At 40.6% G+C, this 214866-nt stretch overlaps 3 protein-coding genes across 9 annotated transcripts; all 3 read right to left on the bottom strand.

The window, feature by feature from the left end:
- Positions 1-39556: 39556 nt before the first annotated feature.
- mbd3a (methyl-CpG binding domain protein 3a) lies at positions 39557-54899 on the bottom strand. Of its 4 annotated transcripts, none has more exons than XM_039766940.1 (7): positions 54839-54899; positions 43879-44038; positions 42942-43079; positions 42678-42768; positions 42392-42569; positions 40765-40917; positions 39557-40395 (listed from the first exon to the last, which is right to left on the bottom strand). In XM_039766940.1, exons 1-6 carry the CDS (start codon positions 54850-54852, stop codon positions 40770-40772), a joined length of 729 nt encoding a protein of 242 aa, XP_039622874.1. In that variant the 5' UTR covers positions 54853-54899; the 3' UTR covers positions 39557-40395; positions 40765-40769. The 4 variants fall into 4 exon arrangements, with proteins under 4 accessions (XP_039622874.1, XP_039622875.1, XP_039622873.1 ...); XM_039766941.1 differs by having other exon boundaries at positions 54753-54846; XM_039766939.1 differs by lacking the exon at positions 54839-54899 and adding an exon at positions 53145-53482.
- Positions 54900-79382: 24483 nt separating this feature from the next.
- On the bottom strand, positions 79383-92938 carry LOC120537764 (cytochrome b-c1 complex subunit 10). The gene is made up of 3 exons (XM_039766938.1): positions 92809-92938; positions 90561-90713; positions 79383-79561 (listed from the first exon to the last, which is right to left on the bottom strand). The coding sequence occupies exons 1-2, from the start codon at positions 92856-92858 to the stop codon at positions 90593-90595; spliced, it is 171 nt and encodes a 56-aa protein (XP_039622872.1). The 5' UTR covers positions 92859-92938; the 3' UTR covers positions 79383-79561; positions 90561-90592.
- Positions 92939-106302: 13364 nt separating this feature from the next.
- Positions 106303-157223, bottom strand: tcf3b (transcription factor 3b). 4 transcript variants are annotated; one of them, XM_039766936.1, is made up of 20 exons: positions 156662-157223; positions 151992-152084; positions 150802-150874; positions 142601-142677; positions 131610-131685; positions 130297-130358; positions 129673-129802; positions 129079-129128; positions 127692-127791; positions 127458-127594; positions 127195-127315; positions 126204-126262; positions 125946-126024; positions 125717-125790; positions 125312-125521; positions 125070-125199; positions 122813-122960; positions 120420-120646; positions 119956-120105; positions 106303-106542 (listed from the first exon to the last, which is right to left on the bottom strand). In XM_039766936.1, exons 2-19 carry the CDS (start codon positions 152061-152063, stop codon positions 119963-119965), a joined length of 1968 nt encoding a protein of 655 aa, XP_039622870.1. In that variant the 5' UTR covers positions 152064-152084; positions 156662-157223; the 3' UTR covers positions 106303-106542; positions 119956-119962. The 4 variants fall into 4 exon arrangements, with proteins under 4 accessions (XP_039622870.1, XP_039622869.1, XP_039622867.1 ...); XM_039766935.1 differs by lacking the exon at positions 120420-120646 and adding an exon at positions 122312-122547 and having other exon boundaries at positions 156662-157222; XM_039766933.1 differs by lacking the exon at positions 120420-120646 and adding an exon at positions 122312-122550 and having other exon boundaries at positions 156662-157221.
- Between the last annotated feature and the right edge of the window lie 57643 nt (positions 157224-214866).

The raw sequence follows: 214866 nt of genomic DNA, 5'->3' as shown, positions 1-214866 counted from the left end.
AGAGATGTTCAATCAGATTCAAGTCTGGACTCTGGCTGGGCCACTCAAGGACATTCACAGAGTTGTCCTGAAGTCACTCCTTTGATATCTTAGCTGTGTGCTTAGGGTCGTTGTCCTGCTGAAAGATGAACCGTCGCCCCAGTCTGAGGTCAAGAGCGCTCTGGAGCAGGTTTTCATCCAGGATGTCTCTGTACATTGCTGCAGTCATCTTTCCCTTTATCCTGACTTGTCTCCCAGTTCCTGCGGCTGAAAAACATCCCCACAGCACGATGCTGCCACCACCATGCTTCACTGTAGGGATGGTATTGGCCTGGTGATGAGCGGTGCCTGGTTTCCTCCAAGCGTGACGCCTGGCATTCACACCAAAGAGTTCAATCTTTGTCTCATCAGACCAGAGAATTTTGTTTCTCATGGTCTGAGAGTCCTTCAGGTGCCTTTGGCAAACTCCAGGCGGGCTGCCATGTGCCTTTTACTAAGGAGTGGTTTCCGTCTGGCCACTCTACCATACAGGCCTGATTGGTGGATTGCTGCAGAGATGGTTGTCCTTCTAGAAGGTTCTCCTCTCTCCACAGAGGACCTCTGGAGCTCTGACAGAGTGACCATCGGGTTCTTGGTCACTTCCCTGACTAAGGCCCTTCTCCTCCGATTGCTCAGTTTAGATGGTCGACCAGCTCTAGGAAGAGTCCTGGTGGTTTCGAACTTCTTCCACTTACGGATGATGGAGGCCACTGTGCTCATTGGGACCTTCAAAGCCGCAGAAATTTTTCTGTAACCTTCCCCAGATTTGTGCCTCAAGACAATCCTGTCTCGGAGGTCTACAGACAATTCCTTTGACTTCATGCTTGGTTTGTGCTCTGACATGAACTGTCAACTGTGGGACCTTCTATAGACAGGTGTGTGCCTTTCCAAATCAGGTCCAATCACCTGAATTTACCAAAGGTGGACTCCAATGAAGCTACAGAAACATCTCAAGGATGATCAGGGGAAACAGGATGCACCTGAGCTCAATTTTGAGCTTCATGGCAAAGGCTGTGAATACTTATGTACATGTGCTTTCTCAATTGTTTTATTTTTAATAAATTTGCAAAAATCTCAAGTAAACTTTTTTCACGTTGTCATTATGGGGTGTTGTGTGTAGAATTCCGAGGAAAAAAATGAATTTAATGCACTGTACATACCTAAATTTCAAACCAGTAGGAAATTAAAAACAAAACTCCACAGTGGGTTAATAAAGAGTTGAAAAGAAGTTGCAAAAGGAAAAAAACAGACAACTAGGACGTATAAGACTAATAACTCCAATGTAAATTGTACGGCGTATGAGAACATGAGGCTAAAAAGCAGTTGGGGTGGAAGCAGAAACGCTGAACGACAACCCAAAGGGTTTATTTCAGTATCTCAGTAGTAAAAGAATACACAAGGAGGAGATCAGGAATAGTAAAGGGGAATTAAAAAGTGAAATAGCAGATGGTAAAAACTTGATTCTTTCTGAGGTCCTCACATGTGAAGAAGTGGATAACCTCCCAACTTTAAAAAGGACTGCTAATGAGGTACTGGGGGATATGAACATTGTAGACGGACAAGTGCTGCTCAGATTAAAGAAGCTGAAGTCAAACAAATCACCAGGAGGAGATGAAATCTGTCCTTGAGTTCTTCAGGAGGTTAGCGAGTACAGATATAAAACCTTGACGCATATTTCTAGGAAGTCACTACACACTGGCAAATGTCCAAAGGATTAGAACGAGGCAAATATTATCCAGTTATATGAAAAGGGTGACTGGGCAGATCCAAGTAACTACAGGCCAGTAAGCTTAACATGCATCACAGGAAAATGAATGGAAGGAATTATTAAGGAAAAGATTGAGTGACACCTGGCAAGGACAGGAGTATTACTGAGAATTGAGAATCTGTGGAGTCATTGTGGAGGGGCTTGGAGAGCATACACGCTTGGGCAGATTTGTGGAAATTTAATGTAAGTAAATGTAAAGTAAAACATGTTGGGCTCGAATACACAATGTGACGTCTGAAAAGTACACCATTTGAGAAGGATTTAGGAGTCATGATGGACTCCTCACTAGTATCAACTGCCAGACAGTGTTCAGAAGCCATTAAGGAGTCTAACAGGCTGTCAGGTTATATAGCGCCTTGACGTGTGGAGTACAAGTCACAGGAGGATCTGCTCAGACTTTATAACACACTGGTGAGGCCTCATCTGGAGTCCTGTGTGCAGATTTGGGTCTCCAGGCTACAAAAAGGACACAGCAGTGCTGGGAAAAAGTCCAGAGAAGAGCGACTAGGCTGAGTCCAGGGCTACAGGGGATGAGATATAAGGAAAGATTTAAAGATCTGAGCGTTTACAGTTTTTACAAAAGAACGTTAAGAGGTGACATGACTGAAGTGTTTAGAAGGGAATTAGTCCAGTGGATCAAGACGGTGACTTTAACATGAGTTCATCAAGAACACGGGGACACAGTTGGAAACTTGTTAAGGGTGAATTCCGCACAAACTTTAGCACAGAACACCATAAACACATGAGGTAAGTTATCAAGTAGCGTGGTGGACAGTAGGACTTCAGGGACTTCTAAAACTTGACTGGATATTATTTTAAAAGAATTAAGTGGATAGGACTGGCAAACTCTGTTGGGCTGAATGGCCTGTTCTCATCTAGATTGTTGTAATGTTCTAAAATAAATGTAAATTTATATCGTCAAAAAGATTTTCAATTTAAAAAGTAAAAAATCTGTTTGGATTTTGTGGCTCTTTGACTTTTGCTTTTTGACAGTTTCTTGGTTAATGATCTGGGGCCTCATGTATAAACGGTGGGTACGCACAGAAATGTTGCGTAAGAACTTTTCCACGTTCAAATCGCGATGTATAAAACCTACACTTGGCGTAAAGCCACGCACTTTTCCACGGTACCTCATGTCTTGTCGTACGCAAGTTCTCCTCTCGGTTTTGCAGACTGGCGGCACCCAGCGTCAAAGCAGTGCTACTGTTCTTGTGTGATTACTCATTATTTTCATGACACGGCTTTATAAATACACAGAAACTAACCGCATATTGTTTATTAGTGTAATGCATCTGATTGTAATTAACTCGTAACAATATAACGGTTCAGGGAACAGCCATAGTATTCCAAATACCAGAACTGCTTTAGCGTTGTTACTCTCACTTCTCCTTCTTCTTCTTCTTCTTCTTCTTTCAGCTCCTCTTGTTAGGAGTTGCCACAGCGGATCATCTGTTTCCATATTACTCTCACTGCACCACTCGGAGTATTTATATCACTGTATCTGAGTGGGAATCACAGCAGCAGCTGATCGGAAAGAGAATTATCGGTATACGGCATTAAGCACACGCTGTCTCAGCCACTGCAAAACGTTTCAAAGCCTTTCCTGTACGGACCTCGCGGTTCACAAACAGTTTAATCCCAAGAACTTTAAATGCACTCAATCAATTGCTCCTTGTAGAACTGTTAGGACTTATAAGTACAATCACCTCACTGTAAACTTGCACTACAGTTATAATATCTCACAACCTGAGCCACTTTATAAAGCGCGTATTTACATATGATGACGATATCATTTTTAAGATGAAATGCAGCAAAATATGTTTGTTAAATTATACACATAAAACTTTAACTTCATTTAAATAAATCTATATTCTTCACTGGGAGTGTCGTGAAGGATAGAATAATTAAACATGTACTACGAAGATATTTCAATGTTCTTTAAACGTTTGAAGAATCGCGCTAAGCTTACAGATGGCTTAACGTCTATTACAGAGCTGATTGTATGGCGATCGGTTACTTGGGGAAACAAAAGCACTGACTGCAGTGACGGCTACGCCAATATATATTGAATATAAAACAAAGAGAAAATAACAACACAGCTAAAAACGCAGCGACAAATTTCGACAAAAGTTAAATGCTTGTCATGAGCACGAGGTGGCTATCAGTGTCTGCAACATACGTGGCCATCCACCTTTCATAAGATACCATATTGACATTGAGTACTGCTGCAATAAATTATTTTATTGACGGTCATGCACAATCACTGCGCCGTGAAACTCATGTTTAATAACGAGCTTTAACTCCTATCATAATAAAAATGACATCACGTATACATCTCAGTATTTTAGTTATTCAGAGAGCTGTAATATCACGAATGTAATGGACTCTGTGTCCAGTTGGAGGAAGAGAGCCAGTTTAAGAAGCAAGTAGTGATTCACACACACAGATCACATACGAGTAGAAGATCAAATACAAAACAAAGCATTTAACGTGCTACTTTAATTACGATGTGATTTGAGAAATTGGTTAATTAAACGATTTTAAGATGAAGTTTATGATGTTCTACTTTAATGACAAAATAAACTACGTGATTAAAGTGGAAATGTCGAGATTGAAGTTGACATTTCGTGCTTTTTACCCCACCGTGTGCCTTTTTTCTCTGCACCCTAATAATCTTTCATATGACACTCAGACAGTGGGCTACAACTCGGCTTTTCACGGCAACTTTGATATGTGACTTCTTTTTTATTTCCGGCACTGTGCGATTTTGTGAACGTGAGCTTTCAAGTTTCTCCAACACGCTATGCCACTCGATCAACTTCATTTTGTTGATTATACCACAGTTTATTTGAACAAATAGTATGTTTTTCCTTTGCCTCCACTTGGTATTCGCTGAAATTCTTATATTTTCCCGTGCTTTTCCCATTGTCTTTTCACAGAAGGCTGCGCTTAAGGGCGATTTATATTGATTTGCATATTCAAAGAGGCGTGATTCTGGGAGGATTTGGGGCGTTACATAATGCGCGTGCACGAGCGTTAGTTTTCACTCTGATCAGGATTTATGTAGCAGAAGAACGTGGAAGTTGGAGTACGCACAGATTCCTGCATCTGGATTTTTCTGTGCGTAAACACATTTCGGCTTTTGTGCTTACGCCATGTTATAGTGCGAGTTCTATGCACAGCGTTATACATGAGGCCCCAGGTCTTGACAATTTAAGTACTGTTGTTCCCATTTGTGAATTTTTAAAAAAAATTTTAATAATTTTATTGTAGTCATTCCATACAAATCGATGAATTTTTACAAAAAATAGGATTGAAAACAAGTTGACCCCGACCCCTGAGAGAGACAGAGGCTCATGGCCAACGGGGTAAAACTTAAGGCTTGTAAACAGACCTAAATTAATGAGTTTAATAGGCCAATAGTGATGAATGGAGAAGAAAAAGAAATGTGGAGATAACTGCTTCCTCTGGGCTTTAAGCGCTTATTTTAAAATATTTCTGATTAGATCCTGCCAGGTTTTGAAAACAAAGTCTGCACAGATCCTCTAACTGAGTATTTGATTTTTTCCAACTTTAAATAATATAACACATCAGTTTCCCACTGACTTAAAAGAGTAGAGTTTGGGTTCTTCCAGTTTATCAGAATGAGTCTGCGTGCCAACAGTGTAGTGAATGCCATCACAATTTGTTTGTCCTTCTCCACTTTAAGCCCCTCTGGAAGGACCCCAAACACAACTGTTAATGGGTTAGGAGGGACTGTGAGACCAAGGCTGTCTGAATTTGGTTTGTTATAAGGCCATGCATTCATCTTCTGGTCCTTTCATGCAACCCTAGTGGTTCATCACCGTCACTTTTAGTGACATAAATCTGAAATTGCCACACCGTACAAAAAGTAAAGCTACAACTAGTGTTCTTGCCATTGTTGTGTGTGATTTCCGTTATAATAAGCAGAACAAGATGATGATATTTTGTAAACGGTGTTTAATGTAAGATGACATTCTGACCCTTTCTTAAATGGTTTTCCAGCACAACACACAACTGGACAAGTTGCTTTTGTCCTCCCCTATTTGCATCATTGGCTCTTATAGCTTTTGAACAGGGCGGACATCGACTGTGCTGCTGCTCACTGGCCTTGGCACATCTTACAAAGTGTAACTATGAGACATTAAGATGGCATTCTGGCTGCACTGGCTGTCCAGTTTAGACAGCACAAGAGGGTGCCCTTCGGATTTGTCCCCTCACCCAGCTTAGAAGCTGTAATGGCCGACCCCTTACCCAGACCGGCCACTACCTACCAAGACTATTCCTTGGATCACCTGAGGTTTCTTGATCGAATAACAAGCCGCACTCCTTTCATGTTGTAAAAGACGAAATAACCAGCAAACAGAAGACAGGACTATAAAATCAAACACGGATATGTTGTAAATGGAAAAGACAAGCAAATATTCAATAACGTAAATATGTGCGCGCAAGATACCACTGTCCTACGGAAGTGTATTAGGGCCACGGTGAAAAAAAAAAATATGGACACAGTGAAGAAATAAAAATCTAAATGTCGAGATTACAGTCGACATGTTGACGTTATTCTCGACATTCCCACTTTATTCGAGTAGTTTATGTTGTCAGTAGAATGTCGCAAACCAAACGTCATCTTAAAATGAATGTTTCATTTACTAGACTTTCTCAAACCTCATCATTAATTCATGTAGCACATTAAATGCTTTATATTAAGTGTTCCCCGACCCGGTTGTTAATCTCTGCGCGCTTCTTCAATAGTGATGGGAAGTTCGGATCATTTTACTGACTCGGATCTTTGAGTCTCGTTCAGCAAAATGAACGAATCATTTTTCGAGTCATTTCGTTCAATTCTGTTTCCGGCTCTGACTGCATTGGTTAAGCTTATGGGGCTGTCACGTGATGAACGAACGACTCGAAAAACCCGAAGACTCGAAACAAGTGAATCAATTCCAATACAGAAACTATAAGAAGTTGCGCAAATGCGCTTGCGCGACTGAACGAATCACTCCCACGAGACGACTCGTTCTTCCCGAGTCACATTAAAGATTCGTTCAAAATAAACGAATCGTTCAAGAACGACCCATCACTATTCTTCAACTGACTTCCTCTTGCAGCGAGAGGCGCAGACAGCGATCGCCGCACGTTGACTTCATGATGTTTCTGCTCTAAGAACATTCAGAATACTAAGAGAAATACTTGATATCTTCTTCACGATGTTATGCATTAAAGCGTGTATTAAACATGGGTGGCGGGGGGCACGGTGGCGTGGCTGTGGTGCTGCTCCCTTGCATTAAGGGGTCCCCAGCTGTATGTTCAGTGTAGTGAACTTTATGGCAAGTGTGACGAGGCTCCAAAAAACTGGATATATGAATGGGTATCGCACTGGTTTAACTGGAATATCGTGTAAATGCTGGGTTCGTGATGTGGTGATCGGAGACACAAACGCAGAATTCAATGGATGTTCTTCTGAGCGGTCTTTCTTTATTGCATGCGTGCTGTCTCTATCTGACGTACTAAATCTCCAGTTCCTATCCTTGCTTTTTCTCTTTCTGCACATAATCAATCACCGCACGATAAACGTCTTTGTGAAATTAAAACAAGTTATAAACTCAGACCTCAGAGTTTTAATAGAAACACCGAACACAAATACAAACACAGATTAGTTAACCAGCGATTGAAATGTGGTAAAAAACGAGTCCAAAATAAAGTCCGGCGGTATTGATACTGGCTGTGGTGTTATTGGGCTCCTTCCCGAAAACAAAACGACCTCACCCTGAAAAGTCCTGGCAATGGCTGGTATGAATCCGAACAACCCGGGTTTTCTCGGCTCTGGCTGTCGTGATGTTGAAAAAGCAATCAGTGGAATGGCGCAATAAACGGCAGTGATGAGTTTTTAAATGAACAGATACGTTGTCTCCTTTCTCCTCTTTCCCTTCGCTCCTCTTGTTTAAATGCAGAATATCCCGGATGTACCTGGTGGATCCAACAGGTGATTTCCGTCTTGGGGCTGCGGTCCAAGATTTACGGGGACAACATTTACTGGCGCACACATAACGGACAGTAAACGGGACGACGAAAACAAAACGCGCTCAGCACAGACAAAAAACAAATACTTATTACAACTATTACAAAGCAACAAGAAAACCTGCTAGAGAAGCCAGTAGAGAAACTGGGCCACTGTTATAAGAAAGACTACATTTTCTTGGTGGTGGACAACAAGGTTGTATGCATTGTACTTAGGCCTGAGAGCACATTTGTTTGTTAGCTCTCATGCACTCGCACCGACTGTTATGGCTGACGACTGTGTCTCTCAGGATGTCACGCTGCATGACAGGCGGCCCGCAGGCACACTCTGTGAGGGTCCACAACCTGCCAAGATTACCGTATATACTCACGTATAAGTCGGGTCATGAAAACCGAAAAATCGATCATAAAATCAGACCCCGACTTAGACGCCCGTTCAAAAAATATTACACTTATTTTTTTTAACATCTTGCTTCCTTCAATCTCACGTCAGTTTCTCAGACACATTGAATTTTGTTGCAGCAGCGCAGTTACCAATTTCTTTCGCCACTTCAATGACTTTTAATTTAAAACCAGCTTCGTATTTTCTTCTGCTCAAACGCTCCATCGTAGATAAGGGATGCTCTTACGATAAAGGTGTATGAGGGTGTGAGATGGAAAAAACACAAATCAGTGCAAACGTCGCTTCGAAATAGTTCAGGTGTTACTGTGTGGTCACGTGGACACAATACATAGAAAAGAAAAGGCTGTGTCCTCCCTGGTTACTCTCTCAGGTGGGCGTTAGCATACCGTAATCTCTTGTACCAATAGCGGGAGTTTTCTGCATCGACTTATACGACCGACATTATAAAATACCAGAAATTATACGGTAAAATCAAGGCCTGACTTATCTGCAAGTGTATACGGTATATAAATGAGGACTGTGTCTGAAAGACCTTGGAAAAGTCATGAAGTGTGTTGGGGACTTCGGGAGTCAGCTAAAGTGAAGCATAAAACGGTTGCTTGAGCAATGATTGGCTTCTAATTAACAAACTGGGTGGGATCAAAACACCTACGGCGCTGTGGAACCGAACTTGAACACCCTGCTGTGATAAAAAGATGACTTGCCTGCACTTATGGAGGCGCTTGTTGCAAGGCTGAAAGAAATCCAGATGGATTTTATTCTTTTCTGCTGTTCCACGTGTGATCTGGGAGTTCTGTAATAATTTAGGTCAGCACCTTCACCCCTTACGCCATTGGGGTGACATGCAATTTATTCTTTAATATTTTATCATTCCAAAATGGATTGGAACTTCTAGTGACATTTAGAAAATTATTTGATATTCTTGTGTGCAAAAGTAAATGAACCCTTTTCAGGGAATAACATGTGGCACAACCTTTAGTAGCACCTCCTGTTCACAACTGTCTGACATCTAGGTAGAGGAATTTTTAACCCAATCCTTTTGACAAAACTCTTCCAGCTCTGTTACGTTTGAAGGATGTCTTGTACGAGCAAGGCTCTTCAGGCCGTGCCGCCTCATTTCAGTAGGACTCGGGTTAGGGCTTTGGCTTGGGTGTTCCTCTTCTTCCTAAGCCATTCTTTAGTGCAGTGTTTCTTAAACGACGTGTCGAGTTGCATGATACCTGTGCATTGGTCACGTGAGTCGTGAATTACAATAGAAGTGATTGAGAAAGAGGGCGGCACGGTTTGCGGAATGCTTTGTAATGAGTCGCCACATGCAAGTGTAAAACAAGCCGGCGAGGTCAGCAATTCTCTGCCATTTCCACCACATGACGGGTTGGCGACAGTTAAACAAGGGAGTCGCAAAGACGACAAGCAAAAGGCAAAATTGGGTCTCGAGGAAAAAACCTGAATGGAATTTCCAATCATCATCCTCTTGAAGCAGCCACTGTGTGGCCAGCTAGAATTTTCAAACTGAAGGAAAGAAAATCTTATGAAGGATTTTTTTGATACAAGGAGTGTTGCAGAAGTCTTTCGCCTTCAGTTCTCAGTGAGTTGTCGCCATGTTCACAACAGTTGGAGATTAAGTTTATTCTTTCCTAAGTTTATATTAAAAAAAAAAAACTTTCCCACAGGACGTCATGGCAAGTGATACAACAGGGAGGATTGATCATTGTTTATTTCTTTTGGAGCAGAATTACAGTGGCAGAGTGCAAGAAAAAACTACATGAAGTCCTCAAAGATGATTCACCGTGTTAAAAACTGTTTTTCTCAATTCCCCAAAACTGTCACCAATGATTAAAATATTACAGCTTTGAAGGCTACTGTAGAGGAAGACCCTCGATTGACCCTTAACAAGCTTGTCCTGCTGTTGAAAACTGAGAGGATGGCAATGTGGTTGAGAAGGGGAGAAGGTTCACCTTTTGGTGCAACAACGACCTGAAGTATACAGCCAAGAGAATGCTGGATTAGCTTCGGGTCAAGTTCCTGATTGTCCACGAGTGTCCCAGCCAAAGCCCAACCTTAAACCCCATAAAACGTCCATGGGGTGACCTGAAGATGACGGTTTACAGACGCTTCCAATCCAATCTGACAAGAGCTAGAGAGGCTCTGCCAGAAAACTGGGATACACTGCCCAACCTCAGAGACGCAAAGCTGGGATTGCTGCCAATCAGGCTTCTACAAAGTACTGAAGTAAGGATCTCAATTCTAGGTTTCAATTTTAGATTTTTAATGAAATGTTCAAACCTTTCTGAAAACATCTCTTCACTTTGTCATTATGGGTTATTGATTGTAGATTGATGGGTAAAATCGGCAAATGTAATATCTTTCATAAATATAACATTAGATAGATAGATAGATAGATAGATAGATAGATAAAGGCACTATATAATAGATAGATAGATAGATAGATAGATAGATAGATAGATAGATAGATAGATAGATAGATAGATAGATAGATAGATAGATAGACTTTATTAATCCCAAGGGGAAATTCACATAATCCAGCAGCAGCAGCATACTGATACCAAAAAACAATATTAAATTAAAGAGTAATAAAAATGCATGTAAAAACAGAAAATAACTTGTTAACGTTTACCCCCCCGGGTGGAACTGAACAGTCGCATAGTGTGGGGTCTCCTCAGTCTGTCTCTGAAGCTGCTCCTCTGTCTGGAGATGATCCTGTTCAGTGGATGCAGTGGATTCTCCATGATTGACAGAAGTCTGCTCAGCGCCCATCGCTCTGCCACAGATGTCAAACTGTCCAGCTCCATGTCTACAATAGAGCCTGCCTTCCTCACCAGTTTGTCCAGGCGTGAGGTGTCCATCTTCTTTATGGTGCCTCCCCAGCACACCACTCCATAGAAGAGGGCGCTCGCCACAACCGTCTGGTAGAACATCTGCAGCATCTTATTGCAGATGTTGAAGGACGCCAGCCTTCTAAGGAAGTATAGTCGGCTCTGACCTTTCTTGCACAGAGCATCAGTATTGGCAGTCCAGTCCAGTTTATCATCCAGCTGCACTCCCAGGTATTTATAGGTCTGCACCCTCGGCACAGTCACCTCTGATGATCACGGGGTCCATGAGGGTCCTGGGTCTCCTAAATTCCACCACCAGCTCCTTGGTTTTGCTGGTGTTCAGTTGTAGGTGGCTTGAGTTGCACCATTTAACAAGGTCCTTCATTAGGTTCCTGTACTCCTCCTCCTACCCACTCCTGATGCAGCCCACGATAGCAGTGTCATCAGTGAACTTTTACAAATGGCAGGACTCCGAGTTGTATTGGAAGTCTGATGTATGTTGGCTGAACAGGACCGGAGAAAGTACAGTCCACTGCGGTGCTCCTGTGCTGCTGACCACAATGTCAGACCTGCAGTTCCTGAGACGCACATACTGAGGTCTGTCTGTAAGATAGTCCATGATCCATGTCCACCATTAGCTTCCACTGTTACGCTGATGACCCCCAGCTCTACCTCACTAGCAAACCAACTGCTTCCTTTCCACCCTCCTCGCTTATTGATTGCATAACAGAAATCAAATTCTGGTTTTCTTCAAATTTTCTTAAATTAAATAGTGACAAAACTGAGGCTCTCCTCATTGGTACAAAATCAACATTATCCAAAACTGATCATTTTTCATTAGTTATTGATAATTCCTCTGTCTCCCCTTCCCCACAGCTGTCATCCTTGACAGTACTCTTTATCTTTTCAGTCCCACATCAATAACATCTCCCGGTCTCCATATTTCCACCTGCGTAACATGAATCGTATTCTCCTCACACCACTGCTCTCCTTGCTCATTGCCTTGTCACTTCTCGTCTCGATTATTGCAATTCCCTTTTCTTTGCTCTTTCTCGCAAATCTCTTTATCAGCTTCAACTGGTCCAGAATTCAGCTGCCCACATCATTACTTGAGCCCCCTCTATTCACCATATCACTCCCGTCTTGCAACAGCTTCACTGGCTTCAGGTTAAGTTCCGCATTGAATTCAAAACTCTTCTGTTAACTTTTAATGATCTCCACAACCTCGCCCCTCCATATCTGTCTGACCTCCTCCATGTTGCTTTTCCCTCCACACTCTTAGATCCTCGTCCTCCATCCACTTGACTGTCCCCTTCGTCCGTCTTACCACCATAGGTAGCGGGGCGTTCAGTCTCTCTGCTCCCCAGCTCTGGAACTCATTACCATCTGAGCTTAGAAATATTGACTCATTCTCACTTTTCAAAACTAACCTTAAAACTCATCAGTTTAAGACTGCTTCTTGTCTTTGACTACAATTGCTCTGTCTGATTTTAAATTTCGTATTTTACTTTTGTTTCTAATGTGTGTTTTATCTATTGTTCGGTGTCCTTGAGTGTTTAGAAAGGTGCCTACAAATAAACAAAATGTATTATTATTATAGATTTCAAATGAAATCCACAATGCAAAGTGTCCAGAAAGTGAAGAAGGTATTCTACACCAGGGGTCCCCAACTCTGGTCCTGGAGGGCCCCAGCGGCTGCAGGTTTTCATTATTTCCCTTTTCTTAACTCTTCATTTCTGAAAAAACAGTTTTCAGAAAAGCACACAATGCAGCAATGGTTTCACAAAAATCAACATCTGTTGCTGCACGCAAGTTTGCCGTCTCTTGTGGTTTGAGTCTCTCCCGGGCAGCACAATGGCTGGCAGGAATGCATGGCAGGCTGTCTTCACAAGGCAGGGGTGGCAGCGGAAGTCATGTTTGCATGTGCAACACAATCTGGTTTGTACATCTCGTCATCGTAAGCGCCGGTCCTCCCTGGTGAACGTTGCCGTACACGCGACCAGCTGATGCCGGTACCTCCCTTTCGTTTTAAGTCTCGATCTCCAGATCACTTGCATCAGAAGTCCGACAAGTCAGATTCCAATTCAGAGATGAAATGTAAAATGTTGTCTATGGAGTATGTGGCCTTGTGCATTCACTTCGAACTCTCACCACGGGTCAATGCCGTTTTTGCCATTGTTTGCTCTTCGCTAGTCATTCGAGCGCAGGGAATTTCGGACAAATCAGCAAAGCTAACTTTCCTTGTTGTGCAGAGAGTTGAACGGCGTAATGTAATGGCAGGTTTGGTCAACATTTACCTGTTGACAAAAGTCGACATCCGCCCTGAAAGAGTTAGTTAGTGACCTTTGTTCTGCTAATTATCTTCTTGTGAATTCATTTCAATTGACTTGCCTTTTCATCGTTCCTCTGAATCCCTAAATGGCATCCAAACAGAAATGAAACGTGACGCGAGTGAGCCAACAGAAGACCACCTAAGTCAGGGCCTCAAACTCCAACCAATTTCACTCCAACCAGTTGCTTAATCAGGCGCTGATTCTTGTCGTTAATTAAACCCGTTCTTTAATTCCATGGCTTGTTGCTGCTCTCATTGTGCAATAGCAGACATTTCTGAAACTGTCGATTTTCTCTTTTCTAAGAGCTCTGGTAACACGTCCTGTGGACCTGAGCAAATCGACATTCCTGAGACCGCCACCATTTTTATTTTCGGATATTGTATGATGGTCACAGTTTGCTGCTCATGTTTTGGCTCGTTTTATATCTCATTATTGTTTGGCTACTAATTAAGGAAAAATAAATAATTAAGGGGTCTGAATCTTCAAGAGCAAATCATTTACAATTAATTCAAAAGAAGTTAATTTAGCAGGTGAAACAGGTGACTAATTGAGAAATGGGTTAGAATGAAAACCTGAAGCCACTGGGACCCTCCATTACCAGAGTTTGGGACCCCTGGTCTGCACCTCGTACTAAGGCACGGGTGTCGAACTCCAGGCCTGGAGGGCCGCAGCGGCTGCAGGTTTTCATTCTAACCCTTTTCCTAATCAGTTACCCGTTTTCACTGCAAATTCACATTTTAATAGCCCTGATTTTAAGGATTCATTCCTCTGAATTGATTCGTTTCCTCATTAAAATGGCAGCCAAACAGAAATGAGACGTGAAACGAGCCAACAGATGAGCAGCTAAACTGGGGCTTCAAACTCCAACCAGTTTCTTAATGAGAAGCCAATTCTTGCTGTTAATTAAACTCGTGATTCAATTCCACGTCTTGTTGTTGCTCTCGTTCTGCCACAGCTGACTGTTGATTTTCTGTTTTTCATAAGAACATCGTCAAAGTGTTTTGGTGAGTTGAGAGATCAACCTTACTGAGACCTTCACCTTTCTTTATTTTCAGATATTGTGTGATGTGGTGCCTTGTTTTATGTCTCGATTATTGTTTGGCTGCTAATGAAGGAAAAAGAAACAACTAAAGGGCCTGAGTCAAGTTAATTAAAAAGAAGTAATTAGCAGCAAAAACTGGTCACCAATTAAGAAGATGGTTAGAATGAAAACCTGCAGCCACTGCGGCCCTCCAGGACTGGAGTTTGACACCCCTGTACTAAGGCATCACTCATTATTGCACTTGCACAATTTCTTTATACTGTGTTGTGGCACACGGCTGGGGGTGATACCCAGCCGGGACGCCCAGGAGGACTGGAGGGGGTGACCGCCCTGGTTGCATGGGGGAACACGGGTGCAGAGCTTGGAAGCTCAACCCTGTAGGGGCCCGTGGTCACCGCCAAGGGGCACCCCAGTGCCTGGAGAGCCCTGGACCCCAGCACTTCCACCCCACCAGGATGTGCTGGGAAGAAGACTGGGGACACCCGGAGGGCCACACTGGGGAGTGTCCGCGGAGAAGTGTCGGGAAGCCCATCCGGGCTTATATAAAAGGGGCACTGGAGATAGAGGCCTGGACTTTGGGGAATCGGTGCTGGAGCACTGGGTTGTGCACCCTTGTAAATATAGTAACTGCAAATAAATGTGTGTGTTGGGTGAGAAAACGTTGTCCGTCTGTCTGTGTCCGGGGCTCGTTCCACAGTGTGTATTATTTTGCCTCATGGACATCTTAAAATCCGTGAACAATGATAATTTATTGCAATTAGGAAGTGACTGATTGTGAAGAAATACCCATTTTGTACCTGAAAAGGATACAGATTTCCAGTTATGTAATGTGTTTGCAAGTTTTCAAATGTTAATAAACAAACGGCCCTAATGAGTTCAATCAACAGGGCTGTACTTTTCCCTGGATGCCTCAGTTAGCATTACAGTAATCCCTCCTCGATCGCGGGGGTTGCGTTCCAGACCCCCCCGCGATAGGTGAAAATCCGCGAAGTAGAAACCATATGTTTGTGTGGTTATTTTTATATATTTTAAGCCCTTATAAACTCTCCCACCCTGTTAACATTATTAGAGCCCTCTAGACATGAAATAACACCTTTTAGTCAAACGTTTAAACTGTGCTCCATGACAAGACAGAGATGACAGTTCTTTCTCACAATTAAAAGAAAGCAAACATATCTTATCTTCAAAGGAGCGCGTCAGGAGCAGAGAATGTCTGAGAGAGCGCTCGCAAAGAAAAGCAAACAATCAAAAAATCAATACATGCTTTTAAGTATAGAGAAGCACCGCGATAAAGCGGCATTTTGTAGAAGAGCGTCAGTGTCCTCTGTGCAAACAGCCCTCTGCTCACACCCCCTCCGTCAGGCAGAGAGAGTGAGAAAGATAGAGAGAAGCAAACAAGCACAGCGCGGGAAGCATATCTTATAGCATTGAGGAGTTTTAGTTAATATGCAATACATGCTCTGATTGGGTAGCTTCTAAGCCATCCGCCAATAGCGTCCCTTGTATGAAATCAACTGGGCAATGAAACTGAGGAAGCATGTAACCTAAATTAAAAGACCCATTGTCCGCAGAAAGCGGCGAACCAGTGAAAAATCAGTGATATATGTTTAGATGTGCTTACATTTAAAATCCGCGATAGATTGAAACCGCGAAAGTCAAAGCGCGATATAGCGAGGGATTACTGTACAGTTTCATGGCCCCAGTGAAATGGGTCCTTGGTTGGAGTTCCACACAAGATTTCCTTGTGTCTTTGTGAATTTTCCTTCAGAAACCTTAAAGATGTGTGTACCGTGTTAATTAGGGATTAATAAAGAATAGCTAATCAAATTTAATCTAATCCAGTCTAATATGATAAACGTTAATCTCTCCATTCTGCATGAAAAAATGAGATTCGAAATTTGCCTCGACCAATACAGTGATCCCTCGCTATATCACGCTTCGACTTTCGCGGCTTCACTCTATCGCGATTTTTTTCTCATACACGCTTACGTCACTACGCATGCGCTTTCTGAGAACTTTTATCTAAGCCCCACGATGGCTCCTAAATGTGCTGCTTTTTCTAAGCCTTCTGACAATAAAACTAAGCGCTGGAGGAAGATGCGTACTACCCAGGAGAAGGTGAAACTCTTGGATATGATTAAAGATGGCAATACCCTGCAAAAGCCTCCTCACGCATATGAAAAGACAGAGCCAGCAACTGCCTATCAAGATGTTCTTCAGCCGCGCACCCAGAAACCCACTGCCTACTTCTGGTACTCCTTCAGCGGAAGAAGACAACGATGCACCTGCTGAAGATACTGCACCACCTCTGAAGACTCTCCTACTGAGCTCGTGCCTTCATAGGTTAGTGGTTGTGTGCAATTAAATGTACAGTACAATAATCTACTATATAAAAGCGTTCGGGATTGTCCTTCCGTCCCGTGAGTGCAAAGCATAGCGGTATTCTGCTTATCACAGACTTACTACTGGCGGCTTGAGGTACGAAGCGACGCGATGTGAGCAGAGTTCTGGTGCTGTCATCGTTCCCTTGCTTTTGTGCGCGATGCGCTGGAAAAATAGACCAAATTATGTCTCTGGAAATAATTAATGTTGATGGAGTACAAATGCCTCACCGCGTAGTAAATATCAGGGGAGATGGTGCTTGCTTATTCTCATCTATAGCTTATTTAGTACATGAAACTCCGTCTTTAGCGGTACAGATTCGGGCTGACATTGTACGACTTTGGACAGGCACTTGAGGGGATAAAAAAACGTAGGATTTCGGGAGATGTTATGAATGGGCACTTTGATGTTCTCATTTCCTACACTTACATGCCTGATGTACACACGGAGCGCATACAAATACAAATTGAGGATAAAAGGCGAGTGCGCCTAGTAATATGATATTTGTAACGTCTAATATGTCTTATTTACTCTTATTTTGTCTAATATATTGGGTAATACGAGTGTAATGGTGACTAAAGGGTATTATTTCATGTCTAGAGGGCTCTAATAATGTTAAAAAACGTATTTAGAAGGTCGTAAACAGGTTTTCTATACTCTAACTGCGAAAATATTCGATTTATAAATAAAGAATCCTACTTCGCGAAAATTCATTTATCACAGTAGAGTCTGGAACGGATTAACCGTGATAAACGAGGGTTCACTGTACTAGGAACTAAGTGGAGTTTTCCTTTAAATTGATTGGATTAGGCTATTGGTTACTATTTTGATTAGTGCTTCTCTCTTCCAATCATAATGAAGTAAGTGGTTAGCTAGCCAATATCATTATTTGTTATTGGGTTAGGGTTTTTTTTTCTGTGGGGGAAAAAGAAATGGGGTGAATGATGAATGCCTTAAAGAAAAGGTGGCACAAAATTTGCATGTTAGTTCTGAGGAAGCCATCAAGAGACGCGTTTGTTTTCAGTCGACTAGATTACTGTAACGCACTCCACCCAAAAGACATCAATCGTTTGCAACGAGTGCAGAATGCAGCTGCTAGAAACTGGGAAAAGAAAATCCGAACACTTATCTCCAGTTTTGATGTCACTACACTGGTTACCTGTGTCATTCAGGATTGACTTTAAAATACTGCTTATGGTTTATAAAGCCTTAAATAATCTGCCCCATCTTATATATCGGAATGTCTGCCACCTTATATTCCAAATCGTAACCTTAGATCCTCAAATGAGTGTCTCCTTAGAATTCCAAAAGCTAAACTTAAAAGAAGTGGTGAGGTGGGCGGCCTTCTGCTGTTATGCACCTAAAATCTGGAATAGCCTGCCAATAGGAATTCGCCAGGCTGATACAGTGGAGCACATTAAAACACTGCTGAAAACACATTACTTTAACATGGCCTTCTCATAACTTCACTTTAACTTAATCCTGATACTCTGTATGTTCAATTCATTATAATAACTATTCATGGTGGCTTTAAAATCCATACTGACCCCAACTCTCTCTTCTGTTTCTTTTCCAGGGTTTCTGTGGTGGTGATCTGGGCCATCACCACCTACTCAAAGCATCATGATGCTCCAACATTGATGGATTAAAAGCCAGAAGTCTACGTGATCATCATCATCAAGTCCTTCTGTGAGAACCCTAAATCCAAAGAGGACTGTTTCATTTATGTTAGGTAGATTGCCCAGAGGGGACTGGGTGGTCTCATGGTCTGGAACCCCTACAGATTTAATTTTTTTTTCTCCAGCTTTTGGAGTTTTTCTTTGTTTTTTCTGTCCACCCTGGCCATCAGATCTTACTCTTATTCTATGTTAATTACTGTTGACTTATGTTTATTTTCTTGCAGTGTCTTTTATTTTTCTATTCTTCATTTTGTAAAGGACTTTGAGCTACTTTTTTTGTATGAAAATGTGCTATATAAATAAATGTTGTTGTTGTTTTTCCCTCCTCAGGCTCAGCACAACAGGGTGTTTCATTTTGTTTGATCTGTGGACTTGAGTTAAGAGTGTAAGGAAAGTTCAACTTCACGAGTCATCGCAATGAGTGAGGGTGGTCAAGTGTACAAGATGCCAAGTTCGACCCACACAACCAGGATATTCACCGGATGTTTTAACGTTAACGAGGACTTCGCTGGGACCGTCCCATGCTGCCAAGGGGCTGGTTTTGTCCTGTGGACACCGTGAGTAGAAAACATTTGTGTTCGCACCACATGAGCTCTAACAAAGAGCACCAAACCATTTTTAGCCATTTTCGCTTTTTGCAACAGCGACTGCGAGTGTCCTTTGTTCCTTTCACATTTAGTCTACTTTAATTGTAGACGTAGTCTTCATAATAATTGATTGATGTTTAAGTAAAATAATGCAGCATTCATGTGCTATCAGACAGGCAGAAAATCCAAGTTTCTGAGTCAGAAATTCCTCATAAATGCCCAGCAAATTCAAAGCCCCAATTTGCCAATTCAGAGAAAACAAAAAACTACCCAAGTGTGGCTGAGATACCGCTGACCTTTCTACAGTGGTGTGAAAAACTATTTGCCCCCTTCCTGATTTCTTATTCTTTTGCATGTTAGTCACACAAAATGTTTCTGATCATCAAACACATTTAACCATTAGTCAAATATAACACAAGTAAACACAAAATGCAGTTTTTAAATGATGGTTTTTATTATTTAGGGAGAAAAAAAATCCAAACCTACATGGCCCTGTGTGAAAAAGTAATTGCCCCCTGAACCTAATAACTGGTTGGGTCACCCTTAGCAGCAATAACTGCAATCAAGCGTTTGCGATAACTTGCAATGAGTCTTTTACAGCGCTCTGGAGGAATTTTGGCCCACTCATCTTTGCAGAATTGTTGTAATTCAGCTTTATTTGAGGGTTTTCTAGCATGAAGCGCCTTTTTAAGGTCATGCCATAGCATCTCAATTGGATTCAGGTCAGGACTTTGACTAGGCCACTCCAAAGTCTTCATTTTGTTTTTCTTCAGCCATTCAGAGGTGGATTTGCTGGTGTGTTTTGGGTCATTGTCCTGTTGCAGCACCCAAGATCGCTTCAGCTTGAGTTGACGAACAGATGGCCGGACATTCTCCTTCAGGATTTTTTGGTAGACAGTAGAATTCATGGTTCCATCTATCACAGCAAGCCTTCCAGGTCCTGAAGCAGCAAAACAACCCCAGATCATCACACTACCACCACCATATTTTACTGTTGGTATGATGTTCTTTTTCTGAAATGCTGTGTTCCTTTTACGCCAGATGTAACGGACATTTGCCTTCCAAAAGTTCAACTTTTGTCTCATCAGTCCACAAGGTATTTTCCCAAAAGTCTTGGCAATCATTGAGATGTTTCTTAGCAAAATTGAGACGAGCCCTAATGTTCTTTTTGCTTAACAGTGGTTTGCGTCTTGGAAATCTGCCATGCAGGCCGTTTTGCCCAGTCTCTTTCTTATGGTGGAGTCGTGAACACTGACCTTAATTGAGGCAAGTGAGGCCTGCAGTTCTTTAGACTTGTCCTGGGGTCTTTGTGACCTCTCGGATGAGTCATCTCTGCTCTTGGGGTAATTTTGGTCGGCCGGCCACTCCTGGGAAGGTTCACCACGGTTCCATGTTTTTGCCATTTGTGGATAATGGCTCTCACTGTGGTTCACTGGAGTCCCAAAGCTTTAGAAATGGCTTTATAACCTTTACCAGACTGATAGATCTCAATTACTTCTGTTCTCATTTGTTCCCGAATTTCTTTGGATCTTGGCATGATGTCTAGCTTTTGAGGTGCTTTTGGTCTACTTCTCTGTGTCAGGCAGCTCCTATTTAAGTGATTTCTTGATGGAAACTGGTGTGGCAGTAATCAGGCCTGGGGGTGGCTACGGAAGGGGGCAAATAGTTTTTCACACCACTGTATATACAGTTGATATCTGCTGTCGATATATAAAATCCTAAGGCTAAAAGTGCAAAGATTTTATGTGACATTTTCATGTCACGTTTTATTTGTCACGCTTTAAATCTGACTTTTTTTAAAACCTACAGTCATGGCCGAAATTATCGGCACCCCTGGAATTTTCCCAGAAAATTGTTGCAATTCCAAATGTTTTGGTATATACCTGTTTACTTCATTCATTTGCATTGAAACGACACAAAATAACAAAGAAAAAAAGCCAAATCTAACATCATGTCACACAGAACTCCAAAAATAGGACAGACAAAATTATTGGCACCTTTTCCAAATTGTGGGTAAATCGTTTTATTTCAAGCATATGATGCTCATTTGAACTCACCTGTGGCAGGAAACAGGTGCTGGCAATATAGCAATCACACCTGAAGCCAGTTAAAATGGAGAAAAACTGACTCAACCTTTCTGTTGTGTGTCTGAGTGTGCCACACTAAGCATGGAGAACAGAAAGAAGAGCAGAGAATTGTCTGAGGACTTTAGAACAAAAATTGGGGAAAAACATCAACAATCTCAAGGCTACAAGTCCATCTCCAGAGATCTTCATGCTCCTTTGTCCACTGTGCGCAACATAATCAAGAAGTTCACAACACATGGCACCGTAGCTAATCTCCCTGGACGTGGATGGAAGAAAAAAATTGATACAAGACTGCAACGAAGGATAGTCTGAATGGTGGATAAACAGCCCCAATCAACTTCAAAACATATTCAAGCTGTTCTGCAGACTCAGGGTGCAACAGTGTCAGCTCGAACTATCCGTCAACATCTGAACGAAATGAAACGCTATTTCAGGAGATCCAGGAGGACCCCACTGCTGACACAGAAACATAAAAAAGCCAGACTGGAGTTTGCCAAAATGTACTTGAGGAAGCCCAAATCCTTCGAGGCGAACGTCTTGTGGACAGAGGTACAGCTTTTTCGTAAAGCTCATCATTCTACTGTTTACAGAAAACGGAATGAGGCCTATGAAGAAAAGAACAACACAGTACCTACAGTCAAACATGGTGGGGGTTCTAAGATGTTTTGGGGATGTTTTGCTGCCTCTGGCATTGGATACCTTGACTGTGTGCAAGGCATCATGAAATCTGAAGACTACCAAAAGATATTGGGGCGCAATGTAGGGCCCAGTGTCAGAAAGCTGGATCTGCGTCAGAGGTCATGGGTGTTCCAGCAGGACAACGACTCCAAACATACTCTAAAAGCACCCAGAAATGGTTGAAGACAAAGCGCTGGAGAGTTCTGAAGTGGCCAGCAATGAGTTTGAATCTAGATCCGATTTAACACTTGAGAGATCTCAAAATTGCTGTTGGGAGAAGGCACCCTTCAAATCTGAGAGACCTTGAGCTGTTTGCAAAAGAGGAATGGTCAGAAATTCCAGTTGAAAGGTGCAACAAGCTTGTTGATGGTTATAGGAAGCGCTTGATTTGAGTTATTTTTTCCAAACGGCGTACAACCAAATATTAAGTTGAGGGTGCCAATAATTTTGTCCAGTCTGGTTTTTGAGTTTTGTGTGAAATGATGTCAGATTTGGCTTTTTTTCTGTTTTTTTGTGTTGTTCCAATGCACATAAAGGAAATATATGTGTATACCAAAACATTTGTAATTGCAACAATTTTCTAGGAGAAATGGTGCATTTTCTGGGAAAATTCCAGGGGTGCCGATAATTTCGGCCATGACTGTGCATATATATGTTTGGTATCGTTCTTTTCAAGGTTTATTGAACTTTAATGTGATGTTGTTAGATTTTCAGATTCTTATTCTGTTTTTAAATTATAAAGAATAACAAAAAGTCACGTCCCGCGAGACAAGACTTTGTGCCAACAGATTTAACCACACCCGGGGCCGGAAATAAAAGACAAAGAGTAGGACAGCTGCTGTACAGGCTTTTACTTATTTATTTATTTGTTAATTTTATTACAATCAATACATAGCAATCAAGTTTTTACAAAAAGAAAAATTGAGTCAAGAACAGATCGATCCCCACCCCCAAGTGAGAGAGCAAGCCAAACGTAAAATTTAAGGCTTGTAAATATACCTACATTAATAAATTCTCTGTGCTTTATAAACTTATTTTAAAATATTACTGATTAGATCCTGCCATGTTTTGAAAAAGTCTGTACGGATCCTCTAACTGAGTATTTGAGTTTTTCCAATTTCAAATTATATAACACATCTGTTTCCCTCTGACTTAAAAGAGGAGAGTTTGGGTTCTTCCAGTTTATCAGAATGAGTCTGCGTGCCAACAGTGTAGTGAATGCCATCACAATTTGTTTGTCTTTCTCCACTTTAAGCCCTCTGGAAGAACCCCAAACACAGCTGTTAATGGGTTAGGAGGGATTGTGAGTCCAAGGCTGTCTGAGAGGTAATTAAAAATTTTTGTCCAGAATAATGTTAATTTGGTGCAGGCCCAGAACATGTGACCTAGTGAGGCTGGGACTTGGTTGCAACGTTCGCAGGTTGGATCATGCCCTGGAAACATTTTGGAGAGTTTTAGTGAGACAGATGTGCTCGATATATAATTTTGAGTTGTATAATTGTATGCTTTGCATATGGAGCTCGAGTGAATTCTCTGCATTGCTACTTTCCACTCCTTTTCTGATATATTAATTGAGAGATTTTTCCCAGTGTCCTCTTGGATCTTTGAAAGGAAGGGATTGTAAAATGATTTTATATATTGTAGAGATGGAGTCTAACTCCTTGAGATTGAGCAATATTTTTCCAGCATGGATGAGGGTGCAAGATGATCTGGAAGGTTCTGTTTAACAAAGTTCCTGATTTGAAGATAGTGAAAGAAATGTGTAGCTGGAATGTTAAATTTGGAATGTAATTGTTCATAGGATGCAAAGACGTTGTCTATATAAAGATCTCTAAGCAAGTTAATTCCAAATTTTTCCAGATATTAAAACTGCATATGTTTGTGAAGGTTGAAAGAGGTGGTTCTCTTGCAGGGTGCCACAGAAAGAAGCTTCTCCGTCTTAAAATGCTTTCTACATTGGTTCCAGATTCTAAGTGAGTGGAGCACAATTGGGTTATTAGTGTATTGCCGATAACGTGTGTTTATTGGAGCAGAGCAAGGAATACAAAGAAGTACTGCAGGATTTTACTTCTATTGCGGTCCATGCCTGTGTATGTTCTTCTATTTGTGTCCAGGTTCTTATCGCCTGTATATTTGCTGCCCAGTAATAAAACTGGAAGTTAGGTAGAGCCATGCCGCCTTCTGCCTTTTGTCTTTGTAGGTGCGTGGATGTTTTGAATTCCAAATAAATGAGGTTATTGTTGAATCTAATTGCTTAAAGAATGATTTATTAATGTATATTGGATGTTTTGAAATAAAAAGGAGCTTAGGAAGAATATTCATCTTAACAGTGTTAATTCTTCCAGCTAGTGTGAGATGAAGGGTTGACCATCTATGCAAGTCTTGTTTAATTTTTTCCATGCAGACGACGAAATTTTGTTGATAAAGAGCTTTATGTTTACTTGTGATGTTTACCAGGTATTTAAACTGTTCTGCAATGATAAAAGGTAGGGTGTCTAATCTAATATTATATGCTTGAGAATTCACTGGAAAGAGTACACTTTTATTCAGATTAATTCTGAGACCAGAGATCTTTTGAAATTCTGTGAGTGCTGCTAAGACTGCAGGCACAGAATTTTCTGGGTCCGATATATACAGTACCATGTCATCTGCATATAATGAGATTTTCTGTTCCAGTCCTTCTCTGCTAATCCCCTTTATCTGATCAGTATTTCGACAATGTATTGCCAGTGGTTCAATGGCAATGCAAACAGCAGCGGTGACAAGGGCATCCTTGTCTAGTGCCACGCTCTAGTTTAAAGTAGTCTGAGCAAATGTTGTTGATGCAAACTGAAGCTTCTGGGTTAGTATACAGTAATTTAATCCATGCACAAATGTTCGGGCCAAACCCAAACTTCTGCAAAGTAGTAAAAGGTATTTCCATTCAATCATGTCGAATGCTTTTTCTGCATCCAATGATAATAATATTTCTGGGGTGTTTGATTTAGTTGGTGAGTATATTACATTAAACAGGCGTCGAAGATAAGTGTCGGCCCCTAATAAATCCAGTTTGGTCTTGTGATATTACGAGGGAGCACTTTCTCCATCCTTCTAGCTATGATTTTAGAGAGTATTTTAACGTCGTTATTCAGAAGTGAAATTGGTCTGTATGATGCACATTGTAATAAGTCCTTATTTTGTTTTGGAAAGACAGTGATTAGTGCTTGGCGAAAGGTTTGTGGAAGAGATTGGTTATCTCTGGCTTCTGTAAATGTTGCTAATAGGAGGGAGCTAGCTGAGGAGAATTTCTTGTAAAACTCTGCAGGGTAGCCATCAGGGCCTGCTGCTTTTCCACCTTGGAGTGACTTTATAGCATCTAGTAATTCTGATAATGCCAGAGGTTTATCAAGTTCCTCCACACTAAAAGCGTCTATTTGTGGTATCTGTAATGTATCCAGAAATGCATTAGATTGTGTATTGTCTTCTTTAAACTCAGTAGTATATAGGGATTTATAGTAGTCTCTGAAAGTGTGCATTATATTTTTGTGTTCGATGATTTTATCTCCGTTCGTTGGTGATTACGAGATTGCGTTGCACTTCTTGCTTGTGAATTTGTTGAGCTAAAAGCTTATTAGCTTTCTCTCCATGTTCATAGTAATGATGTCTGGATTTGTAAATTAGTTGTTCAGTTTCTTTAGTTGTCAAGAGGTTTAATTCTGAATGTAGAGCCTGCCTCCTCCTATGTAGAGTCTCGCTTGGTAGTCTGGCATGTTCTTCATCTATTTTAGTAATTTCGCTTTTATCTCTGCTACTTTCTTGGTTCATTTATTTCTGTGGGAAAGATATGAGATAATCTGTCCTCTTAAGAAGGCCTTAAGAGTTTCCCAGAGTATTCCTGCAGAGATCTCGGGGATGTATTTGTCTCTAGAAAGAATTTGATTTGTTTGGATATAAATTCAGTACAATTCTCGTCAGCTAATAGAAGGTTGAGGCCATCTGCGGGTGAGTGTATGGGGCTTAGTAATTTCAGCTCGAAGATCATAGGTGCATGGTCAGAAATAACAATAGCATCGTATTTACAAGATTTAATCTTAGGCAAGAAGTTATTGTCTATAAAGAAGTAATCAATCCTTGAGTAGCAATGATGTACTGGTGAGTAGAAAGAATATGTTCTTGAATTTGGGTTTAAAACCTCCAGGGATCTGATAAGTTGTGATCAGTTATAAACTTTGTAATTATCTTTGCGTGTTAGATCGTTCCCCCTGTGGAGGAAGTCCTATCTAAAAGTGGATTTAGAACACAATTAAAGTCCCCAGCCATTATAAGTTTATGAGTGTTCAGATTGGGAATGGATGCAAATAAATTTTGTATAAATTCCTTATCATCAACATTAGGTGCATAAACATTTATCAAGGTCATTTTACAGTTAGATAAGTCTCCCATGACCATCACATATCTCCCTTCAGGATCCAGTACTACATCTGATGCTACAAATGGTACTGTTCTATGTATGAGAATTCCCACCCTCTAGTTTTCTTTGTAAAACTAAAATGGAACATTTGGCCAGTCCAGTCGTTTTGCAGCCGGAACTGATCCTTGCTTAGTAAGTGGGTTTCCTGTAAAAATACTATTTTAGCATTTAGACCTGTTAGGTGAGAAGTACTTTCTTTCTCTTTAATTCGTGATTCAGGCCTTTAACATTCCAGCTCATGAAGTTAACTGACCCATCATGGAGACACTGATTCTGAGTTTTTGATGTCATTTGTACAGGCTTTTAAATGTTCAAAGCGCCATGCAAGATGCAGATTGTACGGCACGGCAGCAGCAGTAATCCAGCAGCTGATCGAGCAAAGAGGAGTTAAAAAAAAAGAACCTCAATTTGTTTCCCATTCTATCACCATTTAAGAGGGGGTTTCAGAGGAGTGACTGCATCTCCTTGGGGTGCGTTCAGACCCCTCTTCACAACACGACCAGCAGAGACGCGAAGTGGCTGGCATGTAGCACAGGCAAGGGGGGTTGGTAAGCGAAGCAAGCAGGAGGTAAGCGCCCTAGTACAGGGGTGGCCAACCAGTCATGGTTGCTTAGTGGGACTTCTGCCTTTCCTTGCCTTGAACAATCCTCTTCAAATCTGGCTTGTATTCCGTTGTTGCCACTCTTTCAGGGTAGAAAACACAGACTCGCAGACGTATGTTGACCCAAACATTGACGGTATCTCGCCTGTTTGACATTGGGGCATTTTTTCCATTGGCACACTTTTCCAGAACTCAATGGTCCCTTCCCTTAAAGCAGGTTTCAGTTGGTCCTCCTCACAAAGATCGATCATCTCCAACTCATCCTCATCTGTGACCTGCGGGGCTTTCAAACAGTCAGGGTTGACGAGGAACGTAATCTGTGGCCTTTTCAGTTGTAGATCACAGAACCTGGTCACAAAGTGTTTGTGCAGGTTTTCAACCAGTGTTGCATATCTGGCTCTTTGTTTATTCAGGGCGGCGCTGGTGACTTGCCCGTTGGCTTTTAGCAGAGTGGGAACATGCGTTAAATCTCCCTTTTGAATATGCGCCTTGAACAGCTTCAGTTTGTTGACAAACGCAAACACACTTTGCACCAAGTCAGGCAGCACTTTTAACTTACCCTGCAGGGTCAGGTTCAGTCTGTCCAAGTGACACAGCATGTCGACCAAAAAGGCCAGATCCATAAACCACTTGAGGTCAGAGAGTTCGGGACAGTCCTTGTCCTTCTCTTCCATTAACAGTTTCATGGCATCCAAAAGCTCAAAGAAGCGAGAGAGTACTTGGCCTTTTGACAGCCACCTCACAGTGCAGTACAGTGCAGCGGCAGGTCACCTGGAAGCCCTTGGTCCAGCTCAGCGATGAGATCAGTGCCGGATTTAGACTTGATAAGGACCTAAGCTATTTGAGACATGGGGCCCTTTATAAGTATATATGACAATTGCTCACTCGGACAATTTGTTTTGGGGGCCCCCAAGAAGGCGGGGGCCCTAAGCTATAGCTTGTGTAGCTTATACGTAAATCCTGCACCGGATGAGATTCTTGAAATGCCTGTGGTTAAGCGCATGTAGTTGACGATTTCCATCACAGGCTTCATGACGTTGTCTAAATTCAATGATTTAGACACGAGTTGCTCCCTGTGGATGATGCAGTCGAAATTCCAAAACTCGGGGAATGTTTGGTCAGCTCTGCACAGCCCGTTCACAAATCCGATCATGGCTGGCGCTCCATCCGTGGCTATTGCAGTTAGTTTCGGTATGGGCAGATTTGCTTTCGCAAATACAGCCATCATTGTTTCTTTCACATCTATGCCACGGGTTCTGTCTTTTAATGGCACAATATCAAGGAGTTCTTCTTTGATCACACAATCGTTTGACACAGACCATGCAAAAATTGCCAACTGAGGCTCGTCTTGTATGTCACAACTCTCATCCAATGCAACACTAAAATACTCACATGCTTGAACTGTGATTCAATAGCCGTTTTAATGTCCGATATTCTGTGTTTAACAGTGTGGCGGTACAGTTGGACGTCTCGTAGCCTACCATGCGTTTTAGTTTGTCGTTTTCAGGAGACAAGATTTCAACAATGTCACTGACGCATTTTTTAACGAACTCCCCTTCATTGTATGGCTTTTTAGCCCGTGCAATGTTCCAAGCCAGTTGATACGACGCGAGCGTTACGGTCTCTGAGCGCTTCGTAAATTTTCGGGAAAACTATATCTGCTTTTCTGCCCGAGTTTTCAAAGTGACCAACTCGTGCTTGCGAAGTTCAGTCCCTTTTGGAAATTCCTGCTCGATGTTAGCATGGAGTGAGCTGAAGTGGCGCTGAAGATTTGAAGCTTTGAAAATGCGCTGACATATAAGGCAGAATGGCTTGCCATTACGTTCAACAAAAAATAAAAACTCTTCCACTCTGTTAAAAACGTCCTGTGTTCATCTTCATATTTTCATTTTGCTGTGCATTTTCTCCCTGCCATTTTGAGAGTGAACTTGACACAAATTGTTTACTTAAATGATCTTGTCCCTACTTGGAAACTTTGCGGTATTTTCATCTCGCGCACATTGATGAAAATACCGTATTGAACTCAAGCGAAGCGAGCACGAACATTAAAAAAAAACACACAAACGCAAACTTCGAAGAGCCGCGGGTTGGCCACTCCTGCCCTAGTACATATATATTGTAAGGTTTCTAAACTCTGTTGGGGAGCCCCCTAATGGGACGACATGCTTTAGAGTGACCCGAAGCACATTCGCCGCGTCTGTGGAAAACAGATTATCGGTCGCCGGAGCAAGTGCAGGCTCCCAGCACTGTAGCAGCTCGCCACAGTAGCAAATCCTAAAAGATCACAGTCACACTATGAGCGCCTGCCATCGATGGGTGATGCAAGGAATATTATAAATGCAAGAGCACAGTATTACTCAGCCACTAACCTGACCATGACCCTGCCTGATTGCTGTGTCTGTGCATAAGACAGCGGCAGATCCGGCTACAATAAATAACTGTGCTGTTTCTGTTTCAAGTGAATAAAGCTGCTGTTGCTAAAGTACTGAGACTCAGCCTCGTGTTGTGTGGTGCAAGACAGAGACTCACACGTCACAATATATACATACAGTGCATCCGGAAAGTATTCACAGCGCATCACTTTCTCCACATTTTGTTATGTTACAGCCTTATTCCAAAATGGATTAAATTCATTTTATTTTTCAGAATTCTACACACAACACCCCATAATGACAATGTGAAAAAGTTTACTTGAGGTTTTTGCAAATTTATTAAAAATAAAAAAACTGAGAAATCCCATGTACATAAGTATTCACAGCCTTTGCTCAATACTTTGTCGATGTTTTTGAATATGATGCCACAAGCTTGGCACACCAATCCTTGGCCAGTTTCGCCCATTCCTCTTTGCAGCACCTCTCAAGCTCCATCAGGTTGGATGGGAAGCGTCGGTGCACAGCCATTTTAAGATCTCTCCAGAGATGTTCAATCAGATTCAAGTCTGGGCTCTGGCTGGGCCACTCAAGGACATTCACAGAGTTGTCCTGAAGTCACTCCTTTGATATCTTGGCTGTGTGCTTAGGGTCGTCGTCCTGCTGAAAGATGAACCGTCGCCCCAGTCTGAGGTCAAGAGCGCTCTGGAGCAGGTTTTCATCCAGGATGTCTCTGTACATTGCTGCAGTCATCTTTCCCTTTATCCTGACTAGTCTCCCAGTTCCTGTCGCTGAAAAACATCCCCACAGCATGATGCTGCCACCACCATGCTTCACTGTAAGGATGGTATTGGCCTGGTGATGAGCGGTGCCTGGCTTCCTCCAAACGTGACGCCTGGCATTCACACCAAAGAGTTCAATTTTGTCTCATCAGACCAGAGAATTTTGTTTCTCATGGTCTGAGAGTCCTTCAGGTGCCTTTTGGCAAACTCCAGGCGGGCTGCCATGTGCCTTTTACTAAGGAGTGGCTTCCGTCTGGCCACTCTACCATACAGGCCTGATTGGTGGATTGCTGCAGAGATGGTTTGTCCTTCTGGAAGGTTCTCCTCTCTCCACAAAGGACCTCTGACCGAGTGACCATCGGGTTCTTGGTCACCTCCCTGACTAAGGCCCTTTTCCCCTGATCACTCAGTTTAGATGGCCGGCCAGCTCTAGGAAGAGTCCTGGTGGTTTCGAACTTCTTCCACTTACGGATGATGGAGGTCACTGTGCTCATTGGGACCTTCAAAGCAGCTGAAATATTTCTGTAACCTTCCCCAGATTTGTGCCTCGAGACAATCCTGTCTCGGAGGTTTACAGACAATTCCTTTGACTTCATGCTTGGTTTGTGCTCTGACATGAACTGTCAACTGTGGGACCTTCTATAGACAGGTGTGTGCCTCTCCAAATCAGGTCCAATCAACTGAATTTACCACAGGTGGACTCCAATTAAGCTGCAGAAACATCTCAAGGATGATCAGGGGAAACAGGATGCACTTGAGCTCAATTTGGAGCTTCATGGCAAAGGCTATGAATACTTATGTACATGTGCTTTCTCAATTGTTTTATTTTTAATAAATTTGCAAAAACCTCAAGTAAGCTTTTTTCACGTTGTCATTATGGGGTGTTGTGTGTAGAATTCTGAAAAATAAAATGAATTGAATCCATTTTGGAATAAGGCTGTGACATAACAAAATGTGGAAAAAGTGATGCGCTGTGAATACTTTCTGGATGCTCTGTATATATATATATATATATATATATATCAGAAACAGCAGGTCACATATGCATTATTCTATATTATCATCCACCAAAACAACAACACTTCTGTTTTCCTTCTCTGTTCAAACATAAAACCGCCCCCACCCCCCCAAATCCGCTTCTGGTGAGACACCACACCAGTTGGCCAGAATTGACTTTTTTGATGCTGAATTGCTTTTGGTGGATTAAATTCATTTACACTCAGTCAATCTTTATTCTTTTTTAAGTCAGTAGATGGAGTGGGAGAGCATGGGGGGATCATAAGGACGGTGGAAAGTAGTGTCTGACTTTGATAGCAAAACAGAAACAAACATGGGCATCTGAAACATCGCGGACCCCAAAGCTCCTGGGGTCCCCAGCCAGTGCCCATTGTGCCCGTACATGAAGACAGCCCTGCCCAGACTGACATCTCCTTAGAAGAGTCTCAACAAAGCACAGCACTCAAGGTATTGTGTACAGCCTTCATTAGGACTGCTGGGCTACTTCTGTCACACCGAGAGGAAAACCAGAGTGACACGAGGAGAGGAGGACGACATGCCAAGGCGAAAGGGACTCAAATCCTGCTGCTGACATGGCATGAACAACAGCGAGTGACTTCACCTGCCTGTACTGAAAAGAACAGCTGTGAATGTTGTAAGGGGCCTGCGCAAAGAAATCAGTCAAATAAGAAATAAGATGACGATTAGGTCGCTCGTGAACTCGCCGCACATGACTGACCCTGAGCACGACACGCCTGCGTCACACCAATCACGGCCTTCCCTAGTGACGTGGCGCTTGTTGGTGGTCACTGAAAAGCACAATTTTACCGTGGAGTGTATTTGGAATCGAAACAGGAAATTGGTAGGAATAATCAGAAATTGGAATATATATTATTATTATTAGATGTTTATGATTTTCATTTACTTGCTCACTCAAGTATTTCTTTTTGTGTTTGCATGTGGTCTTCCTTTAACATTCGCAGAATGATAAATATGAAAGGCACTATATAATAGATAGACAGATGTAAAATGAACTATATAATATAGATGTGAAAGGCACTATATAACATATAATGACAGATAGATATGAAAGGCACTGTATAATAGATAGATGGGAAAGGTGCGATATAATAGATATGAAAGGCACCATATGATTGATAGATTAACAGAGATAGATTGATATAAAAGGCACTATATGATTGATAGAGAGAGAGAGAGAGAGAGATAGATAGATATGAAAGACTATATGATAGATGGATACTTTATTTGTCCCCAAGGTGAAAGCTGGCTTTTTACAGAAGCTCTTTAAAATAAACACATAAATAGATAGATTAATAACTATACATACCGTATATACACCCACCTGTATTGTGAAATGTGATAAATCTGTTGGTCCCCTTCCAGCACACATTCCTTTCGGATGTCCAAGTGGGACAAGAGATCAAGTGGTGTTTATTCTACAAAGACCTTCCAAAATGGCCTGCACACGTTTGTTAGGACCCCCTTAGAAAAGATGCCAAGCAATTGGTTTTGAGGGATTTTTCAAACTTGCCGTTTTCCTGATTTCATATCACATGTCTCCAATCGTGCAATCAGTCATTCAGCTGATTTAAATCGAGAATAGTCACCACTCTGCTGTTTGATGTCATCAGGTGTCCCACACTGAACACGGACCAGAGAATCTGCGCCTCCGGATTACAAATTGCGGATTGCCAGGGAAAAAAGGGGGGCGGCTTGGCAAACATCTGTTCCTGTCGGTTAAAGTGTAAAGATGTTAGTTTTGGTAAATTCAAATACTTTGAGTATCTCGCCATTGTTATGCACGCAGATTCTCACGTTCTAGTATTATCTGTGTATAGACCTCCTAAATTTAACGCGTCTTTCTTTGAGGAATTCTCAGACTTAATGTCAATTTTAATTACGAACTATGACACACTCTTTCATATCGATAATCAGTGTGACCTAAAAGTAAAGGAATTCATGAACCTCCTGGACTCTTTTTATTTGAGACGCTCGTTAATCAGCCTACACATAAAGCAGGCCATACGTTAGACTTAGTGATTACTAAAGGATTTAAATTGGATGTGAAGCAGGTCATTGATATTGGTCTATCAGACCATTTCCTTCTACTATTTAATATAGAAATAAAGATAGAAAATACTCATGAGAAGCATTTTGTTACAAAACACTTCTTTGACTCAGCAGCAGCTTTAAAACTTACAAACATTCTAAGCAATCAGTCCGTTTATAGTGCCAACTATAATAGCGAGGATAATGTAAATAGTAAGGTGGAAAACTTTAATTCTAAAGTGAGAGCTGCTGTTGACATAGTTGCACCTGAAAAGACAGTTAAAAAATCTTCTAGCATTGTTATACCATGGAAGACCCAAAGAGTGTCTGATTTAAAAAGAACATGCCGTAGAGCTGAGCGTAAATGGAGGAAGACTAAACTGATTATCCACTGAGATATTAAAAGTTAAAATAACAGAATACAATAACACAGTCCGTCTTGAGAGGCGCTGCTATTTCTCTAAGATTATAAATAACAATGCCAGTAATCCCAGAGTCTTATTTTCTACAATTGATCATCTGCTAAACCCGGGTAACTCAAAGGAATGCCTCCAAAATACTTCCAGTGAAACCTGTAAGGCTATTGCTGTATTTTTCAATCAAAAAATCAATGATATTAGTAATAATATAGTACATTTCCCCAACACTGCGGATCCTCCTAAGCCCTAGTACTCCATTATAAACAAATTACATTCTTTCACCAGGATAGATTTACCTGATTTACATAAAATAATCTCTCAACTGAAACCCTCCACCTGCGTCCTTGACCCAATACCAACAAGCTTTTTCAAAGAAGTATCAGGCATGCTAATTCATAATATTCCTGACATAGTAAACTTGTCCTTAGATAGGGGGGTCTTCCCAGATTGTCTTAAGACTGCTGTAGTTAAACCCCTACTTGAGAAAAATAATCTTGACCCCTCTGCTTTTGAAAATTCTAGACCCATTTCTAACCTGCCCTTCTTAAGTAAAGTTCTGGAGAAGGCAGCCATTATGCAGTTAAATGACCACCTCAATAAACATGCTATTCTTGATAAATTTCAGTCGGGTTTTAGAACAAATCACAGCACAGAAACTGCACTCATTAAAGTAGTAAATGATTTGCGGGTGAATTCAGACAGAGGCTATTTATCTGTTCTCATCCTCTTAGACCTGAGTGCTGCACTTGACACCATTGATCACAATATTCTTAGAAATAACCTTAGTCTATGGGTGGGCCTCTCTGGCAGTGTCTTAAATTGGTTTGAATCCTACCTGGCAGGGAGAAAATTCTTTGTTAGTTGTGGTAATTACAACTCAAAGACATGATATTCTATATGGTGTTCCACAAGGCTCTATCCTGGGTCCGCTGCTCTTTTCGATCTCCATGCTTCCGTTAGGTCAGATTATCTCAGGGCACAATGTGAGTTACCACAGCTATGCTGATGACACACAGCTGTACTTATCAATAGCACCTGATGACTCCGACTCTCTCGATTTACTAGCACAATGTCTGACTTGTATCTCAGAATGGATGAATAGTAATTTTCTCAAGCTAAATAAAGACAAAACTGAAATTTTAGTGATTGGCAATAATGGATTCAATGAGGTTATCAGAAATAAACTTGATGCATTAGGATTAAAAGTCAAGACGGAAATAAAAAACTTAGGGGTAACCGTTGACTATAACCTGTATTTTAAATCGCATATTCATCAGACCACTAGGACAGCATTTTTTCACTTAAGAAACATAGCAAAAGTTAGACCTCTTATATCATTGAAAGATGCTGAAAAATTAGTTCACGCGTTTGTTTTCAGTCGACTAGATTACTGTAACGCACTCCTCTCAGGACTACCCAAAAGACATCAATCGTTTGCAACGAGTGCAGAATGGAGCTGCTAGAATCCTAACTAGGAAAAGAAAATCCGAACACATTTCTCCAGTTTCACTACACTGGTTACCTGTGTCTTTCAGAATTGACTTTAAAATTCTGCTTATGGTTTATAAAGCCTTAAATAATCTCACTCCATCTTATATATCAGAATGTCCGACATCCTATATTCCAAATCGCAACCTTAGATCCTCTAATGAGTGTCTCCTTATAATTCCAAAAGCAAAACTTAGAAGAAGTGGTGAGGCGGCCTTCTGCTGTTATGCACCTAAAATCTGGAATAGCCTGCCAATAGGAATTCGCCAGGCTGATACAGTAGAGCACTTTAAAACACTGCTGAAAACACATTACTTTAACATGGCCTTCTCATAACTTCACTTTAACTTAATCCTGATACTCTGTATGTTCAACTCATCATAATAACTATTTATGGTGGCCCTAAAATCCGTACTGACCCCTACTCTCTCTTCTGTTTCTTTTTCTGGTTTCTTTGTGGTGGCGGCCTGCACCATCACCACCTACTCAAAGCATCATGATGCTCCAACATTGATGGACTAAAAGCCAGAAGTCTACATGACCATCATCATCAAGTCCTTCTGTTAGAACCCTAAATACAAAAAGGACTGTTTCATTTATGTTAGATAGAATACCCAGAGGGGACTGGGTGGTCTCATGGCCTGGAATCCCTGCAGATTTTATTTTTCCAGCCGTCTGGAGTTTTTTTTTTTTTTCTCTCCTCCCTGGTCATCAGACCTTACTCTTATTCTATGTTAATTAATGTTGACTTATTTAATTTACTGTGTCTTTTATTTTTCTATTCTTCATTATGTAAAGCACTTTGAGTTACATATTTTGTATGAAAATGTGCTATATAAATAAATGTTATTGTTGTCTGAGGAGAGTTTCCTCCCACAGTCCAAAGACATGCAGGTTAGGTGGATTGGCGATTCTAAATTGTCCCTAGTGTGTGCCCTGCGGTGGGCTGGCGCCCTGCCAGGGCTTTGTTTCCTGCCTTGCACCCTGTGTTGGCTGGTATTGGCTCCAGCAGACCCCCGTGACTCTGTAGTTAGGATATAGCGGGTTGGATAATGGAAGGATGGAAGTCTGAGGAGGTCAGAAAGGAAATTAAAGACATGTTAAAGGGAAAGGGGTGGGAGATCATCTCAAAGCAGCTTGATGTTCCTGTGACAACAGTTGCAAACATTATTAATAAGTTTAAAGTCCCATGGGACTGTAGCCAACCTCCTTGGACATGACCACAAAAGGAAAACCAACCCCAGAATGGCCAGGAGAACAATGAGAATGGAAGACACAAAGCCAACGGCAACATCCAAAGAGAACCAAGCTGAACTCCAAGGCCACAGTCCATCAGTGTCTGATCGCACCACCCGTGGCTTTTTGAGTGGACTCAATGAACGAGGACCCCACTGTTAGAAGTAAAACAAAAACGTAGGCTGGAATTTGCTAAAATGCATTCATACTGACAAACCACAGTGCTTCAGACAGAATGTCCTTTGGACAGAGGAGACAAAATTGGAACTTTCTGGCAAAACACATCAGCTGAATGTGCACAGCTGAACAATGAAGCTTTCAAAGAAATGACCACTATAGCTACTGTGAAACATGGAGACACTTTTCTGTGTCTGCCTTGAGTCTGTGCAGGGAACAATGAAATCTCAAGACCATCAAGATATTCTGGAGTGAAATGTCCTGCCCAGTGTCAAAAAGCTCCATCTCAGTCGCAGGTCATGGACCCTCCAATAGAATAACGAGCCAAAACACACAGCGAAAAGCACCCAAGAATGGTGAAGAAGAAAACTCTGGACTACTGTGAAGTGGCCTTCTCTGAGCCCCAATTCGAATCTCATCAAACTGAAACATACAGCAGTGAAGAAGACCCCTTCAAACCTGACACATCTGGAGCAGTTCGCGTGGGGGCAGACATGTTGGCAGGAGCAGACAGCGCACGGACAGCGCCAGGAATTGCCTGTTGGCAGTGATAACCTCTGAAGGTTGTGTAGCAAAATATTAGGTTTACACATCAACATTTTCATTTGTTTTATTATTTGAAATATTCTGTGAAATCAAAACTCCTGCTAAACTTGGAAGAAATGATGTCTGCCAAGGACTTCAGTCGGTTTCAAATTATTTAAGAGACAACTTTATATAGAGGGGTACCAACAAATTTGCCCAAATATGTAAATAAATGTTTCATTAAATCTTTTTTGTTGCTCGTTTATTTCAGTGACAGCACATGCAACGTGAAATATGTCTTGAAATGAAAACTTGTTTTCCATCATTGTGAATTGGCAGTAGTGGGGAAAAGTCCACACGAGAGCAGTGGTCTCGAACTCTGGTCCTGGAGGGCTGCAGGTATTCATTCTAACCCTTTTCTTAATTAGTGACCAGTTTTTGCTACTAGTTGATTTCTTGAGCATTCATTTTAATTGACTTGTTTTTAAGATTTGTTCACCTAAATTCTCCTTTGTTTCTCTGAATCGCTTCATTTCTTTCCTTAAATGGCACCCAAACAGAAAAGAAGCGTGGAGTGAGTGAGCCAGCAGTAGACCAACTAAGTCAGGTCCTCCAACTCCAACAAGTTGCTTATCAAGGCGCCGATTCTTTAATTCCAGGGCTTGTTGCTGCTCTCCTTGTGCAATAGCAGACATTTCTGAAGTTATTGATCTTTTCTAAGAGCTCTCTGTTAGGACATCATGTGGACCTGAGCAGATCAGCATTCCTGAGACTTTCACCTTTTTTATTTTCAGATATTGTATGATGGTCCAGTTTGCTGGTCACGTTTTGGTTCATTATGTACGTCATTATTGTTTGGCTGCTAACTAAGGGGTCTGCGCCATCAAGAGCAAGTCAATTACAATGATTTCAAAAGAAGTTCATTAGCAGCAAAAACAGATGACTCATTAAGGGTTAGAATGAAAACCTGCAGCCTTCCAGGACTGGAGTTTGAGACCACTGCACTATAGCAGACCCGTGCAACTTTGATGGCAGAAAAGTTTTTATTCATTTGTGTGATTGCATGTTCAGCAAAATAAAGAAATAAGCAAAAAAAACATTCAACGTATTTACACTAGCATATCACGGGGGTTTTTGTGACATTTCAAAATAAATGTGCATATTTTTGTCCAAAGTATTTTTCCATTACGTGCCTACTCCATGAGTGTTGTCCCCAGCATGAAAAAACCAGTGAGTGCTTCAGTCTAGTGCAGCCTCTCATGCAGAACCAGTTTAGTCGTCAATAAGATAAACCTACACAGTGTTGGGATAAGGAGGGTTATGGGGAAAAAACTCCCACAGCAAAGGCTGGTACACAAACTCCACACAGGCAATGCACAGAGTGGGGTTTAAATAGAGGACCACCAGAGTTACACAGCTGCTATGTGACCCATTACACCGGAGTGGTGCCCCGGATGAAAGATTTGGATAAAAAAAATCAACCCCACAAAGCCTTTTTTTGTGTAAAAGACAGTTTGAGCTCAGCCATACAAAGTGACTCTGGAGCTCAAGTGAGAAATAAAAGGGCAGACCCCTGTGGTTTTAAAGTCCACAACAACAGCTTCTTACGTTTTTAGGTGGGCACCAAGCCCTTCAAAGTTTAGCAGGAACCTTTAGAAAGTGCTGGATATGAGGAGAGCAAACAAAAAACATGGGGTGTGGTCAACATTGGCCTCAGCAAATCAGGTTTAAAATACTAGTCGTCAGAAGGAAAGATTAGGGACAGTGGGAGATTCCACACGAAAAAACAACAGTTCTTGTTTAAGGCTAAAGAATCATTGGGTTATCCAAAACCTCCCAAGGGTTTTACTTAACATACACAATTGAAATGGAAAATTGAGCTTTTGGTGTCGTCCTGATGGCGCAAAAAAAAAAAAAAAAGATGGATTAACAGACTGCCTGTTGCACAACTTTAAATTCCACATAAATAGTGAAGCATTCCTTCAGCAAAGGATCACGTTGCCATGCAGCATAAAGTAACAAAATCTACCTTATAAATGTCTTGCTGGGGAAAACATTCAGTTAGTAATATACATATTTTTACTTTTTGTTAAATAATAGGCTGACATTGTTTTCAATGTTGTCCCTGGATGGGACTTACTTAACATGTTTGTAAAAGAAACAAATCTGTTAATGCCCGATGCTAAGAATTCTGGGAATATTCAGGATTAGAGAGGGGGGGGATTTGGGGGAGGGTGTTAAGCAAGCTGCAGCATAGCATTTTCAGGCATGAGAATATTTTACCCCCCAAACTCTAAATATAAAAACCATCAGAATGACATGAAGTCAATAACACTGGAGAGTGGGAGTCCACTTTCATTATCCTGTCAATGTGATCGATCAGCCAAGGTTAAGATTACACAGAAGGCAAAGCTTCAGGAGGCCGGAAACCAACTACAACCTCGGGCCTCTATGACTTACGAAGCAGCTCCAATTCCTTTAATAATTTAACATCACTGAATAATGACGCATCAACCTAAATAAAAACAGACCTCGGTCTCAAAGCAGACTGCAAAAACATATTAAAAACAAAACACTCGAGACACGATAGAATCGAAACATAACTTTACAAAAAAAATCCAACAGTATTAAGCAGGACATTTCAACCCTTACAAAGATCTTTATGTTATAATGAAGTATGCAAAGGACTGATTCCAGCTGCTCAAAAGGGGAGTTCCTTTTTTCCATCTTGTTCATTCAATTATATCAATCTTGACCCAATTTATTATAAAAACAAAAAAAAAAAAAAGCATAGCAATAGAGGTGGGACCCAAGCATTCACACAAAGGTTTGAGGAATACAGAAAAATTAAAACACACAAAACAAGCTTTTAGAGATTTAGGTAGTATCCACTCAAGCCACATTACTTCCATCAGCTTAAAATATTTACACTGTAACCTTGTAGAAAGATTAAGACGACAAAACGTACAAGATGATACCTATTTCAAGACCATGTTCAGCAGACAGGGATCCTTTTATTTTAAATAAAGTCCTTTTAAAGGTTTTTTTTTTTTTTTTGCTCCTTTCTTGGGAAGTAAACAAAATGAGGTACAAATGGGATTGGAGCCTGGGTGAAGTGGCTAACCACCACTGGGCATGCCTCTGTACCAACACCTCAGCTTAGAACAGGAGGTGTAAAACCACTTTTAAAAACAAGTTATAGTCAGATCAGCAGTGTACTTTCTTGTTGTTCTTGAGCTTCTTTTCTCTTAACAGTTATAATTAAGTCATTGTAAAAAAAAAAAAAACAACAGGGAACGTGTCCCAAGTAAATATGGTGCAAACCAGGTCCTCTAGCACCTGCGTGTACAACGCTTGTAAGCCACAGGAAAGCTGGTGTCCTGGTGAGTCTTCTGTGGGATCAGGAAATCCACGTTCCACAAGGCCCTGCAGAAAATAAAAAATGCAATTACAATGCAAGCAATAATTCTATTACTAGCACACCAACCACTAAAATCATGTCATAATGGTGCCCAATCTCTTCTCTCCCAGCTTGCAGGAAAACAAGAAATTTGACAAAATGATTGTTTTTAGGCCATTTAACTTATTTGTTTAGCTACTAGTGAAGCTGTGCCAGTCTCTCTTCCAGATACTTCTTTATAGGTTTGTCAACATTTCTGCCTCAACTTCATATCTCAGTAGTTTATTCCAGACCCCTACAACTCTGTGTAAAGAAGTGCATCCTGGCTTCAGTCTTAATTAAATGCACACCCTCGAGTATGTGATTCACCCTTAAACTGAAAGAACTCTGCTTACCTTGGTTATACTTCCTCCATATCTTCTGTCTCATCTTCATCCTCCTTTGCAATGTCCCCATCACAGGATGCCTCCTCCACATGAGCCAGCATATCTGCCATGAGAGCTTCTTCCAGTTTTTTCCGTACATTATAAACAAGCTCCTCCTGTTTCCTGGGGAGGGCAAACAGTCATAAGCTATACTTGACCATAATGAACAGATAGTACTGAAGGCACAAAGAGTGGTGACAGTTGTGGTAGGTGAACCGGTCTGGACAACTATCCACCCTCCCCTAGTCACATTTGAAGGTTTTGTTGTATAACAAAAGTAATCTCTACAAGATACCAAAGTAAAAATTAGGGTCAGCAATACAGTCTAAATATGACCTAACAGATTTAGACCACTGCAACATGCGAATGCTGCTATGGTGGCAAGTGAGGCAGACAGAGTCCAAGAATGAAGCTTGGAATGCTGGGAGTAAGACAGAGACAAGGACAAAATGTGATGGAAATGTTGCACTAATGGTGTACACAGTCATCACCATGTTCAGTTAAGCTTCGGCTTTAATCGTTCAGTTTTTCCAAGTCAGATGATGTTGCCACCTACCACAGTGCATGCTAGGCCATGCTAAATCTTTTCATTGGACATGGGTATAAGTGCCAACCGAACACTAAAATACTGGAATCCTATGAACCGCTTTCACAACTTAAGGATGCAATCAAAGCACCACCACCACAGTATTTTGTGTTGGAAGATATGCTGCAATAAACCAGAACATTACTTATTAGATAAATTGTTTATCTAGAGCAGGGGTCTCCAACTTCAGTCCTGGAGAGCTACTGTGGCAGCAGGTTTTCATTCCAACTCTTAATGACCAGTTTTTGCTGCTAATTAACTCTTTGCCTTAATTTTAATTGATGCACAACTTAAGACTCAGGCCCCTTCATTATTTTTTTTTCTTACTTAAAATTAGCAACCAAACATTATTAAGACACAAAATGTACCAACACAGACCACCACCACTTGCATCCATCACACAATAACTGAAAATAAAGAAAGGTAAGGGCCTCAGTAATGTCGATCTGCTCAGGTCCACAAAACACGGACAGCCAGTGCTCTTAAAAAAAGAAAATCAACAGTTTTGGAGTTTTGGAAATGTCTGCCATGGCAGAATGAGCGCCACGGAATTAAATAACAGGTTTAATTAGCAACGAGAATGGGCTTCAAATTAAGAAACTGAATGAAGTGAAGTTGGTTGGAGTCCCTAACTTAGTTGCCCATCTGTTGGTTCACTTCACATCAGATTTATGTTTAGGTGCCGTTTAAGGAAAAAAGAATCAATTCAGCGGTCAGAGTTGTGGTCAGAATCTCAAGAAAGGACAATTAAAATAAAGGGAAATAGTTAAATTAGCAGCAAAAACTGGTCACTAAGAAAAGAGTTAGAATAAACACTTGCAGCCACAGTAGCTCTCCACGTCTGGAGCTGGAGACCCCTGATCTAGAGCATATCAATAACAGGGCCTGTTACAACAGCTTTTAAAATACGTAAACTAGTCAAATTTGGACCGACTAGCTTCTTCACATCAATAAAACCAACTTTCTAGGAGTACTAAAGCCAGCCGAAACAAATTCTTACTGGAAACTTACCTAATGTCCTCGTCCGTTACAATAAATGCTTTGCAAAGAGGCTGAGTCGTGTTTAACCAGACTCCAGGGTTCTTCTCGACTGCAGCAGACATCTGTCCAGTGATGGGTGCTGTACTGGTATGTAGTGCACTGGCAATTGCAGACAAAAGCGTCTCATCTGTACAGCCTGGTCCAACTCCTGGAAAGCCAAAGAGACGAAATGGAGTCAAGTCCGCTCCCAAGTTGCAAAATAAAAGCACATGGATGAGAATCAGCAAGGCCTAAAGAGCATTTCTGGGAAACTCACCCTGAAGTCCTTTGGGAAGTTCCATAGTCTTCACCAACTCTTCTGCAATGTCAAATGCATTGAGGCCACTTAATTTCTTCTCCCAGAACAGCTGTTTTTTTTGGGGGGGAGGGGGGTGGTTTGGAGGTTTGAATTTAGAAACAGGGAGACGTTCATGAATATGTAGTTATTTAAGCATTAAAATGCAAACATAAATGCTTGTGTGGAAATGGGATATAATTGTTGTTAACTCCTTGTTGACACACTACCCTTCTTATCACTTACCTGCCGGGGCTGATCAATGGCCTTCTGGGGATCTGTCTTGACCTTGTTGCTAGGATGATTTGTAACCTTTGTAACAGGCTGCTTGAAAATGGAGGCGGTTTGTCGGACTGGCAAAGAAGTGTTTAGATCAGGCTTTCCCTGCATAAAGAGAACAAACTGAATCCAGTACCATATTATCCAAGATGCACTCACTACCCAACCAGCAGATTTACAAAATTAACAGTTTAAAAAACAAGTCTATTTACCTCAACATGTCAGATTAACATGGACTTAAGTGGAGGAACAATTTGCACTAAAAGGTTTCTTTTCAAGAACACCAAGTATTCCATATCCATATTCCATTACCATCATGCATACCTAACAACCACATTTAATTTCCAAAAGGATCCAAACAATGAACTGCAACCTTAATCTCCACTGCTTTATTCATTAGTTTATATAGTATTTAGTATCAGCCTTAAGTTACTAATAGACATTTTCAGCAAAGACATATTTAGTATGTAATTACAAAAGATTACCAAAAAAAGGGAAAGGGATAGTTGTTCTACACCACAAAACATACACTTGGAAGACTCATAAATAAAATTTTAAATACAACATCCAGACACAGCAAGAGATAGCCAAAGAAAAGAAATTGCTCCTTTACCATAGTGGGCACGAAGACTTACCTTCTCATTTTAACCTTTGCCTGCATCTTTTTGACTATCTTCATCTCACCGTCTTTTTTTTATTTATTAAATTTACTAAAATCAAATAACATTCCATACACAACTAGTTTTACAAAAAAAAAAAAAATTGAAACAAATCAACCCCCACCCTTAATCTCCATTGCTTTAAGGGTCACCATTCTATTGGACTCACTAGATTGCACAATACGCCTGCCATATGACCACAGACTAACTCCCAATGCCACAATTGTGTACAAGAGCTTCCTTACCTTGGCCTGGTTATTAGAATCATATCTCATTCTCTGTCGATTTTTGTTCAGCTTGCTCATTAGCATCTTGCCAGTACGGAAGTCAAAGGAGCTCAAGTCCACAGAGTTGCCAAGGTACCGGGCTAACTGTGGCTTACTCCGAAACTTCTTCCCACTTGGGCTGTAAGAAAAGAAATGGAGAGCTTCACAGATGTCAAAAGTAAGGTTCCACTCTCTCTCACTGGGAGGGTGAGTAATCTTTGCTGTACTAACATAGTATTAGAACATCACATTAAAAGCCTGATTTGTTAAGTGTGTTGATTTATAACACACACATGCAATTTTGACAAGAATAGAACACTCAGCCAACATGCTACCCTATTCAACTATATTCAACTATGTTCTCCAAAGAGAACATGCACAGATATGGAAAGAACACCCAAACTCCAAATGGACAGGAACTGAGACTCGAACACAGTCTTGCCTTAGTACTACTTTACTCAATGTTCCTGCCACTGTGGCACCAAGAGGTTTACTTTGTATTTACTTTCCAGGTTCTACAGTTACATAAATTACACCAAAAAAAGGGGGTGTGGTTGGAACACTGGTATATCACAGTCTATCAGTAACTATACAAATAAAAACCACCACCTGGTTAATACATTCAAGAATGGGTCTAAGAGAAAAGTTTAATCTGTATTAGACAAGTAGAAAATGTTTCTCTCATAGCAAGGAATAACTATGCTAAATACCCACAACACTAGTTGATCAGGTTTAACACATTTTTTTTCAGAAGCACTTGTACTTTGTAGATTTTCCAGGTCAGGCAGTAAATGAAACTCTGCCTACATTAAGTAAATGTCAATGTTTTTCAATTTTAGTTCAGAAGCAAATTCTTAGGGCTCTACAATTTTACAAAAAACTGACTAGGGAACATACTGTACGTAACAGTTGTCTATGGCATTGAAAACTAATTTAAGATTGGCATTGATTTTAATGTAACAGAAACTAAATCATATTACTAATGTCAACTGTATGTTGCTCAGGCACCAAAAACCAAGATTACTGTTTCAACAATTTTTGTTTGAGCAAACTCTCTAACAGCTATAACGGATTCAAAGCATACTGTAGATGTCTTACACTTTCTGTAAAATAAAACTGCTGGTCTCTGTGCAAGTCACCAGCTTTGCTGAATTATAAAACAAGGAAAAAAAAAAAAAAGTCTGTCAACTATGAACAAGTCAACAATGTTTCACAATTGGGGTTTTGTTCATTATAATTTGTTAGATAGAATACCAATGATAAATTAAGCCTTTAAAACGGTGGAAAAAAAGAGGAAACACTACAAAAAATACAGAAAAGTGGATTGTGTGCAGGTCATGATAATATTGATTCCACAACGCTGTCTTCATCAACCCCTTTTTGAACAGTCACACTGCCCATTACTCACTTTTCCACACAGAAAAGCAGGAAAAAACTTTGGGATGTCAAAATGAAGCTGAAAGGTGTGAAATTTGAGACAGCAGCCTTATCTCATGATGTATAAAGTTTATATAGTATGTTTATAGATCAAGACTGTCAAGAACTGTGGCAGCAGAAACAGGCATTGTCATATCATCGAGAAACACTGCTGTGAAGGGGACTGCCAATGTTCTGTTTTTTTTTAATATTTTAACACCTTTACATGTCTTATACATTTATTTTTAAAAAATGACTAGTCATTGAATGTTAAAATGGAAAAAAATGTTGGTTTTACTGCTTATTAGATTCTATGGAAGCACTGAACGGACTTTTACTGTATGCTCTTCCCTCCTAGTGAATCCTCCAATGAACTGCTCAAGATCATGCTGTCTAAGAACTGTGCAATACAAATTCCTTTACATCTGTTAAACCGATATTTCTCATATTTCAAAGCACCACCATCTGCTGCAGTAGGCCTACATAGTGTATCAGTGTGTATTATTGCAAATTCTGACTTTCTGTTCCTAAAAGAATCTGATTATTGAATATAAAAGTTTGGGACATATTGATACTACTCTTTATTTTAGTTTATTGCTTTGTCACTGCCACTACATTGTACAATGTTTGTCCTGGCAGGACTAGCAAGTTACATGGTTAGTGCCTTCAACAGTGCAGTAAAATGAACATAAAATGTATTCAGTTATTGTCTATGCTTGCAATAAATGGTGTATTTTGCAAATGCAGTCTCAATCTATTTGCATACATGAGTCTAGTATAAGGGCAGCTACATGCAAGTTGCATAATGGGAAATGATTGCTGAATGTCCACAACAAAATACACCGCTTTGCATATTTAAACATGATATTCTAGTCAATGTTTGTGGAATATGCACGTCTGTTATGCACTCACAGTTTACACTCTGAAAATAACAGCTAGTAAAAAGCAGCAGAGTGTTTCCTTGCTGTTTACCCAGTTGCTGAAGCAATCTTCTCCAGTAGTCTGGGAAAAGGAGACCCAATCACCCACATCCACAACAATATTCACCAAGGACTGATAAATAGTCAAATAAAGGATGAGAATTTCCCATGACATTTTAAACCTGCTCCCCAAAAACCCACTTTGCTGCAGGTGTCTGCTCAAACCAAGCTCATTTTTTAATAAACTAACCAAAGACCTACTTTGGAGAAGCAGTCTCTAACCAAGAAATCAGAAATATCAATACTCAATTTCATGAAAGATGCTCTTTGATAAAATGTAACGCATGTGGCCTATTTAAAAAAACATTTGGTCTTGTACTAGTTCTTATTACTTCCATTAGCTATTCTTATTTAATTTGAAACAGCGACACAGGGACCGGACCCTATCCAATCAACAAGGGGCACAAGGCAGGAAATAGTCCTATGTTCATTTCTATTTCGATACTACTGTGCAGTGAAAATGAAAACAATTGCAACCAAAATAAAATGTTTATACCAAGGAGCTTAAAACCCTTCAGCATGTATTTCTTACAGAATTAAAACACATACTTGTCCTGTAGTGCTGAACTGTAAAACTAGCACACGGACAAGTACAATTAATTGCATCAATGATCCTAATTAACTGAGAAAAACACTGCATGTGAAGATAAGGACCAAGACTGAAATCGCCACGGTCTCTCATACATGGCACCATCACACTTGTTTAGTTTTTGAAAGGCACTCTGAAAATGCATAAGGAAGGCACTCCGCTCAAATTTAGGAGATGTGTCCATATATACACATTCTACGTGTGTATGTACAAAAAACTAAACAATAGGCTGTTCTAAATTAGCAATAAATACTGTAACTTACACCAAAAACTATTACAGACAACGCGAAACTAGTGCTACTTAGAATTATTCCACAGCTAAACATTTTAAGAACAATCAGAAGAACTAGTCAAACTAGGTAGCTGCTCCATCATTCATTCTATACTGGCTGGACCTCTGATGGAATTGTTAAAAATAACTGCAGCATTAATTTACACTTTTAATCTCATAACTCTTCTCCCATGCCTGTTATCTCCAAGTGAGCTTTTCTAACACTATTTTCTGTAGTAATTCTGTAATGCCTTGCCTGCACTGGCTGATCAGAACTTGCTGTCACATAAGGGCTTCATAACCTTGTCCACCCCACCGCCACAAACAATACATTGTATTATTTCACAAAGACATTGGATACTTTCCAGCTGTAGCATTATGCATGCACATGTTGCGGTCTTTTACTAAAAGAATGACATTATACCGATGCAAAACATGAAATCATTGCCATCAACTGAGCCGATATTACATGTACTAAATTATACACAAATTTTAATGAGACCAGAGTGGTGACATTGAGGTAGTAGCATTCCTGCTACACAGCACCTGTAGCTCAAGATTTTGTTACCACCTGGGTCAGGGTCTGTATGTACAGTGCACATTCTCCCCATGCGCATGTTAAAGGACTGATATGAACTGAATGTGTAACTAAAGATTTCAATATGCAGTGGCAAAATAATGCTTTATTAATCACTTTCACTTATTAAAAGGTTTACTCCTATATATTTTGTAGAGCAAAATAATATCCACCCAGGTTAGGGTCACAGGGACAGGGCTCCAGCAATATACAGTGATCCCTCGCTATATCGTGCTTTGACTTTCGCGGCTTCACTCCATCGCGAATTTTAAATATAAGCATATCTAAATATATATCACAGATTTTTCGCTGGTTCGCGGATTTCTGCGGACAATGGGTCTTTTAATTTATGGTACATGCTTCCTCAGTTTGTTTGCCCAGTTGATTTCATACTAGGGACGCTATTGGCGGATGGCTTAGAAGCTACCCAATCAGAACATGTATTACATATTAAATAAAACTCCTCAATGATATACGATGTGCTTCCCGAGCGGTGCTCGATTGTTTGCTTTTCTCCGTCTCTCTCACTCTCTCTGCCTGACGGAGGGGGTGTGAGCAGAGGGGCTGTTTGCACAGAGGCCGTTTGCCTAGAAGACACGGACGCTACTCTAAAAAATGCTGAAAGACTACCTTCACATTGATCACGTCTTTGCGGCTGCTTTATCGTGGTGTGCATACTTAAAAGCCCAACAGCACGTATTGATTTTTTGATTGTTTGCTTTTCTGTCACACTCTCTCTCTCTGACATTCGCTGCTCCTTTGAAGAGAAGATATGTTTGCATTCTTTTAATTGTGAGAAAGAACTGTCATCTCTGTCTTGTCATGGAGCACAGTTTAAACTTTTGACTAAAGGGTGTTATTTCATGTCTAGAGGGCTCGAATAATGTTAGTGTGGGAGAGTTTATAAGGGCTTAAAATATATAAAAATAACCATACAAACATATGGTTTCTACTTCACGGATTTTCACCTATTGCTGGGGGTTCTGGAACGCAACCCCCACGACTGAGGAGGGATTACTGTACAGGGCACAATCATGGATATACCCCAGCAAAGAATATTCAGCAAGGGTGCTACAGGCAATCCAGCAAAGGAAACCCATTAAATTAGCAGTTTACTTTTTAATCCAGTTATTTACTATAGAGAACATTTTGGAATATGGCAACCTAGAGGCACAGGGACTTGTGCTGTTACCTCAGACATTTAGTGGATCCAAGTTTAATTCCTAGCCTTATCAAAGATGTGTTTGCATAGGTTGTTTGTTAGGCTTGAATGTGTCAAGAGCAATACAGGGGGCTCACTCCTTGGTCCATTCCTGCCATAGGCCCCACGGTAAAGACATAGGCTCTTCATGTTTTCAGAAAGATATGCTTGCATGCAACCAGTAGAATAAGCATGTGTATACTACTACACTACGAGAACACATACAATAATTACATTTATATATTGCTTTTCTAGCCACCTTCTTCAGCTGCTCCTGTTAGGGGTTGCCACAGCAGATCGCCTTTTTCCATATCTTCTTGTCCTCTGCATCTTACTGTGTCACCACCATTACCTGCATGTTCTCTCTCACCACATCCATAAACCGCATAGGCCTTCCTCTTGCCTAGTAGCTCTATCCTTAGCATCCTTTTCCCAATATACCCAACATGTTTCCTCTGCACATGTCCAAACCAACACAATCTGGCCTCTCTGACGTTTTCCTCCAGTCAAACCTGAGCTGACCCTTCATTGTCATCATTTCTAATCCTGTTCACCCTCATCATACCCAATGCAAATCTTAGCATCTTTAACTCTGCCACCTCTAGCTCTGTCTCCAACCCATAACACAAAGCTGGTCTCACTACTGTCCTGTAGACTTTCCCTTTCACTCTTGCTGATACCAGTCTGACACAAATTAATCCTGACACTATTCTCCACCCATTCCCCTAAAAGCATTTTACACAGGCAGTAAGTAAACACTTCAACCACTACCCATGTGTAGAATTCACCTGAATAATGCAATGGCTACCAGTCTTGTACCACTATGTTCAGCACACTTTAGCTATTAGGTGGTGAAGGGGTGAGAGAATTTAGTTAACCAATAAGGGACAGGGCAGAATTAGGGGGTTAGAATGACCAGGATGAGAAGGGCAATTTAGCCTAGACCTCAGGAAACACCCAGGAATCTTATCATTGAGTTGGGACCTCATTCTTTGGTATCATCTGAAGGACAGCAACAGTGTTCCCATCACTGCAGTGGGGCACTGGTATCCACACACAGACCACAGGTTAAGCACCCCCTGCTGGTCTCGCCAACACCTCTTCCAGCAGCAATCAAAAGCCGTTTCTAGATCAGGGGTGTCAAACTCCAGGTTTTCATTCTAACCCTTTTTCCTAATAATTGACCAGTTTGCTGCTAATTAACTCCTTTTCCCTTCATTTTAATAGCCCTGCTTTTAAAGATTCAGTCCTCTGAATTGATTCGTTTCTTCATGAAATGGCAGCCAAACAAAAATGAGATGTGAAACAAGCCAACAGATGAGCAGCTAAACTGGGATTTCAAACTCCAACCAATCTATTAATGAGAAGCTGATTCTTGCTGTTAATTAAGCCCGGTTTTTAATTTTGTGGTCTGTTGCTGCTCTCATTCTGCCACAGCAGACATTTCGAAAACGGTTGATTTTCTGCTCGTCGAAATGTTTTAATGACCTGGTCATGTGGCAGCTTGTTTTGTGTCTCATTATTGTTTGGCTGCTAATTTAAAAAAAGAGAGAGAGAGACACAACTAAGGGGCCTGAGTCAAGTTAATTAAAACTAAAGCAAAAGAAGTTAATTAGCAGCAAGAATTGGTCACTAATGAAGATGGTTAGAATGAAAACCTGCAGCCAGTGTGGCCCTCCAGGCCTGGAGTTCGAAACCGGGGTTCTAGATGGTCTCTAATGCGAGTACTGGCACAACTCAAACATGCTTAGCTTCTGGTGGATTACCTGTTCTGAAGTGCAGGTTGCAATGCTTCCTGCATGTTAACAGTAAGGCACAGGTAGTGAAATACATTTGTTAAAATATATTGTTCTTTGATCAAATGTGGGATGTTTCTATAGCAGATGTACAAAATCTCTCAGACTTGTGTAGTAATGCATTATACACATAGCAGAACTGTCATATTTGATATTTCAGGAGTTTCAGTATTAAAACAAAACATTGGTGATATTGAAAGCATCAGCAAACAAGAAATGTGTCACATGCAATGTACAAGTTAAGTTTATTATCACATTAACCGATTTAGAATTACAAAGCATGAGTTTCATGGTAAATGCTGCTGCCTAGCAAATCCAAACTCCTGTATTTAAAACTATAGTCCCATCTCCACCTGCATGGAATTTGCACTTTACTCACTATGTTAAGACATTGTTTTAAACATTTCTCTCCCCAACATTTCAGACTCACACAAGGTATACAGAGCATTGAATCTAAATTCAAAATAGTAGTAGTAGGACGGGCAATCCCTCTTACTAATCTGGAAGCAGACCAAAACTTCTAGTGCTTTCCAATTTTTTTTTTCTCAATAAAATCAACATCCATTACCCAACCTGCTATATCCCAACTACAGGGTCACGGGTGAATGTATGAACTACTAACTAGACCTTGAGAAGGCTAGAAATTGAGGCAGGAAAGCTAGCCCTATGAGCTACAATGTTCAAGCACCTGTTCTGTACAACCTGAAATAACTGAATGCATAACACTTGGATCCAGTTCCTTTATTTTGATGTTCAGCAGATATGCCCATTGATTAGACCCACATCATCAATTCCTTTAAAAATAAAAAAGGAACAGGTTGGGTGCAATGCCCACTGGAGTTTGGGCAGATTGTGGTGCTCTTCCACATCGTGCCACAGAGCCCAACCCATCCGACTACTGCATTGAGTTTATTATACATTTAAAAACCAAAACCACATAGACAAAGTATAATTCTTATATTACCTGTATCTCTCAGTTATACAAGTACATACTGCGTCCTGCTATTTTTGGTATGTGTTTTTATTCACTTATTTTATGTATTAGTTTATTTTCTCTCGTCATCTTGTAAATTACTTTGCGCTACATACTTTCTAAGAAAATCTGCTGCAGAAATAAATGGTCCTTGTTGCATATTACGTATCGGCTGTATTTTAACAACAGTATTTCAAAGTTTGATACCGACTGAAAAGATTTTAGCATTTTTAAAAACAAGTTGATCGGCTTTAATGGTGGTTGATTTTAATATTTGCTTTGACTAGTGCAGTTTTCTTTAATGAAAAGATGTATTTAAGTATTGAAAAATATTAACATTGGTATATTTTCAGTACATTTAAAGGTCAAATTCAAAAAAGTAAACTGAGCACAAGTATGCTGATAGTTTCTACTATTACTCACGTAAACCTTTGGATGCACATCCAAACAGTACTTTTGCAAAACACTTTCGGCTAGTGCACCCACTTCTGAAAACTACCCGAATGTTAACACACAGGATGTACAACAAAGTCATAATCCAGCATTTTTTTCTGGAGGCAGTGCCTTAGCACTGAACAATGTTATAACAAGTATTTAACCAAGTACAGTAGGCTGGATAAAACAAAAATCAACAGCCACACATTTCACTAAATGAGAACCCTTAAAACTATAAACTAAAGAACTGATAATGTAAGAATTTACCATACATAAATGACAAAACACAAGTGTCCTGGGCTCACAATGCAGTGTGGGTGAAACACTGCCTCATTTGATCTAAAATACAGGAAGTACACCTGTAATGGTCTAGTCATCCTACAAGGTCGTCATTTTCAGTGTACTTCTGTAAATAAGAAAAACTCCTATCCTAGATACTTTAATGTAGCACGATTTTCCTTATGGCTGTGTAGTTTATGAAACAACCAATATAAAATGGAACTGGAACTGTGGCAATGTAGGGCTGCTGTCAGATCCAGCACTTGGCAGCTCTTGGAAGCACCGTCAAGCAGATGCCCTCCAGGCAAACGGCTTTGTAGACAACAGCCACACAGTACAGTCGCCATACGCACAACCATCAACTCAAGCACTGACACGCCGCCGCCGCTATCGGGCCTATAATACAAGGTAACAGCATGTACTACTCCAGTGCCCCCTTAGCGATAGCCAGGTTATGAGCAGATCGGACCCCCGCGAAATGTCTCCCGTGGCAGAAGGGCAACCCCTCCCCCAACATCACCATCAACATTAACCGCCCCGCCTACCCATCCAACCCACACCCGCACCCCTTCTCCCAACGGCCCGCTCCCTCCGCCCCCTCCCCAAAGGAGCTGCTGGGCCTTGGGACCCACAGGCCGCCTGCGTGACGGGTGTGGCGCAATGCCCAGGTGCCCCTGCCCCCCCTCCCTGACGGGGTAGCTTACAAAATGCCCCCTTTTGCTCAGTACCTATAGTAATAGACATCGCTCTTGCCAGCGGACAAACCCGACTTTCTGGTCACTTCTTCCCTTTTCCAGCCCTGGGGGAGAGCCGAGCACTCCCACCTTTTCCTCTCCATGTTGCCGGGGGGATGGTGCGCCCCGAATGTGGAGTTCTTGTGCGGGACCGAGGAGCGCGATTATTATTTTACGGACTCTGTGTTCATTGATTCGACGCCGCACCGCGCCGCCGTCCCCGCAGCCTCCGTATCGCCTCCTCACCGCGCTTCGACGCTCCAATCCTTCCGCCAGCGGCCGCTGCGCACCGTTTAGAAATCGTGTCCGCCTGCGCAAACTAGTGCAGTTCATACACGCCACACAAACAACGAGCAAATCCATAAATAATGAATGCAAAAATGCTGAAAGCGAAAATGGAGAAGGGACACTGCACGCCGACTTACTCGGCGGCTACCAGTCCCACTCAGACCTCTTAAGCCGTCCGCTTAAATCCGTACAATGCAAGATCGAGCGCACCTCAAACTCCAACAAACGTACACGAAACACAAACGTGACCGCCGACTCGGACAAATTAGAAGGCGGGCGAGGAAAACGACTCGCACGGCCATCTAACTTCGCATAGTTCCCGGGCTGACCAGTCGAACTTCCCCACCCGACTCGAAAAAGAGAGGGAAACACCCCCACCCAAGTAGTGTTTTAATACATTAAAGTAAAATAAACTGAGCAGTCCAAAAACGTCCTCCCGAACTCCGGTACACCAACAGCAGCTCGACGGCTTTTTCCAAAGTTAAGCGAGCACTGAAAAAAGCTGCGCTTCAAACCAAAGCGTTTCGGACACAGCGAGCAAACTTTCCATGCGTGCAACAACTCTCCGTCCTCGAACAATGTGAGCGAGCGAGGGATTTAAAGAGCGAGACCCTGCCGCCAGGAAAGGGGGAGGGGCGTGGGGGGTGGCTCAGCTGCCCTTTCTTTGCATTTTCTTATAGTCCTCATGTCCACGCCTGTCATGACGAGGCACGAAATCGACCGAAGCAGAACAACAGGTCGCCGACCACGGAGCATAACAAGAGGGTTTAGCGACCATCAGTGCAAAGCTGCACGTGGACTCCCATAACAAGGCAGCTCGTCACGGAAACTTAAAAACAGCGAAAGCCATTCAAAGATGCATGGAGTGGAAACGAAAAATAAAAGCGTTCAAGTAAAAGTTTCTCAAAGCAAGCTTCACCAAGCACTGCACATCCCCCCACTTCCACGGGGAAACGTCCTGTTTCCTGGCGTGAAAAGAGAAGCCCACCGTCGCCGCCACCCACTTACCCACCCCCCGCCAAAAAGCCGCCCGCCCGCCCGAGCCGATTGCCTCGTGCACCGGACAACAACAAAGGATGGAACCGCAAAAGCAAAGACACTGAATAGCAGGCTCGTTTTTACGAACTCCACGTGCAAACGCCGAATCGTGAGACTAGGAAAGGCGACCGAAGAGAGAGAGTTGTGAGGGAGCAGGTGTTGACATCCTAGCTACAAATATAAAGAAGCCCAAAACTCCCCCGGTCCCTGCACCCCTCCGTGACCGCGCTCTCGGGAGCCACCCGCTCGCGTGCGAGACACCGCCAAACCACCTGCCTTATCTCGGCTAGAGCTTTCATTATGCTTTGCTTAGCTTTTCCCGTCGCCGTGACTTCTTCTTCTTATTCTTCTTTGCGACTTACTGTTTTTGCTCCATCTCGTATCCTTTCTCCACTCCCCCCCTTCGCGTATTTAAGATCCCCTCCCCCTCGACCCATGAATGAATGAATGAAGGCCCGTCACTCATCTGCTAACAGCGGGATCCTTGCGCCGACAAATAGTCCCTCTGCACCCCCAATCGAATACACGCTGACTGAGCTTGTAGAGCACGGTGATTTGTATAGCGCCTTACCGTGCATCCGAAGCGTGTTGTGCAGGCGGCTGTCGTAAAGCGTTTACTTCCCTCACCGTGTTGTACTGCAAGGACAGAAAGTTTTCATTTACATAATTAAACTTTCAAATGAGTGGTTTCTGGAGCACGTTGTAGTAACCTTTACCACAATTCCTCTACCACCTGTGTCAACAGCTGTCCACCTTAAAAGTTTCCGTATTCGGTTAGCTGTACTAAATAGTCATTGTCAGTGTGTGAATAACCAACCGTCTGACGCGAAACTCACAATGTCAGGCCATTTACATTAACTCCAGTGCATATCTTGCCGTCTGCCTTTAAAACCTCTATAGAGGGGTGTTTTCGAATTGTCTTTGTAACTATCCACACAGCTATCCATTCATTAACTATACCCACTTTACCAGATCAGGATTGCAGGGAAGATGGAGCCTGTCTCAGCCAGCCATGGGCACAAGGCAGGAACAATCCCTGGACAGGACGTCAGTCCATCACAGTCTGTGCAACTAATCGTCTATAAGATAAACCACCAGGACATGTCGTTGAAACAAGAGGGTTGACAAATTCAAAAACGTACTTGGATGAAATACGTAAACAACACAGCTATTAGTCAACTAAAAAAAGCTTGATGGATTGAAAGGTTTACTCTTATCTATATATTATATAGTGCCTTTCAGATCTATCTATCTATCTATCTATCTATCTATCATATATCACTGTTTTATGTCAATTTATTTATTATATAGTGCCTTTCACATCTATCTATTATATACCACCTTTTATGTCCATTTATCTATTATATAGTGCCTTTCATATCTATCTATCTATGGTGAGAGAAACATATAGTTATTTAGGGTTTTGTGCATGAAGTGTTTTGGTGTGCCATGTACAGTATATACATTAAAAGAGATACACAGCATTTGTTTGAGAGAGTAGCATGAAGAGACTGCTGAAATGATTAAGCAAACAAACACAATGTTCCAGGGGACGGTTCAAGAAATTGGCTGATGTCATCTTCTTTCATGTACTTAGTAAGACTCGACAGTTGTCACATACACAGAAAATTTCATGAAAGAAGGATAGAAGGGTGGAACTTTTGAAATATGGAGGAGAAAAACAAGAATATAATGGAATGAGACTTTTATTTTGGGGTATGTAAGCTGGTTATCCTCTCTGCTTAAAACATCCCATATCTTTCGAACCATTCGGAGTAAATACATGTCAGATGAAATGTAAGCATTAATTCAGCACTGTTACATAAATTCAGTTGTCTATAAATGTAGGTCTCTGGCTTTATTCTTTGACCATATTCATAGTGGCTATAAAATCCGTACTGACCCCTACTCTCTCTTCTGTTTCTTTTTCCGTTTTTTTTTTTCACCTACTCAAAGCATCATGATGCTCCAAAATTGATGGACTGAAAGCCAGAAGTCTACGTGACCATCATCATCAAGTCCTTTCATGAGAACCCAAAATACAAAGAGGACTGTTTCATTTATGTTAGGTAGAATGCCCAGAGGGGACTGGGTGGTCTCGTGGTCTGGAATGCCTGCAGATTTTATTTTTTTTCTCCAGCCGTCTGGAGTTTTTTTTGTTTTTTCTGTCCACCCTGGCCATCGGACCTTACTTATTCTATGTTAATTAATGTTGACTTATTTTTTATTGTGTCTTCTATTTTTCTATTCTTCATTTTGTAAAGCACTTTGAGCTACATTTTTTGTATGAAAATGTGCTATATAAATAAATGTTGTTGTTGTTGGCACATCTGCTCAGGGTAGTATCCCTTAGTAGACTGTTGTAACAGGGTGTGTTCCCTCTTCATGATGATCAATTAAAGTCACATGCACATGATTCCTCCTGTCTGATTTCTCACTCAAAAAAGTCCTAGTTGAGGACAAACATTTTTTCATTAATATACTGTATTTACAATTTAATTCTTCCTATCTATCTATTAGTGCCTTTTATATCTTTATGTATATATAGTGCCTTTAATATCTATCTATCTATCTATCTATCTATCTATCTATCTATCTATCATTTTGTCAATAGCTGTCTACCTTCATTTCCTGTACTAAATAGTTATTATCAATGACCAGCAAATGAACATGAAAGTCACTATAACATGTTAGTCATCTTAATACCTGTACAAACCTTTCATTAATAAAGTAGCTGCCTATGAGTAGTATTGTCAGTCTGTGCACACATCCATACATCAATCCATTTTCTAAGCTCACTTATCCAGAGCAGGATTGAAAGCAATGGGCACAAGGAAAGAACAATCCCTGGACAGGATGCCAGTCCATTACAATCTATCTAATCTTCTGTACGATAAAGTACATGGTCATATCATATGAAACAAAAATGCTGACAAGTTATGTATTAGCTGACTAAACAAATGTGATGGATTGAAAGGTTTACTCTCTCATCTGTCTTTAGTGCCTTTCAGACTTATCATTATTTCTTATTTGATTGAAACCTTTATCCAAGGCGACTTACATCATTTAGGATACATTTGGTTACATTGGCAGGATTTGAACCCACAGCTTAAGGATTTGAATTCTAAAGCCTTAAACCACTACATCAAACTGCCTATCTATCTATCTATCTATCTATCTATCTATCTATCTATCTATCTATCTATCTATCATATGGTGCCTTTCAAATCTATCCAGCTATCTACATATTAAATAGTACCTTTCACATCTGTCTTTTTAGCTAGCTTGCTATCATCTAGTTTTCTTTTATCTAGTGTCTTCACATCTGTCTATCCATCTATCTATATTTACACTGGGTACAAAGTGAGGATCTAAACCTGGACAGAAAGCCAGCCCATCACACTGAGATAATTGAGAGTTACTAATTAAACTGACAAGCATTGCAGAACACAATTAAGGAAGGAGTCTGCTCCTTTACACCTGTAGTGTTGGGATGCAGTTTTTTGTCACCATGCTACAAGAGGTAGTGTTTATTTTGACATTGAGCGTCATCAGATCTTAATTCACCCATCATCATCATCAGCCCGAGACAGCGAGGTGTAAAGAAGGAGCCTGCACTGCATTGTGAGGTCTTGTTTGGGCTCCGCCCCCTTGTCGCTCTTTTTCCCTTTAATTTGCCTCTGGCCCCTCCTACTTCTGTCTGTTGCCATGCAGCCCTTATCAGACAGCAGTCATGTGACAGAAGGGGCAAAGGAAAAAAAAAAGGGGGCCGCTTGACTGAGATATTGTGTATCCTGTCTTTGTGAAAGACTTTTTTTGTAGCATTTGTGTGCTTCCTCAATTCCAGGGTTTGATGCTTTATTACACTTGTTTGCATTTTTTCTGTTTATTATTATTTATTTATTTATTTATTTATTTTGTTTGGCAACTTTGCCTCTAACCTGTTTCCCAAATTTCTATGTTAGGATTTCTTCTCTAAAATTAAGGCTGTTGGCTTTTAAGCAGTGAATGATAAAGATGATATGAGACAATGATAGGCGTCGTTTGATGAAGAAGTGGTGAACTGAATTTCCTAAATTTAAAGATGCAATGACTTTTTCACTCCAGGATATTGGATGTTAAAGGGCTTTCTTTGTCCCATAAAAAATGTGTATCAGAGTTTGGTTTTATTTCTTTACTTAGGCCTATTTCTTTGACTAGGATTTGGAAAAAGATCTTGTCATCTTCACAATCCAAAATATTTTAAGATACAGGAATACTGGTACAGGTGGAGTTCCTATTCAGATAACGCTGGCATCACATTACACAAGGGACATCCCTGATGACATCCCTTTGTGTCTTTTTCTGACAACCAATGACGTGCTGTCTGGCACAGCTGGTGCCTGTGTGAATGCTTTACAGGTACAGCGAATTCAGCTGCAACTTGAACCTTTTTTTTTTACATTCTCTTGTGGTATGTAAAACACGAGACATCAGACAGACGTGCCCTTCTTGCACCCACAGTCCTTATTCCTTGTTGCTGCATTGCATGCATGGTACTTCCAGATAAGCATTCATTGGTTGTCAGCTGTCACATGCACAGATCCTATCCCTGTGACTGCAGACAAAAATGAAAGTTGCACACTACTTCTTCTTCCTCTTCATCTTTTCCCATTTCTGTATGGGTGTCGATGTGCTTCAACAATCTTTTTCCTAACGGCTTGGACGTGCACATCCTCGCCAGTCAAGCCCTTAAAAAAAGTGAAAGCAGCGAAACTGCCATGACACTTTTGAAAGGCATCACCTTTGAAATGGGGTGGACGTGGGTACCAATTGCCATTTTTTTCTGTGCTTTCTTTGTTTTGTACTTTTCATGAATTCTTAATTAACTTACAATGCTTTCATTTTTGTGTCTCCATCCATCCATGCACCCTCTTTACCCTGAACAGGGTCCTAGGGAATTTGGAGCCTCACCAAGAAAGCATAAGGCAGAAAAAAAAATGCTGGACAGGGCGCCAGAACCTCTCAGTCTGGGTCGCTAATCTTATATAAAACAAACTACATGATAACAGGGCTGTCTGAACAGCATTGTAGGCCCCCGGGCAAAGCAGTGCGCTGGGACCCCAACCTACACAACCACTCAGCAAGTCACAACATACATACAGTGGTGTGAAAAACTATTTGCCCCCTTCCTGATTTCTTATTCTTTTGCATGTTTGTCACACAAAATGTTTCTGATCATCAAACACATTTAACCATTAGTCAAATATAACACAAGTAAACACAAAATGCAGTTTTTAAATGATGGTTTTATTATTTAGGAGAAAAAATCCAAACCCACATGGCCCTGTGTGAAAAAGTAATTGCCCCCTTGTTCAAAAATAACCTAACTGTGGTGTATCACACCGGAGTTCAATTTCCGTAGCCACCCCCAGGCCTGATTACTGCCACACCTGTTTCAATCAAGAAATCACTTAAATAGGAGCTGCCTGACACAGAGAAGTAGACCAAAAGCACCTCAAAAGCTAGACATCATGCCAAGATCCAAAGAAATTCAAGAACAAATGAGAACAGAAGTAATTGAGATCTATCAGTCTGGTAAAGGTTATAAAGCCATTTCTAAAGCTTTGGGACTCCAGCGAACCACAGTGAGAGCCATTATCCACAAATGGCAAAAACATGGAACCGTGGTGAACCTTCCCAGGAGTGGCCGGCCGACCAAAATTACCCCAAGAGCGCAGAGACGACTCATCCGAGAGGTCACAAAAGACCCCAGGACAAGTCTAAAGAACTGCAGGCCTTACTTGCCTCAATTAAGGTCAGTGTTCACGACTCCACCATAAGAAAGAGACTGGGCAAAACGGCCTGCATGGCAGATTTCCAAGACGCAAACCACTGTTAAGCAAAAGAACATTAGGGCTCGTCTCAATTTTGCTAAGAAACATCTCAATGATTGCCAAGACTTTTGGGAAAATACCTTGTGGACTGATGAGACAAAAGTTGAACTTTTTGGAAGGCAAATGTCCCGTTACATCTGGCGTAAAAGGAACACAGCATTTCAGAAAAGAACATCATACCAACAGTAAAATATGGTGGTGGTAGTGTGATGATCTGGGGTTGTTTTGCTGCTTCAGGACCTGGAAGGCTTGCTGTGATAGATAGAACCATGAATTCTACTGTCTACCAAAAAATCCTGAAGGAGAATGTCCGGCCATCTGTTCGTCAACTCAAGCTGAAGCGATCTTGGGTGCTGCAACAGGACAATGACCCAAAACACACCAGCAAATCCACCTCTGAATGGCTGAAGAAAAACAAAATGAAGACTTTGGAGTGGCCTAGTCAAAGTCCTGACCTGAATCCAATTGAGATGCTATGGCATGACCTTAAAAGGCGGTTCATGCTAGAAAACCCTCAAATAAAGCTGAATTACAACAATTCTGCAAAGATGAGTGGGCCAAAATTCCTCCAGAGCGCTGTAAAAGACTCATTGTAAGTTATCGCAAACGCTTGATTGCAGTTATTGCTGCTAAGGGTGGCCCAACCAGTTATTAGGTTCAGGGGGCAATTACTTTTTCACACAGGGCCATGTAGGTTTGGAATTTTTTTTCTCCCTAAATAATAAAAACCATCATTTAAAAACTGCATTTTGTGTTTACTTGTGTTATATTTGACTAATGGTTAAATGTGTTTTGTGTGACAAACATACAAAAGAATAAGAAATCAGGAAGGGGGCAAATAGTTTTTCACACCACTGTAGATTAGGATTAGCATGGGGCACCTGCCCAGTGTACCCATGCGTTAAGACGGCCCTGCCTGATAATGTATCCATCCATCCATTTCCCAAAGCTGCTTATCCTAAGCAGGGTCACGGGAGAGCTGGTGCCTATCCCAGACAGCAGTGCGTGTAAGGAAAGAACAATCCCTGGTCAGGATGCAAACCCATCACAGGGTGTTGTCTCTTTGCACTTTATATTTTCTCAATAAAAATTTGATAAGAAAAAAAAAATAAAAACAGCATTATTTGAAGTTTGAAATGTAAGCTGGCACAAATGTGGTGTCAAAGGGCATCTTCATCAACAAAAGAGATCCTACTCTGCTGGGCCCTTGAGAAGGTCCTTAACCTGAAATTGTTTCAGGGGCACTGTACAATTCTTCTTCTTCTTCTTCTGGCTGCTCCCGTTAGGGGTCACCACAGCAGATCATCTTCTTCCATATCTTTCTGTCCTCGTCATCTTGTTCTGTCACATCCATCACCTGTATGTCTTCACTCACCACATCCATAAACCTCCTCTTAGGCCTTCCTCTTTTCCTCTTCCCTAGTAGCTCTATCTTTAACATTCTTCTCCCAATATACTCAGCATCTCTCCTCTGCACATGTCCGAACCAAGGGCGCTGTACAATTACTACACCACAGAACAAACATTAATCTGTCAAGTTGTGTTTTTTTAATTATATTTTACTTAAACAATTAAAAAAAAACCCTTTATTTTCCTCCCGGGTAGCGCTGGGTATTTCAGCTAGCATATCAATAAATTAAAAAATAGCACTGTCATGCCCTTTTTTATTTGCAATGGTGATGGACAAGTTGACAGAGGAGATTAGACAGGAGTCCCCGTGGACTGTGATGTTGGCTGATGACATTGTGATCTGTAGAGAGAGTAGGGAGCAAGTTGAGGAGACCCTGGAGAGGTGGAGATATGAGAGGAGAGGAATGAAGGTGAGCAAGACCAAGACAGAATACATGTGTGTAAATTAGAGGGAGGTCAGTGGAGTGGTGAGGATGTAAAGAGTAGAGTTGGTGAAGGTGGATGAGTTTAAATACTTGGGATCAACAGTACAGAGTAATGGGGATTGTGGAAGAGAGCTGAAAAAGAGAGTGCAGGCAGGGTGGAATGGGTGGAGAAGAGTGTCAGGAGTGATTTGTGACAGACAGGTATCAGAAAGAGTGAAAGGGAGGGTCTACAGGACAGCAGTGACACCAGCTATGTTATATGGGTAGGAGATGGTGGCACTGACCAGAAAGCAGGAGACAGAGCTGGAGGTGGCAGAGTTAAACATGCTAAGATTTGCACTGGGTGTGACAAGGATGGACAGGATTAGAAATGAGGACATCAGAGGGTCAGCTCAAGTTGGATGGTTGGGAGACAAAGTCAGAGATGCGAGATTGTGTTGGTTTGGACATGTGCAGAGGAGAGATGATGAGTATATTGGGAAAAGGATGTTAAGGATAGAGCTGCCAGGAAAGAGGAAAACCTACGAGAAGGTTTATGGATGTGGTGAGAGAAGACATGCAGGTGATGGGCGTAACAGAACAAGATGCAGAGGACAGAAAGATATGGAAGAAGATGATCCGCTGTGGCAACCCCTAACAGGTGCAGCCAGAAGAAGAAGAAGACTGTCATGCACGTTTAAAAAGCTTAGGCAAAAAGATGTTCAGACTGGCTTTCAATGTGACCAAAGTTGGCACTGAACGAATGTAAAAGGGCAGGCTATCCCAAAGCTTAGGGGCAGCGGTAGCAAAGGCAGGGTCCTCTCTGAGATTAAGCCGAGACCTCTGCACCACTAGTAACTTCTGGTCAGAGGATCCTAAGTGATCACGAGGGAGTGGAAGGGCGTAAGAGATCAGTAAGTCAACTCAAGTGAAGTTGGGGAGCATGTACTGGTACAGCACGTTGTCGCACCCACTACACGACAAAACAACTCGGGATCCCGGTTTGTAACCCCTCAGACAGACACACGGTCCAGTCCCACCCTCCGGAAATGACCCTCTATCTGCTGCAGCCAGGTGTTACATGGGCGACCCATTGGCCTAGTCCCCAACAACAAGGATCTTAGGAACTGGATCACCCTCATGGAAACGCGCCACATGGCCGTAGTGCCGTAACTGACGCTCCCTCATAATGCAGGTAATGTGCCTCATTCGGGACTCCATGAGCAACTGCTCATTCGACACAAAGTCAAACCAACGGTACCCAAAGATTTTCTGGAGTAAGTTAAAAGGGGGCTAAACCATTCAGAGACTTTCAAACAAAACAGTAACACCATAGCTTGTTTGACAGAGGCCTGGACTGAAGCGGACTTTAGACAACGATTTATAATGTCCAAAATGCTCGGCCCAATCACTTCAAAAACATCTTTAAGAAGGCGAGAAGGAACGATAGTCAGTAGACAAATTGTGGGTTTAAGGTGACTAATTACTTCTGCCAAAAAAAAAGGGAGCGATACGGGCACAAACCGATGAAAAACAGCCAAGCAAGTAGGGGTGATAGAAGAGTCTTCAACAGAGGGTGTAATGAGGGATCTCGTGTCAGCAGTTTTATGAACAAAAAATCAGAGAAAATCCTTGCAGGTTGTTGATGTCATGTTAGGACGTGTAGAACAGGCAGGTGAAGAATAGCATTTATAGTGTTAAATAATTCTCAAGGTCTATGACAGTTATTTGCAAGGGCAGAGTGGTGGCTTTGATGCTAAGGAAATGAGCTGGTATCCAGCAGGTTGCCAGTTCGAATCCCAATTACTGCCAAAAGAGATCCTACTCTGCTGGGCCGTTGAGCAAGTCCCTTAACCAGAAATTGCTCCAGGGCGCTGTACAATGGCTGACCCTGTGCTCTGACCCCAAGGGGTATGCAAAAACGAACAAATTCAAGAAATTATATAAGGCGAAATAAAGAAGAAAAAGAAAAAGGTAATGTTGGGATGGCTTCAGTGCCAGTCTCTGAGTGCCCATGAGTGGCTCAAATCAAGGAGTGCAAACTGCTACCAAAGGGGCTTCTAGCAAAGACTGAATTAAGGGTCTGAATACTTATACGCATGGGAGATTTCAGTTTCTGCTGTTTAAACAGTTTGCAAACCTTTTTGAAAACATGTCCTCACTTTGCCATTAAGGGGTAATGAGTGTAAATTGATGAGAACAAATAGTAAATGAATCCATTTCAAATTAAATGTACAACAAAATAAAGTGTGCAGAAGGTCAAGGTCCACTGTGTAAGGTGTGATGGATGGCTAGGTACCTTGCCCCACTGGGAGGCCTGGAGAAGCAGGGGACTGGGAGAGGGGCAATTCCTTCCCCAGGACGTCAGAGGGCAGCCATCCTTGATTGTGTGGGAGCCACGGAACTGGAAGGCTCAACATTGTGGGGATCCGTGGCCACCGCCATGGGGCACCCGAAGGAGCCTTGGACCACAGCAGTTCTGCGACACCAGGAAGTGCTGCAGGGAGATCATCGGGGAGCACCTGCAGCACATCTGGGTGGAAGAGGACAGAGCTTACGAGGGGAGGAATGGAGTGGATGCGGCAGAAGAAACAAAGATAAGGACCGAGAGTGTTATCTGCACTGTGTGATATTGTGTGCTGTGAAGAAAAAGAGGAATAACACATGTGTGGTTTGGACATCTGGAGTCTGTGTTTGTCTGTGTCCGTGCTATCTTTTACAAAGGATACACTGAGCTCTACAGATGAAAAGCGGTGACTGTATCCCACAGCAGGTGTTGTTTCGTTTTAAAACACGGTGGTCAGTAGACACTCTAAAGTCCTGGAATTGAATTCTGGCCCGGTTGCTGTCAAGCTTGGAGTTTACAAATATTTAGGTGATTGGGTGGGATGGATGATCAGGCTGTAAGCAAATGTTTCAAGCCAAATCAGCTCTGCATTCGATGGTGGGAATTAAACTGACAATAAAGAAGAGGATGTCAGTAAATACAAAGGGTTCCTGTACCTTTTTGTACATAAAACAGGTCAATGACAATATAACACCTGAAATGACGAAGGATAGATGGTGTGATGACTAAGCAGTTAAAATACCAAAGGAGAGGCCCGAGTGACTGTGATGGAGGACTTGGCTGATAGGACTTCCAGTGATGAAGGCGGTTTAAATTGTGAGCTTTCACATGGAGCTGTGATGAAGGTCATGTCGGTGTGGATGTTGGGAGACAAAAGACAACATCAAGAAGGAGGAGTTACAGATCATGCAGCCGCTCGTCTATTTATGTCGGTATATTGATTGAAGACACAAAGAATAAAAACAGGCTAAGGAGTTTTGACTATCGCACTGCAAAATGCAAATCTAAGGAGAGAAACGTGAAGGTTCATGAAGAACATTCTGTCAAGAAACGGCTAGATGAGTCATCCTTTCTCTCATTCTCAGCAAACAGATGAGTACACGTGTGACACACAATAAAAGAAGTCTGGTTCGGGTGGTAGTGTTACAGAGAACGAATCGGGTGAGAGTTGCTGCCATTGTTTAAGCCCACTGATTCATTAGGAGGTTAAGGGAAATCCTGCAAGGAAATGAACTGCAAGTATGAAGGTGGCTGGTTCTGTAGCCACAAGCAGATTTAGATAGACGGGTTAACTGATCATTCGAATGAACAAATGAAAGCATGAATGCACACGCGAGCAAACTTTATTTGTCCCCAAGTGGAAATCTGCCATTTTACAGAAGCTCAATAAATAAGTAAAGAAATAGCATTATATTATCACAAATACATAGAAGAATCAGTAAGGAAAAAGAACATGCCTGACTCTGGCAAAGATAAAAAGTGCAGTCCCAGCCCCAGTGAGGCACTGTGTAGATGTATTGCTGTTGGTATAAAGGAGCCCCCAGTCGTGTTTCTTGACACACTTCTGCTGAATGATTTTTTGGCTGAACGTTATCAGTGTTGGTTTTTTAGAGAGAGGATGTGCAGTGTTGTTCATAATGGCACTCAGCTTTGATTTAATTCTCTCCTTTGCTACGACCTTCAGGGGTTCAGAGTGTGTCCCCCAACTGAGCCTGCTCTGTTAATTAGCTTGTTGATTTGGTGGGCCTGTGGATGTGAAGGATGTCACTGCTCACATTAAAGGAGTGCAGTCTCCTAATGCAAAAGAGCCCACTCTTCCCTTTTTTGTCTAGCTCCTCTGTGTTACACTAGTCCAGTACTTCTCAATTATTTTCTGTCATGCCCCCCTAGGAAGAAGAAAACATCTCTCGCCCCCCGCGCGACTATAAATAGTATCATTTGTCTATAAAATTGTTATAAGTACACCTCTGCATAACACTGTATCCTTATTAACGTATAAGAGAATACGTTCTTTCCTCGTCTCCCACCGTAGTCACAGTGAAGCCAAGCGCTACATACGCTTTGTCATATTTCCTCGTCTTAGCTTTCGGGAGACTTTCGTTTGTCTCTTTATCTTCTTCTTTCTCCACCTGTCTTCTCATCCCTGTTGAAAATTTTTTCATGATGTCACTTGAGGGTCTGCTACACTTCGTGTCTACACTTCATACTCATACTTTGTACTGTGTGCAAAGCGCGCATGCTCAGTGCAAACAAAACCCCTACACCACCGAGCGAATGCTCCCTGCGCACACTCTGCCAATGAGAGCGCCACTGCCCCTTAATGTAGTGGAGTGGTATTGCACTTTATTCTAGAACAGTAAAAAAAATCAAAATAGAAAAATAAAAAAGCATGTTCCCGAGGTCAAACGCGCCCCCCTTGACGGAGCCACGCGCCTCACATGTCATTAATAAGGACCCCCCAAGTACTTGTAGGAGTGGACCACCTCCTCATCCACTCCCTGAATTGTGACTTGTTGCAGAAGCGGTTAGTGCAGTAAAAGTCAATAAGCAGTTCCTTGGTTTTGCTGATGTTGATGATGAGTTCTCCACCGGACTCCTCTCGTCTGTCTCATCCCCTTTATCAATCCACCCCCAAAAGTGCAGAATCATCAGAGAACTCCTGCAAGTGACCCGACCTGCTGTGCTGGTGTGCAGAGTGAATGGAAAAGCAGACAGGCCTGTGCCTGGTGGTACTCCAGTGTTGCCCACCCAGTCCTCGAGTCTCACACAGTGGGGTCTGAACTACAGGTAGTCCATTATCAGGACACCACGGGCTCACGCACCTGCATATCTCTGTGCCGACACCTTAACAGGGCTGCCTTACAGTACTGTCAGCTTTGTCCAGGTGAGACTAAGCCTTGTAGAGCAGATAGATCATCACATCAAACTGCAGTGGGTCCAGGTAGTCTACCACAAGTGGACTCCTATAGTCCAAGACCAGCCTCTCAAAGATCTTGACGATGTGAGGCGTAAGAGCCACTGCTCTGCAGTCATTAGGTGAAGAGGCACAGGAACAATGCATGATGTTTTCCAGAGACGTAGTGACCGGCAAAACAGAACATTACAACATCCTGAACAAGACGAGGCCATTCAGTGCAGCAAAGCCTATCCAACTAATTCTTTTTTGGTGTCTTTTGATATTTTAAGGAACAGTTCGTCTAATTACAAGAAAGATGTGAAATCTGCTAGATTAAAGTATTTTTCAGATATTTCTCTATTATAAAAAAAATCCTCTTGGAAGGAGAGAGACGAGACTTTCTCAGAGAGACACTTTACGTCCCGTGAGATGAGACATTGTGCCAAGAGATTTAACCATGCCCGGGGCCGGAAATAAAAGACAAAGAGTAGATGACAAAGTAGAACATCAAATAATTCAAAAACATTGGTGCGATACACATGCAGAGCAGGTTAGAGATAATAGAAGTACGAAAATTCGAAAGTCTCAAAAAATTGATAGGAAAAATTGCATTAGCGCAAACAAACGGAAATCATTACTCGGTGAAATAACAGAACAGCGAAAAAAGATCGAATATATTAAGATTGAAACTTTAATTTCGAAGACTTGTAGATCGTCTAATTCGTGTTGCCATCAGGGGGAAAAAAAAAAGTAGTGTTTCTTCCCAATGAAGAGGCGTACCTGCAAGAATTAAAAGATATGTTGTTTGGTGAAAGTGAAATCCCGCAAGAGAAAATTTCAAGCCCTGCGAGACAAGAGCTGATGAAAAGAGATTTGGAAAAGTCCTGCCCACATCGAAAACATTTCCAACTACACAAACGGTTCAATCATTCCTCATTTGTGTGAATGCTATTTTCAGACACAGTTCTTGTAGAGAGAAAGAAATGATATTCACTCACGGGCAGTTGTACGTGGCATTGTCACGATGTAATTCCAAACACAGAATCAAAATTCAATTCGATATTGATGAAAAGGTAGAAGTGAAAAGAAATCGAATATATGGACATAGGTGATACGACAAAAGTGCGCCGCGCATGATGAAGATCACGTGGCACGGCAGCAGAACCAAGCCAGCAGCTGATTGAGCAAAGATGAGGTAAAAAAAAAAAAAATTGTTTCCTATTGTATCACCGTTTAAGAGGGGGTTTCGGAGGAGCAACCGTGTCTCCTTGAGGTGCACTCATCCCCCCTCTTCACAACGTGAGCGGCAGAGACGCAAACTGGCTGGCACGTAGCGCAGGCTGGGGAGATTGGCGAATGAAGCAAGCAGGTGGCGAAGCCCCCTAGTTATTGCAAATAACTGTCATAGACCTTGTGAATTATTGAACACTATAAATGCTATTCTTCATCCACCAGTTCCACACGTCCTGACATGACATCAACAACCTGCAAGGATTTTCTCTGATTTTTTGCTCATAAAACTGCTGAGACGAGATCCCTCGTTACACACTCTGTCGATGACTCTTCTATCCTCCCTACATGCTCGGCTGTTTTTCATTGGTTTGTGCCCGTATCGCTCCCTTTTTTGAGCAGCAGTAGTAATTAGTCACATTAAACCCACAATTTGTCTGCTGCCTATCGTTCCCTCTTGTCTTCTTTAAGATGTTTTTGAAGTGACTGGGCCGAGTGTCTTGGACATTATAAATCATTGTCTAAAGGCCGCTTCAGTCCAGGGAGGTATTTTCCGTACGTCGCTTAAATCATCCGAGATCAGATGCCTCATCTTGGATGAGTTAATGCCGGTGAAGCTCATTCGGGATAAGTCAGTTTTTGAAATGCAGCCGTGTAGTAGATTAGTCTAGCTGAATCTAATCATCTGAGATAAATGTGTGCGCCCACGCTGATTGAAAAGCCCATATATATTGAATCTAGAAAACATGATCAGTAACAAAATGACGAAAGAGCGGGCGCATTTTTTTTTTCCACACAAGCGGAACAGGACCTTTTATTCGAAGGATATAAAGAATTTCAAGATTTAATAAGCACAAGGGGTAACACTGCAAAAGCAGCCCAAACCAGAAAAGACGGCTGGCAAAAAGTGGCCGACGAATTAAACGCCGAGTAGTGTGCATTGTACTTACTGAATGCAGAGTTTCATTTCCTATGTGTCAGATTAATTATTTAATATGTCATAATTCCAGATCAAACGTGAGCACAAGGAGAACATGGGAACAGGTTAAAGTGAAGTATAAGAATACACTTCAAACTGGTAAATATTGATATATAACTATTTAAAGAACTGTTGACATAAAGAATCATATATTATATAAAAAACATTCATTTTAAAGCTAATAAGAAGGCAGACAAGCAAAAAACAGGTGGAGGTCCACGTGGTCCAGACCTAGCCCCTGCAGAAGGGTTGGCTCTCCAGCAAAATGCCCATCGCCCTGTTTCTGAGGGCATTTTTTTTTTTTTGTTGGGTCAGTTGCAGGGAATGTCATATATCTCTAGAACTTGTGTCTGACCAACGAGATATTGAAGAAGGTCAAATATTTGATGAAGACACTGTGTCTGATTATTCATCAGGAGGAGAGGTACATTTTCCAAATAATGTTTGATCAAACTCCACTCTGATCATTCCCATGTGCCCCAATCACATTTGGAAATCCTGGGTCATGAGAATGTTAGGCTGATTGTGAGATTCTTGATGGGACTGTGGGTGTTTTTGCCTGTGTACCTGCAATGGCATGAGACGCCTCTTTTATTGTCTGCACACGCAGGTATCCTGGAAACACTATGAAAACCCGAAGGAAATATTTCAGAGCCAAACAGACTTAACGAATTGCCTGGCAAACTGCACTTTTAGATAGATTTTGCAAAAAAACAATGCATACTGTCTGTGTGGATGTGAGAGCCCGACTTTACTTAGTTTGAATTCGAATATAAGGTGCTAATAAATCTTTGAGGAACAATATTCCCCTTCGGCTAAAGCGGTATCTTTCTAAAAGAATTTCCTCCGGGAGCAATGAAGGATCTTGCCGATGGCACAAAACCCTCTCTATATTAAATTCTCTTCTTATAATTGGCGCACCGATATCAATTGGTTGCTCATTCATGAACGGTAAAGCCATGACTGAATGAATTCCATGCACAGAAACTGATTAAGTGTGTGAGCTAATCCTTGTTTACATAGAACAGACCTGCTCCGAGTAGGTTTGAGGATTTGGATGTGCAGCTATGACAACACATCCAGTTAAGAGTATTGAAAAACTGGCAGAGCAAAGATCAGGCCAAATAGTCAACAATTACATCTGACTAAATGAGTAATCCACGTACGAAAAATACATACCCAAGTTAAACAAGCTGTGGTGTTAGTGTTGGTTTGAAAGTCTCTGAATGGTTTAGCCCCCTCTTAACCTACTGATCTCTTACACCCTTCCTCTCCCTCGTGATCACTTAGGGTCCTCTGACCAGAAGTTACTGGTAGTGCCGAGCCGAGGTCTCAGAGCTCAGAGAGGACCCTGCCTTTGCCGCAGCTGCCACTAAGCTTTGGGATAGCCTGCCCTTTTATATTCGTTCAGTGCCAACTTTGGTCACATTGAAAGCAAGTCCGAAAACCTCTTTGCGTAAGCTTTTTAAACATTCATGATAATACTATTTTTTAATTTATTTATATATTTTGGTGTATTTATCTATATATTTATTGGTTTATTTACGGAAACTGTAAAGCATTTTGGTCAACTACTGTTATTTTAAAAGTGTTCTATAAATAAAATTGACTTCAGTTGATTCTTTCAAAATAACATTAAGTTGAGTTTTGAAGATCCCTAAACTCTTACTGTCTACCACACGACTCGATCACTTACTCACGGCTTTGCTGCATCCACCACATGGCGAACCACCTCAGGATCCCAAATGGTGACCCGAGTGCAGACATTTGGGGGGTTAAAGAGAGGAAAAAAAACCACCTTCCTAATTTTGTGTGAAATTTACCCTCAACAAGTTTCCAATGGTGTCCCCGTGTTCTTGATTAACTCATTTTAAAACCACCGTCTTGATCCACTTGACTAATTCCAAAAATTTTTAACATTTTAGTCATGTCAGCTCTTAATCTTCTTTTGTTTAAACTGTAAAGACTCAGCTCTTTTAATATTTCCTCATAACTCATCCCCTGTAGCCCTGGACTCAGCCCTGTTGCTTTTCTCTGGACTTTTTCTAGTTCTGTTATGTCCTTTTTGTAGCCTGGAGACCCAAACTGCACCCAGGACTCCAGACGAGGCCCCACCAGTGTGTTATAAAGCCTGAGCAGAACCTCCTGTGACTTGTACTCCACACATCAAGGCACTACATAACCTGACATTCTTTCAGCCTTCTTAATGTCTTCTGAAAACTGTCTGGCAGTTGATAGCGTCAAGTCCATTATAAGTCCTAAATCTTCTCATAAGGCGTGCTCTTGATTTTCTGACCCCCATTGTGTATTCAAAAATAAAATTATTTCCTACGTGTTATACTTTACTTTTACTGACATCACATTTAATTGTTCACAAATCTGCCCAAGCCTATCGGCTGTCCAAGTCCCTCTGTGATGATTCAGCAGATTCTCGATTATCTGCCAATCCACCTATCTTGGTAGCATCTGCAAACTTCACAAATATAAATAACAAGTTGGTTATTTGCTGTACACCCGACAAAGATTGTTCAGTTGTTTTTTTTGAATGAGTATACACATACTGCCTAAAAGAAATCGAAGAAAAACAGTTAGTTTAGTCCTATATTTTTTTCTTAGCCAAAGAAATAGCCTTTGTCTGTGCTAACTCATCCTGCTTACAGAAACCTTCAATAACCTGCTCATAATGATATAGATAGAGATCGATCTATCTGATAGATAGATATTAAGAAGAAAGTCACACACTCTATATATATTATATACAAACCGGATTCCAAAAAAAAAAAACCTCCCCATGGGCTCACCACCTATGGGAGGGGCCAAGGAGGTTGGGTGCAATGTGAGTTGGGTGGTGGCCGAAGGCGGGGACCTTGGCGGTCTGATCCTCGGCTACAGAAACTGGCTCTTGGGACGTGGAATGTCACCTCTCTGAAGGGGAAGGAGCCTGAGCTAGTGCGCGAGGTCGAGAGGTTCCGGCTAGATATAGTCGGACTCACCTCGACACACAGCTTGGACTCTGGAACCAATCTCCTTGAGAGGGGCTGGACTCTCTACCACTCTGGAGTTGCCCCCAGTGAGAGGCGCAGAGCAGGTGTGGGCATACTTATTGCCCCGACTCGGAGCCTGTGCATTGGGGTTTACCCGGTGGGCGAGAGGGTGGCCTCCCTCCGCCGGGTGGGGAAGGGTCCTGACTGTTGTTTGTGCGTATCGCAACAGCAGTTTGGAGTATCCACCCTTTTGGAGTCTCTGGAGGGTTGCTAGAGGGCATACCTTCTGGGGATTCCCTCGTTTTGCTGGGAGACTTCAATGCTCACGTGGGCAATGACAGTGAGACCTGGAAGGGCGTGATTGGGAGGAATGGCCCCCCCGATCTGAACCCGAGCGGTGTTTTGTTATTGGACTTCTGTGCTCGTCACGGATTGTCCATAACGAACACCATGTTCAAGCATAAGGGTGTTCATATGTGCACTTGGCACCAGGACACCCTAGGCCTCAGGTCGATGATCGACTTTGTGGTCGTGTCGTCAGACTTGCGGCCATATGTCTTGGACACTTTCGGGTGAAGAGAGGGGCGAGCTGTCAACTGATCACCACCTGGTGGTGAGTTGGCTTCGATGGTGGGGAAGATGCGGTCAGACCTGGTAGGCCCAAGCGTGTTGTGAGGGTCTGCTGGGAGCGGCTGGCAGAGTCCCTGTCAGAAGTAGCTTCAACTCCCACCTCCGGCAGAACTTCAACCCGTCCCGAGGGAGGTGGGGACATTGAGTCGAATGGGCCATGTTCCGTGCCTCTATTGTTGAGGCGCTGACGGAGCTGTGGCCGCAAGGTGGTGGTGCCTGTCGTGGCGGCAATCCCGAACCCGTTGGTGGACACGCGTGAGGGATGCCGTCAAGCTGAAGAAGGAGTCCTATAGGACTTTTTGTCCTGTGGGTCTCTGGAGGCAGCTGATAGGTACCGGCAGGCCAAGCGAACGCGGCTTCGTTGTTGCTGAGGCAAAACTTCGGGCATGGGAGGAGTTTGGAGAGCCATGGAGAGCGACTTTGGACGGCTTCGAGGAGATTCTGGTCCACCGTCCGGCGTCTCAGGAGGGAAGCAGTGCAGTGTCAACACCGTATATGGTGGGGATGGTGCGCTGCTGACCTCACTTCGGGCGTTGTGGGTGGTGGGAGGAGTACTTGAAGACCTCCTCAATCCCACTAACATGCCTTCCAATGAGGAAGCAGAGCCTGGGGACTCTGAGGTGGGCTCTCCCATCTCTGGGACTGAAGTCACCGAGGTGGTCAAAAAACTCCTTGGTGGCAGGGGCCCGGGGTGGATGAGATCGCCGAGTTCCTTAAGGCTCTGGATGTTGTAGGACTGTCTTGGTTGACACGTCTCTGCAACATCGCATGGACATCGGGACAGTGCCTCTGGATTGGCAGACCGGGGTGGTGGTCCCCTCTTTAAAAGGGGACGGAGGGTGTGTTCCAACTATAGAGGGATCACACTCCTCAGCCTCCCTGGAAAAGTCTATTCGGGGGTTCTGGGGAGGAGGGTCCGTCGGATAGTGAACCTCGGATTCAGGAGGAACAGTGTGGTTTTAGTCCTGGTTGCGGAACAGTGGACCAGCTCTTCACCCTTAGCAGAGTCCTGGAGGGTGCATGGGAGTTTGCCCGACCGGTCTACATGTGTTTTGTGGAGTTGGAAAAGGCATTCGACCGTGTCCCTCGGGAATCCTGTGGGGGTGCTCGGGAGTATGGGGTACGGACCCCTGATAAGAGCTGTTCGGTCTCTGTACAACGGTGTCAGAGCTTGGTCCGCATTGCGGCAGTAAGTCGAGCCCGTTTCCAGTGAGAGTTGGACTCCGCCAGGGCTGCCCTTTGTCACCGATTCTGTTCATAACTTTTATGGACAGAATTTCTAGGCGCAGCCAGGGTGTTGAAGGGGTCGGTTTGGTGGACTCAGGATTGGGTCACTGCTTTTTGCAGATGATGTTGTCCTGTTTGCTTCATCAGGCCGTGATCTTCAGCTCTCTCTGGATCGGTTCGCAGCTGAGTGTGAAGCGGCTGGGATGAGAATCAGCACCTCCAAATCCGAGAGCATGGTCCTCAGCCGGAAAAGGGTGGAGTGCCCTCTCAGGGTTGGGGGAGAGATCCTGCCCCAAGTGGAGGAGTTCAAGTATCTCGGGGTCTTGTTCACGAGTGAGGGAAGAATGGAGCGTGAGATCGACAGGCGGATCGGTGCGGCATCCGCAGTGATGCGGGCTCTGCATCGGTCTGTCGTGGTGAAAAAGGAGCTGAGCCGTAAGGCAAAGCTCTCAATTTACCAGTCGATCTACCTTCCTACCCTCACCTACTGGTCATGGGCTATGGGTAGTGACGAAAAGAACGAGATCGCGAATACAAGCGGCTGAAATGAGTTTCCTCCGCAGGGTGTCTGGGCTTTCCCTTAAAGATAGGGTGAGAAGCTCAGTCATCCGGGAGGGGCTCAGAGTAGAGCCGCTGCTCCTCCGCATCGAGAGGAGTCAGATGAGGTGGCTCGGGCATCTGATCAGGATGCCTCCTGGACGCCTCCCTGGTGAGGTGTTCGACGCACGTCCAACCGGGAGGAGGCCCCGGGGAAGACCCAGGACACGCTGGAGGGACTATGTCTCCCGGCTGGCCTGGGAGCATTTGGGATTCTCCCGAAGAGCTGGAAGAAGTGGCGGGGAGAGGGAAGTCTGGGCCTCTCTGCTTAAGCTGCTGCCCCCGCGACCCGACCTCGGATAAGCGGAAGAGAATGGATGGATGGATGGACGGATTCCAAAAAAATTGGGACACTATACAAATCGTGAATAAAAACTGAATGCAATGATGTGGAGGTGCCAACTTCTAATATTTTATTCAGAATAGAACATAAATCACGAAACAAACTGAGAAAATGTATTATTTTAAGGGAAATCTCTGGGGACCGAGGAGACCAGTTTCTCAAATTTAGAAATAGGAATGCTCTCCCATTCTTGTCTAATACAGGCCTCTAACTGTTCAATCGTCTTGGGCCTTCTTTGTCGCACCTTCCTCTTTATGATGCGCCAAATGTTCTCTATAGGTGAAAGATCAGGGGCCTCATGTATAAACGGTGCGTACGCACAGAAATGTTGCGTAAGAACTTTTCCACGTTCAAATCACGATGTATAAAACCTACACTTGGCGTAAAGCCACGCACTTTCCCACGGTACCTCATGCCTTGTCGTACGCAAGTTCTCCGCTCGGTTTTGCAAACTGGCGGCACCCAGCGTCAAAGCAATGGTACTGTTCTTGTGTGATTACTCATTATTTTCATGACGCGGCTTTATAAATACACAGAAACTAACCGCATATTGTTTATTAGTGTAACGCATCTGATTGTAATTAACTCGTAACAATATAATGGTTCAGGGAACAGCCATAGTATTCCAAATACCATAACTGCTTTAGCGTTGTTACTCTCACTTCTTCTTCATCTTCTTCTTCTTCTTTCAGTTGCTCCCGTTAGGAGTTGCCACAGCAGATCATCTTTTTCCATATTACTCTCACTGCACCACTCGGAGTATTTATATCACTGTATCTGAGTGTGAATCACAGCAGCAGCTGATCAGAAAGAGAATTATCGGTATACAGCTTTAAGTACACGCTGCCTCAGCCACTGCAAAACGTTTTAAAGCCTTTCCTGTACAGACCTCGCGGTTCACAAACAGTTTCATCCCAAGAACTTTAAATGCACTCAATCAATTGCTCCTTGTAGAACTGTTTGTACTTATAAGTACAATCACCACACTGTAAACTTGCACTACAGTTATAATATCTCACAACCTGAGCCACTTTATAAAGCGCGTATTTACATATGATGACGATATCATTTTTAAGGTGAAATGCAGCAAAATTTGTTTGTTAAATTATACAGATAAAACTTTAACTTCATTTAAATAATCTATATTCTTCACTGGGAGTGTCGTTAAGGATAGAATAATTAAACATGTACTACGAAAATATTTCAATGTTCTTTAAACGTTTTGAAGAATCGGCGCTAAGCTTACAGATGGCTTAACGTCTATTACAGAGCTGATTTTATGGCGATCGGTTACTTGGGGAAAGAAAAGCAAGGACTGCAGTGACGGCTACGCCAATATATATTGAATATAAAACAGAAAGAGAAAATAACAACACAGCTAAAAACGCAGCGACAAATTTCAACAAAAGATAAATGCTTGTCATAAGCACGAGGCTCATGAAACACATGTTTAATAATGCGCTTTAACTCCTATCATCATGAAAATGACATCACGTATACATCTCAGTATTTTAGTTATTCAGAGAGCTGTAATATCACGAATGTAATAGACTCTGTGTCCAGTTGGAAGAAGAGAGCCAGTTTAAGAAGCAAGTAGTGATTCACACTCATAGAGCACATATGAGTAGAAGATCAAATACAAAACAAAGCATTTAACGTGCTACTTTAATTACGATGTAATTTTGAGAAACTGGTTAATTAAACGATTTTAAGATGAAGTTTATGATGTTCTACTAAATGACAAAATAAACTACATGATTAAAGTGGAAATGTCAAGATTAAAGTTGACATTTCGTGCGTTTTCCCCACCGTGTGCCTTTTTTCTCTGTACCCTAATAAACTTTCATATGACACTCAGACAGTGGGCTTACAACTCTTCTTTCCACGGCGACTTTGATATGTGACTTCTTTTTTATTTCCGGCACTGTGTGATTTTGTGAATGCGAGCTTTCAAGTTTCTCCAACACGCTATGTCACTGGATCAACTTCATTTTGTTGATTATTCCACGGTTTATTTGAACAAATAGTATGTTTTTCCTTTGCCTTCACTTGGTATTCGCTGAAATTCTTATATTTTTCCCATTGTCTTTTCACAGAAGGCTGCGCTTAAGGGCGATTTATATTGATTTGCATATTCAAATAGGCGTAATTCTGGGAGGATTTGGGCGTTACAAAGCGCGTGCACGAGCGTTAGTTTTCACGCTGATCGGGATTTATGTAACGAAAGAACGTGGAAGTTGGAGTACGCACAGATTCCTGCATCTGGATTTTTCTGTGCGTAAACACATTTCGGCTTTTGTGCTTACGCCATGTTATAGTGCGAGTTCTACGCACGGCGTTATACATGAGGCCCCTTGACTGCAGACTGGCCATTTCAGTACCCGGATCCTTCTCTTACGCAGCCATGATGTTGTGATTGATGCAGAATGTGGTCTGGCATTATCTTGTTGAAAAATGCAGGGTCTTCCCTGAAAGAGATGACGTCTGGATAGGAGCATATGTTGTTCTAGAATCTGAATATATTTTTCTGCATTGATGGTGCCTTTCCAGACATGCAAGCTGCCCATGCCACACGCACTCATGCAACCCCATACCATCAGAGATGCAGGCTTCTGAACTGAGCGTTGATAACAACTTGGGTTGTCCTTGTCCTCTTTGGTCCGGTTGACATGGCGTCCCAGATTTCCAAAAACAACTTCGAATCGTGACTCGTCTGACCACAGAACAGTCTTCCATTTTGCCACACTCCATTTTAAATGATCCCTGGCCCAGTGACAACGCCTGAGCTTGTGGATCTTGCTTAGAAATGGCTTCTTCTTTGCACTGTAGAGTTTCAGCTGGCAACGGCGGATGGCACAGTGGATTGTGTTCACTGACAATGGTTTCTGGAAGTATTCCTGAGCCCATTCTGTGATTTCCTTTACAGTAGCATTCCTGTTTGTGGTGCAGTGTCGTTTAAGGGCCCGGAGATCACGGGCATCCAGTATGGTTTTACGGCCTTGACCCTTACGCACAGAGATTGTTCCAGATTCTCTGAATCTTCTGATGATGTTATGCACAGTTGATGATGATAGATGCAAAGTCTTTGCAATTTTTCGCTGGGTAACACCTTTCTGATATTGCTTCACTATCTTTCTGCGCAACATTGTGGGAATTGGTGATCCTCTACCCATCTTGGCTTCTGAGAGACACTGCCACTCTGCGAAGCTCTTTTTATACCCAATCATGTTGCCAATTGACCTAATTAGTGTTAATTGGTCTTCCAGCTCTTCGTTATGTTAAAATTTACTTTTTCCAGCCTCTTATTGCTACTTGTCCCAACTTTTTTGGGATTTGTTGACACCGTGAAATTTTGAATCAACATATTTTTCCTTTAAAATAATACATTTACTCGGATTAAACGTTTGATCTGTCATCTACGTTCTATTACAAATAAAATATTGCCATTTGCCATCTCCACATCATTGCATTCAGTTTTCATTCACAATTTGTTTAGTGTCCCAACTTTTTTGGAATCCGGTTTGTAGATAGAGAGTGTGTGAATAGATATTATATAGATATATAGAGTGTAACTTTTCTTAAGTCTTCACAATTCACAGTGAATGTTAGGGGGGAAAAGCATGTGAACCCCTTGGCGGAGGACTTCAAACGTCCCATCACACCAACACTCCCATACGCCTGATGCAGCAAAACCCACTAAAGATGGAGGATGACGGCTAAGAAGAACATCCATCCATTTTCAGAACCCACTTACATAAGACAGAAAGGCAGTCCAATCAGTCCCTCAAAAGACAAATTACTTTCATGGTTATTTTATGAGACCACAGGCCATGTACCACCCTGCTGCCTGCCAGAGAGTTCATTCATTTATTTTGTAACAAGCTGTTTAGGCCCATGATGAGCCACTTTTGTTAAATCCAACTGGAGTTTTCACACCATTTTTCTTTCAACACACCCTGCATTGTAACAAGCTGAAAGACTCGTTGCCTTGGACAAGTCGGTCTTTATTAGCGCAGACAGTAAAGTCCATAGCGGATCAATTTATTTCTCTAAACAATATTCACAATCAGACATGGATGGAACTTTGTGCAGGATTCTTCTTCCAAATGAAAAGCAAGCAACCATCCCATTCACAGCAGCAACAAGTTCATGGTCTTCTTCCCTGTAGAAGCAACATAAATAGACATGTTAGAAGACCGAACACCTTCAGAGCTCAAAGCTTCAAGACCAAGACAGCCATTGCAAGCAGCAAGCTAACCAGTGTAACTCACTATAACTCTATAATCGGGCTGACACGTCTGGCCAAGGCTTCCCACCATCATCCATGCAAGGTCCAAATTCAGCACAAAGCCTTCTAGAGGGGCCAGCGGAAATTTCATATACAGTGGGTGATTTGGAATTGTCTCACTTAGTGATAGATTTTAGGAGTGTTACTTTGAGATGAAACCATTTGGATTGCCATGCGCCTGTAGATATTTCCTGAACTACTGTTCATGTACAGATATTTACCCTCAAGTTCTTAAGGAGGTTAGCGAGTACAGATACAGTGGATACGGAAAGTATTCAGACCCCCTTCAATTTTTCACTCTTTGTTATATTGCAGCCATTTGCTAAAATCAATTAAATTAATTTTTTCCCTCATTAATGTGCACACAGCACCCCATATTGACAGATTAAAAAAAAGAATTTTTGAAATTGTTGCAGATTTATTAAAAAAGAAAAACTGAAATATCACATGGTCCTAAGTATTTAGACCCTTTGCTCAGTATTTAGTAGAAGCCCCCTTTTGAGCTAATACAGCCATGAGTCTTCTTGGGAAAGATGCAACAAGTTTTTCACACCTGGATTTGGGGATCCTCTGCCATTCCTCCTTGCAGATCCTCTCCAGTTCTGTCAGGTTGGATGGTGAACATTGGTGGACAGCCATTGTTAGGTCTCTCCAGAGATGCACAATTGGGTTTAAGTCAGGGCTCTGGCTGGGCCATTCAAGAACAGTCACAGAGTTGTTGTGAAGCCACTCCTTCGTTATTTTATGTGTGTGCTTAGGGTTATTGTCTTGTTGGAAGGTAAACCTTCGGCCCAGTCTGAGGTCCTTAGCATTCTGGAGAAGGTTTTTGTCCAGGATATCCCTGTACTTGGCCGCATTCATCTTTCCCTCGATTGCAACCAGTCGTCCTATCCGTGCAGCTGAAAAACACCCCCACAGCATGATGCTGCCACCGCCATGCTTCACTGTGAGTACTGTATTGGACAAGTGATGAGCAGTGCCTGGTTGTCTCCACACATACCGCTTAGAATTAAGGCCAAAAAGTTCAATATTGGTCTCATCAGACCAGAGAATCTTATTTCTCACCATCTCAGAGTCCTTCAGGTGTCTTTTAGCAAACTCCATGCGGGCTGTCATGTGTCTTGCACTGAGGAGAGGCTTCCAACAGGCCATTCTGCCGTAAAGTCCTGACTGGTGGAGGGCTGCAGTGATGGTTGACTTTCTACAACTTTCTCCCATCTCCTGACTGCATCTCTGGAGCTCAGCCAAAGTGATCTTTGGGTTCTTCTTTACCTTTCTCGCCAAGGCTCTTCTCCCCCGGTAGCTCAGCTTGGCTGGACAGCCAGCTCTAGGAAGGGTTCTGGTCGTCCCAAACGTCTTCCATTTAAGGATTATGGAGGCCAATGTGCTCTTGGGAACCTTAAGTGCAGCAGAAATGTTTTTGTAACCTTGGCCAGATCTGTGCCTTGCCACAATTCTGTCTCTGAGCTCTTCAGGCAGTTCCTTTGACCTCATGATTCTCATTTGCTCTGACATGCATTGTGAGCTGTAAGGTCTTATATAGACAGGTGTGTGGCTTTCCTAATCAAGTCCAATCAGTAGAATCAAACACAGCTGGACTCAAATTAAGGTGATCTCAAGGATGATCAGAAGAAATGGAAAGCACCGGAGTTAAATATATGAGTGTCACAGCAAAGGGGCTGAATACTTAGGACCATGTGATAGTTCAGTTTTTCTTTTTTAATAAATCTGCAACAATTTCAAAAATTCTTTATTTTGTCTGTCAGTATGGGGTGCTGTGTGTACATTAATGAGGAAAAAAATTAATTTAAATGATTTTAACAAATGGCTGCAATATAACAAAGAGTGAAAAATTGAAGGGGGTCTGAATACTTTCCGTACCCACTGTATAAACTCTTGACACATTTTTATTAAGTCACCGCACACTGGGGAGATTCCAAAGGACTGGAACGTGGCAAATATCATCCCATTATATAAAAAGGGCAGATCCAAGCAAGTACAGGCTAGCTACATACATACATACATATTAAAATGAATGGATCATTTATTTAATCCCTTATAAATACTCATCAAGCATAGTGGACCTCAGTTTAACAGGAATACTTGGTAAGAGTAAATATTTTATTCTCATTTCATGATTTTTACCCCGTTAAATAATACATTTTTCTTTTACATATTTATAGAATTTCATTATTTTAACTCCTATAAATAATAGTTTTTCTTTTGTACATTTGCAGATTTTACTAATATTCTGTCTGCAACTTGGGGTTGGGTGTCAGTGGGGCTTGTCCCCCTAGTTAAAATATTAATTTGTTACGAGCTTCCTTTTTGCCTGGTCAAACCAGAAAGTTTTCAGTTCGGGTCTTGTAGGTTATGACTGCTGACCATGTAAGTCGCTTTGGCAATAAGAGCCAGGCATACCCATAAACAAACATGATATCCTCAAACCCACCTAACCCAAATAGAAGTTGCAGGTGGTTGAAGCCTGTCCTGGCAACTCTGGGCACAAGGCTGGACACAACTCTTAATGGGGCACCAATTCACTGTAGGGCCCACTCGTTCATACTCATTCTGGGCCAACATCAAAGTGAAGCGAATCCATAAAGAAAAGCTGGAGTACCCACAAGGAAAACCAATGCATTGATTTGGAGAACATGCATATATTAATGAAATTGTGTTTCTCAAGACTGCACAATTAATCACAGTAACGATTATGGCTGCCATAACGTACTAATCGCACAAAGTGGGAATTACTGCATTTCACTTCACATTCAAACTCCATCTGTGATCAAGCTCTCCCAGTTACAGTCCAAACAGCAGACGAGTGCTGCAGTCAAGCACAGACGCATTCACCAAGTGTAAGTGCAATGGCCAATCGTGGGCACTCACATCGTCAGAATGATTTTGAATGTCGTCTTTTAGAAAGGGTGCATTTCTTTCTGAGGTTTGCAAATGTGAAGTGGTGCTACTAGAAGTTAAAACTGCAACTCCCAGCAGTCCCTGCAGGGGCTCCGATTGGTCTTCTGTCAAGGGTGCAGGGCCTGGTGACCAAAAGGAGGGAGATGTTATTTGTAATCTGTGTCCCAAGTTCCTGTCTGTCTGCCTTCTGTTGGGTTACCAGTGCTGTTTCGTGGTTGGGGTCTGGATTGTCTGCCTGTGCACACGAGGACTGTAAGTGGACTCATGACCATCCTGCAAGAAAAGGAGCGCTCCTGAACCCGTCCACACCATTTCGGGAACTACCGGTAGGGACTGTGTTTACATTCCACTTCAACATGCAGATCTCTGGACCATCTATCTTCATCATTTCATTTCGTTGCAGTTTTTCATGAACTTTACTGTGTGTGTTTTGTTTGTGCTTTGTGTATTTAATGTATAGTCGCCATGAGGGGAACAGGGGTGGTATTGTTGTTTTTATTTATTTCATTTCTTTTCATTACATTCTTTAATTGCTGTTTTATTACAGGTTTGCTTTGTTTTTGTCTCCGTTTGTGAGTGCGTGCGGGTTGGGCCAAGGCTGGGTGCGTTGCTGGAATCTCCACCATAAAAATAAATAAATCACTGTCTTCTTGACTGTGTGAGTGTTAGCGGCACCGGACCGCTACAAGTGCATGCAGAAAAACTAAAGTAATGCTGAACCTAGATCACTTAACGTTTGTTTTAGTACAAAAATTAACAGAATTGTCAATCAATTGGATTTACTTTGTTTTCAGAAGCATTCTGTGCAAACTGTTGTAACACTGCTAGCAAACTTTCATGCACCAGTGTAAAACCCAACCACGTATGCTCACCATAATGAACTGTACGTAAGGTAAACTAGCAGCATCAAGGCCTAGTAACATAACGTTATGTCAGTGACACAGGAAAACATTAACTGCCTGTAATCATGAGAACATAGGCCTGTATCCAGCAGGCCATTGACAGCACATTCAGATAAAAGAAGTTGCTCTGTTTTATTTATCAAAGCACAAGGATTGAATTAAAACTGTATACAAAAGGTTTATAAAAAAAAAAAAGATTAAACACCCAGGGAAACAGATATGTCACCCACTCCCACAATTACCTGTTGTGAAGTTCTGCTGCCTTCATTTTATTCACAGCTGGAATGGACCTGAAACGACTGATTTGCGGTTATGTAGAACTATGGAAGCACGCTGGAGCTTAAAGGATCATTGTACTGAGGAATAATTTACACTGAAAGCCTGACATTTACAATGCTGCCTCTTGAAAGGAGTCGTGTGCCTCTCGTTATAATATTCTCCTGAAAAAACTGGGGACACAAATGCTCAACTTCCAAGTCCACAGCAGACTAGAAAGCTTTGGTGGCAGCTGTTTGGAATAATGGGTTTCCATTTCGATATTTCCCCAGCTTGCCGTTTATTAAAGCCACTCATATTGTTGACATACCTGTAGAACACAATATTTAGGCTGTGTTTTCTTTAAAAGGGGAAGATTGGGACCTTTTTTTTTTTTTTAAAACTTAAAATTATTCAACAAACATGCCATATATTCAATTTTTGTCATGTGAAGTTCTAAAAAATTAAGCACTCTCTATTAATTAAAAAAAGAAATTCTGTCTACGCTGGCATTTTACAATGGAGGCTATGGGGCACAAAGGAAAATCTTAAAAACCTACTAAAGACATCCAGTTTTCAAGCCAAGACAGTTGTCGAGTGTTGACCTGGGTCTTGTCCACATTGAAATAGGGAGAGAGGGTTAGGAGCACACACTGACACAAGTGCATTGCCGTACCCACCACATGACAAACCAACTCAGGATCCAGATTAGGACAATAGTTTATCTGAAATAAAAAAAATAAATAAATAAAAACGCACACACACCAATATTATAAGATTCCTCCATTTCCCCTTGGGATTAATAAAGTATCTATTTTAAAAGACGCGCAGCTGAGCGATAGCTCGGCACTTAGTCTTCCTGCACGACAACCTTTCGCACAAGTGAACAGAAAATGTATCCTTACCATAAGAAATAAATAAATGAGTGATAAAAATGATCATTTCCAGATCTCTTCTGCTGTCACAAACGTATCAGAAAACTCAGAAGGCATAGACAGATATATTTGGTAAGTTTTTACGCTTTTCCTTTGTGCCTCATAGCCTCCATTGCAAAGTGACAGTGCGGGCAAACAAATTAACGTCCCTTAACGCCTTATTCAATACAAAATTATTAAATGCTCAATTTTTAATCTTCCAACTAATACAGAACTGCCCAATTTCACATTAACATTTTGTAGGTGGTATCCTGCAGAAGGAAGGCTCTGCATGTATACAGGAGACAGTATGTGCGGTTTGTAAGACAAAGCACTTACATGACTGTACTGATTTTAAGTATAATATCAAAAGCAGTGATCATTATTATTTTTGCACTAATCGCATACCCCAAGTACTTGTGTCAATTTTAAACTCAAAGGCACCTACTAGTGGCCGCAGCTCAAATTCTCTAGTTTGTGGTTAACAGAAGGTTAGGGCTCTCAAATCCTATTATTCAATTTCTACCCCAGCCTTTACTTAGGTCTCAATGTGGCATGAGAATTTGCCGGACAGACCCATAATGTATCACAGCTTTTACACTGTACACTTGCTTTATGCCATTTTTGAGTTTGTTCTCGTTTTCACAAGTCTTTTTTTTTTTTGTTAACAGTTTTCTCCTGTAATTACAGGGCAATTTAAACAGCAGGTGGCAGTGACAATGTGTCTTAAGTAGGCACAGCTAATTCGGCTCCATTGCGCACTTGAGCTCACTGAGGAGCCACCTTAATAACAGACATTAGGAGAGACGTCAAAGCCCAAATAAGGTGAATTAAGACCCTTGCCCGGGGGGTGGGTTCGGAAAAAAACAGAAGCCACAATAGATCTCTAGAGCCAAGCTTGGGGCCACCACTTTCTCCGATTTTGGTGGGTGGCTACACTCCTGTGCGTTCTGGCTTTGCCCTTCAGCTTATTTTTGTGACCCTTGTGTTGTTTAGTGCTCCTCATTTTACTTTAAACATCCACTCGTTCAAGGTGGTACCAAAACATAACCGGTTTCCATTTAGTACACCCTGCTATACAGAATACAGCATCTGTGTTCATGCAGCATGAAATCACAGTAGGAAAACATGGATCTCTACGGTTTCACACAGGAAAAGCCAAACCGTCCCTTACCCACATATTCTTTTTCTTTTATTGTGAAAAGATGGCACAGTGAGCACATTGCTGATCTAAGTTTCATAGTGTATGCTCCTTGACCAAACACTGATGGAAGGATGTGAAAGCAATGCTTACATATGTGCAGATGTGTTTTGAGGATCACCTTATCATTGTCATTCTTGGATTATGAAGAATGGCGTATGCGTTGCATGTTGATTAACAAATAGTACAAACCAGCAATTCAATGGCTCCCCCCCCACCATGTTTGGCTTGACACTCTGGACATGTCACTGCTGGTGTGTTTTTTTTGTGCCACTAAGACATGTAGCAAGATGTGCCCATTTCTTAAACTTGACGCTCTTTCTGTGAGTGGCATTGGCAATGCTTTACCTGTTCAGCAAATGTCCCCACTGTTGTTGTTGTTCTTTCTGAGAGGCATTAGCACTACGATTCACGGTCAGGAAATGTCAATGTTGATCTTTTCCTTTCTGCCATGTCGCCCTTTTGAGAAGTCTGGCATACAAAACACATGGACTCTGAAAGAACCGAGAGATTGCCACTACCCATTTTTTTTTTACTTGCGCATAACACATCATAAGCTTTCAATTACGACCAAGATCAAGGTTCTAACCACAGTGCTTCACCACTAAACACCTGACAGAAGGATACAACCCTGAAGTTTTCTACAATGTCATTCTGCACACACAAAATCTTAAGTAACCAAGTTTTTAAGATGGCATTTGCTCAATTACTATACAGTGGACACAATGCACCATCAAGCTAAACATACTTAATGTTTTGGGAAATTAGAAAAACAGAGGCCATTTCTCAAATCACTCAAGCAGTCTGGGCTGCCTTCCTGCGTAGGATGGGCTCTCTTCAGTTTCTCCCTTATTTCTTTTATTTCTCCGGTACTCCAACAGTGTAATTAGGGCCCTGTCTTGGACAGAACATCACTATTCAGCCATTTCTCAAACCCTCCCACCACCTCCTCAAAGGCTTTTACAGTTATAATCCAAGAGCTGCAGCCCTCTGACATGCGACTATGAGCGCGCAACATCAAGCACAACCTAATTTACTGAACAAAGATAATTTAAATAGCAACAGAACTGCTAATTTCTGTTCATCTACTCTTTTTTCCTCTTTAAAAACGTCAAATGTACCTAGAAAAGAACATTAAAAGGACAGATCAATGGGCTGCACTGCTGCCTCATTTTCTTCTAACCACCGTGATTAGGTTCATAGACAGGTCATGGTATAGGCCTGGAAGTCTCTCTCTGACTGGGGAGTACAAACGGACACCTGTGAGCACACAACTGGGCACTATGACAGACTAGTGTCTTGTTACAGGACAATCCTTGAGCGGTGCATGTCGCTAGTAGGAAAGGAGGATTCAGTTCCCCAAGTCACTCAAGCACTTCTTAACAACAACCGAGCATCATTTCAAATGCTACAGCATTCCTGGGCATTGTTGCGGACCATGTGCCCTTATTTATGGCTGCAGGCTACTCTTCCAAGTGGATAACGTACCATAGATGCCCTTTCAAGCTGGCTCCGTGATCAGGAGAGCAACTTCAACGTACTCCAACACGTCTTCACAGTGCACCTTTAAGAAGAGGTGGAACTGGAGGGATGATGCATCAATGTATACCCAACTTAATAAAAATGCTGGAAATGTATGATGCGTTCGAGTCACCTTTTTAAAGAATCAACCAAGAATGCTTCCAGGACTTGACCGGAGTTCCGGCCTCAAATAATTTAAGCTGTTTTTTTTTTTTTTGGATCGAACCTGCTACTAGACACGACTGCCTAATTAAAAGTTTGCAGGCAGAATGCTGCACAACTGTCTGAAGATCACTTTTACATTTGGAGCATGGGCAGAATTTAAACCAGCTACGTTTTCATTTGGAGTTTTATTGCTTATTCAGCATCTCAGAAAATAGACAAATGTATTACATTATGGGTGTCTTTTTAAAAGTACCAGCCTCTTTAGAAGGAGGCAGAAGTGGACTTCAATGCTTATGGTTTAGTTGCTGTTCTCAGCAAGTGCTGTAACTAGGTAGTCCACTACTATTGTTGCAATAGGTTTCCACCATGTGGTTATGAGTGCCAATCTGCAATAATCAGCAGTTGCTTCATATATCTGCAAAATGTAAAACGCAAATAAATTCAAAAAAGAATACACTCCAAATAGCCATTCCACCTCCAAGCAAATCATTTTCAACTGAATCAATACTTCAGTGGCCAAAGTCAGCTTCACCTAAAATGGAGTTTGAGGGTGTTGGGAAGAGAGAAAGGAAAGAAGAAAATTCTTTTCAGGGAGAAAATTCAGTATCTGGCTATGAAAAAGACAGTAGGCAACACCTGGAGATCTAGGTGAAGAGCTGCTTCTGATGGACAAGGGACCAAACAAGCAATCTTTTATACAGCACCTAGAGATAATGTGAGGAACCCAAGTGCAATTACTAACGCACACGCCCTCCAAACTACTTGACTTAACACATCAAGCAGTGGATTGATAGGGGTCTGCCATTAAGTCACACAGCTTGCTGAAAATTAAAGGAAAAATATGAAGCTTAAAATAAAAAAAAAAAAAAGCAAAGAATATGGACTTTGATTCGCCCAACACACAAAAAGGTGTCCATGAACAACAACAGGTCTGTCACGAAAGTGTATAGTGGAAAAACAAGGGGAGGAAGGGAACTGAAGAGTAACCAGCCAATGACTACTACACTTCTAAAACCAGAGCACAAGTACAGACATAAGCAACTGAGGCCGGCTTGTTGACTGACCCTGAATAACCAGGAATAAAACTCTCCCTGAATGTGCCAGTCAGCATTGCAGGCGCTAACTAAGCTGCAATACGCATTTTAACACATTCTTAAGAATCGAGCCAGCAGCATGTATAAAGTGTGCCAATTTTAGAGTCATTTCTTGCAGTGCTGTCAGCTAACCCCATTGAATTACCAAGGACAGAGGACATGGATGTGAAGTAGCGGAGGGGTTATTTTGAAAATACAAATTTCTTCTAGCAGAAATTGTCATGGTGCAAATTACTTGACTGACTGACTGCAGTGACGTTGATTTAAAGCAAATTAAAATTTTCTATGCCAATGTTCACTTCATTCCACATACTTGTATAAAGCACACAGAGCTCAGTCTATACAAATACATACGTTGCTGTATGATGATATGAGATGCAATGTGAACAACGCACACCAAGTTTTAGTAAGCTAAGATGTAAAATAAAATGCATGTTGCATCTAACTGATACAGAGATAACGGACAGACTTACTTACCGACCCAGAAACAACTTTGCCAAAGAGGAACTTTTCTTCATAGGCAATATTTGGCTAAATAGCACCCTCTAGTGACCATAATCGATGTGCGTAGCTCCAGACTGACATGGGGGTTCAGGACATACATACTTCTCTACCCAGTAAAAACTAAATGTCACAAAGGAATAAACTGGCATGTTGCTCAGAAATACTACTATTATACTTTGTAGCTGTGATAATAAATAAAACACTATGCCCACTCCACCAAAAAAAAAAAAAAAGGTCAAAAAAATGATGTAAGAAAATATCTATATAAAGAAGATCTGTAGTACTAGGGTGTTGTACCGTGTTAGCCATTATGAATGTAGAGAAAAGCCAAGCAAAATGACACCTTTTATTATATAGCCAATAAAAGGTGTCATTTTGCTTGGCTTTTCTCTATAAAGAAGATCGAAAGCCATTTCAGTTAAGATGTCTGTCTGTTTTTTCACAACACCAAAACGGCTGAACAGGTTTTCAAAAAATTCTGCATGTGCCTTGCTGTTGGCACAACTTGAAATATAGGCCATGTGTGATATTAGGAAAGGGGTTAAAATGGGAGTTTGGTGGCAACTTATAAAACCGCACTACTGTAAAGTCCCAAACTTAATTTGTCAGTTAAGGAAGGCAAGTCTGCCTGCCCCCCTCCCATTCTGCAAGGGCACCAAAAAGCCCAGTTGCATCAGCATCTGATTTGGGAACTGCAGTTTCTCCGATTGCAAGGTCCTACAATAGACAGTGCACACAGCACAAAAATTAATTGAGGCCATTCTACCCTCCATTTAAGACATCCCCAAAGCCTATGAGCATGGTGGTGGACGGCAACCACCCCTCACATGGCGGATTTGTCCCGCTTTAGTTTGGCAGAAAGCGCTGTAGCATCCAAAACAGTTCTGCCAGGTTCAGCCACCAGGTACTCAGGCTAGCATAATTTTGAATCAGAAAATCCATCCATTTTCCAACCCGCTGAATCCGAACACAGGGTCACAGGGGTTCGCTGGAGCCAATCCCAGCCAACACAGGGCACAAGGCAGGAACCAATCCCGGGCAGGGTGCCAACCCACCGCAGGACACACACAAACACACCAAGCACACACTAGGGCCAATTTAGAATCGCCAATCCACCTAACCTGCATATCTTTGGACTGTGAAAGGAAACCCACGCAGACATGAGGAGAAGATGCAAATTCCACGCAGGGAGGACCATGGAAGTGAACCCGGGTCTCCTAACTGCAAGGCAGTAGCGCTACCACTGCACCACCGTGCCGCCCGAATTAGAAAAAACTTTTGTAAACCATTACTGTACAATAACCGGAAACTTGACAAGAAAGTTCATAAAATGTGCAAGATAGGTAAAATTAAAAAACTGTGTACAAAAAAAAAAAAAGTAAAAAATTAGAAACACACCCAAAGGATGGGCCACCAATCAGGTTCTTGGCCTACTCATCTTTCTTGAATTTGCCATTGATGTAGGGCACATAGTCCAGAATTAGCCTCCAGTCAGTGGCATAGACCAGTCCAACAGCACCCACTGTGCCCCAGGTGCCCAATGTGGGAAACCTGTAATGGGAAAAAGAGAAAATGGGAGGGGGAAAAAAAACCTTAGAAAACCAGAAATTTCTAGCACATGAAACACGATAATATAGAATTGAAGCCAAGATCTTTCTGTGAAAGCCACCAGAACCTTGACAGTGTGCTCAGGTAAGATTTCAGCTGAATTATGATAAGGAAAACTAATAAGGCTCTCACACAAAAACAAGAAGTGCCATTTCACTAATACACACATATGAGGGGTACTATACAAGACAGATACACCTTGGGGGTTGGTACTGATCGGAGGACAGTTACAGGCCCATGCTCAACATCCAAATAACTTGAAGTGGACTAAGAAGAATGTTGTAGAACACAGGCGACCACCAAGTTCTGTTAAGTCATAATAATACACATACTTCGTTTATCACACAAGCCATCACAGGACATCTGAAGCACACACTCGCATGCACAATGATACCAACCAAAGCCAGGCAATCTCTTTTGCAATCCCGCCACCCCACCACCTTTTGCTGGGAATAAGTTTCCAAACAAATGAGCTATACTTAGATGCCTTATGATCTGAAAGAAACGAAAAAAAATGCATAAATAAAAAGAATATCTAAAATTTAAGAGACTAGAATAAGTTGGAGAAGATACCCTCTGGGGAGAATGGCTTAAAAGGGTGGAAAATTTCAAATAACTTGAATCAACAATAACAGATGGAAGGATACATCTAGAAATAAACCACCGAATGCAATTAAAATGGAAGGGGCATCAGGAGTGTTATGCGAGTAAAGAACTGGTGCAAAAGTGAAAGGTAAAAGTAATTAGAGCAGAATTTTTTTTGCATGGATCTGGAAACCTAGGCAGTTAAAAAGATGCATAAGGATTTGTGCAGTAAGAAAGCTTGATAGAAGATCAGGAATGAGAGACAATTAATAGAAAAATTAAAGGTTTAAAATGGTGCAAGCATAAAATGAGAAGAGATTCAAACAAAATAGGAAGAATCATGGATATGGAGGTGTCAGTGTAGCCTCTGTGTTGTGACTTCAGTGAAGGCAAGGGACCCGAAAGGCTTTATCCAACATGTCAGTTTAGTTTTACTAAGTTTTAGTTTATTTAGCAGTTAAATAATAAAATATTAACAAATGGAGGTTACGTGAATCCACAAAACACACCTCACAGTGGCCAGAACACAACTGAGAGCTCGCCCAAACTCATTAGCACATTTCCATTTGGAAGGCTCCAATTACAGGGTTGGCAGATGTTCGGTTTTCACCCAAATGAGGCCAATTTTGAAAGCGGCGTACGGGCTTTTCTGCCATTTTTAAAAGGTCACGTGCGGTCGCCCAAACGGTAAAGCTCCAAGGTGAACGGACGCTGATAGCGATCAATGCACCCCAGCCGTCAATAGCCCCAAATCTACCCCTAGTCGTGAACGGGCATGAAACTTAACACAACATCCCTTGGCTTTTAGTCCTCACAATCTAATTAAAATAACAGCGACAGTACTGGGTGGTTGTAAATGGAAGGCTACTTAACCTCTGATACTTCGGAACGGAGGAGAAGAGGACGACCAAGGAGAAAATGGACGGACTATGTGAAGGGGTATCAAAGGGGAGTCGGGCGATGAGGAGTACAACACAGGAGAGTGGAACGACTGGACACAAATGTGGGTCAAGCTTTACAAGAAGAACTTTCTAAACTGCTTATCCAGGTAAGGGTCGCGGAGGACCACGTTCTATCCTGACATCAGGCTTGGAGGGAGCCAACCAGCACCATTTGCGGACCACTCTCACGGACACGTGTCTACACTCACGCCGGTTCAACAACAGTAACTTAACCCGCTCATTTTTTTAGACATGACAGCAAAGCCTGAGCAAGGAGAAAACCCCATTCATGGAATGGTAGATCATGCCAGTTCCAGGTGACGCATCAGCGCTACCCGCCGTACCTATAAAATCCGGACCTCCACTTGAGGGTCGTAGCGACAGTCTCCAGCACCAGGTTCACTTACTGCTTCTGCTCAAATTCCACGCTAGCACAAACCTTTCTTTGGCTAACGACCCCTATAAAAAAAATAGTATTATTATGGTCAAACACACACACAAAAAAAACTCACCACAATCGGAGCAACTGAGCGTATCGCGGACCAATCGCTTTACTAAACATCTTTACGTCCTTAAGCCGACCGACCTCTCGTTAACTTTAATGGCGTTCGAGGGCCTCTAGGGTGCCCGTCTAGGCTCCGATCTGAAGTGTACGAGTATGATTATCTTAAAGGAAAATGGCTGGTTTAAATATGAAAGAAAATGCTTAATTACTCATTACAATATAAATAGATGTATAACCACAAGACCGCGAGGACAAAAGAAAGGGGAAAAACAAAAGTAAACAGGCAAATAACGATATCTTCCTGCTTTGGGTCCTTCAATGCTTTCAAACAACTTTATTGAGGTGCGCAAATGTTCGTATTAATACGCATGCGTAGGTGTCTTTCAGGCTATTGAACGGTCTATCTATCCAATGGATTTCAGGCGCACTATCATCTTTGGGAATAATGTATACTTTAATCATGTTAAATAAATGATTATGTCATGCCTTTCTAAACTCGGACTTTAACACTTAAAAGTTTGTGAAACATTCAAAGTGGCTATTATTGCAGGTATTATAGTTATGCTTTTAACCTGAACTCTTCACAAATACAGAGAGTTAATATCCTAAAAGACTACCCACACACGGAAAGCTATTTGAACTGCTAGATGACTACACTATAATATTTAACAAATGACCAGGTTTCTTGTCTACAAAATAAATGGATGATCTTCCCTCGGTACATCATGGCACCTTAGCAGCAGTAACTTCACATGGTTGCCTTCCACCCTTTCATTATCATTCTGGGATGTCTTACTAAATTAAATTTTTCCTGCTCCCTCTCTGTGAGGGTTTAGGGGTGGCTTTATATACAGCGGATGGTTCAAGTTCAATATTGGGAATCACACTGTGGGAAGGTCACCTCAAAGCAACAATGGTGACCCAATGACCACCACCAATCAGCCAGACCCCAAATAATCAGTTACACTTGTATTAAAAGAATTTTTTCAGCATACAAATCCACAAAGAAGAGGAGTTGAAAGAGAGGAGAGATTGGAAGCATGAACTGGTACAGCGTATTGCTGCACCCACCACACGATGGACCACCTCAGGATCCCAAATTAGGACCTGACTGCAGAAGTGCAATGGGTGACACCTCAGCACCACACTAATGTCTGAATGGAGTAGAACAGTGTTTTTTTTTTGGTTTTTACAGTGGCTGGAGTTCCAATCGACCCACCAACCCCCAAGTTTTCCCTGCTTGTTGAAGGACCTGCTTCCAGGGCTGGACGCAGGTTGAAACACAAGAAAAAAAGTCATCAGAGATGAAGGTAGCAACTGGGACCTCAGCTGTTGGAGAAGTTTAAAGTGTGAAAGGTGATGGAAAGCCACAAATTCAAAGGCCCAGGGTTAAGCAGATCAGCAGCTGTGTGGTGCTCTAGCAGTTCTGGAGGTCCAGCAGCGGTAGAATCTGAACACACCAGTGTGTGTGGCAACACTGCTTGTAAGTTTAGGAATGATATTGTTTTGGTATGGTTAACCAATCAGCGTGTGACTAGGAGGTTTGCCCCACCTTTTCTGGAAGCCTCTGTAAAACAAAGAACTGCCTTGGCCTTTCACCCAGATGATCCCATGAATTGCTTTCTCATGGATTTATTTTACAACACAAGTAGACAAGCAATCCAGCCCAGAAAAGCAAGTAACGTCAGGTTGTGATTGTATACAGTGGAGTGCACAAGTATTCCAACCCCTTGAAAGTCGTCCTAATTTTTTTGCATGACAAAAGATTTGTAAATATATTTATCGATTCAGTATTTTTAATGCGAATGTATGCTGTAAGAGTACATTTCCAAAGTCAAAATAAACCACTCTGTAGATATTTAACTAAAGAAGAAAAACTTAAAAGTTAGTGTTTGCATAAGTATTTAAACCTGTTGCTTTGAAAACTCCTGGTTTACACAAATTAATCACATATAACACAAAGGTATCAATCACTTGAGCATAATTGAACATAATTAGGTACTACTCGTGAGACCTTTATATTCTCTGGATATAAAAAGCCCCCTTTGTAAGGGCCACAAGTCCTTGTTGGACAATCACTGCAAAAATGAAGACAAAGGAGCATTCTGCTGATGTGAGAAAGAAACAGTCATTGAAATACACAAGGCAGGAAATGACGAGAAAAAATATCAAAGATTCTGAATGTCACGTTAAGCGCTGGTGGATCCATCATCGGCAAGTGGAAGGTTCATCACAACACCCAGACTCTCACTAGAACAGGCCGTTCCTCAAAACTAAACATCAGAGCAAGACGTTAACTAAAAATCCAGCTGTCAGTCTCAGAGGTCCACAATTCTCTTTGGCTGAAACTGGAGTGAAGGCGCAGGGGTCCACATTTTCAAGTGCTCTATAAAACAGCCCTCTACGGGTGGGCAGCAAGAAATAAGCCATTCCTTAAGAAGGTCCACATAAAAAAAAGCAGGCATGGCATTTGTATGAGAAAGACCCAGTTAAGATGTGGGAGAAGGCTTTATAGTCAGATGAGACCAACATATGACTTTCTGGCCTTACCTCAAATAGTGTGGTGTGAAACTAACACTGTCCATGCCTTAAGAAACAGCATAGCTATGGTGAAATATGGTGGTGGCAGCATCATGCTATAGGGATGCCTTTATTGTGCTGGGACTGGGAATCTCGTCAGAGTTGAAGGGACAATGGATGGACACAAATAGCACACAAAATTACAGAATTTGTTCCAGTCTCCTATGAACCTACAGCTTGGGAGAGGACTTCTCTTTCAACATGACAATGACCTTAAGCATAAGGCCAATGAGACACTGGGATGGCTCAAAAGCAGAATGGTGTATGGTTTGGAATTACCAAGTCAAAGCCCTGCATTTAACCCTACTAGGAATCTGTGGCACTATTTGAAAACTGCGCCATCCCACCAATCTAGAGGATCTCTATAAATTCTGCCAAGTAGAATGGGGAAGAATCGCTCATGAATAATGTGCAGAACTGGCCCATACTTAACATACCCAAAAAGAATTAAGGTGTTACTGAAGAAAAAGGGTTCTTGACAAAGTATCAATGTGTAGGGCAGGGGTGTCCAACTCTGGTCCTGGTTGGCCGCAGTACTGGCTGCAGGTTTTCATTCTAACCCTTTTCCTAATTTTTTCCTAATAGTTTTTCTTCTTCAGTTAAATGTCTACAGTAAGAGGTTTGTTTTTGAACTCAAATGTACTGTTACAGCATACATTCAACATTAAAAATACCAAATCAAGAAATATATTTATAAATCCTTTGTCAAACATGCCACAGACAGCCTCCATCCAACCTGACAGAGCTTGAGAGGATCTGCAGAGAAGAATGGCAGAAAATCCCAGAACCCAGGTGGGTGAAGTTTGTGGTGTCAGGCCCAGGAAGACTCTACGTCAGAATAGCTGGCAAAATGGGCTTCAATTAAGTACTGACGAAAGGGTCTGAATACCTGTGTACAAGAAATACTTCAGTTTTTTATTTGTATTAAGTTTCCTAAAATCCTGTTTTCGCTTTGTTGTTCTGAGGTAATGAGCGTTGCTTGATGAGGGGAAAAAAAACGTATCGAAATGATATAGTGGGCGGTGTGGTGGGAGAAGTGCTGTCTCACAGTAGGGGGAAGCAGGGTTCACATCCCAGGTCCTTCCTGGGAGGAGTTTGGACTGTGGGAGGAAACCCATGCAGACAGAGGGTGAACATGCAAAGACATGCAGGTTAGGTGAATCGATGGTCCTAACTTGATCTTGTGTGTGTGTGTGGGTGCATCCTGCGATGGATTGGCGCCCTGTCTAGGGTTTGTTCCCTGCCTTGCGCCTTATGCTATCTGGGTTAGGCTCCAGCAGACCCCCACGACCCTGTTCAGGACAAAGCAGGTTAAGAAATGACTGATTGACTGACCCATTTAGCACAAGGCTACAACATAAGAAGGTCTAAATATTTTCTGAACCGACTGCCAAAGAAATGTGCTGGAGTAAAGCAGAAATGCGAATTCATCAAAAACAATGCAGGCGATGGGTCTTTAATGACAATGAATGAGTAATCCGTTTAAACTACACAAGATGGGAATGGAAAATTCAAAGGAAACCAAAATAATGCTATCCTATTTCTGAACAGGCTTGGCTCTACGGGGTCATTCTGCCAAGCTGAGTTCCTACCTGCACCATCAGGTATTCTGCTACTTGTTGGATTTTTGGTGCTTTTCCACCACCACCATTTTGGTCTGAAGTCAGGGCGGTTTTCAGATGAAAGTAAAATGTCCAACTTCACACATAAGCACCTGAGAAAAGTAAAGAGTGAATGGCGTGAATGTTATATTGTTTAGAGCAGGGGTGGGCAATGTCGGTCCTGGAGAGCTGCAGTGACTTCAGGTTTTCATTCCAACCGAACACTTAATTAGAAACCAATCCTTGCCAATCTCAGACCTTATTTAAATTTTATGGCTTGTTTGTCTGCAATGTAAGGTTCTTATATTGCAGATTTTTTCTTTTCCATGGATGTCATCCAAATGAGTTGAAGCCTAAAACGGATCAATTTCAGTCCGTCACATTTTTCTATTAAGTTCGGATCAATTTCAGTCCGTCACATTTTTCTATTAAGTTTTTTATTAAATCAAACAGTCTATGATGAACACACACAGATGTAAATGAAAACAAGCGAGATGAACTGCTGGCTGCTTTGTCATTTACATCTTATTACTAAATAAGGAGCCATTAAAACACTGAATGCAGCTGTTTAAGATTGAAATAAGCAATTAAGGGTGGGGAACCTTAACAAGCGAGACCATTAAAATGAAGCATCAAAATGTCACTTAAGCAATAAGTGCTTTATCAGCAATAATTGACTTCTCATTAAGAAGGCGGGTTGGAAGAAAAACCTGCAGCCACTGCAGCTCTCCAGGACCAACATTGCTCATCCCTCCCTGGTTTAGAGAAATATTTTTAATGATGTGAAAATTTTATAGCAAGTGTTTTTTTATTATTTTCTTTAATAAATCAATAAAGTTTTTCAGTGGAACAAACATGGCTCAGCTGAAACAAACATTACAATAAATTTAGAATAGCATGCATGAAATTCCAAAGGGACCCAGCTTTCTGATGTAATTTAAGTACAAGAGTGCGGTCAAAACTCGGAGTGAGACCGCTTAAGAACTTGTGCTAAATTTGAACAGCACTGTCAGAGCGTCAAGAAGCAGACAAAAAACAGACAGTAATGCCATTTTTTTTTCCCCCCATTTCCACTTAAAACAGTACCCTGATTGCACTGAAAATGATGAGATTAAGCAAGCTTTATGTGTGGGCATACATGCTACAAGTGTCCTATTTTAGGACTCTGATAATAAATGATGGGGTGACCAGACTTTCAGAGAGACACACTCTCCTGCTATCTGTAATGGTCACTCGCTGTAATAAAGTTGGTCTTTCACTTCTGTTATTCCTTAAAATGTCTCTTAATACCTTTTCATGAAAATTACTATGGGTGGACGTGCCCAAGTAAAGAAGGAATTCATTGTAAAAAGGTTTAATTACTTAGCGACAATTTGGAATTACCAATAAATATAACCTACAGTATGTGTGAGTGGTAGTGGACTCTGTGATAGACTAAAGACCCATCCAAGTCTGATTTTTGCAGCCTTCTGTCCAAACCAGGTGGGGTAGCCTCTGGCATACCACAATGCTGAAATGGATTGAGAAGGTTCTAGAACTTACCTGCTGAACTCTGTCCTGTGCCACCCTCAAAAGTTATGCCTGGCCTTTACTAACTTATGCATTCAGTTGATTACAAAAAAAAAAAAAATGTTTATCAAGCTCTGCCAGAAGAAATGGATGAGAAATTACTTTAACAGATATTTCTAAAAGAAATGTTACCACCACCCCCGGTGATTAATTATGCAAAAACTTTAGTTTTAATTAGGTATAAAAACTACCACGCCACAGTACTTGTGAAGCCCACTACACCACTGCTCTGGAGATTTTTTTGTGGATGTCCTTAACCTTCCACCCTCTACACTTTTTCACAGTTTCAACAGTAGCTAGAGCACGGCCATTTTCACAACAGCAGCTGCACTCTTCTGATATTCCATCAGGATAACACGGATCGCTCACTAGATGACTTTGTATTACGAGACACACACTGGATATTTCTGTAGTGATTGTTTATTAGTATTGTGTTGCTGTTCTCTCAGGGACTGAAAGCTGAAGGACTTTTTCATGGTGCACTTTTAACCTGATCTTTTTGTGGAACCTGCTGCTCCCTGCTGGACAAAATCTGTAATAAAAATTAATGAATTTGAAAAAAACAAACAAACAGAATATGAACCCATAAAAAGAAAACCACAGTAATACCTTAATAAAAGGAGAAGTGCCTGGGTATCTTGATGTCAGATCTGGTTTCTCTCTCTTCAACAAATGGCAAATCAAACACGTGAAGCAATAAAATGTATTGCATTTGACATTCCAACAGATGAACAAGTGTGTCCGTCTGGGTGTTGCGTTTCTGTTATATGCCATTTGGTATGGGGTTTGTAAAAGCAGTGCTGTTTGCATTTTTCATTCCAGAAGATGGAACATCATAATGCATTGTATTACTATATGCGTTAACAAAACACATTTCAATAGATAGTTCACTGCAAACATTAACATTGAATATGATGAGGTCTATTTCAATTAGATTACAGCCCATCTCAGACGGGTAGCACAGCTAGTACATATACATATTTGATATGTGTGTGTGTTTATATACACAGTGAACAACTAACAACATTTATTTCTATAGCACATTTTCATACACAGGATGCAGCTGAAAGTGCTTTACAAGACGTCAAAGAAATAGCTACAAAAAAAAAAAAAAAAATGGAAAAGGTTAATTTAGGCAAAAATAAATAAAAAATACACTTATACAACAGACATGTAATTAGTAGAAAAGCAGAAACGTTATACTCAGTGTAATATTTTACTCCAAGTCTCTACAGACGAATACGACAGGAAAGTTCTAGGGCCCAGAGGACAGACAAAACAAAAAGTAACTCTAGAAAGATGGAGGGGGGGAGGCAGAAATCTACTGGAGTTCAAGGCCAAAAGACCACCCAAGCCCCATTGGGCCTTCTACCTAATGCAAATGTTGTGAAGTTGTTCATGGTTTCCAGGCTTGGTCCCAGAGGATTCATTGCAGTGGGGCTCATGGTCAGCTGACTGGTTTAGTGTTTAGGTTTAGATGAAAGCAAAAATAAATAAATAAATAAACTAGCAAAAATGGAAAATCCCTTAAGAATATTGCTAAAGAAATACAGGTATTGTCTATTAGGAGTGCAACAAAAATGTAGCAACCATAAAGCTGAGTTTGGGGTTTTAAGAGTTTTTTTTTTTTGTTTTTATTCCACAGTATTAATCTTGGTGCCAATCTCTTTATAACATGCTCAGAAATTTTAGTGAAAAACAGACACACAAACGTATAACACAAATTTTATGCATATTAAGAGTGATACATGTGTATATTTACATATAAAAAAAAACACCGCTTACATTTCTTTTTTGCCTCACCTAAAAGATGGCACAGGTTGGAGGATGTAAGAAGTTGTGTACTTTTAACTTCTCACGACTGCGGAGTCCTATACAATTTTCTATTTAATCCATGAACCCCCTATAAAAATGTGAAAAAAGGGAAATTACAAAAGCATCATTTATATGAAAAATACTTTAATCAAGAAAGTTTAAATATGAATATACAGTATATATTCAAAAAGTAATAAAAATCATGTTTCAATCATAATAAATGTAAATAAGAAGGATGTGCAGCCATTGTATGATACAAAGCATCAATATTTTGTGCGATTTTTTAGCATATCTAATGTACAGTAGGTGTCATATGTGGCCAATTTTTATATTTTGTTTTCATTACAGTTACAATAAAGAATATACTTTGAAATAAGCATGGAGAAGCAAACTGGAATAAAAACAAATTCTTACTCACCTAAACATCCACATTCACTATGATGATTTAACCTAAAATTGACTAAAAATTACACTAGTCTTCAATTATTTTATTAACATGATGAAAGATCAGTCAACAATATCTTAATTTAGAGAGAGATCATTCTTTACTTGTTCTAAGATTAAAGAGATCAAAAACTTCCAAGTTCCATCTTATAAAAAGCTTTAAAATTAGCATTTTGTTAAATAATTGATCACAATGCCTTTTAAATAATGAAAAGCATAACCTTCATTTCTGCCTCATTTACTTGGTCAGATTGGATACAAAGTATTAAAAACAACTTTTTTGATAACTTTGAAACCCAAGTTTAATTTTCTTCTTTGTTCCTTCCATTTTATAATAGCTGACAAATGCATTTCCTAAAGTGATGACTTAAAACTTTTTCAAAAGCTGAAGTAGGGTAACAATGCCATGTTCAAATCTGTACATTTCAAAAACTGCACAAGGTCAGTTATTTCACCTTTTGGAAAGGAATAGAATTATTTCTGCTCATACATCATGAAAAGTCCTTTTTAAAAACACGTCCTCACAAAAAATGGCAAACATCTAGATGTACAGTAAACTACTCGTTTGATTTTCTTACTTGTAATAAAGTACTTATTTTAAATACATTCAGTTTAATTAATGCACACAATTAAATGTCAGTGACAAATGCAGAAAAGTATGGATCAAACAGCAGAGACACTTTACTAACTACCATAAAAGTTGATGAAACCTTTGCATTCTGGTTGGCGTGAGCTCAGATCAGTGATGCATCCAATTCTGCCTCTTCCTTGATCAACGCTAATTCTTCCAGCTGGTACAGGTGTGATTCAAGGCATTATGACTGATGGCTTGCATGACCCTAGGGATCTACAGAACACTGTTTCAGAAACACTGGTCCATAGTAGAAGAAACTTACTTTTTAGCTGTTGTTTCTTGTCTGCATCTATGCAAGCTTAGGAATGTCCTCAACTAGTCAAAGTAGCCCAAGTAGAACAAATTGTTCACTTGCTGTTCAACAAATCAAACTATTTATTGAAAAAGGTAAAATTATATCATGCATCTTACAATATATAACACTCAATGTCCGTGTGTTTGTTCTTTATACAATTCCACACCACTTTTCCAGACCCAACAACATTTTGCACATCTCTCCCACTTTGTCTGTAGGAGTGGGACACAAATGTTTTGGAAACCAAAATTTTAAACCTCTTGGTTCTCTTTTACTTCACCAAGTTCTAAAAGGCAGTGCCTTTTCTTTAAATGAATTAGTCTCTAGGAGGGTGCACTTTAAGAAACACCCGTTATAGAAGTTAGTTCTGCTTTCAAATTACTCAGCTGGGCAATGTCCAGTGCTGCTGGGAGTATACAAATTTATATTTATATATATTTTTATAAAATAAAACTTTTGAACATTTAAAGAAATTCCCCCCAAAAAAAGTGAAACCTTGGGTATATCACTACTTCTTCTCTCGGTCATATACATATATGTAATATATATACACACATATAAATAATATAACAGCTGATGCAGACTTCAGAAGCTGCAGAAAGCAAGATTTGAAGAATCCTACTTCATAAAAAGATGATAGTTCATAGTCTGGCATATTTGGCAACACTAAAATTGAAAGATTTTTATCATCTTTTGGGGCAGTGTTGGTTCCTTATATAAACCTTTATCAGTGCACATACTCTTCACTCCTTTAAAGAGGGAAGATATAACCGCTTTACAAAATGTACTTTGGATTCCAAAAGACTGTTAAACATTTATTTGCCTTTTGTTGATGTAAAGATTAAAAATCAAAATAAATCAAGTCTGGCATTAAGAATTTGTATACGAGAAGCTGAAATTGGTTCAATATAAACATCTTTAATGGTCTCATTCAAAGCAGAGGGTGGGTTTCTTGACCAATATGGTATTCTTTTTATTGGCTACAAATTACTAAGTTGTTTTCACATAAATATTGATTACAAGGTCCTTCATTTAATAAGGGCGTGAACACCTAATATCTGGATTATACAAAAAGGATATCAAGACATTTTAATAATTCTTAATAAATATAGTAAATTTAGTAATTTAAATAAATTTGATGCAGTGTTGTAAAGAAAAAGGTTTTCAGGGCTTAAAAAAACAAGTATATAAATAGGTTAATTGATTAACAAAGTTCAGCTCAGGGCTGGAATTTGCCTCCAAGTGTTACAATTCCAAAAACAAAAGCCCACACTGGGAACCACAGCATTACCGTAACAACTTAAAAGTCCCATCAATTAATTTTCTAGGAATCCTTTCCAATGCAGGTAAACTGGAGACATTTCTAGCCACACTGGGTAAATGACAGGAAACCAGCACTTGGAGTGCCTATCATTCTTCTAGCAAACTTGGTCAAGGTGGGCCAATTTAAAATCATCAAGGAAATTCAATCCAGCCCGGTGTTCAAAGAAATCTAAGAAACTCAAGAAAGACCAACATGGGCCCAGGGGAAAAAGGCAGATGCCGCACAGTGACAGAGAAAGTCCTGGAACTTTAAGACACAAGTTGTAGTCTCTACACCTATGTACTCCACCACCAAAAATCCATAACACAGAAATTACAATTTTTATACTTACCCCAAAAAATACAGTTTGTCATAAAGGAACCATATAATCTTTCGTTCCATCCTGTACAAGTTTAAACACTAGTCATCCAAAATTGTCTGCAAGTCAACATTCACCACATTTGATGTAAATATTATTTACATATTTAAAAAAAAAAAAAGACAAAGTGTATTTTTTGCATGTTTATTTTTTCTCAAGTATATAAGTCATAAAGAGAAAAATCAATGAAAAAGTATGTTATTAAAAATGGCACATTTATTGCTACATTACTTTTATATACAGGACAGTTATCAACAGCTACATAATAAAATAAAAAAAAAAAAAAAATGTTTGGATTGGAGGCACTCAATACAGTTCCTGATCATACACCATCTTATGAAGGGCAGCATCTCAGTCAACCTGCAGGGCCGGAAAACCTTACTTAGTCACTATTTGAAATCTGCAGTAGTCCACAGAATGTCAACCTGCCACGACCACCACTTGCTTTGAATTAATTATTCAGGGAAGAGGTCAGGGAGTGGAGTGTCTGGTTGAGGAATGAGAGAAGGCAGGTTGATGCCACCCTGTCTAACCTCTGCCGGCCCACAGCCAAAACAAGCTGTCCTCCACATGAAAAATGCAGCACAATGTCCCCAAATAATAGGCCAGCTGCAGACATGAACTACTGGAACAAACATTTAGAACAGGAACTAAAAAAGGCCCCACCCATCACCCCCGAAAAAATACACACAACTTAAGAGGGGTAAAATGATTAAATTTGCATAAAAAAAAATTGTACAAACATATGTAACATTCTTCAGAGTATTTTTTTTTTTTTTTTTTTTTTAAAACAGGTTACCAAAAAAAAAAAAAAGAACAAACAAACACACCAACTAAAATAAAAGATCTGTTGGGAGGGGGAGGAAAGCCTCATGATTTATTATTCGTTCAAATTTTTTCTCCTCAATATTTGTGCTGAAACCTGCATTTTTTATTACAATTCATAAACAAAAAAGAGTCCATAAGCTTTCTTTCTCAATACAAAAAATGAAAGAAAAAAAAAAAAACCCACAGAGCATGTCAGGCACTAATAGGTTTTCTCTCGTCGCAATACAAGCAACACGAGAAATGAAAAGGCCACACTTCTTCTACAGAGTACTTGCTACTAAAAACTGCTGGTGACTAGTGAACTTCCCTACTGCCAGCCCCCACCCCCACCCCCACCATAAACACCGTGCTCTGCAGTACTTAGTGCAACGTCTCACCCATGCAGCCCAAAAAAACCTGGTAGGGTGCGGACTTCAACATTGTAGACAAAGACGTCAGCATCACGGACTGATGGGCTGGACTGTGCACCCTGAATAAAGCCTGGACCAGCACTTCGGGGCATTCACACTGTCTGCCCAAGTGACAGCTGGGACACAGACTATATTTTTACGACCCAAAGCTATTACACATTTTCAAAGGCAATGGCTCGATTAGCTGGGCACTCCCAGTGAAGCACAATAAGGGAGTTCATTCCGTATGGACCAATACCTTAAAGAATGACTGCTACAGACCAAGAAGTGTCACTGTATCGAGATCATCACAAACACATCCAGACAGCAGGCATCATCACGCGAGCGTCATTAGCAAGACAGACTGAAAGAAGTCACCCGCACCAGACATCCATCCCCCTCTTGCCTTGCATCACATATGAGGATAGTTGGAGGAGACTTCAGTCACAAGAGACGAGCCCTGTTAAAAAGGTACAGGCCCAACTTTTTCAAACAGTAGAAGTGATGGCACATTTGCTTGGCTCTCTACTGCTGTTTTAGTATCTGGCTCCTTCAAGGTGTCAGTACAGAAGATGCAACCGACCACTCTGATCACATCAATGTCATTCTGTGATGAGGCTAGGTAAACATCATGTCCTCCATTATGCACCTTAAGTCCACTGTGACCCACCCCCACCTAGTGCTCAAACAGGCCCAAAGACTTGCAGTCAATTTAAAAGAAAGAAAGAAAGAAAGAAAAAAAAAAAAGACAATCTGTCCATTGTTGTTACGTTACCTAAAAAAGGTACAATAATTACAGGGACTTTCTGCTCATCTCAAATATTGGGATATTGAACTTAAAGTGTGTTGTGTACCATTACAAACCAAGTCATAGTCCATGGGGCAGAAATTTGAGAACAAAAGTGGTGTATTCAGAGTCCAACGATGCAGGGTTACAGAGACCAGTAACTGGAGCCCAAGATGCAGGAGTCTACCTTATGAAAGAGGAAGGTGGGGGTGAGTTCTTCTTTTAGGGGTGGGAGATGTATGGAATCCAAATGTCCACCTTGGTGCTGCAATATGATCAAAGCAGCAACACTATTGACCATCGCAGCAGCGCGTAAACACACTATGCAGAGAGGCTTCCTTCATGCTCTCACTGAGGGCACTTGACAGTCCCAACACCCACATAAAATGCCTAATTTAAAGTGGCAGGCATTTCTTATGTTACTCCCAAAATGCGCCAAGGAGATACGCACATGGTCCAGTCTCTAATGGCTTTCCTTCAATGTGCAGCAACTTGCACACCACAGGTTATGAGTCCATTCTGAAAATGTCTTAACATGGCTCCTTTTCTGCTGGGAATGCAGTACAGAAAAGATTTCAAACTTGTACATTAAAAAAAGATATATTTTATATATATATATTTATATATAGAGTTGCTTATAAATAAGCAGTTTAAAAAATTTGTTCTCAGCATTACGAAAATGTTCTTTCATAAAAGAGCTCAAAAAGAGAATTAGGCACACATTCCTGCTTATTTACAAAGCAGAGTGGTGAGGCCATCAATATCTGCCACCCACTGACCAATGGGTGACAAATCATCCATTAATACAACTTTTGTTTTTAAAAAAAAAAAAAAAAAAAGGAAAAAAGGCATTCTTCCCTCATCAAAAAAAAAAAAATACACACACACACACACACACACACACACACACACACCTCAGGTGAGCACTGGCCACCTTGGGAAGTGGCACCACAGTGGTCAGGCAGAGCTCTTAATCCTGAGACAGAGGTGGGCCTTTGGGCCTGGGCAGTGACAGACAGAGCTCTTCATCCTGGGCAGTGACAGTTTTGGCAGTTAGGAGGAGGGCAGAGTAAGGCCACATCTTTAAAAAAAGCAGTTGATTCCAGACAGCAAGGACCTAGAAGAAAAAAAAAAATAAAAATTCGATATCAGTCTCCAACAACAGTTTTGCTTTTTAATAAAAAAAAATTTTTTTACATCTATTTCTAGACCATTTTAATTACAGTAGACCCCAACAAAGTTGCAGTTCAGATAGATAGATACTTTATTAATCCCAAGGGGAAATTCAAATTCAGAGTTCGCAGCCTCAGTCATTCGTGGATTTTTCCTTAGAACCGAACAAATAATTGTTAGCGGCTACTGCAAATATCCTCCGCAATTATGGCTTTTTGTGGCAATACTGTACTGTAGGGAGAACAGGAAGCAGCTGTAAAGAAAACCATGACTAGAGACAGTGAAAGTAACCAATAGAATTTGAAACTGCAACTCCCAGCAGTGGCTCCGATTGGTCTTCTGCTGAGGGAGCTAGGGCTGTTAAGGTCACAGGATGTCAGCGCGGCTTTTAAAAAGGGGAACAGTGACCAAAAATCCCAAAAAAAAAAAAAAAAAAAAAGTCTTTGTAATTTGTGTTTCAAGTTCCTGTCTGTCTGCCTTCTGTTGGGTTACCTGTACTTATTTATTTTGTCCTGGATCATTTCGTGCGTCTGGATTGTCTGCCATCTGCCTGTGTACATGAGGACTGTAAGTGGATTCATGGCCATCCTGCAAAGAAAGGAGCGCTCCTGAACCCGTCCACCCATCTTCATTATTTCAGAACTGCCGGTAGGACTATCTTTACATTCCTATTCAATGTGCGGATCTCTGGACTATCTATTTTCATTATTGCATTTCATCCGTTGCTGTTTTTCATTAACTTTTTCATGATTTACTGTGTGTTTTGTTTGTGCTTGGTTGTATTTAATGTGTAATCGCAATAAGGGGAACAGGATTGGTATCATTGTTTTCTTATTTCATTACATTCTTTATTTGCTGTTTGATCACGGGTTTGCTTTGTTTTTGTCTCTCAAGGCTGGGTGCGTCCCTGGAATCTCCACCATAAAAATAAATAAATCAGTCTTCTCGACTGCAGCTTCTCACATGACGCTACACTTACTTAAAAGCCTGAACAGTACGTGTCCTTTTTGGCTGATTGCTTTGTTTCTCTCTCCTCCCCCAGACATATTATGCTCCTGTTGGGGGTTGTGCTACCCTATGATGTTTGTCTATTGTTTAACTTATAATTAACTGCATACTGAGCTCCCTTTACTTCTGAAAGAGACATGTTTGTTTGAAGTGTATGAATAAAGTTCCTGTCTCTAAAATCTCCTGTGTTTCTGTGCAATTCTGTGACCCAAGCTGCACTAAGACTAGCCTGCAAGCATCAGCACTTACCTGTGTGCGCTTGCGTGCAGCCAGTTCAAGCGCAGTTGGCACAGTGATTTACTGAGTTTCGTCCATGGCGTCAGTTGCACTTTGTACGGTACAGTAGTTTCTTAAAATAGTTTTTACAGCTCTTTAGCAGTGTGTAAAATGATCAGTATTGCATGAAAAAATGTGTTCCATTTAAATTTCACTTTTTCTTTGTTAATTGTGACGTTTACTTAAAGTGCAGCAAAAAAGTATTAGATTTCCAGAGATGCATTAACCCCCAAGTATGTGGCACTTTAAGGGTTAAAGTCCCAAGTCCCAAGGCTTCTAGCAATGAAAACGTGCATGCATGAATTACAGAACATATAGTGGTAACATCGGTATTTTACATTCTAGTACTGCGGGAGACATAGCAGAACAGTATACAGGTTTACCTTTACATTCTCTATTTTTAGGTAATGTATTAAGATGAGTTTGAAATTAAAGTGTTTTGGGGGCATATTTAGGGTTTAAATGATGAAGATAGGTATTTTTATTAGCCACATCCAAAGTTTGCGGTTTTTCACAATTCGCGGGTGCCCTAGGAACGCAACCTCCTTGAATTTTGAGGGTGTACTGTACTATTGAATTAACCAATTCACTCAAAAGGATATAGACATGCCTGAAATATTCCTACTAAATTTCAACTGTACATTTCTAAATACATTCCAGCAATGTGTATTTCTGTTTTTTTTTTAAACTTATCCAAGTAAAGAGTTTGAAGGCTTCAGTAAGTTTCAATCTTGCAATGTCAATTTGCTTTGCCCTTTGTGGCCATCAGTCAGAAAAGTGACAAGGATATCTGTTGACTGTTCCTCATACTTTTAGACAATGGCCTCAAGTCACAATGCAAAATTGAATTCAAAATGTCACATGCACTATATTGTGCTGACACTACTTCATACGACTAACCCAGTTTCCTAGCCCTTTAGAAGTATTTCTGTGGAATGTACTACCTTAATGACATTAAAGTTAGCTACCGTAGGTGCACAAGCCAAGGGAAGAGTTTTGTAAGAGTTATAAAAAAATGTAATGGTTTTATCTATCTATTTACTTATTTGGCAGATGCCTTTATTCAAGGAAACTAACGATATCTGAGATGCAACTGTTCACACTTCTGTTTTTCCAAATGTAGCACATTCAGGTGAAGTGACTTACAGATGATCACACAGTGCCAGTAGTGGGATTTAAACCCACAACCTCTGGGTGTGAAGTCTAAAGAATTAACCACCATCTCACACTGCCTGCCAATGTTAGAACAAATTTAGAACTATTCGTAGAGGATTATGTTGAAAAATAAAACCTATTTTGACTTTACTGGCATTGTAAGAGCCATTTGCTTAGTTCTATAAAATGTATGAATATTTACTAGATTATAATGCATAAAATATGGGAGGTTCCTATAACCCCCGTGAATAGAATTGAGTTGGTATTTTCCTGTCATTTTCTAACAGTTTTGAGTAAACAATATTCTCCAGTTAGTGTCTAGCCTTGCCTTGTGTAAGGTACAGAGGCATACGGTTTTTTTAACTGTGTCCTTGTTTGTGCTCACGTTCGTGCTTGCGTACGTGACCATGCCTGGGTGCATGTCTATGTGCCAACGGCCTACGGGCCTTTTGAGTGTGAAGTAACTCGTAAAATAAAAGATTTAAGTGTTGAACCGTATGTTTAAGGCATACAGAAGAAGAAATTAAGAACCTTTAAGTACAGAAATAACCAAAGCTTAGTCTATAGAAGATACATTTTTCCTTTTTTTTTTGCCTTTATTCTATGTGTGTAACTATTTTTCTTTTTATTCTTGTGTGGATTATTTGCTTTAACTTTCACTAAATATTTTAAAACAAACTTTTGGACTGTGAGATTTCTTTGACACGCGTCTTACCCGTGCCTGACTTCGCCTTATACATCGGGGGCTACACTAAAGTTAAAAAAACTGCCTGAAGTTTTGAAACCTGCTTAAGATCTGAACCTGCCTAGGACTGAAAGTTTAAAATTGCCTTGGATTATAAAAGAAAGCAAGTCTGCATTTTCAACACCTGAGATCGACTGCGACGAAAGAAAACGACTCAACAGATACTTTTAACTTTGTCTTTGATCGGAATTGGACATATTTGAGAATTGCTAGTGCTCTTCATAAATCTGCATAAATTACAAAGATTTTAAGCGCAATACCTTATGAGATCGCCATGGCATCTGAGTCCGGGAGCCAGAGAACATTTCGAACCCCCATTGAAAGTAACAGTGGTGTGAGCGGAAGTCACGACGATCATGATGTTTCAATGGAGGATCATCTTCATGACGACATAAAGCCGTCCGATTCATTTACAACTAAACTTCAATCCGAAATGGACTACAACTACAAACAATTATCTAGTGTGATGAAGACTGTGAAGGATTTAAAAAAAATAATTTTTTAACTGTGAAACTATAAAATCGATCATCAAGAACTCGCTCTTTAACCTGAGAATGGAATATAAAAGGTTAAGTGACAAACTCTTATCCCTCCAGAGCAATGAAGATACACAGAAAATGCTATAAAAAGGACTTAGATGCTAAAATGGAAATTTGTAATAAATTTACGGGATGTTTTTGAAGTACGTCAAAATATAAGCTTCAACCAGCAGCCCGACTTTTCAGCTAACCAATTCAAGGATTACAGAATGACGAATGACATTCCTGACGTCTCTCCAGAAGATAGTATCTCACAGATTTCCATTCAAAATAAAAGTCATACAAGTTCCGCCGCTAATTCAGCCAAAGCCTCCCAAATCTCCGCAAAATCTAAACGTAGTGCAAGTTCAGCCGGAACTTCTATTAGCGCCATCAGATCTCAAGAGGCAGCACATGCCGTGCTGTTGGCTAAAGCGGAGAACCAAAGAAAGCAACAGGCTCTAAATATAGAAGAAATGCAGTTAAAAGCTAAGAGAAAAGCTGAGGAAATGCAGAGAAAAGCTAAAAGAGAAGCTGAAGAAGCACAATTGAAAATTAAAAGAGATCAATTGAAATTGGAGGCAGCTATAGCAGAATCCGAAGCAAAATTGGGAGTTCTTAAAAGACACTATCAAAGTTCAGATAAACACAATTCTAGTAACGTCCCTCAGAAACCAGGTATGAGAAGCGCAAAACCACAAGAAGCAAGTATTCGTGACTTCCCACGTAACAACGAAAGTAAAAAAAATCCCCAGCAATCGCTTTATGATCAGCAAAATTAAGCGCCAGCACCTCTTCAACAATCGCTTTACGATAAGCGCTATGATCAACAGAAAGAACAACAGTATAAGACACAAGCGCCTTATGTGCCACACAAAAAGATCCCAATATTTGACGGCGATCCCTTGAAATATGTGGACTTTATAAGAGCATTTGACCGAGCTATCGATGAGGCGATAGAGAATCCGCGAGATAAGTTGAAGTTTTTAGCACAGTTTACTAAAGGTTCACCTCACGAGATTGTTAAACACTGTAAACACTTGACACCGTTAGAAGGTTATCAAAAGGCAAAAAAGAAACTCGAAAGTCTTTATGGAAACCAGCTACGGAAAGCCGATGTCTATATGAGAAAAGTTAAAGGGCGGCCACAAATAAAGCCTAACGATGAAGAACAGAACGATTATGCGAACTTCTTTGGCGAATGTACAAATATTATGCCCAACTTACAAAGCGGACAACGATTTGAAAGTAAGGATAACCTTCCTACTAAAGTCTCCAAATCTCCTCAAGACCTACTAGCACCGTGGCAATGCAAAGTACAGAGTATTGAAAGTACGGAGAGGAGGCGAACACCTCTCGCCGATCCAGTGAACTTTAACGAACAGCCAACATCAGCTTTGGATCCCGCGTACAGCTCAGCTCCACAAAGCCATACCTTCAAGAAGGAAAAGGACAAAACTGATCAAGAGAAATATCAATTGAAAGGCGTTCTGAGAGAAAGAAGCTTTGTTACAAACTTTTCTGCAGCTGACGAAAAAATGGATACAGACACCTCAGTCAAAACGGCGGAGACGGCTGGACTTACAAGCGGTAAGCTCTGTTTTTTTTTGCAATGAAAATCACGATCTTAACAAATGCAGTGGAATTCAGACATTAACTTATAAAAGTAAAATTGACTTTTTGAAATCTAAAGACTTATGCTTTAAGTGCCTTAAACAAGGACATTTTAGTAAAGACTGTCAAGAAAAGATTAAATGCCAAATATGCTCTCAGTTACATCCAGTAATTCTGCATATGAAAAAGGCACCGACGATAAAGCCACACCTCCTAAAGAGGAGAACGTTAAGTCGGAAGAGAAAAACATTTCTTTTGCCCATATTTCTGTTGAACCGCCAGAGACTTGTTCTGATACCGGGGCCGGTAAAGAGTGTGTCTTAGCTGTGACTCCAGTTCAAGTTAAGTCCAAAACGAGTGAAAAATGTGTAGAAACATATGATCTAAAAGTCTCTGACAGCTCAGCTACATTTTGTACAGAAAGTCTGCAAAAGCAGTTAAATCTTTCTGGAAGAAAGTCTTACATCTACATCAGCGCTGTAGAAAGAGACACAGTAGATAGAAATTAGTAAAGTGTATAGTCTTAGCGGAGTTACAAGTCTGTGGGATAGAAGAAAAATTTTTGGATACACCAGAAGTGTACACACTGAACTCGGTACAAGTGAAAAGGGAGAACATCCCTAAAGAAAAAGATGTCAAGAAATTGTCTAATCTAATTGTCTAAATATCCTAAAAGCTTGCTTCACTAAAAATCTAAAATCAATCTCTTTTTTATAATAATAAATGGAGATGCAAGGTACTGGTCCATAGAACATCATTCATAAATTCAAAATAATAAATGATGGCCTATTAGCCACCTTCTCCTTTGCAACGTTCAAGTTCATGCACTTTATTGTCATTGTGTGAACATGAAATTACTTTTATGACAATTCATCATTGTCTGATACAAGCCCAAAGCCAGTCGCATTATCCACAGATTTAACAATAATGTTTGAATTGTGGATGGATTGACAGTCATGGGTGAAGAGTGTGTAGAGGAGGGGGCTTAGTACACAGCCTTGTGGCACACCATTCCACAGGTTAAAGGTGGAGGATGTGTGTGTGTGTCCAGCCAGACAGACTTTGAGCAACTGGAGAGACAATCCAGTAAACGGTTGCATACAGAGGGAGCAACTCCTAGTTCATAAGAGTTTTTTGATCAGCTGGCTACGTATGATGGTGTTAAATGCCAGGCTGTAGTTAATGAAGAGCATCCCAACATAGGTGTTAGGCTTTTTTTTGTGAGAGGGCAGTATGCAGAGCCAAACAGATGGCATCCTTAATTAGTTTATCCGGTAGGCAAACTGATGTTAGTTTAGATCGGCTGGGCTGGAGGTTTTCACATGGGTGATTAACAGTCGTTCAAAACAATTTGCGACAACAGTGGAGAGACCAACTGGTTGACAGTCATTAAGACAGGTTATCCTAAGTTTTTTTTTTGGAATGTGCACTATGGTCATGGATTTCTGGCATGCTGGGACTACATATGAGGAGAGGTAGAGATTGAATGTGTGTGTAAATACCTCTGCTTGTTGGTCAGCGCAGGCCTGGAGCACACATCCTTGCACACTATCAGGAACTGTTACCTTCCACATGTTGATATGGTTGAGTGCCTGCCACACCACAGGTATGTGTGGGACCAAAGACTGCGAGCCTCTGGTCAGCTTGAAGCTGCCTGGAGGTTGGTTATTGTCCTTGTCATACCATGCGAAGAAACTTAAAGTTCCTCTGCTAGGTTGGCATGGTCATTAGCCAGCGTGTATTGCAGGTCATTCTTCTTTTGTAATCTCTGATTAAATCAGATGCCTTGCCCCATCTGCTTTGATTCTGAGTTACTGTCCAAGTCCTCCTCAATCCGTTGTTTGTACTTAAGTTTTGCAGACTTTATGCCTTTTCTTGAGGTTAGCTCTGGCAGCTCCATAGACTGTGCTATAGGCTGAGGTGTCTCCTAATTTAATGGCTTTGTCCCTTTCTCCGAGCAGCTGTTTGACTTCACTATTATTCCACAGTTTCTTGTTTGGGTAAAAATTAATTCTTTCCTTGACGGTGAGGTTATCCACACGGTAATATATGACAGCACAGATGAAGTATATGTCTCCAAGTCTGCCTGATGAAACAAATATATTCCAGTCTGTGTGTTCAAAGCACAGAGGAGAAGGCAACTTCAGACCAAACCTGCAAATTGGATTAGTACTATTGATAAGGGCTTTGTGCGCTGGAATAAGAGACAGACAGATCAGACTGACTAAGGTGGGGGCGTGGAATGACATCATAGGCATCTTAGGTTTGTATAGTGTTTTCCTTTCTGGTTTTACAGGAATAAATCCTTAACATTTGCTTGATTAAAATCCCAGGTGTTGATAAAAACTGCATAAGGGTACGAGTTTTGTTGATTAAGGATAATGTCAAACAGTTGCTCAAGTGCCGACTTAACATTAGCATGTGGTGGTATGCACACTACTGCAACGACAACTGTATGTTCCCTGGGTAGGTAAAATGGTCGGCATCGTAGCATCAGATATTCCAAGTTCAAACAGCATAACATTGTTGACAGTGGCTATACTACTGCACCTATTATTAACATAGACACACAGTCCTCCACGTGTTTTCTTACCGGAATTGGGGGATCAATCAGTTCAATGGAGCATGTGACCTGCAAGCTCAACTGCTGCGTCCGGTACGGTGGGATCCAGCCACGTCTCCGAAAAAAATCAAAAGGCAACAGTCCCTTGTAATTTTGTGTGTGGAAATATCCAGTCAGAGCGCATCAATTTTATTGACAAGTGATCTAGTATTTGCAAGAAGAGCGCTATGGAAAGGGGTTTATGCAGAGCATCTCTTAGCCTAGCTAGTCATCCTGCTCGATTAATCTCTTTTGCTTTCACTCCCTGTGCCATATGCATCGCCTTCTTCCAAGGGTAGGAGTCAACGTATGTCCTTGTGATTTGAGAATCTCCTGTGTTATTGCTTCCGTGTTATAATTACCTGAGCTGTTGGAGCCGATCTGTAGAAGCTTTTGGCGACTGTAGTGGATGCTCAGTTTCATTTGTAAAACAATGAAAGTCAATATTAAAAAGGTTACTAGCAGAAAAGAACACCTATTCAGGAAGCATGAAGCTGTGGTGTCTGTGTACACCGCCACAAAGTTGAATTCTTTGTACGTGCCACCATTATTTCCCACAAATGCACTATATAATATCTATTACTATGGCAGTTCTTATGCCCTACACAATCTTGTTAATTGCTGCTACCTGCCTTTTTATGTTTAAGGTTCATTTTTTGGGAATAGGTGGAATGGTTTCCAGCAGAATTCTTCCTCTGCCCTGCCACATGAATTTAAGAAAGTCTCTTATAGGCGGAGTAGTGTCTCTATGGCTAAGAATCTGCACTGGTATCTGGAAAGATGCCGGTTCAAATCCTGTTACTGCCAGAAGGTATCCTACTCCATTGGGTCTTTGGAGCATAGACCTTAAATTTTGGGGGGGCAGTGGGAATATGCTTTTACTAGTTAACTCACTAGCACATTATTGTATATTACAGCAGTTTCCCCTGACTTTTAAGGAAGGTATTTTCTGCAAAAATGAAAATGATTATGTATTTTTGTAGTATTATAGTGTGGCGTCAGCACCGAGTACCGCAATGCCTGGATTCCTTACCTTTTGCTACACTATTCTGAAAAGCGCGTGCAACTGTGCAGAATTGCCGTTTTTATAGGCAGTCTTGTTATTAAGGATACAATGCCAGCTCAATCTTTTGGTGACTCATCGCTAGTTGATGTAACTTGTCCTGGGCAGAGCCCTTCCTTTAAAGTTACTGTACCCAGTGGCCACTTCCAATGATGCACAAACTCATCGAAACGGTTGGGTGGCCTTCCCTCGTGCTTTATTCATGCAGCTGGTGTTGAGAGCACATCAGCAGGGTTTGGAAGTGCTGCACATGCTGCACTGGCAGGTGGCACAACCAGGATGTTAACTGCTGTGCTGTTGCTGCTCGGTGCAGCAGGTGTGTTCAATTCTGGTCAGCTGTAGGCAAGCAGGCGAACCTCCATGTGGAGATGCAGATGTACCAGTTTCTTTGCAGTTTTTGTTTAATGAAATGGAGCTGTAAACCATGTTCCAGGTCTGGATCTCAGATTTGAGGCTCTCCCTTCAATGCCGCTTCACAGTGCCTCTATGATCTGCCTTGTCTTTTGCTTGTGCATTTTTGCCAACGGCCCTCCTTCTCACGGTTCACTTGAGATCACTGGCAACTTGATCTGACACACTTTTCTCTAGCTTTGTGAGCCTGAAGCTCCGTCCGTGTTCGCGCACCCGGAAAAAATCAGACCTTAGCAGTTGGAAAAGCGGTGGGTGAGCTGCCCAGGTGTCAGCATTTCAGCTGTGCCCATCCCTGTAACTGCTGCTGCAAACAGCACTCCTGGTTACAGATCTGAGCCTCGAGACTCTCCAGCATCTCTGCCAAAGAGCCATTATGGTGCTCAGCGCCAATGGTAAAATATAATACTAAAAAAAAATACAAAGCATCAGGTTCCACTTCAGTGTAAATAAGTGTAAACTATGAAGTAATAAAGGTTAATTTATGTCATGTTAAATATTGTAATTAAATTGTACATTAATTACTTCAGAACTACAATTATGCATGGTCTTCGGATTTTATGGGATGGTTTCACTGTGAAGCTTGCAGTACGGGAGTGAAAAGATCAAAATCATATGAATTAAACAGTCAAAGTGAGAAAAATTCTATCAATTAAAGTGGCTCTACAGCTACACAGGACAAAATTTTGGGAAATCAATGTACAAAGCCTCACCCATTGACCCACACTATTTGCATGTTGAGATCTTGAAAATGCAAAGTGGAAATGCTTTTTAATTTTCATTTTTGTAGCTTCATTGCAGTCCATGCTGAAAATGAAATGGCAAATGGGTGTGTTTCATTTTAATTAAAATTTTTACAGCATTTATGCGTGCAGACTTTGAAAATGAACTTACAAAAAAGAGATTGCATTTTAATTTTATGTTTTTCATTTTTGCAGAAAATATCTCGCATAGACTTTTCCAGGACAAATGAGAATACAAAAGTTATTGTCAAGCAAATGGAAATGTCTTTATAAACTTACATTTTTGCACTTTGATGGAAAGCACTGAACAAGACATTAATAGCTGTTCAATACAGTTAAAATGGATACTGTATTCTCCTCACATTTGCTTCAATTTCAGATTATTCCTATACAGATTAAAAACTTGGACAATGGAGGAGAATGTGATGAAACTCTAGTATAAATTCCTTGTTCTATCCTCAACAAATGACAATTTGGTAGTAATTATATTGTGCTTCACTCTTTAAAGGAAGATATCTTGTAACAGAGACACAGAGAACAGTGAAACATTTTATTCAAGCCAAATGTTTGTGTAATGTTTAATTTCAATCTATATTTTGCCAGAACAGAGATACTCGACACAAAAATGAAAACATACATTAGGATGGAAATTGGTATTAGCAAGGTTTTGCAAGAATTGCATAAACTGTCCAATTTAAACCTTGACTGGGCACTTTTCAGTGCCACATATTGTGATGCATCCCTTTAAGGTCAGAGAGATGCCCTCTAAATAATATATCAATAGTTCATGTCATGTCATAGTTCATAGTTATTTTAACATGGCTTTCTCATAGCTTCATTTTAGTTTAATCCTGATATTCTGTATATGCATTATTCTTGGTAGCTCCGAAATCAGTACTAACCCCTACTTTCTCTGCTGTTCTTTTTCCGGTTTTCCCGATCAAAGCACCGTGCTGTCCATAAATTGATGAATTGAAGGCCAAAGGTCCAAATGACCATCACCATCAATTTCTTCCATGTGAAGCCTGAAAACCATGAGGACTGATTGAAATCAATTATGTTCGGTAGAATGTCTTGAGGGGGCTGGGCGGTCTTGTGGCCTGGAACCCCTGCAGATTGTTTTTTTTTTCCTCTGGTTTCTTCTGTCCTCCCTGGCTATCAGACCTTACTTTTATTCTATGTTAATTAGTGCTGCATACTTTTATTTTTAGATTGTTTTTTTCCCCTCTCTCTTTATCCTGTAAAGCACTTTCAGCTACATCTTTTGTATGAAAATGTGCTATATAAATAAATGTTGTCAGTCTGGTTCCAGCGGCATGTATAATAGAATGGCTATCGAAGATAAGCCATCTGTGTAGTTTAAACTGTTGAAAATAGAGATTTAAGCAATAATATACTATTTTACTTAATTGTATTTTGCATAAAGTCATTTAAGAATTTTTACCCAAAACCTGATGAATTGTTTTATCGACTTTGTTGTTACGAACGATGCAATGTGTTTCAACTGATATATGTATATTTTATTATTTTAAGAAATGCACAATCCTCGTAAACACCGTAGATGCCAAACTTTAAAAAAAAAAAATAAATAAATGAAAATGCCAGACAAGTTAGCAGGAAATCATCAAAGCTTAAATGTTGCAAATGCAAGACGACACACAGATGTATTATAAAACATTAAGCTAGGTGCATCTCTCTGGCATTTATAATAAAAAACATTTTTTTCATACGTTTGTATTTAGGCTCTCTCAAAAGCAGCAGTGTGATTGAAAATATGGTCTGCTAAAAAAAAAAAAAAAAAACACTACTGAAAAGAAAACGTGGATATATGAAATTAATGGATTGTTTTTGGCAATGAATATTAGGGTTAATAAGTATATTTTTTATTTGTGAAAATGCATAATTGCTTTGTGATCCTCAACTGCATGGCCTCCACAAAGTTTGCTTAAAGGGGTTCCAGTGGTCATGTGAATCAGTGTTGCTTTATATATGGCCACTGGCAAACATAAGCTCACTCATGAAACAAATTCCCCCCATTATTTACTGGTTGTTAAGCATTTCTCCTTTTGAAAAGGCACAAACTGGAATGAAAAAAGGACAGAGGAAGCGATTCTTAAAGATGGAATATGTTGTTTAATTTGAAACAACAGCAATACATAAGTATTTTTAATAGCTACTTCCAGATGCAAAAGGGTCATCATTCAGGGGAAATCTACTGGGACTGGTAGAATATGTATACACTCAATTTCAGAAAAGGAGTGGAAAGTAGCAATGCAGAGAATCCACTCAAGCTCCATATGCACAAAGCATACAATTATTCAACTCAAAAATTATAAATCGAGCACATCTGTCTCGCTTAAAGTTGTCCAAAATGTTTCCAGGGCAAAAACAACCTGCGAACGTTGCAATCAAGTGCCAGCCTCATTGGGCCACATGTTTTGGGCCTGCACCAAATTAACATCATGCTGGACCAAAATCTTTAAATGCCTTTCAGACAGCATTGGTGTCACAATCCTCCTAATCCACTAACAGCTGTGTTTGGTGGGCTTACAGAGGGGCCTAAAGTGGAGAAGGATAAGCAAACTGTAATGGCCTTTAGTACACTATTGGCACCTAGACTTATCTTGCTCAATTGGAAGAATCCAAACTCTCCTTTTCTAAGTCAGTGGGTAAGTGATGTCATATGCTATTTGAAAGTGGAAAAATATCAAATTCGAGGCTCTGTGCAGAACATTTTCAAAACCTGGCAGGATCTAATCAATAACAGTTTAGAATAAGCTTTTAAAGCACTGAGGAAGCAGATTATCTCCCCTTTTTTCATCCCCCATTAATCATTATTCACTTACAATTCGTCTACTCACTTATTTTACTAGCTTTAAGTTTTACTCTGCTGGCTTAGCTCTTTTTTCAGGTGTGGGGGTTGATTTGTTTTCGATCATATGTTTGTAACAATTGATTTATTTGTATGGAATTTTGTGTGTTTTTAATAAATATAAAAAAAAGAATATGTACACACTAGAACTTAAAAAAGTGTCAGCATTGCAGCTAAAGGGACTTCCTGTTTAAGATACGGTTCAAGTTTATTCACAGGCATGCACATATAGAAACAATTCTACTTCACACACCTGGCACTTAAGAGTAGATCTATGCAATATTCTGCCTCTACTCAACACAAGAAACCTGCAGATAACACTACTAAATCATTTTAAATCATGCACTACTCACCGAGGTATTACATGTGGCTGACTGGGTTATGTCCCTCTCCAAGACCAGGATGTGTGCCCGTCAGCTGCAACTGGGGGTCTCCTACAACTCCAGAGACCTTTTCTTCTTCCCGCCGCTTTAGACATGCAGCTTTGGGATTCAGATTACGCTCTAGAAATGGACAAATGGAATACATAATTAGATTTTTAACTTGCACTCCAATCCTGCCTTCAAATATATGACCCATCTGGCATCATACTGCAAAAAGCTCAATTTGATATGTATTTTCAGCAAACAGTTCTTGTTATAATCACTGATAAGGAAAAAAAGTAGCAAGAGAGTCAAGGCCAAACTAGAAGGTATGCAAGCGCAGAAAGGAAAAAAGAAGAAGAAAAAAAGTAAACAAAGAAAATAAATGACGGCACAAGTAGCTCTAAAGCAGTTCACTACCCACAGCCCCCGCTGCAGTAGATCCAGGACCCTACCTCGGACTTGCTGTTCCAGGCTCAAAATGACCTGTACGGCTTGCTGCAGGATGATTAGTTTGGTCTGTGCTTTGTCAGTTTTTAAGTGCATCTGGCACATGCGGCCCAGCTCTTTGAAGGCCTCGTTAATGTCTCGCACCCGTATTCTCTCCCTGGCGTTATTTGCCATTCGCCTCTCCCGATCTTTGTGTTCCTTCTCCTCCATGGTGATGGCCTCATCTGTGCTGCTGTGGGGAGGTTCACAGCACCAAGAGGCCGTTAGTGGGCACAGAATCTGGCCAGGACGTTTGGCAGCACTGAGGGGCAATAATGTGTGTGCCAGCTTGTACAAGCAGGGAAAAGGTAAAAAGGTGGATAAGTAGTATTTACCATCCATCCAGCAAACTGGAGGGAGCGGTAACATTGCAAAATGCTGAACATTTGATGTGCAAAGGGGGGTGAAACAAACTGCAGTATCTTTGCTCACTGAATGCTCAGTCATTTGGCAGCCCTTTCCAGCTTCATTACTACTACTCCCGGAAACATGGCACAGCCGAGACACATGACCCTCAGAGCAGCACAAACACACAGTGCAATCCTCATCTTGCCCTAAAGAGATTATCTTTCTACTATTTAAAACAGCAGAGTCAAATTGGAAGAGATTAAGGCAGTTATGTTAAGAAAACGTATTTCCACTCCCAAACCATAATAAGAAGAGTCTTGGAGAGGTGTCAGACAATTCTTCCACCTCTATATACTTACTACATTATATATGTAACCTGTGAAGGACATTACGGAATGCAAAGGGCCTTTAAAAAATAAATCTCTCTTAGCTATCACATGAATAGGTTTAAATAAACAAAAATAATAATGGGCAGGGGATGGTAAGAATAGTCATATAAATAACCAGTATATACACCACACCACCATTCACTCAATGCACCACTAGCTATTTTAACCTAGGGACACCAAGTCTATTTTTACAGTTAGAGAACCAAGGGAGGAGAGTCCTGCTTCCTATTGCAGCCAAGTTAAGAGGGGGACCATGGGAAGCACCGGCCATCAGGTGACTGTCCATAAAAGTCAAATCAAAATGAAAGGACAACATAACCCAACAGGGGTTGGGAGGGCAGCAAAGCACCAGTGAGAAAGCGAAAGCATGAGATAGAGAGAGGAAGTGGAGCGCAAGGCAAAAGCAAAAATAAATTAGCAAGGCTGAGGCTGTTCCAAAAAAAGCTGGACTCTGCAAATAAACAAAACAAGGTTCAAATAACTTTTCAAACAAAATTTCAACCATGCACTGAAAAGTGTGAGAATAAAGCTGAATTTTATTCATAATAAGCAAAGCACCCCACTACCCTCCAAAGTAGGATACCCAACCCTAGGGTCTTTTACACAAAGGATAGGAAATGACCCTTAAGGTTCATACAGTGAGGTGGGGCTTAAATAACTGAACTCTTGATTTAACTTACCTCCTTTTTTTAATAGTCACAGAACTTGCAAGATAACACAATTATATACAGTATAATCTATCTGTAAAGAATGAACAAATAAAAATAAAAGTCTCAACTAATATGAGAAGCCCTCATGGAAATTATGTACCACCTTCTGTGGCATGAGGGGAGAGAAGGGCATGTTAAGAAAAGAATAGCAGTTCCTGGAAGAGGAATTAAAGGCACACATTAGGCCAGGCATGCTAAAAATGGAAGCAAAGCTCAAGACTCTACTCTCTGATAGTAGAGGAAGAAAAAGTGGTAGGGGTGGGGAAAGAAGTGAAACAAAAAGCACAAGAAGCAGATATTCTGCATGTGCAAGTACATTAGTAGATAGCCCCATGCCGAGAGGACAGATTACAAACTGGGATGGGTGGGGTTTAGGAAGGACAGCACCACTCGCCGGGGCCCCGCACTGACCTCGCACTTGCTGCTCCAGATTGAGAATTACATTAACAGCCTGATGCAGGATTAGGAGTTTGGTCTGAGGTTTATCGTTGCTAAGGTGAAGCTGGCACATGCGGCCAAGCTCTTTAAAGGCCTCGTTGATGTCCCGAACCCGCAGGCGTTCACGGGCATTATTAGCAACCCTCCGCTCTCTCTCTCTCTCAGCCTTAAGCTCTACAGGAAGGTCCTCATCATCATCATCATCTTGACTACTTGAAATGAGAAACAAAACAACAGTTTCTAAAGCACTTGGACATAGCAGGTGCAAAGACATTTCTTCACAGGAAAGCATTAACTGGGCCTGCACTAAAAGGTTTCCAAGTTTGAAAAAAATAAATAAATAAAAATCAATGGGAATTTTACTCTTCAATTCTAGAATAGTAAGACAAGCAGGCACTAAGAATACTGACAGTAACTTCCATCCCCTTAATCATACTCCAAGCCTTAACCCACAATTAATAATAAAAATGTTACCTAGCTCTGCTGTTGCGGGAGTTTTTTGGATCTTTCTTCTCATCCTCCGACTTGTCAACTATTGAATTTTCATCTTCTTCCTTCTCTTCCCTCTTAATATCAGAAGGATTTGAAGGCAGTGCTGAACGTGTGATGCCACCACTCAGATCTGCTAAGCAAAAAAGATATTATGAACTTACATTAACAGTACCATCTGCACATCAAACAAAAATTAAACTCCAACACTATTGTTATTCACATACTGGATTATGCTCTAAAGACAGGTACCATGACCATGACAGGAATAGTACAATGATTGCTCTGCAACTCTTTGCAAATTTGTACTCCTCAGTCCTGACTTGCCGTGCACAAGTACTGGCATAATGGATTAGAACAACAAAACTTCGCATAACAAAGATCTTGCTTAAAAATGTCAGGCAATAATTGTAAATAAGCCAAGACTGACACATTAATGGTTAAGAATACCAGTAATATTTTCCTCTGGTATTTCAACCTACTCTGTCTACCACCCACCCCTAATGATTTCTTCAAATTAAAGCAATAACAACATTACCCACTTCTTCTTGCATAGTCAGAATTATTTGAAAGTTAAAACAGTGATGACTATATGACAATATTTACACAAACTATAGGCGTAAGGGTCAAAACTTTAAATGATGTGAACATTACGCAGTAGAACAGAATGAGAAGGCAACCCTACGACAAATACAAATAGGACTTCATTCCAAGAAAATAATCCCAGAACTCTGCTCAATACATTACTTACATCTCTTTTTATAGGGATTATTCACCAATCCTGTGAATCATTTTATTTCATTACAGTGTTGTTGGGAGATGCATCTATCCTTGGGTAGCATCAGGTAAGAGGCAGGAATAAGCACCAGATGGTAAGTCAGCCAAAAATTATGACATACTCTTAACCCAAACCCACCAAACAAATATACGGTTTGCAGTGTGGGAAGGTTAACACACACACACACACACACACACACACACACACACACACACAGGAACATACAAATTACAACCAGACAGATGAATTGCCAATTTATGAATGAAGCTACAAGGCTAGAAACGCTAACCAGTGGCAATTTTATATAAATATTTCACATATAGATAATTCTCACAAATCTTTCTCAAACTACTCTTAGTAATATATAAACAATAAAACCAAGCTGTAAGGTTTGGAACAGTTTACTTGCTAATAATTCCCCACATAAGTAAAAGCTAGCTGTATGAAGTAACAACACAAAACCCCATGTTGATGTATTGTCCCTCCTTAAATGGATGGTACTAGTGCACAGGACAAAACATCGCTTATTTGAGCCCCTACTTCGCTCCAAGGGAGTCCCCCACCCCAGGTTTTCAGGTTTCTCTACAGTAGTATTAAATGCAGTAAAGATGATTGGTAAAACTAAAATGGGAGTGGATAAGGGAGTATGGATGTGTACCAGACCGGAGTTTGTGTCACAGGTGCTTCCTACATGGAGTCTGCATATTCTCACCGTGACTTCACGGGTTTTCTCCCACAGTCCAAAGACATGCAAGTTGGGTCACCTAGCATGGCTAAGTTGGCCGTGAAGTGTTTGTGTGCAAGTGTGTTCACCCTGTGATGGAAAAAGCACGCCATCTTACATTAGATGCTTGCTGGGATAGGTCCCAACTTCCCCACAACCCTACTCAAGAAAAGCATGTTTGGAAAATGGATGGACAGATATATTCATGTGACAAACACCTCATTTCAAGTCTGTTCCTTTCATGTGTCAATCAATGCTGGGTTGAGTTCTGTGTTCTTGCGAGCGTGAACTGAATAAAAGCTAGTCAGTGGTAAACTTCTATAACAATTCCTATCAATGAAGTGGTGTGGGAAAAAAATAAAAATACAGGTCTTTGTGATGCAACTTTGTAGTAGCTTACACAAATGGGTGTAAAAGTTTTTAGAGATCATCATTTTGCCATATTTACTAAAAGCTGCAATACATCTCTGAAACCTTCCCACAATAATTACCTTTTATTTAGTGAAGGGAGAAGTAAACTTTACCAAGTATCACAATTCTTTAAACCTGCCCATTTTAGTTTCCAAATTATCCATTTATTTACTTTATTAGCTTAATATTTATTTCTCCAAATACATCAAATTTATCACATAAAAATCAGTGTATTTTGAAAACATTTATTACTGTACTTCAGCTTATGCCACCCATCATACTATCAACACAAGGCTGTGGTCTTAAATTTAGCTAAGCGAGATACTCACTAGTAAAGGATTCCTGCGGGCGATTGAGGTCTGAAAGAGTGCCAGACTGGGATGGTAATGATACATGATGACTGTGCAACAGGGTGGTACTGCTGGGTAACCCGACAGAATCTTCATGGTGATTTCCAACCTAGAGACAAACAGAAAAGACAAAAACAGACAAAACACATTAATCCTCGTTTTCAGATACCTAAACATATCGGACACTATTTTAGCATGTCCCAACAGCAAGAATGTCTTACTAAGGAAGAGTTCCTGTTGACCATAGTTATCCCAGGACCCGAAAATGCCTGAGCAAGGTTTCCCACAGTCCCATTGTGCGTAGATGACGATGTTGTACCAAGCATGCCATGGATGTCCCCATGGCTGCCAGGGATTCCTGCAGTCTGCCCTACAGCATGAGTTCTCATTACGTGAATGGCTTCCTCCAAGCAATCATCCATTTTAGTTTGCTGAAAATGCACAAACATATGAAGAAATGTTGTAAAACAAGCAAAGTTTCCATCACCTATTATAAACAAAAGGTCTTATGGAACACATTTAAAAATAGTATCATGACATCTGCACAAAAAGAAACCTTCTTGAAATAATTATCAGGTTATTAAGATGTAGTTTTACAGCCAAGGAAAAAAAAGTACTGTACCTACCAATGCATGAAGTCCACCTTCGTAGTTTGGTGAAAGGGCAGTCTGGCCAGCTGGTCTGGGCCACTGAGAGGCAGCTGTTAAAAGGCAGAGATAAAAACAACCAGTTTGTCGGTTAAAAAATGTTACAATAAAACACACTTAATTTTATAAAATAAAAATGACAAGAAGCAGTTTAAAGTTCATTTGTAGAAGGGTGCTTATTTCTAGTTATGAACAACAGGTCTCCTACCTACAATCCCCTGTGGAGAACCAACTGGAGTAGAGGGGCTGGAAGAGAAGTTATTGGTAGTGTGGTCTGCAGGATATATCTAGAGATGGGGGGAAAAAAAAGGTTCTAAATTTTAGAGAACTTCAGTTACTATCTCTCTTAGACATGGCAAAGAGGAAAAAAAAAAGAAAATGTATTAAGATGTACTATAGCATTAGAGATCTTAGGACAAACAAAGGCAACTAGCCATTTCCATACAAAAAAATTATATATCCTTACTGAGGCCAATGCCTTCCCGATCTCATCACCGGAACTTGCTGACTGACTGCTGCGATTTGCTAAAAGAATTAAAGAAAAAAAAAATAAAATGTACATAAATAAAGTGGATCATCAACAAGAAATGAGACAGGACACAAAAAAAAATTCTCTGCAGATTATCTTGCCTGTATCATAATGATAGCTATAACAACTAGTTGGCCCAAATTTGACCCACTGTCAAATCTTATGATGCAGTTGTCCCTTAAACATTACAGTACAGGATTTATACTTAGTGTAGTTTTATTCATGACACGATCACTGAAGGATGGCTCAGCACAGCTCCCAGGGTTCCATGCTTAGAAAGTCTAATTTCAATTTCTTTCTAATGTCCATGATCAAGTCACTGGGGTTGGATGGGAAGGGTAGGATTAAATCGAGAAGAATCTGATGACGCAAATTAATATTGTCTTGAGACTTGGAATGCATGATGGGTTTTTAAAACCTTTACTAATATGAAAGTTGACATATTTCTGTCAGCCCCATCTAACCAGAAAGCTCTCAATATATAATCAGAGTTGATGGATTAGTAATGGTGTGATTTACCAATTAATAAAAAAAAAATCTTAAACTGACAGACTGTGCCAATTTGCTTAGCTTAGTTTGACATTATATATTGTAGCCAAACTGACCCTTTTAAACTAACTTTCTTAAATATAATTATATTTACTTTAACCATATAAAATAAAGAATACACGATATTGGTGGTCCAATTGTTTTTCTATTCGTAGTGAGTGAAATTAACTAAGATTTCAAAAATGTCCTCAAATATGAGGACTTAAAAATTCCTGCAAACTAAGTGCAAAACTGAAAAAAGAAAACTTGGGGGTTGGGATCCAAGACCACAGACAGGTATCACCACTTAAGATTATTATTTATTTTTTTAAGGTTTCATTCTTTTGGGTCCCAATTATTGGATTAACTGAAGATGATTCAACCAGTCAAATCAACTTACCTAATAAAGTGTCTGTCCCATTAAGGGGGGGCGTAGGATTAGACACACTGTAGCCTGCTGATCCTGAGTGGAAACTTGTGGGTAAGCTGCCATTGACCTCACTTGTATGCAAAGAGTAGTTCTGAGAAAAACAGAGGGGGTGGGGGATGAGAAACAGCTTAAAAAATCTCTTTAAGCAATACAGTACAACGGTCTACTTCCAATGAATCAGGGAATGCCAAAGGCATTGCTGCTTTTCAAAAACAATGCTGGGAAACACTCACCATTCGTTCCTGAGGATGAATGCTATTGAAGCTACTTGGCTGAGAAATATGAGCAGCATTTCCCAGCATAGCCGAATATCCAGTCTGACCAATTGTTCCTGCAGTATTCCACAGATCTGGAGAAGCATGCATGCCATCTGTAAAAGTGGCGAGATTGCAGATGTGTCAGAGTACAAACACTTCCATTTGTTCTCAGATTGGGGAGTAAATTGTAGGCATAGAAGCCAGATTTACCTTGCATGTAAAATGAACCTGGGTAGACTGTGCTACCTTTGGCAGATGAAAAACCAGCACCATCCCGGCTGTATTCTTCCCCTGATGTTGATACATACACCTGAAAAATATGCAAAAATGCAAACTGAGGTTATAGACAGGCAAGGGACACCCCAAATGGTGCCTTGAAAACCAGTACCCAAAAACAGAGAGGATGTGATAGTAGGGGACTCAGTTATTAGGGAGATTGAAGGCTGGTGTGATCCAGAGACAGAGTCCCACACAGTGTGTTGCCTTCTTGCTGCTCAGATGGAAGACCACCCATGGAATGATGGATAAGATCTTGGCCAGAGCAGAAGTGGATCCAATTGTTATTGTTTGAGGAAAAAAAAAATGGCATACATAAGCACAGACTGTCAGTTCTGAAAATCCAAATTTAAAGTTAGGTGCCAGGCTGAGGGGTAGAACCAACATGGTAGTGTTCTCGGACGTTCTGCCTGTGCCATGCTCCAGTCCAGGAAATATTAAGGAAATTAGAAGGCTTAATGCATGGCTCAAATCTTGGTGTTGGATAGAAGGGTATAAGTTTTTGGGGCATTAGGACTCCTTTGGGAACAAATGGGAGCTGTTCCACTGTAACGGATTACATCTGAACAGGAGGGGCACCAATGTGTTTGGAATGTGTATGAGTAGGTTAGTTGAATATTGTTTTTTTTTTTGGGCAGGCAAGAGAGTTTAGGATAGGTTTAGAATTATACATGAGGGAATAAAAAATAGTGTAAAAACAAATATGTATAGCAATTTAAATTCTAGGCCAAAGTTTAAGTGCAAAAGTAAAATATGTAACATTAAAAATAGCTTGCCTTAATGCTGGAATTAACAAAAACAAAACAAGTGAGCTGTAGCCATATGTAGTGGAGCATTATTATGATATTAAATCAAGAATAGAAACCTGAACACCACAAATGGGTTCACATATTTTAAGAAGGATAGGAACAACAGAGAAAGGGGTAGTGGGGTTGCCATTTAAGTAAAACAAATTGAAATACAAGTTGTTTGATGTAATCAGTGTTTGCTTTAACACAGCACGTTAAAGTACCCAAAATGAGGAGAAGCCTGTCTGGATGTTGCATTGTATGATAACCAAGACTGAATTGAGTGTGTAACAACAGTATCTCTGTAAGAAATACAAAAAAAAAAAAAAGAGACTCTTTTCCTGGTTAAATGTTAACTGGTATGTTTAGTAATGATTTTATGTACTGAGTACATTTTTTCAAAACAATGAGATTTATTCTACAGGCAAGAAAAACTGTTCAGACGTGCACGCTACTTTCTTATGCAGCCTTATGAACCACTTTGAAAAGGATGAGATTAAAAATAAATTGCAAAAAACACATTAAAATGTTACCGATGAAGGTAGTCCTGGTGGAACCTTCCTTATCTTTTTAGGCTGGCTATCTGCAACAAAAATGTAAGAGAAGGTTCTGTCAGGCAAGAACAAGACTATAAAATGATAGTGTCTAACAGCACTGTAAATAGTAAACCTTTGTTTCAGTATTTGTCCAAGCTGTTAAACTCATCTCTCCTTTACTTCAATTTCATTTCTATTTATAAAAGGTATAGAACCAAAAAAACTAAACTAACTAAAGACCAGCAGCATTCCAAAGATGTATATAACCTAGTTCTCAAAGAGTTCACCATCTTTCTTTCGAAAAGATGCAATGATTTGCTTACATTACTAGCACTCCAAAATATTGCCCCCTATTCACTATAACAAATCATGTAATACATAAAGCTATTACGTGAAAAGAAAAGTCTATTCATAAATATTTTCAATGTGATCTAAGAAAAAGGCAAGATACATTAACCATAATTAACACTTATGCAAAGCAGACAGCAATTTGTCAGTTTTACTGTACTCTTACATTTTTGCATCAAATTCTGGCCAAACTTGGCATTATTCTATTGAAAAAAATTGGATTTTGAAAAATTGTCTCTTTACCTATGTTGTTATCAGCTACACGTCTCCGAGGATTGGCTGGGTAAGAGCTATAAAATGGGGAGCCAGCCTTAAGGCCTGAAGGGGAGAGAGCATCAGGACTTGATATGGCCATATCAGAAGCAAGGAAAGGCTGGCAAAAGGGGAAGAGAAGAACATGTAAGAAAAACAGGACTATCAATACATGAGAGAGGGGGAAAAAAGTATCCAGAGGTTCATCCTATGTTAAATGCACAATTAGGGTCAAATGCTACTCTCTCTCCACTGGGTTAGTTATAACAATGTACTAGTGTATATGATGTCCAGTCCTAAGCCTAGCTCACACTGATGTGGATCTACCTAAACAAATACCCTGTACATCATTCACTAGTCTAGAAAAACAGCAACCCCTCTAACACAGAGGGAATAAGGATATGTTTAGACTATTTCAGATCCTCAGCCTGTTTAGTAGCTTATTGTTGGACTGAAGGGCAGGATCACTTTTCTATTGCAACAGACTATTCTGGCTTTATCCATGAACAGACAAACATAACTTTAAAGCCACTAAATAAATGAAAAAAAGCAGGTGACAGAATATTATGAAAGACAGACAAAATCAGATATATCCTTTAACATGTTAGCTCTTACCTGACCGATTCCTGGAATTCCACTTTCTCTATTAAAGGGATATGTTACTCTGTCCGATTTACCTGCAAGAAAAGAAGTGTATTAGAGAATAAAGAAGGTGCACGAGATAATGCAGAACTTTTCTATTTCTGTACGATATGCTTGATCATGGGACTGTCTTAGTAAAGAGCCACAAAGACTGCTCTTTGCTGAAGGACATATTTCCCCACCCTTTATTGGTTTCACATAGAGCTGCAACTAATCACACTCAAAAATGTATCTCATTACATCCATGACACCCAGCTTTCCTGAATATTCACAAATTCCAAAGTATGCAACAACTTCCAATTTGGCAGCAAACAAATGAACACTCCACCCAAAAATATAAACATACAAAAATTATCCCATGTGACTGCAGGATAACAGTACCACACTTTTGAGTTAAAGACCAGCTTCTCCTCCCTATTCACTGGTCTGAAGTCCCGATACTGTTTGAACATATTTTCTGTTCATGCACTGCTCAGACTTTAACTTATTAATTTATTTAAAAATATTTTAGCAAAAAAAATGACACACTGTAGGCATACCACTGGATAACCTGACATATAAATTATAATGCAATGAGTATTCGTATGAGTAGATGGGTAAAAAAAGGATACACCTTTGAAAAATCTAATTTCAAATATGAGAGGAAACTGGTTATTTGAAGCTCACGAGTATGAAGAAATATTGCTTCTATTATTTCAACGGAGTATTATGGTACACTGGCTATCTCACAGAATCACAGGTTTGAATCCTGTACCAAGGCACTGTTATTGTGGAGTCTGCATGCTCTCCTTGTGCCCGTTAGGTTTTCTTCTAACAGTTCCCAAAGACCTGTTTGACAAGTTGCCTGGCATTTCAAAATAGGCACTATGCAAATGGATGCATTAGTGGGAATTATGATGGACTGATGCCCTATAAGACTGTTTCTTGCTTTACACCCACTATTACTGGTAAAGTCTTAGTCCTCCTGCAGCTCCAAACTGGATCATGCAGGCTTGGAACATAATAGAATACAAAATAAAAAACAATCGTTACTACTAGAATTTATGGTTTCCATGGCAGTGCCTGGTTTATCTGTGATGGCCACCTCTACATGCTGCACAAGATTGTTTACTGTGACATGAGTAACATTCTAAAAGAAGGGGGCAGAAATAGAATCCACCAAAACCCTTGCAAAAGGAAAGGTCTAGGTACCTGGGAGATCATGTACAAGTACATGCATATTCACAGATATCTTAAAAACTACACAAGTGAAACTAAACTCCTCTATGCACAAGCCTCATACTTACCCACCAAACCAGAGGTAAGGAACGTAGAAGACGACAGCACTTCGGAGTCAGTGTAATGTGAACTCTCTCCAAAATTCTATTGGTGCGGAAAAGGAGAAAAAAAAAAAAAATGAACACACTGCAGATTTAATATTGGATACCCTCAATTTGGGTAAAGTGCTACATTTGAAAACCTGGCTTAATTAAAATTTCAGTCTTCATAATGTACTCATTTAGGCAGACCATGTAATAATGTTTTTACTTTTGGGTGTGCCTTCTGTAGTGCTTGAAGTGTCCATTCAGGTCATAATAGGAAACTGTGCCTGCTTTTGTTTGTAAAGCACCAGCCTGTGCAAAGTTGTCAAGCTCATGAAGACTAACTGTTTCTCTCAGCTGTGGCATGTAGCAGCTTAATAACACACTATGTAAATCAAACACAATAGCAATATCAAATTTTAAATATCAGAATGTTTTAAAAGATACCTCACTGTGCATGTTACCAAAATGAAAACACAAGATAAAAGGCCAAAAAAAAAAAAAACACCAGACACAAATAATACACTTGGGCAATACAGGGTGGTCCAGATCTAATTATACAGATCCAGATCGTCTGGATGACGGATTTATGCAGGGACGATTCCAGTTCGGCGCAAAGACGATTCTTCATGTCATCAGTTTGCACACTTTGATGGTCCGTGATTTTTCGGGTGATTTTCTATGTAATAAACTTAAGTTATAACATAATGAAAATTGCATAATTAGATCTGGATCTAGATATATTAAATTTTCATTTTGATTCTTAGCCATAATGAATGTAGCGAGAAGTCAAGTAAAATGACACCTTTACTGGCTAACTAAAAGATTACAATATGCAAGCTTTCGGGGCAACTCAGGCCCCCTTCTGCCTTGCCTGAAGAACATCTTGTAAACTTTTTAGTTAGCCAATAAAAGGTGTCATTTTGCTTGACTAAGAAAATTCAATATTAAAAACCTAATATTGTGATGATCAGCACTTTTATTTTTTACGTTCAGAAGTTGTGGTGAATCAATAAATAAATAAAATCCGCAAAAATTCTAAGCATATTTACATTGAATCTGCCCATTTCGCAAGGCAGCAATAAGTGTAGAAGACAGCAAAATGAACTAAGGATCAGAAGAGAATGAGTTAGGGTTGCTGTTTGCAAATGGGTTGGTTCTAGCCTTCAGCCTATTTCATGTGGTGTTCACTCTGTGCTGAAAAAAAAACAATAGCCATTCATTGTGTTTTATTTTTTTTATGTGAATTGTTCAATGTTCAATTACAAGGTAAACTGCATTACTGGTCTTTTAATTTTCATTTTGAGTTTGTAATTTTTTTTTTTTTTTAAAATAACTGCCAAATTGAGTTTCCTAATTACAACAGAAGATAGTCAATGTATAGTGCATTCAGTTTGCATGAATATTTATAAACTCGCTGACCTGGCAGTATGGCACTACAGGCCATAAAACGGGGGAAAAGGGGTTATACTGCACTTGTAATAAGAATACTGTATGTTATAGAAGTGCCCAATTAAAAGTTAAACAAGAAGATTTTTTTCTTGTTTAGTTAAAGTTTTAGTCTTTCAAACCAAGAAGAAATTATAAACTACACATATTTCACAGATAGACAGTGAACTGCAGTCATTACTGCCAGGATAGGCTTTGGCTCCCTTGGAATCTGGGCAAACAGCATAGCAAATGATTCGATAAGAGTAGTAGCAGGACTATTTATTTAGGAACAATATGTTACAATGGTGCATACTGCCAATTTTCTTGCTATGAGAAGCGCCAGATGTTTTTCCAACATAACACATACAATGTTTTGCATTTGAAGCAAAATAAATTAACTTTTTCCATATTTCATGCACCATTTTTAATGTTCTTTACTCATTTACGGAATATTCCACGCTCAATTTCAATTGAGTTTTTTCACTACTACATTAGTTCCTCAAAGACTTATTTTTTGCATATAATCCAGTGATTTCCAACATGTGTGTGTGTGTGTGGGGATTCAAGAATTTAGGTATGTTAAACAATTTATAAAATGAAAAGAAAAAAAAAAAAACACAAAAACAAATTCACTGTTAAAAATCATAGAAAAAAATTTTTTACAAACACATTTATATATTTATATAAACATAGAAGGGATGGTGAAGAGCCCTTTAATTTATGATTTTACAATCCCTGGGTTTTTCTGTTTAGAAATCATTTTTACCATTAAAGTAATATGAATTGTAACAATGGTTATAAAATTTTACAATACAACAAAAATATAAAATGATCAAAATATTACAGAAATAGCTATCATTAAAGTTTTTATATTTATAAATATCACGTCTCTTATGTTTTCAAAACTGTATTTTCATATTACTTCATATTAGTTATTTTTTAATAATTTCTTAGTGATTTCTTTGTCAAAAGAGGTGGAAAAAATTGAACTTTTTGGTTGTGTAAATGGGACAAGTTCAGAGTCTCTTCTTCAGTTCTAAAAAAAAGTACGCAAAGGTCACATTTTTAATTAATTAAAAATGTGCTCCAATTGAAAAAATCCATGGATTTCCATTTAAGGCACAGTGAATTACCAGTGACAACCATACTTTAAGGAAGGCTTGTACAAACACATTTTAAAATGGAAGTATTAAAAATATAGAATTAATGAAGGTACACGCTCAGAAAACCAATTAAAGTTGTTAAAGGTTTAAATCATAATAAACTGTATACAGCAGCACTTTTGATATATGCAAACAGTGGAAAAGGCTACAAATGCTAACATTATTAATGTGATTTGAAAAGATTTTATTTGTATTCTCTCCCCTGATGAACTTAACTTTGTGTCAGGTAGCAAAAAAAACCCTCTCTTGTATGATGCATCATTTGCCATTTCTACTGTATGTCGATGAAACAGTAACCACCATTTAAGACTTGTGAATTGAACTAGGTGGAATGTAGGGTGCATTTTAGATGCCTGTAGTGACCAAATACTTCACTTTTTCATTGGCATATTTAATGCCTCAGGGATAGAATACAAAAAGAAAACACTTATTGTAGTTCCAAAGTAACATACTATGTGATCACAAGCCATTTGTAATATTCTACATATTGTTACAATTCGTCAATAAACAATGTCATCTTATATCCCCTTACACTTAATACCATCCTGATAAAACTGCCATGCCTCATTTTATAGAAGTGATGCAACAATTCCACTCACTGGTGTGGTGCAATACTGCACCCTAGGTACTCACAACTGAATAACGTTAGGTAACACACAAGGACATCATCTGTGCAAAGTAAACCCAGTTAAAGTGTTCTGAATTACTAGTCAGATTTCCATGTGTATAATCTGTGCCTTTGCAGGGGTATTCTGGGTACAAAGTATATTTCAACTGGTGCACTATCACAAAATTCTAATACAGCATATTCTAACTGAAAATTTGTATTGCAAATATTAAAAAGGCTATATGAAAAAATCCAAGTTTCAAATCACAACAAAGTACGAAGAGCTGATAAAATAGGATGCTAGTTCTAATTAATCAAAATCGTTGCATGCACATAGACTTTCGTTTTCTCAGTTTTCACCAGGATCTCCGAACCAACATTATGCAAGTTATGTATTTGTCATGCTAACAGACATACTATAGTGAAAGAAAAGTAATTGATTAAAAAAAGAAACATCAGATACAGTACAAACATGTGTGTGCAAGTCTTTTGTTAGTACCCTACTGCTCTCCGTCACTATTCTGAGGAGATATGCAAAGAAGAATTTCACTCATTATTTACACATGACAAACATGAAGTGCAGACACATATATTTGAACCTAATATCAGATCACACAGGGTGCTCCACTTACAGGCAAATAATGCAATCTGATTCAATTTGCAATTTGTCTTCCATGGCTACATCAGCATGAAACCTTCTGTTACAATTATATAACAGAGTTGTAGGTAAGAGAAGAAAGACTGCGATGGTGCTTTTGTATTAAAAAAAAAAAAAAAAAAATCCTATTTCCTACATTGTAAAGCCAAAGTTAAGTAATAGATTTGTTTCAGTTACCAAGAATTGCAATTAGGCAGCAGTCTTTTTTTTTTTTTTATATCATTTTTAAAATATTTTCTATCCATAATTGCATGGTGGCACAGTGGTAGCACTGCTGCCTCGCAGTAAAGAGACCTGGGTTCACTTCCTGGATCCTCCCTGCGTGGAGTTTGCATGTTCTCCCCGTGTCTGTGTGGGTTTCCCCCCACAGTCTAAAGACATACAGGCAAGCTGCATTATCGATTCTAAATTGTCCCTGGAGTGTGCCCTGCAGTGGGCTGGCGCCCTGCCCAGGGTTTGTTCCTGCCTTGCGCCCTGTGTTGGCTGGGATTGACTCCAGCAGATCCCCATGTTAGGATATAGTGGGTTGGATAATGGATGGATATCTATAATTGGCTAGAAATTAAAAGTAAAAAAAATATTGACAAGGGTTATTTAGTGAAATAAAAACTAAGCATGCTTATTCTTCCTTAAATAAAATCCATACATTTTATTTACTATGTCTTTTATTTAATAAAATTATATTGGTCTCAAATTCATTTTCAAAAACATAACATCTTTCCTTTCTAACAAAAACTTTCATTCAGTACTCAGCTAAGAGCCAAGTACTTGGTGCCAGTTTTGGCTGTCAAATGCATGCAGTCTGTGCATCTGTATTTTATAGATCATAATTCTGTATCTAACAGTGTCCCATTAAAGATGATCACCAAGCTGCTAAACAGTCAATTTATTGCCACTCACTGCAAAAATATTATGGAATTTTTAATTGGCAGAACCAAGTTTCCACCAAAAACACGACAGCTTGTAAGAAAACAATTTTGCTTTCTCACAGAGTGGTACCATAACCACCAACCCGGCCTTAATGTTAGCAAAAATATGAAGCTGGTCATAGACAATGTGCTGTGAAGAAGGTTTACCACTTTAAAGTTCCTTGGTGCCACCAACAGCACAACACATCCTGGATCTCATCTGAAAGAGCACAACTTCCTGGCTATTCTCTCGAAATCACCATTTGTGTCTTTAATTACACCGTTACCTGAAAAAACCCATATGTCTTAATCTAGACGCTTACTTCTGTAAATACACGGTTGAGTCCATCCTCACTGGCGGTGTTGCATTCTGGAAGGGTGCCAGCTCATTTAACAAGAGCAAAGTTAGACTGGTAATAAACAAAAATGATGGAGTAACTGATAACTATTGATTTCTGGTGGAAAGCACTGCTCAGTTTTAAAGTATGACCGTGACTATGTGTTTTCAGTGCCATAAATGTCTTTATAAGTACTCTGTTAAAACTTTGAACTTAACTTTACTTCATCCACTCATTTTCCTGACCTTTTTAACCAGGACAGGGTTACAGGAGAGCGCCTACCCCCAATAATACCTAGGCAGAACACCAGTCCATCAGAGGGTGAAAGCACACAAGCAAGCACTAGGGCCAATTCAGCTTCACCAAATCACTTAACTAGCATGTCTTCTGACTGTGGGACGAAACCACACCACCTGCCTGAAACCCAAACAAATAGGTGGAAAGCAAGCACACGGGAACGTCTGTATCCTTATTGAGAGGCAGCAACAGCACTGCCACTATGCCACCCCCTTAAATTTACTCAAATTTCCTTCCAAGTAACCCTAGTCAGTCCTAGGATACAGAATTCACAAGCAGTATAAAACTCCCAAGAATATGCATTAATGTCTTGCTCTTACTCCAAGCAGAAAAAACACACCTTCCAGGTATTTTAGAACACAGCATATCATTTATCTGGTGTTTTCAAAATATCTGCATGAGACTAACATCTCCAAGGTGCTACTTTCAACTATACTGCTTGGTAACTTGTTCCATAGATTTAGCGCTCTCATGCAAGAAGAAATGTTTCCTAACATTTGTGCAAAATTCATCCTTATCCAACTCCCATCTGTGCTCTCATGTTCTTGTTAAAGAACAGATTAAAATAAACAAATGTCACCCAGCAGAATTCCTTCCACATCACCCCTCAGCCTCCATCTGGTTAGGATGAAGATCCTACTCCTTCAGTCTTTCCTCAAAGTTCATACTCTTAAGTCCTGGAACAAGACTTAGAACTCTTGTATATGTTTCCCAGCACTGCTAAGTTAATTTTACAATAAAAAGACAAGAGCACAATACAATATTCCAGCTGTGGCCACAAAAAAACAGAATACAATCCAAGTAACATATCCGTTTCCTCACATTATCACTATGTGGGTGCTACCAAAATCCCATTACTCTAATTACTTCTGCACACTGCTGTTTTGAAGACAGACATGCTTTTTTCATAATGTAGTGTCAGACATAATGCGATGCAATTGCATAAAATATTTTTACATTCTATGGATGACACTTTTTATTTATATTTAACTTCATCCACTAGATATCTATCCAGATCAGAATTGTGCCCAGAGGGTTAATCAGATATTTGCCAATCTGAGGACAGCAGACAGTAAACAGTTTTTGGTTCATCTATAAAATTAACTGAATAAAACCCCACAATTTAAGATATCTAACCCTCTAAATTCAAGCCAACTCTCTGCTAAATACACAGATACTGGAACAAAGGTTGTACACGTTAGAATTCTGGTGAACATGTGTAACCCAAAACACAGACACAGATGACTTGTTTAGGTTAACTCATTTATTTTACATCCATCCATCAAGTATTTAAAAAAAAAAAAAAAATCACTCCCATCGAAATATTCCCATTTTGTTTGCTTTACACCCTTAAATGAAAACACACAATCGAATATTTTTTACAGCTTTACTTTCTCAATGCAATCAATAACATCCAGGTGAAAGATATCACAGCTACAGTTGAGAAGAATTTAAAAAAATAAAAAACGAGAAACACTGAAATTAATAAAGGACCCCGTCCCCATCCCAAATAATATTTGTAAACTCAATTAGGTGTAAGTGCCCACCATTTCCATTGCAGACCATGGTTACTGGCTTCCTTCCACCTGTGATCAACTGTAATCAGTGTGATTAGTGAAGCTGCTTCTGGAGCATTCATTCCCTTGCTTGGCAGTGCAACTGACAGCAAACAACGGACTATGGGAGGCAAGCAACTTTCAAAAGATCTCAGGGACAGAGTTGTGGACAGACATAAGACAGGAGATGAAGACAAAACATCTCAAAGGCTTTACCAATCCCAAGGATCACAGTAAAGTCCATCATAAAGAAGTGGCAAGTTTTTGGTACTACTAGGACCCTCCCTGGATCTGGCCATCCCTCCAAACTAGACGGAAGAGCAAGGAGGAAACTGGTAAGATAAGCTACCAAGAGGTCAATGGCCACTTTGAAGGAGTTACAGGATTTTATGGCAAAGAGTAGTCATTTTGTGCATGTGTCAACAATTTCACAAGCAATCCACAATTGTGGCTTGTTCGGGAGGGTCGCAAGGAAAAAGCCACTTCTCAAGAAGGGCCACATTAAGGCTCGTTTGAGCTTTGCCAGAATTCACCTTGAAGATTCTGATGCCAAGTGGAAAAAAGGTCTTATGGTCAGATGAGCCCAAAATCGAACTATTTGGCCTCAATACCAAATGGTACACCTGGTGGAAATCCAATGCAGCTCACCATCCACAACACACCATGCCTACAGTAAAGCATGGAGGTGGCAGGATCCTGTTCTAGGGGTGTGTCTCTGCTGCAGGGCCTGGGGCAATCGTTAGGGTAAAAGGAAAAATGGATGGGACAAAACGTCAAATTCTTGAGGAAAACCTGCTAACGTCTGCCAGAAAGTTGAAGATGGGCAGAATGTTCACCTTTCAACATGACAATAAACCAAAGCACACAGAAAAAGTGATTACACAGTGGCTGAAGGAGAAAATGTCCTCATGTGGCCCCGTCAGAGCCCAGACTTAAATCCCATTGAAAATCTGAGGAAAGATTTGAAGGTAGCAGTCCACCAATGCTCACCATCCACTTTGACCAAACTTGAACAGTTCTGTAAAGAAGAGTGAGCAAATATTGCTCAATTTAGATGCGCAAAGCTGATACGAGAAGAATCTCAACAGACTGTCATTAAAGCAAAAGGTGGTTCAACAAAATGACACTGACTTTGGGGGATGATACTTTATTACTCTGAGTATGTCTTGTTTTTAATTTTATTTATGATTTTTTTTTTTTTAGCTGTGATATCTTTCACTTGGATGTTATAGGTTGCATTGAGTAAGTAAAGCAGGGAAGAAGTATTTTTTGTGTGTGTTTTCATTTAAGGCTGTAAAGCAAAAAAAAATAAATAGGAATATTTCAAAGGAGGGGATTATTTTCTATACCCACTGTGTGTGTGTGTGTGTGTTATATATATACAGTGGTATGAAAAACTATTTGCCCCCTTCCTGATTTCTTATTCTTTTGCATGTTTGTCACACAAAACACATTTAACCATTAGTCAAATATAACACAAGTAAACACAAAATGCAGTTTTTAAAATGTTTTTTTTTTATTTAGGGAGAAAAAAAAAACCAAACCTACATGGCCCTGTGTGAAAAAGTAATTGCCCCCTGAACCTAATAACTGGTTGGGCCACCCTTAGCAGCAATAACTGCAATCAAGCGTTTGCGATAACTTGCAAGGAGTCTTTTACAGCGCTCTGGAGGAATTTTGGCCCACTCATCTTTGCAGAATTGTTGCAATTCAGCTTTATTTGAGGGTTTTCTAGCATGAACCGCCTTTTTAAGGTCATGCCATAGCATCTCAATTGGATTCAGGTCAGGACTTTGACTAGGCCACTCCAAAGTCTTCATTTTGTTTTTCTTCAGCCATTCAGAGGTGGATTTGCTGGTGTGTTTTGGGTCATTGTCCTGTTGCAGCACCCAAGATCGCTTCAGCTTGAGTCGACGAACAGATGGCCGGACATTCTCCTTCAGGATTTCTGGGTAGACAGTAGAATTCATGGTTCCATCTATCACAGCAAGCCTTCCAGGTCCTGAAGCAGCAAAACAACCCCAGACCATCACACTACCACCACCATAATTTACTGTTGGTATGATGTTCTTTTTCTGAAATGCTGTGGTCCTTTTACGCCAGATGTTAACGGGACATTTGCCTTCCAAAAAGTTCAACTTTTGTCTCATCAGTCCACAAGGTATTCTCCCAAAAGTCTTGGCAATCATTGAGATGTTTCTTAGCAAAATGGAGATGAGCTCTAATGCTCTTTTTGCTGAACAGTGGTTTGCGTCTTGGAAATCTGCCATGCAGGCCGTTTTTGCCCAGTCTCTTTCTTATGGTGGAGTCGTGAACACTGACCTTAATTGAGGCAAGTGAGGCTGCACTTCTTTAGACTTGTCCTGGGGTCTTTTGTGACCTCTCGGATGAGTCGTCTCTGCGCTCTTGGGGTAATTTTGGTCGGCCGGCCACTCCTGGGAAGGTTCACCACTGTTCCATGTTTTTGCCATTTGTGGATAATGGCTCTCACTGTGGTTCGCTGGAGTCCCAAAGCTTTAGAAATGGCTTTATAACCTTTACCAGACTGACAGATCTGAATTACTTCTGTTCTCATTTGTTCCTGAATTTCTTTGGATTTTGGCATGATGTCTAGCTTTTGAGGTGCTTTTGGTCTACGTCTCTGTGTCAGGCAGCTCCTATTGAAGTGATTTCTTGATTGAAACAGGTGTGGCAGTAATCAGGCCTGGGGGTGGCAGGAAATTGAACTCAGGTGTGATACACCACAGTTAGGTTATTTTTTAACAAGGGGGCAATTACTTTTTCACACAGGGCCATGTAGGTTTGGATTTTTCTTTCTCCCTAAATAACAAAAACCATCATTTAAAAACTGCATTTTGTGTTTACTTGTGTTATATTTGACTAATGGTTAAATGTGTTTGATGATCAGAAACATTTTGTTTGACAAACATGCAAAAGAATAAGAAATCAGGAAGGGGTCAAATAGATTTTCACACCACTGCCCCAATGCCTATGGAGCTCTGGACCTCAGCACTTCCGCCACACTCGGAAGTGCTGTGGGGGGAAGAGGATCGGGGACACCCGAAGTACTTCTGGGTGTGCAGCCAGCACTTCCGCCACAGTGGGGAGTGCTGGCGGAAGATTGTCAGGAGGCACCTGGAGCACAACCGGGTGATTATAAAAGGGGCCACCTCCCTCCATTCGTTGGCTTGAGATGGGTAGAAGAAGGACGAGGTCTTGGAGGAGAGGAGGCAGCCTGAAGGGAAGGAAGGCATTGGTTGTGAGGCCTGGACTTTGGGGGTTGTGGTGCACTTGTGTAAAGAGACTGTAAATAAACATGTTGTGGGTGACAAAACGATGTCTGCCTGTCTGTGTCCATGCCGTGTTCCACTATATATTATATAAAATATTAAATCTGTTCTGTCACCTTCAACTTGTCCGATTTTAGGAGGTGGACAATGGTGGCTGAAAATGGATTTGTGAACCAAAATAGAACTGAAAAAGGTATGCTTACTCTTTACTGCATGACAATAGTCAAGGGTTTCTTCAACCTTCAAACTTAAGCTTTACTTTCTTCCTCCAAAATAACTATCACACATGCAATTTGCAAAATAATGAATGATTCCCTTTTATAATATTCTAATGTGTATACTTCTGTTAGGCAGGATATAAATATTTTAAATTAAAAAATGGAACTCTCTTAGTTAAAACTATCTAATTGAATAAACTTCTGTTAACGAAACTCCTTTAATGGTAGATGTTGTCTTTATAAGTTTAGGAAAGCAGTACACAGCAGTATAAGAAGTCTACCTATGAAGTGTAGATTGCAGCAAGGAAAAAGCAAACAAATCAACAGTTCAATAAAAAAAAGACAATATCAAAGTGCTAATTAATAGATTTTTTTTCCCTTATAACCAGCATCAAAGCATAACTTGGGCCAAAGAATCCCTCCGTAGTTTTTTCATAATAAGAGGTCAAAAAGCCCCTAGGCTGTTAATAGCTCTTGTTTATTTATTTTTAAACCAGAAGACAAACCTACCCTTCCCTGGTTGAAAGTGGAGGAATTCTGCTCCCCTGGTCCCCAGGAACTTGAACCAGTCCTTTCATCTAGTCCTGCTATTAAGTTGATCATTTAAAGAAAGAAAAAAAAAAAAACAAAACAAAAACAGTTTAATCAGATTAACAGTTTCTTCATGTATATACAAGGAGACGTACACACACGGACCAAGACAATGAATGTAAAGCTTGCCTTTGCAGTTACTGAAAGAAATATAACTTTGCACCTCAAGATAATACAAGCAATAAAAAAGTAATAAGTCTGAAATAATCAGCAGCATTAAAAATGTCTACTTCTTAATTAAAATATACATCATTGGTTGGGCAACATTAAGACAGTCTCCATTAGTACTTCATAGGGAAAACACAATCTTCCTATAAATGAGGCCAGTCTGTATTAGAGATGGACAATACTAAACTTTTCCTATCTTCATATTCTTAAGACAAATTCATTATTTTATACAGTTACCAAGCCTAAAGGAAAAGGTATCAAATTCAAATATATGCACAAAAAACCTTTATGCTAAAAGCAACTCTTGCATAAACACCCCAGTAGCAAAAGTTGGGTGTAGGTACAGAGAAGCATTTTCTTTCTTTTTTTTTTATTGTAATCATTCCATACAAATAGATCAATTTTTACAAAAAATAGGCAACGGAGTAAAACTTAAGGCTTGTAAACATACCTAAATTGATGAGTTTAATAGGGCAATACAGATGAATGGAGAACACAGAAGCATTTTTTAATGCGCTATCACAGAAATGGGTTATACAAAACCAATTGTCAGTCCGAATTAAGTAAGCAAAAGAGAAAACCAGAAATCTGATCATCTATGGTTAGATAACTTTGAAACTAACTTATTTAATGACTGAACACATTTAAAACTTGTTTCACTCATGTCTATGACAGATATCATAAGGATTTTGGCAAGTCAAGCGATCTATGGTTTTGCTTCCATGTTGCAGTTAACATGCAATATACTCTACCCAATTGCTACTCTACCTTCAAGTAAACCAATTACTTACTACTATATGACAATTTGTATTAGGAACTGTATCCTTCCTAGCCCCCACCTTTCATCAAATCCTTCTGTATTAAACAGGCCATATTTGGTATTATAAATACACAAACTGTTTCATAATTTGCAGCTGAGCACATTATGGTCTATCGACAGAAGAAATTACCGGTATACAAGCTAATTCAAAAAGCTGTTAAGTGTCCACTGAGAAAAAACAAAAATGAAACACTTCACGGTAACAAGCCCTTGCTTTGTGTAAAACCTGATAATTGTTTTGGACAGCAAAACGTCAACAACGAATCAGAACACGCTGCACTAGTAAAACATTTCAGCTATTGCTTCTATAATGAACATACATGAAGTAAGCACAACATCAGTAAATAACCTACGGGCATCATTAACACTACCTGAATGAACCAATCAGAGCCAATGAAGTTGTGCGCAAATTCTGGAAGTTTACTAAGGCTCCAATGTTCTTCAAGCGATGACTGGACAGGTATAATTAGATTTGTTTTAGCAGACAGTTTTTTGGGGAAGACGCTGCCCTGTTAGTGCCCTATGTAAAAAACAAATACCGAAAGACACTGAAGATGGATATTCCAAAGTTAAATATACAGTGCATTCTGCAGTGTAAACTAGCTTTCAAACCAAAGATAAAACGGGAACCAGAAAACTTAACATTTGTATTTACTGACATTGCTTCATAAAAGTTGTTAAATTGTCAAATAAGTGCAATTATTGCTACTGTTCACATGAGGTCTTCCTTTTTTTCCTTGTTACTCCAAACCATCCACATCTATGTGGCTTAGTATTTTTAAAAATGTCCGATTGTGCTTTTGTTATGAGCAGTTACAACTTTTTAGCATTTGTTATTTATAGACTACTGTTTGCAGTGGAGTATTTATATAAAAATTTGCACTGATAAAAAGTAAACTGTTTTTATTTAAATGGAAAAAGTACTTCTTACTTCTGCATATTTGATAGGCTGCTTTTATTACTAAAAGGACTTAAAACGCTTAAATAAAAATGCAGTGTAAAAAGGGAAAAAATAAAATGGTACTCTTCCTGAATAAGCAGTTTAACCCATTTGTTTAAGAAAAAAACAACCAACCATACCTTATACCCTAATATACCAAATTTTTTTTTTTTTTTAAACTTGTTAGAAAAATGTAACTGTAACCCCTAACAGTTTGTGCCTATAATCTTATTCTTTCAGTCACCGTCAGATTGTAGCCAAAGATGAAGAGGGGGTGTATACTTGTAAATCAACAGCACTGTGTGTGGACTTGGCCCCAAGTTTGCCATCTCATTTTGCTACAACATTCTGACTTTAACTCCTGCAACTGGGTCAGTTGCTCACCCTACAATGAATAAGCCAGTCTATTCGGAGAGAGAGAGAGAGATAAAGAGAATTAGAACCTCAGACTTCTCCAAGTACTAATTCTCAATCCAACCACATCATGCTAGGGTGGATACTTCTCCAGCATACCTTGGAAATCACAGTCCAAAGCAGCCAAGAACACAGCATCCATCACATACAAACAGTAGAAACACAAAACTCAGGTTAGTAACCATCCACATGACAGTGAACATAAAACAAAGACTCGGTGCAACTGCTGAACTTAATTCCCAGCAGGAACAATATGGATTCTATCCTGGCCATGGAACGATTTACCAACCTTTTGTCTCTGCACAGATATCCCAACCTTTTGTCTCTGCACAGATATCCCAGGTGATTTACTGTCACTGCTGCATGCTATTTAGGCCATATATTGCAAACTAACTTGCATTCATAACCTCAATATTTACCATCAGTCATTTTGTCAATATGTACTATTCTCAAATTCTCTGTAGCAAATGTTCAATATGTTCCGTTAACAAACACAATTATAAAATATGAAGTATACTCAAAGATTATGCCATTCCTAAAATTAAGTTCCTGTTGTATTAAGTCTGAGGAGGATATGATCATGGAAAGAACATTCCCTTAAGCTGAATGTGCGAGATAAAATCGAGATGTGCCAGGATGGGCTCCAGTCCTGAAAATATTCTATAGTCCATAAAAATAAATTTTAAAAACTAAAGTGCTTGTATCTTATTAACTCTGACCTAGTCAGAACATACATTACTATTTTATTTAAAATAAAACAGATGTAACAATTATCCTCAATTTATCTTGGGCCCCAGAAATCTCCTCAACTCATTGAATGAGTAACTACCTTAACCTACTAGTGCACACAATGGTGAAATATTTTAATAAAAGTACTATGCAACTATGATCTGCAAATTGCTTTACCTAAAAACCGGATAAATACAATTCATTCAAATTAAATGCTGGCAAACAGGTCATACCTGTAATACCAGACTTGATGACACTGGTCACATAACGTAATTTTATAATTGAGTGTGTCATTAAATGTGAGAAGTTATGAAATAGCAAGGTTATATAAAAAAAAACAAAACTTTTTTATATACATCATATGTAAGGAGTGAAAAAAAACAAACATTCTACAAGACAGTAGTGAGACCAGCTATGTAAAATGGGTTGGAGATATTGCCAATGACCAAAAAACAGAAGACAGAGCTGGAGGTGGCAGAGTTAAAGATGTTAAGATTTGCATTGTGTGCGACAAGGATGGACAGGATTAGAAATGAGGACATTAGAGGGTCAGCTCAGGTTGGACGGTTTGGAGACAAAGTCAGAGAGACGAGATTAGGTTGGTTTGGACATGTGCAGAGGAGAGATGCTGGGCATATTGGGAGAAGGATGCTAAGGATAGAGCTGCCAGGCAAGAGGAAACAGGAAGGCCTAAGAGAAGGTTTATGGATGTGGTGAGAGAGGACATGCAGGTGATGGGTGTAACTGAGCAAGATGCAGAGGACAGGAGGATATAGAAAAAGATGATCCACTGTGGCAACCCCTAACAGAAACAGCTGAAAGAAAAAAAAGAAGATATTTAGGGACTGATGAGAGTTACAGTCAACCATGCCTCATTTCTTGCACTCTGTAATAACACGCTTGTTTGACGGGGCCCTAAAGTGTGATGGTTAGCAGTTTAAAAACAAATACAACATATTCAAAGAAATGTCCACAGCTTATAGAAATGGAGCTGACAACTGCACGATACAACATGAAAACATGAATAAATAAAAGGTGGAAGAATGGTAGGCATCATAAATGCATTGCACATATAATAAGGACAGAAAGGAGGAGGAGGAGCGTGCAAAAAAAACAAAAAAAAAAAAGAAAACCACATTTTAATTTTATATCATTTGTTTATTATATAGCTTATCTGAATTTTATTGTAAATCTTTGGATAGAAATGTTTTAGACCATGAGTGCTAGAAATGTGATGTCTTTGTGCCTTTCCTGCAAAGCTTAATTACATTCATTTGCATAACTGTGCGTGTTAATGAACTCTCCCTAATGAATATTCATAATATCTTTTGCTTTTCTCTAATTAAAAAAACAACTGCAGACCAGCAATACTGTGGTGGGGACGATGCTCAGAGCCTTATACCTGAGTAAATCATCCAACTACAACTAATGCATGACAAGTCCACGGAAGATTGCCATGTGTGCTAATAAAGAGTAAGAGGTAAACCTACCAAATCCTTCAAACACAGGCTGTATTATGTCGAGAAGGTGCCTAGGCTACTTTAAAATGTGCTGATTTTCTTAACACTCTAAGTTGATGATTAAGCAATTGATTAAAAGGCCTATTTAATAATGCATGGAAGAATAAATAAACCGTTATCCCAGACTAATTACGTTAAAAACCATTAGTAAAATAGTCTTTGAAAATGAAGATGTGATCATAATGCACATCAACAGAGCAAAAGCTGTGAAATGTGATTGCATGCTGCACACATGAGGGTAGAGTTCAGCTCTTAATTATGCACATTACTGCTTATATATATTCATAGCATCCTTCATTTGTATGCTTAACAAAAACAACCCTATTAAGATTATTGAGCACAAGAACAAGTCAGTTAAAGGACACAGAAAACTTAAACCAAGATAAAAATCATAGATTTTCCATTTGCATGACCCATACTTGTGCTACCGGGAGTTGGCAACCTGTCATTGCCTAAGCTTAAAACTTAAATCTCCTTCCAAATCCAAGATTTGTTTACATACTCTGTATGAAGAACTACAAGGGTTTAATGCCAACTATTTGATGCAAAAAAGTCTCAAATGTGATGGACAGAAAAGCAGGAGAAGACTACAGGATTTCACAAGCAAGTAAGATCTGCATAACTACACAGGTTGATGTAAAACAAAATAAAGAATATGTATATAATTGCTACAATAATACAAAATAAAGAATATGTATATAATTGCTACAATAATACATTTCTGAAGATAATAATTCATTACATTTATAAGATGTAAATTGTACATGTGAACTACTCATCTCTAAAGGTGTGCAGTGCCAGTTTTATCACAGCATTTGCACTAGGATTGAGAAACTCCAAGAACAACCAACACTTTAACAAATTTGTGTGTCCCCTCTGCACTCTTGTGGGCTGCCACAACCCACTCCACACTGAGAGGTTAAACAACTACTCTTTGCTCTTCAGAAGCAAAGGAGGACAAAAGGGTTTTTCAAGGCGGTGACATTCGACACCCTTGGCGTCAGGCAGCCAACAAAACTACCAGATCCTGACCTGAGTGACTCTGCCACAGTGGAATGTGACCTTCCACATAAAAAAAGCCTTTCCATGTGAAAACATTTCCCAGGAGGGTTTCGTCAAGTAGTTTAGCAACCTGCAGCCCAGGCCAACAGGTCCAAGGCCCAACCCACCACCCAACCCCCACATCACCTAAACCCCACCATCTGCTGGACAATTCTAAACAAGCAAAAGCACTGCATGAGTGACTAACAAAATGCATCAATAAAGGGAATGGAGACGCTCACTTGTTTAGCTAATGTCCTAATAATATTCAGCACAAAAATCGATACAACTTTTCCTGTGTCACTTGCTACCTTTTTTTTTGGCAAAAAAACTTTCTAACAGGGTCTCATCTAGGTTTCCCAGTATTAGGAAGAACAGGAAGGGGGGAGGGGCACTACTTCCTGTCATCAATCAGATCAATCCCAATGTCACTCACAGCAAGGCCAGCCTTTGCAGGATAATTACTATGAAAAAGTGAGGGGGTGGAGGGGGGAAAAAAGACAACAGTTCTATATTGCTGTGTGAAACATTTCTGTGCTTGCACACCACCACCAAGATATTCATGTATATAGTTGGAGGATGGGGGATATGGGGCTACAGTCAAACTAAACAAGATATGGATAGGACTATGATTCAAATACAAACACAAAGGTACCAAAACAAAAACTTAAATTGCATAGTTCAAGAGTATAGAACATGACTTGTACATTCACTATTAAAATCTATCCATCCATTTTCTAACACACTTAATCTATCACTGGGTAACAAGGTGGCTCCAATCCTATGCAAGCAACATTCAGCAAAATGTCCAAAGCTACCTGGAAACAGGTCCACACAGACTAAGAACATGCAAACCCCAAGTGACTATGCCAGTATTTAAATCTCAGCCTCCTAGAGTTGCATTACAGTCATATTAATCGCTGTGCTATAAGCAAGTAAGAATGTCACGATAACTTATAAAAATGCCCATACTACTACTAACAGTACTAGCACCTAACTTAAATCACCAAATTATTTAAGAAATCAGTATTCTGGTTTGATTATCTCTCTGATTCTTTAAGCTCCTCATAATACGGCTTCACCAATTATTAGATCTATGATGGATGAAGACCAGTGCTGAAGATGTAGGCACATATGCATAAGATAATATTTCACCTCAAAAAGACCTATCTGAGAAACATCATGGGAAAAGAGAAAAAACATGTAATTGTGTACAAGTGTGCCTGATAAGTGTTGCTTCAACAGCTGAATATAAAAAGCCAGGGTTTCTTCTACAAGGCTTTAGGTAATCAGAACATAGAAAAGAGAATAAAGGAGTATATCGGGCATTTCGACTTGTGTTTTCTAATAAATGAAGTTCTGTTATTTTATTTCATTATTAATCATGGCCCTAGAGAGTGGTGTAGAGTGGTTTACTGAAAGTAAGTAAAAATGTGGCAAAAATGTGACAGTATTGATACTACTACTTACTGCTCCAAGTCAAAAGGGACAAACCACTCCAAAAGAAGACTGCATAAATTTTGGCACAAGGTGACTCAATCTCACTTATAGGTGGATAAACATCTAGACTAATTATAAACAGTAACCTTGCTCATCATATACACTTAAAATTAGTCTTAAAACACCACAATATTTCCAGTGAACAGTAATAAAAAAGTCTTGTTCCTTATTCGAGCTTTACAGTAGTTTCAGGACACTGACTTGCAGTGTAATCATATGACTGCTACCAGGTCTGTCTTCCAAACCTTAAACTTCAGCTAAAAATACATGTAATCTCACTTTCAGCTTCTTGATAAATGAAACCTGCAATTTTTTTCTAGAATGCGCAAAGGGCATAGATTTAGCCAACATATTGTCAATAAAAACCTGGACAATCATTCACACCAATATCAAACTAAATGAGAAAGCAATATCTAAAACTGAGTCAATTTGCATAAGCCCTCCATGTGCTTGATTGATAAAACAAAACTCAATTCGGTGGTTAAAGGAGGGGGTTGGGGTATGTGCTAGGTACATTTCCTCTTCTCACACACTCCACAGGTGGCCAAAATAGCACAACAGCTGAGATAGCAATAGGTGCTTGTTGGAAGCCAGCCTTTTGTCCAAGCAAGACCCTACAGGACACAAACCCCTGAAAGTAAACATAATTCAACATTTCTCACTAATTTCCACGTAACACCTACTGTAGCTACCCCCTCCCTAACTAACATTCAGCAGAGGTTTTTATTTCCAGTCAGGATTCAGTTTTCTAATTTTTCATCAGTTAAAAATAGTACAAGATTGTTAGAATCATATGGGCTGAGAAGTTATTCCTAAAATATAAAACCTAGTTTTCTCCACGACTATGCAATTTCTGAATTCTTAATGTCAAAAGCATTAAATTGTCAATTTCAACTCAAAAATAGCACACTTTCCAGAATACTCAAAAGGAAAAAGATTATTTCAGCATCTGTCCCCTATAAAAATGAACACACACACGAACACATACCTGCACCCCCAAACTGGCTGCTGGCAAGTGTGGTTGGTCTGTTTTTCCCATTAGCCAATGGTGGGGCAAACATCTGTGTAGAAAGAAAAAAAAAAAAAATCACATAACTTCAGTCTCTCAAAAGCAACCCCTACCCCACAGAAATGTGCTACTCTACATTCCATTCAACGGTTTTTTTTTCCCTCTAACACCTTTAAAACAGAAAAGCATGAGGGTAATATGAATTAATCTAAAGAAGCTGTAACTGGATATTCTTGGTTATGCAAACCTTATTTCAGAAGCACAGCAACACTTAAACTTGGTGCTCTGTTTAATACTATAAGAATTAATATCAAGCAGCCCAAAACTGATTAGGTTACATGGTTGCTATGAAAGGTACTCAAGAAGTCAAAAATACTAAAACAGAAAAGTAATGTTAGAACATTCAACAGGAAGCAAGCATTTGACACTTAAGTGAAATTGTAAACGTGTGCCAAGCAAAAGATGCTGTTGATATTCAATGAATGCAAACATTTCTATACAAATGAAAATGTATGCATAACAAAAATTGATTTTAGAATTTAGCTTAAATCTTTAAGATATACAAAACCCCAATGTTTCATTCATACACTGTCTTGTTTTTTTTTTTCTACACAATAACACAGTTTCTGATTGACACTTGAACCTTTCATTTTTGTTGGTTACCATTACTTCTTTTAGAACTACACTGTGTGTAATCTTTGCAGATATCACCATTGATTACTGACCTAAATCAGGCAAATTAAAAAAAAAAAACTCTGAAATATCAATAACCACACACAAAACTTTCATAAGCCTGCATATTTAATGACAGAATTGAGTCATTAAGATTCAGTAATGACATCAAGTCTTAATTTTATAAGCATAAAGTAAATTACAAACACTTAATTTTTTACATTTAATTAATGATTTTAAAGAAATGGGAAAAGACATACTGGACTGCAAGACATCAAAGAATGTATTCACTTTTTTAAATTATGAAAAGGCAAAAATTATACTTATGAGCAAAAAAGAAAAAATTAAAAATTGACATATGAGACAAGTGTAATAAGCAGCTTAACTCCATTACAGATCAGCACATTAAAACACCAAACAAAACTAATTAACACATTAAGTATTTTCAATTAAAGTGTATCTTCTGCCAGGTCTATTCTTTCAAATAGCCAACTCACCGCGCTGAAATCAAGCAGATCGCTCAATTCTTTATCCGTCCCCACTGTTCCCATTCTCTGCTGCTGATTCATGCCACTGATGTGTCAACTGCTCTGCAGAAAGAATTTAAGAGCAATCATAACCAACAAAGCCAGTGGCTTAATATTAAGATTATGTATGGGGGGGTGGGGAAGGAATACTAGGGATCACTTGTTTCTTTTTCCTTGCAAAGATATAGTTTTCAGAAAAATGATACAAAGAATATAAAAAGATAATCCAAAGAAGAAGTAATTGCTATTAAAGCAAACTGAAAAGAATAAAAAAAAAAGGTAATTTGCCTTCCCAATATGTTCTCTTCTATAGCAATCCCTGTAAATGCCTGCATGTAGCTCATGGAAAGCAGATAAGCATAACTGTCAAATTATTTCACAGGTGAAAGGCACACAACCAAGCACTCTCTATGGTTTAACACAAACATCACTAAAAACCAAACTTGCATCCACACAACTCAAATCAAACCAAACCCACCCACGAGCTTTCACATGCCCTTGAGAGAAGAAGGGAAACCCAATGCAAATGCATTCCGGATCTCTGGTTTGTAATTTTTATACTGCTGAGAAGGCTGCGAAAGGAGCTCAGTCTGTCTGCAACTCCAGCCTCAAAAACATGCACTAAAATTAAAATTTACTGCCATGTCAGAACCAGAAAGAGACACCTGCGACCCTGTGATGAAAATCTCTTGCCTCAGGTGAAACCGAGAATGTTTTTTTTCTATTTGAGGGGTTGATAAGGATGAAATATATTACTCAGGACTTAAACCACCAAGAGTAACAATATGTTATTTGTGTGTTTTTAAAACAAACGTTCTGGGTATGCAATACATACATATGTCAACTTTTTTTGCAAAGACTTCTTAACAGTAGGAACACATTTATCCATTCATTTACTTAACTGACACTTCCCAACACAGGCTACAATGGTAGACTCCAGACCCAGATGAACACTAATCTAACACGAGAGCGCACCATGTACAGACTTGGTCAATACAACATCAATCTCAAACCTGACAGAATGTGTCTTGTCGGCGCAAAGGGATTTCAAAAGGCAGATGCAAAACACACATTAAAAAAATAAGCCAAGGATGAACAAGTTCAAGTGGTGAAGTATGAAAATGCTGAATTGTTGTGCTGCCCAGCGGAAGATATGCTCCTCAGATTTAGTATTTATAACCTATCCATAGATGTGTAAACCCTACTTACTTAATTTCAAGGTAATGGAGACTACAGCCTACTTTGGCATCACTAAACGCAAAGGCAGGAACCAGCCCTGGATGGGTTTATTACAGAGCACATCCAAACAGTCAACTATCACATATGTCAATATATAGCAGCCAATCGAACTATCACTTTGGGATACGAGAGGAAACCCAGAAACACAAAAATGCATTTCTACATGAAGTTCAGTTGTTGATTTTATGGCTACGATCATACAAACAACATACATTTCTTAATCCTTTTAAGACCTGTCAGGTTTGCAGGACAGGACGGGACGGCCAGGACAGAACGGGACATTGCAAGCCGAGCTCATTTATACACCTACAAGTGTGCTCACACAATACAAAATTTGCAAATGACAAATAATCAAGCATGCATACATCCATCTTTTGGACTACGAGAGAGATCTGGGGAGGAAAAAAAAAAAAAAAAGCCATGCAGTCACAGGGAGAACATAAGTACTCCATAAAGACAACAACCTAACACATATGACTTACTGTACTTCATACTATATCAACGGAAAGTTCAAGGAGGTTATGAAACCATATTTTATATAGATAGAAAAATACACACAAGACAAATACTTATTAAATGCAATTTTTATATCAAAGTACCAGTTCATAAAATTCATTCATTTTTAAAAAATACTTCACACACATTCACAAAAAACAAAATGGTTAATGAGCATATAAGAATGAAAACACTAAAGTGAATAACAAGCAAATTAAAAAGAAGCAACTTTTAACTCTGAATTCCACAGCATGTTAATTGAGAGCCATTAACAAAACTGAAATGTGAAGGATTGACGGAATACATTTCATATCACAAAAAGACTTGAACAAATAAAGAAATGTACAAGGAACATAGCATGCCTCTGATGAAATGGGCCATTAACACCTACTGAGTTTTGGACATCAAAAACTAAATTGTTACAAATAAAAATGCAAGCTGTGCTCATTTTACTTCAAAAAAAGATGATAATGGTCATACTTGAAAAGTAACATTACAGTATATTCAATACAGCACATTACGGTAAGACTTAAAGTTGCATTATGTTTATAAAAGGAGTTTCATAACCAGGGGAAACTAATTTCAACTCCCTTGTGTCAAACTAAATGAAATTCTCTCATCACTGAAAACTGACTCAGCATACAAAGTACAGCAAAAATGCATTTTTAACATATAGATGCCTTTAGTACACAAACTATTCTATTCATTCTTAACCTCTCCGTTTCCACCGAGGTTACAACCCAGTTCAATTGCCTTCATACCAACACACAGTTTGAGTGGCACTCTTCACTACCAGGAATCTCTCTCTCACTCTCCATTTATGTTCCTTTGGAAAGGCTCCATTCCATCTCCATCCTTGCTTGCCAGGCACCCAAAGTAATAGTTTCTCAATACAGTGTTTGGAATTAGCTACCTCTCACTATTTGAAGTGTTCCAGGTCTACTAAAATTTAAGAGCCTCTGAAGGTCAGCCTCTTCACACAGCATTGCTTACCTTTTTTTTTTTTTTTTTTTTTTAACTATGGGGCTTAAAGATGGATTTCTAGGATTTTTCTCTTTAGACTCCCATGTTTTATTGGTGATGCTTTGTTAACAGGTATCTCTGGAACTGTTTGGTCTTGCTGAATAAACCACAGTACTGTATTTTCTAATTGTACGAATGAGTTTGATCTATGGCAGACTATCTTTAACAGCATATTAAAAGGCAACCACTCTACATATTCTAATATCTCTAAGCAGCCTTGGGGCTATGGAAAAAACACCTGCTACACAAACAGCACAATGTATGGCATCAGTTATTTGATTTAAGTGACATCATAATAAGTGGAACACCCAAGAAATCTGAGCAAAACAAACGTTTTTGATGAATTCTGTATTTGTCATTACTCAGCTATGTACACAGCTGTTAATCGAATGAAAAGCAAGTCAGTAATTATATATACATACTGTATGTTGCACTCATTTGAATAAAAGCTTAAAAATGCATTTTGAAATTATAGAAACTACAACGATACCATTTTTATTTTTTTTTACCTAATACTAAACAGCAATTGCTTTTGGACCAACAAATACGTAATGTATATGATTAAAACATGCTACAATGCGACTTAAACATGGGGATAAAATTCAGAAATGCAAGTCAAAATACTCTGTTGTATTTTTCTTATTGGCGAATGAGCAAAGACTGCTGCATCCAGTCACCTACTATACACTTGACACCGATCGTTTCGCACGACTGGCGCTCCACTCTTCACCTCGGGACTTGAAAAGTATGCCTCGAGCTAACGGGGCATCCCCCTTACCTCAAGGGATTACCAAGGATTCGGACAGCCAATGTTCACGTAATAACAGATTTAAAGCACTTGAGCCCAGTGCCATACAGCGTTTGCCTATCTAACAATGAACCGTACATTACACAGAGAAATACTACATTGAAAAACGTCCCAAGAACTTTTGCAATTTCAGGCACTACTGTACAACAGCATAGGCTGGTTGAGTTGCACATGTGTGTGGAAGATTAAATTTGGGACTTAAAGTCCAATGTCTCACCCGCTACCAACATATCAAAACTACCAAATATGACAGAATCGAACCTCACTGAAAACCACAGAATGACCTTTAGAATGTTCGAAAAACAAAACGAGGTGGCTTCGCATACTTCGCTAAAACTTGTCAAGTGATCTCCTTGTTCTTGATTTCCACCTTCAATAAAGGAGACAGAAGCAAGTGGGAATGAATGTAGCAGCGAATCTCTCGCCAAAGTACAGAAGTCCCAATCGACCTGCCAAGCAACTCGTACCAACTCTTCGCAGAAACGTCATCTCAGGACCTCTAAAGACACAGAGAAGTCCATCAAAACGGGCGTGAATTGGGGCGATCAGAAGGTACCAGGTTCTTTTTAGACAGTCGCCCATAGGCCGGGTTCAGAGATGGTGTCAAATCCGCCAATCTAACCACCCGAAAAAAAAAGGCCGAAAGCCAAGTACGTGTTGGTCACCCAGACAAAAGGAGTAGAGAGCCGTTCGCAGCAGCACTACCACCGCCGCTTAGCCCTCCAGGGACCTGCAAAGGAAAGGAAGGGGGGACATTTCCTGCCAAGTCCTACATAAAAAGTGATCAACGACTCCAAAATATTACTTTTCGGGTTCTTTTTATGTTAAATCGCAAGGAGGCGCATACGAAGGGTTGTAAAATGTTCAAACAAACAAAAACAAAGCAAAAAAAAAAAAAATACTGCAGCAGCAGCAGGCGGCCGGCCAGAGGGGGCCGCTAAACTTTTGGGGACGGAGTTTTAAAGTTGAGAAGGAAACAAAGAGACCCCCTCCCATCTCCTCTCCAATTTTCAGACTCGTCTCCGCCAAGCCCTACCTCACTAAAAACATAAAAGTAAAATAAAAGTTTACTCACCCCACACTCCACAAGTTTTGCTTCGTCGGTGTCTTCTCAGCGTTCCGCAAGTGTGTGTGTGTGTATTAAAGAGGAGGAGGAGAAGGGGGCGGTGAGAGAGAACTTCACGACACGGTTACAAAAAAAGCGCCCCCCTCGCGCTGGAGCAAGCGAGCGTGCCTGCCTGTGAGTGCGCTTAACGGTTTTCTTCACCTTCTCAGTACTTCAGCTTCTAACCGCCCAAAACCAGAAAACAGACTGACAGTCGAAAAGCCCCTCAAACTTCAAGCGAATCTCCCGTCGCGCTCGCTCGCTCTCCTTTTTCTTTTTCTTCTCCTCCTCCTCCCCCCGGGCGTCTGTGAGACAGCCGGGATCTTCCTTTTTACTCCCGCACCCGTTGGATTGACTCTACCGAGCCTTTGTCGGCTAAGATCCTTCGTTGACTCACTTCCCGTCTCCCCGACTCATGCGTCTCCCTTTTCCCCTTTCTCGCTACAACTGAGACCATTTCAGCCTCAGAGCAGACATCTTAGCAGCCTTCCACATTGTCAAACCCAGCGCTGTATCCCTCCGCCACTAATAAAAAAGAGCTCGGTGACGGCGGTGTCCGATTTCAAACGGCCCACAACACTCCAATTAAAAATATGTATATATGTTTCTACAGTACTTTCAAAACATCATAGGATATAAATGAACATATCCGTCAAACTAATTATATCATATCCAAAGGAAACTTGGTAACACAATTCGACCATTCTGTTCTAATAAGAAAAATATTTATGTATCTGGGGACTATTCACAGCAGCGGAAGAAGACATACAAGGGAGGGTGAAAAGGAGGGAGGAAGAGAGGCGGTATTGGGAGAAGCAGCCGCGGCACGAGATGGAATGATAAACCTTCAGAAGTGCAGCCAATAAAAAGGCGAGAATATGCTGATGGACGCGAGAGAACTCCTGTCATCGGTCAAGTTTACGCAGGAGTACCCGCCTCTATCCCTGCTCCGCGTGTTCGCTGAGGCTGAGGTTAACTGAGAGGGGCTCGAGCAGAGGGCGGCGAGAACTGGGATTAATACGTTGCTTAACGCTGCCGACTGCGCTGGAAAAATGACCCATCTTGCTTAAGCCGGCCACTAGAAGTATACAGTATTAGTGACGTTGCGTCTGCTGCATGAATCAGATCTTAAATAACAAAATACCGTTCAACATTTTTTTTTCTTTTGAGAATATGAGATATGTGTCTGCTAATTGAATATCATATCTTGTCCCTCTCGTGTTGGGAAACACACTAGTTCTTTGGGACCATTTTATAGGTAAGATAGGTTTAGGAAATGATATAATATTATATAAATTATAATAATGATAAGGTCCCTCACGAGAGGTTGAACATCAAACTAAAAAAGGTATGAGTTCAGGGCCTATTGTGACGAGGGCTTCAAAACTGGCTAAAACGCAGGAAGCAGAGGGTGATGGTGTGAGCAAGTGGGGTGACAGCCTCAGGCCCTGCGAGTAAGGGGGCCCTGTTTTTGAGGTCCGTGTGTCCCGTTCGAGTGGATTTGTCAAGTTATATTCTCCAGTTATATTTTGATAAAGTTTGTGTGTCATCTTGCAAAAATTTGGCTGGATATTGTAATGAGAAAATCTGGTGTATGTTAACATTATTTTTATTACATTTGTGCACAAGTTTATACTGTCCAGACATATCAGTAACAGTGTTTGACATAACTGTCCCCACGTGGGGTTGGTCAGCCCTAAGGCCGCCTCTGGGTGTGAGGATACTTACTGTATATGAATTGACTCTTCCTATGAAGTCAATAGACCGATTGGGAGAGCATAAGGGGTCATGAGGTCGCTGGAAAGGGGTGTGTGTCACTCCTGATATCTATGCAAAAGGACGAAGGTCCAAATCTTTAGAGTCCTGGTGCTTCCTGTCTTGCTATATGGTTGCGAGACATGGATGCTATCCAGTGACCTGAGATGAAGACTGGACATCATTGTTACTGCGTCTCTACGGAAAATCCTTGGGTACCTTTAGTTTGACTTTGTAATGAATAAGCGGTTGCTCATGGAGTCCCGAGGTACATTACCTGCATTGTGAGGGAGCGTCAGTCTCAGCGCTACGGCCATGTGGCACAAATCCCCAAGGGTGATCCAGCTCATAAGATCCTCATTGTTGGGGACCCGAGTGGCTGGACCAGGCCAAGGGGTTGCCCATGTAACATCTGGCTGCAGCAGATAAAGGGTCATTTCCAGAGGGTGGGACTGGACCACATATCTGCCTGGGGAGTTGCAAACCGAGATCCCAAGTTGTTTCGTCATGTAGTGGGTGCGGCAACGCATTTTACCAGTGCATGCTCCTTGACTTGACTTGAGTTGATCATACTAAGAGTGGTGTCCCTCAAGGGTAAGTACTGGGGCCACTGCTATTTTTAATATACATAAATAATCTGGATAGAAATATACGCAATAGTCTGATTAAGTTTCATTTGATACCAAGCTGTGTGGGATGAAAGATAACGTACAATCCATTGAGGAATCCAGAGGGACTTGGGCAGCTTAGGGGCTTGGGTAGATTTGTGGCAAATGAAATTTAACATAAGTACATTTAAAGTATTAAAAGTAAGAGTTATAAATATTACATTTGAATACACAATGGGAGTACTCCTTATGAGAAGGACCTAGGTGTCATAGTGGACTCTTCACTATAGCAGCCATGCCACGTGCACTACAAAATAGGTCACCCACTTAAAGCTAAGCATGTTGGATGGAAGACCATGGGTTGCTGCTGGGGCCAGCAGGGGGCACTTAATCTGTGTTCTCTGTGCGGATCTCAATGCCGCAGTGTAGTGACTGTGCTGTAAAAATGACGCTGACCTTCGGATGAGTCATAAAATTGAGGTCCTTATTCTCTGTGGTCATTAAAGATCCCTGTGCATCCTTCGTAAAGAGGTGGGTGTACCCTTATGTCCAGACTAAATTTCCCACCACAGCCTAGTCATTCTGGCCCCCTAAACATCTCCAGTCCCAAACCTCTCTCACCCTTTCACCACCTAATAGCTAATGCGTGGTGAGCATACTGGCACAACCATGGCTGCTGTTGCATCATGCAGGCAGGTGCTATAAGTTGGTGGTGGTTGAAATGGCTCCCCACTCTCTATGTAAATCACTTTGAGTAGTGAGAAAAGAAATAATATAAAGAATTATTACTATTAACTTCCAGAAAGAGCTCAGAAGCAAATAAGAAGGCTAACAAATTGGTTATATAGTGCCCTGATGTGTGCTATACAAGTCACAGGAGGTTCTGCTCAAGCTTTATAATGCACTGGTGAGGCCTCATCTGGAGTCCTGGGTGCAGTTTTGGTCTCCAAGTTAATAAAAAGACATAGCAGCGCCAGAAAAAGTCTAGAAAAGAGCGACTAGGCTGGTTACAGGGCTACAGGGGATGAAATATAAGGGATTTGAATCTTTTCAGTTTAAGCAAACATGGATTAAGAGGTGTCCTGAGTGAAGAATTTAAATTTATAAACATAATTAGGACAGTGGATTGAGACTGTTGTTTTGAATTCAGTTCAACGGGAACACAGGGAGACAGTTGTAAACTTGTTCAGGTTAAATTGCACACAGATGTTAGTAGTAGTAGGGTGTTGTACCGTGTTAGCCATTATGGATGCTTGATTTCTCATTACACAAATGTTAGCACATTTTTTTCTTCGCACAGAGAACCATAGACACATGAAATAAGTGAACAAGTAGTGTGATGGACAGTAGAACTTCAGGGGTCTTCAAAACTCTACTTGATTTTATTTTAGAGGAATTAGGTGAATAAGATTGGCAAACGTTTTTGGGCTGAATGGTCTGTGGCCAGAGGCTGCACATTTAGAGGCCCGTGGTCATCCAGCCATATTCGGAACTTGGAGACAGAGAATTCCTGTCTGGACAGTCAAAAGGTTTTTCTAAGGTTCTGATGTTCTAATTAAGACAAGTGTGTTTGGTTTTGTTGGTACTGTGGCATAATGCTTAGTGCTACAGCCCCCTGAACCCTACATCTTACATTCACATCGTTCACCCACTGGTTGACTGTGTGGTATTTGCACAATCTCTCTATGTCTGTGTGGGTTTTCCTCCCACTTTCCCGATAGACATTCATGTCAACCAATTTGGCAACTACACATTGGGCTACTGTGGGTGAATGTGAGCATAGCCAAAACTAGACAAGTGGTTCATCCCAGGTTTTTTGTGTGCCTTGTAGTTGATGATGTCTGGCTTGGCTGTGGACCCCCTACACCTACAAATTAAATAAGCATGTATGGAAATAAAAATGTTTAATTAAAGCCTCCAATCATTTTTGTCTGACCTGTAAAAACTAGTGTCTGATGCTGCCAGGATTGGCCACCCATAGCTCAAAGGTTCAGTTAAGTGAGTTAGACAATGGATGGGTTGGTGGATTATTTGCTTGAACCAATGTACAACTCACAACATTTATGATTGCTTCTATATAACTGTGATTAAATCACTGGCTGGCATATTATCACTGAGTCTGAACCTGCAGTCTCATGCTTTACAGTTCAATACCTTAGACAGTTGGGATTAACACTTTCCAGTTATTTTGCTCATTGACAAACAGTGAGCACAGGGTGACCTTTTACTTGATTGTTCGGTCCTTTGGCTATTGGGGAGCAACTCTCAACAGTTACTTTCGCATGAAACTTTTAAATCACTCTTTATTTTAGCTATTAACCAACTTAACTATACTGTATATATGGTGAACATCTTCTGAAAGCACATAGCTAATACAACTGTATTTGTACAAACTTTACAAATGGTAAATAGGAAGGTTAATTCTGAACCAATTTTTTAGTAGATTTTTCTCTCCCACTGCCAGCTCCTTCCAATGACCACCACACCATGCCTACCATATCAATAACCCCTACCTCTCTAACTGGTATGGCCAGTAATGAGTTTACTTCTGACCATCAGTACAGGCTCTCCATAACTGATGACCAATTATGAAAATAACTTAGACTACACACAGGAAAATCCCCAGGACCAGATGGAGTCGTTTTGTGAGTTCTTAAAGGCCCGTGTGGACCAGTACTATGGTGTCCTGTGTCACCTGTTCAGTCTGTCATTAAGGGTACAAAAAGTGCTGCTGCTTTGGAAAACATCCTGCGTTGTTTCTGTTCCAATGAAGATGGGTCCCTCTTCACCTAATGACTACAGACCAATGGCACCTTTGTCTTGCATCATGAAGACCCTGAAGAGGCTGGTCCTGGGATATGAGTCCTCTTGTGGTAGACCACCAGGACTCACTGCAGCTCACCTATTGGACAAAGCCTGGAGTGGAGAATGAAATTATCAATCTGCTCCACAAGGCCTATTCTCATATAGTAAAAGCTGTCAGGACTGTAAGGATTATGTTTATTGATTTCACCAGTGACTTCTATTTCATCCAGCTCTCCATGTTAAGGGGTAATCTCAGAGATATGCAGATGAATGAGCTTATGGTGTCCTGGATAACAGACTATTTGTTGAGCAGACCACAGTTTGTGAGGCTTAAGGACTGTGAGCAACACTGGAGCACCACAAGGAACAGTCCTGTCACCCCTCCACTGTACAGCTTGGACTATGAGTATAACATCAGGTTGTGTCATTTGCAGAAATTTTCTGTTGATTCTACATTAATGGGGTGTATTGATAATAGAGGTGAGACAGAGTATAGAAGTCATGTGGAAACATTTGTTGGTAAAAAGAGATTTGTCTGCAACTCAACATCAGTAAAACCTACAAAGTGGTTGTTGACTTTCACTGCACCAAAGAGCTTCTTCTCCTGGTCATGTTAACAGAGTGGCTGTTATAATGCTGAGGCATTGTTACATGTACTTGGGGGTCCACATCAGTGACAGGCAGGGCTGGTTTTGTAACAGAGTAACAGCAGAAGAAAGGGCAGAGCAGACTCATTGTTTCTTAGGAGACTGTTCTTTAATGTGGGCAGTGACATCCTTTACATGTTCTACAACTTTGTGATGGCCAGTGTGATGTGCTGGGCTGGTAAAATCACTTTGAGAGAAGAGTCAACAAATCAATAAGCTAATTAAGAAGGCAGGCTGAGTTATGGGACGCCTTCTCGATGCCTTGAAGGTAGTAGAGGAGAAGAGAGTGAAGAGAAAAACTGACAGTATGAACAATGCTGCACATCCTCCCTCTGACACAATGGCATTGCAGACTTTTAGCAAATAAAAATATTCAGCCATCATGTTACACGAAACCCTGCTGGGGTTCATTTTTTCCAACAGCAACAGAGCCTTACTGGGACTATAGCTGCCCATTAGAAGTTTTCTTTCTTTTAAGTTTTCTTCCATTTTAGTATTTCTGGTATATATTTGGAAGGGGTTTGTTTTATTGATTTTATAGTGCCTTTCATATCTATCTATCTATCTATCTATCTATCTATCTATCTATCTATCTATCTATCTATCTATCTATCTATTGCCGGCCAGTCATCCCAGCCAATACCCCCAGGCTGCCAGGTGGAGCTCTCCCTGCAGCATGGAGGTTCCCAAATGCCAGCAGGGAATCATGGACAGTGGAGTTTTCCTTTACAACCCTGCTGGATACCTTGGGGGCCAACAGAGGACACTGCAGAGAGGCCTAAAGACTCTTACGTGCCCTATAACCCGAAAGTACGTCTTAGTCACAGCAACAGAAGGAATGACGTACTTCCGGGTTGAAGAAGAGGAGTGATCATCTGAGCCAGAAGTGCTAGGAAGTTACATGGACTGCGGGTTTAGAAGCACTTCCGGGTCATGGACTATAAAAGGACTATGGGAGATCCCAGACGTTGAACTGAGCTGGGTGGCAGAGTGGCAACGCATCTGGGAGTGGAGGATTATTGTTTATTGTGGATTTGTTTAATTATATGAGTATTGTGGAAAGGAGGGTGCTTTCTGCACTTATTTGTCCAAATAAAAATTTATTATTGGACTTTTACCTGGTCTCTGACGTCTAGTCTGAGGTTTCAAGGGGATGACAGCGCCCCCTATCTGTCACACTATCTATCTATCTATCTATCTATCTATCTATCTATCTATCTATCTATCTTTCTATCTATCGATTATATAGTGCCTTTCATATCTATCTATCTATCTATCTATCTATCTATCTATCTATCTATCTATCGTAGCTTAAACGACGGGGTCACAAGGGTAATCTTGGACATGGTCTGAACTGGCAACCTTATTATCTGGAGTAGGGTATACGAGCCATTAGACTACCCTGCAAATGTCACAGTGATGAGAATATTTTACTTGTGTTGATTTCAGTGGGCTGTCCACAGAAAACCATTCTTTATTTTACAAATTAGGCATTTCCATGTACCATATTAACTGAATCAGGATTTATTCAATTAAAAAAATGATTCATAGAATGTTATCAATGATAAGGGATGACAAGCCAATCACTTATTTTAAATTCCAATGCCTTAGCCACTAGGAGGCATCACAGTCCAAACTGTCATGAGTTATTGAATGGCTAATAGTAATCTACATTTTCCTCCTTAATGTGTGGGACAAAGACAAATTTTTCCTTGATCTCCCACTCTGCACCAAAGTTTAAAATTACAAACAAATAATTCAGACATTGTTATTAAAGTGAACATTGCAGACTTTCATTTATGTGTATTTGCATACATTTTGATTGCAGCATGTAGAAATGACAACACCTTTTTCTTCACTGTCCCCCCATTTCTGGGCTCCACAATGTTTGGGACAATTGGTGTCACAGGTGTTTGTGATTCTTCAGGTGTGTTTCATGACTTTATAAGATACCTCAGCTTGCTTCTACCCTTTGGAGTCTGTAGTTGTCATGGTTCAACATAAGGACAAGAGTTGTGCCAATGAATGTCAAAGAAGCCATTATGAGGCTGAAAAACAAGAATGAAACCATTGAAGACATCAGTAAAACCATAGGATGTCCCAAATCAACTGTCTGGAATATCATTAGGAACAAAGAACGCATGGTGAGCTCAGTGACCAAAAAAGAACTGGTGGGCCAATGAAGACCTCCACTGCTGTGGACAGAAGTATCCTCACTATGGTAAAGAAAAAGCCCCAACTGGTTGTCCGACAGATTAGAAACAGTCTTCAGGAGTCAGATGCAGATGTGTCAGAGACAACTATCAGCAATCGACTTCATGAACAGAAATACAGAGTCCATAATGCAAGATTCAAACCACTAGTTAGCCCCAAAAACAGTATGGCCAGATCACAGTTTGTGAAAATGGACTTAAAAGAGCCTGCAGAATTCTGGAAGAAGGTCTTGTGAACAGATGAGGCAAAGATGAACCTGATCAGAGTGATGGCAAGAGCAAAGTGTGGAGACGAACTGCCCAAGATCCAAAGCAGACCACCTCATCTGTTCAACATGTAGGTGGGGGTGTTATGTGTTGGACATAGAGAAGCATCTGATCTGTTTAAGTTCCAGTAAAATGTTTCCAAACTTCATCCTATAACAAGATATTGACCCAAACAAAGTGCTAAGGCAACATGGGAGTTTATCAAAGCTAAAAAATGGAAAATTCTTGAATGGCCAAGCCAGTCACTCGATTTAAATCCAATGGAGCAGGCCTTCCATATGCTGAAGAGAAAACTTAAGGAGGCAAGCCCCCGAAACAAGCAGGAGCTGAAGATGGCGGCCTTAGAGGTTTGGTAGAGAGTCACCAGAGAAGATGCTCAACACCTGCTGATGTCTATGACTCACAGACTTCAAGCGGTCCTTGCATGGAAGAAATATGTGACAAATCCTAAATTTGACAACTTTAATAGACCTGACATTGCTGTGTCCGAAACATTATGATGCCCCATTAAATGGGGTCGGGCACCATGTAGAAAAAGTGATGTCATTTCTACATGATGTGACTGAAATGTCGGCAAATACCCTCAAGTGAAATCGATGGAGTAAATCAAGGAAAAATGTGTCTTTGTCCCAGACATTACGGATGGCACTGTATATCCCATTTAGGGGCAGAGATTTTCCTGTCCTGTAAAATGCATTGTATGGTAGAATGCACTTAAGTTTATTTTGATCTTCTACTTCCCACAGCAAGGCATTCGCTCTAAGTTCACATTTCACATGTACTGTACTGGCTAATACTGTACCCGTTCTCCCTTGACGTGGCTGTCTAGACCTACACCTTCGTAACCCTGTAGTCGGCTTAGATGGCCTCACTTCATTTTTCATCCCTCCTGCCTGTTTCAGACATTTGTAGTTGTCCTCAAACCAAGGGATTGACGCGTGCAGACCTGACTAAGAAAAGTGGAGAGGGAGGTAAAGAGCTCAGACAAGGAGGGGCCTGCATATCCACTTCTGTGCAGGGTGTTGTTCGAGTGGGACAGGGGAGCCCCGGCGTGATAAGGCAGGGAGGCGTGATGCACAACGGCTGCTCTCTTCATTATTACTGAAACTCCAGGGCCGAGACGGTTGTAGCGTCAGGCCTACTTGCAAGAGAACCTAGGAGGCCGGACTGAGACAGAAGTGAGACTTGAGGCTGCACATTTAGATTCCCCTGGTCACCCAGCCATATTCGGAGCTTGGAGACAGAGAATTCCTGTCTGGAGAGTCATTTCCTGTGGAAGAAGTAAGGTTTTGGGCAGGAAGTGGCCTGACATCCAGTGCATAGAGGATTTTTTAAGAGAGAAATAAAGTGATGCTATGACTTTAATACATAAACTACCATGCTAAAAGCCCACATATCAGATTCCAATACTGATATTCTCAATATGTGTTTATCCATTCATTTCCTAAAGTGATGCATGCAAAGAAACTTTATGGAGGATATCTGTCCACTGCAGGAGACACTCTGACATCCATCAAAGTTTATCACTCACACTGGGCATGCTTACAGTTTCCAACCCAGCTAACGACTTGTCTTTGGACAGTGGGAGAAAAGTGACCTAAACATGGGGACAATATTGAAACATGGCACAGAAGACAAAAATCAAACTGGGGCCCAGGTGCCGTAGCAATATTTGCTGTACCACTGTGCCACCCTGGATAGGGTGCCAGTCTATCACCATGTATGATTAATCAAGCACAGCCTCACACACACCACACGCCACAGCAGAGTGTCGGGTCAGTCACTGCATTGATGAAGGACACTCACACAACAATAGTAGAATGTGCAAATAGAGAGAACAACTCAGCAGAGATCTGAACCCAGATCCAAACCACTTTGTGATGTCCTGAGGCAGAAACACCAAACAAATTGATCTATATATCCACCTGTATGGCACTATATAATTGAAAGATAGATACACAGCAAATGCAGTATATCAAGGATGTCCATCTCCTGTCCTGGGGGCTACCATGGCTTCAAGTTTTCATTCTAACCTTTTCCTTAGTTAGTGACTAGTTTTTGCTGCTAATTAACATAGTTTGCCTTAATTGTAATTGACTTGCTATTTAGGACTCATACACCTTAATTGTTTCTTTTTTCTTAGCAGCAAAACAATAATGAGATACAAAACAAGTGAATACATGAACACTGAGCCAGTGTCCAGCATACAATATCTGAAAGTAAAGAAATTCTTAGTAATGTTCATCTGCTCTGGTCCACCAAAAATTTTGATGATGCCCTTAAAAAAAGAAAATGTACCATTTTGAAAATGACTGCTGTGGTGGAATGAGAGCACCAACAAGACATGGAATTCAATAACAGGTTTAATTAACAACAAGAACTGGCTTCTAATTCAGAAAGTGGTCGGAGTGAAAATGGTCGGAATTTGAGGTGCTAACTTAGCTGGTCAACTGTTGGCTCACTTCATATCTCATTTTTGTTTGGGTGCCATTTAAGGAAAAAAGAATTCTGAGTACCAAATCATAAAAAAAAGCACAGCAACGAAGGAAAAAGAAATGAATTAACAGCAATTGGCCACTGATGAAGAGAGCAGCAAGAAGGAAAACCTGCAGCCACTTTGGTATCCTTCCAGGATCAGAATTAGACAGCCCTGTACTATATGATAGATAGACAGATAGACAAGGTACTGTATGAAATAAGACACTTATCTAATTTTATACTACAGTATCTATACTATTCTGGAGCTAGGCATTTGCACCGGCAATCGGAAGGTTGCTGGTTCAAATCCCATAAACACCAGAAGTGACTCTACTCTGGTGAGCCCTTGAGCAAGGCCTTTAACCTGCAGTTGCTTCGTCTTGGGTACGATGTTAATCTGCATGCAGCCCTGTGAGCAGGTCCTCCAACTTACAGGGAAAACCTGGTGGTTGGTAGCAGGATAGGCACAAAAACCTCACATTGTTCCAGTGTGGTGCTGAGGTGTCACCCGCTGTACTCGGGTCCCAATCCAGGTGGTTCATTATGTGGTGGGTGCGGCAACACGGTTTCAGCTCATGCTCCTAACCCTCTATATGTAGGGCACTATATGAGTGAAAGATGATTGAAGGATAGATACACAGAAAAGGCTGGGCACTATGTGATATAATTACATATATATACATTATATAGATAGGAAAAGAGAGAGAGCGGTTATGAGCACACGCTGATATAGTGCATTGGTGCACCCACCACATGACAGATCAACTCAGGATCCCAGATTAGGACCCAAGTGCAGCCATGCAACAGGTGACACCTCAGCACCACACTAGTTTAAATGGAATGAAACAGTGTGCAGATTTTTTATGGTGACTGGAGTGCCAATTCTGCCACCAACCTCCAGGTATTTTACCTGCAGGTAGGAGGGCCTACATGTAGGGCTGGATGCAGATTAACATCATACCCAGGACGTAGCAATTGCAGGTTAAGGGCTTTGCTCAACGGCCCAGTGAAGTAAAGAGCCACCACTCTGCCCTAGGAAAAGTACTGCACAAAATATTAAAGGCATCTGTCTCATTATATGTTTGGCACTATATGATTGAAAGCCAGATACACAGGAAGGGTATATAAGATAGATTGATAAGACTGACACTATTTAAATTGCACTATGTAAAATATCAATGAATGACACTATATAAAATAAGAAACATATCTGTATCTGTACGGCACTATATGATTGAAAGCTAGATGCACAGGAAAGGCACTATATGGTGTATATATAGTACATTATTTAGATTGGAAAGTCAATATATATTATATTGAGCATTATCTATCTATTTAGTAATTTATATAGTGCATTTCTTATCTATTTGTAAGTCACAATATGATTGAAAGATATATATATATATCTACAGTATATGATAGAGATACATTACATATATATATATACAAAAAGATTTACATTATACTGCAGTGGGCTGGCGCCCTGCCTGGGTTTGTTTCCTGCCTTGTGCCCTGTGTTGCCTGGGATTGGCTCCAGCAGACCCCCGTGACCCTGTAGTTAGGATATAGTGGATTGGATAATGGATGAATGGATTTACATTATATAAATAGGAAAGGTACTGTATCACATATTAATCACATCTTTCTCACTATGTACAGTATATAAAATATTAAACACATATGAAGAAACATTATATGATAGAAAGCTAGATACAAAGGAAGGGAACCATATGGTAGATCAATAGATATTAGTTGCACCATTTTTAAATCTCTATGTACAATGTCTGTCTATTTATTATATAGTGCCTTTCACACCTGTCTATCTATCTATCTATCTATCTATCTATCTATCTATCTATCTATCTATCTATCTATCTATCTATCTATTATATAGCGCCTTTCATATCTATCTATCTATCTATCTATCTATCTATCTATCTATCTATCTATCTATCTATCTATCTATCTATCTATCTATCTATCCCCTTATACTGTAAACCACAGTATTAGAACACGAGGTATTCTTAATAACGGTCAGTTTTGTGAGATACAGTTGACAATCAATGGTGAAAACACGGACGTATTTATGAGGTGGGGAACGGAAGTAGGAATGCTGGGAAAATGACAGGGAGGATCTTGGGATGGTGGTGATGTCATCTGCAAGGGACTGGAAGTGAATTCAGTACATGGAAGCAGTTTGGATGTCTGGATGAAGCTTTTGAGACAAACTATATTAATCTATCTTTTATAAAGCATCTTTCCTAACTAACAGTCTTTGTTTATGTTTTCCTTGCACAGTGAAAATAAATAAATAAAAAATATATAAAAAGGGGGTTTTATATTTTTTGAGATTTTTGAATGTGATGCAATGGCCAGTACATTATATATTGGTGGATGCCCCCCTCCCAACCCCATATGCCCATCCTGCATTGGTTGGCCCTGGATGTGGGTTCAAGTCCCATTGTTCTGCAGGAGCATAATAGGGTGTCTCCACTCTCCTAAATGCATCCAATTGGACCTTGGCAGTGTCTTGCAAGTTGTCCCCTGTCATGGCCGCAGATGCTGCTCGTTCCGTTCACTTGCCCTTCCTGATGCACTGTTTTTGCAGCCCTGTGCTGGGATTTTCTCTGGGGTTGTCATTTCACACAGATTGTGTGGGTGAGTGAGACGCCCACGCAGATTGAGCTCCATTTAAATTTAGAATACGGCAACCCTTAAAGTAAGGCCCCCCCTCTCCGCCCCGCCCGAAGCCACCACACCACTGCTCTCTCCTATAACATAACAAGCAGAAGGAAACTTCCTCTGACACCCACGCCTGTTCTACTTCATTTCAAGTGAGGTAAAAGAGGTGGTGAGCTGAAGAGACTTTCTGTGCCCTTTTGAGATTTCTTGCTTTTTTTTTTCCTTTAGTGTGTTTTCCCCTACAGATAGGCAAAGATGAAGGGACAGGGAGGGTGGGGCTGTGGGGCTCCCTTTAGGCTTAGTAGTGGAAACAGAAAGACGCCTTACCCTTCATTTCGGGATGGGCCCCTCCATTCCCCTTTTGATGGTATCCACCCACATCATTAGGGTCACCCCTTGTCCTGTGAAGAGCCAGACTTCTATTTAAGTAGGGCTATCCTGTTAAAAAATACACTGCCACGCTGTCATCAGAAAAAAAGGCACTTGGTGTTTGAAACAAAAGCTTTGAGACATTTTTCATTTTACCAAATACCCTACCTTTACATTAAATAGCAACTCCCTACAGGTTGTTCTCCTCCCAGAGATGTGTAGGTCAGGCCAACTGGTGATTCCAAACTGGCCTCTGTGTGTGTGTGTGACTGGGCACTCCATCCAGAGCTATTTCTTACCTCACCCCTAATGCTGCCAGGAAAGGCTCCGGCACCTGCAATCCTGAATTGGGTAAGATTAGCTTAAGAATGTTATGATATCATATTGCCTTTCATTAGTGAACACCATCCAAAGGCACTTTCCCAGTCTAAGTTTTTAAATCCTTTTGTAGCATCTGGAGCTCAAACGTTTTAGGTTACTCATTCACATTGTAAAGGATGGATTGGTAGGGAGAGCAATGGTGTAGCGACCTAAAAGACAAAATAAATAAGTAAATAAATAAACAAATGAATTGGAGCATTCTAGATGAGAACAGGCCATTAAGCTGAACAAAGCGTGCCTGTGGTATGCACTTAATTCTTCTAAAAGAACATCAAGTCAAGTTTTGAAAGTCCCTTCAGTCCACCACCCTTCTTGGACCATGTGTCTGTGGAAGAAAGACTTCCTAACGCTTGTGTGAAATTTACCCTTAACAAGTTTCCAGAGGTCTCCCTGTGTTCTTGATGAACTCATTTTAAAGTCACTGTCTCGATCCACTGAGCTTTTTCCCTTCATAATATTAAACACTTCAATCATGTCTCCTCTTAATCTCTGTTTGATAAACTGGAAAAGTTCAGCTCCTTCAGTCTTTCCTCAGAGCTCATCTCCTGCAGTCCTGAAATCAGCGCCGCTGCATGGTGTTTGGTTTGTTACAGCCTCAGGCCTGTTGTTCTTGGTCCAGTACTTATCTCCATATCCTTCACAAAGGGTTGGACTGCATCACCTATGTCCAGCGGCAACTGCAGTAGAAATCATTTAATTTAACCGGGATATTTGCACTCTGCTCCATTTAATCATGGCCTATTGATTTGCAGCATTTATTTCTCAAGTAGTTTTTGAGATGCCTAATTTATTTAAATATATGTGGACACAAATGTGGATGCACACAGAAACCTGTGCACACTCACAGTGAGAAATGTTCAAGTGAAGATATCTGACAGTTTGTTTGCGGCTGGATGGTGAAGACCAAGAAATGAACACACATAAACACACACGCAAAAAAAATAGATCTGGAAAGATTGATGCAGACAGAGGCGCATTAAGGCCATTGTTGTACCAATCTGTCTATCTATGCAAGCTGTTTACTTTGTTTGACCTAATGTTGTGGATGAGAGGGGCTGCTCCATCTCTCCGGATGACAGGGGGCGCTCCTTCTCTCCGGATGACAGGGGGCGCTCCATCTCTCCAAACACCTGATACAACACAGGATTGGACAAAAGTGTAGTAAACAAGAGGATTTTATTTGTGGGAAAATCTTACTGGCAAGTGCTTCCCACAGAACAAATACAGTTCCAAAGCACACTGTATTAAATCACTCTGCAACCTTTTGTCTTCCTCCTTTATCCACCACTGATCATTTCCTTCTCCACCCCTCCTTGCAAGCTTTGTCCACCTTCCTCCCAACTTGGGTTCAACTCAAGTGTGGCAGGCAGCTCCTTTTATTCCAATCCCCAGGAGGGCTTCCGGTGATATGAAGCTGTGGCTCCTCCAGGTGAGGTTGGAGCCCTATGGACTACAGTACCTGGCATGCTTGTGTTCGTTGCCATCTAGCATCCTGGAGGAGACAAAGCCCTGTGTAAGCTGTCTCCCCCTGTCCTTTTATTTCAATGGTGTCCCTTGAAGGAAACCAGCCATCCCTCACAGTGTTTAGTTTTAATTAGACACATGGACGTTGCCCTGTTTGACTTTTTAGGCCTGATGAATGTATTAGTTGCACTTTTGTCAACTAATCACTTTATTGGCACATTGATAGTTACATTTGTTTTATTATAATTTGGATTAATTCATATAAGCATTTATCTTTATATATAAAACGCTACCGTCACTGTCCTTTTGTCTGTCCAGGATTTTAAATCACCTGTAGTTCACAAACTGTTTGACCTATTGACATGGAATTTAGTACACATACAGTATACTACATGACGTCTACTATCCGCTTTTGGGGTGATGATTGATACCAAAGTTATTCCTCTTTTTATTTTTATTTTATTTTATTATAGAGTCAACTCTCAGCAGCGGCACACGCGTACAGGCGCAGTTCTCATCCCTACCACCTTCGCCGTCACTTCCTCTACCTCTTCACATCTTAAATCATTCTCGAGGCATATTGAAGACTTTAATGCCAGCTTAAGTGAAAAATTAAAGGAAAATGCACTAAGTAATTGCACCACAAACACTGACTTAATCAGTTTTAACGCGAAAAGATGCTGACGAAAGAAGAGAAGAAGTGGGCCGCTAGGGTGGAGAAAAGAAGAGCTGCTCAGGAAGCAGCAAACGCATGAACCTCTGAGTGAACGAATGGTAAATGTACAGAAAAAGAGTCTGAAAACTAGGAATGCTCAAGTCAAGTGTATTCACTGCACATTATCATGCATTGCGCCATTACTGGTTTAACATATTTTGGTCGTAATAGATCACTTGTGTGAAACAATAACCGGCTCCTTAAATCATTTTTATTTTGCGTGTTTTTCCAATAAAGTTTAACTGCAGACCTCCAGAGAGCTGCTCCCTATATGTCAGTTGTGATACACGATACACCCAGTTACACTAAGGTTAAGATTAGGGTTCTGGGAGGGTTATCTAACTAAATAATGATGACTTTTGAGTAAACCAAGTGACATAAACAAGCAATCCAATTTGCTCCTGAATCACAGAGTTGCAGACCCCTGTAGGTAGACCGTTCTCAATAGATTTGTCTCTGTCTTTATCACCTAGAACAGGGGTGCCCAACTCCAGTCCTAGAGGGCCGCAGTGGCTACAGGTTTTCATTCTAACCCTTTTCTTAATTAGTGACTTGTTTTTGCTGCTAATTCATTTTATTTGATTTGCTGTTGAAGACTCAGACCCCTCAATTGTTTCTTTTTCCTTAATTAGCAGCCAAACAGTAATGAGATACAAAATGAGCCAAAACAGGACCAGCAAACTGTGACGATCAAACAATATCTGAAAATAAAGAAAGGTGGATGTCTCAGGAATGCTGATCTGCTCTTAGAAAAGAGAAAATCCATAATTTCGGAAATGTCTGATATTGCACAATGAGAGCCGCAAAAAGCCATGGAATTAAAGAACGGGTTTAATTAACAACAAGAATCAGCGCCTGATTAAGCAACTGGTTGGAGTGAAATTGGCTGGAGTTTGAGTCACTGACTGAGTTGGTCTTCTGTTGGCTCACTCACTTCACATTTCACTTCTGTTTGGGTGCCATTTAAGGAAAGAATTGAACCAATTCAGAGGAACAAATCTTAAAAAACAAGACAATTAAAATTAATTCAAAAGAAGTTAATTAGCAGCAAAAACAGATCACTGATTAAGAAAAGGGTTTGAATGAAAACCTGCAGCCACTGCGGCCCTCCAGGACTGGAGTTGGGCACCCCTGACCTAGAAAATTATGTTTTTAAAATATCTTACTTACTTACTCTATGTACTTTGTAGTGGTGGCTGAGAAAAAAAAATAATCTCATGTTTTCACACCGAATCAAAAGAAAAGAGAAGCCCACAGTGACCAGTGCTGTATGCCGCCGATCAATATGATAAATGCAAACCTCAATGATAAAAAGGAAAATGTTCCTCGTATCGCATAATCCACATGTAACTTATTCAGTCATATGCTCAAAATATGTAAAATACCTGCTTTTTTGCTGAATATTGTTAAATAGTTATGTCGGGAATTATCATTTGACATTGTAAAGTCACAGCCTAAAGACTCATTGGAACGAATGCCTTTTTCAGTTAAAGACCCGCCTCTTCCTCTCATTCGTTGGTCACAAGTCCCGCCTTTAGTTCAAAAAGTGACTCCCATGAAGCTTAAGGTTTCATGATTTCTTATGATTTTGGGTCCTAAAACGCTGCCATTGTTTAGTTCCATCGTTAGGTTCCTTTGTTAGGGATGTAGCTTCTGAAGTTGTGATCCATGCATAATCAATGGGACGGTATAAAAGGATGGCTATGAGTTCAAATATTCATCTGATCTGCGGATGCCAAAACTCTAAAAAACTCAACGTTTGTGATTGTTCTCTTTTCTGGCATGTACTTTTGGTTTTGACTCTACTGTTCTCTCAACCACGATTATTGTCTCTCATACTTCAGTTTCGTATAGCATTCTACTATTTTTTTTTCTTTTGTTTTTTTATGCACATCTCCTGGTTTTTGCTCAAAGGATTTATCTGCCAGTTCACAGGCAGAACATGACATTTCCTATGTATGATATCAATAAATCAATCAATCAACAGTTATTTATATAGCAAATATTCATACAAAAAAATGTAGCTCAAAGTGCTTTACAAAATGAATAGAAAAATAGAAGACACAATAAAAAATAAACATAAGTCACCATTAATTAACATAGAATAAGTAAGGTCCGATGGCCAGGGTGGACAGAAAAAACAAAAAAAAACTCCAAAAGCTGGAGAAAAAAAATAACATCTGTAGGGGTTCCAGACCACAAGACCGCCCAGTCCCCTCTGGGCAATCTACCTAACATAAGTCAAACAGTCCTCTTTGTATTTAGGGTTTTCATGGAAGGACCTGATGATGATGGTCACGTAGACTTCTGGCTTTCAGTCCATCAATGTTGGAGCATCATGATGCTATGAGTAGGTGGTGGTGGCACAGGCCGCCACCACAAAGAAACCGGAAAAAGAAACAGAAGAGAGAGTTGGGGTCAGTACAGATTTTAGAGCCACCATGAATAGTTATTATGATGAATTGAACATACAGAGTATCCGTATTAAGATAAAGTGAAGTTATGAGAAGGCCATGTTAAAGTAATGTGTTTTCAGCAGTGTTTTAATGTGCTCTACTGTATTTGCCTGGCAAATTCCTATTGGCAGGCTATTCCAGATTTTAGGTGCATAGCAGCAGAAGGCCGCCCGCCTCACCACTTTTTTTAAGTTTAGTTTTTGGAATTCTAAGGAGACACTCATTTGAGGATCTGAGGTTACGATTTGGAATATAAGGTGTCAGGCATTCTGATATATAAGATGGAGCGAGATTATTTAAGGCTTTATAAACCATAAGTAGTATTTTAAAGTCAATCCTGAATGACACCGGTAACCAGTGTAGTGACATCAAAACTGGAGAAATGTGTTCGGATTTTCTTTTTCTAGTTAGGATTCTAGCAGCTGCATTCTGCACTCGTTGCAAGAGATTGATGTCTTTTTTGGGTAGTCCTGAGAGGAGTGCGTTACAGTAATCTAGTCGACTGAAAACAAAAGCATGAATTAATTTCTCAGCATCTTTCAATGTTATAAGAGGTCTAACTTTTGCTATGTTTCTTAAGTGAAAAAATGCTGTCCTAGTGGTCTGATGAATATGCGATTTAAAATTCAGATTACAGTCAACGGTTACCCCTAAGTTTTTTACTTTTATCTGCTAATTTTTCCAGAAGTATCTATTTAACAATATTTTAGCAAAAAAGCAAATGTTTTACACCTTGGGTAATAAACATGTGGAATATAAGACGTGAGTGATGTGAGATTTTTTTTTCTTTATTCCTTCTTTTTTTTCCATGTATGTTTTTCACATCATTTGCCATTGCACAGCAGTGGTCACTATTGGGTCCCATTCAATTGGGAATTTAGTTACCGACAAAACACAAATACTGTAAATATTATCTTAGGTGGAGTATTCCTTCAAATTTAGTAAATATTTTTCTTCTGACAGCATGCAACAATTAATACATTCTATACATGCATTTTGCTGTATTTTGTGTTTTTTTTTTGTTATGTGGAATCTGTTTTGAGGTTTACTCATCATTTCAACGAAGTTTTATTTTGCTCTCATTCTGTTTATTTTCTTGTTTACATGTCGCAATAGAATGCTGCTGAGCCAGAGGTTTTATGATTAATTCTCTCTCTTGAAGGACATTATTTAACATTTTAAATATGTAAAGGATGTTGAACATTTAAAGCCAATGCATCTTTTGGGCTTGGGCAGGCCCGAAAGCCTGCTTGTTAAGTTTTGGAGTCTGGCTGCCTGGGATGAGTCTAATTCAGTGAGATCCTGGTCTGGCTCTTACAGTATGGTATATTTGAAGCCTGAACCCTTTTCACCATTTTGTGTTGCTGCTACCACAACGCTATCACCATGTCTGGATGTGAAAAGTGGTTAAGTGTGCAGATGATACCACACTTGGTGGAAGGGCAGATGATGTGGAATCAGCTAAATTGCTACAGAGGGTCATAGACAGCATACAGGCTTGGACAAGGATTTGTGGCAGATGAAATTTAATGTAAAGGTTTGCTCATAAGGAAGTTCAAATGTTTACAATTACTTATTTGGCTGACACCTTTATCCAAGGCAACTTACAACATTTATGAAACAATCGGTTACATTTCTTTTTGGTTTTCCAATTGAAGTACAGGCAGATCAAGTGACTTGCTGAGGGTCACACAGTGTCACTAACAGGATTTGAACCTACAACCTCAGGGTTCAAAGTCAAAAGCCTTAACCACTAAACCACGCTGCCTGCCTCATGTGCCAAAGTTTGAATATACAATGACAGGTCATGAGAAGGACCTGAGAGGTGTAGTGAATTATAGTGGAAAAGTTTAGAATTATGAAAGGGATAAATACAGGGGATTCCATCTTTTATTTGAGATGAATTCTTCAATATGAACATGGTGACACAATTTAATTTGTTAAAGGTGAATTTCACTCTGTTGTGTCCGTCCTTGGTTTATTTTCTGTTTATTTAGTTTTTCTGTTGTTGTTTAAAAAAGCTGCGGTGGGTTGGCACCCTGCCCATGATTGGTTCCTGCCTTGTGCCCTGTGTTGGCTGGGATTGGCTCCAGCAGACCCCCGTGACCCAGTGTTCAGATTCAGCAGGTTGGAAAATGGATGGATGGATGTTTAAAATAGTTTTACATATTGTGTTATTACTTCTGCTTTTTGTTTGGCTGTCTGTGTTGTATTTATGAGGTTCTAACTGTGTTGCCCAGTTTTGCCAGGGGAAACTTCATAAGACAATGGGCATCTGTTATTGTGCCATTAGTTAATTGGGTGTATCAGAAGTGCTGTGTAACTAAGTGCTTCTCTGTATTGTATACAATATTTGTTGGTTTGTGTTACCACAGACTAATATTAGCAGCAGGTAGTATGGCGCAGTGGTTAAGGCTTTAGACTTCAAACCCTGAGGTTGTGGATTTCAATCCCACTACTGACACCATGTCACCCTGAGGAAGTCACTACACTTGCCTGTGCTCCAATTGGAAAAACAAAAGAAATGTAACCAATTATTTCTCAAGTGTAGTAAGTCGCTTTGGATAAAGGCATCAGTCAAATAATAAGTAATAATATTATTAGGTCACCGGAGCTGCTTACTCTTGAACATGCTCTACACAATTGTCCATGAGTGAAATATTCCTGCATCAGATCAATTGCTGTTTTTTCCCGCTTTTCCAAGAGACTCAGCTTTTGCTGAAGCTGATTGCAAAACAGTTTAACAAGAACGTGTATTCTTTCGAAATGAAATGGGTAATCAGCAGGAATAATGTGAAATTTGAGTATATTATTATCATTATTAGATGTTTGGATTTTCATTTCTTTACACTGTTCACTCAAGTATAGTATTTCTTTATGTGTTTTTCATCAGTTGTATGTATTCCCTCCTTTAAAGTCCACAGATGTAAATGCATATGCAATGCGGATTAGCGCTATTTCAGCTGTTGAATGGCCAAATGGGGGAGGCAGCTTGATGGATGAGGTCTCCAGGACTCTAAACAAATCCAAATCACATTATGTGATATCATCTGCTGTTAAATACTACTCCATACTTCTAAATTTTTTATTTTTTTGCTGTATTGAGGATTTGTTCTGTTCTGTGTATTGTATTGTATTGACCCCCTTCTTTTTGACACCCACTGCATGCCCAACCTACCTGGAAAGGGGTCTCTCTTTGAACTGACTTCCCAAGGTTTCTTCCATTTTTTCCCTACAAGGGTTTTTTTTTTGGGAGTTTTTACTTGTCTTCTTAGAGAGTCAAGGCTGGGGGGCTGTCAAGAGGCAGGGCCTGTTAAACCCCATTGCAGCACTTCTTGTGTGATTTTGGGCTATACAAAAAATTAATTGTATTGTATTGTATTGTATTGTATTGTATTGGATATGCGGAGCAGTACTCCAAGTGGGTATACATAAGCACTGGTACCCTGTGTGTGACACTGAATTGTTAAGGTATGGAGTGAGAAGCAGGGAGCAGTAGTTTCGAGCATTACAGTAAAATGTCTCTGGCAACCTCATTAGAAATTCCAGTACCACAATCTAAGACCAGCACTGCCGTATTGTGCCATTTAAGTGCCACATTCAATGAGTAGTTGGTGGTTTGGGATCGGAGAGTTCCTGTGGGAGTTACCAGTGACGTGTCTAGGGGCTGGAGGTAGACGGCGCAGAATGGATAACAATGAAGAGAGTCAAAATGCTATAAAACACAGCTAGGACACATCTAAGAGTGTCGATAATCAAAAGCAAAAAATTAAGAGGTACTGGCCCACCTCAAACACTGATGGCAAAGAATCTCGAAGAGTGGGGCAGTGAGGCATCCCAGTTCAAAGTAAGTAGATGTTCATGTCAATGTAAATGATTCTGGAGGTTGGGGGTGGGGGTCCCTTTTCAAAGTTAATAGATGTTCATTACACTGGAGTAGCTTGTGGGGGGACCCATTAAGTTTATACTGACACCATCGGTCCCAGGGTGTATCTGGGATTTGCAGGAATTAAGGTCTTAGCCCCCCTTTGATTCTCATGTGCTGCCTTACATGCTTATAAAATCAAAAAGCATGGGGTTCCTTTGAACTTTTGTGCAAGTATATGTAATGGTGTAACCTTGATCAAGGGCTAAGTTGCATATGATGGACAAAAAGGTTGAAGTGTTACCACTATTAAGTTGTATATAATCAAGAAAAAGATCAGGAGCTGGGTGTAGTAAATCAGGGAGTTAATTAAGTGAAGCCCCTACTGTTTTTCCAATGCCACTGCATCATTCCTGGCTGGTCTTGGATCCCAGGATGCCACTTCCACTCTCTGTGAAGCAACACTTACTCACATGCACCTGGCACCTGGCACCTGCTCTTGAGGTTTATAGTGCGCTTGCTACCCATTGCCCTTCACATCTTACTTGAGCTTCATCAAACTTTCTCCTTCCATTTTATACATGACTGTAAATGCCAAAGGTGATCTTGTCTCTTTTTTCCAGTCCAGGACACAACCTCTTCTTCAGTTGTTTGTGCAACCTATCGGTTAGTGCTGCTGTTTGGCCTGTAAATCACTTCTCCTCCATCCTTCCTTTGCATAAAACATGCTCACAGAGTATTCATTTGTACCACATCCATCTTCACTCCTTCACTGCCTTTACTGTCTGTGTCTTTTTGCTAAATACATTGTTGCTGGTCTTAAAACTATCTTAAACACATTACCTTTAACCTTCACCTTAATTCTTAAATCACACAGTACTCCTGATCCCTTCTTCCAGTTGTTCCATCCACACTGCACTCTATGAGTGATCTTTGCATCTAATTTCCCATCTTAGGATACTGATGATCCTAGATATTTAAAATTATCCACTAACTAACTTCTGAATTACGATCATTATTAAATCTCATATATTCTGTCTTCTTTCTATTTATCTTCAACCCTCTATTTTCCAAATCCCTCATCCAGTCTTCCATCTTCCTATCCACGTCATTTTCTGGTGCTACTCAACACAATATCATCAACATAAAGCCTACACGACTTCCTCATGCTCTGTTTAATACGAGGGGGAGTCAAGCTAAAGTTAGAAAATGGAATTTATTAGAAAATGGAACAAACCTTAACAATACTGATAATGTTATTTCTCATTGTAGTCTCCACCCTTCTCATGCACTTGTGCCACCTGCCTGGAAGGGCTTGGATTCAAGCCAAATAAAAGGTTTTGTCTTATCCTCACAACCACTCAGGCACCTTTTTCTTCACATCATCATCTGTCTTGAATTACGGATCACCCAGATGCTTTTTTTAGAGGTCCAAAAAAGTGGAAATCACATGGTGCCAAATCTGGTGAATAAGGAGGATGTGGCAATACTTCAAACTTCAGTTTCTCCAGACAAGTCTTGGTGTTCTTAGCAGTGTGTGTATCATTGTGTTGCAGCAAAATGACTCCTTGAGACAGCAGTCCCTGCCACTTAGATCAAACAACAGACATTGGTCTACAGCAAGTCACAGTAACTTGAGACGCTTTTCCACTGCATAGTACGGCACAGCACGGTTCAGTACAGCTCACCTTGGTTCAGCTCAGTTCGGCTCGGTTTGTGTTTCGACTGCAGTTTAGTACCGCTTTAGAGTGGGCGGGATTATTCACGTGTCGTTATAGTTGCGCTGCCTCTACTGCCGTGACACCGTGGAACTTTTACAACAACACGCAGACAACGACAACACTTTAGCTCGAAGACGCGCAAGGGTAAGCATCTAAAAAAAGCACATCACTAGCTAACTTTTATCACTGTTGCAAAGCATAAAATGAACTTAACTGCCAGTGTAACATTAAAATGCTGATTCTGTATATTACAGATCTTCCACATTTTGCAAAAAAGTCGCTGCAACAGACCATCTGTTTGGACATTTAACCGTGCTTCAGAGTGGTGGGATGTGATTGTTCCCGGTTTTACAAACACTCAGTGGCTGGAGAACTTTCGAATGTCTGAAGAAACATTCATCCACTTATGCAACAAACTGCGTCCAGCGATGGAGAGACGGGACAAAAACTTCCGCGTGTGTGTACCTTTAAAGAAAAGAATAGCCAGTGATGCAGTAATGACGATTTTCTCCGGCCAATCAGTGACCAGCAGAGTTTACACGTCACGTTTTGGTAACGGTTCGGCGCGCTTGGAACCTCTGCTGAGGTGGTACTAAAAAAAGGACCAGGTACCAGGTACTGTTACCAGTGGAAAACCCCCCAAAAGTGAGCTGAACTGAACCATGTCGTGCCGTACTATGCAGTGGAAAAGCGCTATTGTACTAGTGATTGTAGTACCCCTCAGCATGTAGTGTTCAACAATAACTCGGGTGCACAAGTGGTGGTGAGGACCTTTTATTCTGCTGGAATCCTGGCACTTCCAGGCAGGTGGCGCAAGTGCGTTGAGAACGATGGAGACTACATTGAGAAATTACATTTTCAATTATGTTAAGGTTCGTTCCATTTTCTAATAAATCCCATTTTCTAACTTTAGCTTGACTCCCCCTTGTATTTGTTCTCTGTTGCTTTTGGTACTTACACCCTTCTAATCATTCTTGTAGGTATTATAACTTGCTTTGTAAGTCACCTTGGATGAAGGTGTCTGCCAAGTCTTCTACATCTATATATATAAAAACCAAATACCACTGACTCACTCATCACGAAATCTCTAAAGGATAATTGGGAACACCTGTTCAATTTCTCATTAATGCAATTATCTAATCAACCAATCACATGGCAGTTGCTTCAATGCATTTAGGGGTGTGGTCCTGGTTAAGAATCTCCTGAACTCCAAACTGAATGTCAGAATGGGAAAGAAAGGTGATTTAAGCAATTTTGAGCGTGGCATGGTTGTTGGTGCCAGACGGGCCAGTCTGAGTATTTCACAGTCTGCTCAGTTACTGGGATTTTCACGCACAACCATTTCTAGGGTTTACAAAGAATGGTGTGAAAAGGGAAAAACATCCAGTATGTGGCAGTCCTGTGGGTGGAAATGCCTTGTTGATGCTAGAGGTCAGAGGAGAATGGGCCGACTGATTCAAGCTGATAGAAGAGCAGCTTTGACTGAAATAACCACTCGTTACAACCGAGGTATGCAGCAAAGCATTTGTGAAGCCACAACACGCACAACCTTGAGGCGGATGGGCTACAACAGCAGAAGACCCCACCGGGTACCACTCATCTCCACTACAAATAGGAAAAAGAGGCAACAATTTGCACAAGCTCACCAAAATTGGACAGTTGCCTGGTCTGATGAGTCTCGATTTCTGTTGAGACATTCAAATGGTAGATCCATCATGCCTTGTTACCACTGTGCAGGCTGGTGGTGGTGGTGGTGTAATGGTGTGGGGGATGTTTTCTTGGCACACTTTAGGCCCCTTAGTGCCAATTGGGCATCGTTTAAATGCCACGGGCTACCTGAGCATTGTTTCTGACCATGTCCATCCCTTCATGACCACCATGTACCCATCCTCTGATGGCTACTTCCAGCAGGATAATGCACCATGTCACAAAGCTCAAATCATTTCAAATTGGTTTCTTGAACATGACAATGAGTTCACTGTACTAAAATGGCCCCCACAGCCACCAGATCTCAACCCAATAGAGCATCTTTGGAGCTTCGTGCCCTGGATGTGCATCCCACAAATCTCCATCAACTGCAAGATGCTATCCTATCAATATGGGCCAACATTTCTAAAGAATGCTTTCAGCACCTTGTTGAATCAATGCCACGTAGAATTAAGGCAGTTCTGAAGGCGAAAGGGAGTCAAACACCGTATTAGTATGGTGTTCCTAATAATCCTTTAGGTGAGTGTACAGTATATATATATATATATATATATATGAAATCCAACATCTGTCTGTCTTTTCACTTTTTACGAGAGAACTACTTAACAGATTTAGATCTCATCACGCTAAGTAACATAGTGCATTTGTGGTACCGATTTATTTGCGCAAATCCGAGAGAGAGTTTCACTCACACACCAGCCTCGGGGCGTATCTTACATCCACTTAGCTAGCTAACAAGAGAACTACTTAACGAATTTAAGTCAGGCTTTTTTCTATAATTTGCTTGAACATTCCGTTGATTTTGCGACTTTCTCATCGTGTTAAGTATTTATTTATTAGCGGAAATCCAAGAGAGACTCATCGGGGTGTGGTGCCCTCCTCACTCACACGTCTGCCTCGGGGTGTAACCTTAACTCCGCTTAGTTAGTGAACGAGAGAACTATTTAATAGATTTAGATCTTTTTTTTTTCTATAATTTGCTTGAATATTCCGGTTGATTTTGTGACTTCTCTCATTGCACTAAGAATCATAGTTCACTTGCAGGAGCAATATATTCGGGCTAATCTGAGACAGAGGCTGTGGGCTGATGTCTGGAGTAGAGAGCTGGGCGGGCCATCATCACTGTCCTGTTTTACTACTCCGAGAGCAAAGCCATGGGAGATGGCTAGTCTCTCTCTCTCTCTCTCTCTCTCTCTCTATATATATATATATATATGAAATCCAACGTCTGTCTGTTTTTTCACTTTTTACGAGAGAGCTACTTAACAGATTTAGATCTCATCACGCTAAGTAACACAGTGCGTTTGTGGTACCAATTTATTTGCGCAAATCCGAGAGAGAGTTTCACTCACACACCAGCCTCGGGGCGTATCTTACATCCACTTAGCTAGCTAACAAGAGAACTACTTAACGGATTTAAATCAGGCTTTTTTCTAGAATTTCCTCGAACATTTTGCGACTTTTCTCATTGCACTAAGAATCATAGTTTTCTTGCAGAAGAGATGTTTTTGTGTTAATCCAAGACAGAGGCTGCAGGCCAAGAGGAGTCAGGAGTAGGGACCTGAGCAGGACCCTCCTTACTTCCTGTTTCACTTCTACATGGGTGAAGAGGGACGGCTAGTTAATGATAATAATACTGTAATAATTTTTCACAGATGGAATAAGTGACCATATAGTGTGATAGACAGTGTGATATGGCAAAATACCCGTAAGTACAACTCACATGGAAACGTTACAGAAATTCAAACCCAGGCCTCTGCTTCTGTGGGCATCCAAAGCTCAACTGTATGTAATTTTGGAGAAATTAGGTGATTAAACAAGGCCCTTAACCTGAAAATTGCTCCACGGGTACTGTACAATGGCTGATACTGAGCTATGACCCTCAAAGGTCATTCGAAAAGACAATATCCCCTCAAGGATTAACAAAACATAGCAAATCCAAATCAAAAATAGGATTGATGAGATTTGTAGGACTAAATGGCCCGTTTTCATCAAAACGTTCCTTAATTTTTTTGTAGTTCTTTTTCTACAGTGGTAATTTTTAAGCCCTAATTATCCTAACATCATGTCTTATGAAGCATAAATCCCAGATTAAAGGATATCAGATTTTAAAAGGTAAAAACATGCAGAGATGCTTGTTCTCTTTGGATCAGAATGCTGGGATTGGAAAGACTCTGAACACACAGGCAGGCGAGCAGTGGGAATGTTAACAGCGAGCAGTTCAGAGGAGGCTTTGGAAAAGCTAGCAGGCCAGTCTGTGAGTATCTCCGTTGTTGCACCGCAGGGTCATTGACGCTAGCAAATGTGAACACATTTGGCATTTGGCTTTATGGCTCTGGTGGTGAGCAGCAGGGCTGTGAAGATGAATCTAAAGCACACAGCAAGCCCATGCAGTGATGCCGGCTGTGGTGTTGAATGGTTTGGTGCATCTTAGGGCGTTTAACTGTTGGACTCCCTGAGTGTTACGTTTCATTGATGTAAGTCTCAAAGCCTCCAAGATAGGTCATTATGGATCTCTTTGCAGTCTTTGTGGGTTACACCATCACATGGCCCTTTACAAAATAAACACAAGTACAGTACGTTTCTAAATATATTAATTATCTAACATACTCATCTAGTTTGGGATTACAGTGAACTGGTGTCTGTTATGCACCATTAGACACCAGGTGGCAACTAACTGTGGACAGGACATCAGTCCATCACAGAGCTGGGCCTGTTAACTTAAGGCACAGCTCTGAGAGGAATAGGATGCTAGAAATGTTCTTTTCAAAATTGATCTGATCATCTAATAGTCTAATGGAAGAGATAAAACAAAATACCTTAAGTACAACACAGCCACAGGGGATGAAAATAAATCAGTGTGTTTCTTCGTGCCAGTCCCAAGCCCGAATAAATGGGGAGGGTTACGTCAGGAAAGGCATCCGGTTTAAAATTTTGCCAGATCAATATGCGGACAACAATACAAATTTCCATACCGGATCGGTCAAGTCATGGGTTAACAACAACCGCCACCAGTACTGTTAGTCAACAGGGTGCTGGCGGAAATTAGGCTACTGTTGGCTGAAGAAGGAGAAGAAGAGGGGGGAGACGTAAGGCCAGGTGGATCGGAGGTGGATTCAAATTGTTCTATCATGGTGCGGATAGGAGGAGAAATGGAGTAGGGGTTATTCTGAAGGAGCAGTATGTCAAGAGTGTTTTGGAGGTGAAAAGAGTGTCAGATAGAGTAAAAATTATGAAGCTGGAAATTGGAGGTGTGATGATGAATGTTGTTAGTGTATATGCCCTGCAAGTTGGGTGTGTGATGGATGAGAAAGAAGATTTTTGGAGTGAGTTGTATGACGTGATGAACAGTGTACCCAAGGGACAGAAAGTAATGATTGGAGCAGATTTGAATGGACATGTTGGTGAAGGAAACAGAGGAGACGAGGAGGTGTTGGGTAGGTATGGTGTCAAGGGGAGGAATGAGGAAGGTCAGATGGTAGTAGATTTTGTGAAATGGATGGACATGGCTGTGGTGAATATGTATTTTAAGAAGAGGTAGGAATATAGGGTTACGTACAAGAGTGGAGGAAGATGCACAGGTAGATTATATCCTATGCAGAAGAGTCAATCTGAAGGAGATTGAAGACTGCAAAGTGGTGGCAGGGGAAAGTGTAGTTAGAAAAGAGGAAGGCCTAAGAGGAAGTTTATGGATGTGGTGAGAGAGGTCATGCAGGTGATGGGTGTAACAGAACAAGATGCAGAGGACAGGAAGATATGGAAGAAGATGATCCGCTGTGGCGACCCCTAATGGGAGCAGCCAAAAGAATCCCCTTAAGTACAACTCACATGCAAATGTTACAGAAATAGAAACTCAAACCCAGGTCTCTGGTGCTGTGAGGCTACACTGCTACCTGTTGCGCCTGTATGAAATAGAACTTTCAATACAAGATGAAGTTAGCAGCTGAAAATGATTGTTGTAATTTACTTACACCCAATTAAAATAAAAAAAAACTGGTCCACGCTCACACAAAAGCATTTTTGTGCTAACAAAATAATCACTTAGACTCCATTAAATTTCAATGTGCCTCTTCTGAGATTCCTCTGCTATGACCTTAAATAGCCAGAGGGAGGTCCCTGAAGTGGTGATGCCATGGTGGCCCCACCTCCTGAGGCTTCACCCTCAAAATACACTTACAAAGATCATACAACTAAATAGGTGGCAAGGTGGCGCAGTGGTAGCACTGCAGCCTTGCAGTTAGGAGACCCGGGTTCGCTTCCTGGGTCCTCCCTGCATGGAGTTTGCATGTTCTCCCTGTGTCTGTGTGGGTTTCCTCCAGGCCCTCTGGTTTCCTTCGAAAGACATGCAGGTTAGGTGGATTAGCGATTCAAAATTGGCCCTAGTTTGTGCTTGGGATGTGGGTGTGTGTGTCCTGCGGTGGGTTGGCACCCTGCCCAGGATTGGTTCCAGCAGACCCCCATGACCCTGTGTTTGGATTCAACGGGTTGGAAACTGGATGGATGGATGGATAAAACTAAATAGAGCACTATTAGCATAGAAAACAAAATTACAATAAACACATGAAAATAAACCAAAAAGACATAAAACTCAAGTAGCGAACACATTGTTATGTGGCTGACACATAACAGAAACTCATCAGATTTAACATACAGTAACTGTTCAAAAAAGTCCTTCAAGCAAAGAAATACAAACGTATAAAATGACCAAGTAGTGTGTTAGAGAGTAAGATTTTAGGGACCTTCAAATCTCGACCTGATTTTATTTTGGATAATTGAGATGAATAGAATGGATGAATTTGTTGGACTGAATGGCCTACTCTCATCACAATTGTTGGCCTGGATTTGGAACCTTGGGCAGTGCAACAACACCTTCGTGCCACCCTTCTGTAGAGCGTGAATTAGCTATTAAATGTTTTCATCTGAATGTTTACTTTTTCTGTCTAAGATTCTGAATGAAGTCTCACCATTCTTGGACTTGCTCTGTCTTTCCAGGATTAAATTTTAGAATAGTGAGATCTTTTGTGACCTGTCTGTATCTGTATCTGTATATGCAGTAGAAATACATAGATAGATGTGAAAGGCACTATATAATAGATAGATAGATAGATAGATAGATAGATAGATAGATAGATAGATAGATAGATAGATAGATAGATAGATAGATAGATAGATAGATAGATAGATGTGAAAGGCACTATATAATAGATAGATAGATAGATAGATAGATAGATAGATAGATAGATAGATAGATAGATAGATAGATATGAAAGGCACTATATAATAGATAGATAGATAGATAGATAGATAGATAGATAGATAGATAGATAGATAGATATTTTGCAGAGATCTGAATACTGTAAAACAAGAAAGTGTGAAAACTTATAAAGGTTGAATACTTTATATAACCACTGTATATGTAGATAATGAACAATTTCAGTAAAAAAATAACAGATAACAAAAAATGGGATGTGCTGCAGTAACACTATAAACATCAAGTTTATAATCGAGATATAACATTTGATTTTGTTTTCATATAAAAGATTTAAAACCAGCATACTAGTCTTCATAGAGACAATGCTGAAAAATAAAACCTGCTTGTTTCTGCTTGTGTTTCTCCTAATAGGTCAGACACTAAACTTCTCAATCCCCCCTTTTTATTTGTGCTTTTAGTGGTCGTCCCCAAGTCTGGTGACTCCTCAGGTACCCGTGAGCACACAGCAGCTGCACCTGACACTAAGAGTCTCACTTCAAAGCCAGCAGGCTGTTAAGGAGAAGGTGGCGATATGTCTGTGCTAAGGGACAGCAGGTTGGGATTTAAACAAATAACAAACAGCATGATGGTGACTGTTTTCCATGATAATAGCTATTGTCGTCAGGTAAAAGAGTGCATCAACATCATGGTCATTCCTGTAGATTAAAGAAATGGTCATGTCTGGACTGCGCCGGCATACAGCCACACACTTTCAGTCCATTGAGGTGTTCCCCCGTGTGTGTGGGCCGTGCTCTTTGACACACGCGTCAGGGTTGATCCCTGTTAGTTGTCTGCTCACTAGGAGACTTTGCAGTTCCTGTAGGCAGAGATTTGAGAGGCGTCGAAAATTCCGATTTCTGCCCTTTACAGGCGTGGTGGCACAGTAGTGGTGTTGCTGCCTCACAGTAAGGAGACCACGGTTGACTTCCTGGGTCCTCCCTGTGTGGAGTTTGCATGTTCTCCCAATATCTGCATGGATTTCCTCCGGGTGCTCCAGTTTCCTCCCACAGTCCAAAGACATGCAGGTTAGGTGAACTGGTGATGCTAAATTGGCCCCAGTGTGTGGTTGGGGTTGATGTGCGTGTCTGTGTGTGTTTACCCTGCGATGGATTAGCGTCCTGCCCAGGGTTTGTTTCTGCCTTGCACCCTATCACCCTATCCTAGCTGGGATAGGCTCCAGCAGACTCCTGCAACCCAGTTTAGGACAAAGCAAGTTAGAAAATTACATGAATGACTGACTGACTGACTGCCCTTTACGGAAGGACTTCCTAAATCGGTGTATGTTGACACCTGTCAGCCCGTCTCCCCCAACGAGACTGGCAGTCGCTCTGAGCTGACGAGGACGATGCTCTGCTGACTTGAGGTTTTGTGGCTTTTCTTACCTGCTTCGTCAGAACTGCGCTCCCCTTCTTGTTTATCACACAGCCAACAGGATGTCCCAGCTGCATGCAAAAACCACACACTAGGAGCACGACTCTTTACGGCGTGCAAGCGAGCAAGACTGTCAGCATACTGTACCCACAGAGCTTCACACTTGACTGCATACTTGATAAGATGCTCCTAAAACAAAAGAAAAGAAAAGAAAACATGCAGCCCCCCCCCAAACAAAAAAAAAACATACAAATATAGACAGACATCTGAGAGGCGAACCCCACAAGGTCTGAGAAAATCACAAGAATCCATCACGATGAACCTAAAACATGGCTCAAGTGTCTGAGGGATAAACCCCCAGAATCACGGAGTGCTGAAGAAGAATCTAACACACCCCCCGAAATGAACCGCACAAAGTCTGAGACTGTGTGGCAGGTTAAATATTTGAGGTGATGAACTCCATAAAGCCATAGAAGATAAATCAGTCAAGAACATACATCTAATGCACCCCAAATGTCTGAGATGAACCCAAAAACATCAGTTAAACCACATAATGTTTTAATGCTTTAATGGTGAACTCAAGAGGTGTCATATTTCAAGTTTCTCCCATGGCTGGGGGTTCCTATTGTTGTTTCATATATTTTTTTTCCTTTTGTTCACGTTTGGGTTAATGTTCTGTATTAATGTTTCTTTTATGTATTCTATGCTTTGTGTACTCTGCCTTGGTTATGTGCCATGTGGTTTGTGGGTGGTTCCCTTAAGAGGCGTGGTTACCTGCCAATCATCACCAGGAACTGCCCTCCGCCCTATAAATCTGGAGGATCTCCCACAATTCCTGGTGGTTCATTGTGAATGCGCTCTGGGTGGGTGAGTTGTCGTCTTTCTCTGTGCGTTGTATCTTTTTGATTCTGGATTTTGCAACCTTCTGCTATGTTGTTTCGTCCATTCTCTAGATTTTGGGTTTGCTTTGGATTGCCTAACCCTAACCTTTGTTGCCTTTGTGCTCCATGGAACTTTATTCTTGTTACAGAACAATTTTGGATAATGAACATTTCATTTATGAAGATCCTGAAATTGCAAGGTTTCAATGGTTTTCCCTCTCTAGTGGGCACTTTTGGAAGTGCTTTTTGTAACTTTGTGTTTTGGGACGGCAAGTTGACAACGACAGGAATACCTTGGTCAGAAATAAAGAGATTAGAAAGGTTTTGAACAGGAGAGCAACACTAGCAGTCAAGAAAATAGTGAGGAAACTGCCGCTACATGGACATGTCTATAGGGTGAAGGATGACAGATCGATAAACCAAAGGAAAAATCGGAGGTGCACTCCCCTTGGCTTTCTCGTATACTGAGATAGAGGAAAAGGTCACCAGAACCACTTCCAGTTGTGCAATATTTCTCCAATATCACATGTCTTTGTTACCGTAAGTGCCAGGGTGTTGTACCGTGTTAGCCATTATGAATGTAGTGAGAAGTCAAGCAAAATGACACCTCTAATTGGCTAACTAGAAAGATTACAATATGCAAGCTTTCGAGGAAACTCAGTCTCTTGCCTGAAGAACGGGCCTGAGTTGCCTCAAAAGCTTACATATTGTAATCTTTATAGTTAGCCAATTAGAGGTGTCATTTTGCTTGACTTCTCACTACATTTCTTAACATAACTAATTGATAATATCAATACACAATCATATATCTCTATTTATAATCAAACTTTATATTAAAATGATATTTTCACACTTAGGGAGGTCGAAAAGGGTGGTAGAATTTTTTCATGATTACATATGGATTACGTGCAAAGTAAAAAGAGTTACAGTCACCTAAAACATAGAAAAAGTGTTAGTATTATAAAGGGTGGCGCATGAAAAACTGAACCCTCTCCGACCGGCTGGCTCGAGCTATTATACAGGCAGGTACTGTTGCTATCGTGGAGCCTCGTTGTGGTAACGGGGTCAGCAGCTCCAACTGTGCATTAATAAGGAAGCTGTGAGCCAGTGGGTACAGACGTGCGTGAAAGAGATCAGGAAGATGTATTCTCTGCAACAGAGGATTGGAATAGTAGAGGCGTATGTGTCTACCAATTCTTTTAAGGAAATGCTGGACATTTTCGCACAGAAGTTTCCTGGTGTAAACCTACCAGCAAAGAGCAGTATTCATGAGTTGGTGAAGAAGTGCTGTAAGAATCGGGCTCCGTTGCTCGTTTTGTGTACAGGGTAAGAAACGTATGTTGACATTGGAGTCAGACATGGTTCGGTTTTTCGTGCGCCACCCTGTATGATACTAGCTGTGTAAGCTAGTGGGTCCTAGAAACTATTGAAATCGTCAGAAAAAAAAATGAAATGTCGATATGTCAGGTAATCGAAAGTTTCTTCGGAGGTTTCGCTTTGCCGACATGCTCACCTTGCTTGTGTATTAGCGGCAGGAGGAAAAGTAAAAGGGATACCTTTTGCCAATGTGCTCTCCTCGCTCATGTATTAGCTGCTAAGTGAGTGATTCCTTCTTCTGAGGTTTCAGTTTGCTGACGCGCTCGCCTCGCTTGCATATCCTTGGAGGTGGAGCCCTTACCTCGACTCCACCTCTCACTTCCGGGCTGGACAGACATACACACACATTTCCTTGCGTAGATGTTTATATATAAGATTTGTTGCAATAAATTGCTGCAGGTAAAATGGCATTTAGCTACCTTTAGTTATGATAATGATGGTGGAAATAAAAAAAAAATCATAAAATTAAATGTATTACCAGGAACACAATGGGGATGTAGCAGGTTATTGTTCCCATTACATCTTTATATTTACATGGCATGTTCAATGTTTACACGTTATTGTTAAACTGATGATGTATAAGTTTAAATAAAATTAATAATAGTTATTGAAAAAATATGCATTATATTGAATACAGTTTTTAATATCGTGTACATTTATATTTCCATGGTACAAAAAATTTGGATGGTTGTTACTACTTCCAGTTGAGTAATTTTTCTCAAATTTCATATCTGTTTGTTTTTTATCATTATAAATGTCTATACAAAATTTGAATCGTCTATCTGTAATTATAACCACAGTTTACTTGAAAATTTGCGAAAGTATTCAGTTAAAGTATCACTTCTGGTTCTTAGAAGTGGCCCAAAAGTTGATAGGATTCCTTATTTTTGATATTAAGCAGGTGTACCAAATCTCATTGACCAAGCATTTTCGAATTATTGTGTTTAAACACAGATAGACAGACAGACAGAATTTCAGAAACGGTATTTTCAGACTCAGGAAGGTCTTAAAACGTCAAGATTCATCAAAATCTCGAGTTTGATTGCTTTCACAATTCCTATACTTTCTCCATACTATGTATACGAGAAAGCAAAAAGAAAAGAGAAAGCCAGAAAATGAGATGATTGGATGCCAGGAATCGACTGCAATGGATTTACAAAGTGCAGTCCACTTGGCTCCAGAGAGGAAAGGACCTTGGTCAAGACAGAAGGCTCCAACCACTGGCCCTGACAGTGCATAGGACTGTGGGGTGCAGAGAAGAAGAAGAATGGTGAGAAATTCATAGATTCTAGAAGATGAATCTAGCACATGCTAAATGATAACCCCATAAACCTTTGAGGGGTGAACCCCATAAACATCTGGAGTTTAATACATCCAAAATGTCTAACTTAAACCAGAAGCCACTAACTTCTTCTTCTTGAGTCCTAAAACCAAGATTTTGTATGGCAAGTGCATGCTATAGCTCTGTCTGTGGCCATATTGAGGTCCTCCATTGTACATTTTTCGTCCAGGTGTGGGCAGAACAGGAGATGTTCCATAGTCTGTCTTTCCCTGCCATTGCATAGATTGCTGTCATTATAGTACCCCCACTTGGTCATGTTGGCTTTGGATCTGCCAGTCCTAGTGCACATAGGCGGTAAAGGTTTTTTCATTTTGTCCAGTTCAAGTCACCACCAGTGAAAAGATGTTCTCTGACACTCTAGAAGATAGTTCAGGACTAAGAGGTGAACCCTCATAATCTCTTAATATCAAAAAGGTCAACACAGTTTACTCAAAATGTCTGAAATAGTGAACCCACAAATGCTTACAGTTAAATACATCCAAAGTGCATGAGCTGAACTCCTCATTCTGATAAATCTGTCAAAATTCAAGGTTGAAAGATGAACCTCCATAAGATCATAGAGGCTAGAAATTGAACCGAACACACCCCAAAGGTCTAAGATGAACCCTGCAAAGTCTAAACGTTTGGCTAGTGAATCACAGAAGGTTTGAATATTTGAGGATGAACCCCATAAAGTAATAGAATATAACATACCTGAAATTTCAGCTGAGAACCACACCATCATCAATGAGAAATTGCTACACCACAGTAAGAGGTGAACACCAAAAACAGTTACAGTCTAGAAGATACATTTCGCAAAAAATCAGATGTGGAAGATGAACCCACATAACATTTCACAGCACACCCCAAATATAGCGGGTGGACACCATGAAGTTTGTGAGTCAGGCCGGTGCTAGGTGATCTAGCCACATCTTAAAATAAAGCAAAGGAATCTCACATATCTCAAATGACCCTGGAAACTCTGAAGATCTGAAAGGTGTACCACATTGTCTCAGAGGTTAAAAGGCGAGTCTCATAATTTCTCCTAAATGAAAAATGCTAAAACAGGAAACTCACAAATTCAATGCATCTCTCACATACCGCAACTGTCAAAGAAGTAAATCCCTTGGGTTCCAAGTGTTGGAGGTGAACACAGAAAATCCAGGATATGCATCTCACACAGGTAAACTCCAGCTTCATCTGGTGAAGTCCATACAGGTGGTGAATCTCACGAGGATACTGATCTCACACAGGACAATTTTCTGTGGTGTTGACTCTGACATACCTCAGATTGCTTGGCTGAACACCAAAATGGTAGAAAGCATTGTTATGTCTTTAGAAGAAAAGGCAGAAATTTCCTTAAATAATTTCTAAGTCTAACCCAAGTGAAAGTTTGCAACCCAAAATCAACCCTGTCTTTTACTAAAGCCCCAATCAGGAAACCAAAAAGTGTGGCTGAGAAAGCAAAACTGAAAGGTCCTAATTTTGGAAAGTGAGAACAAACATAAAGCAAACCACGGCACACGTGAAGTATTTTTATCCAATCTATACTAATAAAAGGCAAAGCCCTCACTCACTCACTCACTCACTCACTCACTGACTCATCACTAATTCTCCAACTTCCCGTGTGGGTGGAAGGCTGAAATTTGGCAGGTTCATTCCTTACAGCTTCCTTACAAAAGTTGGGCAGGTTTTATATCGAAATTCTACGCGTAATGGTCATAACTGGAAGCAGTTTTTCTCCATTTACTGTAATGGAGATGAGCTTCAACGCCGTGGGGGCGGAGTTTCGTGTGACATCATCACGCCTCCCACGTAATCACGCAGTACATAGAAAACCAGGAAGACCTCAAAAAGCGCTGAAGAAAACATGCATTATATAATTGAGAAGGCAGCGAAACAATAAGAAGCGAGCGAGTGACATATACAACCATATTCATGAGTTCTGCTACTTCGGAAACAAAGCACGATGTAAACCTACACTTTAGATTAAGTTCATAGACAGGCTGCGCTGGCGTTTGTAATTTAGTGCCTGCCCATATAAGGCCGTCCGTCAGCGGCAATCCAATAGCAAACTGCCACGGGTAAATATTCACGGGTGAAGGACTGTGCTTATGGAGAGGAAGATGAGATGGTCAGGGTGGTGTTTGACACAAACTCAGCGAAACTGCGAGAGAAAGTTTTAAGTGCCAGGACTAAGGTAACATTAAATACAGCCATGGACATAGCACGAGATGGCACCAGCACAGCTGGGAACCTTCGATGCATGAACACCGAGTGGCTCACGTGAACTGACGCAGTGCACAGATAAAAGCAACAGTTCCAAAGAGCTGAACAAAACCGAATTACACAATTGAAAAGGCAGCAAAAATATGAAGCGTCTGATAAGCATATTCATAAATGCAGCTACTGTGGAAACAAAGCACACGGTGGAAAAAGTCAATGTCCGCTAAAGGAAGACAGTGTAAAAAACCCGTGCATGCAGTGTGTCAGGTCTCAGATAAAGAAGAAGACGAGCTGTTTATTGATGCAGTAAGAAACGAATCGATGAATGAAACCTGTCATCTTTACAACGATTGACAAACACGGAATGTAACTTGAACACAACACATCCTACAAATATGAACCTGATTGAAAGAAATAATGATAATCAAATCCTTGATGACAGCAACACTCAGTAACACTCACAAAACAAATACTGTATATTGACAGTCATGTTACGTTATTTTTAAAATGTTCCCTTTTCTTTTTGTAGCTTTTTTAACACACTACTTCTCCGCTGCGATACGCGGGTATATATATATATGTATATATATATATCCCGATCTACATACTCGAATAATGGATACTTTATTCGCCATCAATGATTGTTTTGGTAAAGCCATACTCAGTGTATTCATTAGATGAGCGGTAAAAAGTAAGAGCGAGGGAGGATGACTTATTGAGGCATGCAGGCTGTAGTGCGTCAACTCTATCTGAATTGCGCGATCACATTTGAAAAATATATCTTTTCAAGTTCTATTTAGTCCATATGTGTCAAACTCAAGGGCACGGGCCACATCCGCCCGGCGTGTAATTATATCCGCCCGAGATCATTTTATATACTGTATTATTGTTATTAAAGCCCGGGTATATGAAGCGCTGGTAACACAATAAACTACAGATCCCATAATGCAGCGCTTCAGCTGCCTTGCCGAACACTTACGCGTTAATCAAGTCTACCTTATGATGCTGCAAGTTATTGCGAAGCTACAGTTATTGCGCACTGAGTTTGCACGGCGCTTTGGTGACTTTGAAGAACAAAAAAAGTCTGTCTACATGCGGCTCGAACCTTGTGCATGTTTGGTAACACATATCTGTGTGAGAAGCTCTTCTCAGTGATAAAGACTAACAAAACAGCACACAGGAGTCGCCTCACTGATGAGCACCTGCAATCCATCCTGAGAATCTCCACAACACAGAACCTCACACCAAACAGAAGCGAACCTGTGGCCAAAAAAAGATGCCAGGCGTCCAGCTCTAAAATGACATATGAGCAAAGACAACTGAATGATTTGATTTGTTATTGCTGAAAAGAACACATTTTATTTATATTTCCAGGTTTTGTTATGCAGCATGTTCATATTTGAATTTGTATAATTTTGACAGGATATATTTTTATGGAGAGCAAAATCTTTTGGGATATTTAAAATCTAAGTTTATTTTTTATAAAATATAAAATTACATAAGAGTAAAGAAATTTGAATGTTTGTTCTTTTAATGTTTACTTTATTTCTAACTTGTATAATTTAGACAGGATATATTTTTATGGAGAGCAAAATATTATAAGTTGTTTAAGGTTTGAGTTGACTTATTCAGGAATAATATTCCTGTCTGTTTTACCATTCCTACCAAAGATATTTCTGTCGACTAAATAAAAATTCCTTCTATTTAAAATTTAAATAGAACTTGAACAAATACGATAGTTCATAATATCCACGCAGACTTGCACGTAAGAGCGGGTGTCATCCGTTTTAACAAGCAGCGTATTGCACTGATACGAAATAGCTGTGTGTGTATATATGTAGATATGTATGTATATGTATATATATGTTTATACAGTATGTGTGTGTGTGTATGTATATATATATATATGTATTTGTGTGTATATATGTGTGTGTATGTATGTATGTGTGTATATATATATATATATATATATATATATATATATATATATATATATATATATGACAACAACACTCATCACTCACAACAGTGACAAAACAATTACATTGACAATCATGTTACGTTATTTTCAAAATGTTTCCTTTTCTTTTTCGTTGCTTCTTTAACACACTACTTCTCCGCTGCGAAGCGCGGGTATTTTGCTAGTCTATACTAATAAAAGGCAAAGCCCTCACTGACTGACTGACTGACTCATCACTAATTCTCCAACTTCCCATGTAGGTAGAAGGCTGACCTTTGGCAGGCTCATTCCTTACAGCTTACTTACAAAAGTTGGGCAGGTTTCATTTCGAAATTCTACACGTAACAGTCATAATGGTCGATAACGGTCGACAACGTCCGCCATGTTGAACTTTCTTATTTATGGCCCCATCTTCACGAAATTTGGTAGTCGGCTTCCCTGCGCTAACCGAAACTGATGTACATACATATTTCGATGGTATGACGCCACTGTCGGCCGCCATATTGAACTTTCCAACGTCACTAATTCTCCAACTTCCCGTGTAGGTAGAAGGCTGAAATTTGTCAGGTTCATTCCTTACAGCTTACTTACAAAAGTTGGGTAGGTTTCATTTCAAAATTCTACGCGTAATGGTCATAACTGGAATCTATTTTTCTCCATATACTGTAATGGAGTTGAGCTCAATGGCTGTGGGGGGGCGGAGTTTCGTGTGACATCATCACGCCTCCCACGTAATCACATGAACTGACTGTCAACGCAGTACGTAGAAAACAAGGAAGAGCTCCAAAAAGCGCTGAAGAAAACATGCATTATATAATTGAGAAGGCAGCGAAACAATAAGAAGCGAGTGAGTGACATATACTACCATATTCATGAGTGCTGCTACTTTGGAAACAAAGCACGATGTAAACCTAAAGTTTAAATTAAGTTCATAGACAGGCTGCCGCTGGCGTTTGTCACGCCCACGGCTAATGCGGGATACAAGTTTAATGAGAGGACGCAGGATATAAACGAGAGTTTTGATCACTTTGTAACTTAAGTTAAAATTGCTGGTGAAGGGCTGTGCTTATGCAAATTCCGAGAGACTGTCTTTGTGTGGGGATTGACAGTTAAGGCGGGTGGGGGAGTCACGTCATCATCGCCCCTCCCATTCACCTCATTTCGCTCTGAGCTGAGCTCCGCAGCTAACGCAGTCTTGCGGAAGCAACTTTGTGACGCTGCCACCAAATATTCACAGAAAAATCCACAAGTTAATACACACGCTGTCTCTAGAGTTTCTCCACACTCTGAATCCTCCAGGCACTACTTACAAAAGGTTACATTGACAATCGTGTTACGTTATTTTTAAAATATTTCCTTTTCTTAGCACAAGCACAGCTGAGAAGCTTTGATGCATGTGCTCCATAACGCGTTAAAAAATAATGCATTTAATCACACTTTGCATTCCTAGCAAAGGGGAACTTCTGTCAATGCATGATTTCCTGGTACACCGATGACATTGATGCACACATCAGAGCTACAAAAATGTAACAGTCGGAAGAAAGCGCGTTGCTACGACTGATTGGAGGAAAATTTCATTTCAAAAGACTACCCGACGGAAGCCTTGATAAAAGCGGGGTTTTGTGCACATATATATATGTATACTGTATATATGTGGATGTATATGTATATATACTGTATATATGTGTGTATATGTATATATATGTTTATGTGTGTGTTACGTTATTATTAAAATGTTTCCTTTTCTTTTTCATTACTTCTTTAACACACTACTTCTCCGCTGCAAAACGCGGGTATTTTGCTAGTATTCAATAATCAGGAAGTGCATGGCCCCTGACCTTTATACCCTCTAATGAGTGACATTATGGGTTGTAACACCACGAGACAAGAAAAAAAAAACAATGAACTGGACCACCTCCACGGTGAAACCCCATTTGATTGAAAGAAAAGGAAAACATTCAATAGAGTCTAGCTGCTCCATTGAGTTCTGTTGTGGACTGATGACGTTTCGCTTCCTTTGCATTATAAGTCAGTGATGTTACTTGATACGCCCAGTCATTTGCATCTTTCTCGACACACCAATTTTGAAGGTCTACCTCACGATTCATTCTCATAAAACATCCTTAAACCTGCGGTTAAGGTTGGGGTTGTGGGAGGAGTTATCTGACTCAACTGTTGAGCAGGCGTGTCTTTCAGTGGAGGTGTAATGTAGCATGACTGACTCATTTATGCCATGTGACATAAACTTGCTATCCAATTTGCTGTTCAGCAGAGTTGCAGAGGTCTGCATTCTAGATCCTTCTCAAAAAATGAGTAGCAAAAATAAAAACGCAAAGTTTTGCCTGTTTGGCACATGATATCAGGCTTGTGTAGTAATGAGAATAGGAGGTCCATGTCCGGTTATGACTAATCCAAGAATAAATAATCTCTTCTGGTGGTTGGCCAGTTTGTATAGTGTTGGTTCTGGAAGAAGCAGGACTTCAGGGGAAAAGATGGAAGTAACCTCAGTTAACTTTTAAGTGCTCTTCAGAACTATGCAAGAAAGAAGAGAAGGCATTGACAGCTGCGCCCACTCTTGGCATAGAGTGTTACCAATTAACTTATTGGAACCCTGAAGGTGTCTCCTACACGCTTCTGACTGGAAGGGTCTTGACCTCTGGTTGTCCTGTATATCTCCATGGCTACCAACCACAAGCTAAGGCCAAATTTCCAGCAATTGTAAAAAAAATGTGTGTGGAGACTGTGAGTATTTGACAATCTCCTCATTTGTTGGCATAAAGTTCTCTGTCACTGGCATTCTTGCAATCCGTATCATGGAGGATGTATGTTATGTTGATGAGCCATAGCATTAACAAGCTTCTCAATGGTTCTACATTCAGACTTACCTCTCATCATTCTTTGTCACTGAAGCTCCTTGTGTTTGGTTTGACGCTCAGTAGATGTCGCTGATGGAGCTCTTTGGTGCACCATGACAGTGTTTAGCATTGTATTTTATGATCATACTTTGGTGCGAGGACAGGAGCACAGGTCAGTTTGCATGCAGCCACTTGTCAGTCTTTGCTGCACATGCACTCTTTCCCAAACTTGACGCTCAGCAGATGGCACTGCCTTTGTTGCTTTTTTTCCAACGAGTGGCTTCAGCAATTTGGCTCACGCTCAGATGATGCCGTTGCTTTTCTTTTTTTTTCTTTCTGCCATGACACAGTTTGCAGTTGCCACTACCCACATTACCAGTGCGTATTGCGGTGGCCACAACCCAGTACATGAAACAAAATGGCGCTGCAGTGATGTCATTTAAACAATGGTAAATTAATTCAAGTACCAGAAAACACTTGCAAATATGAAAAAAAACCAACAGATTACGCATAAATCAAAACCCTAAAGTCATGATAATAACAAGACTAGAGTCATTTCGTTGAAGATAAACATTGGTCAAAAAGATTTTTATGAGGTTTTTCCTTTGTTTTTTTTTTTTTGGCCCCAAGCACGTGGCCATCTTTTATAACTTTACTAGGCTGACCCGCCTTTTAAGGCGACCGACTTTTAAGTTGACCACTTCTTAAGGCAATTCAATATGTAGATCAATATGATATTTTATACAAACTCATTAATTTGGTTATATTGCATTTGAGCGGTATTACTTTAATACTCGTAGTTTCTGTTATTTTTGTGATGAAATTTAAACTTTTTTTCTATATTGAGGTCGCCCTTTTGAACCCCCCTGATATTTACTACGCGGTGAGGCATTTGTACTAAATCAACATTAATTATTTCCAGAGACATCATTTTGTCTGTTTTTCCAGTGCATCGCGCACAAAAGCAAGGGAACGATGGGAGCACCAGAACTCTGCTCACGTCATGTCGCCGTGCACGCAAGCTGCAAGTAGTAAGTCTGTGATAAGCAGAATACCGCTACGCTTTCCACTCACGGGACGGAAGGACAATCCCAACTGCTTTTATATAGTAAGAAAGAAGAAGAAGATCTCGCACAGTCTGGAGTAGAAAATCATGTTACCTGGAAAAACGAAACTACAAATCCCATCCTGCATTGCAAAATGGACGGGGCGTGTGTGAAACTCCGCGCCTGCGTAGCACTCACGGGACGGAAGGACAATCCCGACCGCTTTTATATAGAAGGATTGGACTGATGTCACATGAACACCATGAACATCTTTTGGATTTCTTGTCTCTATCTTTCATCTTGCAGAAGTCTTTTTTTTTAATAATCCAATAATCTTTGAACTCTCCATATTGAGATCACTGGATCATCCAGCACAAAAAAGGACCTCTTATGTTAAGATGGTGAACTGTTGGTGGCCAGTGATGTGGAGATGTCTGTCTTTTCAGTCTCTCTCATATCTAACTTCTCCTTTACCGATTTTTGACCTGGGTATGAGGCAATGATCTCTCTCTCTCTCTCTCCTATTTTGCATGTTCTTCACAGTTTTGTGGCAGGGGTCATCTTCTTTTTTTATTCAGTTATGTAAAAGCTATTACAAGTTCTCATTTCATTTTATGACTAAATCAATTAACAAAATGTAGGAGATGACCCCACAAACTGCCAGAGTCTAACAGTTTTTTTTTTTTGTAGTACACCCCAACTGTCTGAAATGAATCCCATGATGTATGAATGCTTGGAAAGTGAAATGAAGAATCTAAGTGGTGCATTTCATATAACTTGAACATCTGTGGGGTAAACAGCATAAAGCCTTAGATTTTAAGGGATGAGCTTAATAAATCCCTAAAATGAGCTTAATAAATCCCAAGTGTCTGAGGTGGTCCCACCAATTCGGAGATTTGGAAGATTAATCTCCTTCAATTTAGGTGTCTGAGGAGTGAAATCAAGAAGATGATTCTCACACACTGCAAGTGCCTTGATTGAACCCAACAGGTAAGAAAGTCTTAGTGGCGAGTCCCAAACACCTGAAATGGCCAAGGGGTGAAGCCCATTAAATACAAATCTGGATCAAGACTCGGAGGTCCCCACAAATTCTGAGAATGTGGATGGAGGTTCTTCTTAGGTTCTCCAACTGAGTTGAAACTCAGAAATTCTGAAAGTATAAATGATGATTCTGATGGGCCCTTACTATCTGAGGTGAACCCTAAACATTCTGAGAATATGGGTGGTGACGCCAATATACCACAACTTTCTGAGGTGCTGTCACAAATTCTGTGAGAAGATTAATCTTTTTCAACATAAGTGTCTTAGGGATGATGTCTAGAAGATGATTCTCAAACAATACAAGTGCTTTGGGTGAACCTAAAATGTCAGAAAGTCTTGGAGATGAACCCTGAATGGTTTAAATATCCTAGGGTTGAAACAGGGCTGTCTTAACTCATGGGCCTGCTGGGCAGTTGCCTGGGTGCCCCATGAACATAGGGGCCCCATGCTAATCTATGTATGTTGTGACTTGCTGAGTGGTTGTGTAGGTAGGGCCCCCAGTGCACTGCTTTGCCCGGGGGTCTGTAATGCTGTTAAGAAGGCCCTGGGTTAAAACCCATTAAATACTCGCCAAATTCTAAGAATATTGATGGTGACACCAATGCACCAAACGGGTCTGAGATGAACCTATACATTTTGAGCATGTGAATGGTGACTCTGATGTACCTCAACTGTCTGACTCACAGATTTTAGGAATATGGATGGTGGAGCTGAGGGTCTACAGCAATCTGAGGCTAGCCCTACGAATATGGATGATGACTCTGATGTACCCCAGCATAATGATCTGAAATTGATCAATTCTGAGAATATGGATGTTTATCCTCTCTATTAAACTGCAACTATCTAAGGTGAAGCCTACATATTCTGAGAATGTGTATGGTGACTCTGATGTACCTCATTAGTCTAGGGTGATCCCACAAACTCTGAATGTAAGTCTCTGAGGCATGAAGTGTACTGTAGAAGGTTGTTCTCACACACTGTAAGTGTTTTGGGTAAACCCCAAAAGTTAGAAAGTCTTGGAGATGAACCTACCTAAATGGCCCTAATTTTAAAGTTTATTAAATATCAGAAATGCCCCCTCTATCCAAGGTGAACCCTACAAACGCATTGAATATGGTCTGTTCGTGACCAACAATCTGAGGTGAACCCTTCAAATTCTGAGAATTTAAATGGTTGGTGACTCTGATGGAGTCGAACTACTTGAGGTGAACCTTACAAACCCTGAGAATACAGATAGTGACTTTGTTGTACCTCATCGGTATTGGATAAAATTTTAGAATTCTGAGAATATAGATGGATGGTTACACTAATGGACTTCAACTGTCTGAGGTGAAACCTAAAGATTCTGAAAATATGGATGGTGTTTCCAATGTACCCCAATGGTCTGAAATGATCCCACAAACTCTGAATGCTTGAAGATTAATCTCTTTTAACATACGTCCCTGAGGGGTGCCCTTGTCTTGGGTGAACCCCAAATGGCACTTGGGTTGAAGCCTACAAAACACCATTGAAGGTGAATCCTATAAATACATAGAATTGTTGGTGGCTCAGATGGAGTTTAGCTACCTGAGGCCCAACAAATTCAGAGAATATGGATGGTGACTCCAATGTACCTCAGGTGTATGAGCTGAAACTCACACATCCTGAGAATATGGATGGTTGGCGACTCCAATGGAGTTCAACTACCTGAGGTGAACCCAACAAATTCTTTGAATTTGGATGGTAAATCCAATGTACCCCAAGGATCTTGCAGCCTAGGAGACACATTTTGTATAAAAAGACAGATTTGATAAATTGCAAATGTCCAAGGTGAGGCCTACAAAGATGGAGATTCTAGGAAGTGAACCCCTTTTTAGAATGCATGGGTGTTAACCTCATAAATACTGAGACACGTCACAAGTGTCTGAGGTGAGCACCAGAAATGTTTGAGAGTATGAACAGTTACTCTCTTGCACCACAAGGGTCTAATCTGAACCTCAGAGGTCTCCTAACCAAAGTTCAAGAGTTGAAGCCCCAGGAAGCACAGGCAGGAGAAGGTTACTTTGACAATTTCTAAATGTCTGCAATGAACCCCACAAAGCTGGAAGATCTGAGTTGTGAAACCCACAAACACTTGGAGATCAGGGGCCTGAGAGCCTGGTACCACCATCACCATCTAATAGAAGATTTAAGCTCTAATAAATCTCTGTAGGGGATCCCCATAGAAGCTGAAGGCTAGAAGGTAAACCTGGTAATCTGATGCGAGAAGAGGTTCGCTCTGGGGGCCCAGGAGGTGATGTGCATCATGCAGAAAAGCACTGCAGAGTCTGTGGTGTGTAACGGCGGCCCGATCTAAGCAGCAAGTGCCCTTCACCCGTTAGTTGCACCAGCACTCTGCGGCTTTCAATCCACTTGGCTGATGGAATGTGGGTTGCACCAAATCCTACAACCACCTACTCATCCGAAAGCGTAAATAAAAAATGTGCAAAGAGAGTGAGAGAGAGAGGGAAAGACGTTAGCAAAAGCGTGAACATCTGCGCAAAGCCACTCTCTAAAGATTTAACAGCACTCAGCTGCTGGGCTCTCCCTTCAGACGCCCACACCGTAGCTCCAGTAGAGCAGGGCTTCCTGTTGACAAACCAAGGCTATGTCACTGCATAGCCTGTAGTCACCGAGTCACGGTAACTGGGGGTGCGGTGAAACAGAGGGCAGCGGGCAGCTTGGGAATGGACAAAGAGGCCATAAGTCATGGATCTCAACATCGGGGTGGGTAGTGTAGCTTAGTGACCGAGGTGTTGGACTGGAGAACCACAAGACTGCTGGTTTCATGGGACCGCTGACTAGTCTTTTGACCTTAAATGAGTCACCGAAGCTGCCAAGGCTGACGCTGCAAAAAAACAAACTACTGTGCTGTGCACTTCTGATTTCTAAGGTGCTTTGTAAAGTCAATGAAGCAAACAAATATCAAAAAGAGCTGTGTGTATTTATGATACCAAGATAGGTGGATTAGCAGATAATTTGGAATCCGTTATATCATCACAGAAAGACTTGGACAGCACACAGGCCTGGGTAGATTTGTGGCAGATGAAATGTAATGTCAATGTCAATAAATGTAAAGAATTACACATAGAAAGTAAAAATGTGAGAGTCCACCTTATGAGAAGGATTTAGGAGTCGTAGTGGACTTTCGACTTCTCGACAGTGTTCAGAAGCCATTAAGAAGGCTAACAGAATGTCAGGTTATATAGCGCCATGATGTGTGGAGTACAAGTCACAGGAGGTTCTGCTCAACCTTTATAATGCACTGGTGAGGCCTCATCTTGAGTCCTGTGTGCAGCTTTGGTCTCCAGGCTACAAAAAGGACATAGCAGCACTAGAAAAGGTCCAGAGAAGAGCGACTAGGCTGATTCAGGGGCTACAGGGGATGAGTTATGAGGAAAGAATTAAAGAGATGAGCCTTTACAGTTTAAGCAAAAGAAGATCAAGAGGTGACATGATTGAAGTGTTTAAAATTAAGAAGGAAATTAGTCCGGTGGATCGAGATGATGACTTTAAAATGAGTTCATCAAGAACACGGGGACACAGTTGGAAACTTGTTAAGGGTAAATTTCGCACAAACATTAGGAAGTTTTTCTTTACACAAAGAACGATAGACACTTGGAATAAGCGACCAAGTAGTGCGGTAGACAGTAAGACGTTAGGGACTTTCAAAACTCGACTTGATGTTTTTTTTGGAAGAAATAAGTGGATAGGACTGGCGAGCTTTGTTGGTCTGAATGGCCTGTTCTCATCTCGGTTGTTCTAATGTTCCAATTCCAAATGGATGAACTTGTTCTTGGTCCAGTGTTGCCTTTGGCTTTCCACCCAGTGCTATTGGTGTATGCCAGAGCTCCCTGGATAGGTGGATTGGAAGATGAAAAAATGGATGGATGAGTGGGTGGGTGGGGGATCCATTTTCGAAACCGTTTCAATGATCTGCTCATTTTCGAGATATGCTTAATTTAATTCAGAACCAATGTGTCTCCAAGCAGTATTGTGTTTCGGGCAGCGCCCAACAGCAGCCATACCAGTGGCACTTCAGAAGAGGTCATCCACCTGAAGCTAAGGATGTTCGGGCCCAGCTTTTACTTGGATGGGAGATCGGGGTGAGCAAAGTCGTTCCTGGAGGGCCGCAGTGGGTGCAGGTTTTTGTTCCAACCCAGTTGCATAATAAGTAGCATTTATTGCTCAAGTAACAATTCTGCTTTATTTTAGTTCTCTCGCTCATTACGATTTTGAACCCTTATTGGTTCATTTAGTCTTAAACTGTTGTATTCTCGGTTTTTAATGGCTCCTTATTAGCAATAAAAGGTAAATGACAAAAGACGCCAGCATTTCTCCATTCAGTGTGTTACCATTTACTCCTGTGTGTATTTATCATGCACTATTTGGTTTAATTAAATACTTGTAATGAAAGCGAAGAGAAAAAAAAGTGAAAGACTGAGAATTACTCATCCATTTTAGCCTTCAAATCATTTGGATGATATTCTTAGAAAGGAAAAAAAATCTAGGATATGAGGATGACCTGGTATGGCAGAGTATGGCACAAACAAGTCATGAAATTGAATTATCGCCAAGGATTGTTTTCTAATTAAGCAACTGGGTTGGAACAAAAACCTGCAGCCACCGGGGCCCTCCATGACTGACTTTATATACCCCTGAAGTAGGGAAAGCTTGGGTGTCTGTTGGAAGAAGTACTGGTGATGCCAGCAGGGAGTCACCCACCCTGTGGACTGAATGTGGATCCCAATGCCGCAGTTTCGTGATGGGGACACCGTGCTGTAAAAATGGTGCCTTCCTTCCGATGAGACGTAAAACCGAGGTCCTGACACTCTGTGGTCCTAGAAGATCCTTCGTAGTGAGCAGGGTGTTACATAATGTCCAAGCTAAATTGTCCTCCATGGCCTGGTCATTCTGGCCCCCTAATCACCCCGTGTCTCTAATTGGCTATCTATGTACCCCTGCACCACCTAACAGTTAATGTGTGGTGCAAAAATGGCTGCCGACACATCATTCAAGTTGATGCTACACGTTAGTGGTGGTTGAAGTGGCCCCCAAATCACTGAAGAGCTTTGAGCAGTTAAAAAAATCTTTTATAAATGTAAAAAATTATTACTATTATCAGAAGAGTTACCACAGGGATAGCTGGCTTGTGGCGGCCAAGCATTCATAGCAACGTTGCTTTTTGATCTTTTGATGTTGGCTCTTCCTATCATTGTGAAGCAGAATTCACCAAGTGTTGGATTGTTCAACCACTAATAGGGAGCGTGAGCTGGGTTTAGACCGTCATGAGACGGGTTAGTTTTACCTTACTGATGATGGTATTGTCGCAATGGCAGTCCTGCTCAGTACAAGAGGAACCCCACATTCACACATTTGGTGTATGTGGTTGGCTGAGGAGCCAATGGTGCAAAGCTACCATCTGCGTGATTATGACTGAACGTCTCTAAGTCAGAATCCCTCCTAAATCAGATGATACACTAATGCTGCAGAGTTTTGGTGGGCTAGGGATAGCCTAAGGTTGCCGTTGCGGAGGGCCGTTCGAGATGGGGCCTGGAAGCGGCCCGGATGAGTAGACACTCATCGTTTTCTTATTTCGCACCACACGTTCATGGGGAACCCGGTGCTAAATCAATCATAGACGACCTGATTCTGGGTTGGGGTGTCGTACGTAGAAGAGCAGCTCCCTTGCTGCGATCTACTGAAAGTCAGCCCTTGAGCCAAGCTTTTGTCCCCCTTCCCCTTCCACTTACCCCCCTTCCCCTCCCTGCTACCCCCGTGCCTGACCAGACACAACCACAACCAAAAGTTAAACCCTAACCCCAAACCTCCTTTCCCTTCTCCTTCTCTTAACCTCTCTTACATGACCAGAAGACAGCTGGTTTACTTTGCACGCTCGTCTGGTCTCAACGAGATACATGACCAGATATCTGTTCGGCTCCAGCCCAGGGGTATGAGGAGTATGAAAGGTTGGGTGGGTGGGACTGGAGAGGCTGGCCTTAATAGTGAAAAAGACAGAGGGTCATCCAAAAATAAAAATAGAAAGGAGAGGGGGCCACGTCACATTCGCCTGGCCAGTCGGCCAGGTGCTGTGAGGTGGGTGGGGGGCTTAATAGTGAAAAAGACAGAAGATCATGTAATGAGAAGAGACAGAGGGTCATGTGGTGAAGAAGAGACAAAGGGTGATGTGGTGAAGAAGAGACAAAGGGTCATACAGTGAAGGAGGCAGAGGGTCATGTACTGAAAAAAGACAGAAGGTAATGTAGGGTCATGGCCCTGAACAGGATGCCCGTCATACCCACACTCATTGATCAAAATCATCCAACCTTCATATCTTCAGGCGGAATCTGGTGGTGAATGACGACCAGCTGTACTTTAGCTAACATGTTGGAACGGTCTCTCAGTCTTGCAGCTTCACTCCATACAACATCTGCGAGATCAGACCATATCTGGTGGAGCGTGCAGCACAACTCCTGGTCCAGGCTGTGGTCTTACACGTCTGGACTGCTGCATCTCTAAGCTGGTTGGAGTACCGGCATGTGTTACCAAGCTGCTGCAGATGATTCAAAATGCGCTGGCATGCCTGGTTTTCAGCCACCTGAGGTGGGCACATGTCACTCTTCTTTTCAGATCACTACATTGTGAGTTTTATGTTTATCAGTGGTATAGTAAAGGCTGCAATCTCTAATCAACCTCTTCCTAGGGAGCATGCGCCCCCTGCTGGATACAGATACTAAGTACAAATGTTTGATTCTTGCCTACAGAGCAGTAAATAGATATGAAGACAGAGCCAGTGACATAGTTAGCCACCTGGGGTGCCGTCATCTGAAGAACGGCATTTATGAAAGTTAAGGGGTGTGCGCTACGGACGCAAAGGGGGAAGACCAGTTGAAGTATAATAATACTGACTAACCTCTATGGACAACAAGAGATGACACATCCATCTACCCTGCTAAGGGCTGGCTCCAGATGGGTTTCAACCTGCATTGTATGGATACACTTGTGAGGTCCTATGCTCCTTCTCAACCCCTCAGGTCTCCTGATGAACGCCATCTGGTGGTGCCACCTCTGCATGGTAATAAATCTCAATTTCAGAGTCTTTTCACGTGTGGCTTCTGGCTGGTGGAACGAGCTGCTTACTGACAGTCAAAACGCTGAGTTGCTTAATGTGTTTAGGAAGCTTTAGAAGACTCTCGTGTTTGGTGAATTTCTGACTAACTGAGCTTAGCTGTTATGTTCTTGTAACCTAGGAATTGCTACTCGACTGCATTTTGTTCTGAATTGCTCAGGTTTGTAATCTGCTCCTGTAATACTTGATCCCTAACAGACCCCCCCAGACTGATGTTTACTTGATTATGTTGACCTCTTTTGCAAATCTCTTTGGATAAAATTGTCTGCTAAATAAATACATGTAAATGTAACATCTAATAGTCTGAAGAGAGAACCCCACAGGCACGAAGAGAACTTCCAAACTCCACACAGACAATGGTCAAGCTGGGACAGGACCCTGGTGCTGGGTGGTAGAATAATGAACCAGCCAGGGAACAAAACCTGAACACAGTGCCCATGTCTCTCAGGCCTACTGAAGCACATTCGCACTCGACCATGGGGTGCCAACTTAGAGAGGCCAATTAACTGAACCCCCACATGAGATAGATAGATAGATAGATAGATAGATAGATAGATAGATAGATAGATAGATAGATAGATAGATAGATAGAACTTTAATAAAGGAGACTATATTTAGAAATTAATTAGAATAGTACTGCTACACATGAACACCTGGGAATCACCTCCTTGGCTCTGATGAGGTAAGTGATACCCCTCTGGGATGAGAGGGGGGGCTGGCGATAGCTGTATAGAACAGCGGTGCTTAACCTTTAAATTTATTTGTGACCCAATGTTGCCTTTTTTGTGCCTTCGTGACCCAGAATCTCTGCCAACCCCCCTCCCCAGACCTCAATCAAAAGTCTCTCCCGACCATCATCTCGGGTTTCCCTTGGAGAATTGCTCTTACCTATCATCCTGGACCCCGACCAAGAATTGTTTTTAAATGTGATTCCATGGGGGATGAAGGCAATGGAGAATTACTGTTGCAGGTCATAATGAAGCAATGGTGATTACTTTAAATACCTGTAGGGACTCATCGCAAGACACTCTGCACCTAACCCTTTCACAGTTCAGTACAACTGTGAAACACAACTCTACCCCACCCAAATTAAGACAACATGCGACCTATAGTGTTATGCAGTGTTCCGTTTACCTTCAAAGTTAGATGTTCTAGCTGGGAGTGATGTATTGAAGCACTAAGGGTGCAATTGCTTTTCCACATATAGCGTCTCCATGTTTTTTTCAAATAAATAATGACAAAGTAAAATCTGCACAATGTTGTTTGTCACCACTAAGGGGTGCAATTACTTTTTCACATATAGCTTCTTCATGTTTTATTTTTTTCTTTTTTAATAAATAATGACAATGTAAAATCTACACAATGTTATTTGTCACCTGAGGTTCAATATATTTAATTTTAAGACTTGGCGATCATAGCATGGTTGCTAGTTACAGTATGTCTTCATATGTAAAACCCTTGAAGTTGGAATGGTGTACTTACTTTTTCACATCACTATAGACTGTTGTGATGGTCAGGACTGGTAGCTTAATGAAGTGTTAATGAAAGTATAGACAGAGACATACAGTTTAACAGTCCAGTGCTAGAGTATTTTACAGTTCTGCACCCTAGTGGCTCCTATTGGCACTACATCTTTTTTTTTCAAATAATGTCACAGTTTAGCATCAATAGTTATATTGTTGGGTCATCTGTACACAGCACTGTCCTTCTGGTTAAAGTTTAATGAGGCAGGTGGCTGCAGATAATTTAGAATACTTAAAAGTTAATCCTAATTTGCCTTTAATGTCTATTTAAAATTTACAAAGGTGAACAGGAGTCACTCAGTCACAATATCAACCTGAGCATGGGAAAGGCACTATATAAATCTTCTCTCTATATATAAAATCCTAAGCCTAAAAGTGCAAAGATTTTATGCAACAATATTATGTGACATTTTTATGTCACGTTTTAAATTGGGCTTATTTTAAAACCTTCACATATATATATATATATATATATATATATATATATATATATATATATATATATATATATATATATATATATATATACTGCTCAAAAGAATTAAAGGAACACTTTTTAATCAGCGTATAGCATAAAGTCAATGAAACTTATGGGATATTAATCTGGTCAGTTAAGTAGCAGAGGGGGTTGTTAATCAGTTTCAGCTGCTGTGGTGTTAATGAAATTAACAACAGATGCACTAGAGGGCAACAATGAGATGACCCCCAAAACAGGAATGGTTTAACAGGTGGAGGCCACTGACATTTTTCCCACCTCATCTTTTCTGACTGTTTCTTCACTAGTTTTGCATTTGGCTACAGTCAGTGTCACTACTGGTAGCATGAGGCGATACCTGGACCCTACAGAGGTTGCACAGGTAGTCCAACTTCTCCAGGATGGCACATCAATACGTGTCATTGCCAGAAGGTTTGCTGTGTCTCCCTGCACAGTCTCATGGGCATGGAGGAGATTCTAGGAGACAAGCAGTTACTCTAGGAGAGCTGGAGAGGGCCATAGAAGGTCCATGACCCTTTAGCAGGACCAGTATCTGCTCCTTTGGGCAAGGAGGAACAGGAGGAGCACTGCCAGAGCCCTACAAAATGACCTCCAGCAGGCCACTGGTGTGAATGTCTCTGACCAAACAACCAGAAAGACTTCATGAGGGTGACCCAAGGGCTCCATGTCCTCTAATGGGCCCTGAGCTCACTGCCCAGCAGCATGCAGCTCGATTGGCATTCGCCATAGAATACCAGAATTGGCAGATGCACCACTGGTGCCCTGTGCTTTTTACAGATGAGAGCAGGTTCACCCTGAGCACGTGACAGAAGTGAAAGGGCCTGGAGAAGCCATGGAGAACATTATGCTGCCTGTAACATCATTCAGCATGAGCAGTTTGGTGGTGGGTTAATGATTGTCTGGGGAGGCATATCCATGGAGGGTCACACAGACCGCTACAGGCTTGACAAAGGCACCTTGGCTGCCATTAGGTATCAGGATGAAATCCTTGGACCCATTGTCAGACCCTATGCTGGTACAGTGGCTCCTGGTGCACGACAATTCCTGGCCTCATGTGGTGAGAGTATGCAGGCAGTTCCTGGAGGATGAAGGAATTGATACCATTGACTGGCCACCACACTTTCCTGACCTAAATCCAATAGAACACCTCTGGGACATTATGTTTTGGTCCATCCAATGCCACCAGGTTGCACCTCAGACTGTCCAGGAGCTCAGTGATGCCCTGGTCCAGATCTGGGAGGAGATCCCCCACAACACCATCTGTCATCTCATTAGAAGCATGCACCGATGTTGTCAGGCATGTATACAAGAACACAGGGGCCATACAAAGTGCTGCGTACAATTTTGAGTTGCTGCAATTAAATTTTGGCAAAATGGACTAGCCTGCCACATAACTTTTTCACTCTGATTTTTGGGGCGTCTTTGAATTCAGGGCTCTGTAGGTTGATCATTTTCATTTCCATCAAACAATGTGGCATCCTTTCGTTCCTAACACATTACCCAGTCTATATCAGTATAGATATCCAGGAGGATTTCTTTTTCCCATTGAGATCTGATGTGTTTTCAAAGTGTTCCTTTAATTTTTTTGAGCAGTTTATATAGGGTGGTCCAGATCTAATTATGCAATTTTCATTACGCTATAACTTTTTAAGTTTATTACATAGAAACTCACACGAAAAATCCCAGACCATCGAGAAGTGTGGGAACTTACGACATGAAGAATCATCTTTGTGCCGAACTGGAATCGTCCTCGCTTAAATCAAAGTTATCCAGATGATCTGGATCTGCATAATTAGATCTGGACCACCCTGTATATTTGGTATCATTCTTTTCAGAATTTATCAAACTTTAATGTGATGTTGTTAGATTTTCAGATTCTTATTCTGTTTTTAAATTATAAACTAAATTATCAAGAAAGTCACGAGGTAGCCTACTAGGCCGCAACTGGGGGTTGGGCGCCGAAGGTGTCAAGGGGGCTGCCCCCCTAGTATAATGTGTTATTATTATCATTATTAAGTTATTAAGTTATCTGTTTTGTTGTTTTCTGTAATTAGTACTTAATAAAAAAATATTTGGAATGACAAAGTAGCCATATGCTTTTTGTGAGTGCCCCGGTATGTTTGTTGTAATGATAAATTATTATAACTGGCATAGCGAAATGGCCAATTATTAAAACAGGCTTAATGATACAAAGGTAAGTCTGTTAGTTTCGATTGCGTTGTGCATTTTATGAACCTCTGGTCACCAGATACGCCTTACATCCCTGCCAATCAGACATTCCTGCCTTGTTGTGGATGCTGGACGACTTGACACATGGATGCACGCCGCACGGTTTACTGTCTTACGCCGGCCACTTGCCTTTGTTGATCAGACATTTCTTGTGGATGCTGGACGACATTATGCCAGGGCACAGACACCAGATGTTTCATTGCCTTACTAGCAAAATACCTGCGCTTCGCAGCAGAAAAGTGTGTTAAAGAAGTTATGAAAAAGAAAAGGAAACATTTTAAAAATAATGTAACATTTGCTTTCTATTCATTTGCATCAGCACAATCCTTCACCAGTAATTATTTAATGTTAGCTCAGACCCAGCACTTAAAAGTTTCTGTCACACTTTTGCTGAGTTTGTGCCAAACACTATTCTATTCCTGACCATCTCATTTTTGTTTGCATAAGCACAGTCCTTCACCAGCAATTTTAATTTAGTTACAATGTGATCCAAAGTGTCATTTATACCCTGCGTCCTTTCATTAAACTTGTATCTCACGAATATCGTACTCGTCTTAGACATGACAAACGCCAGTGGCAGCGTGTCTATGAACTTAATTTAAAGTTAAGCTTTACACCTTGTTGCTGCACTTATGAATATGCTTGTATGCGTCACTCGCTTCATATTCTTTTGCTGCCTTCTCAATTGCGTAATGCGTTTTTTGTTCAGCGCTCTTTGGAGCTCTTCCTTGTTCTCTGCGTACTGCGTTGACAGTCAGTTCACGTGAGTCGCTCTCTTGTGTGATCTTGCGATGTCCACAGCTTTATTTAATGTTAGCTAAGACCCGGCACTTAAAAGTTTCTCTCGCACTTTTGCTGAGTTTGTGCCAAACACTAGTCTATCCCTGACCATCTCATCTTCGTTTGCATAAGCACAGTCCTTCACCCGTGAATATTTACCTTATATGGACAGGCACTCAATTACGTGGGAGGCGTGATGATGCGGGATGCAACTCCGCCTTACATGGCGACCGAGCTGCAGGCTATTGCCGTATATATGTACATAAGTAGGTTCCAGTTATGATCATTACGTGTAGAATTTCGAAATGAAACCTGCCCAACTTTTGTAAGTAAGCTGTAAGGAATGAGCCTGCCAAATTTCAGCCTTCTACCTACACGGGAAGTTGGAGAATTAGTGATGAGGGAGTCAGTGAGTGAGTCAGTGAGGGCTTTGCCTTTTATTAGTATAGATATATGTGCAGATAATACTCATAATTTAAAGGACTAAGAAGTTTTAGTTCACCCTGGGACATTTAATGTTTTATTTTTCCAGAGTAGT

This window comes from Polypterus senegalus, chromosome 10 (assembly GCF_016835505.1).
Source record: "Polypterus senegalus isolate Bchr_013 chromosome 10, ASM1683550v1, whole genome shotgun sequence".
NCBI classification, from domain to species: domain Eukaryota; kingdom Metazoa; phylum Chordata; class Cladistia; order Polypteriformes; family Polypteridae; genus Polypterus; species Polypterus senegalus.
Note: the sequence above shows the minus strand (reverse complement) of the source record. Positions and strands in the feature narration are given on the sequence as shown.

Excerpts from the sequence above, each read along its gene's own strand:
- mbd3a (XM_039766939.1), bottom strand. The coding sequence starts at position 53,254 with ATGGAGAGGAAAAGGTGGGAGTGCTCGGCTCTCCCCCAGGGCTGGAAA. Across the intron at positions 44,039-53,144 it reads AGCGATGTCTATTACTATAG|CCCAAGTGGGAAGAAGTTTC; the intron begins GTACTGAGCAAA and ends CTTTTCTTACAG. Across the intron at positions 40,918-42,391 it reads GTAACGGACGAGGACATTAG|GAAACAGGAGGAGCTTGTTT; the intron begins GTAAGTTTCCAG and ends TGCCCTCCCCAG.
- LOC120537764 (XM_039766938.1), bottom strand. The coding sequence starts at position 92,858 with ATGTTTAGTAAAGCGATTGGTCCGCGATACGCTCAGTTGCTCCGATTG. Across the intron at positions 90,714-92,808 it reads GCTCAGTTGCTCCGATTGTG|GTTTCCCACATTGGGCACCT; the intron begins GTGAGTTTTTTT and ends TTCCCATTACAG.
- tcf3b (XM_039766933.1), bottom strand. The coding sequence starts at position 152,063 with ATGAATCAGCAGCAGAGAATGGGAACAGTGGGGACGGATAAAGAATTG. Across the intron at positions 125,200-125,311 it reads TCAACAGGAACTCTTCCTTA|GTTGGAAATCACCATGAAGA; the intron begins GTAAGACATTCT and ends GTTTGTCTCTAG. Across the intron at positions 122,551-122,812 it reads TCCCGCAACAGCAGAGCTAG|TAGTCAAGATGATGATGATG; the intron begins GTAACATTTTTA and ends TCTCATTTCAAG.